Source organism: Macaca fascicularis, chromosome 1, assembly GCF_037993035.2.
Source record: "Macaca fascicularis isolate 582-1 chromosome 1, T2T-MFA8v1.1".
Classification (NCBI taxonomy): domain Eukaryota; kingdom Metazoa; phylum Chordata; class Mammalia; order Primates; family Cercopithecidae; genus Macaca; species Macaca fascicularis.
This window is the reverse complement of record NC_088375.1, coordinates 85,549,500-85,801,480: the sequence shown is the minus strand read 5'-3', so window position 1 is coordinate 85,801,480 and position 251,981 is coordinate 85,549,500. Positions and strand designations below refer to the sequence as shown.

At 44.9% G+C, this 251,981-nt stretch overlaps 4 protein-coding genes and 1 pseudogene across 43 annotated transcripts; 2 read left to right on the top strand and 3 right to left on the bottom strand.

Moving 5' to 3' along the window:
- Positions 1-22,631: 22,631 nt before the first annotated feature.
- On the bottom strand, positions 22,632-50,682 carry PRSS38 (serine protease 38). The gene is made up of 4 exons (XM_065542960.1): positions 50,125-50,682; positions 48,978-49,249; positions 23,224-23,366; positions 22,632-22,886 (listed from the first exon to the last, which is right to left on the bottom strand). Exons 1-4 carry the CDS (start codon positions 50,658-50,660, stop codon positions 22,632-22,634), a joined length of 1,206 nt encoding a protein of 401 aa, XP_065399032.1. The 5' UTR covers positions 50,661-50,682.
- Positions 50,683-86,743: 36,061 nt separating this feature from the next.
- SNAP47 (synaptosome associated protein 47) lies at positions 86,744-138,850 on the bottom strand. Of its 20 annotated transcripts, none has more exons than XR_012433811.1 (6): positions 131,559-131,629; positions 129,079-129,145; positions 119,448-119,989; positions 108,184-108,923; positions 100,881-101,005; positions 86,744-87,451 (listed from the first exon to the last, which is right to left on the bottom strand). XR_012433811.1 is itself a non-coding variant. In XM_045398143.3 (6 exons), the coding sequence occupies exons 3-6, from the start codon at positions 119,942-119,944 to the stop codon at positions 87,305-87,307; spliced, it is 1,260 nt and encodes a 419-aa protein (XP_045254078.1). In that variant the 5' UTR covers positions 119,945-119,989; positions 129,079-129,145; positions 131,730-131,969; the 3' UTR covers positions 86,744-87,304. The 20 variants fall into 20 exon arrangements, 14 of the variants coding, with proteins under 14 accessions (XP_045254078.1, XP_045254060.1, XP_045254076.1 ...); XR_012433807.1 differs by having other exon boundaries at positions 100,881-101,192; positions 108,433-108,923; XM_045398143.3 differs by lacking the exon at positions 131,559-131,629 and adding an exon at positions 131,730-131,969 and having other exon boundaries at positions 108,433-108,923.
- LOC107129824 (uncharacterized) lies at positions 87,471-90,474 on the bottom strand (annotated as a pseudogene).
- Positions 131,751-135,963, top strand: JMJD4 (jumonji domain containing 4). Of its 13 annotated transcripts, none has more exons than XM_074038036.1 (6): positions 131,751-132,046; positions 132,245-132,410; positions 133,026-133,151; positions 133,406-133,637; positions 134,091-134,255; positions 134,471-135,963. In XM_074038036.1, the coding sequence occupies exons 1-6, from the start codon at positions 131,785-131,787 to the stop codon at positions 134,753-134,755; spliced, it is 1,236 nt and encodes a 411-aa protein (XP_073894137.1). In that variant the 5' UTR covers positions 131,751-131,784; the 3' UTR covers positions 134,756-135,963. The 13 variants fall into 13 exon arrangements, 12 of the variants coding, with proteins under 12 accessions (XP_073894137.1, XP_073894145.1, XP_073894141.1 ...); XM_074038044.1 differs by having other exon boundaries at positions 134,019-134,117; XM_074038040.1 differs by having other exon boundaries at positions 134,019-134,165.
- Positions 138,851-149,154: 10,304 nt separating the features above from the next.
- Positions 149,155-251,430, top strand: LOC102126932 (zinc finger protein 717-like). 9 transcript variants are annotated; one of them, XM_065542940.2, is made up of 6 exons: positions 156,517-156,641; positions 164,130-164,243; positions 168,631-168,713; positions 170,471-170,631; positions 171,081-171,163; positions 248,573-251,430. In XM_065542940.2, exons 3-6 carry the CDS (start codon positions 168,661-168,663, stop codon positions 248,630-248,632), a joined length of 357 nt encoding a protein of 118 aa, XP_065399012.1. In that variant the 5' UTR covers positions 156,517-156,641; positions 164,130-164,243; positions 168,631-168,660; the 3' UTR covers positions 248,633-251,430. The 9 variants fall into 9 exon arrangements, with proteins under 9 accessions (XP_073894252.1, XP_073894259.1, XP_065399003.1 ...); XM_074038157.1 differs by lacking the exon at positions 248,573-251,430 and adding an exon at positions 171,254-171,416; XM_074038151.1 differs by lacking the exons at positions 156,517-156,641; positions 164,130-164,243 and adding an exon at positions 149,155-149,227.
- The last annotated feature ends 551 nt before the right edge of the window (positions 251,431-251,981 follow it).

The following is a 251,981-nucleotide window of genomic DNA, read 5'->3' as shown; positions in this document are numbered from 1 at the left end:
TATTCTCTTCTACAAGTTTTGTTTTGTCTTCACAGTTGAACCTAAATGTACCTGGAACTGACAAGTTAGGAGATAGAGGTCAAATAAATGTTGAAAACACTTCTTTCTCCACTACCATGCTGAATCATTTTGGTTTTGCATTGTGTCCATATGAAGATATGACTATTTCTTAGCTCTCTATTCCATTCCATGGGCTTATTTGTTTATCCACACACCAATATCCTCTGTCTTAATTACCATAGCTTTGTTAATACCCCACAGAGGAAGTCACCCCACCTTGTTCTGCTTCTTCAAGTATGTCTTGACTTCTTGTGTCAGGAGACATGGGCACCAAGTATGTTCATCAGCGCCTCTTCTCTCATAGTGTGTCACCAGCACCCACTCCTCATGGTGCCACGGCCATCAGCCCTGCTGTCATTGTGACTCCTTTCTCTGCCTGAAGTGTATCTCAACTACTTTTTCCTATATAAATTTTAGCATCAGAATCAATTTACACAACACAATGAAGTTTTTATTGCAATAGCATTTAATTTATAGGCCAGTTTGAAAAGCGTTGGCACCTTACAATACTGAGTGTTCCAACTCATGACTATGTGCCTTAGCCTGTTTGTGCTGCTATAAAAGAACACCACACACTGGGCAATGCATAAAGAACAGAAATGTACTCTCTCACAGCTTCGAGGGCTGGGAAGTCCAAGATCAAGGCACCAGCATCCATTGTGGGACTTTTTACTATGCCCTCACATGGCAGAAGAGCAGAAGAGAGAAAACACACTCCCAAAAGCCTTTTTTATAGAGGCATCAATCCATTCATGAGGCCATAGCCCCCACGTCCTAAATACCTCCCCTTGGGCCCCGCCTCCCAACATTGCTGCAAGGAGATTAAGGATCCAACACATGAATTTTGGAGGGGCATCATAACACAGCTCTGTTCATTGAAGGATTCTTTAATTTTTCTCCAAATCATTTGTAGCCTTTTGGGTTAGAGATCTTGCACACATTTTACTAGATTTATTCCTAAGTAGATGATGACATTGTCTATTATCAATCATGATTTTTAAAAACTTATTGAAATGGTAACGTGTTTTAGGTTGAGTTTATTGATTTTGTTAAAGCAGATTTATTGAGCAAGGGTGTGTTCTCAGGAGAACAGCAGCAAAGTGGCGGGCAGGACAGAGGAGGAAAACTAAGCAGGATGTGGTCTTGGCTGGAGCCTGCAGGAAACCTCGTGCCCAAGAGCAGCTGGCAGAGTTGCTGCCACCTTCAGGTAAAGCAGCTGCCCTGTGCACCTCCTGCCAGGCCATTCATGACCATGGTCTGGACTGCAGTGGGCAGTGGCATGGGGCCTCCAAGGCCAGGCGCTCCACCTGGTTCAGGCTGACACTCCTGAGGACAGCTGTGAGGGGCTGGCAGTCAACACTCACCACAGCTGGCACAGGGAGTGCTGCTTGCTGGAGAGGATCTGGGTGGGAAACCAACAGCATCCACCACATCCTTGCTTCCCTGACCAAATGCACTCCATCTGGCCCAGCTTCCTCAGGGTTCTGGTGGGTCCCAATTCCTGAGAAGATGTTCAAATGGAGAGTCAGCGGGATAATAAAAGACAGCTGGGCTGCTGCAGGTCGTCCTGAGGCCATAACAGATGTTCGTCTCCCTCCTCCACCACCACAGCCCACTTCCCTTTGCTGATGGAGATGACCCAGTGCAGCAGCCCAGGTCCTCATCCCTGAGGAGTCTGTGACCCGTCATGAGCTATGGCACAGGAACAGCAAGGAACATCAGGCACCAAGTACGTTCATCTGCGCCCCTTCCCCCATGGTGTGTCACCAGCCTGACCAACCAGTTAAGCAATTTGCAGCTCATCTTTCACTAGATGTATTCCCTACAGCCTTATCTTGGACCACTTGTATCTTGCACAAGGTGGATGCCCAAATGCCCTGCTGGGAGCTCCACCACTAGGAGGCTCCCCTCACCACTGACTTTAAGGCTTCCTCCTTCTCTGTCAGCCGGTTTTAAGGACCCCCATGGGGCCAGGGGTGAACTGAGGAAAGGCATCCCTACAATACTAGCAGATGACACAGAGGATAGGACCGCCTGTTTGTGTAGGTTACTGTGCCCTCTCAACCTGTCTGGACACAATCCCTATGTATCACAATGGTTAGCAGTTGGGCCCACCTAAGTTTATGACTTAGTGAATCTGTCAGTACTCACCTTGTCTGGGGAAGCTTCAGCCACATGGTCACTTGGTCAGTTGGCTGAATGCCCGATTTCTACTAAGCTCTAGTGGCATGCCCAGGACAGCATTTTAACAGTGGCTCAAGGGGAGGGGCTGCCCTGCCCACCTCCTATTGGGGCTGGTCAGATGCCCCACACAGGGTTTGTTTCTACCATAAACCTATCTGGTACCATGGAATCTGCTGAGACATGCAATCCAAGTGGTGGGTCTGCTTGCACTGCAGCTGGAACCTGCACCTGGAGGTGTGTCTGCTCTTACTGCAGCTGGAGTCCTTTCTTGCTCTGGGCCCCTATGCAATGTAGTAGCATGGGCCATTTGGATCCACAGTGGTCAGTTTCCATTTGGACCCTGTGTTCAACAGCCCTTGAAGTATCTAGGGGTTTCCCTTTACCTGAGATAGGATTACCGTGGAAGTGGCCATAGATCCCATTGCAAAGGGATGTGGGATCAATACTGTACAGTCTTTCTAGGGGCTGTAGGGTCCCTCCTCATAGGGACCCAAGTTCTGGATCTGAAAATTGTTTCAGAACTGGAAGCAAGGAAAGAGATTGTGAGTCTCCACTGGGATGGTTGACCCCAGCCTTTTGTTCATCAGTGACCGCTTCCCATTTTATAGATTAGTGATACTCTTGTTGGCTGCCTGTCAAACTTGCTCCAGGAACACCAAGTTCTCACTCAGTTTATTTCCATGGACCCTCAAAGGTCAGATTCCTATAGCTGCTGTTCTGACTTTGCTGACTATAATGGTACTTATGCCCATGCTGCTTCTGATAGTTGTGTTGCCCTGGCTACTACTCTTCCAGAGTCCTAACATTCCCACCCATTTGGGAAAAGCATCTCCCATGGAGGACAGCCATTTGGGACACACTGTACGCTCTTGATAAATGCAGTGTTTTTCAGGCTCTCCTGTGGAATGTGCCAGCCGGTGGTTTTCTGGTCTCATATTCTAGCATGCCCACTTCTGCAAAAACAGTATGGAAATTTTGATAGTGATTGCATTGAATTTGTAGATTGCTTTGGGGACTAATGGCATCTTAACAATATTAAGCCTTCCAACCCATGAACGTGGGATGTCTTTCCATATATTAGGTCGTCTTTAATTTCTTTCAGTCATGTTTTGTAGTTGATGGTGTGCAAGTCTTGTGCCTCTTTGATAAAATGTATTTCTCTAAGCATTTTGTTGCTTAGAGGCTATTGAAAACAGAATTGTGTTCTTAAGTTCCTTTCTGGATTGTTCATTGCTAGTGTATACAAATACAATTTTTTTCACCCTGATTTTTATCCTGTAGCTTTGTCAAAGTTATTTATGAGCTGTGATAGTTTTTTATTTAAAAAAAAAAAACCCCTTTGTTTTCTATATGTAAGACAATGCCATGTGAAATTAGAGAGAGTTTTATTTCTTCCTTTTCAATTTTAATGAGTTTTCTTTTTCTTGTCTAATTGCTGTGGCTAGAACTTCCAGTACAATGTTGAATGACAGTGGGGAAATCAGGCATCTTTGTCTTGTCCTGATCTCAGGGGGAATGTTACCAGTTTTTTTCCATTGATTATGCTCTTAGCCGCGGATTTTTCAAATATGACCTTTTTGTGTTCAGGGTGTTTCCTTCTATTCCTAGTTTATTAAGTGGTATCTTTTTTAAAGATAGATTCTCATTCTGTCACCCTGGCTGGAGTATAATGGTGTGATCTTGGCTCACTGCAACCTCTGCCTTCTCAGCTCAAGAGATCCTATCACCTCAGCCTCCCAAGTAGCTGGGACCACAGGCATGTGCCACCATGCCCAACTAATTTTTTTGTATTTTTGGCAAATATGGGGTTTCACCATGTTGCCCAGGCAGGTCTCAAACTCCTGAGCTCAAGCAATCCACCCACCTTGGCCTCCTTGAGATTACAGACATGAGCCACCATGCTTAGTATATTGAGTTTTTCTTTTTAATCATGAAAAGATATTGGCTCTTGTCAAGTGATTTAAAAATTTTTATTGTCATCAATTGAGATGCTTATGGTTTTTATCTATAAATATGGTGTTTTTATCTATAAATAATGGTGTTTCACATTGATTATTTTCTGTATCTTGAACCACCCTGGAGGTCCTATAATAAATCCCACTTCATCATGGTGTATGATACTTTTAATATTCCAATTCCATTTTACTAGTACTTTGTTGAGAATTTTCATATATAAGTCATAAGGAATATTGCTCTTTAATTTTCTTTTCTAATGATGTCTTTGTCTGGCTTTGGTATCAGGATAACACTGGCTTTATAGGATGTTTTGAAGTGTTCTTCCCTCTTCTAATTTTTAAAGAAGTTCAAGAGGAGTTGGTGCTATTTTTAATTTTTATTTATTTATTTTTTAGAAATAGGGTCTTGCTCTGCCACCCAGGTTGGAGTGCAATGGTGAATCATAGATCACTTCAGCCTTGACCTCCTGGGCTCAAATGATCCTCCCACCTCAGCCTTCTGAATAGCTAGGACTACAGATGCACGCCACTATGCCCAGCTAATTTTTAATTATTTCTGTAGAGATGGGGTTTCATTATGTTGCCCAGGCTGGTCTCAAACTCCTGGCCTCAAGCAATCCTCCCACCTCAGCCTCCCAAAGCACTGGCATTACAGGTTTGAGCCACTGCACCCAGCACTTCCCTTAGGACCAGTGAAGCCACTTGGTCCTAAGCTTTTCTTTGTTAGAAAGGTTTTCTTATGGGCTCAAGCTCTTCACCCATTATAAGTCAGTGCAGATTTCCTATTTCTTCCTGAGGCCGTTATGGTAGTTTTTGTGTTTCTAGAAATGTGTCCATTTCACCGAGATTATCTAATTTGTTAGTATACAATTCTTCATAGCATTCTGCTACAATCCTTCTTATTTCTCTAAGGTCAATAGTAATGTTACTACTTTCTGATTTTAGCAATTTGAATTTTCTCTCTTTTTTTCTCAGAAAGTCTAGGTTTGGCAAATTTGTTAATCTTTTCAAATAACCAACTTTTGTTTCATTTATTTTATCTATTTTTCTATTTTTATTTCTGCTCTAATTTTTATTATTTTCTTCTTTCTGCTAGCTTGAGTTTGTTCTTCTTTCTTTAGTTTCTTAAGGTGAAAAGCTAGGTTACTGTTATATTTCTCTTTTTTCAACTGTATTAACTGATTCTTTCTCTCTCTCTTTCTTTTTTTGTACAACTCCACCAGATCACTGAACTGTTCTTTCTTAATGTAGATGTTTACAGCTATACGTTTCTCTCTGAGTGCCGATTTTGCTGCATAACTAACTTTTGATATTTTGTGTTTTTTATTTTATTCACTTCAAAATGTTTTCTAATTTCCCTTGTGATTTCTTCTTTGACCCATTGATTGTTTTAAAATGTGTCACTTAATTTTCACATATTTGTGAATTTCTAGTTTTCCTTCTGTTATTAATCTCTAGTTTCATTCCATTGTGGTTGGAGAAGATAAGTTGGATAATTTTAACTTTTAGAAATTTATTAAGACTTGTTTTGTGGTCTAACATATGGTATATCTTAGAGAATGTTCTATGTGTGCTTGGGGAAAATATATATTCTACTGTCTGGGGATGGAGTGTTCTGTATATATCTACTAGGTCTAGCTGGTCTATAGTATTGTTCAGGTCCTCCATTTTCATATTGATCTTCTGTCTGGTTATTTTATCCATTATTGAAAGTGGAGTATTGAAGTCTTTATTCTTGTGAAACTTTATCCTTTCAGTTCTGTCAATTTTTGCTTCATGTTTTTTAGAGATCTCTTGTTAGGTGTATATATGTTTATGGTTGTTGTCTCTTTTTGATGGATTGAACCTTTGAATATAATGTCCCTTTTTGTCTCTCGTAACTATTTTTTACTTAAGGCCTAATTTGTCTGTATAGGCACCCTAGCTCTCTTTTGGTATGATTTTCATGGGTTATCTTTTTCTGTTCTTTCACTTTCAACCTATGTGTGTCTCTGGGTCTGAAGGAGTCTCTTCTAAGCATATAGATGAACCATAAGCTTTGTTGTTTGGGTTTTGTTGCTATTGGTATCCATTCTGCCAATCTCTGCTATTCAATTGGATAACTTAAGCAATTTACATTTAAAATAATTACTGATAAGAAAAGACTACTGCCATTTTGTTATTTTTAGAAATGTTTCGTTTTTTTTGTTCCTCAATCCTTCCATTGATGCCTTCTGCTTACTTTGAGGTTTTTTTTGTTTTTGTTTTTGTTTTTGTTTTTTTTGGTATATCATTTTGGTTCCCTTCTCATTCACATTTTTGTATATGTTGTAGTTATTTCTTAGTGATTTCCTTGGGGATTACAATTAACACCTTAAACTTATTAATATACTGTTCTAGTTTTCATTAATACTAACAACTTCAATAGTATACACAAACCCTGGACTTACACAGTTCTATTCCTCCTTCCTTGTTATTGTAACAAATTACATCTTTATATATTGTATGCCCATTAGCATATCTTTATAATTGTTGTTTCATGTATTTGTCCTTTAAATCATATAGGGAAAGAAGAGGAAATCCAAAAAAACTTCACAGTTCTACTGGCCTTCATATTACCGTTGTAAGCACCTGACCCAGTGGCCTGTATTTTTCCATGTGGCTGTGAATTATTGTCCAGTGTTCTTTCATTTCAGCCTGAAGGGACCTCTTGGCATTTCTTGTAGGGTAGTTCTTGTAGGGCAGGTTTTGATGTTCCCTATTTTTAATTTTTTAAATTTCCTTTTTAAAAATTCAGTTTGCATTAAAAAAGTTCAGTTTGAACTATTTTCTATTATCCTCTTTGACTTATAGGTTATTTGGAAGTGCATTTCTCAATTTGTAAACACATAGAGATTTCCTAGATATCCTTCTGTTACTAATTTCCAGTCAGCTTCACTGTAATCAGAGAACATATGTGTGAGATCAGTTTCCTCCTCTCTGTGTACATTCTGTAGTGACTTTCAGTAGCCTTCAGTTTGTAGTGTCCATTCTAAGTCCTTTTATATCTGACAAAACACTTTCTTTTCATTCTCACTCAGGTGTGTTGGCTTGACTGGGTGTAGAAACTTAGGCTCACAATTATTTTCCCTTTGTCTTTGAAGATATGATCCTACATTCTTTTGGTATTTAGTATATTCCTTATTAGCTTGCTTTCACTTTGAATCTCCTTCTGTTTATTTTCAGCATTTAAGATTTTTCTATTTTTGGTTTTCCAAAGTTTTACTAAGATGTATAAAATACGAACTTAAAAATATGCATCTACATCTTTAGTGGGATTTATCAAGTGGAAAACTTACTTTTTTCATTAATGGAAGATTATTGGCCATTACATCTGCAGGTGTTATGTCCCATAATTATATCTATGTATCCTGTCCTTCCACAGTTGCTATTAGAAGAATGTCACGGCCTTTGTACTGTCCTCCACATTTCAGAGAGGATATTTCACACTTCAGGGGAGGCTCCTGACCACCATGGTGGATGCAGGGATGGGTAGAAGATAAAGTGATTTGAGTGAGAGCACGCACTGCCAGGGGAGGGCATAAGATGGGCAGCTTCCAGGGAGCCCTCTTGACGGGGAGAGGCCCTCGGATCATGACAGACACAGGGGACCTTGAGGCACTGAGGCACTGAGAAAGTCAGGAGAGCGGATATGGCCTGCTGGAGCCTTCCTGGAGAGGTGGTGGGACACAGCAATAAAAATGGATTGATTCTATGCAGTAAGAGACACTGGCATGAGTGCCGGAGATCCCAGGGGGATTGCAGCTATGTCTTCCCAGTTCACATCTCCAAGTTGTGAACCACATCTCCAGATGTGGTTCAGTTTACAGACTCAGGTGTCCCAGAGTTCACCTGGAAAAAGAGAGAAGAGTTTGCTCTGGGTTAGGAGCAGGTGCACCTGCCTGTCTCCTAAACCCTCACCCCAAGCACCAGACACTACCGTCTGTCTGGATTTCATGGCCAGTTGTTCACCGGAAGCTGACCAGGGGCTGGATCTGGGGAGGTCATGCTGTTGTAAGAAGACTGTCTCCCTGCCACTCTCTCAGGAATAGACATAGGCTGCAGAAGGGCAGATTGAGGTTCCTCTGCACAGTGTGGGTGGCATCACCAGCACTGGGTGGCAAAGCAGAGGCCCCCTCAGGAGGTTTCCCCTGGAGGCAGCCCTGCAGGAGTAGATGTGCCCACTCTGCAGGACCTCCCCCAAGGGGCCCACAAGCAGCAGGCCCTACTGCCCAGCCAGAGCTGAGTGCTGGGTGGCTCGGCCCAATGCTGGAGTGCACAGGCTGCCGGGCACCCTGGTGAAGCCTCTGCCCTTGCAGCCTGCAGGGCCTGGCTAGAGTGTGAGAGGGAGCCCCATGGGCCGGGCTTTCTGCAACCTGTGATCTGTGCACAGACATGGTCTTTCTGGTAGCTTCTATTAGTGGGGTCATTCCAATGCTCAAGACAAATGAAAGATTGGGGAACCCCCAGATTCAACTTGCCTTTTGCCACTGCCAATCTCAGTACCCCTAAACCCAGTGTCACTCATGCCATGACTGTGCTTCACACCGGTGGGTCTCTGGGCACTGCATGCCCTACTGGGCAGTGAAGGGATCTACTTGGAAGTCCATGCGAATTTACTGGGGTCCTGGGAAGTTCAGTTTCCTGGACGTCAGAGAAATGCCCCCTGGTGGTAGGAGAGTTCAGGATGCCACCACCAGAAAAAGGCCGCCCCTTGGTCTGTCTTTGAAGGAAAATCATTTGAGAGTTGCAGATGTAACTTTGTAAGCTTGTGTGTTACAGATGAGAAAGCCATGCTTGGAAACTGCATGGGATTGCTGGCGTTAGGGTCCCAGGAACACTTTTCTGCATAAACACACCAGGCTGAGGATGCCCACCACGCCCGCAGGGGTGGGTGGAGAGGTGGATCCTGGAATCCACAGAAGAGAAGGCCAGATCGTGAACCCTGGAATCTTCAGGTACCCCAAGGAGCAGGTGTAGACAGTCCCAGCCTCTTTAACCCTCATCTGCCCACGGTGGGCTCCTCCCCTGGATCTGACCCATCCCCTTCCAAAGCAAGGTGTGGTCATGGGACTTGCCTAGACAGTGAGTTTGGAGGATCAGGGTTGCAGGTCACTTTCTGAAAGAGGTCTTTGGAGCTGACAGTCCCTGCCCAAGAAGGGGCAGGCATCAGTAGCACTCTGAAAGCACCTGTGGGTGCTCATCAAAATGAGCATTTGCATGGTCCTGTAGTATTGGAGGACAAAGACCACAGTGGGGAGGGGCACTGGGGAACAGCCTGGCCTCAGTGGAAAGCCAGGTGGCATGGTGAGCTGTGGACCTATAGAGGCCTTTCCCAGGCACTTGCCAGTTCTGGCACATCCCACAAGCAACGTCATCCACATCTTGTCCAACTTTTTCGTCTTTTGCTTTTTTAGAGGCAAGGTCTCGCTTTGTCACACAGGCTGGAGTGCAGTGGCTCAATCATAGCTCACTGAACCTTCAAACTCCTGGGCCCAAGCGATTCTCCCCCGTCAGGCTCCCAAGTAGCTGGGACCACAGGTGCATGCCACCATGCTCAGTTAATTTTTTTAATACAAAAATTTTTTAGAGGCGAGGTCTTGCTATGTTGCCAGGCTGCTCTTGAACTCCTGGGCTCAAGCAAACTCTGCCTCTCACCTTGGCTTCCCAAAGTGCTGGGATTACAGGCATGAGCCACTGTACAGTTCCTGTACAATTTTTATACAAAAGGGTCTAGAGTGCATGTGCAACTTACTAGGCATGCCAAGGGACAGGCCTGCACAATCTCAAGTCCGAGAGGAAAAACAGAGTGGGATGGCACCTGCCTTTGTAAAGTCCCTTGGAGGGTTGAGGAGATACCTCTGCTGATGGACCCCACCCATGCCTTCCCCAACTCCCATCCTGGGTCTGGAGTCTCCCCACCCCAGCCTGGCCCAGGTCTCACCAGCACAGGAGCCTCACAAGCCATGCTACTTGACCAGCAGAGGGACAAGGACATCGGCATTCTTTCTCTTCCTTTTCCCTCTGGTCTTGCTGATCTGGGCAGGCCATACCTCTTTTCAGGTACTCATCTGTGCGTTTCTTTTTTTATTTTTTCCAGCATCTGTGCATTTCTTTATGGCCATCTTTTGCCACATTCTTTCTCTTTTCCCTCTCTACCTGAGGTAATCATTTACATATTTTTAAGGTGCACTTTTACTGGAATACATTCTTGCAATGTGTGCTTAATCATTTTGTGTGACTGCATTTCTTTTTGTTAGGTGAGCTTTGTGTATAAAATTAACCTTTTCAAAGTGAACAGGTTGGTGGCCCGAGGTGCATTCACAACGTTGTGCAACCACCACCTCTGTCTAGTTCCAAAATCTCATCACCCCCAAAAGAAACCTGTAGCCATTAGCAATCACACTGCATTCCCTTCCCCTTATCCCCTAACAACTGTCATTGAGTAATGGGCTTGCTGCCTGACATGCATGGAAGCCAATACTATGGCACCAGCTTTTGAGAAAAGAAAGGCTTTTACTGTGTGTTGACTGGCAAGCAGTCAGGAGGAAGTGCTCAAATCTGTCTCCTAGAGCTGGGATCTGAGGCAGGTTTTATAAAGAGGGTAATGAGGCATGATCTGATTGGATCTTGCAATGAGGTGATGCTGAGAGGTGTGATTTGATTGGATCCCACCATGGGGTGACACCAGGGCTTAATCTAATTGGAGCATGGATCCCGTTATGCGGTGTCAGTTTCTTTTTCTTTTTCTTTTTCTTTTTTTTTTTTGAGACAGAGTCTGGCTCTGTTACCCAGGCTGGAGTACAGTGGAGTGATCTCGACTCACTGCAACCTCCGCCTCCTGGGTCCAGGTGATTCTTCTGCCTTAGCCCCTCGATTATCTGGGGCTACAGGCACATGCCACCATGCCTGGCTAATTTTTGTATTTTTAGTAGAGATAGGGTTTCACCATATTGATCAGGCTGGCCTCGAGCTCCTGACCTTGTGATCTGCCCGCCTCGGTCTCCCAAAGTACAGGATTACAGGCGTGAGCCACTGCGCCCGGCCTGCGGTGTCGGTTTCTTAATTCACTACTCTGTTCCTTGGTCTAGCACTTAGGTTCTGCCTGTGGTTGCAAGCTTGGTTCATCTGGATGTGTTCAGGTAACTTGCAATCTGGGGTCCATGGCAACTGAAAAACAATTCACAATTTTGTTTTATAAAAGTTGAGCCAGATTGGCCTGGTTCCACAGTTATACAACCACCAGCTAGTTTTTTGTCTCTGGGGCTTTGCCTATTCCCGACATTGTCCAAAGTGGAATCACACACTCTGCGGCCCTTTGAGTCTTGCTTCTTTCATTTGGCCATCAGACTTTCAAGGCTCATCCGTGTTGTGGCCTGAGTCATTTATGCCTTGTGATGGCTGAATGTTATTCCACTGTGTGGATGGTCCATGTTTGCTTTATCCATTCATCAGGACAGTTAGGCTGTTTCCACCTTTGGCTCTCTTTTTAAATTTTATTTATGTATTTATTTTTGAGACAGGGTCTTTGCTCTATCGCCCAGGCTAGAGTGCAGTGGCATAATCACAGATCACTGCAGTCTTAACCTTCTGGGCTCAAGCAATCCTCCTGACTTGGTCCCCCAAAACACTGGGACCATAGGCACGAGCCAGTGGCCTAGCCTTTCCAAAGTTCTCTGGGAGGCCGAGATGGGAGGATCATTTGAACCCAGGAGTTTGAGACCAGCCTGGGCCACATAGCAAGACCACACTTCTACAAAAAATTTAAAAACAATTAGCCAGGTGTAATGGTGTGTGCCCATCATCCCAGCTATTCAAGAGGCTAAGCCAGTAGGATCATTTGAGCCCAGGAGTTCGAGGCTGCAGTGAGCCGTGATCGTACCACTGCACTCCAGCCTGGGCAACACAGTGAGACCCTGTCTCAAAAAATAGTTTTTTCACTTGCTGGAATTAAATAACCTTTTTCCCTCAGATGCTTTGTGCTTTTGAGCCTCTATGTAAGAGACTCTTCTCCACTCCTTGGTCGCAAAGATGTTCTGCATTTTTGATTCCCATTTTATTTTAAGTTTTGTATCTAGGTCTTTAATTGGCCCTGTGGCTGTTTTCACGGGCGATGTTACATAAAACCCAGTTTTATTTTCCTCCCTACAGCAAGCCCTGTTTCCCAATATGATCTACACTAAGCAGCCTGGCCATTCCTTGCCTGGGGAATACATTCATGTGTGCATCTGTTTGAGCTCTGTTCTGTCTCATGGGCCTTTTTGTCCTTCATCAAAGCAGTACCTTTATTACTAAGACCACCATAGCTTTGAAGTAGGTGTTTATAACTTTATACTTATCGTTCAGGTTGACTTACCTATTTACAGACCTTTTGTTCCACCACATACATTTCCAGATTAAATTTATGGAGTTCTTTCAAAAATATCCAATTGAAATTTTGGTTAAAATTGTTTTTGAATATATGGATTTACTGGAGGGAAACTGGATATGTATTAATGTTACATTGTCTCATGCAAGAGCATGGGATGTCTCGTTTCCTCTTCTTTGCCTTTCCTTAGAATGGGAGTGCTTTCTCCATAGGAGTTTTATGTGTACTTCATGGTTTTGTTTTCTTTCTCTGTGATTATATTTTCTAGCTATGGCAATAAATGTAATTGACTTTTGTAGGTTGATTGTGTATCTGGCAAACTTGTGGAATTTAAAAATGTTTGAAGAGTTTGTTGATTCTGCAGATTTTTCTAGGAGGATAGATCATCCCATCATCTATTATAACATTAGTTTTATTTCTTCTCTTCCAGCCCTTTTCCTCTATTTGGTCAACATGCCCAATATGATATCTAACACATTCTTATATGGTTCCCAGTCTTTAGGAGAATTGAAACTTTCTACAAAAGTATAATGCTTTACTTTTATTTATTTTATTTTAAAAATTTTTACACCTTGCTTTTTCAAGAAAAAGTATAATGCTTGCTCTTGGATATTAAACGTAGCCTTTGTCAAAGTAGAAAATTTCCCTGATATTTCAAGTTTGCCCTATATATATTTTAATCATAAATAGATATTGAACCTTATAAATTTTTTTGCATTAATTGGGATAATCATATGATTTTTTTTCTCTGTGAGTTAATTGATGTACTTTCTGTTTCTGTTAATGGCTACGTAGTTCCTATCAGTTCAACCTTCCCATAAATAACTACAAACTGGATAAAATATTAAAAACACAGCCCACAGTCCCAGCACTTTGGGAGGCCAAGGTGGACAGATTGCTTGAGCCCAGGAGTTCAAGACCAGCCTGGGCAACATGGTGAAACCCCATCTCTATAAAACCATAAAAATTAACCAGGCAAGGTGGTGCACGCCTGTAGTCCCAGCTACTCAGGAGGCTGAGGTAGGAGAATCACTTGTACCCAGGAAGTGGAAGTTGCAGTGAGCCAAGATTGCAGTACTGCACTCCAGCCTGGGCGACAGAGCAAGACCCTGTCTCAAAAAATATGTAAAAAAAATAAAAATATAAATATAAAACACAACTATCTGAAGACTTAGAAAAATGAACAGTTCTTTCAAAGTACCAAATTTTAACCTTATTGGCCCTCTCTATCATACATTAAATTTCTATTTAATAAATTTCTAATTAATTAATTTTTGTTTTAGGTATATCTCTTGTAATAGCATTTCTTTTCTTTTTTTTTGTAACCATCTGACATTCTTTGATTTTAACTGGATTATCTTGTAAGTTTAATGTAATTGCTGATGTTTTGGTATTTGTGTATACCCTCCTTATTTTGTGCTTTCTAATTTTTTCTTCTTTTTCTACATTTTCTCTTTTTCCCTGCCTTGTGGACTGGTTGATTTTTAAAAAATTTTTAGTTCTCCACTTCCTCCATTATTAATTACAATGATACACTCTGTTTCTATTCTTTCAGTGATTAGTCTTAAAATTACAGCTTATAATCTTTAAAATCTAAAGTTAATCAAAAGCTTTACTCTCAACCTGGATAATACAAGACCTTAGAACACCTTAACCCTACTCCCTCCACTCCAATTTTACATTTTGATATCCAGTATTCTAATTCTATTTTTCCCAAACCTCGTTAAATATTATTAATACCATTTTTCTATGATCAGTGTTCATTTATGTTTGTAAAGAGGACCCTCCTAAGGGAACAGCTCAATGAATCTGTGTGCATGTGAGCCCATTTGTAACAACTATCTGGAGTCAGATAGAGGACATTCTGAGCTCCAGGGAGTCCCCTCCAACCCTCTTCCCTTTTCATGTCCCCCACGGTAGCTACAACCCCATTCCCTTTTCATACCTCTCCATGGTAGAAGTTCATGTAAAGGCAGTGATCCCAGATTTAAGCATTGGACTGCAAGAAGGAATGGAGAAGAGGTCTTCTGATTTCCCTGCAGTCTTTCATATTTGTAACTATCATTACACCACTGGAGCACATCCTGTTATACACTACCACCTCTCCCCTCTCATTCTCATTTGCTATTAGTACAACAAGTGACTGTATTTAATGCTCATGACTATTCCTTGAATAAATGCCTTGTGTGGAGAGGACCCTAGAGGGTAAATATATGTGAGTCACGACTCTTCCTTGGATAAATGCCTTCTATAGAGAGGACTCTAGAGTAAACATATGTGTGTGAGTAGAAAATAACAATGGTTGTTGAAAACAAATGAGGAATTCTGGAAGTGGCAGTGGCAACGACATAGAATTGAGGTCTCTCTGAATCTCCACATAAAATAGACAGAGCAGGCCAGGTGTGGTGGCTCACACCCGTAATCCCAGCACTTTGGGAGGCCAAGGTGGGAGGATGGCTTGAGGCCAGGAGTTTGAGACCAGCCTGGACAACATAGCAAGACCTTGTCTCTACTAAAAAATCTAAAAAATTAGCTGAACATAGTGGTGCATGTCTGTAGTCCCAGCTACTCTGGAGGCTGTGGTGGGAGTATTGCTTGAGCCCAGGAGGTCAAAGCTACAGTGAGCTGTGATCACATCACTGCACTCCAGCCTGGGTGACAGAGCAAGACCCTGTCTCAATTTTTTTTTTAAAGAGCAATTGGAGACTAAAAGAAACAGATGACTTTCACAATAAAATTAGGTGACAAGGCTTGTCCTACTTCCCACAAACCACCAACAGCCACAAGTCCCACATGTTTACCAGTGTTGCTCAGTGGAAGTGGCATCGAGGGCCTGGAGATAGGAGAGCCCTAGAGAGCCAGCAGCGGCTTACATGTGGGCTAGCTTAAGACAAGTAGCCCACACTACAGAAGGCACAGCTTGGGTAGGGAGTCGGCAGTGCTGGAGGGCCCCCCCAAGCCTCCCTTCTGGGACCAGGTCCCATTGAGGAGACCCCACTGGCAGTGGAGGCAAAATTGGGCAGGTTATGGACAATAATGACAAAAATGAAAAGAAGGGCAGGAAAAAAATCAAAGCAGGAAATGGAGACAGGGAATTTTGGAAAACAAGCTGCCACAGTTACACATGCTACAGGAAAACAGTGAAAGATATTATCCTAAAGTATGCTTCTTTGCTGAGACCAGCTCAGTCGGGGAGACCCTAATTCCAGCGGTGCTAGAGGAATTAAAGACACACACACAGAAATATAGAGGTGTGAAGTGGGTAATCAGGGGTCTCACAGCCTTCAGAGCTGAGAGCCCCGAACAGAGATTGACCCACATATTTATTAATAGCAAACCAGTCACTAGCATTGTTTCTATAGATATTAAATTAACTAAAAGTATTCCTTATGGGAAATGAAGGGATGGGCCAAATTAAATGAATAGGTTGGGCTAGTTAACTGCAGCAGGAACACACCCTTAAAGACACAGATCGCTCATGCTTTTGTTTGTGGTTTAAGAATGCCTTTAGGCGGTTTTCTGGCCTGGGTGGGCCAGGTGTTCCTTGCCCTCATTCCCGTAAACCCACAACCTTCCAGCTTGGGGGTTGGGGCCATTATGGACATATGACAGTGCTGCAGAGATTTTGCCTATGGCCAATCTTGAGGCCAGTTTATGGCCAGATTTTGGGGGACTTGCTCCCAACACTTTATAAAAGCTTGGAAAGACTTAATTTCTCACAAACACAAGCAATGCAAAAGTATTGAGATCAAATCCTCTGCAAGATTATTGCAAGAGAAAAGAGAATAATAATACCTCTATAGACAATGAAAGTATGCCAGAAAGAGAAGCACTCAGGTGAAAACTGTAATCTACTATTTAAAAACAGATTTAAAAAAAATGGCTGGGCTGGGTGCAGTAGCTCACACCTGTAATCCTAGCACTTTGGGAAGCCGAGGCGGGCAGATCACATGAGGTCGGAGTTTGAGACCAGCCTGGCTGACATAGCAAAACCCCGTCTCTACTAAAAATACAAAAATTAGCCGAGCATGGTGGCACATGCCTGTAATCACAGCTACTTGGGAGGCTGAGGGAGGAGAATCGCTTGAACCCAGGAGGTGGAGGTTGCAGTGAGCCGAGATCGTGCCATTGCACTCCAGCCTCGGCAACAAGAGGGAAACTCCATCTCAGAAAAGAAAAAAAGAAAATGGTTGGATGTGGTGACTCACGCTTGTAATCCCAGCACTTTGGGAGTCTGAGGCAGGAGCATCACTTGAGCCCAGGAATTTGAGGCCAGCCTGGGCAACATGATGAGACCTTGTCTCTACAAAAAAGAAAATTAGCCAGGCATGGTAGCACAAACCTGTGGTCCCAGCTAATCGAGAGGCCGAGGCGGGAGAATCACCTGAGCCTGGGAGTTTGGGGCTGCAGTGAGCCATGACTGCATCACTATACTCCAGGCTTGGCAACAGAGTGAGACCCTGTCTCAGAAAAAAAAAAAAAAAAAGGATACAAGACATGAAAAACAGCATAAGTCAGAATTAGAAAAACATAGAAATGAGGTGATAGTACTTGAGAAAATATTAAAATTAAAGAAAAATCATCTCAGAAATGAAAATTAAGCTAGCAGACAGGAAGGCAGTTTTAAAAATGAAAGATGAATTAAGAAAAGGATAAGAAAGACCCAAGAAAATTTATAAGTAAAGTTTGATAAAATTGATTTAAAAATAAAGTAGGCAGAGGAGTTTAAAATAAAAACTAATAGAATTCCTAAGAAGAAAGGAAGATTCGGATACTGGAATAAATAATAAACTATAATTAAAACTTTTCCTAAATTAAGAAAAGTTTTGCAGCCAGGTGTGATGATGACTCACACCTGTAATCCCAGCATTTGGGGAAGCTGAGGCAGGAGGATTGCTTGAGCTCAGGAGTTTGAGACCAGCTTCGGCAACATAGTGAGACCCGTCTCTACAAAAATAAATGAATAAATAAGCCACTAAAAACAAACAAACAAGAAACCCAAGTCTTATAACTTTAACAAGGGTGGTAACCTGGAGTCAGTAAACTTTGGAGAAAAAAAGAAAAAATTTTGAAATGTTATGTTAATATTAAAATAGGACATTATCTACTTGGGAATCAATTCAGAAAGATTAACACTAAGACCAATGACTTACAGCGGAAAGACAATGAATTTTTTTTTCTTTTTTTGAGACGCAGTTTCACTCTTGTTGCCCAGGCTGGATTGCAATGGTGTGATCTCGGCTCACTGCAACCTCCGCTCCTGGGTTCAAGCGATTCTCTTGTCTCAGCCTCCCGAGTAGCTGGGATTACAGACATGCACCACCACACCCAGCTGATTTTGTATTTTTAGTAGAGACAGGGTTTCTCCATATTGGTCAGGGTGGTCTCGAACTCCCAGCCTCAGGTGATCCTCCCACCTCGGCCCCCCAAAGTGCTGGGAGGACAATGAATTATTAATATCAGACATTTTTGACAACAAGCCTCAATGTTCTAATAAAATGGAGTTCCACATGTAAGATACTTATTCAAAGAAAAAGGGAGCTAAGTACTTAAATCCAGGAAGACTGCCCTTTGAATAAAATGAACAGAGATATACTTGTAGGAAATCAGGGAAGGTTGCTTCCATGAACCCTTCCTGAAACATCCATAAGAGACATTTATTCAACGACCAGAATTAAATAGACAATCACTTGTTGCACTAACACTAAATGAGAGTTAAAGGGAAGAGAACATAATTGGCATGCGCTCCAGCGATGAAACTGTAGTTACAAATATCAAACACTGTGAGGAAACGAAGGCCATACCAAAACATTTGAGCTGTTTTCAGTCATCATATTGTTAGTGTTCACATTAATGATGTGTATGAGATTGTTGTGTGTGAATGTGTGACAAAACAAATTAATAATTATGGGTTATCACCTCCTTGAGAAACACATTATGCTCAATGGTGAAAATTGAGATTTCCCTCTAAGATCAAGAACATGGCAAGGATGCCCACTCTCACCACTTCTGTTTAATGTGGAAGTCTTTGCCACAGAAATTAGGCAAGAAAAAGAAATAAAATACATCCAAATAGGAATGGAAGAAATGAAATGGTCTCTGTTTTCAGATGACATTTCATTTCTTATATATAGAAAACCCTAAAGACTCCACCCAAAAAACCCCAAGGAAACACTAAAACTGTTAGAACTGATGAAAGTATTCTCAATACAGAATACAAACTACAGATTTTTTTTTTTTAAAGTAAAAACTCTGTAGCTCTGGACTTAAATTGGAATTTACATCCCACCTTCAGTAGCAATGATCTTCTGAGCACTCAGATCGTGCTCTTGAAATACTGTGTTTGACTACAAAAAAACAAGGTTCCTTGGGGGAATGACTGACTCTAGGTCTTAGACAGGAAATAGACCAGATGAGCCTGAACATCTTGTCAAACCATATAAAAGAAAACTAGCAGGTACCATTAGTACTATTATGCCTAGCACTGTTAAAAGGACTCAGGAACCAAGCTGGCAAAGCTCCTGTTGTACGAATACGGGGCAATTTGAGCTTTCATAGGAATAATAATTGCAATGAATTGAAACCCATCAAATATATTTAAATCCATGACCTAAAAATAATATTTAAAAGCTAATTGGCCCGCTTTAGATGGTGAAAAAGAACAATCACATGATCTCAAGAGCTTCTAAAGAAAAGAATAAGACATTGTCTTTTCTATACAAATTTGTCACTAGGCAACCAAATAGTAGATGACAAGATGTCTCTTTACAGAAGTATTTGAGTGACATCTAGCTTCCGGTTTGGCATGTAAACAGGCTGGAAGTTATCACTCCCATCCTTACAACAAGAAAAAAGGTGAACAAACTAAAAATCAACAGCTCTTTTTAGATTCATAAGATAAGTGAGGTCACAGAACAAAGTACCTCCCTGAACACTGGAGAGACAGACAGGTGGACAGAGACAATCACAACTTGCTGGGGAGGAGAGGCCCCAGCAGAGTCAGCACCAGTGGAAATACTTAAAGGGTAATTGATGAACTGCTAGAGACTAAGCAAGGGCTAACTTGAGAGCTTAAAACTCCTCAGGGCCCACTTTTAGGGGTCCTCACACTTTTATGAGTTTTAGTTCTGGAAGCTACACCAGGCTCTCAGGTGAAGAGCAGAAAAGAATCCCCCAGTGTTTGTGGCATAGCAAGGAGAAAAGTAGCCAATTTTAAATATGCCCAGCACTGTCTGTTCTCATTAACCAAAGCCTGCCCTCAAGGGAAACTATGCATCCAGAGCCTAACCAACTTGGGTTCTATCAGTCTGACGTGTGGGAAGGGAAATACTGGAATCCAGCCTGCCCTAGCCTTGAATGTTGGGAAATACCCAACTTCAGCCCATTATTTTCCTATCACACTTAAGGGGGGAAAGTGAAGGTGAGAAAAACACTTGGGTGGTGACCTTCTCACTAAAGACTGAGACCTAACCACAGAACTAAAGAATGCTTCCTCATCCCCACACCTTATCATTACATCTGTGGGGTTCCTATGTAGTATCAGAGGATTACAGCTGAAATAACTACTTGTTTATTTAAGAAGGAGTCTCCAGGGAGACCCAAAGACAACAGAGGAGACAAAAACAAGATCATTAGGGGAAAGTTCGGACTCAAACACCACAGTTTCAGGAGGTGGTAAACACAGCCTAATTGCTAGTCAGATAAACCTCACACCAATGATCAGTTTACCTCAGATCCTCTTACTTAATATATCATGTCTAGCTTTCAACAAAAAGTTACAAGGCATGCTAAAAGGCAAAATAAGCAAAACAAAAACCCCACACAGCCTGAAGAGACCAAGCATCAAAACAAAACTTAGATATGGCAGATATTTTGGAATTATTGGACTGAGAATTTGAAGTATTAGGATTAATACACTAAGGGCTGTAATGGGAAAAGTGGGCCACATAGAAAAAGAGAGGGGCACTGAAAGCAGAGCCATGAAACTCAAAGAATAAAAAGAAATACTAAAGACAGGAAAGCAACCTGAGTGTCCATCAACAGATGGTTGGATAGAGAAAATGTACATATATATCATGGAATACTACTCACTCATAAAAAGAATGAAATCATGTCTTTTGCAGCTATGTGGATAGAACTGGAGGCCATTATCCTACATGAAACAACTCAGAAACAGTCAATTAGCATATGTTCTCACTTATGTGGGAGCTAAATAATGTGTACATATGGATATAGAGAGCAGATAATAGATACTGGAGACTCAGAGAGGTGGGAGAGTGGGACGGGGATGAGGAAGGAGAAATTACCTAATGGGCATAATGTTCACTATTTGGGTGATGGTTACACTAAAAGCCTGGACTTCAGTACTATGCAATATATCCATGTAACAAAACTGCACTTGCACCCCTAAATCTATGAAAATAAAAATAAAATGTGAAGATGAAAACCAATCAAACAAAAAGAAATGCTAGAAATCAAAACCACTGTAACAGAAATGAAGAATGCTACTGATGTCTCATCACTAGATGAGATACTACCTATGAAATGTGAAATGGTAGTATTTTTTTGAAAGTGGACATAGATTAGTTGTAATTATTGTGAACTCTAGGGCAACTATTTAAAATTGTAAAAGGAAGTCCAGTTGACCCTTGAACAACGTTGGGGTTACTGGTACCCCCCATGCAGTAAAAAATCCATATATAGCTTTTGACTCCCCAGAAACTTTTACCGTGGGGGGGATGTTCTTTCTTAAATGTCTCAATTTCTTCTACAAAAATTCGGTCTATTTAATAAAACTTCTCTGTCTTTCTCTCTCTCTCTCTCTTTTTGTTTTTTTTGAGACTGTGTCTCACTGTGTGGTCCAGCCTGGAGTGAAGTGGCACGATCACATCTCACTGCAGCCTCAACCTCAAGGGTTCAAGCAATCCTCCCACCTCAGCCTCCAGAGTAACTGGGATTACAAGTGTGTACCACCATGCCTGGCTCATTTCTTTAGACAAGGGTCTTGCCATGTTGCCCAGGCTGGCCTTGAACTCCTGAGCTCAAGTGATCCTCCTGCCTTGACCTCCCAAAGTGCTGGGATTACAGGCATAAGTCACAGTGCCCAGCCTAAAACCTCTCTCTCTACTGGGGTTAGTTTTAGCAAATTTATTTTCCTAAAAAGTGCTGCTTGTTTTCATTTAAATTTTCATTTAAATTTATTTATATAGAGTTGTACACTCTCTCGTGTGGTTTCTTACCTTTTCTCTGTTGGTGGATCATTTTCACTTGTCATTTCTCATTTTGTATATTTTTGTTCTCATCTCCTATCTTGAGTAGGTTAGTGATCTCCCCCAACCCCTGTACACTGTTTGATTTTTTCCAAGGAGCAGACTTTCGAAATACGAGTTTTTGGTGCTTTTCTGACTTGGGGCTCCTTCATGCTTCATCGTGTTTGTTCCTTCCTGGTGTCTACTTTCAGCTCAGGTTACCGCCCCAACACTTTTTTTTTTAAATTTTTTTATTTTTTTGCAATTGGATGTTTAAATGTCTGCAGCTGTTTTATATGTACAGGTGTAGGCATGTAAGCAATGACCTTTCCTCGGGCCTGGGCTTTGACCACATCCCACAGATTCAGAGGAGTGTGTCTGTGTCATCGCCCCTCTGTTTCTGGAAAGAGCTGATTTGGTCTGTGCTTCTCCTTTCCTGAGAGCCTCAGGAGGGGTGATAGTCTCTCCTTTCTGTGCGTGGAAGAGGACAATGACTCTGGCAGGGGCAGAAGGAGCCACACAGGTGATCTCAGAGGCTTGCTTTGTAAATATTTAATGATCTTATCAAATCTCAGGTGCACTCTGCCCAAGCTGGGTTCTCCCTGGCCAGCCGCTCTCCCACTTCCCTTTCTTCTTTGTACACTTGCTCATCACCTCCTGGACTCAGCATCCACCTCTGGGATAGGTGGCCCTTGCCTGCTTCAGAGAGACCAGGACAGGAGATGCTTAGGGCTCTGGAGGCAGCTGGGCTGGGGCAGGGTGTGCAGCCGTGAGAATGCTAGAGTGGGTATCCTGACCTCACAGCACTGACCAGCCAGCCATCATGGCCACAAGGACGCTGAGAGTGGCCCCCAGAGCTGGAGAGAGAGCAGGGGCTGGCTGAGCAGGAGTGGGTGTGATTTCTATGTTATAACATATCCATTCTGAGTAATAGGAAACACTGGCATACACTCCAGGGTACAGAGGGTTGGTGCAACCTCGGCCCCAGCTCACAATTCCAATCTGCAACCAGCTGCGGTTGAATTCACACACAAGTGGGCCCCCGGAGTCGCCCTAGAAAGGAAGAGGGAGTTATTGTGAACTGGGAGTCCCAGGTCTGCTGCCTCCTGCACCTGTCTCTCGGTGCAAGGGGGTGGCTGTGCAGGCCCTGCTGGAAGGGGCCAGTGTCCCCCTCTCACCCAGCCCCCCTACTGGCTGCAACACAGCCCAGAGCTGCAGGGAGGCCTGCTGCAGGCATGTGGCATTCATACATTGTCATGCATTGCCCTGTTCAGCTCAGGGCACGGCTGCAGGGCTCCTGCTAGTCAGTGGGAGGCCAGAGCGGGGTCCCCTGGGGTCCACAGGCACAGGGCACCCGTGACCTCTGTCTCACGGACCAGGAGGGGCACACCTCACACACGGTCTTAACGTTCAGGATGTCCCCAGCACACAGCATGTCGGGCATGATGTAGGACACGTGTCCGTAGAGCAGGCGGCACCAGGGCTCCGGGATCAGCGGGAGCTGCACCTCCTGCAGCTCGTCTGAGGTCTCACCTGTGGGAGGAGGGCTCCCGTGAGGGGGCAGCGCCTGCCTTGGGTGGGGTGGGGGGATCCCTGCCCCACAATGGACACCAAGGGGACAGCCCATGGAGAGGAGCCCCACCACACATAGGGAGGAGCCCTAACAACACATAGGGATGAGTCCCACCACACATAGGGAGGAGTCCTGACCACACATAGGGAGGAGTCCTGACCACACATAGGGAGGAGCTCCACTATAGATAGGGAGGAGCCCCATCACACATAGGGAAGAGCCCCACTACACATAGGGAGGAGTTCTGACCACACATAGGGAGGAGTCCCACCACATATAGGGAGGAGTCCTGACCACATATAGGGAGGAGTCCCACCACACGTAGGGAGGAGTCCCACCACACATAGGGAGAAGCCCTGACCACACATAGGGAGGAGCCCCACTGCACATGGTGAGGAGTCCCACCACACACAGGGAAGAGCCCTGAACACTCAGAGGGAGGAGCCCTAACCACACATAGGGAGGAGCTCCACCACAAACTGGAAGGAGCACTGACCACACATAGGGAGGAATCCCACCACACAGGTAGGAGTCCTGACCACACATAGGGAGGAGTCTCACCACACGGAGAGAGGAACCCTGACCACTCAGGGGAAGGAGCCCCACCACATGTAGGGAGAAGCTTTGCCCATTCACAGGGAGAAAACCTCACCATTTGTGGAGGGTAGGGGAGGAAGCCCTGACCACAGACAGGGAGTAACTCCAATGACCCATGAATGAAATCCCAACCACAGATGGGGAGGAGCCCAGGTCTCACTGGGGAAGATCCCCACCACATACTGAAGGAACACTAACCCTAAGCCTAACCCCTAGCCCTAACCCCAACCCTATGTTTGGTTTCCTGAATATTTATATCAAAAAGAAACAATTATAAAAGTTAAAACAAATAAAAGATGTCAAAAGTAAGAGAGTGTTCCATGAAGAGTCAAATCAGGACAGAACAGTCTAGGGAGTTGAAAGTCACATAGAGGCTTTGTTTGTTTGTTTTGTTGTTTTGAGACCGGGTCTCACTCTGTCGCCCAGGCTGGAGTGCAGTAGTGCAATCTTGGCTCACTGCAACCTCCACCTCCCAAGTAGCAGAGACTACAGGTGGGCGCCACCATGCCTGGCTAATTTTTATATTTTTAGTAGAGATGGGGTTTTACCATGTTGGCCAGGCTGGTCTTGAACTCCTGACCTCAGGTGATCCACCTGCCTTGGCCTCTTAAAGTGCTGGGATTACAGGCATGAGCCACTGTGCTTGGTCGGTGTTTTGTTTGTTTTTTATTTTTTTTTTAGACAGAGTTTCATTCTTATTGCCCAGGCTGGAGTGCAATGCAGTGGTGCTATCTTGGCTCACTGCAACCTCTGCCTCCCAGGTTCAAGTGATTCTCCTGCCTCAGCCTCCCAAGTAGCTGGGATTACAGGCGTGTGCCACCATACCTGGCTAATTTTGTATTTTTGGTAGAGACAGGGTTTCTCCATGTTGGTCAGGGTGGTCTCAAACTCCCGACCTCAGGTGATCTGCCCATCTCAGCCTTCCAAAGTGTTGGGATTACAGGCGTGAGCCACAGCGCCCGGCTGGTTTTTATTTTTTGTTTTTGTGTATGTATGTGTTCAAAGATTTGTTGGGTGTGGGAGAATGGGAGAAGAGGGAAAATGAAAGGGGGAATATGTGTTGTTGTGGAATTGCATATCATGTAATATCATCTAAGCGACCCAAATAAATATGAGGGCTACTTTTCAGTTACGTTTGGTTTCCTGGCCTTGATTGGGGCACTGTAAACCAAGTCTTGTGGCCTGTGGTTCACGTATGCATCCTGGAACCCTGTGCTACATTGTGTATGGATGGCTTTTTCACTAATTCAGCCAAGACAACGCTACACATGTCTCATAGAAAGGGCATGGCTATTCCTAGTGTCCGTCTCAGGGTGTTAGGAAAATATAAAGGCTGGTCCTCATTAGAGAGGGTGAAGTCTACTGCTCCTGTGATCAAGGTTGGAGCTTTCCAATCTGTGGGCTGTTGTTCCTGAGGGCAACAGATTCTCTGCAAAGGCCTGGGAATCCATGGATATACTTACCATGACCTGTCTGTCAAAGATGCATGGTAAGAAGTTCCCTCAGAGGCCGGGCGCGGTGGCTCACGCCTGAAATCTCAGCACTTTGGGAGGCCAAGGAGTTGGATCACCTGAGGCTGGGAGTTCGAGACCACCCTGACCAACATGGAGAAACCCCGTCTCTACTAAAAATACAAAATTATCCAGGTATGGTGGCACATGCCTGTAATCCCAGCTACTTGGGAGGCTGAGGCAGGAAAATCACTAGAACCCGGGAGGCGGAGGTTGTGGTGAGCTGGAGATCGTGCCATTGCACTCCAGCCTGGGCAACAAGAGCGAAACTCTATCTCAAAAAAAAAAAAAAAAAAAAAAAAAAAGAAGTTCCCTCAGAGGAGGAGAGGTGGAAAGCCAGATGGGGCAGGGTCACAGAAGCAGATACGTTGTCAGTGCTCTAGTTTCCCTGTTGGATTGGTGTCCATATTATTATAAGCAAGCAAACACTAAAAGAGCACTGTGCAGGAACCAACGAAGAGTAAATTTTTTTTGATCTGAGAATTAGAATGCATTCTGTGCCCCAAACAAAGAGAGACGGACAGACACCAGACATATAAAATGGCATTCAGTGTCTCAGAAGGGAGAGAGGGCAGAGCTGAATTTGAGAAAGCTTTCCTGGAATGAGGGTACCTTGAAGCATGGATATGACCTGGGCCTACAGATCATAGGTTGACATGCAGGCACCATTCGCCTGCCCTGCTGCTATAGTTGGGATGTAAATCCCATGTTAAAATTCAACTCCAAATGTTGGAGGTGGGCCTAAAGGGAGGAATTTGGGTCCTGGGGAGTGCATCCCTCATGAATAGATTGGTGCTGTGGAGGTGAGGGGAGTGAATTCTCATTCTATTAGCTACCAACAGACAGAGCTGGTTGTTAAAAGGAGCCTGGGAATTCTCCTCCCCTCTGGCCATGTGGTCCCTTCCCCTTCCGAATGAGTGGAAGCAGCCTGAGGCCCTGAAGCAGATGCCAGCACCATGCTTCCTGTACAGCCTACAGAACCCTGAGACAAAAAAAACTTCTTTTCTAGAAACTACCCAGCCTCAGGTATTCCTTTACAGCAACACAAATGGACTAAGACACCTGCCTGCTCACATGCCCTGGAGGAGATGAGGAGGATGCAGACATTTGTGAGACAGAGCTGGAGAACGAGGGCTGTTACCGGGAGGTGGGTGGTCCTGGTTTTGGGTGAACTGAATTTGGGCCTTGGGTTAACCCTTTCCTGGTTGTGGTTAAAAATGAAAGACTAGTGAAAAATGTGGTCAAGGATTACTGGATTTAAAGCAGCATTCATGCCAATATAATGTATAGAAGAAAAATACAGAACAAAAGTGTAAGGGGTTAAAGAAGAAAATGGAGTTATGCTATTTAAAGTGTTTGTACGCTGAGTAGTAAAATAGGAGTGCAGGGGAAATGGACTGCACTAGTGGGTCCCCTTCTCTGCCTTTCCCACATGGGTGCCCTCTGCCACATGTCTTGCGGTTCCTCTCATCGAGGTGTGGTGTCGCATTTCACCAATCCTTGGATCTGAATTTTGCCACGGACATGGTTTGGTCAACGGGATTTAAGCAGGGGCTTGGAAAAGTGCTTGTTTCTCCCTCTCTTGAATCTTCACCATTGCCGAGGGGCACAGCCAGGCCAGCCTGCTGGATGGAGACAGTTGCATGGGGCAGAGTCCAGCCCCTCAGCTCAGGCTGTCCCAGGCCAGCCGGCAGCCCAATGGAAGAAGCTCAGCCCAACCAGAAGAACCCACAGGTTACATCACCAACCCACAGCTGCCTGAGCTCAGTAAAAGGCCCATTGCTGGGTGAACCAGGGCTGCTCACTCTTTATAATGCAGCATTCTTGTGGCAATAGATAAATGATACAGAAATGGCATCTAGGAATTAGAGGCTTCTCTAAAATATAAAAAACGTGGCCTTGGTTTTGGAAGCTGGTGGCTAGCAGCACTCACAGTAGGATCTGGAAAAATGAAGGGAAAACTGATATAGGAGGTTGGGAAGATGGTGGCTTGGGGGATGAAGTGGCACAAACTGTTGCTGACGGAGACATGGAAAGTACAAAATATGTTTAATGAACTTGAGAGACTTCACAAGATGACGAAAGCCAAATGGCGATTCTGGCTGAGGAAAAGGCACTACAGAAAAGAGAGGAACTCGAAAGAGAAGACGCCAATTTTCAAACAACCGTAGAGGACACGCAGTGAAGAAGGGGTGAGCAAACTCCATAAGGGACCAAAATGTAGACACTGTAGGCTCTACAGGCCGTCTCAGCTCTGCAGCCACTGCTCCACTCTGCTGTTGTGGAATGGAAACAGCCAGAGGCAATATGTAAATAAACAGGCATGTATGTGCTTGAAGAAAAATGTAGGGACACTGAATTTTGAGTTTTAAATAATTTTCATGTTTTATGAAATATTCCTCTTTTGGGTTTTTTTTTCCCTCCAACCATTTAAAAGTGTAGGCTGGGTGCACTGGCTCATCTGTAACCCCAGCACTTTGGGAGACTGAAGCAGGAGGATCACTTGAGCCCAGGAGTTTGAGACCAGCCTGGGCAACATAGCGAGACCCCCGTCTCTACAAAAATAACAAAAATTAGCTGGGTATCGTGGCACACGCCTATAGTCCCAGCTGCTCAGGAGGCTGAAGTGGGAGAATTGCCTGAGCCTGGGAGTTTGAGGCTGCAGTGAGCTATGATCAATGCACTGCACTCTAGCCTGAGACTGTGTCTCAAAATATAAAATAATATTTTAAAAACAAAAGTGTAAAAACCATCCTAAGCTCACAGACAACACAGAACCAAGCAATGGAGTGGATCTGACTCCTCGTCTGTAGTTTACTGACCCCTGTAAGACAGGGGCTGCGGTTTTCTGGGTTGGAAAATTAAACTGAGTCTGTTCTCAAGTCTTTCTAGCTAGCAAAATATTCTGAAAATAAAATAAAGCCTAGGGGCAAAGAGAAAATCAAGCAAGACATGGCTTGGAATAAAGATCTGCTCAGGGTGTGGCCGTTGGCACCAGTGCTAAGGCATTCTGTGCTAAGTCCTGGGAAGAATTAAGGAAGTTCCCGGTAGACATCCTCTGCTGGATGACAGTGACTCTAAGTACCCTCGGGGTGCTGTCCCTCAACAGTCTAACACACCCAAAAAGGCAGCGATGACATTTAGGAAGTGTTACCTCAGAAAGAGTGGTGGCACATCGAGGATGTCAGGAGAAGACATAAGAATCTAAGATCTGTACTTGTAAAACTGTCACCAGTCTGAACTGGGGAACAGGATGTTCACAATGTCAAAAGGCCACTAAGCCAAGAAAATCTGAGAAAGTTGCTCAAATGCAATATATATAAAAGACCTTTTAAAAACTTATTTTTCAGTACATACCTTTTTTTTCTTTTTTCCCTGAGACAGGGTCCTGCTCTGGTTACATACCTTTTTTTCTTTGAGACAGGGTCTTGCTCTGTTACAGGCTGGAATGCAGTGGTATGAGTATGGCTCACTGCAGCCTGGACTCAAGCCATCCTGAGCTCAAACCATCCTCCTGCCTCAGCCTCCCAAGTAGCTGGGACTACAGGTATGCACCTCAATGCCTGCCTAATTATTTTATTTTATTTCCTTTTTTGTAGGGATGGGGTCTCACTATGTTGTCCAGACTGGTCTCAAACTCCTGGCCTCAAGCAATCCTCCTATCTCAGCCTCACAAAGTGCTGGGATTACAGGCTTGGACCACTGCACCTGGCTCAGTTGCATACATTTAAACAGCGATATGTTTTATTAAAGCATTCAGGCAACACTGACTTCCTTAGGGCTGGCAGGAAAAGAAGCATAAAAATGCAAAACGTTGTTGGCTGAACCTGAATGTATCCGCGTTACCTCGCATGGACCAGTTTGTGCTGCCAGAACACTTATTCCTTGGCATTAAAATGGAGCCGTAGAGCTGGGCGTGGTGGCTCATGCCTGTAATCCCAGCACTTTGGGAGGCCAAGGCAGGTGGATCACTTGAGCCCAGGAGTTCGAGACCTGGGCCTGGGCAACATAGTAAGGCCTTAGCTCAATTTTTTAAAATAAAATAAAATAAAGAATTATATTAGAAAAAAGAAATACAGTCATTGCATGTATTTACAATTATCATAGACACACAAATTGGTGAAATACTGCAAAGAAATAAGAGTTTTCACATTATAATGGCCAAAACATCCATCTAACTTGCTTAAAGCAAACAAAACTTAAACCTGAGTATGTAAGTCCTGTAGCTTAAGACATCCTGACATCATGACAAATAGACAGAATGAACATTTTTCAAAGCCTGCTTAAGGAGTAGCCAAGGAGACTAATGCAAAAGAAAGGATGTCTCAGGGAACAGGACCAAGAGCCATGGAAAACAGTGGATCATTCGAAACCTTAGCAGGCATTTTGTAGAAATGAGGGGGCTGACTCCAAACACAAGTGGAAATGCAAAGGCTCCCAGAGTGCCCGTGCTGGCTCTGACTACTAGACTGCAATGCTCATCTGCAGCGGCGGTGCTCAGGAGAGGGCCGTGGACAGCACTGAAAGCCCACTGAGGGTCACGCACGGAGTCACAGCAGACATGACACTGCCACTAGCTGGCTCAAACTTGGCCTTTTCCTCACACCATATGCAAAAATTAATTTCAGATGGATCTTATGCCTAAATATAAAAATTAAATTCAAAACGCTTCTAGAATAAATGTTGAAAATTGTCTTTGTAAATATTAATATAAAAATAAATTGGACTTCATCAAAATTAAAAACTTTTTCCCACCAGAAGACACTGCTAAGAAAATTAAAAGCTGGCCAGGTGCAATGGCTCATGACTGTCATCCCAACACTTTGGGAGGCTGAGGTGGGAGGAACGTTTGAAGCCAGAAGTTTGAAACCAGCCTGGGGAACAGAGCAAGACCCCATCTCTAAAAAAGAAAAATAAAACAAAAAAAGAAAATGACAAACCAAGTCACAGTCTGGTAGAAAATATTTGCAATACACATCGAAATACATGTATCCAGAGTATATAAAGAACTCCTACAAGTCAGCAAACCTGAAGAAGCGGTCATGAGACATGAATAGCATAACTGAAATGAAAAAGATGGCACTACCAAGTATCGGCAAAGAGGTGCAGCAACTAGCACTCTCCTACATTGCTCACAGGATTGAAAAATGGCATGACCACTTTAGAAACATGTTTGGCAGTTTCTAATAAAGTTGAATTTATCCCTACACCACAGCCAACAGATTCTACCAAGCATAGACCCAAGATAAATAAGTACGTATATTCCCCAAAAGACTTGCACAGTAATATCTGTTGCAGACTTATTCACATGACCTAAACACTGATGGCAGCCCAGACGTCTGTTAGTAGGACTATGGAGAGAAGAAACTTTGCTGCATGCAAACACTGAAAGAAGACACAACAGAAAAAGAAGGATGAGCTGCTGATGTGGAAACAACATGAATGAATCTCAAAAACAGTAGTCATCGAAAAAAGCTGGGCACAGAGGGAATCCATGCTGTGTGATTTCATTAACGAAGTTTAAGAACAGGAAAAACTATTAAATGATGACAAAATTCAGAATATGGTTACCTTGGCAAGGGGGATTTGTCACCTGGGGAGACTGGAAGTTTTCTCTAGTGAGGAAATGTCCTTTATCTTGGAGGGTGGTAATGGTGATGCAACAGGACTATTCGTGTGTAAAAAGTATCCAGGCATGGTGGCGCACACCTGTAGTCCCAGCTCCTCTGAAGGCTGAGGCAGGAGGATCATTTGAGCCCAAGAGTTAGAGGTGGCAGTGAGCTATGACTGTGCCACTGCACTCCAGCCTGGATGACAGAGCAAGACCCTGCCACTAAAAGAATAAAATAAGATTAAATAAATATATAAATAAAATGTTTGTCTACACTGAAATATTTGTGGATGAATTATAGTGTCTGGAATTTGCTTTAAAAAGTCATTGTAACCTCCAATGTTACAGGAAATAAAATTTTAAAAAATGAAAAAAGAATATGTTAAAATAATTGAGCTATAAACTTAATATTTGCGGATTTTACAGTTTGTAAACGATGTCTCAAATAAAAATGTAGAGTATAAAATAAAGGCATTCTCACATGAAAGATGAGAGTTTCCAATGAAAATTCTGTTATTGAAGCTTTTATTAAAAACTTTTTTGGCTTGATCTGGTGGCTCACACCTGTAACCCCAGCACTTTGAAAAGCGGGAGGATCCCTTGAGGCCAGCCTGGGCAGTAAAACGAGACCCTCATCTCTAATAAAGAAAATTACCTGGTGTGGTGGTGCGTGCCTGTGGTCCCAGGTACTCAGGAGTCTGAGGAAGAAGGATCGCTGGAGCCCAGGAGGTTGAGGCTGCAATAAGCTGTGTTCATATTACTGCACTCCAGTCTAGGCAATAGAGCAAGACTTTGTCTCGAAAAAAAAAAAAAAAAAAAAAGGTAAAAAACAAACCCCTCTTTTATAACCAGAGTCTTGCTATGTTTCCCAGGCTTGTCTCAAACTCCTGGCCTTAAGCTGTCCTCCTGCCACGGACTCCCAAAGTGCTGGGATTGCAGGCATGAGCCACCACACCTGGACAGCACTTTTTAAAAATCAAGGCAAAATTTACATTACATAAAATTAAGCATTTTAAAGCAGACAATTCAGTGGCATTTAGTACATTCACAATGCCATATAACCATTACCACCATCTAATTCCAAAACATTTTCATCAAGCCAAAAGTCATCCCTAGACCCTGTCCTTGGTAGCCACCAATCTGTATTCCATCTGTATGATTTGCCTGTTCCGGATATTTCTTATACATTGAATCGCACAATATAGGACTTTTAGTGTCTGGCTTTTTCACTTAGCATTGTGTTTGTGAGGCTCGACAGTGTTGTAGCATGTATTCCATTTTATACTTGAAACAATTTTCCATCCTATGTCTATACCCCAGTTTCATTTTTCCACTGTGGGACATGTGAGCTGTTTCCACCTTTTGGCTACTGTGAATAGTGCTACTATGAACACACATGTACATGTACTTGTTTGAACACTAGCTTTCAGTCCTTTGAGTACATACCTAGGAGTGGAGTTGTTATGCATGGTAATTGGGCCATAGGGTAATTCTATGTTTAACATTTTTTTTTTTTAGAGTTGGGGTCTTGCTATGCTGCCCAGGCTGATCTCAAACTCCTGGGTTCAAGCAATCCTCCTGCCTTGGCCTCCCAAAGTGCTGGGATTAAAGATGAGCAGTACACTTGGCCTGTTTAACTTTTTAAGGAACTTCTAAATTGTTTCTGCAGGGAGTATGTCATTTTTAATTCCCACCAGCAATGAACAAGGGCTCTGCTTTCTCCACACCCTCGCCAGAACCTATTTTCCATTTGTTTGATTACAGCCATTTTAGCAAGTGATGAATGGATGCTGGGGTTCTGACTTGTGTTTCCTAATGACTAATGATGTGGAGCATCCTTGCATGTGCTTGTGGACCATTTACATATTATCTTTGGAGAAATGTCCGTTCAAGTCTTCTGCCCATTTTTAAATTGGGTTGCTTGTCTTTTTGTTGAGTTATAGGAGTTCTTTATATATTCTGGGTACTAGGCTTTTATCAATTCATAATTTGAAAATATTTTCTTCCATTCTTATCACTTTCTTGGTATTGTCTTTGACATACAAAAGTTTTTAATTTCAATGAAGCCCAATTTATCAATTTTTTTTTTTTTTTTAGACAATTTAGATCTGCCACCTAGGTTGGAGTGCAGTGGTGCAATCTTGGCTCACTGTAGCCTTGACCTACTGAGCTCAGGTAATCCTCCCACCATAGCCTCTGGGTAGCTGGCACTACAGGCACTCGCCACCACACACAGCTAATTTTTTTTTTTTTTTTTTTTCTGAGATGGAGTTTCGCTCTGTCGCCCACGCTGGAGTGCAGTGGTGCGATCTCGGCTCACTGCAAACTTCGCTTCCCGGGTTCACGCCATTCTCCTGTCTCAGCCTCCCGAGTGGCTGGGACTACAGGCGCCCACCACCACGCCTGGCTACTTTTTTTAAATTTTTAGTAGAGACAGGGTTTCACCGTGTTAGCCAGGATGGTCTCGATCTCCTGATCTCGTGATCCACCCACCTCGGCTTCCCAAAGTGCTGGGATTACAGGCTTGAGCCACTGCGCCCGACCCTTTTTTTTTTTTTTTTTGAGACAAAGTCTTGCGCTGTTGCCCAGGCTGGAGTGCAGTGGTGCAACTTCGGCTCACTGCAACCTCTGCCTCCCAGGTTCAAACGATTCTCAGCCACCTGAGTACCTGGGATTACAGGTGCACACCACCACGCCTGGCTAATTTTTGTATTTCTTGTAGAGACTGAGTTTCACCATGTTGCCCTGGCTGGTCTCGAACTCCTGGACTCAACTAATCCACCCACCTTGGCCTCCCAAACTGTTGGGATTATACACATAAGCCACTACACCTGGCCAATTTATTTTGATGCTCATGTTTTTGTTGTCTCTAAGAAACTATTGCCAAGTCTAAGGTCGTGATTTCTTGACCTATGTTTCTGTATTTGTTTCCTAGGGCTGCTGTCACGAAGTACCCCAAACTGGGCAGTTGCAAATGACAAAAAGTTTTTGTCTCACAGCTCTGCAGACCAGAAGTTTGATGTTAAGGTGTCAGAAGGGCCAGGCTCCCTATCAGGGGTCTCAGGGAGGATCCCTCTTTTCCTCTTCCTAGCTTCTAGGATTTTGCCAGAAATCCTTGGCATTCCATGGCTGGCAGGTGCATGGCTCCAGTCCCTGCCTCTGTCATCACATGCATGCTCCATGCCTGTGTCCCTTCTCCTCTTCTTATATGTACATCAGTCATATTGGATAAGGCCCCACCCTAACATCCTCATCTTAACTTGATTACATCTGCAAATAGCCTATTTCTAAAATGTTCCATTTATGACTACTGGGGGTGTTAACTTCAATATGTCTTTTGGGGGACATAATTCAACCAATGACAGTTTTATTCTAAAATTTTATACTTTGAGTTGATATACTTAGTCTTCAATAACTTCTGTGGTAAATTTTGTATATGGTATGAAGTAAGGGTCCAACTTCATTCTTTTATATGTGAATGTCTAGTACAACTTGTTGAACAGATGATTCCTTCTCCATGGAATGGACTTGGCACCTTCATTGAAAATGAATGGGCCAGTTATTCTGGACTCTCAATTCTATTCCATTGGTCTCTATATCTTTCCTTATGCCATAACCCATGATTTTGACTCTTGCAGCTTCATGGTATATTTTGAAATCAGGAAGTATGAGTCGTCCAACGTTGCTTTTTTTTTTTTCCCTAGGATGGAGTCTCGCTCTTGTTGCCCAGGCTAGAGTGCAGTGGCACGATCTTGGCTCACTGCAACCTCTGCCTCCTTGGTTCAAGTGATTCTCCTGCCTCAACCTCCCAAGTAGCTGGGATTACAGGCGCCCACGACCACACTCGGCTAATTTTGTATTTTTAGTAGAGATGGGTTTCACCATGTTGGCCAGGCTGGTTTCGAACTCCTGACCTCAGGTGATCTGCCCATCTCGGCCTCCCAAAGTGCTGGCATTACAGGCGTGAGCTACTGCCCTCGGCCAGGTTGTTCTTTTTTAAGATTGTTTTAGCTATTTGTGGCCTCTTCTAATTACATATAAATTTGAAGACTGACTTTCTTATTTCTGCAAAAAGGGGCATTGGTATCTTGATAAGGACTGTGTTTGTAGATCACTTTGGGTAATATTGTCATCTTAACAATATTAAGTCTCCCAATCCATGAACATCAGCTGTCTTTGCATTTATTTATGTTTTCAAAAATTTCTTTCTGCAACATTCTGTAGTTTTCAATGTCATTTTGTAGTTTTCATTTTCTTAGATACATTTTTATCATAGGTATGTTTTGGTTTGGGTGCCACTGCAGATGGGAAATTTTCTTATTTTCCTTTTTGAATTGTTCATTGAGGTTGTATAGAAGCACGACTTATTTTTTTGTGTGTTGATTTTGCACCGTGCCACTTGGCTGGATTTTAAAAATTATCTGTAGTTTTATTTTGTTGTTACTGAGTGTTTGTTTTTAGGATTCATTGGGATTTTCATTGGGATTATATATAGGAGCATGTCATCTGCAAGCAGAGATAGTTTTACTTCTGCATTTCCAATTTGGATTTCTTTTATTTATTTTTCTCACCTAATTTGTCTGTCCAGAGCTTCTGGTATAATGTGGAATACCAGTGGTGAAAGCAGGCATCTTAATTTTGTTCCTGATCTTGGAGGGAAAACTTTCGGTCTTTAACCATTGTTATATTTCACCAGAATTAAATCAGTATTAATCTGACTGGATTGTGATAAACAAAGCAGCCCTACAACCACTGTTTAGAAAACATCTTTTGAAATATAGTCTAAAAAATCAAGGGAAGAATGAAAATGGCATACCAAAAGTCACTTTGTTAACATAAAAGAAGACATGGAAAAAGGAATAGAGGAAAGAGATTATATAGATACATAGAAAACATTTAGCAAAATGGCAAATTTAAATCCACAAAATCAATAATTACATTATATGTGAAGAAGGACTAAATACTTCAACCAAAAGGCAGAGATTTCCAGGCTAGATAAAAAAGGAAGACCCAACTGTATGCTTTCTACCAAAAGATACACTTTGGATTCAGAGGCATATATAGATTGAAAGTGAAAAGATAAAAAAAGATATCCATGCAAACAGTAATTGTAAGAGAGCCTAAGTGGCTAGATCAATATCAGACAAAACAAGCTTTAAAACAAATGTAACTAGGGACAAAGAAAGACAGTTGATTAAATGATAACAGAATCAACACACCAAGGAGACATAATTATAAATATATATGCACCCAATCAATCAGAGCCTGAAAATATATGAAGCAAAACCTGACATAATTGAAAGGAGAAATAAACAATTCAGCAGTCATAGAGATTTTAGTACTCTACTCTAAATAACTGCTTTTTTTTTTTTTTTTTTCTTAGACGGAGTCTTGCTCTGTCACTCTGGCTGGAGTGCAGTGGTGTAATCTCGGCTCACTGCAACCTCCGCCTCTTGGCTTCAAGTGATTCTCCTGTCTCAGCCTCCCAAGTAGCTGGGACTACAGGTGCATGCCACCACACCCAGCTAATTTTTAATATTTTTAGTAGAGATGGGGTTTCACCGTGTTAGCCAGAATGGTCTCGATCTCCTGACCTGGTGGAGTGCTGGGATTACAGGTGTGAGCCACTGTGCCCGGCCCAATAACTGCTTTTAAAAGACAGAACACCAATAAGGATATGGAAGACTTAAAAATGTTATCAGCCAACTGGACCTGTGACTTATAAAAATTTCCACACCAATGACAGCAAGACACATATTCTTTCCAAACACACACGGATCATTTACCAGGACAGACCATACTCTAAGCCATAGTACATATCTCCATAAGTTCAAAAAGTATAAAATTATAGCAAGTATTTTTTCTAAGCACAAGGGCATTAAAGTTAAAATTAAAATAGAAATTTTATTTGGAATTCACCAAATACTTATAATTAAGAAACTTTGAAGAAAAAATTATGAGGGAAATTAGATAATATCCTCAACTAAATGAAAACAAAAACATGGTATACCAAAATTTGTGGGAAGCATTTAAAACAGTGCATAGAGGGAAATTTATAACTTTAAATGCTTATATTAGAAGAAGAAGAAAGGTCACAAACCACTCTAAGCTTCCACCTTATGAAAGTAGAAAAAGAACAATTAAATTCAAAGCAATCAGAAGAAAGAAAATAAGAAAGATGAGAGTGGAAATCAATGAAATAGAAAACAGAAAAGTAATACAGAAAATCAGTGACCAAAAATCAGTTCTTCAAGAAGACAACCAGAATTGATAAACCTTTAGTTATAATGACCAAGATAAAAATAGAAAAGATGCCAATTACCAAAATCAGGAAAGATTAAATATTACTACTATCCTTTTAGAAATTAAAATAAATGATTAGACCATTATGAACAACTGTGTGCTATCAAATTAGACACCTTAAGGCCAGGCGTGGTGGCTCATGCCTGGAATCCCAGCACTTTGGGAGGCTGAGGTGGGCAGATCACCTGAGGTCAGGAGTTCGAGACCAGCCTGGCCAACACGGTGAAACCCTGTCCCTACTTAAAAAAAAAAAAAAAATTAGCAGGGCTTGGTGGTGGGTGCCTGTAATCCCAGCTACTCAAGCAGGAGAATCGCTTGAACCCGGGAGGTGGAAGTTGCAGTTAGCTGAGATCACACTATTGCACTTGCCTGGGTGACAAGAGCAAAACTCTATCTCAAAAAAAAAAAAAAAAAAAAAAAAGTAGACACCTTAAACTAATTCAAGAAGAAATGGGAATCTGAATGCACCTGTATAAGAAAATGTAAAAGTAATAGGACAATAATAAATACATAAAGTAAATAACAAATTAAATAAAATATCTTTCTGTAAAGAAAAGCCCAGGCCCAGGTGGCTTTGCTCATGAATTCTATCAAATCTTTAAGAAGGAAACAATACCAATACTATAAACACGAATATTATTCTGATACCAAAACCAGACAAAAACATCACAAGAAAAATTCAGCCAATATGTCTCATAAATATAGTTGCAAAAATCTTTAACAAAGTATTAACAAATTGATTCCAGCAACCTAGAAAGAATATTATACACAATGACCAAGAGGGATTAATCATAGGAATGCAAGGTGGGTTTAATATCCAAAATTGAATATATCAATAACATAAAAATCAGGAGCCACAGGAACATATCGATAGATATAGAAAAAGCATTTCTTACTCCTATTCATAAGAAAGATACTCAACAAACTAGGAACAAAAGAAGTCCTCCTCAATCTGTTAAAAGATATCTACAAAAAACCCCACAGCTCACATCATTCTTGATGCTGAAAGACTAAACATTTCCCCCACTAAGATGAAGAACAAGGCAAGGATATCCACTATTCCCAGTTGTATTGAACATTAGATTAGAGGTTGTAGCCAGTGTAATGAGGCAAGAGACAGAAATGCTACCCACACTGGAAAGTAAGAAGCTGTCTTTGCTCACAAACAACATAATATATGAAAAAACTCATAGTGAATTACAAAAAATGATAAGAGGGATATCACCACTGACCCCACAGAAATACAAACCACCATCAGAGAATACTATAAACACTTCTATGCACATAAACTAAAAAAATCTAGAAAAGAAACTAGAAAACTAGAAAATAAATTCCTGGACACATACATGCTCCCAAGACTGAACCAAGAAGAAATTGAAACCCTGAACAGACCAGTAACAAGTTCTGAAATTGAAGCAGTAATAAATAGCCTACCGACCATGAAAACCCCAGAACCTGATGGATTTGCAGTTGAATTCTACCAGAGGTACAAAGAAGAGCCGGTTCCATTTCTACTGAAACCATTACAAAAAAATTGAAAAGGAGGAACTTCTCCCTAATTTGTTCTATGAGGCCAGCATCATCCTGATACCAAAACCTGGCAGAGATACTACAACGACCACAACAAAACTTCAGGTCAATATACTTGATGAATATCAATGCAGAAATCCTCAACAATATACTGGCAAACCGAATCCAGCAGCACATCAAAAAGCTTATCCATCACAACCAGGTTGGCTTCATCCCTGGGATGCAAGGGTGATTCAACATACGCAAGTCAATAAACGTAATCCGTCACATAAACAGAACCAACGACACAAACCACGTGATTATCTCAATAAATGCAGAAAAGGCCTTTGATAAAATTAAACATCCTTTCATGTTAAAAACTCTAAACTAGGTGTTGAAGGAACAGACCTCAAAATAATAAGAGCCATATATGACAAACTCACAGCCAATATTATACTGAATGGGCAAAAGCTGGAGGCAGTCATTGCCCTTGAAAACCGGTACAAGAGAATGCCCTCTTTCACCACCTTTTTTTTTTTTTTTTTTCTTTCTGAGACAGAGTTTCACTCTGTCACTCAGGCGCTATCTCGGCTCACTGCAACCTCCGCCTCCCGGATTCAAGTGATTCCCTTGCCTTAGCATGCCGAGTAGCTGGGACTACAGATGTGTGCCATCACGCGCAGCTACTTTTTTTGCATTTTCAGTAGAGATGGGGTTTCGCCATGTTGGCCAGGCTGGTCTCAAACTTCTGACCTCAGGTGATCCACCCACCTCGACCTCCCAAAGTGTTGGGATTACAGGCGTGAGCAACCGTACCCAGCCTTACCACTTCTATTAAACGTAATATTGGACGTTCTGTCCAGGGCAATTAGGCAAGAGAAGGAAATCAATGGTGTTCAAATAGGAAGAGAGGAAGTCAAATTATCTTTGCAGATGACACGATCCTATATCTAGAAAACCCCATTGTCTCAGCCCAAAAGCTTCTTAAGCTGGTAAGCAACTTCAGCAAAGTCTCAGGATACAAAATCAATATGCAAAACTTGCTAGCATTCCTATACACTGACAACAGGCAAGCAGAGAGCCAAATCATGAATGAATTCCCATTCATAATTGTTACAAAAAGAATAAAATACCTAGGAATACAGCTAACAAGGGAAGTGAAGGACCTCTTCAAAAGGAACTACAAACTGCTGCTTAAAGAAATCAGAGGGGACACAAACGAGCGGAGAAACATTCCATGCTCATAGACAGGAAGACTCAATATTGTGAAAATGATCATATTGCCCAAAGTAATTTATAGATTCAATACTATTCCCATTAAACTACCATTGACATTCTTCACATAATTAGAAGAAAACTATTTTAAAATTCATATGGCACAAAAAATAAAGCCTGAATAGCCAAGACAATCCTAAGCAAGAGGAACAAAGTTGGAGGCACCATGCTACCCACTTTCAAACATACTATAAGGCTACAGTAACCAAAACAGCATGGTGCTGGAACAAGAACAAACACATAGACCAATGGAACAGGATAGAAAACTCAGAAATAAGACTGTACACCTACAATCATCTGATCTTCAACACACCTGACAAAAACAAGCAATGGGGAAAGGATTCCCTATTTAATAAATGGTGCTGGGAGAATTGGCTAGCCATATTCTGAAAGTTGAAACTAGACCCCTTCCTTACACCACATACAAAAATGAACTCAAGATGGATTAAAGTCTTAAATGTAAAACCCACAGCTATAAAAAAAACCTAGAGGTCAGACGTGGTGGCTTACGCCTCTAATCACAGCATTTTGGGAGGCTGAGGTGGGCGGATCATGAGGTCAGGAGATCGAGACCATTCCAGCCAACATGGTGAAACCCCGTCTCTACTAAAAATACAAAAATTAGCTGGGTGTGGTGGCATGTGTCTGTAATCCCAGCTACTCCAGAGGCTGAGGCAGGACAATTGCTTGAACCAGGGAGTTGGAGGTTGCAGTGAGCTGAGATCACTCTACTGTACTCCAGCCTGGTGACAGACCAAGACTCCATATCAAAAAAGCAAAAAAACTTAAAAACCTAGAAGAAAATCGAGGCAATACCATTCAGGACATAAGCACAGGCAAAGATTTCATGACAAAAATGCCAAAAGCAATTGCAACAAAAGCAAAAATTGACAAATGGGATCTAATTAAACTAAAGAGCTTCTGCACAGCAAAATAAACTATCATCAGAGTGAACAGACAACCTACAGAATGGGAGAAAATTTTTGCAATCTATCCATCTGAAAAGGTCTAATATCCAGAGTCTACAAGGAATTTAAGCAAATTTACAAGAAAAAAAAACCATTAAAAAGTAGCAAAGGACATAAACAGACACTTCTCAAAAGAAGACATATATGCAGCCAACAAACATGAAAAAAAGCTCAACATCAATGATCATTAGAGAAATGTAAGTCAAAACTACAATGAGATACCATCTCATGCCAGTCAGAATGGCTATTACTAAAAGTTAAGAAACAACAGATGCTGGTGAGGTTGTAGGAACAAAGGAACAATCTTTACACTGTTGCTGGGACTGTAAATTAGTTCAACCATTGCGGAAGACAGTGTGGCGATTCCTCAAAAACCTAGAGGCAGAAATACCATCTGACCCAGCAATCCCATTACTGGGTATATTCCCAAAGTAATACAAATCATCCTATTATAAAGATATATGCATGCAAATGTCCATTGCAGCACTATTCACAATAGCAAAGACATGGAATCAACCTAAATACCCATCAATGATGCCTGAATTTAAAAATGTGGTACGTGTATACCATGGAATACTATGCAGCCATGGAAAAAAAATGAGATCATGTCCTTTGCAGGGACATGGATGGAGTTGGAAGCCATTATCCTCAGCAAACTAATGCAGGAATAGAAAAGCAAACATCACATGTTCTCACTCGTAAGTGGGAGCTGAATTATGAGAACACATGGACACAGGGAGTGGGGAAACAACACACACTGGGGCCTGTTTGGGGGAATGGAGGGAGGGAGAGCATTAGGAAGAATAGCTAATGGATGCTGGGCTTAATACCTAGGTGATGGGATAATTTGTGCAGCAAACCACCATGGCACATATTTACCTACATAACAAACCTGCACCTCTTGCATATGTACCCCTGAACTTAAAAGTTGAAGAAGAAAAAAAAAAAAGAAAATTAGTACAACCTCTATTGAAAACTTTATAGAGATCTCTCAAAGAACTAAAAGTAGAGCTACCATTCAATCCAGCAGTCCCACCACTGGGTATTTATCCAAAAGAAAATAAGTCACTATACAAAAAAATACCTGCACTCATATGTTTATTGCAGCACTATTTGAAATAGCAAAAATATGGCTATTAGTCTGTTTTGCATAGCTATAAAGGATAACCGAGGCTGGAGAAATTATAAGGAAAAGAGGTTTATTTGTTCTGCAGACTGTGCAAGAAGTATAGTGCCAGCATCTGCCTCTGGTGAGGACCTCAGGAAGCTTACAATCAGGGTAGAAGGTGAAAGGGAAGCAGGCATGTCATATGATGCAAGAGGAAGCAAGAGAGATGGTAGGCTCTTAAACATTAGTCCAGCTTTTGCACAAACCAAATGGAGCAAGAATTCACTCATTACTGCAAAGATGGCACCAAGCCATTCATGAAGGATCCACCCCTATAATCCAAATACCTCCTACTGGCCCCACCTCAAACACTGGTGAGCACATTTTAACATGAGATTTGGAGGAAACAAACATCCAAACTATGCCAATATAGAACCAACCTTCGAGCCCACCCAGGGACAGCATGAACAAAAAAGAAAAAAAAATAGAACCAAACTAAGTGCCCATCAACAAATGATTGGATAAAGAAAATGTGGTGTGTTTGTGTATATATATTATTTTATATTATATGTATAAATAAATAACATATATCATACACACACACCATGGAATACTAATCAACCATAAAAAGGAATAAAATCATGTCTTTTGAAGTAACGTGGTTGGAACTGGAGGCCATTATCTTAAGTGAAATAATTCAGAAAGTCAAATAATGCTTCTTCTCACTTATGAGTGGGAGCTAAATAAAGTTCACAACACAGAGAGTGGAATAATATGCATTGGAGACTCAGCAACGTAGGAGGAAGGGAAGGTGATGAGGGATGAGAAATTATCTATTGGGTAAAATGTTCACTATTTGGGTGATGGTTACTCTAAAAGCCCAGACTTCACCCCTATGCAATATATTCATGTAACAAACCTGCACTTGTACCTCCTAAATCTATAAAAATAAAAAATATATAATTTAAAAAGTAAATAAATAGGAAAAGATTTTTAGAAAAAGCACCCCTGTACTTGCGGGAATTTAGAAGGCCATGAACACGCCCAGGGTAGACACATGCTCATAAGTAAACCTGAGAAGACCAAAACTTTCATCTCAGGCTGATCCCTAGGCTTGGTGCATGCATGGCTAAGTATTGAAAAAGTGTCTTGGCACAGAGTCAATCTGCAAAGATCATAAGAAGAGTTTTTTGGTTTTGTTGGTTTTTAGTTCCTGGCATTCAAGAAAATACTGTCAAAACAGTAGCTAACAGAAGCTAGGGAATAGAGACTTCAGTGACCACATATGAGAAAGAATACAGTCTTTGAAAAATAGTTTGGGAAAATCATTAAACAGACTACTATAGCTTTCAACAACCAAAAAAACCACAGAAAACCCTGGGGTTGGAGATCATCTTATTTTCAGAGTTAATACATTATTATTATCAATACTCAGCCACATATAACATTCATTATAAGTATAAAACTCAATACTCCTGTTTTCAATAATAGTAATAATAACAACAAAAATCAGAAAAAAAACTATGGCCCACTCAAGAAAACAAAATAAATGGACAGAAACTGTCCCTAAAGAAGTCTAGACAAAGACTTTAAACAAGGGTATTAAATATGCTCAAAGAGCTAAGGGAAAACATAAAGAATTAAAGAAAATCAGGAAAATGATATATGAACAAAATGATACTATTAGTAAGCAGAAATTATCAAAGGAACCAAACAGAATAGTTGGCATTAAAATGCCAAATAATTGAAATGAAAACTTCACTAGAGGGGCAAAGCAGACAATTTGAGCAAGCACAAGAGAGCAGAGGTGAACTTGAAGATAGAACAATTCAAATTATAAAATCTAAGGATTAGAAAGGAAAAAAGAAGAAGGAAAGTAAAGAGAGCCTAAGAGACTCCTGGGATACCACCAAATGAACCAGGTATGTGTTATGGTATTTTCAGAAGGAGAAGAGAGACAGAATGAGGTAGAAAGAATATTTGAAGAAATAATAGTTCAAAATTTTGCAATCTGCTGAAATATTTAAATCTACAAATTCAGGTCGAACAAACTCCAAGTATTATAAACTCAACCCCCAACAAGACACATTATAATCAAACTGTCAAAAACTAAAGGCAATGAGACAATCTTGAAATGAGCAAGAGAGAAGTGTCTAGTCATGTACAAGGATCCTCAATCAGATTAATAGCCAATTTCTCATAAAAAACTAAGGAGATCAGAAGACAATGTTATAATGTACTTAAAGTGCTAAAAGGAAAAAAAAATAACCTTTCAACCAAGAATCCTGTATCAGACATCATCCTTCAGAAATGAGGGAGAAATTAAGACGTTCACAGATAAACAAGAGCCATGGAAGTCTGCACCACTAGATCTTCCAAAGAGGAAATGCTAACCGGAGTGCTTCACATTGAAACGAAAGGACACAAAACAGTAAGTCAAAGCCATTGGACAAATTAAAGGACTTTGGTAATGGTAAATGCATGGGCAAATATAAAAATCATTAAACCATGATATAAATCATTCTATTATAAAGATACAAACATGCATATATTTATTGCAGCACTATTCACAATGGCAAAGACATGGAATCAACCTAAATGCCCAGCAATGATAGACTGGATTAAAAAATGTGATACATGTATACCATGGAATACTGTGCAAAAAAAAAAATGAGATCATGTCCTTTTCAGGCACATGGATAGAGTTGGAAGCCATTATCCTCAGCAAACTAACATAGGAACAGAAAACCAAACACCACATGTTCTCACTCATAAGTGAGTTTGGTTTTGAATTCCACTTTTTATTTGTTTTTTAATTCCACTTTTTATTTGCTACAGGATTCAACAGACAAATGCATAAAAATGATTATAAATTTGTGAAATAACATCTCACAAATGAGATAACTTGGATGAAATAGACACATTTCTACAAACGTACAAATTATCTAAACTTCCACAGAAGAAATAGGAAATCTGAATAGATCTATAACAAGTAAAGAGATTGATTCAATAATAAGAATCTCCCAACAAAGAAAAGTACAGGACCAGATGACTTCACTGGCAAATTCTACCAAGTATTTAAAGAAGAATTAATCAATCTTTATCACACTCCACCAAAAAATAGAAGAGGAAGAAACACTTCATAATTCATTCTATGAGACCAGAATTATCCTGATGCCAAAGCCAAAGACGCCATAAGAAAATAAAACTACAGATCATACCTTTAAGAATATGATGTAAAAACCCTCAGCAAAATATTAGCAAACTATATCCAACAGCATATAAAATCATGACAAAGCGAGGTTTATCCAAGGAATACAAGTGTAATTCAACATAAGAACATCAATCAATATAATATACATTAATAGAATAAAAGAAAAAAGACAACATAGGATCGTCTCAACTGATGTAGAAAACTTCATCAACATTAAGGGCATTTATTTAAAAACTGACAGCTAGCATCATATTCAATGGTTAAAGACTGAAAGCGGCCGGGCGTAGTGGCTCAAGCCTGTAATCCCAGCACTTTGGGAGGCCGAGAAGGGCGGATCACGAGGTCAGGAAATCGAGACCATCCTGGCTAACACGGTGAAACCCCGTCTCTACTAAAAAATACAAAAAACTAGCCGGGCGAGGTGGCGGGCGCTTGTAGTCCCAGCTACTCGGGAGGCTGAGGCAGGAGAATGGCGTAAACCCGGGAGGCGGAGCTTGCAGTGAGCTGAGATCCAGCCACTGCACTCCAGCCTGGGCGACAGAGCGAGACTCCGTCTCAGAAAAAAAAAAAAAAAAAAGACTGAAAGCATTTTGCATAAGATCAGAAACAAAACAAGGATTTCCACTTTGGTCACTGCTATTTATTTTATACTAGAAATTCTAGACAGATAATTTAGACAAGAAAAGGAAATAACAGCCATTCAAATTGGAAACAAAGAAGTAAAACAATCTCTATTCAGAGATGATATGATCCTATACATAGAAAATCCTAATTAATCCTTTAAAAAAAGAAAAAACTACTACATGTAATAAACAAATTCAGCAAAGTTGCAGGGTATAAGGTCAACACATAAAAAATCAGTTTCTTTTTTTTTTGAGATGGAATTTCACTCTTGTCGCCCAGGCTGGAGTGCAATGGCGTGATCTCAGCTCACTGCAACCTCCACCTCCCGGGTTGAAGTGATTCTCTTACCTCAGCCTCCTGAATAGCTGGGATTACAGGCATGTGCCACCACACCCAGCTAATTTTTATATTTTTAGTAGAGATGCAGTTTCACCATGTTGGCCAGGATGGTCTCAATCTCTTGACCTTGTGAACCTTCTGCCTCGGCCTCCCAAAGTGCTGGGATTATACAGGCATGAGCCACTGCACCTGGCCAAAAATCAGTTGTGTTTCTATACACCCCCAATGAACAATCCAAAAAAGATAGTTACAAAAGCAATTTCATTTACAATAGCATCTAAAATAATAACATGCCTTCTAAAATAATAAATTTAATGAAGGTGGTGAAAAACTTGTATACTCGAATCTACAAATCGTTGCTGAAAGAAATTAAAGACTCAAATAAATGGAAATACATTCCATGTTCATGGATAGGCAGATTTAATATTGTTAAAATGTCAACATTAGTCAACCTGGTCTGAACATTCAGTGCAATTCCTATAAAATTCCAATGGCCTTTTTTGTAGACATGAAAAATTTTGTCCTGTACTATTGGATATAGAAAAAATCAAAATAGGGTGCACATAGTTTTGAGAAATGAATTACAAATATATAAGAATTCAAAACCTGTAACATGACCAAAGAAGACTTTAAAGGACAAGTTATAATCTTTAATTTATTCATAGAAAAAGTATGAAATGTTGAATATCTTTTGTATTTTCAACTCAAAAAATTAGAAAAGTTTGGTTAAGCAAACTTAAAGAATATAAAAAGTTTAATGAATGAATAGATGGCTATAGGAGCGAATAGCAAAGCACCCAACATATAAAGGCCCATGCACCACCATCTCCCCACATACACCAATGCAAAATCTGTAGCAGGTAGTTTTATATAAAAAAGGCAATAGAATAGACAATTTTGGCAACTATGATAAGGAATGAAGAGAAGTCAGAAAAATAATAATAGCACATGAATTACAATCTTACACAATATCATTATATTCAAAATCTGGAATAAAATGAACAACTTTCTAGAAAAATATAATCCATCAAAATTGGCCTAAGAATAAATTTAAAAATTGGAATGAACCAGTAGCCATAACAGAAAGTAAGATAGAGTAATCATTTATACCCACAAAAGGTACTAGGATCAGAGTGTTTTATGACCACATCAAACCTTCAAGAAGTAGCTAATCTTTACTTTAATAGAAACTATTGCAGACAGTACAAATAAACGGTAAAGTTTTGACTCATTCTACAAAGTCAGCAGTACACTGATGCTAAAGATTAAAATCAGCTAAGAAAAAATTCTAGACCCATCTCACATTAAATACCTTTTTTTTTTTTTTTTTTTTTTTGAGAGAAGGTCTCACTGTTGCCCAGGCTTTGGTGCAGTTTTGGCTCATTGAAGCCTTGACCTTCTGGGATCAAGTGGGATCAAGAGATCTTTCCACGTTAGCCTCCTGAGTAGCTGGGACTACAGGCATATGCCATCAAGCCCAGCTAAGTCAGCTTTTTTTGTAGAGACAGGATCTCACCATGTTGCCCAGGCTGGTCTCAAACTCCTGGGCTCAAGCGATCCTCCCACCTTAGCCTCCCAAAGTGCTGGGATTTACAGGTGTGAGCCACTGCACCCAGCTTAAATGCCTATTCTTGGCATCAATAGATTAAAAGAGCAAAACTATATGATCCTATCAAGAGTTGCTGCAAGCATTTCAATAAAATCAATAATTATCTATAATTTTTTTTAATTAAGTAAATCAGCTATAAAAGGTAACTTTTCAAATCTGGTGTAATACATCAACCTGAAATCTCCAGGCCAGGCCACAAATGCTGTAGTGAACCATTACAAGCATTTCCAACCAAACCAAAACCAAGAAAAGATCTGGCATCATTTCTACTGGAGGTTCCAACCATTGTAAGAAGACAAGAAAAATAAATAAAAGATAAAATATGGGAAGAGAGTGATAAAATAGTCTTTACTAGAAGAAAATATTATCTTTTATCTAGAACTGTCAAAATAGTTGATAAACTACTAAAAATAAATTCTATAAGATGACTGGATATAAGATCAATGTGCAAAAATCAATAGCTGTGACTAATTAGCAAATGCAATTTTAAAAATTCTTTTGAATAGACCTAAATATTGAACAGTGCCCAGGTATAAATCTACAAAGAATGCACAGGTCTTTCTGGAGAAAGGTTTGATAACAAATGGTTTTTAGATAAGCTAAAAGAGATTTCTAAGTCCCATTTACAATCCTAAGGAAAACTATGCTTTTAAATTTGTGTTCTTGATATACTGCATACCAACTTCACATCAAAGTAGCTGTATTTTTCTGCATACAACAAAGCCAGTCAGAAATAAAACAAAACAACAAAATATCCACACTGACAAACAAATAAATGTTGATTGACGGGTGGGGATTCCTGTCCCCAAACACCTGGCCCCCCTTAGTTGGCAGAGCATTTTCTTCCCTGTGGTGGAATAGAAGCCTTCATCCTGCCCACAAAGCCCTGCACTGTATTCCTACCTTGTTTTGAGACTAGTCCCCATCCTGTAGCCCAGCAATTGGCACTGGTAAGGTCGACTTCTGGAGTTGCAAGGCAGACCGGGAGCACGGAGTCAGAAAACACAATGCGGGTCTTCAGCTGCACCAGGGCCACGTCACCTCCGACGGGGTGGTACACCTCATATGTGGGGTGCAGGATCACCCTGTTCACCTCATACCACTGGGTGTGGTTGCCGGCCACCCTGAGGTTTACAAGGCCTACGTACATGTCATAAATTTTGATATTCTTGTCCCTGTGGGGGTGAGAACAGAGGCACAATGCCCGCAGCTTCCTGTGTGGTCAGCCCACAAGCCTGGGGACTCCAAGCACATGGGGCTGGTGCTCACTCAGTGGGATTGAAAAGCCAGCTTCTTCCTGCAGCATAGTAGGGACCTATCTGGCTGTCTGGCAGAGTTGCCCCCTAAGGAGTCAACTTGGCCCATGGAGGCTCTGGGGACCCAAGTCTGTACACAGCCACCAGCTGTACAGGCCAGCAGCCCATGCATGTGAGACTTGCTCTCACTCTTAGATAACCTGGCTGCACACATCCTTCTGGAGGCCAGATGGCCACAGTAGAGGCATGCCTGCTGTGCGGGGCAGTTTTGGTGAATGGGGCTGTTGGAGGAGCAATCGGGAAGGCCAGGTGCTTAGAGACCAGCCTTGCTCATGGGGACCTGGCTGGCACTTGAGGACCAGCCTCACTTGTGGGAATCTGGCTGTGCCCTTGAGAACCAACCTCACTCGTGGGGACCTGGTCGTGCACTTAGGGGACCAGCCTTGCACGTAGGGACCAGGCTGTGCATTTGAGGACCAACCTAGCTCATGGGAACCTAACCATACACTTAGGGGATCAGCCTTGCATGTGGGGACCTGGCCGTGATATTCAGGACCGGTGTCAACTCTTGAGGACCTGGTTGTGCACTTGGGAGACCCGCCTCAAGGATGGGGACCCAGCTGTGTGTTTGGGGACCAGCCTCACTGGTGGGGACCTGGCCTTGTGCGGGTGGACAGTGGTGAAGAGGGCCGACAGTAGTGAAGGGGGAGGCTTGCGTGGGGTCCATCCAAGCTGCTGTGGGCACGCCGTGCAGGCCCACCTACCCACACCATCCCAGGCCCGCGCCCCCTCACCGGCGAAAGCAGTGCGCGGCCGACAGCACCCAGTACTCATTGAGGATGGAGCCGCCGCAGACGTGCAGGCCCGCGTAGTGCACGCTGACCTGCCACGGCCACTTCCTCTCCGGCGCAGGGACACCGCCCAGGATCTTCCCCTCCTTGCTGGGCCGACCACAGGCTGCAGGGAGAACGGAGCTCACGGTGGAGCCATGCTGGAGCCACGGGAGAGGTAGGGCAGGCAGGGGATGCTGGGGAGGGGCAGGGGACACAGGAGGAAGGGAAGGCAGTGGACATGGGGGAGGGGCAGGGGCAGGCAGGCGACATAGAGCAGGAGGCCCGGCACCGAGAGAGGCCCCAAGGGCAATGTCTCCAGCCGCCCGCCCGCCCCTGGGGCAGGGCCTACCCACGCTGCCAGTCAGGGAGATTCCCTGGTTCTCTGGGTGTCTGTGGACCGAGGCTGCGACCCCAGGAGGGGGCACCACCAGGAACAGCAGCAGAAGGCCCAGGGCACAGGGTCCGAGTGGGCCCATGCCGGAAGCAAGGGCCGCCATGAGGCTCGAGGCAGCGCCCCCAGCCGGTGACTAGTTCCTGACAGGTGACTGTGTCTCCAGCACAGGATTGCGCCCCCACCAGGTGGCTGCACCCCAACATGTGACTGGCTCCCACCAGGAGATGGCATTCCCAGCAAGTGAGGGTGCCTGGCCTGGACATGTGACTGCACCCCCATCACATGTCTGTGTCTCGTCCATTTACCTCTCCGACCTGGACACATGATGGCTCCCAAGCTGGACATGTGACAGTGCCCCAACCATACCTCATATGCCTAGGTGTGGCATTCCATTCCACAATCAGGTCTAAACACAGTGGTCCATTTGAGAATTCTGTGTTTTAAATCGTGATGCTCTCAGTTTTCTCTGTGGCCCAACTTAGTTCTGTTAGGTCAATGACAATTTATACATCTGCCACCCAGCTATCAAAAAAAAAGAAAAAAGAAAAAAAAAGGAAGGAAAGAAAAGAAAAAGAAATAGGCCAGGCATGGTGGCTCATGCCTGTAATGCCAGCACTTTGGGAGGGTGAGGCAGGTGGATCACTTGAGGTCAAGAGTTTGAGACTAGCCTGGCCAACATGGCAAAACCCTGCCTCTACTGAAAATACAAAAATTGGCTAGGCATGGTGGCACACAATTGAAACCCTGGTTCCTTGGGAGGCTGAGACAGGAGAATAGCTTGAACCTGGGAGGCAGAGATTGCAGTAAGCCAAGATCACACCTCTGCACTCCAGCCTGGGTGACACAGCGAGACTCCGTCTCAAAAAAAAAAAAAAAAAAATTCATTAAGCCTTCATTTATACTTGCTAAAATTTATCCCATTGATTCTACATTATGGTGAGTTGTATAATTATTTCATGATATATTACAATGTAATAATAATAGAAATAAAGTGGACAATAAATGTAATGTGCTCAAATCATCCCAAAACAATTTCTCTGCCAGGAGGCAACTTTGGAACTGAGTAACAGGCAGAGGTTGCAACAGTTTGGAGGGCTCAGAAGAAGAGAGGAAAATGTGGGAAAGTTTGGAACTTCCTAGAGACTTGTTGAATGGCTTTGACCAAAATGCTGATAATGATTTGGACAATGAAATCCAGGCTGAGGTGGTCTCAGGTGGAGATGAGGACTGGAGTAAAGGTAATGCTTGCCATGTTTTATCAAAGAGGCTGGCAGCATTTTGCCCTTGCCCTAGAGATTTGTGGAACTTTGAACTTGAGGGAGATGATTTAGGGTATCTAGTGGAAAAAATTTTTAAGCAGCAAAGCATTCAAGAGGTGACTTGGGTGCTGTTAAAAGCATTCAGGTTTAAAAGGGAAACAGAGCATAAAAGTTTGGAAAATTTGTAGCCTGATGATGTGATAGAAAAAGAAAACCCCATTTTCTGAGGAGAAATTCAAGCCGGCTGCAGAAATTTGCATAAGTAATGAACAAACAAAATTTAATGGCCAAGACAACAGGGAAAATGTCTCTCCGGGGCATGTCAAAGAGATTTCTCACAGCCCCTCTTACCACAGGCCTGGAGGCCTAGGAGGAAAAAATGGTTTCATGGGCCAGTCCTAGGGTCCCCATGTTGTGTGCAGCCTAGAGGCTTGGTGCCCTGCATTCCAGCTGCTCTAGTCATGGCTAAAAGGGACCAAGGTACAGCTCAGGCCATGGCTTCAGAGGGTGCAAGCCCCAAGCCTTGGCAGCTTCTACATGATGTTGAGCCTGTGGGTGCACACAAGTCAAGAATTGAGGTTTGGGGACTTCTGCCTAGATTTCACAGTATGTATGGAAATGCTTGGATGTTCAGGCAAAGTTTGCTGCAGGGGTGCGGCCCTCATTGAGAGCCTCTGCTAGGGCAGTGCAGAAGGGAAATGTGGGGTTGAAGCCCCCACACAGAGTCCCCACTGGGGCACTGCCTAGTGGAGCTGTGAGAAGAGGGCCACTGTCCTCCAGACCCCAGAATGGTAGATCCACCGACACCTTGCACTGTTCACCTGGAAAAGCTGCAGACACTCAAGTTCAGCCTGTGAAAGCAGCCAGGAGGGAGGCTGTACCCTGCAAATCCACAGGGCAAAGCTGCCCAAGACCATGGGAACCCACCTCTTGCATCAGCATGACCTAAATATGAGACGTGAAGTCAAAGGAGATTATTTTGGAGCTTTAAGATTTAACTGCCACACTGAATTTCTGACTTGCATGGGGCCTTTAGTCCCTTCGTTTTGGCCCATTTCTCTCATTTGGAATGGGTGTATTTATTCAGTGCCTCTACCCTCATTGTATCTAGGAAGTAACTAACTTGCTTTTGATTTTACAGGTTCATAGGCAGAAGGGACTTGCCTTGTCTTGGATGAGATTTTGGGCTGTGGACTTTTTAGTTAATGCTGAAACGAGTTAAGACTTTAGGGGACTGTTGGGAAGGCATGATTGGCTTTGAAATGTGAGAACATGAGATTTGGGAGGGGCCAGGGGTGGAATGATATGGCTTGGCTGTGTCCCCACTCAAATTTCATCTTGAATTGTAGCTCCTATGATTCCCACATGTTGTGGGAGGGACCCCAGTGAGAGATAATTGAGTCATGGGGGTAGTTTTCCCCATACTATTCTCATCATAGTGAATACGTCTCATGAAATCTGATGGTTTTATAAAGGGAAACCCCTTTCACTTGGTTCTCATTCTCTCTTGCTTGACACCGTGTAAGACTTGCTCCCCCTTTCCTTTCTCCATGATTGTGAGGTTTGGGGACTTCTGCCTAGATTTCACAGTATGTATGGAAATGCTGGGGTGAGGCCTCCCCAGCCACGTGAACTGTGAGACCATTAAACCTCTTTTTCTTTATAAATTACCCAGTCTCAGATATGTCTTTATCAGCAGCGTAAAAATGGACTAATACAATGCAATTCCATTTGTCTATTTTTATTTTGTTGCCTGAGCCTTTGGGATCATATCCAAAGTTTCCTTGCCTAAGCCAATGTTGTGAAGTTTTTCCCTGTATTTTCTTCTGGTAGTTTTATAGTTTCAGGTCTAAGTCTTTAACCCATTTTTAGTTGAGTTTTGTGCAGGGTGTAAGATGAGGGTCTAATTTTATTCTTCTGCATGAGGATAACCAGTTTTCCCAGCATCATTTATTGAATAGTCTGTCCTTTCTCCAATGTATGTTCTAAGCGTTTTTGTCAAAAATCAATTGACTATAAATGCATAGGTTTATTTCTTGGCTTTCTATGAGATTCCATTGGTCAGTGAGTCTGTTTTTGTTTGGTTGGTTGATTTTGTTTTGTTTTGGCCAGGATCATTCTATTTTGATTGCTTCATAATATATTTTGAAGTTAGGTAGTGTGATGCCTCTAGCTTTATTCTTTCTGCTCAAGATTGTTTTGACAATTTGAGGTCTTCTGTGGTTCCATATGAATTTAAGGATTATTTTTTCTTGACATTTTCTATGAAAAATGACATTGGAATGTTGATATGAATTGCATTGAATCTGTAGATTGCTTTGGGTAGTACAGACATTTTAACAATGTTAATTCTTTTACTCCATTAACATGGGATATCTTTACATTTATTTGTATTTTCTTCTATTTCTTTCACAAGGATTTTATAGCTTTTAGTATACAAGTCTTATAAAGAAGTATTTGATAATAAAATATGAATATAAATAGACAATAAAATAAGTATTTTGTTATTGTTGTCGCTATTGTCAATGGAATTGTGTTCTTAATTTCTTTTTCAGATAGCTTGTTATTAGTGTATAAAAATGCCACTAATTTTTATTATTGATTTTGTCTCCTACAACTTTACTGAATTTATAAGTTCTAACAGCTTTTTGGTGGATTCTTTAGGATTTTCTTTGTATAGTATCATGTCATCAACAGAGACAATTTCACTTTTTCCTTTCCAGTTAGGATATCTTTTATTTTCTTGCCTTGCCTAATTGCTCTGGCTAGGATTTCCAGAACTATGTTGAAAAAAAGTAATTAGAGTGGGCATCCTTGTCTTGTCCCTGATTTTACAGGAAAAGCTTTCAACTTTCACTGTTGAGTATAATGTTAGCTATGCATTTGTCGTATATGACTTTTATTGTGTTCAGGTATATTGCATGTATACCTATTATGTTAACAATGTTTATCATAAAAGGTATTGAATTTTAGGCTGGGCATGGTGGCTTACACCTGTAATCCCAGCACTTTGAGAGGCTGAGGTGGGTGGATCACCTGAAGTCAGGAGTTCAAGACCAGCCTGGCCAACATGGCGAAACCCCATCTCTACTAAAAATACAAAAATTAACCAGGTGTGGTGGAACATTCCTGTAATCCCAGCTACTTGGGAGGCTGAGGCAGGAGAACCTCTTGAGTCCAGGAGGCAGAGGATACAGTGAGCCAAGGTCACACCACTGCAGTCCAGCTTGGGAAACTCCCTCTCAAAAATAAAAATTTTGAGATGGAACAAGACTCCATCTCAAAAATAAAAAAGGTATTGAATTTTTTGAAATGCTTTTTCTGCATCTATTGAGATAATCATATGGTTTTATCCTTCATTTTGTTACTGTGATGAATCACATTTATTGATTTGCATATATTGAACCATCTTTGCATTCCAGAGATAAATCCTACTTGATCATAGTGAATGATCTTTTTAATGTGCTGTTGAATTTGGTTTGCTAGAATTTTAAGGACTTTTGTATCTATGTTCATCAGGGATATTTATATTTGTATCTGTTCAACTGTAATTTCCTTTTCTTGTAATACCTTTGTCTGGCTTTAGTAATATAGTAATACTGGCCTTATAAAATGAGTTTGGAAGTGTTGCCTCTTCTTCAATTTTTTGGAAGAGTTTCAGGGACTGATGTTGGCTTTTCTTTAAATTTTTGATAAAACTTAGCCATGAAGTCATTAAATCCTGGGCTGTTCTTTGATGGAAGAACTTTTGTTATTGATTCAATCACTTTAGTTGTTATTGGCTTGTTCAGGTTTTCTATTTCTTCATGATTCAGTCTTGGAAGGTTTTATGTGTCTAAGAATGTATTCATTTCTTCTAGATATCCAATTTTTGGTGTACAATTGTTTATAGTAGTTTCTTGCAATCTCTTTTACTTCTGTGATACCAGTTGTTATGCCACCACTTTCGTTGCTGATATTTGAGTATTTTCTTTTTTTTCTAGTCTAGTAAGCGTTTGTCAATTTTGTTCATCTTTTCAAAAAACTAGCTATTAGTTTTATTTATTTTTTCTATTGTTTTTCTAGTCACAATTTTATTTATTCTGCTCTAATATTTGTTATATCCTTCCTTCTGCTAGCTTTGGGCTTAGTTTGTTCTTTTTCTAGTTCCTCGATGTGTAGCATTAGTGTGTTAGGCCATTTTTGCATCACTATAAAGAAATACTGGAGGCTGGGTAATTTATAAGGAAAAGAAGTTTTTTTGAATTGGCTTACTATTATTCAGGCTGTATAGGAAGCATAGCACCAGCATCTGCTTTTAGTGAGGGCCTCAGGAAGTTTCCAGTCACAATGGAAGGTGAAGGGGAGCAAGCATGTCACATGGTGAGAGCAGGGGAGAGAAGAAGGAATCCTAGGCTTTTGAAAAAACAGATTTCATGTGAAGTAACTGAGCACGAACTCACTTATTATCAAGGGAATGTTGCCAAACCATTCATGAGGGATCTGCCCACGTGATCCAATCACCTCCCACCAATCCCCACCTCCAACACTGAGGATCACATTTCAACATGAGATTTGGAAGGGACAGATATGCAAACCATTTCAATTAGAATATTTATTTAAGGTCTTTTCTCTTTTTTGCCATAAGCATTTCTTGCTATAAATTTCCCTTTTAGGACTGCTTTTGGTGCATCCCATAAGTTTTGGTATGCTGTGTTTTCATTTTTTGTCTCAATGTCTCTTTTATTTCCTTTGTAATTTCTTCTGTGATTTATTGGTTGTTTAGGAACATGTTGTTTAATTTCCACATATGTGTGAATTTTCCAAGATTTCTCATGATTTCTAGTTTCATGCCTTTGTGATCCAAAAAGATACTTGATATAATTTCAGTTCTTAAGTTTGTTAAGACTTGTTGTGTGGCTTAGACCTAACATAGGATCTATCTAGAAGAATGTTTTATGTGCACTTGAGAAGAAAGTGTATTCTGTTGCTGTTGAGTGAAATGTTCTGCATAAGTCTGCTAGGTCCAAGTGGTCTAAAGTGTAATTCAAGTCCAGTGTTTCCTTATTAATGTTCCATCTATATGATCTGTTCATTGTTGAAAGTGGGGTAGTGTATTATTGTAAAATACTATTATTATATCAAGTCTATCTTTCCCTTCAGATCACTTAATAATCACGTTGTGTATTTAGATGCCCCAATGTTGGGTGTGTGTATATTTACAATTATTATTTCCTCTTAATGAATTGAGCCCTTTACCGTTATATAATGACCTTCTTTGTCTCTTTTTATAGCTTTTGACTTAAAGTTGATTTTATCTTATATTAGTATAACTACCCCTGCTCTCTTTTAGTTTCCATCTGTGTTGAATATTTTTTTCCATCCCTTCACTTTCACTCTATGTGTCCTTACTAGTAAAGTGAGTCTCTTGTAGGCAGTATATAGTTGTTTCTTGTTTTTTTAAAAAATCCATTCACCCACACAATGTCTTTTGATTGAATAACTTGATTCATTTACATTCCAGTCAAATATTATAGGTAAGAACTTACTGCTGCCATTTTGTAATTTGTTTTCTGGTTGTTTCATAGATTATTTGTTTCTTCTTCTCTTGGTGTGATTTGGTGGTTTCCTGTGTTGGTCTGCTTTTAATCCCTTCTTTTTATATTTCTTGCATCTACTGTAGGTTCATGCTTTGTGGTTACCATGAGACCTATTGGCTTAGTCCCTTTTCTGTTTTTATACCAGAATACCACAAACTGGGTAATTTATAAACAATAAAAGTTTATTTATCTCACAGTTCTGGTGGCTAAGAAGTCCAAGAGCATGGTATTGGCATCTGATGAGAGCCTTCTTGCTGAGTCATGACATAATGGAGGGCATCACATAGCAAGACACCAAAATCAAGAAAGCCAGAGAGAGCTGCTTTTGTAATAAAGCCAGTTTCATGATAGTGACATTACTCTGTTCATGAGGGCAGAGGGATTACATTTCCAACACATGAACTTTTGGGTGGCACATTCAAATCCTAGCATTTACATAAAAATCTTATAATTAAAACAGGCTATTTTATGCTGATAACAACTTTGATTGCAAACGAAAACTCTACACTCTCACTCCCCCCAACACCTTTTTGTGATTTTTTATGTTAAAATTTACGTTTTTTTCTAATTTGTGTCCTTTAGCAATTTATTATAGCTACAGTTGTTTTCAATCGTTCTGTCTTTTAATCTTCATAATAGAGGTACAATTGCTTTTTACACCACACTTACGGTATTTTGAGTATAACTATGTATTATTTATACCATTGAGTTTTTACTTTCATATGTTTTATGTTATTAGGTAGTAGCCTTTCATTTTAGGTTAAATAACTTCCTTTAGCAATTCCAAGCCTAGTGCAAGGTTAGTAGTGATCAAATCCCTTAGCTTTGTTTGTCTGGGAAAGTTATTTCTGTCTTACTTCTGAAGGAAAATATTCTTGGATAGCAGGGTCTTTTTCCCTTTAGCACTTTGAATGTATCATTCTACCCTCTCCTGGCCTGCAGGGTTTCTGCCAAGAAATCCACTGACAGCTGTACTGGGACTCTCTTGACTGTGATGTGTTTTTAGGTCTTATTGCTTTCAGTATTCTTTCTCTGTTTTTGATTTTTGATAATTTGATTATGGTGTATTTTGGTGAACTGTTGGATTGGATTTAGTTGACAGCCTCTTAGCTTTCAGTACCTGGATGTTGTCATCTTTCCTCAAATTTGAAAACTTTTCAGCCATTAGTTCATTAAATATACTTTCTGAGCCTTTTTGTCTCTCCTTCAAGGACTCCTATTTTGCATAGGTTAGTCTCTTGATGTTGTCCCCTAATTCCCATAGACCTTTATTTTTCTTTTCCTTTTGCTCGTCTGACTGGATAATTTCAAAATTCCTATCTTTGAGTTCACTGATTCTTTCTTCTACTTGATCAAGTCTACTATTGTAGCTTTCTGTCAAACATTTTAATTCAGTTATTATATTCTTTATCTCTAGGGTTTCTATTTGATTTTTATTGTTACTATTTCTTTGCCCAACATAGCTTTTAAATGCACACTAAAAATTTATTTTAAAAGTTATAATTAATGTGGAAGAGTAATAGTTCAAGAAGAATAAGGCAGACAAAATTTCCCTATAAGATACTAAATCCTATTATGATGCTACAGTAATTAAAACCTCAGTGGTGCATATGCAGAGACAAAAAAATATTGATTGAGAATGCAACTGTCTTAGTCAGTCAGGCTGCTATAACAAAATACCATAAACCGGATGGTTTATAGACAACAGACATTTATTTCTCACCGTTCTGGAGGCTGGAAGCTTGGGATCAGGGTGCCAGTATGGTTAGGTTCTGATGAGAGCTCTCTTCTGAGGTGAAGACTGCCATTTTCTCACCGTGACTTCACATAGTAGAAGGAGGATAAAAGAGTACTCAGGGGCCGGGTGCGGTGGCTCATGCCTGTAATCCCAGTACTTTGGGAGGCCAAGGCAAGCGGATCACCTGAGTTCGGGAGTTCAAGACCAGCCTGACCAGTATGGAGAAACCCTGTCTCTACTAAAGATACAAAATATTAGCTGGGCATGGTGGCTCATGCCTGTAATCTCAGCTACTCAGGAGGCTGAGGCAGGAGAATCACTTGAACCTGGGGGGCGGAGGTTGTGGTGAGCCGAGATCGTACCATTACACTCCAACCTGGGCAACAAGAGTGAAACTCTAAAAAAAAAAAAAAAAAAAAAAAATTGTACTCAGAGCCCCTTTTATAAGGGAACTAATGCCATTAATGAAGATGCCACTCTCAACCTAACTCCCAAAGGCCCCACCTCCTAATACCATTACCCTGGGGGTTAGGATTTCAACATCTAAATTTGGGAGGAGCACAAACATTCAGTCCATTACAGGAACCAAGCTCAGAATTAAATCCTTATAGACATGGAATTTCAATACATGACTGAGGTGGCATGGGAGATCAGTGGGGAAAAGAGAAACTATTCAATGAATGGTTCTTGGAAAAGTGGTTATCCACATGGGGAAAAATGAAATAAGAACCCTACCTAAATTTTTTTTTTTAAAGCAAACCCTTAAATGACAAAGAGGACACTTTACGACTTTAGATTGAAATATAGACATGTTTTCAATAATGGTGAACAATGTAATAAGGGCCAGCCCTCCCAATGAACACGACTTTTTTTTTTTTTGAGACAGAGTCTCGCTCTGTTACCCAGGCTGAAGTGCAGTGGCACAATCTTGTCTCAATGCAACCTCTGCCTCCGGGTTCAAGCAATTTTTGTGCCTCAGCCTCCCAAGTAGCTGAGATTACAGGCGTGTGCCACCATGCTGGGCTAGTTTTTTTGTGTTTTAGTAGAGACGGGGTTTCACCATGTTGGCAAGGCTAGGTCTTGAATTCCTGGCCTCAAGCGATCCACCCGCCTCAGCCTCCCAAAGTGCTAGGATTACAGAAATGAGCCACCATGCTCGGCCACAACTAACAATTTATGACAAAACATAAAAGCCATCTCCGTAGAAGCAGAAATATCAAAAACATGGCAATGAATCACCAGAATAACATCTAGAGGAGTGAGGAGATCTAAGCATTCAAGGCTGTTTCTGCCCTTTAAGAAACGGCAGACAAGTGACTTTGTGTCATTTTTTGGCAGTCTTTTTAGGCTAAGGAAACACATGTGGGAGTCTAGGATTCACCAACGGTGTGGACCATGCTAAACCACACCTGCTTTGGGCTGAAAACAAGAATGGATGCACCTTAGGAGTAAGGGTGAATCAGAAGTAAACCAACCCTTTGATGGACTGAAGCCCAGCTTTGAGTCATCTTGGTGGCTTGGAAAATCTCAAACCCTGAACTTGGTATAAGGTAAATCCAGATTGCTAGTGCCCCCATGTGCTTAGCAGAAGCAAATAATAATCCTCTTAAGGTGATGATAATATCACCCCTAGCTTTAAATTATTTCTTTTTTTTTTTTTTTTTTTTTTGAGACGGAGTCTTGCTTTGTCACCCAGGCTGGAGTGCAGTGGCCGGATCTCAGCTCACTGCAAGCTCCGCCTCCCGGGTTTACGCCATTCTCCTGCCTCAGCCTCCCGAGTAGCTGGGACTACAGGCGCCCGCCACCTCGCCCGGCTATTTTTTTGTATTTTTTAGTAGAGACGGGGTTTCACCGTGTTAGCCGGGATCGTCTCTCGATCTCCTGACCTCGTGATCCGCCCGTCTCGGCCTCCCAAAGTGCTGGGATTACAGGCTTGAGCCACCGCGCCCGGCCGCTTTAAATTATTTCTAAAAATAAAATTTAAATAGCTTTCAGCACACAAAGATGACCAGAAATGTGAGATATCATACCATGACCAAGAAACAACAAAACATCAGACCTGAAGAAATGCATATACTTGAATTATCAGCCAAAACTGTAAAATGAATGTGCTTATTATGCTCTAGGGGATAAAACGAAGCTTGTGAATTTTTTGCAACAACTGGAAACTATAAATTTGATGGAGATTATTTTTAAGAACCAAAAAGAAACTTCAATAAATGAAAGGCACAAACTCTAAATTCAGAACTCCCTGAATGGCTTTAATAACAGTTTAGACCCAGATAAAGAGAGAATTCATGATTGAGAAGATAAGTCAGAAGAAATTACCCAGAATGGGAAGGAAAAAAAAGGATGCTCAAAAAGAAAAAGTATGAATGTACTTCAGTGCTGTATTCATGTACTGTTTTTAAAGCACTATTTTTGTTTTAATTTTGTTTGAATCAAATAATAAAAATAATTTATATTTCTGGCCGCCAAGATACAGTAACAAGAGCCAAATTTACCTTTCATCTGAAACAACAACAACAAAGAATAAATACAGAAAAACGAGTTTTCAGGACCTGAACATCAAGCAATGAATGACTGCCATCCCTGAGAGACAGGAAAGAAAAGGAGTTAGCCCTGTGATTGTCTCAGCTTCCAGGCCGTAGCACAAGAAGAAGAAACCCATATTGAGGCTAGCAGAGTACCTGAATTGATGAGACAGGTGAGAGTCCAGGCGACCAAGATGACTAGAGTTCTCAGTACAGAGTACCAGAGATGTAAGATATGGAGACAGAGAGAACCTTAGAGAACTGAAGAAAGTTTACTTTACATACTTAGCTGAGTGCTGATCAGCACGAGCATATGAGAAACATACCCTAGGCTGGATAAAGAATTTCCCAAAAGAAAGAAAATACTACTCAGTGCTTATATCCAGGGCTGGGAATAGTGCCTGTTTCTACTAGCCAGATATGAAAAGTTCATAATTCTTGTTTGTATGGTGTTCCTGCCTGAGCAATAAGGAATAATTCACACTAGACTGAGCAGTACTCAAATGTCTACTCAAAGAATACCAGGCATACAAAGAATCAAGAAAACACAACCCATAATGAGTAGAATAATTGGTCAACTGAAACTGACCAGTGGCTGACTCAAATGTCAGAATCAGTAACAAGGACATTAAAACGGATATTATAACTGCATTCCATGAAATCAAAAATTTACATGGAAACCTGAAAGATGTAAAAAAGACATAAACAATTTATAGAAATGAAAGAATAATGTCTGAAATTAAAAGTACACTGGATAGCATTAATGGTAGATTACATATTATAGATAAAAAGATTAGTAAACTTAAAGCCAGCATTAGAAACTATACAAAAAGAAACACAAAGAAAAAAAAGTGACAAAACAGGCATGAGACATATAGAACACAGAAAGCAAAATGGCAGACATACATCCAACATCACCAATAATAACATTAAATATAAATGAATTAAAATATCCAATCAAAATGTTGAGATTGTCAGACAGACAAAAACAAGCAAAAGAAAACAAGATCCTACCACACGTCCACAGGTGACACATTGTAGATTCAAAGATACACAGATTGAAAATAAAAGGATGGAAAAACATATATTATGAAAACAGAAAGCATAAAAGTACTAGGGTAGTTATAATACTACCAGACAATATTGTCTTTAAAACAAAAATTATTGCTAGAGAATAAAAGTAGACACTTATACAAAGGGTTGATTCATTACAAAGATATAATAACTCTAAACATATATGCATCTAACAACAGAACCCCAAAATCCAGGCAGCAAAAAATTGGCAATTGAAGAGAGAATAGACAGTTAAACAATAACAAGCTAAATACTCTAATAGCCCACTTTTAAGAATGAATAAGACAACTAGAATAAAGATCAAACAGGGTGTGTAAGAATGGAACACCACCACTAACCAGCTAGCACTAACAGAGATCTATAGAATACTTCCTGCAACAACAGCAGAATATACATTTTTCTCTAAACACATGAAATATTCCTCAGAATAGACCATATGCTAGACGAAAAAAAAAAACTCAATGAATTTAATGGATTGAAATCATACAAATAAAATCCTCTAGCCAAATGGAAATAAATCTGAAATAACAACAACAACAACAAAAAAAAAAAGCTGGGAAATTCACAAATACGTAGAAATTAACACACTCAAATGACCAGTGGGTCAAATATATCACAAGATAAGTTAGAAAATATTTTGAGATAAATGAAAAGGAAAGCACAACATAAGAGATGTAGCTAAAGCAAGTTGTGGAGGTAAACTCATAGCTTTAAATGCCCACATGAAAAAAAAGAGAAAGTTTTAAAATCAAGAACCTGATCTTCCACTTTATGCAACAGAGAGAAGAGCAAACCAAACCCAAAGCAAACAGCAGAAAGGCATAATAAAGATCAGAGTAGAAATCAATGAAATAGAAAATAGAAAAACATATAGAAAAATCAACAAAACCAAAAGTTTGTTATTTGAAAAGATCAATTAATAAACTCTTAGCTAGAGTGACAGTAAAAACAGAAAGACTCAAATTACTAAAATTAGGGATGATTTACAGAAAAAAAGGCTTATAGGGGAATATTATGAAGCACTTTATGCCAACAAATGAGATAGATGAAATGAACACCTTCCTAAAAAGACACAAACTACCCAAACTGACTCAAGTAGAAATAAAGCAGCTGAATAGGCTATTACAAGAATAATTTTAAGACTTCCCACAAAGAAAAGTCCAGGTCTAGATGGCTCCAATGATTAATTCTACCACATAAAGAATTATTAATATAATTCCTTCATATACTCTTCCAAAAATAGAAGAAGAAGGAACATTTTATTTATTTATTTTAGAAATAGGGTATCACTATGTTGCCCATGCTGATCTCAAAGTCCTGGGCTCAAGTGATCTTCCTGCCTCAGCCTCCTGAGCAGCTGGGACTACAGGTGCATGCCACTGAATCAGGCTTTCAACTCTTTTTTTGAGGCATTTCCCTGATGCCAGAACTAGATACAGTCATCACAAGAAAATAAAACTACAGACCAATATCTCTTATGATAGGTACACAAATTTCTCAACAAAATACTAAGGAACTGAATCCAACAATATATTAAAAGTATTACACATCATGGCCAAGTGAGATTTATCCCAGGAATGCAAAGTTGGACTAACATTCAAAAATCAATTAAGATAATCTATCATGGTTGCAGTGTAAAAAAATAAAAATAAAACAAACAAGCAAAAAACCACAAAAGTCAATTAAGAACACAATCCACATGATCATCTCAATAGGTGCAGAAAAAGCATTTGAAAGAAGTCAGGCCAAGTGCGGTGGCTCATGCCTGTAATCCCAGCACTTTGGGAGGCCAAGACGGGTGGATAACCTGAGGTCAGGAGTTCAAGACCAGCCTGGCCAACATGGTGAAACCCCATCTCTACTAAAAGTACCAAAAAAAGTTAGCTGGGCGTGGCAGTGGGTGCCTATAATACCAGCTACTTAGGTGGCTGAGATAGGAGAATTGCTTGAACCTGAGAGATAGAGGTTGCAGTGAGCCGAGATCATACCACCGCACTGCAGCCTGGGTGACAGAGCGAGACCCTGTCTGAAAAAAGAAAAAGAAAGAAAGAAAGAAGTCAACACCCTTTCATGATAAAGTACCCAACAATCTAGATACAGAAGGGAACTTCCTCAACCTAATAAGAGACAGCTACAAAAACCCCACAGTTAATATCATACTTAATGGTAAAAGATTAAATGCTTTCTCCATAAGATGTGGAACAAAACAAAGGTATCTCCTCTCACCACCTGTATTCAACATTGTACTGGAGGCTCCAGCCAGGAAAATTTGGCAGGAAAAGAAATAAAAGATATCCAGATTGGAAAGGAAGAATCAAAATGATCTCTATTTGCAAACATAATCCTGCATATAGAAAACTCTCAGGAATCCACTTAAAAAAAACTGTTAGAACTAACAATAGTTGCTGGATACAGGATCAATATATGGGGATTGATTTATTAATTTATTAATTGATGGAAAAACCCTGTCTCTGCTAAATATACACTAGCAATGAACAATTCAAACATGAAATAAAACAATTCCATGTACAATATCATCAAAAGGAATAAAATACTTAAAAATAAATTAAACAAAAGAAGTATGAGATTTGCACAATACAAAACATTGAAAGAAATTAAAGGGTATCTAAATAAATTCAAGGAAATTTAATGTTCATAGATCAGAAGATTTAATATTAAGATGGCAATACTCTCCCAAATTATCTACAGCTAATGAAATTCCTATCAAAATCCTAGTTGCCTTTTAATTTCTTTCAGAAATCAATAAACTGATCCTAAAATTCATATGAAAATTCAAGAACAAAGTTGGAAGACTCACACTTCCTGATTTCAAGTTACACAAAGACGGCATTGGCTGTCTGTTGGTGTTGGCATAAGGATACATATAGAGGTCAATGGAATATAATTAAGGATCCAGAAATAAACCTTCAAATTTACAGTCAAGACAATTCAATGAGGAAAGAATAGCCATTTCAATAAATGTTGTTAGGGATGACCGGATGCTTAGCTGCAAACTAATGAAGTTGAACACCACCTCACACCACACAGAAAAATCAACTCAAAGGGGATCATAGGCCAGGCACAGTGGCTCACACCTGCAATCCCAGCACTTTGGGAGGCTGAAGTGGGAGGATTATTTGATCCCAGGAGTTCAAGATCAATCTGGACAACATAGCGAGACCCCATCTCAAAATTTTATATATATATATATGTGTATATATATATATATATATATATATATATATATATATCTCCAGGTGTGGTGGCATGTGACTCAGGAAGCTGAGGTGGGAGCGTTACGTAAGCCTGGGAGTTCAAGGCTCTAGTGAGCCATGATCATACCACTGCACTCCAGCCTGGGTGACAGAGGAAGAAGAAGAAAGAAGAAAGAAGAGAGAAGAAGGAGAGGGAGAGGAAGGGGGAGGGGGAAGGGAAGAGGAAGCAGGGAGTGGGGAGGCAAATGAAAGATAGAAAGAGCCGGGCATGGTGGCTCATGCCTGTAATCCCAGCACTTTAGGAGGCCAAGGTGAGCAGATCACCACAGGTCAGGAGTTTGAAACCAGCCTGGCCAACATGGTGAAACTCTTTCTCTACTAAATATACAAAAATTAGCTGGTCATGGTGGCACACACCTGTAATCCCAGCTACTCAGGAGGCTGAGGCATGAGAATTGCTTGAACCCGGGAGGTGGAGGCTTCAGTGAGATGAGATTGTGCCATTACACTCCAGATTGGGCAACAGAGTGAGACTCTGTCTCAAAAACAAACAGAGAAAGAAAGAAAGAAGGAAGGAAGGAAGGAAGGAAGGAAGGAAGGAAGGAAGGAAGGAAGGAAGGAAGGAAAGAAAGAAGGAAGGAAGGGAAGAAAGAAAGAAGGAAGGAAGGAAAGAGAAAGAAAGAAAGAAGAGAGAGAGAGAGGGAGGGAGGGAAGGAAGGAAGGAAGGAAAGAAGGAAGGAAGAAAGGAAAGAAGGAAGGAAGGAAAGAAGGAAGGAAGGAAGGAGAAAAAGTCATAAATCTACATGTAAGAGCTAAAACTGTAGAACTCTTAGAAGAAAACATGAATAAGCAATATTTTTTAATATGCTGTAAATTCTACTTCGTTATGGTACATAATCCTTTTTATGTTTTTCTTTACTAAATACTCCTTGGGTTTTGGCAAACTTTTGATTAATTTCCAGAGTTCTGAAAAAGTTGGTTTTGACAATATTTGTTATTGCTTTATGGAGAAGTGGATTTTTGGGACAGCATGACTCTACACAGTGGTGTTAAGAGCTCCTTGGAGGTGACAGAGCTGTTCTGTATCCTGGTGGCAGTGGTGGTTCCAAGAATCTCCACACAGGATCTGGTGGCATAGAACTAGAAAGTTTTAAAAAAGGCTGAAAACCGAATAAGGTCTGCAGTAAAGTTGTCTGCATTGTACTCTACAGTTAGATAAGATGTCATGATTAGGGAGGCTGAAGGGCAATGGGTACTCTGAGTACTACAGCCGCAGCTCCCTGCAGGTACCGAATCATTTCAAAACAAAGACACTGAATGGTTGGACAAGCATACATCTTGGACAGGTTACAGGAAGAGCTATGAAGATTCACAAATTCTTGCGGTGGGGGGGACACACACATGCATACTGAACAAACATGCATGTAACATACAGTGCATGTTCACTTTGGGGTCGAGACTTAACATTTAAATGTACTACAGTTAGGCTCTAGATATCAAAAGGTGAAGCAGAGACATGATGGCGTGGAAGTGAACAGCCTCTGTAAACCAGCCAGAACCAGTTCGTAGTCGTCATCTCTTATCAGGAGAAAGCTCCTGAAGTCAGTGTCGCATCCAGCGAACGCTGCAGTCATGGCTGGTGGTGCAGGGAGTCAGAGAGTCAGCCTCTGTGAGCTGGATGAGCTGCAATTGTCTTAACGTTGCTTAGCTGGAGGCCAGTGCTTGTTTAGCTGCTGGAGAAAAAGAAAACCCTTATAGCAAGGTTAGAACACAGTTTATTCTTTAAGTGTAGGGTTGTGTGACTTAACACCTTGCCTGGCATGGTCTTAGGTTCTGTTTACAATTTGGCACCTTCTGCCACAAAAAGTTTGTTCTGTCAGTCTATGGCCTCTGTTTTAATAGCACCACAGAGACAAATCCGTCTCCAAGGTCCTTATCTTGACAATGGCCACGTCATCTCCAGAGTCTTCCAGAGAGTTTGGTGCAAGCCACCTGCTTTTGTCTGTAATCTTTGAAGACCTGGTGCAATCTCCCATGGTGTGGTGTCTACCTAGATTCAGTAAAATTCGCCCAGCTGGACCTGCAGCAGACGCCATGTGTTGTGCATCTTCCACATGACCAGCAGGCACACGGCAAGAGAGCTGCCTACATGGACCCCACACGGTGTTAGGACAGATGCCTTGTGATCTCTATGTCTCCTGTGACCCTCTATCACACAAACTGGCTCTAATCTCAGAATCTGGGGTCTGGGAGAGTCGCACAGCCTTCACATTAGAAGTGAATGGGATCCACAGAGCCTGCTGCAAGAAATGGAAGACGCCTTGCTGCCCAGGTGCACAGCTGCCCAGCAAGGCCCCACTCAGAGACATGAAGCTCCTGTGGCATCTTAGATGCCTCCCAAGCTTCAAAGCCGGACAGGCCTAGAGTGTCATGCATGGCTCCACTGAAGCCAGAGCTCCCAGGACCCAGTTCCCTCTGAGGGATGACCCAGGGAGAAAGCAACGCAGCCAGATGGCTGTGGTCCCACCACAGCGATCACAGAGGTCCAAAAGGGGCATTTCTCTTCTCTTCGTGTCTTCATGTTCCATTCCTTTGGATTTTGTTAGCGATTACAAAAATCCAGTTGTGTTGGGTCACAGAAGTTGCTAAGGAATCTGGATCACGGTCACTTTCTGGATCTGTTGGGTGCTGTAGTCTGGCTCTTCCCCTCATGTCACTGGCCAGGTAACTAGACTCAAATATGTCGGTGAATTTACGGCCTCCCTCCTGCCTCCCGCTTTTTTTTTTTTTTTGAGACAGGGTCTTGTTCTGTCACCCAGGCTGGAGTGCAGTGGTGTGATCACATCTCACTGCATCCTCCCACTCCCAGGTTCAAGCCATCCTCCCACTTCACTTCCCAAAGCGACTATAGGAATGACTGCAGGAATGGGCCACCATACCCGGCCCAGATTTACCCTTTTAATTGATTTGTTTTCTATTGCCTTTTTGCATGACATACTTTGAAATGCATACATTCTTTGGGTACAGTTTAGTGATATACTACAAATTTACTCATGCCTGTGTTTAGCTCCCCAACAAAGACACAGAATGTTTGCATCTCCTTGGAAATTTCCAACAGTCATCTGTCATTTTCAGCCCACCCCTACCCTCACGGGGACATCTGCTTCTTTCTTGTGGGTGGGTGAGGAGGCTCCTGTGTAAACTTAGCTGGGCAGGTGAGCATTCAGGAGCAAAGCGGCCCCAGTCCTATAGCAGGGCCACTGCCCCACAGACCCCGCCATTATCCAGGCCAACTGGAGCTGCAGATGGTCCCTGAGCCATCACTGCACCCACTTTCCTCCTGTGCCCTCTCAAGAGGCTCTCACAGCCCCCACCTGTGTGGAAGAGTGGAGTGGGGTCAGTGGTCCTGGGGCCCCCAGGCCACAGCAGCAACTCGGGCTGCCCAGGTCTTCCTGTCTGTGGACGGAGGATGCTGGAGAAGTGAGGCTGTGGTCCCCCACCCCTGCTGTGTCTGGAGCCACCTGACCCGTCCTGGGTGTCTGCTGGCCACTCACCACGTGCCACCCCATTTTCAGCAGGGCAGAAAGAAGCTTGTAAGGCCATCATAGACAGAGAAACTGAGGCAGAGGAGAGGCTGGTCTAAGCTGGGACAGCCTGAAGCCTGATGCTCGACAGAGCCAAGGGGGAATGGGGACTGCAGCAGGCAAGGCCTCGAGGTGGGGTGAGAAGGTACATTCCCAACCCCAGGACAGTGGGGGCAGCTGCATGCTACAGGGTTTCATGGTCCCTTTGTAGGAAGGATTATGGGAGTCGCTCTTGGGTCTCTCTTGGGATGATGGGGTTTGCTATAGAGACATCCTGGGCTAGGCCCCCTGGTCACTGAGCAAAACTCCAGACCTTTTGAGTTAGGTGCACCTGACCTCTCCACCCAGCCCCTTACACAGAACATGCTTCATCAGGTCTCCTACCACCAGCCCCTACCCCCAGCCACCCCTAGGGTTGTCCAAGCACTCCTTAGGGACGCACCTTCTGCTCTGCAGCCCATCAGGGCTTCCCTTTGACAGATGAGGCTGGAGAGGGCTGTGTCCAGGAGGGGACGGGACTGTGGGTGGGGCTGGCAGTAGCCCTAAGGGGAGTTTGGGCAGCTGCTGTGAGTAACCAGCCCACCACGCTCCATGCAGGGCACGTCGCAGGTACAGAGAGGGCCTGGTGGGACAGGGAGTTCTAGAGCAGGCCTGGGGTTGCAGGGAGTTCTTGAGCAGGCCTGGGGGTACGGGGAGTTCTAGAGAGGGCCCTGGGGGACGCAGGGAGTTCCAGAGCGGGCCTGGCGGTGCAGGGAGTTCCAGAGTGGGCCTGGGGGTTAGCAGGGAGTTCTAGATCAGGCCCTGTGGGTGACAGTGGCTTCTGTTTGGAAGGACTTTGAGAGAGGAATGGGGATACTGAGGGGTTTGGCCATCCACCACTGCAGCCCTGTGGCACCTGTGCCCTGTATGTGAAACCACTGATAAACCCCTGCATTGGGTGGGTAGATGGTGCGTGGATAGGATGTGAAGGTCTTTGGTATTTGACCTCTAGGCCAGAATATCTGTCCCTGAGCCGTGCAGGCTCTTAGAGCCCAGAATGTCTTACCAGTCACTGGCCTCCCTCAGAATGGGTTAGAAGCTCTGAGGGCCACACACAGTACTCACGGTCCAAGTCCCAGCAGAGCTGAGTCCCTGTGTCCAGCTGAGCTACAGCTGGTGAAGCAGCTCTACTCCTACACCAGGGGCCCTGCTGAGGCACTGGAGCACATGTTCCTGTGTGCAAGGAACTCCCAGAGTGTCCCCAGGTCCCAGGCCACCACTGCCTTCCCCGTCAGACCAGAGCCCCAGGTCTGCTCTGCACCAGAGGCCAGGAGGTGGTAGGGGAGCTCCTGAGGAAGGAGGGAGTGGGGGAGCTCCTGAGGGAAGGAGGGGGTGGGGGGAGCTCCCGAGGGAAGGAGGGGGTGGGGGGAGCTCCTGAGGGAAGGAGGGGGTGGGGGGAGCTCCCGAGGGAAGGAGGGGGTTAGGGGAGCTCCTGAGGGAAGCAGCAAGTGGTGAGGGAAGCTCCTGTGGGAAGGAGGGACTAGTGTGGGGAGCTCCTGAGGGAAGGAGGGGTGGGGGCAGCTCCTGAGGGAAGCAAGGGGTGGTGGAGGGTGCTCCTGTGGGAAGCAGGGAGTGGTGGGGGGAGCTCCTGAGGGAAGGAGGGGCTGTGGGGGGCTCCTGTGGGAAGGAGGGGCTGGGGGCACCTCCTGAGGGAATGGGGAGTTCAGGAGGTCGTGGGAGGACACCTGCTGTGGCCCTGGCAAGGCTGGGGTGACTCTGCTGCCCACTGGGCTTGCAAGGCAGCCTGGTCTATCGAGAGGCCCAGCCCCGCCTATGTGTTGCTGCCCCTCCCCACAGCTGGGCCTGTCCCAAGGTGTCTTCCTCCAACCCTCTTTGCCCCTCATCGGACAACAGCAGTGTGAGGCCTGGTGCGGGGCAGATGGGTGGCCTGGAGGCTCACCACCTAGAGAAGCCCCTGGGGTCTGGAGCACACTGCTTCCTTTCGAGCTGGGCCCTGCAGCCCCTGCCCCAATGCCTGACCTTCCCAGCTGCCCTCTGTGTCCTGCCAGGGACCCTCCTGCCAGGCCCACACCACCCCTCAGCCGCTAGCCAGCTACAGTGCCCTTCTTACCCTCTGTGATCCCTCAGTCCAGGGCCCAGCCTCTCTGTAAGTCTCAGCCAAAGTGGAACTGATCTCTGTCTCCTCCCCAGCACCCAGTGGGCCCACCCACCTCGGCTCCCCAACTGGAGGCCAGCCTGACTTCCAGCTCCTGCAGAGCCGTGGCCGCCCACGGCATTGGTCCTGTGCCCAAGCTGGTGTGGTGGAATTTGGCCCAGCAGCCCAGACATGGCTAGATCCTCCCTCTGCAATGGCTGGGATGCCAGGGGGCTCCCAGTATGAAATTCCCTTCGCCACAACTGTGGTGTTCCTGGGACAGCCCTCTGCAGCTGGCCTGAGGAGCATCCCAGTGGGAAATGTCCCTGCCCCCCCGCTGCCAAGAGGCGCAGAGCCAGCTCTGATGCCACTGAGTGCTGTGGAAGCTGGGAGCCTATGTGGGCAGCCAGTGTCTCTCAGGGCAGTGCCCTGTGTGGCTGGACAGGGGTGTGCTGCAGCTCCACACCCTAGGCCTCAGTTTCTCCCACCATAAGAGCTTCCTGGGGATTTCCTGGGAGCCAGGAGGGAGTGCATGGTCCTGCTCTCCCCGCAGGCACATCCCCCACTGCCCCAGCCAGCACAGCTGGTCCTGATTAGAGAGGACCCAGCTCCCCTCCTAAAGTGAGCAAGTCAGGCAGGGGAGGAAACGTGATCCCAGTCCCTCATCCCACATTCCAGCCCAGCAGAGCCGCAGGCAGCATGGCTCCTAACTCCTGGCCCCAGAGGGCTAGGGGAGCTCCTGGGAAGTGCTTCCACTTCCAGCAGGAGATGTGGCTTCCAGCAGGAGACGTATTTGGAGAGAGGTCTCCTCCCATGGCCTGGCTTCCCAGGGATGCTGGCTTTTGGCTCAGGCCTCCTCAGAAGGCATGAGGCCTGTTCTCCTCCCAGGGTCAAGCACTGGCTGATCGCAGCATAGCAGGCTCCGAGCTCTGGGGCATGCAAGAAGATAGCCCCACAGGCCACCTCCCATCCCCTAGCACCACAGGGCCTGCCCAGCAAAATGGAAGGGCAGAAGCCCCCAGGACCCTGGGGCAGCCCAGCCCTGACTTAAGCAGCCCCAGCTTTCCTCTCCCAATCCCTCTTCCATGCAGCTGGCTGGAGGCTGGGCTGCCCTGGCTCAGCATCGGGAGAGCAGTGGGTGGCACACTTGGTCACTTGTGCAGGAGGTCGTGCTGGAGTGACGAGGACTTCCCAGGACACTTTGAGGGGCCCAGACCCTGATTCCCAGCCTCTTTGGAAGAGGCTCCTGCTGGTATGGGATCTACCCCTGGGAGGTTTATGGGACCCTGCACCGCCTTGAGCACAGACCCCTGGGGCAGGGAGACAGCCCTTGCAGGGGTATCACCCACATCAGGCTGTGCCTCTGTCTCTAGCATAGCGTTTGCCATGGGTTGGGGTGAGCTGTGCCTGCCAGAGATGCCACAGAGGCCCTTGACCCCCGAGAGGCCTGGCACAGCCCTGAGGTGGAGGGCTTCGGCCCCCAGACCCATGCTCTAGAGCAGAGGCCCCTGGAGTACCCATGATTGGCCAAGGCCCTGGCTGAGGAGCCTGTGGTCAACCTCTGGGGCCTGTGTGTCCCTGAGTTGCCCCCAGCTGGGGCAGCAACCCAGGAGCCCGTCCCCAGGCTAGGTTTCTGTGGCCTGAGGTTGGCTGGGCAGCTTGAAGGCTCCAGGCTGCCCCGAACACAGCCAGCAGACACCCAGCCTCAGCTGCGGGGTCCATGTGGCTCTCAGCATTCACAGTGGGAGAGGTGGAGGACACAGCCCTGGGAGCCTCCGGAGCCCTGCTCAGACCCTCGGCCCTGCCACTCCACCGGATCTCACGAACACTCACGCACAAGGGCCTTGGCAGCAGCAGCTCCCTCTGCTGGGCTGCTGAGATCCCCACTGTACAGATGGGGAAATGGAGGCCTGTGGAGGGAGAGACATGCCAAAGAGCACATGGTGACCCAGGCGGGACAGGCCTCTGGGCCATGAAGGCTTCCTCTGTCCTGACAGAGGGAGGAGATTGGACACGGTGTGTTGCGGGGGGTTTCCAAATGCGAACACTGCCCTTCTTCAAAGTACCCTCTGTGATCCCCACATCACATTTGGCCCCGAGAGGACAGTCCCTGACGGCCCAGACACTGAGGATTACAAAGCATGGAGATCCGGGGCACTGGAGCCTGGATGCAGGGTAGGCACCACAGGACCTCCGAGACCTCTGAAGGGAGCCTGCTGGGGCCAGGGCCCATCCTGGACTACTCACAAATGAGATCCCAGAGCCCCTGCAGGGGAGTTCTGTGCTTCACCTGAGGAAGCAGCCTGACCTTCTGGTAACTCCATATTTACTTTCTGAGATGTTCTGTGCATCACCATGCTCCGTGCACATGCTGTGTGTGTGTGTTTCCCCATGTGTCTGTGTGTGCATCCCATGTGCCTGAGACGGTCTCTCAGCGTCTGCCTGCTGTTGTGTGTCTGCGTCTATGTGTTTCTGGATTTCAAACTTACTTTTGGCAATGAATCAAATGAAATCAGTATTTTGAATTATGCATTTTTATGTACGTCAAGCAGAATACTTCTAAAGGCAGTAAAGATAACAAGACTGTTTTGATACACACAAAAATGCAAAATCTGGACTCTGAATGGCCATGTGGTCTCAGCTACAACATATTGTGTTTTGTCCAATAAATTCAATGGCTTTTTAAAAATCTTGACTTGCAACAGCAAAGCACATTTTAATTAAACTCACCCAGAAGTCAAGAGAAGGAAAACGTTTGCTGCAAAGCTCAATCATAGCTGCTTGTGTTTGTAATTATAAGTAATGCAAGTCAGCAAGATGCATCCAAAACTTTCAAGAACCTTAAAACATCCCTAATACGTGAAGACATGTAGTTCAAACATAGGGTTAGGGTCCTGGTCATGGCTGGGGTCGGGTGGGTAGGGTCAAGGTTAGGGTTAGCATTAGGATCAGAATTATGGTCAGGACTAGAGTCAGTGTCATAGTTAGGGTCAGGATTAGAGTTAGGATCAAGGTCATAAGGTCAGGGTTAGGGTTGGGGCCATGGTTAGGCTTATGGTCAGGGTCAGCATTAGGGTATCAGTATCATAGGGTCAGGTTCTGGGTTAGGGTTGGAGCCTGGGTTAGAGTTAGGGTCAAGCTCATGGTCACTGTTAGTGTAAGGATCAGGTTTAGGGCTAGACTTAGGGTCAGGGTCAGGGTCTTGGTCACAGTGTCACAGTGAGAGTCAGCGATACAGTGAGGGTTAGGGTCAGGGTTCATGTCAGGATCCCTGGTGGGGTCAGTATTAAAGTCAGTGTTAGGGTCAGGGTTAGTGTCAGAGTTATTGGTAGGGTCAGTATTAGGTAGAGGATCAGGGTTAGTGTTAGGGTCATAGGATGAGTGTTATGGAGCTCCTAGACACTGGGGCAGGTTACAAAGAGCACTGGGTTGAGGTGATCTGTATCTCCTGCAAATCCCATTGCAGCTGTGGGTATCTGGAACCCCACCCACCCAGCATGCTTTGGCAGGAGACCCTGCCTTGACCTCAGAGAAGCCCTCTGAGAACAGCTCTTTGTAGAAATCAGTGCCTGGATTAATCCTGCTTCTCCCAGGAAGCATCACCTATCTAGGTTCATGCTGTGAGGCACAGAAACACAGATCTATCCCCCTTGGCTTTGGCCCCAGGTATCTCAGAGGCCAGAGCTGTGTTCCACGGCCACCTGTCTACCCAGTTTCATTGTCTGCCTTCTCTTCCAAACAGTGAGCACTCCCTGATTTCTATTCAATGTTGCTAGAGATGTTCTATCTCAAGCATAAGAATACATGCCTCGGCCAGACATGGTGGCTCATGCTTGTAATCCCAACACTCTGGGAGGCTGAGGTAGGTGGATCACCTGAGGTCAGGAGATCAAGACCAGCCTGGCCAACATGGTGAAACCCAGTCTCTACTAAAAATACAAAAATTAGTCGTGTGTGGTGGCGGGCGTCTGTAATCCCAGCTACTTGGGAGGCTGAGGCAGGAGAATCACTTGAACCTGGGAGGTGGAGGTTGCAGTGAGCCAAGATAGTGTCATTGCACTGCAGCCTGGGTGACAGAGTGAGATTCCATCTCAAAAAAAAAAAAAAAAAAAAAGCAAAAACAAACAAACAAACAAACAAAACAGGCCTTGGATAAAGGGATTGGCCCGACAATTATGGTGGACCCTCATTATTCCATGATTCCGTATTTGTGGCTTTATTTTTCTCCTCCTCTGTTTGATTTTCTTAAACTTTCTAAATCTTGTTTGGCCTCTTTCAGGGAAGACCTGGAAAGGCAAAAATTGAGTTAAGGAAGCCTTCCTTGGGCAGGGATGGTTTTGCCCAGTGGGGCCACTCAGGGGTTGACCACTCGAGGTCCTGAGTGGAGTCAAGCTGTCTGTTTTGGCTTATAAGAGGGCACCTTGCTGCAGTGCTCCTAGAGTGGAAGAACTTTGTGGGGCCTGCTGGGCAGGTGGTGCTGGGCAGGTGGCCTTGGGCAGCCTGAGCTCCCTTAGTGGGTCTCCACTTCCTGTCGGTCACAAGATCAGGCTTAAACCAAGGGCCTCTGCTTCTCATCAACTGGGTTCCCAATCCACCTGGCTCTGTGCTCTGTGCAGGCATTGGCGGCTCAGGAAGGAGGTGAGCTGGGTTTTGAAAAACATGAGAGCCACAGTGGGGTGCAACCCTGGCCAGAGCCTCCTGTGGCAGCCACAGAAAACACCACGAACTTCACAGGGATGCTCTGACCCACGAGGCACAGCAGACCCGAGTGGTGCCTCCACACAGGGCCTGTCCAGCAGTCCACAGTGAGGCTGCTGAGGGCCTTCTGCCCCTAAGAGCGGAGCTGGGGAAGCAGGGGCATAGCCTATGAGAGCTATGGCCACCAGGTTGGTGCTCAAGGCTGCTCAAGGAGGCACCCAGACCTGGCCAGTGCCATGCCCAGAGCCCAACCCAAAGTCCCGGCATGGGGTCTGAAGGGCAGCAGCCAGGAACTGACCAGCTCATGCCCACCTGGACAAGCAAGAGACAGCCTGGAGGGGCCGAGGCTCAGGGCTGTGGCTGCAGGAGCCAGCACCTGAGGTCAGGTAGGTGTGGGTGTGAAGTCCACTTCTCTGTGTGTGCTGGGGCCTGAAGATGGGCAGTGGGTGTCAAGAGTCTTCGCGATGAATTAGGGAGAGTGCCCAGACCCCCGATCAAGAGGAGCAGGAGGACAGAAGACCGGGCCTCAGACACATAGCACCCCCAGAAGGCCGCAGGAGGGCACAGGGCAGCTGGGGCAGGTGGGCCTGCAGAGTCTGGGACGCAGGAAGGGAGTCTGAGCAGGGGCCACTCCCTGGCTCATTTGAGGAGCGCCAGGGGAAGGTGGGCTGCCCTGAAGTCACTGGGGTGGTGAGCTGTGAGCTGATTCTCTGTGGACCACGTGGATCCCATATCCACCAGGGCTCCTTCTCCCTGAGGTTTGGGAAGCTCAGTCCTGGTCTGCTCAGGGCTGCCTGGTTCAGCACGGAAACCCCACAAGCAGGGAAATCCCTCCTGCCATGGGAAGACGCCGGTGTTCAGGCAGGAATGTGTCAGACTGGAAGAAATGTGAAAAATCCAGAATGGTCCCCAAATGGGGGCTTGAAAGCAACAGAGTTCTTAGTGTTCAGTGGATACGGCCCCGCCCCCACTCACACAAGCAAACCCGAGCACACACACACCACGCAGTGCACACACACACACCTGAGTGTACACACACCACGCAGTGCACGCACACTCGATAACACACGACTCACCTTCCCTAGGCAGGGTCCCTCCATCCCTGGGGGACGCCCCACCTGCCCCAAGCCACCTTTGGAGAGGCGGGGAGGACGCCCGCTCTGGTGGCGCTCCCGGGCGGACTCCTGCAAAGCCCTAGGTCCCGGGCGCTGAGCAGGCTGCGGAAGACTCCCAGGCCCGGGACTCCGCGGCGGGGGCGAAGGACGGGGATCCCTTGGTCTTTCCTCCCCCACCCTGACACTCCAAGGCAACGCAGCATCCCTTCCGCTCCTCCGCCGCCCCGGCTCCCATCCTCCACTCGCGCCCTCGCTGGGCTCGGGCAGCCAGACGGGCTCCTGCGCTACCTGGAGGAGCCCGCATCTCCCCTCCTCTGCCTTCTCCGCTGGACGCCCTGCTCCCGCCCCCGGGCCAGGGCCAGACACCCTTTCCGCGCCAAACGCCCCGCCCAGATCCCAACGTGGGTGTCTACAGACCCCAGTCCCAGGCCGACCACTTCGTCTGGCCACGCCCTCCGTCCCGACTCCACGCCTTCTGCGCCCACCCACGGCCCGCCCACTTCGTCCCAGCCCCGCTACCACGCCCACACCTAGGACCCAACCGTCGCTTCCCACGCCCTCCGCCCGCCCCTACCCACCCAGGACCTCGCCCACCCTGCCACCCATACCATGGTCCCGCCCTCCTTCCCACCCACTCCCTCCCCTCCCACCCACACCTTCTGCGCCCACCCAGGGCCAGCCCCTGTGTCTTGCTCACCCTTAGGCCATGCCTATCTCCCCACGCATACCCCAGCTCACGCTTACCGTCACGGCCCACCCAGGTCGCGCCCTAACCCCCGTCCCCGCCCTGCCACACCCACAGCCCCTCCCTCGCCCACCGCGGCCTGCAAGCTCTGCCCTGGCTGGTACCGGCGCCTGCACGTGCGGCGCACACTCCTCCCTAACGCACTTCACTTCGGAACTAGCCGGAAGGCGCCTCCCCAGCACGCATCTGGAACCTCATCCACTCAGCGTAGCCCGCGGGGCTGTTGTCCCAACAGGCCCAGTCTCTACCGGTCTCCAAATGTAAGCTCTGGAGAGATCGTTTCCAAATCTAGGCCAAGCCCTTGGTTTTGGAAGCGTCTCCTTTGAAATCACTGAAGTCTATGCCTACAGGCTTTCTTCTGAAAATGCTGAGCCATTGGTTCACTGGGGCTGCGGTTGGCCGGGACGGCCGCTGAGCGTGTGCTTTCGATGAAGCCCGGCTCTGCACACTCTGGGCCTTGGATCGGAACCCGGGGGCCTCAGGACCGCGCTTCTGCTGGGCTTGCCCTGCCTGTCCCGGCCCCGCCCTGCGGGACCCCGCTCCTCCCTCCTGCACTCGGATTCCTTCCCACTCATGGTGCAAAATGGAAAGAAAGCAAAGGAGACCGGTATCGTGGGTGCTGGACAGTGAACCGCTCCGGCCACACCGAGACCCCTACCTTCTCCACCTCCCAGAGACCCTGTGGAGGTCAGGAACCCTGACTTTTCTGGGGACACGCCGGTGTCAGCGTCGCTCTGTGCCTGTTAACAGTGCCCACCTCTCCGCAGCTGCAAAGCTGCAGTGTCTTGCTCTGTCTAATGCATTTCAGTCAGAGGCACTGCGGCCTGCCAGGCTGGCCCTGATCCACACCCTGGTTCCCTCCGACTAGCTGTGCCCTGCGCCCTCCTGAGACACACACCACACACACTCACCTCTGACCCTGGGCCCCTGCTCGGAGTCACAGTGGAGGCTCCCGGTCCTCCCCACCAGCGACCTTGCCTCTCCCTGATACCACCGGGGACCACGACCGCTCCCTCCTCCGCAGGGAGGCCCGTGTGCCAGTTCCTTCCTCCGGGGACTCCGAGTCGCCTCGGTCCAGGGGGTGGACCTCCTTCCCAGGGGGTGAGTGTAGCACGATCTCAGGGCCGCGCTCTGGAGCCTCCCAGAGTGGGGTGCGGGAGGGTGGCCTTGGCCCCGAGCCTCAGGCCGTGCGGCATGCACAACCGACCCAACTCCCCCAGCGCCAGAGGGCCGGGAAACCCCGAGTGTGCGGAGCAAGCCGATGAAGGCCGGGCCCCTGGTCCCGCCGCCTCTCCTACTGTCTCCTCCCTGGGACTGAGGTGCCCATCAAGCGTTCCGTATTCGAGACCAGTGGGCAAACTGTGACATCCCCTCTCGGCCTGACCGGTAGCAGTGCCCCCTGTACTGGACAGGACTCCTGACTTCACTGCTGTAAATACTCCACCGACGGAGACCACCGAATTGAAACATGTGGAGCAAATTCTAGCATCTCCATGGCGGAGGCTTGTATCCAGTTGACCTTTTTCACAGCAAGTCAACAGAACAGAAGAAGCCCTCCTTTTCCTGGGGCTTGCAGTTGCTGTGGGCCACGACACCTCCCTGGCCCATCCTGGCTTTCCGGGCTGGCTGCCACCCTGTAGCTGGCATGCCCAGGAACTTGTAGCAGCCAGAGGTGCCTATGACAGGTGCCACACCCTTCTCAGCAGCAGGGTCTCTCCACAGTGCACTGTGTGCCTTCCATCTACCTCAAAGACACCAAGGGAGAAGAAGGGGATGTCTCCCAGGCTAACCACCTCTGTGGGACTTCTGAACACGAGTGACCTTCAGGAGGGGCATCAGCACATGTCCATCAGCCCCTGAGCTGAGGGGGGAAGCAGCAGTGGCAGGTGGTGACATGTGCTGTGAGTGGGACAAGAAATTGCAGAGAGGTGGCAATGCCCACTCACTGGGACCTGTATGCTGGGTTGGGGTGAGGTTCCCAGTGGGTGGGACACTGTGTCTTCAGAGCTGTGCAAGGGATGTGTGGACATCCCCTCGTTACTGATTCAGAGACAGACATTCAGAGACGGCAGGTACCTTCCTGAGGCCTGGCACACAGTACATGGAGGGATGAAGCATCCACCCCGACCAGGTAAGTGAGAGGGGAGGGCTGGCCCATGGCCTCCTGGATGGAGGAAACGCTGGGTGGTGGATCTCAAGATACCTATGACTCCTGGCCCTAGTGCACTGGCAGCTTCTCTCAACCCCTCAGCCAAACACTAAGGGCTGGAAAGGATTCTGCAGGTGTCATTAAGGCCCAATGATATGGGTTGGCTGTGTCCCCACCCAAATCTCATCTTGAATTGTAATCTGTGTAATCCCCATGTCATTGGGAGGGACCCAGTGGGAAGTGATTGGATCATGGGGACCGTTTCTGCCATGCTGTTCTTGTGACAGTGAGTTCTTACGAGATCTGGTGGTTTTATAAGCATCTGGAAATTCCCCTGCTTGCACTCACTCACTTCTTCCTGCTGCCCTGTGAAGGTGCCTGCTTCTGCTTCACCTTCCGCCATGATTGTAAGTTACTTAAGGCCTCCACAGCCATGCGGAACTGTGAGTCAATTAAACCTTTTTTCTTTATAAATCACCTAGTCTCAGGTGTTTCTTAGACTGGGCGCAGTGGCTTTCGCCTGTAATCCCAGCACTTTGGGAGGCCTGAGCCAAGTGTTGGAAGTGTGGGCCTGTTTTCTCCTTGAGGCTTGTAGTAAAATGCAGAAGGAAAGAAGCACTGAGGATGGAACTGCAGAAATAAAAAACAACAACCAGCACTTGATGATCTGAGAAATTCTCAGCCTGTCCAGATAGCAAAAGATGATAGAATGAGGAGCACCATTGTTGGGAAAGTGTGATCTGCAGAGAAGTCTGGGCAGTAACTGGACAGTGATTCGCTGTGGGACTCACGGTGCATTCTGCCCTCTCAGCAGAGGCCAGCAGTCAACATGGGGCTGGGCAGCAAAGCTCTGTGGAGGACCCACTTATCTAAAGGCATTGATCCCTGTGACATGCACAGGAGACTCACAAGGATTTTGAGATTGTTAGATCAACAGAAACATTTCCAGCTTGGATGAAAGGTGCAGAGCCGGGGCAGTGTGAAAAAGGGCTGTTGGAATCCCAAAATCTTACAGGCAGGAAACAGGCTGATGGAGCTACTGGACTGCAGACCAGGTTCTACCCTTAAAGAAAAAGGATGACCCCACAGGTGGAGCTTTGGCCTAAGAGGCCAAAACCTCAAATCCCAGAAAATTATTTTCAGGTCCTGAAACCTAATGAAATTTGTTCTGCTGGATTTCAATATTGCTTGGGAATGGTGACTCCATTCTTTTTCTTTTTTTTAATAATAGTTTTAGGCTGGGTCCGGTGGCTTACGCCTGTAATCCCAGCACTTTGGGAGGCTGGGGTGGGAGGACTACATCAGGGCAGGAGATTGAGACTAGCCTAGCCAACATGGTGAGACCTCATCTCTACCAAAAACACCAAAATTAGCCGGATGTGGTAGCACATGCCTGTGATCCCAGCTACTCAAGAGGCTGAGGTGGGAGGATCACTTGAGCCCAGGAGGTCAAGGCTGTGGTGAGCTGTGATTGCACCACTGCACTCCAGCCTGGGCAACAGAGTGAGACACTGTCTCAAAAATGGTAATAATAATTAAAAATAATAATATAAAGAGGCCAGGTGCGGTGGCTCACACCTGTAATCGTAGCACTTTGGGAGCCTGAGGCAGTCAGATCACCTGAGGTAAGGAGTTCAAGACCAGCCTGGCCAACGTGGTGAAATCCCACCTCTATTAAAAATACAAAAATTAGCTGTGCATGGTGATGCATGCCTGTAATCCCAGCTATTTGGGAGGCTGAACCAGGAGAATTGCTTGAACCCGGGAGGCGGATGTTGCAGTGAGCCAAGAGCACGCCACTGCACTCCAGCTTGGGCGACAGAGTGAGAATCCATCTCAAAAAATAAAAAGAGGAATAGTTTTAGGTTTACGGAATAGTTGAGTGGAAGATAGTTCCCATATACCCCAGCTTACACCCTCAGCCTCCCTTAATATAAAAATCCCCCACCACAGTGGTACATTTATTACAATCAGTGAGCCTAGCTTGACACAGTATCACCCAAAGTTTACATGAAGATTCACTCCTGATGTTGTACATTCTAGGGGTTTTGACAAATGTATGACAGCATGCCTCCATCATTAGAGCATCAAACAGAGCAGTGTCACTGCCCTAAAACTCCTCTGCACTCTGCCTGTTTATCCCTCTCCCCCTCCAATGCCTGACAACCACTGATCTTTTCACTGTCTCCATAGTTCAGCCTTTTCCGGTGTGTCCCCTAGTTCTCACATTGGCTTCTTTCACTTAGCAATATGCATTCACGTTTCTTCCATTTCCTTTCATGACCTGATGGCTCATTTATTTTGAGCACTGAATAATACCATTGTCTGGATGGGCCACAGTTGATTCATTCACCTGCTGAAGCCCATCTTGGCTGCTTCCATGTTTGGACAATTATGAATAAAGCTGCTATAAACATTCATGTGCAGGTTTCTGTGTGAACATGTTTTTAATTTATGTGGGTAAATACCAGGGAGCATGATTGCTGAATCATATGGTAAACTGCCAAACTGTCTTCCAAAGTGGCTGCACCATTTTGCATTTCCACCAGCAATGGATGAGAGTTCCTGTTGCTCCACGTCCTCCCCAGCAACTGCTGGTGTTAGTGTTTTGGATTCTGGCCATTCTAGCAGGTGTGTAGTTGCACCTCCTTGTTTTAATTTGCAGTTCCCTAATGGCATGCAATGTGAAACATCTCTTCAGATGCTTATTTGCTTATATCTTTTTGGTGAGGTGTTTGTTATGGTCTTTGGTATCATTTTTACTTGGGTTTTTTTTGCTAAGTTTTAAGAGTTCAAAATTTTTTTTTTTTTTTTTTTTTTTTTTTTTTTTTTTTTTTTTAGATTTTAGCATTGTTATTAGAGATGGGGTCTGGCTTGGTTGCCCAGGTTGGTCTCAAACTTACGGTCTCAAAGGATCCTCCCCTGTCTCAGCCCCCTGAATTATTGGGAGTCATGCCTGGCTTCAAGAGTTCTTTTTCTATTTTGGATGAAGTCCTGTGTCAGACGTCTTTTGCAAATATTTCTCCCAGTCTGTGGTTTGTCATTTCATTCTCTTGACAGTGTCATTTGCAGAGCATTAAGTTTTACATTTTAATAAAGTCTAGCTTGTCAATTTATTGTTTCATGGATCATGGCTTTGGTATTATGCTATATCTAAAAAGCCATCACCAAGGGAATGTAAATTAGCCATCAATTAACCACTAGGGAAAACAGTTTAACAATAAATGAGTGAAAAAAAATTTATAAGCCATCATCGTACCCAAGATAACCTACATTTTCTCCTATGATATATTCCAGGACATTTCTAGTTTGCATTTTACTTTTAGGTCTATGATCCCCTTTAGTAATTTTTTTTTTTTTTTTTTTTTTTTTTGAGATGGAATCTCACTCTGTCACCGACTGGAGTGCAGTGACGCGATCTTGGCTCACTGCAACCTCCGCCTCCCAGGTTCAAGCAATTCTCCCGCCTCAGCCTCCTGAGTAGCTGGGATCACAGGTGCTTGCCAGCAAATTTTGTATCTTTAGTACAGACAGAGTTTCACCATGTTGGCCAGGCTGGTCTTGAACTCCTGACCTCAACTGATCCACCTGCCTTGGCTTCCCAAAATTCTGGGATTATAGGCATGAGCCACAGCGCCCAGCTCCTTTTCATTAATTTCTGTTTAGGGTGTAGGGTCTGTGTTTGATTTCTTTTGCACATGTGTATGTCTAGTTGTCCCAGCACCATTGTTGAAAAGACTGTCTTTTCTGCATTGTGCATCTTAGAAAATGAGTTGACTATATTTATATGGGTCTATTTCTGGGTCCTCTAATCTGTTCTATTATTTGTCTCTCCTTTTACCAGTAACACACTGGTTTGGTAACTCCAGCTTTCTAAGTCTTCTAGTCAGGTAGTGTCAGTCCTCCAACTCTGCTCCTCTCCTTCAGTACTGAATTGATTATTCTGGGTCTTTTGCCTCTCCACATATACTTTAGAATCATTTGTTAATATCCACAAAATAACTTGCAGGGATTTTGACTGCAATTGCATTGAATCTATAGATCAAGCTGGAAAGAACATGTTGAAAATACTGCGTCTTCTTATCCATAAATGTGGAATTTTTCTCTATTTGTTTCTTCTTTTTTCATCAGGGTTTTGTAGTTTTTCTCATATATATAGAAAGAGTACACATTTTTTTAGACTTGTATGTAAGTATTTTATTGTTTGGGGGTGCTAATGTAGAAGTATTTTGTTTTTAACTTCAAATCCACTCATCCATTGTCGGTATACAGGAAAGTGATTAACTTTTGTATATTTTGAAATCTTGAACAGTTGTTCATTATTCTAGGGGGTTTTCTTGATCCCTTTTTACACTTTCTACCTGAAAAATGTCATTTATGAACAAAGAGAGTTTGTTTCTTCTTTCAGTATCATTAAACTTTAACTTCCTTTTCTTGCCTTGTTCCATCTGTTAGAGCTTAAAGTGCTGAAAGGAGGTGGTGAGAGCGGACGTACGGACCTTGGTCGTGATTTTAGTGGGAAAGTTTCTACATTCTTACTACAGTATATCATGTTAGTTTTGAGGTCCAGTGGACAAGAAATGGCCAAGTGACACAAAAGGCCTCAACTGATATTGCAAGGACTTGCTGACAGTGAGAGGTTAGAAACACAGGAGACCCCACCCACACTGTGAGGTCCTGATGAGAGCGAGGGGTCAGGGACAGGGGAGACCCCACCCACACTGTGAGGTCCTGATGAGAGCGAGGGGTCAGGGACAGGGGAGACCCCACCCACACTGTGAGGTCCTGAGAACAGCGAGGGGTCAGGGACAGGGGAGACCCCACCCACACTGTGAGGTCCTGATGACAGCGAGGGGTCAGGGACAGGGGAGACCCCACCCACACTGTGAGGTCCTGATGAGAGCGAGGGGTCAGGGACAGGGGAGACCCCACCCACACTGTGAGGTCCTGAGAACAGCGAGGGGTCAGGGACAGGGGAGACCCCACGCACACTGTGAGGTCCTGAGGACAGGGCACAGCCTCCTCCAGGCTTGATGGGGGTGCACACGGTGGCTGCAGGCATGGTGAGCTCTTGCTGCTGGCTCTCAGCACTGAGAGGAGGGAGGGGCCATGGTGTCCGCATGCCTTGGGCTGGGCTTGGGGGCCAACACTGGCCTCCTTGGGGTGCCCAGGCTGGGAGCACTCACTCACCTGTGGCCTTAGTGTAAAAACCCCAGAGGGCAAGGTCTCCTTTTGCAGGCTGCTAAGTATAAACCAAATAAGAAAAAGAGAGCAGAAAACAATTTCCCAAATCAAAAAAGAACATCAGAGTGCTGGGCACAGTGGCTCACGCCTGTAATCCCAACACTTTGGGAGGCCGAGGTGGGCGGATCACCTGAGGTTGAGAGGTTGAGACCAGCCCGACCAACATGGAGAAACCCCATCTCTACTAAAAATACAAAATTAGCCAGGTGTGGTGGCGCATACCTGTAATCCCAGCTACTCGGGAGACTGAGGCAGGAGAATCACTTGAACCTGGGAGGTGGAGGTTGTGGTGAGCCAAGATCTAGCCATTGCATTCCAGCCTGGACAACAAGAGGGGAACTCCGTCTCAAAAAAACAAAAACAAACAAAAAAGATCAGAGCTCCCTGGGCTGTGGCTTTCTAGAGAGGCTGCTTCCCAGTTTTCCTGCCAGGCACCTGCACTGGCTCTGGCAGCTGGCACTGCAGCCCCTAGTCCAGCTACAGCCTCAGAGCAAGACCTCCTGTGGAACTGGGGTCTTGGCAGACATCCTCAGTGAGTGACATCAAGACCAGGCCATCCTGGATTAGGGTGGGCCCTGGACCTGTGGCAGGTGACCCTCTAAGAGAAAGGGGAGGGGGACTTGAGGTGCACACATCGGGAACTGGCCATAAGAGGATGGGCAGAGACTGGAGTGTGCAGCCACGCGCCCAAGGCGCCTGAGCCACCAGGAGCTGAAGGAGGCCGTGCGGGGTGCAGGGTCCTCCCCAGAACCTTTGGAGAGAGCACACCTGGGATACCTCAATGTGGGGCTTCTGGCTGCAGAGCTGTGAGGGTGTGTGAGGCTCACTGAGCAGCCTGGGAAGGCAGCACCACTGGGCATTGGGTGCACCAGCATGGAGGCCCCATAGGCTGGGCCATGGCACCATCCTGGGCCTCACCTCCCATGTGCCCACACCCTTCCTTGCAGCCCTGCATGAGGCATCTGGAAGCAGCATGGCGAAGGGGCACCACCTGTAATGTGACGCGCAGTCCCGCCAGAGGCCATACTCACCTCCCCCAGGGCCTCTGAGGGAGTGGCCGCTGACCCAGACACAAGGCATCAGGTAGAAACATTGGCACCCACCTTCAAAAACCACTCTAAAGCCAGCATTTCCCTTTATTTCTGGATGGAAATGGGGCCATAAAAGCAGAAATCAGTATTTCTGTTTGAAAGGTGCAGTCATGCTAATTTCACTTTTGGCTAAAACCGAGACGATAAAAGAACAGCTGGGTGTTTATAGGATGCCCTAAAAGTGAGCTGGCTCAGTGAGCTGGGTTCTAACTTCACTCACAAATTCATAGTACAGCTTAGAAGGCCAGTCTGTCCATGAAAGGGAGCCAAGACAAGACGAGGGCAGCGCATTGGCCTCTTCCAGGCCTGTGCCAAGTGTCCTTGGGGTCCCGCCATGGTCCACACTTCTGCGGCATCTGCAGAACATGTGGCCGGGTCCTGTCCGGCAACAGGGAGAGCCGAGTGGGGGGCAGGCATAGCGCGCACCTATGGAGGCCCCTAGTGTGGAGGTGGCCCCACAGTAGCAGCCCCATCCAGAGGAAGACCACACCGGAGGGCCACAGGCCTCTGCAGCCCTGGCACCGACTCTCAGTCCTCCATCTCAGGGGGATGTGCAGGCAGAGACAGGAATGCAGGGACACTCTGCCCCTAGGTCAGCTTCTTCATCCGCCTGTTGTGCTTGTCGATGGTCAAGGTTGCTCTGTCCACAGCTGCTGCGACGCCATCCAGGGCTTCGTCTTGTCTCTCTAGCTCACTCTCAGCCTCCAGGGCCAGCCCCTTCATCCTCCTCAGGATCTGGGGAGAAGCACAAAATCACAGCAGAGGCTGCCATCTCTGCAAACCCTAGCAGAGACAACATCTCCCTGTCTCACACATCCAAGAGCCTTTGCGTGACCACCTGGGTGATGCCATCTGAGAGCCAGCGGGAGGGAGCCAGCAGCCCAGCACCAGGGTCAGGTCATGGCTCTGCCTCTGCCAGTACAGGCCTGGTGAGATGAGATGCCCGCCCCACCTCCTGCCTGGTGCAGCGGCCACACTCTGGCCTGCCGTCTCCAGGCTGCAGAGTGCTCTGTTTGGCTGACCCTGTGGGAGCGTTGCATGTGGGTGTGGAATTCCTGCCCACAGCAGGGCAGCTGGGGACCTGGGTAGGCAGCTCAGATTTGAGTCCCAGCTCTCGCCTGGCCACTGTGCTCATGACCTGTCTGCACGTGGGTCCGTAACTGCAGATGGAGTGGGAAAGTAGGATTAAAAAGAAACACAAACCCTTTCTCTTGTCTCTAAGTGTGAGATGTTTCATGCACACTGCAAATGATAGAACGAAACTCTCCACACGGTGGAGGGCAGCCAGCACCGTGGGGGTGTGGAAGACAGTCCCCGGCCCAGCAGGTGCAGAAGCTGGAGGCACGCAGGGCCAGGCAGGTGTCGATGGGGAAGGCTGGATGGGTGGGCCACCCCAGGAACGACAGCACAGAGATGTGTCCCCTGGGTGCAGCGGGGGCGATAAGCTGAGGGCTGAGCTGGTGCTGTGTCTGTGGCTTAACCGGCTGTGTTCTATGAGGAATCTAGGCAGGTGAACCACACTGTAAAGCACTGCTTTACGCACTCAGCCTAGCTCTAGAAGCCTCATACCACCACCTGACAACGGAGAAGAATACACTGGAAAGGAAACTTGAGTGACCCACCACTTGCAATAAATGTCCATGTCCTCTTTCAGGGAAAGTTCTGGATCACTGTTTAAGACAGGAGAAGGAACCCTCAGTGTTCTGTGTCCCCACCAGTTGGACGGCAGTGACCGCCCAGGGTCCAGGGGGTGGTGATTTTGAGGGGAGTCCCTACAGCTCCTCTGGTTGCCTCTAGGAATAGCACACCTGAGCCCTCGGGGAGCGGCCTCCTCATGCTCCGCCCAGTGACATGGCAGGAGGCTCAGCGTCCTGCAGGGTTGGGCGACCAGGGCAGGGGATTCAGTGCTCCCCAGCAGCAGGGCGGCCAGCGGTGGAACACATGCAGCTCGGGATTCAGGGTCACAAGCAATGCCCCCGCCCATGGTCCGGCCTTCATCTGACCCATGAGAAACAGTATGGAGGCGGCCAGGACAGAGGGCCAGTCAGTCGGATCCAGCTCCTTCCACGGAACAGTGTGGCTCACATGAGATCACAAATGCGAACAAGCTGTGAAAACCGGAAAGGGCCTAGCCAGGGTCGCTGCTGCGCTGCAGAAGGAGCCCTTTCCCAGCCGAGGGCCCAGCCCCTCTCTGAGGACGGCACAGGGAGTTGGGGGCTGAGGTCACTCACAGGCACACAGCAGAGGTGAAATGAGCCACATGTCCCTTTCCAAACGCAGCCTTCCTGCTGAGATCTTTGTCATAAGACAGATGAATAAATGCCTGACTAGAGCCCCAGCTCCAGACAGCAGGGCTTCTGCACCCTCAGGAGCTGGCAGAAACTCCATCTGTTGAGTCATGACTTAGATCGCTGGATGGGGCTCTGGAAAGTATATGGTGGGGTCAGTGGCTCCAGGAGGACGGGCAGATGACCTCACACAGGAGGTCTTTTCCACCGCCTGGCCCATGAGCTCACGTGGCGCACGCCCAAACTGTGCCATGAGAGGGAAGAAAGCATCAGCCCACCCCTCGCTGGCTCTGCTAACCCGCTCCCTTCTCACCTGCCACTGCTCTCAGAGTGATCCTGAGGACATTGCTGGAACCAGCAGGCACAGTCCTTGGAAAGGATGGCCGGGCTACACACTCACACCGTCCCTGTGCCTACATCCCGTGAGGAGGCCTCCCGCAAGCCAGGGATATGGATCCGCTCGGGCTCTGGTCTCAGTCCCTATGTCCCTCGTCAACCATGCTAAAATGTGATTTAAGCGTATTTAGAATTTAAATGTCCTTCAGGGCCACAGGGCTCCTGTAAGCTGACAGCTGGGGAGATGGCCCAAGCCCCTGCCAGGACCCACAGCTCTAAGGCCTCCCACCAGCCCCTGCGTCAGCCCTGCCCTCTCCACAACCACGGCGTGGAGTGCTATCAGGAGACACCACTATTTGTCTTTTCTGTTAATAACTGCATGTAGAAAACCAGGAAACAAGAGAGAAGTTAAGGAAGAAAACAAAATCTGTCCATAATCCAGACCACTGTTAGACTGGCACCATCAGTGACACGAGCACACTCCCATCTGGCTTTTTTCCCCATTGCTATGTCCATACACTCTTGCGAATAACTCAAATTTGAGATTAAACTATACACACAACTTTGTCTTCTGTTTTTACCATCCCATAGCTATCCTGAATGAAAGCTGAGTTATCGGATATGCAATGTAAGCTGACATTGTTCTAAAAACGTGGCACATTTTACCTGTTTCACAGACAGGGTGACCTGCCCCTGGTCCTGAGGATACACTCATTGCACATAGAGATGCTGTGCGGCATGACCCAGGTCACTGCCAGAAGTCCCATAGCCCTTATAGGTGGTGGCAGGGCCCTGGGACATCCAAGGGAGGCTAGGCCAGGACCTGCTGTGGCTCTCAGACTGGAGTGTCTTCGGCAGGATGACACTAAGGGTAGCGGAATAAGCCGTATTAATCTGTCTAACCCTGACCCAGATGTTCGAAGGTAAAAATGATAGGGAAAACAAATAAAATCCTGTACTGAACCCAACAGACACAGAGTACCATTTGACATACATCAATGCCAATAATTATTAAACATACATCATATTCTTCTTTTAAACATAGTCCTAGCAAGCCGCCATGAAGGTTATATTACCCACGGCAAGGCCCAGAAGAGACCGGCAACAACTCAGGGATCAGGAGCCACATGGAGACCAGGACCACAGGGAGGCGTGAAGCCCATCCACCTGGGGCCACCTCCACACAGACCCTGAGAGCCCCACACTCCTGTTCACTATCTTCCCCACATGACGCCTGTCCCCCCGGCTCATCTCCAACAGACCCAGGCAGGCCAGCACTCATGTCTGCCACCTTCCCTGCAAGGCTGAGTGGTGTATGCCCAAGATGCTGGCTGTGCTAGTGACCCTGGTGTGATGTGATCACTTTATGTTCCATGTATGGAAAATATCACTACATAAGCCGTGAGTATGTACAATTATTCTCAACCTAAAAATATTGTCTATGACATCTCCCCAGAATATAAAGAAGAAAATAACCTTTTTTAAAAAAAGACACCAAATTCATGCCTTTTTCTAGTGCGTAAGAAAGCAGTGGAAATAGCAAAAATTTCTGTAGTTTAGGTTTTTGCCTAATAAGCACAGTAATAATATGCACATTTAATTTGTGACCAAGACCAGCTGATCTGCCTACAGAAGTGGAATATTTTATTGTGTACACAGACAAAATAAAGGCTGGCTCCTACTGTACTTTTTGATTTGAAAATGTCTCACCACGTTAAAGGCCTTAAAAGAGAACTCATTCCAAATAGTCTGTTGAGACCCTTGGCCTGCCTGCCAAAATTGCACTTGAAGTTAATTAATAATGCAAAAACACAAGAGCGATCTGTACAGCTGCTAGGTCTGCAGACAAAGAACATTCCTGAGCGAACCTTCAAACTGCCAGTGTCCTGGAGTGCGGGTCCAGATTCTTTTTCCTTTAAGAAGGGACTGAAGTAATTATATGGCATCGTGTGCATTCCACATAACAGGGATGGAAAGAATGGAGAATGTGAAGTCTGGCCAAACCCTAGAAACAGTTGTTCCTCTGCGGCCTGGGGTGACAAGCCATCTAGCCATTGTGTAGGATGTTGTCAGCTCCAGGGCAGCCAGTGGCCTCACGGAGGAACCCTCATGGGCTCTGAGTCAGAGGCCAGGTGCAAATCAGACTTCCTTGAGTCCCTGCTACATAAGTAAAGAAACTCAGGAACCGGCCTTCCTTCCAGCCAGTTCGACCTCCATAGAAACCACCTGATTAAAAGTGCTTTGGGTTTTGGGAGAAACAAACTTTTATAAACTTCAAAGAAATAGAGCAGGGAGTGCTTGAAGGACAGTATAATCCAGGTAGGCCCTGGGGCATGCCTGCGAGCCGGACCTGAGAGAAGTGTTCCTAAGAGAAGCTGCGGCTTAGAGCGTCAGTGGATGCCTGGCCAGACCTAGGCCCAGACTCTGTGGTCCTGAGCGGCTTGTGGGACCCGCTGAGGGCGTCAGAGCCAGGAAGGGGAGCAGCCCTAGGTGACTTAGGCAGGCAGCAGGAGGCACAACCTGAACAAAGAAACACAACTGAGTGCGGCCGACACTGCCAGCTTATGGCCTAGGATAGCACCAAAGCCACTTTCCTCCAACACGTCTGTGAGGAGGATGCCCTGGGTGCTGCGGGCCTGGCCGGCTCCCTCGTGCCCTTAAGCAAGGCTGTTCCGGAAGAAAAGCTTCTGCTCGCTGCCCTGCTAGGAAAGCCTCTGTCTCCATGAAGCTCCTGCAGACTCAGAGCAAAGCATCACCAACACTGTCTGGGTTGACAGTGACATAGGCCAGAAGCCCTGCACAACAAAGACAAGAATGCGTTTAGCATTCTCACCATTTCCATTTTGTTTATAAAGACAAAAAATAAATATGGAAAAATAGCCTAATGAAGTAGGGTGGGCCCACCTACCAAGCAGCTGTGTGTCCATGCGCGCACCATTAGGGCAAGGCTGAGTGCCGGGCGCCTGAAGACATCCCGGGCTTGTGCTTTCGCTGCCACCAGCAGCCCGGGAAGACGCTGCTCCAGAGGCATGCAGGGCCTTGAGCCTCCAAACTCTGCGGGACATTGGCTCTTGTGTCCCACGCGACATGTCTGCTCTGGCTCGCCTTGCAATGCCAGAGTGTGGCACATCACTGCACAAAGCCAAGCATCAAGAGCAGTCTGCTGTTAGCTGTGCTGCCCTGGCCGTGTCATTAAGCTGACTCACTGAGGAACTGTGAATTTTCTTGCAGTGAGAAATTAGCAACCATTTAAGAACAGAGCTGGGATAAATCAAGCTGTCTACAACTCAAAATAGTTCTACCAGTTGGGGCCATTAATATGCTGCAGAGAATGTAAAGGGGGAAAATTGGCTCTCACCACAGCCAAGCTCTGGAGGCTGTAAAGAACACTCTCTGCTGCGATCTGTCACACTCGGCACTCGCAGACCACCCTGAGGCCCGCCCGAGTCCCCTCTGCTGCATTCCTGGAGGCCAAGGTGGTCTGTGCACTAGCAGGGGGGCAGGCGCAGGGCCCCCCTCCTCAGGATGCCCCCGTGGCGGTGGGTTGAGGCAATGAGCACGGAGGCCTTGCTGCTCAGAGGGGACTTTGAGTCAGCCGGGCCAGCTGAGCTCATTCCAGGCGCGCACAGGAAACGCTGTGCAGAGCAAGGAGCCGGGCCTGGACTAAATTGTCCTGCCCAAGAGCGCTCCCTGCTCCTAGACCACAGATGGAGATTCCCATTAAGAGAGCCAAGTGCTTGAGGGACGATGAATCCTCACTAAAGTGTTCAGTGAATGTGAACTGAGTGCCACTGAAGGTGCATCTCACACGTGGAAGAACCTCAGTGGTACCCTCAAAATAGGAAACAAACTGAAAACGCACTAAAATGTGGCTCTTCCAAGGGGTCGGCCACAGCCCCACAAAACCCACTTCCCAGCCTGAACCAAAACGGCCAGAGCTGTGGCCAATGAATCTGCTCCCAACTTGCCAGGCACCTCATGCTCTGCCCTGTGCGCTGCGGCCCTGTCCCCCTTGCCTTTCATCTGCACCTTGAGGCGGGACGCTGCTGTGCAGAGGGGACAGGAACAGGGCCCAACACTCAGGGCTGTGACACACAGCTCAGAAGCAGCCACAGTGCTGACCCCTGCCATCCAGGGCCACTCTGCAGCCTCACTCTCCCAGTGGGTGATGCCTGGCCCAGTGAACCTGCCTCTGGCATTGCTCTCTCATCCTTCAACACATGGTGTCAACAGCTGCACAAACCTACTTCCCAGCCTGAACCAAGACTGCGTAATACCTGCTGACCACATTTAAAGGCTAGCAAATGTATCAAAATGAACAGAACAGCTAGGCAGAGGATCCATACAGAAACAGGCAGCCTGCACAGCACTATAAACCCATGGCCCAGGAGACCTGTGCAGAGCGCTCCACCCACAACCGCAGGAGCCCATTCTCCTCTGCACCAGATGCCTCCATGGGCCACAGGCTGGGAGGTGGGCCACGGACTGGGAGGCAGCCCTCAACAAGCCTAGAGAGACGGATCCACAGCAGGTGTCTCCTCCAACCACAGCAGAGGGAAGCTAGCAACACGGCAAACTGCAGTGTTCACAAATTAAACAACCAACAGGTGATGGAAGGGAAATCAGTAAATTCTTTGAGATGAATGAAAACAAAAGCATGATATACTAAAATAGTCATGTGCTGCGTAATGATGTGGATGCATCCTGAGGAACCATGGCTCAGGGTCTCATCGTGGGACAATGCTAGAGCACACATACACACACCAAGGGGGCAGGGCCTGTGGTGCCTGGCTGTGTAGTGGGGCACATCCCCGCAGGCTGCAGGCCTGCACGGCACACCACAGCACCAAGCAGCACAAGTAGCTGGAGCACCACGGTAACCACCTGCACATCTAAATGTGAAGAAGGTACAGTAAACGTGCAGCATAAAGATACGAAATGGCACGCAGTATAGGGCGCTTCCCGTGAGCAGGGCTGGCAGGACTGGATGCAGCCCTGGGTGTGTGGTGAGTGACCGTGAAGGCTTAGGTTTGACTGAACACTACTGTGGACTTTATCAACACTGTGCACTAAGGCTCCACTAAATTTATTTTAAAAAGTCTTTCTTCAGTAATAAGTGAGCCTTAGCTTCCTATAACTTTTGTGTATTACAAACTACGATTTTTTTTAATTCTGACTCTTCTGTAATAAAACTTCATACACCAACACTACATAGCCGTGCCAGAATAATTTTTCTTTATATTGTTATCCTATATGCTGTTTTCTCTTTTTAATTTATTTTATTTTTTACTTTTAAAACTTTTTTTTGGCCAGCACAGTGGCTCATGCCCATAATCTCAGCACTTTGGGAGGCTGAGGATGGAAGGTTGCTTGAGCCCAAGAGTTCAAGACCAGCCTGGGCAACATAGGGAGACTCCATGTCTACAAAAAAATTAAAAAACAACTTAGGTGGACATGGTGGTACACACCTATAGTCCCAACTACTTGGGAGGCTGAGGTGGGAGAATCATCTGAGCCCGGGAGGCGGAGGTTGCAGTGAACAGAGATCATGCCACTGCACTCCAGCCTGGGAGGTAGAGTGAGACCCTGTCTCAAAATAAAAAGTACAAAAAACCTTACTACAAACCTACAGTAATCAAAACAGCGACACTAGACCACAGAATGGAATTAAGTGAGAAACCAGAGATAAACTCATATATCTATGGCTAACGGATTTTCAACAAGGGTGTCAAGACCATTTAATGGGTAAAGAATGGCTGGCTTACCAAATGGTATCGGGAAAACTCGATCTGGACACACAGAATAAATCTGGGTCCTCACCTCACTCTGCACACAAACATTAACTCAGAATGGGTTCACAACCTAAAGAGGAAACCAAAACCACAGAACTCCTAAGAAAACATGGGGATAAAGCTTTATGACCTGGGGGTCTTAGAGCATTTTCCTTAATAAGGGGGATCACTGTGTACCCTAAAGGCTTGAGAGCAGGACCTCAAACAGACGCTCACATGTGAACACTTACAGCAGCATTCTCCATAGCAGCCTAAAGGAGGAAAGAGCTCGCACATCCACCAACAGAGGGGTTTTCAGGGCATGGGTCCTGAAAACCACATGCCAAGTGAAATAAACCAGGCACAAAAGGACAAGGGCTGCGTTACTCCCCTGCTGTAAGGAACCCAGAGTGGCAGGCTAGCAGACATGGAAGGCAGAGTGGTGGGTGGGGAGCTGGGGCAGAAACGTGGGTTTGTGTCTCAAGAGAAAGTTTCTGTGCAGGACGATGGTGGTGAATTTCATTAACCCCACTAAATCGTACACTTAAAAATGGTTAAAATGGCAAAATTTGTGTTTATATATTTCACCAATTTTTAAAAAGTGAATAATGAGAAACTCTCCACTGCTATAACACATATTACCTTCCACAGCCAGGGCCTCCACGACACCCAGCACTTGCCCCACACACCTGGCCTTCATTAACGCGACAACTGGGAGGACAGGAAAGGCTCCAGGTGGGGCGAGTCCTCCAAGACTGAAGTCCCACTCAGCACTCGGTCTCTGCTTGACCTGTTCAGCTGGTACAGCCTGGGAGTGGCCTTGGGAGGGCTTGTCAGGTGCTGGCCTCCAGCCCTCAGCACGGGTCCTGCACTCTATCCTGCCAGGCCCCTTGCACCGGCAGTTTCCCAGGTGGTTTCTGGGTACCGGTTGGTGTATCTGGGACCCCAAAGGCTGTGCCTGGTATGGCCTCCTGCCCCCATCATTCTGAAGCCACGGGCCCTGCTCAGCCCAGGGTCCTGGGTCCTCCGCAGTCATGCCCAGTGCAATGGGAGTTTGGGGGACATAGGCACAGGAGTGGCTCACCTGCAAAAGCAGAGGGTGTGGGTGGGGGTGGACAGGGTGTACAGAGGTGGGTGAGCAGGCGCTCACTGTCATGAACCCATTAGCCAAAGAGCATACAGGTTAAAAGGGAAGGCGTGGTGTTTCCCTGTGATGCTGCCTCCACCTAGCTGCCATAGGTCTGAGTTACAGGGCACCCTCAAGCCACATGCATGCAGGGCCCCCACACCTGGTCCAGGGTGCCCATGGGACATGGCCTCCTGCTGTGTGGATGTCAGGCTGTAGGACACACTGTCCCCATTCCCAGCCTCTTCTTACGGATCAGCATTTAGAAAGTGCATGCAATGTGGTATCAGGAGCATGATTAATAGGAACTTACAGTGAAGGCACAGATCCCCAAACACACGGCTCAGCTCAGCTCTCCTATCTGACTGGTATCAAGGCCATAAATAAAAACAGCATTACAAAACCTCACAGCCCCCCAAAATCGACCTCCTACCTACGTTGTGGTTAACACATGACATGAACAGCCTCAAAAAGCAGGAAGGCATGGGATGCTGAGAGCCTGAGTGGAAGAGGAGCCTGGCCTCCCCACCCCTCCTCACTCACAAGCAAGGTCCACTTCTGCCTGGCTAGTCTCGGAGGGTGGGTGCTGCATCCAGTGCCCCTGCAGAGCCCAGTCACCTTGGGGGTGGCCAGTCTCATCATCCCCTCTGCCCACAACCTGCTCTCCAACTCGCCTGCTTCACACACTCCCACTGGGGCCAGGCAGGAGAGCGACACTTGTGTCAGGTGCGCTCAGGACAGAGCACGGTGTCCATGCAGCTTCTCCTGCCCCCAGGGACTGCAGAGCCCCAAAGTCACATGGGGCTTTTGGCCCCCGACGTGGTCGATGAGCTCAAAGAAGCCAGGGCAGTCATGCACTGATCAATACCCTTACTCCAAGTAGTAGGGAGACACTCTGTGAAGATCATTATCTTACGTTCATTAGGTATGCAGGAAACCATTGATTTTTTTCCCCCGACTAGGAGAGGACACAGATTAATTGAGGGACGTTTAGATTAGAGACATCAGGGACAGGGAAGTGAGGGAAGCCAGACCAGGAACGGGGGTCCTGAGGAAGATGCAATGCGTTCTCCAGTTCCTAAAAAAGAGAAACATAAAAGGAAAGAAAGGGATGTTACCTTCTGAAGATAGTTTCATAGAAGGCAAGGAGCCCCAGAATGACTTCGGAATGTTCCAGCAAATCACCAGAACTGGTCCACATGGGACATGACGCTGTGGAGTGGGCAGAGGGTTTCTGCCAGACAAAGATGCGAGGACAGAAACACCTGGGTCCCCATACGCCCAGATGCTGCCATCCCACACCCCCATGTGAGCCCTATCTGAGCCCCAAGTGAGCCTGGCCACACCCTCAGACTCACCCCCATCCCAGCACTAGGCTTGGCTTCCTGGGAACCCTTTGACTTTGAACGGAATGAGTTGCATGGCTTTCCTGTTACCATGTGTGTTTGCATTTGCTGTTTATGGAGACGCCACAGGCAGTGGCACGCTGGTCGCCCCATGCCATTAGGCAGGAGGCTGAGGTGTCACCCAAGCATCCCCTGGGACCTGTGCCCACTGGGACCGGCCATGGCACATCCGTTCCTATCAGGAACCACGGCAGCAGTGCAGCAGGCTTCTTTCCCACTATCAGGCGCCAGCGAGGCTCCCACCCACTCTCCCGCCAGACCCAGTGTCTGTCTACACTGAGTGTCTACCTCATTCTTCCCTCGGGACAGAGGGACGTGGACACAGCAACCCCAAAGCAGGACAAGACAGATGCATGAAATGGAGTGTCCCAGGGAACTGCCCGACACCACCTCCAGTTCTACTGTGTCCAGGCCCCATGTCCATGGCATGGGCTGCAATGGATTCCACAGCCACAAAGAGGAGTAGACAACAGAAGCAAGTCGGGGGCTCTGCCAAATCCACCTCCTACAGCCCCCGGCCCTCCACCCTCAACAGCCACAGTGACACAGTGGCCAGGGCCCCACAGACAGCAGGGCTCGCTGTGCCACCCGTGCCTGTCCTGTGTGATCACAGCCACCCTCTCCTGAGCAACCCCATTTGCAACCCACACTACTGGGACACGTTTCAGCATGATGGCTTTAATAGCATCTGCAACAAAAACCACAGCTAAATGAAGGGGGGTTTCGTGCATTTTTATTTTCCCCAGAAATGTAACTCACTCTGGCTTCTGCTTGAGCTTCGACTGTGCACTAGGAATTATCTAAATAGGAAACACATGTATTGCCTCAAAAAGACAGTCTCCTGTGAAACTAGGCTCCTCCTGCAAGGAAGGGAGCCCACATCTGACCAACGTGCTGCCCGTGCTCCCCAGGCACGCCAGGCCTTCCTAGGCCCTCCCAACCCCATACCTCAGGTGACTGCTTCCTCCCGCTCTGCCACTGGCCTTGATGCCAGAGTCCTGAATGTGGAGACTGTTCCTCCCGGTGTTGAGCCACTAGGCTTGCTGGATCTCTAATGATGGCTGCACCCATGCAGCCCCAGGGGAGATGCAGCCTGGACGGCTGGTGGGGAGTGCCACTCACCCTCAGCTCTCTGCAGTCACCCGACCACCTCCCCATCGCTCCCAGGCTTTGAGGCGAAGAACACGCCACACATGGCAAGAGAGTCTGATGTGTGGACACTTGAGGGCCTCTCCAACTACATGACCGCCATTGCAATTAACAGGTAAAATTCCTACTTTTTCATCTTAAAGCTTTGTTCCTACTTCAGTCTAAACACAACCGTGGGTTACAGCAAGCGTCTCGGATGTGGACACCTTTGCGGGGTGTGGGAGTGGGGTGTGCTCAGATCCTGCCAGTCTCAGCCATGTGCCCTGAGGCACTCAGGAGGATGGCCAGGGAAGAATCAGGTAAGTCTGTCTTTACAGTATTGGACTTTCTCAAAAACCCCGAGACCCCTGGGTCTCAAAAACGAGACCCAGGCCAAGAATCTCACTTCTGGAGGCAGTGAGTATATCTGAAGGTGACTAGGAACCTGCAGAGTGAGCTGGCTACACCTACCAGGCAGTGCTGTGTGTGCCATTACCAGACATGACTAAGTGAGGCCGAGAGGAAAAAGTGACAAGCCGTGTCCACTTGAATTACCCCAGAGCAAAGATCAACACCTTTTTCCCCAAATAAGCTGGCCTCAAAAGAGTTTATGCCTACACAGACACATAAAGTAAGAACTGGTTTTTAAAAACAGGCTTAAGAAACAGAGCATCTTTATCCACCTCCTTTTTTTTGTGGGAGCCACCCACAAAACACTCCCTACAAAAACAGGGCCAGGCCTGACAGAGCCCTAGACCCACCTGCCGACTCAGAGGCTCAGGGACAGGGAGCCCACGCCCTGCGTGGACACAGAACTGCAAGATCCAAAGTGCACAGTCTCAGCCCAACAGACAGCTTCGCTTTTTCAAGGAATCAACTGCAAGGGAAGATGAGACGGAAGCTGCACCTGGAGATGAGCTGTGTGTGCGCCACACACCCTGTGGGACACGCTCTTCAGTAAGGGCTCAGCAGGTTGGAGCACTGCCTGGATACTGGATGGTGCTGAGGAATGACTTCCTGTTTCCTAAGGCAATAGTGGCAGTATGGTTCTTTCTGAATGGCTCTTATCCTTTAATGATACATATGGAGATATTTACAAACGAAGTGATATGATGACTGGGTACAGCTTCAAAAATTGCTTGGAAAGCCAGCATATTAGCCAGCAACCTCGGGACAAGACAGGAGTATTTACACTGAACATTAAAATTCCAGCCTCCCAGGCACAAAGTGCTGAGCCTTCTTAAGAACCAGTGCTCAGCACAGGAGGGTTGAGTGAGCCATGCACCTGACTGTGCATGCACTCATACAGTGCACACACATAACACGTAACACACAGCAGGCATGTACCTGCATGCACGCACAGTATACAGAGTACACATGCATGCACATGCACAGCACACACAGACACAGAGTACACATGCATGCACATGCACAGCACACACAGACACAGAGTACACATGCATGTACAGGTATAGTACCTGCACGCTCCACACACAAGACATACACATACACACATGCCCATGCACAGTACACACAAGGTACACATACAGCACATATACATGCACAGTACACGCAACACATACACCACATGCACAGCACACACACGTGCATACACATACAACAAACAAGGCACACAGGTACTCACAGTGCAAGTATACACACATGCACATGGACATATACACGGTACAAGTACATGCATAACATATGTACACATAGCACACATAGTACATATAAATGCACAATATGTGTACAGTATATGCAGACTACACACAGCATGCACATGTACATGCACAGTAAACATACACACCTGTGCACACACACACAGACACGTACAATGGGTGCAGGTGGTAGCCAAGGCAGCTATGTGTGCATACAAATACAAATGTGTCTGAATGTGGTGCATGTTGTGTTCCAGGAAGTGTGTGGACCTGGGACGGACACTGCCCTTCCTCCCTCCCTGCAGCTGCCGAGTGGAGGCCAGCAGCTCCTCCTGGGTGCAAGGCCAATATGGACGACCCAGAGCTTGTTTGTGGTCAGGAGGGTGAGGGGAGCAGCCTGTGGGAAGACTGGGACACAGCGCTGGCTGGCATGGCATTGGGGACATCTTACCTGGGTTAGTTCCTGGGTATCCGCTTCAGAAAGGGCTGGCAGGCTTGTCTGCAGGTGCAGTGCTGTGCCCTCCTGGTCTACTATGGGTGGCTCATGGTGCAGGGTACGGCCCATCAGCCCAGATGCTGCAAGGAGAGCAGATGGTCAGCGGTGAAATCTCTTGGAGGTGCAACAACCCTTGTGTGCTCTGGATGGCGGAGCGTGGTCTTTGAGGCGGTGTTCCTCCCGCCACCACACGCAGGACTGCTTCCTCTCTCGACCTCTGCAAGCCTTGCCTTGCCACCCGGCCCCGAAGGATCAGGATCTGCAACACTGCAAACACATGGTGGCCACTCTGTACCTCTCAGAGTAAAAGCCCTACATCCCAAGTGGGTTTGTTTTGTTTTGGTTTTGTTTTGATAAAGGCTTAAGATTTGTAGTATAAAACACAAGAATCATTGAACTCTGGTGAAATGCACGTCACACACGACTGGGAAACTGCAGTGACATCTGAGCTACTCTGCAGAAGGCTGCGGTTCCGGAGAGCACAGGAAGTGGCCCACAGCCCAGGCCAAGCACAGCCACACGTCTGCGCCACCGAGGTGGGAGGTGAGTCAGAGCTGCCCGTGGTCAGGCTCAGAGAGGACCTGGGTGTTTCCACCCTGCAGTGAGCCTCGGGGCTCCAGGCTACCTGCCAGAGGCAGTCTTGCTCCACAGAAGGTGACCCAGTGTGCCTCCTGCAGAGGCCACCTGCCCTTTATTTACAGAGCAGCTTCAACGGCAGCCTTGACACCCTGGGGCCCAGATAAGGGCGCAATGTTGTTTGCTCTTCTGCAGCACAGGCAGCTCCCCCACATCTGGTGTAGCCGTCATTTAGGAGGATGCCAGGAAACAGGCAGGGAGAGTGCAGTTGCAGTGCCAGCTCCCGATGGGGCAGGAAGGCAGGTGGGCGGCCTCAGCATCCCTCCCAGGGTCCTACCTCAGCCAGCAGAGCCTATGCCCTCCTCACTCCTGATGAATGTGGCAGCCCGGGAGCAGTGGCCGAGCACGCCCTCAGAAAAGGAAAGGGGGGATATCTGGGAGTGCACTCTTGCTGGGGCTGAGGGCACATCCCCTCTAGCCTATCACCCCCTAAATGATCCTTATAAGCTCACCTTCCAACTCTACCCTCCACAGGAGAGATGCCACTTCCAACACGCCATCCCGGCCAGCCTATCACCCCCCAAATGGTCCTGACAAGCTCACCACCCCTGATAGCACCCGGCTGAGCAGAGAAGGAACAGCCTTGCCCAGGGCCACAAGGGACTGAGCACAGAAATGGCCCTAAAGAGGGAGAGGCTCCAGGCCCAGCAGATGGGTGCAGGTGCGAGTGGGGAAGTTGGGTGAGACTCAGGTGGGAAGTGAGGGGCTCCTTTCACAGACAGTACCAGCGGGACAGATCGCCCAGAAGGCTGTTTTCCTGTCCCACTCTTCAGAAACAGAATCTGGTTGCAACCAACCACAACAATTTTACAACGTAGGTTTGCAACACACAAGCTGTATATGGGTGCTCTCCGGGGAGCTGCGGCCCACTACTGTGCTCCTCTGAATTTGTACATTACCCGTGGGAGCCCGCAGGCCCTGACATGAAGCTGCTCACTGAGGAGCCCTCTGAAACGCTGAGCCATAGTGTACAGGCCAAGCTAGGCTGGAAGACACAGCCACAAACTCAGAGGATGCGTGCCCCTGGTGACTTGAGATCACAGGGTGGCCCCCATCCACCTCGCAGCACCAGCACAGCCTAGGCCACAGGAATGGAGGAGCATAAACTGCCCAGCCTGTGCTGCACCAGTGCCCCCTTCCTCCAAGAGTCCCACACCCCACTCTGCCCTGCCCAAGGCTCTCATAGTCTGGTCTGCAGTGTGCTGCCTGCAGTGTGCTGTGTGATGGTCTACAAGACTGCTACGTGCTGGTGCCCCAGATCTGACTTGCTGGGTGTTGGGAGCTGAAGGACCATGTGCTTTCCTCAGCATCTTCTTGAGCTGCAATTCCCTGGCTACGACATCGACTTTGAAAAAACAAAACAAAACAAAACAAAACAAAAGCTATTTATTTTGTAGAGATAGCATGTCCCCAGGTTGGTATCAAACTCCTGGCTCAAGTGATCCTCTTGCCTCCGCCTCCCGAGTAGCTGAGACCACAGGCATGCAGCACTACAACCTGCTAACTTTTGTGTTTCTGTTTGTTTTGAGATGGAGTCTTGCTCTGTCGCCCAGGCTGGAGTGCAGTGGCGCGATCTCAGCTCACCACAACCTCCGCCTCCCAGGTTCAAGGGATTCTCCTGCCTCAGCCTCCCGAGTAGCTGGGACTACAGGCGCACATCACCACACCCGGCTAATTTTTTTATTTTTAGTAGACACGGGATTTCACCATATTGGTCAGGCCGGTCTTGAATTCCTGACCTCGTGATTCCGCCTCTGCCTCCCCAACTGCTGGGATTACAGGTATAAGCCACAGCGCCTGGCCTAATTTTTGTATTTTTTTATAGAGACAGGGGCTTGCTATGTTACCCAGGTGATCCTGTCTTCTGCACCCAAGTGATCCTCCCACACTGGCTTCCCAAAATGCTGGGCTGCAGGCATGAACCACCGTGTCCAGCCCACACAGGCTCTTAAGGGCAGAGCCCCTAGGCCTCCCTACCTAGGACATGGCTTTCATTTCAGCACCTGAGGCTGCGTGACAGGGACACTCAGGCCGTTCTGGAATTTTAACAAAAAGGACTTTGCTTAAACACTCAGAAGGCTGGACAAAGCGCTTAAGCCTCAAGCCACAATGTTTCTGTTGGGTGTGGCGGCTGGGGTCCTGGTGAGGCTGCATCCCGCCATCTCCAGAGCCACAGTGCTCGTGGAGCTGCTGAGTCACGCTTTTAACATTTCTTCCAGGAAAGCTTAATGTGGTTCTGTAAGGATGGTGTCTGTCTTGGGGTCATGAGTGACTGCAATTAAACAAAAGCATCACAGGTGGGTTCACGGCAAGAGGGGTGGGGTGACTCGACCCTCTGGGAGTCACCTTGCTGGCCTGGGGGTGTAGGAAGCCAGTCCAGGAAGAGCCCAGGGCACACTGTGGGCTGCAGAATGTCTGAGTCAGCTGGAAAGAGGGTGCCCTGAGGCCAGAGGCCCCTGTGCAAAACACAGCTCCGTCTTCACTGCCAGTGCTGATGAGGGGCTGCCTGCACCTGCCTGGGAGCGGGGATCTCGGCTGCCAGCCTGTCTTTCCCCAGCAAGCCCCTTCCCTCAGTCCTGGCCTCCAACACTCACCTGTCACCCAGGAAAGGCCTCTGCTAGGCCTGGTGGGCCTGTGAAGCTAGCACACAGGTAAGGACAGCATAGGGAGCTGAATGAAGGAGATAGCAGCTTGTGTGCTCCATCTCCCACTCGACTGATACGTGCATGCAGGTGGGGGCCGCGCAGCTTCCTCTGATAGGCTCTAGGCCAGCTGACGCAGTAACCCCAGGCTCCCCAGTCAGCCCATCCTGGGCCCGTGGTGCCACGGCAGGCTCCTGGGTGCTTCAGCTCCAGTGGGAACTTCCCTGCCTCAAAAGACGCCTGGCACTAATGACCTGCAGAGTCAACCTCAGCCACCCCGATGCTCTGGTCCTTTACTAACTGCCCACTCTACGTGCCGGCCTCCTGCCCTATCCTGCTGCTGGTGCTGTTGCGCAGACAGACACATGGACCAGGGAAGCAGAGGTACAGGAAAGGCTGTCATCAGACAGCTGCAAGCCCAGGCAGGCCTTAGCCCCAAGACAGGCAGTGAGTGACAAAGAAAAAACTCAGTGAACAAACAGCCTTCAAATATGCTGTGCACAGCAGGGTGAGGCTCACGCCTGAAATTCTAGCACTCTGGGAGGCTGAGGTGAGAGAATCACTCGAGCCCAGGAGTTCAAGACCAGCCTAGGCAACACAGCAAGACCCCCATCTCAAAAAAAAAAAAAAAAAAAAAAAAATTAGCTGGGCATGGTGGTATGTGCCTATAGTCCTTGAGAGGCCGAAGTTACAGTGAGCTATGACTGCACCACTGCACTCCAGCCTGGGTGACAGAGTAAGGCCCTGTCTCTAAAAGAAAAAAATAAATAAAAAGAAAAAGAAAATACTGTGCATGTCCCTTGGTAGGATGTGTGGGAAGGAAACCTCACCCTGTGGCCTTCCTCCCAAACCACAGCCCAGGCTGACTGCAAGAAAATTTGAGACGGAGGCTGCTGTGCAAGCCCTGGCCCGGCCTCCAGAAGGCCCAGAGACACGTGAGGAGGGTGATCGTGCGGCCCTGGGTGCTCCTCGAGGCAAGGACGAGTGTCTAGAATAATAAAATTTGCGTTCAGCACACAGCCCTGCAGAGGTCTCTGGAAAGGCTCCCTGTCCTGGGTGTCCCTCCCTGACAAGCGCCCATCCAGCGTCGTGAGGCTGCCACCCTGTGGCCACACGTGCACCAGCGGTCATCCCAGAGGCAGAGATTTCTAAGACATCCGTCATGGTTTCCACCTCCAGGGAGCCCACAGTTTCCAGCTGAGAGCAGTAAACACAAGGAAGCTGGCACAGAGTCCCTGTGCCGACGCATGTACAACAGCAGCAGGCAGCAGGCAGAGGCAAGACCTCAGAGCCGTGAGTGCCCCACACACTACTGAGCTCCCAGCAAACGGGGCGCTGCCTTCTTGCTAACACAGCACCAGGCAGGGCACTGCACGCTCCAACGCCTGCACGGAGCCTCTCCAAGAACACCCTCTGGAGGCACAGCTGCCCCATGAGACCAGCACCTACCTGGACAGGCCAGGTTGCCCATAGGGGTGAAAGTGAGCACGGAGAGGAGGCACAACAGTCCCCTACAGGAGGCATAGTCCATCTCACACATGCGGCAGGTCCCTGTGGGACGATGTGCTGCGTGTGCCACGTGGCAAGATGGCTGCCCCAGGTACTTGAAACACCACGGGCCAGGTGCAGCCGTGCAAGTGAAAAGACGGTGCTCGCTGTGGCTACAACCCGCACTCAGGTGATCTAAACTAAGGGGGCCCTCCTAGCCGAGCAGGAAGGGTGACGCCATCAGTCCTGAATCCTGAATGCACATTGAGGCCCTCAGAAAAGGTCATGATTCCCCTCTGACCTCAAACAGCACAGGTTGCAGGAACCCACTTACAAACACCAGCCCGCAGAACACAGGAGTGCTGGCCACCACGGTGCAGCCAGGTTGGCGACATGGCAGGGCCACTAACCACACTGAGTGCTTCTCTACTGGGACCCTGGAGAGTAGTCCTGAACTCCACAGAATGTCACAAACTTCCCGCCTGAAGCCATACCCAGGGATCCCTCTTCAGTCCCCACACCACCAGGACAGTCCCCAACTCCACAGCACGTCACATACCTCCTCCCTGCAGCCATGTGCAGCAGTGCACCTGTGCCATTCACCTTGAATGTGGGTGAAGACCTCTACTCCCTGTGCTTCTGTAGCCTGTCTCCCACTAGGACACTCGGGTTCGGGCCTGCACTTCAGTGACAGCAGCTCATGGTGACCTTTGATCTCCCCACCTTGATCAATGGATTTCGTTACATGTCACACCATGTGCTCCATTCCATAGGGGTCAATGCCTGTCTTTGCAACCCCTGACTTTAAGGCATACACAGGAAGGTGGTAGGTTCTCTGTGATTCAACCACATGCTGCATATCTAAGGTGTGCACCTTTCGTTTTTAGGGTGTGTGTTCAGCCCTGGGGCTCATGGGACTCAATCTGTAATTATGTGTATTTCTTTCTGAAACTTGAAGCCATTTGGAATAGAAAGCAAAACATTTTCGTATTAGAGAAACAGGTTATGGGAACTGAAATCTTTCTCTCAAGAGAAAAATTAGAGAAATTGAAAGAGTAGCAAATATCTCTTCCTTTTAACAGACATCTGGCAATCAAAATCCCTAAGAGCACAGCTTTACATGCTTTACATATAGACACACATTAGAGTGTGGATGTCCATGTCACATACATGCACAATACATATGCACTGGTACACGTGTACATCATATGCATACATGCATGCGTATTAGCTATAATGCTAATATTAGAAAATGGAGTCTTTTATGACATTGAGATTTCTTAATCAGAGCTTGAAGACAAACTGCAGGGGAAAATTCGTGGATTTTACCATAGCAAGATAAAAGATTCCTGTAAGGGAGGAAGAGAGTCTAGAGGAAGTGGCTGCAGCTTCTAAGCCAGCCAAGGCTGATGGTCCAGGATAGTAGGAAAGTCTTGCACATCTGTCGGGGAAGAAAGCATATGAGGAAAGAAGAAAACACAACAGGCCATCCATAGAGCAAAACCTGCAGGGCCAAAACAAATACAAGGCATCAGAGGCCCCACCTCCTAACCAAAGAAAGGGTAAAGGCAAGAATAACACCAAGGGGCCACCAGCGTCCCATCAGACAGGCAGGACCATGGTGGCTCCTAGCACATGAGCCTCGGTCCTGTGCCAGGGAGGAGGTGGGCCAAACGTGGGGGACATGCCAAGATGCAGGGTGTCTGCCCCTCAGTCCGGCCCCGAGGACAGGCCAGCTGAGCATTCACAATCTACAACGGAGTCTGCAGGAAGGCACCGTGGCCACTCCACACATCTGAGAATGCCACAAACACACAGAACCACACTGCACAGTTCTCAAACACACATATCCCTAATAGCATGTCTGGGCGCCAAGCTGGGAAAACCTAGATTAAACGTCCAGGGAAGCAGGAGTAGGCAAAGTAGGGGTGATGGGAATGGCCCCACCAGGGGAAGTGAGATGGTGCCAGTCACAATCCTGAGGTGCTGGTTCCCACATCAAAACGAGGGGAGATGAGAAAGACAACAGCAGGAGCTTCCTTTTGCTCTGATGCACTCATTCTGAAAGCCCTTACTGTGTCGTAGAAGGTTCTGCATCACCATAACTGAGCACCTGAGACTGGGTAATTTACAAAGAACAGAGCTTTAGTCAGCTGACAGTTCTGTGGGCTGGGAAGTCCAAGGGCATGCCCTGGCTTCCACCAAGGACTCTCGTGTTGTGGCAGAGACACTCAAGAGTGGAAGCAGACATAGGCAAAGAGACAGAATCAGAGGGGCATCCTGCCTCCTAACAACTCACTCTTGGGAACTAATGCATTCCCAGAACTCATCCAGGCTTCCCAGAGGAAGCACTCACTACCACGAGAACATCACTGAGCCACCCAGAGGGCAGAGCCCTTGTGACCAAACACCTCCTAGCCCTGCCACACTAGGGACCAAATTTACACATGAACTTCGGTGAGGACAAACTGTATCCGAAGCATGGTACCGACCTGCTTTGGAATCCATACACCTATCAAGTGTATAGTTAACTCTCAGTGATTTCAGATTCACAGATGTCAAGTACAAGGAAAATGGTCTGGAATTGTTTTCATGTATAAACAAACGAGCTGTCTCTAGCAAGCTGGAGGCCAGCAGCTGCTCTAGGTGACGCATCTGTTAGGCATTTCCCACAGGCGTGCTGAGTCTGGCTGTAATTTTAGAAGTCTGTGCACGCGCTCACTGCCTTGTTGGTCACTAACCTGCATGCCAGACAGAGCAGCTCTTCTCTGCGGGGGAAGAGGTTCTTGTGCTTCTGAGCACCAACGCATCTTCTAACAGCTCCATCTTCTTGCTGAATTGCACTTCTAAAATGGGGATAACCTCTGGCATCTTGGCAGATATCAAACGATAGGCCATGTCTGGCTTTCCAATAAACCGCTGGCGGATGCTAATTTCATAAGGTGAGTAGACCTTGATGTCATCCACGTCCTCTCTTTCAAACCTGTGCATGAGCAAAGAACTGGAGTCATGTATTTCCAACCCAGACACAAGGACAGTGAGCCTCCCTGGCTTAACGTGAGACTCTGTTCTGTGGGAAATAATGGCAGGAATTTTTATCAGTATCCTTTCTTTCCCAAAGGGTTCACAACTGGTCACAGGGACACCTTCCCTAGGCTTTGTTTCCGGTGGCGTCTTCCAAAGCTTGGAGCTGAAGGGCCACCAAGCAGGAGATTCCAGTTCTGTCAGCAATCTGAAAAAGCAAACAAAACATGGAAAACTGGATCAATTCATGTTTAAGGAGTAATACCTTTTTTTTTTTTTTTTGAAAACTGTTTTAACCTTTGTAAAGCATGTTGCCATTTTACTGTACTTCATTTCCACATGCACTCCATGAAGCAGGAGGCACAGGGACTTTTATCTCCAGTGTGAGAAGAGAAAGCTGGGGGCCAGGGCAGTGAGAACATCCATCCACAGATGCAAAGCCAACCAGCAAAAAAACAGCAAAAATGCACACCTTCTGCCTAGAATATCGCTCTGCCCACACCATGCTGCCTTGACGGGTCATCTTGATTCAAAATAAAACCTGTACTTACTGTCTAGGGAGCTATCTAACAGACCTTTCTGCTGTGATGGAATGTTCTACATCTGCGCTGTCCATACCGTAGGAGGCACATGTGACAACTGAAGCTCTGCCTAACAGGCTCCTTCCCCCAGCCTCGGCCAGACCCAGCATTAGAGTGCTTCCCCACCACCCACACTCTCAACACCCACTCTCATCCGCATGCTCCAGATTCCTGTTGGTGCCGACTGCACCTCCTCCTCAGAGTACACTTTGTACCCTGTCTTTCAGCCTCTGCTGGAATTGGAGTCTAGTTGAACATCTACAGGTGTGGGGACAGGAGCTGAGGAGAACCCAGCACGTCTTGCAGGATGAATCTACTTAGACTGGGAGGAAGGGCTGCCTCTACTGGCCAGGAAGTTTCTGCAGCCTTCAGGGACTCAGCGTCCCCAGCTTCTGCAGGCTGCAGTCACATGTCTGCACTGGGGTTCTCAGGGTCCCGTTCCGTCTCGGTCACGCCCTCAATGTCACAACAGATGCCATGCGCAGTTAGAATTCAGCCACCTGCAGCAGGAGACTCCAGATTCTGTTTTCAGAAAGCTCTGTCCTGCAACTACAGGAGCTAAGGGCTTCCCTTGGGGCAGATCCAGAAATGTCCAGGCTGTTCCTGAAGCACCCTGAGCTCATTTGTTTCTTTCCCCATGCTGCCCAGAGGGGTGATTGTGTCAGTCAGGATTCTCCAGATAACAGAATCAGTGGGTATGTCGGGGGGAGGGAAGGATGGGCTTATTTGAAGGAATGGCTCCCATGGTTGTGACACTGCACCTAAGCTAACTGCCATGGGCCAGCCTATTAGAATTATTAGCAAGATTACAGGGGGAAAATCATGGCTACTTTCACTAACTTCCGGTTGAACATGGCATTTCCTTCCATCCTAAATGTAGACAGCTTGAGTATTAGTCGAACCTTTGTCTGTCACCAACAGAAATCTCATCACATTAGTTATTGCAGATCTCAATATATCACATCAACCCCTGCTTTAAAGTAACTGCAGTTACTAGACCCCGCCGTTGGCTTCAGTATCTCATACATCAATAGGAAGACATCATATGACCTCAGCCTGCACTTATTATAGGCCGTTCTTAGTCAAGATTATGTATTATTATCCAAATTAAAACAAAAGGTGCACAGTCAGTTTGCTCACTGGCATTTGGGATTTTGATGAAGGTAGATGAGTGAGCACTCCGTGGCTTCCTTGCCCTGACTTACCTCTAAGTGACTGTAATATTTGTGGTGCAGTAGATGGATGTGAAATGTCAAAGTGGTAGCTGCACCCAAGATGGTCTGTTTTAGTTGCCAAGAGCAACACTCACATGTTTTCTTTTACAGGGATGACTCCTAGCACTATAGTGAAGGTCTAGGGATGAAAGCGGAGATTTCTGGTTCCAAAATCATACTATAGACACCAACTGGCTCCACTCCTCCCACTGAAAACCAGAAACAAAGGCACAGCACTAGCAATATCCCAGAACTCAAATGTGAGAATAGGATGGCCTCTGGGGCCACAGAGAAAGGAACAATTCCGAACAGAGGACTAAGGGAATTGACCTTCCACATCCGAGACACTCCTCACCTGGATAAAGTTCCCCTGACTCACAGTCTCTTATCTGGAAAAAAAGAGATCGAGGTGAACAACCTGCTTCCCTGCCTTCTTGGGCTCCCTGGCAGGAGGCATGCTCCTACCTCAACCCATAGGAAGCACTGCCAAGGAAGAAACGGCCCTACGCACAGCCAGAAACAGTGGGGCACGGCAGGACCAGGACGCTCAGCCCTGGGTGCTGTGCACAGTAACTGGGCCTAAGGAGACACCTAGAGCAGCTGTTGGGCAGTACTACACCACGGGAGGTGTAATCCCCAGGACCCCATGCAAAGGCCCTCGCCAGCCTCTCCACACGATTGGACATCCCCTCCTAGACCTACCCCATTTCAGACAGGCAGCGCCCTAACTGTTTGCTGGAAATACACGTGGGCAGAGGCACCACTATCAGGGCACTGCTGAGGATGGTCGGAGGCTTCTGAGCAGACAGAAGGACAGGCAGGAGCCTGATCTAAATGGCTGGGGCCGGGTCCAGAAATATTCTGTGTATCAAAGTGGCACCTGGTCACGCACAAGGGATTTTCTTTTCTTTTCTTTTTTTTTTTTGAGACGGAGTCTTGCTCTGTCACCCAGGCTCCAGTGCTGTGGCACGCTCTCAGCTCACTGCAAGCTCTGCCTCCCAAGTTCACGTCATTCTCCTGCCTCAGCCTCCCGAGTAGCTGGGACTACGGGCACCCACCACCATGCCTGGCTAATTTTTTTGTATTTTTAGTAGAGACGGGGTTTCACCATGTTAGCCAGGATGGTCTCGATCTCCTGACTTTGTGATCTGCCCACCTCGGCCTCCCAAAGTGCTGGGATTACAGGCGTGAGTCACCGCGCCCGGCTGGGATATTCTTAAAGGTGACTAATTTGCAAATTAGATCTTAAAGGAAACTGATATTGAAAAAGAAGAAGAAAAATCATACTCATACCTAGGAATCTCAAAACTGAAAGCGGACTGAAGGTCCTCTGGGCCAGTGTCCAATGTGAGTCACGTTACACAATCCAACAGAGATGAGAGACGCACTACTCATGTGATAACTTACTAGGCTTTCAACAACTGTATATAGTCAGAAATGTTGCTTTTATTAAGCCAAATTTTCTTTCCTATTATTTTACCACTGTTGATAAAAAACAAAACAAAACAAAAACAAAAAACCCACACTCCGTAATGTATTTTAAGAGATTTATTCTGAGCCAAATGTGAGGACCATGACCAGTGACACAGCCTCAGGAGTCCTGTGAACATGTGCCCAAGGTAGTTGGGTTACAGCTTGGGTTTATATGTTTTAGTGGGACATAAGACATCAATCAATGCATTGGTTCAGTCTGGAAAGACGGGACAACTCAAAGCAGAGGCTTACAAGTCACAGGTAGATTCAAAGATTTTCTGATTGGCAATTGGTTAAAAGATGGTTTTCCCCTGGTGTTGGGCCACTCAGTGGCCCAGGTTCTCCTCCAATTGTCCTAGACAAACTCCATGTCGTTCTGCCAGTTGGTGGCCTGCAGGCGAGCCGGTGCCTGTCGGTGCATTCCTGTCACCTTTAGTTAAGAGTTATTATCTAAAAACCTGGAATCCCAGCATGGGCACAAAGTGAGACTCCATCTCTACAAAAAAATTTAAAAACTAGGCTGGGTACGGTGGCTCACACCTGTAATCCCAGCACTTCAGGAGGCTGAGGTGGATTACTTGAGGCCCAGGAGTTTGAGACCAGCCCGGCCAACACGGCAAAACCCTGTCTCTATCAAAAATTCAAAAATTAGCTGGGCATGGTGGTGTGTGTCTGTTATCCCAGCTACTTAGGAGGCTGAGGTGGGAGAATTGCTTGAACCTGGAAGGCAGATGTTGCAGAGAACCGAGATCACGCCACTGCACTCCTGACTGGGTGACAGAGCAAGACTCCGTCTCAAATAAAAGAAAAAAGAAAAGAAAGAAAAGAATACTGGCCAGACGTGGTAATGCATGTCTGTGGTCCAGCTACGTGGGAGGCTGAGGTGGGAGGCTCACTTAAGCCCAGGAGTTGGAGGCTGGAGTGAGCTGTGATTGCGCCACTGCACTCCAGCCCAAGTGACAGAGTAAGACCCTGTCTCAAAAAGTAAAATAAATAAAAATCTGGAATCAACTGAAAGGAGTGTCTGGGCTGGAGATAGGGGGAGGCCAAGGTTGTTACGGAGATTAGGTCTTATAGGTGGCTGCACTGAGAGATGACTGATGGCAAGTGTTTCCTACTCCAACCTGCAGGAGGAGGAGGGCATAATGAGGCATGTCTGACCCCCTCCTTCTTTTCATGGTCTGAACTAGTTTTTCAGAATTACTTTGGAATCCCCTTGGACAAGAGGGGATCCATTCAGTCAGCTGGGGTGCTTAGGATTTTACTTTTAGTTTATACAACTAAAGGACCTAGTTTAGCTTTCTAAAGAAAAAGGTCTCAAGTGACAGCCATCAGTTATTTTAGGCAGTCTTGATCAGCTTTCCTCTCCAGGCAAAATACTTTTGATTCCCTCTCATAGGTTCTGGTTTTAGTCCTCTCAATTTCCTGTGACCCCCTCATTTCCTCAGTGTTCCCCTCAAAGGCCTACAATGCTCCTGTGCCTCCTGAAGGAGCAGGGCAGGCCACCAGCTCTGATCACAGTGCTGTGAGGTGACTTGCCAAGCACATAATGACATGGGTGCACACACTTTAAAAATCTCTATATCCAGCCACTTCGGAAAAAAGCATGGAGGCTCCTCAAAAAATTAACAAGGAACAGTTTTGGAAGTGCTGGAAAGGGGAGGGCGTGGTCCCTTTAAATGATATGGAAGAGGGGAAGGGAAATGCTGGCTAGAGGAGGGCATGGTCCCTGACTAGGGCTCCATCCTCACGGACAGACAGGCAGGCATTTTTGTTTTCCGGCCCAAATGCATTTCCCAAGACCACCCTGGCCTGCCACACCCCCATCCTGTGCCTATAAACACCCTGAGACCCTAGCAGGCAGACACACAGGTGGCCAGACATCAAGAGGAGCACATCAGCAGAGGGACACAAGGGTGGCTGGATGTTGACAGGAATGCACCAACAGGCATCAGCACAGCTGCAGGCCACCAACGGGCAGAATGATGTAGAGTTTGGCTGGGGCAGTTGGAGGAGAGCCCAGGCCACTGAGTGGCCCAACTCCAGGGGAAAACCATCTCCCTTTGGGCTTCCTCATCTGCTGAGAGCTACTTCCACTCAATAAAACCTTGCACTTATTTTCCAAGCCGACGTGCAATCTCATTCTTCTGGTACACCAAGGCAAGAATCCCAGGATACAAAAAGCCCTTTATCCTTGCAACAGGATAGAGGATCTAATTGAGCTGGTTAACACAAGCCACCTACAGATGGCTAAACTAAAAGAGCACATGGTAGCACACACCCACTGGGGCTCCAGGAGCTGTAAACATCCACCCCTAGATGCTATCATGGGGTTGGAGACCCACAGCCTGCCCGTCTGTATGCTCCCCTAGAGGTCTGGGCAGCAGGGCACTGAAGAAGCCAGCCACTCCCCCTGTCGAATGCCCTGTGAGGGGGACAAGGGAACCTTTCCTTTTCAGAACCACCATGATTCCGCAATCCTGCTTGTGGGTTTACACCTGTTCCATGGTGGGCAGGCCTGTGTAAAACTGCCTGCGACGTGAGGAAGCTGAGAGGCTGCAGAAAGAAGATGACAGACCCCGTTTCTTAGAAGGAAGCATCTAACAGCGACTTATGGACAGGAAGGCAGGTCTGTGTCTTGGGCAGCGGTGAGATGAGGCAGTGGATCCCACACCATGGCCCCCAGACCCAGGGCTTCTGCACCACAGGAGGCATATGTGTAGGACAGACCCCGCAGGAAAAGAATCCCATATGAACCTGCCCAAGGGCAGGGTATGTGGTAAGTACCTGCCCTTACACAAGGAACAATAAGTGAGGTAGAAATCTTAAGAGGCATCCCCAGAATTGGCGTTAATCAGATGTTAACAAAGCCGATTAGCATCCAAGATAGAGTTGCTTTAGCCTCCACAATAGCCAAAGGAAATAAAACCAGTATCTCAAAGCGACACCGGCACTCCCATGTTCACTGCATCGTGCTTCACTATAGCCAAGGCATGGAAACCACATGTCCATCCACAGACGAATGGATTGAGAAAATGGAACAGTACTGACTCCAACTTAAGAGAAAAGCTTGTTTACCTGAATTTAATTATTGCTTTGCTTGAGTCTGTAGATTATTAAAAATGCCTTGGGAAAACAGGACCTTCAACAGAAATAAAAGAAAATACACCAACCAACAACTCTGGGAACCAACAACTCACTCTGGGACTCAACAGCTCTGGGAACCAACAGCTCTGGGAACGGGCTGATCAGCCTGATAAGAACAGGCTGATGGTGCCTGCAGAAGGCCACAAAGCATTGACCAAGAAAGCAAGGATTGACTGCCCATCTGAGACTTTGCAGGTTTCACAAGGGTGCTTTAATCATTTCCCCTAATTTCCCTTAAAAACCCCTGATCTGTAGTCACAACTCAGGGAGGTGGTCTTTGAAAACGAGTCTACCACCCAGAGGTTGCTGGCTTCCTTAATAAAGCTAACTTTCCTTTCACCAAAGCTCATCTCTTGGGTTTTGCTTTCAAGCAATGAGTGGCCGAGACCTGAGTTCGGGTACAAAAATATAGTGTCTATACGCCATGGAATTTTATTCAGCCATAAAAAAGAAGGAAATCCTGCCATTTCACCAAGATGGACAGACATGGAGCACATTATGCTGAGTGAAAGGCGCCAGACACAGAGACAAACCCTGCATGACGCATGTGGGACCTCAAGAAGCCAAACTCACAGAAGCAGAGAGAAGGGCAGATGTGGGGCGGGTGGAGAAGCTGGGAGAGGGTGGCCAAGGGCCACCTTTGGTTACAGGATGAACAAGCTCTGGGCAGTAATGACATGGTAGCTGCAGTTCTCCATACTAATAATACACTTGAAATCTGCCAAGAACACAGATCTTAGGTGTTCTCAACACTCTCAAGGAAAAAAAGAAAAAGGGAACAAAATGACAGGCATGTGAGGTGAGAGCTGTACTCATGGGCATGACTGTGGTGGCGACTTCACAGTGGGTACAAACATCGCAGCACCAAGCCACATGCCTGAAACATACACAGGTTTTCTCAGCAATACCTCAATAAAGCTGCAAAAATTAATTATACTTAAAAACAAAGTCTTTATATAATTGGTCCCAATCTTTCACATTGTTTCTGACCTGCTTTTCAAAATCCTGTGTCAGATTTGTCTTGCTTGTGTCTGTTCTGTTTCTTGCATGTCCTGGAGGCTGGGAGCCCTGCCTGTGGGCCTGGGGAAATGAGCCGGGCACCAAGCGATGGGCCTGTCCCTTCTGGAAATGCAGTGGGTTACCCAAAGACGGGCTGAGCCAGAGAAACAAGAGTTCCACCCACAGCACCAGCATCTGACCCAGCACCTGGGCCCCTTTAGTGCTCCCTGACCACTGTGGCCTTGATTGTGAGGTGAAGAGCCTGCCCCGGGTCTCCCACTCTCATGGGACAGGCCGTCCTATGTTCACCTGCGTCGGCCTGCACCACCATGTCTCTCTCCTGCTCAGCAGCTGTCTCCCAGCAGTAGCCCGCCACCCTGCGTCAGCCCCACCACCTGTCCTGCCACCCATCCTGGCCACCACAGGCCCCGCTGCCGGCCAGGCGCGCTCTCAGCTGATCCTCGGCACCCCCATTCTCATGTGCCAAGGAGCACGTCAGAGTGAGGCCCTGTGCCTGCCTGCATTCGTGTCTGGTTCGTTCTTAGCGCTGGTGCTCAGAGCTCTTTCCCGCTAGGCAGGAGGACTGAGGTTGTCAGCCCGGCAGGACTGCAGGTCGCTTGCCTTGGCAGCCTCCTCCCAATCTCCCTCTACACAGTCTCTGGGCGCACACAACGCTAGCACGGATGCCAGGTGGCCACGTGGAAACTCGGCTGGGCACAGAAAAAGATGCTCCTTCTCCATGGCATTTGTTTTGTCTGTGACTGGGAGGAGGACGACACCCCAGGAAGCAGGGAAAGCCACACTGTGCACCCACAGCCTCCGCTCCAGGACCATAGCACCCTCAACTATGGCCAGGGCTCAGTCTTCTGCGAGTATCCCCGGACCACCCCCTGCAGACACTCTCAGGGTCCAGCCCTGGGACACCCCTCAGCAGCGAGTCAGGGCAGGGAGGAGCCAGAGTGGAGGCACCATGGGGAGGGCTCCAGAATCCCACGGGCTGGAGGGCAGAGGGCTGGTCCCAGCTCACCAGGGCAGGGACCTCACCAGGAGGCCGGGATGGTCACATTAGTGTCCACAGAGCAGGGCCACGAGGCCCAGTCGTCAAGCACTACTCTGCACGTGTCTGTGATGGTGTGTGTGTCCATGAGATTAAATAGAAATTGGTGGACTCCCAGGAAAGCAGCTGGGCCTGTAATGTGGGCAGGCCCCGTGCAACCTGCTGAAGACCTTAAAAGAACAAGAACTGATCCGAGCAACAGAGTCGTGGCCTTGGGCCTATGACTGTCCCTGGGGCTCCAGCTGCTGGCCCCCTGCAGACTCTGGCCAGGGTAGAACACACACCTGCCAGCTACACAGAGGAGCTGGGACTGTCGGGGGCTCTGTCATCTTCCGGCTCCAGTCTTGTGCCAGCAAAGCTTTGACTGAAAGGATCTCCTCTTAGTCAAGTAGAAGATGTGACCTCAGTCCAACTAACCCGCATGCTATACTGATGCACCAATACGACCCTACCTTAGGGCTGAAGGACAGTGGCCAATGCTGAGGCGGGGTTCCAGGGACACAGAGGTTCTGCCCACTGCAGCTGTGGGTGCTGGGAGGAAGTTCTCACTTTCCTCCAAATAATCACAAAACGAGAAACAACACGCTTCAAAACAACTTTTCAAGAAATAATAAAAATAATTGAAAGCATTTAAAAACCTGAGCTATGTGTACTGAAACACACACACACAGATGACACACACAGGCACAAACACACAGACACACACAGACACACACAGACGCGCGTGCGTGCACATACACACGTGCTCTCAAAGACGTGTCCTTAAAAAAGGGGCAGAGAGCAATAGAGGATGGCCAATTCAACACACACTTCTCCAAAGACAAAGGAAACAGACAAACACAGTGGCACCCTGACACTGAAAAGGGGGCAGACTGGCAAATCCAGGAAAGCGGACAGTATGCCAGCAGTGGGATGCTGAGAGATGACGCAATTAGGATGCCAGAGCCCCATGGGGTGACGAGGAAGGAGTACCAGCACCCTCCCAGCACGGGCAGGAAGAACCAGGAACACGCAGGCAGAAGTCCATGTGGCACTGCACTGGGAGACCCTCGGCTCCCAGATGGACCCACCCAAGTGGGCACCCCTGGGTCCCAGAAGAGGGACTGGACGGAACCTGAGGGCAGAGGGAGTGAACCTTCTACCTGAGCCAGAAAGCAGCCCTCCAAGACTCATGCTCCAGACAGGAGACCCCAGGACGAGGAACTGAGGGTCCCAGTAAAGGGGCCGGGGCTGATACCTCAGCCCCACACACACCATCTCAGGAAAAATGACCGCGACAAAAAAGACAGGCAATAAACAAGCACCTTGAAAACCCAGAAACCATAAGCAAAACAAGACTATTAATAATATCCAAACAGAGAAGATGCTCAGGCCATGATGTAAGACCCAAAGGTTTTTCCAGGAAACTGGAGGAACACGAAAGAGTTCTAAGAAATTACAAGTACAAATGAAAAATGGTAGGAAGATAAAAACCTACACTAGAAACATACACTAGAATAGCAACACTAAAAGAAAGCCAAATAAGACATGAGTACCCAAACAGAAGACAGCAGGACTCAGAAAGCAAAAATGGGACTTGGAAAAAGAAAAGCATTCTTAAACAAACTGAAGAAATTTTCTGGACATACACTAGGATTTTCATACTAAGAAACATAACAGGAGAACATAGCTCATGAACAAATGGCAGACGCTGACAGGAGACACCTCACTCACAGAGACTGTCACCAAGACAGACCTCAATCCACCCTCTGTGACCTCAGAGGCCAGGGCCCATCCCCATTACCACATAGGAGCCACAGACACTGACAGGGGACACCTCACTAACAGAGGCCATCATCAAGATAGACCTCACTCCACCCTCTGTGACCTCAGAGGCCAGGGCCTATCCCCATCACCACATAGAAGCCAGAAACAGGAGTGCATACAGGAGGTCACAGCACAGTCTCTGCTTGCTGGGTGTGGACTCAGCATGGTGCAGTGGAGAGCAGTGGTGCCAGGCACCCAGTGAGCCAGCACTCACTCAGATCTCACTGTGTGTTTCCAGCAGAGCGCACAGTGTATTCACAGCCTCGGTCTCCGAGTGCTGGATCTTACTGTGTGTACCCACTAAGCATGTACAGTAGGTGCACAGCCATGATCTCAGAATGCTGGATGTGGGCAAATATGGTGCAGTGGCCTGGAACGGTGCCTGGCACAATGAGCGTCCGCACACGTGCATCTTACTCTGTGTGTGCCCTGCAAAGTGTACACAGCAAGCCCACCTGTCCGCCACCTCTAGGTCTGACTCCATCTTGTCCAGGCCTCTCATGACGCTGTCCAGCTGCTGGCCCTGGTGGTGCAGGACCCTCGCCGTGTCCTCCAGGCGTTTCTGGGATCCGGCCATGAGTCCCGTCAGCTCCTTGCCCCGGGTCCTGGGGCCAGACACGTCTGCCACAGCTCCAGGCTGAGACAGCAGCAGCTCCCTCCAGAAATGCTCAATGATGCTGAAGACCACATTTCGACTTGGCCGCAGGGAGCTGAACCAGTGCTTGGCATGGCCCTTCTCCAGGATGGTGATGGAGCTGAAGATAAAATGAGAAGTCTCCTTCTTGATCTCAACTATGCTGGAGAGGGGGAAGCTGACCAGAATCTCTCCAGTGCTGTCAGTCATGAACCTGAGTGACGGCAACGTTAAGGACAGTTGTCCAGCAACCCATCGCCTCTCGGGCTCCAGGTAGTAGGTGCATGGCCAGGCGTGGATGCAGATGTCCCTGCTCATCTGTTCCTGGGTCTGTCTGCGCCAAGGTCCAGGCCTCTTCTGCCTCTGAAGGAGAAGAGACAGTAACACTGTGCCATCACCCGTGGACTGGAGACACAAGCAACCATGAAAGGATGCCACCTCCCCTGCAGCTCTGGGCTCACACGGCTGCAGCACATGGCTGACTCTCTATCCACCTATGGCTGCAGGACAAAGCCCTTGTATCCTCTCAGCAGGTGAAGGAGGAGCAGCCAGAGCAGGAGGGCTGGTTTGGAACCAGGACCCCTGAGTCCCAGACTCATGCCCATCCCCCAGGCAGAGGGTTCATACTGTCATCTCCCTCACCACACTCTACGTCCCTGCACCCAGCAAAGCCACACTGCTTGGATCAGTGTCCACTGCTGGACGAGACTTGAGGAGGACATCACTGGAGACTTCGCCAGGGCCCTGGGCCTTAGACCTCAGTCCCAGGATGTACTCTCAGACCGTTCCAAGGAGCACTGTCTTTTGGCCGTGATGTTCCCTTTAGACGCACATTCCCCTTCAGAAACTTCCATTCATCAACTTCATTGCATAGAGAAAATAATCCTGCAGACAAGTGTTTTCCCTTCTCATAACCCCAGCTAACCTTACAGCGTTCTACAGAACTGAGTAGTAACACGTACGTGTACTAACTTATTGTATGTATGTAGTTTTACATAGCTGCAAGCAATGAAGGTGTCCTATCATGTTTTCACATCTACATTTATCAGTACAGTTTGGAAAGTCTTGGATGATAGATTTGAACGAACCCTCATGGAACATGCAGCCCAACTCTCTCATCGTACAGATAATGTAAGGTTAAGGGCCTTGTGCAAGTTAATACGAGGGCCTTGTGTGAGATCCAGGCACTAGTGCAGGACTCTGCCAGGGTCAGAGCCAGGCCGGCGATGCCTAGCCAAGGTTCTGACAGCAGAGAGGGGTCCAAGGGTAGAGTGGCATTTCTCCCACTTCTCTCACAGAATTTCACTGTAACATGACTTTACTTATACAAACAGGACAGCCAGCCAGTGTAATTCCCCCAGACATCAAAAAGTGTGGGCTTTCCACGGCACGGCTAGAGGCTGTGGGGTCCTCCACTTTCTGGCAGCACATTCATGAGTCCCACTGTGTGCCAAATGCCCTGCTGGGCACCACCTACCCTGATCTGGTCCCTGGTTCCTGCAGCTCATACAGTTTACACTCTCAAGAGCCAGGTCTTTCATGCAACTGCTGCACTAGACACCATGTCCCCAACACAAGACTAGATAAGACACACTGAAAAGCCACACCTGCATTTGAAGAGATTGTATCAAATGGGACCCTAACTATAGGATATATGAGGACGCAGCCATCTGAGAACACACAATATGCTATCACACGCAGACCACAGGGTGCACAACCACTGCAGGGAAGGAGGTGTGGCTGGACTGTGGTGGCTGCCTGGCTAGTCTCCCCAGTCCACAGCTTGCCCATGTGGCCACAGGCAGAGCCCCCACCCAGCTTCTCCCACATCCGCCCTCCCTCCAGGGCATGGCACTCAGCACATGGAGAGTGCTGCCTGCTCATCTGGTTGGAAGTTGTGAGGGAGAAGGGCCCCATTTCATTCATTACCCTCCTCAGCAACAACCCATCACTGAGTGAATGGGATGGATGTTTGGGGCTTTAAGATGTCTGTGCAGCTGGGCCCCTGGGACATGGCTGAGGGGGTGGCCTTGACTGAATGCCCTGTGACCAGACAGATTCGGTCCCAATCAGGCTAATCAATGAGAAATCCTGCTGGAAGCCTAGACAGGAAGAGACTGGGTGGATGTGGATGGGATGCAGCTCTCCTTACATCCCTGTGTGTCCATGGCAGCTTCGGCCCAGACTGTTTTCCAGAATGCCTGTGGCAAGCAGCCTGGGGCCGCGACTGGTTTCTCCCTCTTGGCCAGAGAGAGGATGCGAGTTGGGTACTAAGGATGCCGTCTCCTCTGCGGGCAGAAGTAAGCAGGCTTGCCTTGCGGACATGCCCATTATAGCATGAGGGATTTCCTGAACCCGGGGCTCTCCAGCAGGGACGCAGATCTACCACGTGTGTAGCATCCACCTGGGATCCAGGCAGACAGGAAGCCCACTGTGCCGAGACGGCCGAGACCATGAAGGCTGGGGCCCCCTACAGGAAGGTGGAAGCCATCTCAGACCCACTGCAGCCCCTGGGTGATGCGTATGACATCTGCAAGGCCACTCTGCTCCAGGGTGTGGGTCCTTCACACCAGACTGCTCTCTGATGCCAGTAAATATTTAGGCAGCAAACGCCACACACCCACTCTCAGCTCACAACACCCTAAGATGTTTCTATTCGGGGACGTCAAGACTTTGTACAAATTTTATTTCATTGGGAAAGTAAGCATATGAAAAGTTCAACATTAGGAGGTCAGGAATATGGCTGCACCTGGGGAGAGGGGAAGGCCCTGCAGGGGCCTCTATGGGGCTGCTTCTGTCCACCTGGTGCCCTGGGTGCACTTGTGATTTTGCAGGCTCTGTTTTGATTCGTTGGTATTTCTGTACATAATGGTTCAATAAAAGGCTTATTGGATGTTTATAATAAACAACAGAAAATCACATTAAAATTAATAAACGCATGCATGACGGGGGTACCAGAACTAATTTCAGCTGGGTGCTACAATTCCAAGAGCATTTGAAACCACTGCCTCACGCAAAAGCCCAGGGAGAAGAGCACAGGCCACACAGATCCTGGCACGCTTCCTCTCACCAGCAACACAGGTGCAGAGTCAGGGCAACCAGCTCCACCCGAGTCTGCGGGCTCAGGCAAGTGAGTAAGCCCCTCCCTCCTGCCCCTATCCCTGAGCAGGGCTGACAGTTGTGTGGCCCCACAGCCTCAAGAGGTCAGGCAGGGCACTCTCAGGTGCTCGGCATAGCATAGCCACTCCCTGAGGCAGGACTATCCCTGTGAGCTCCCAGGAGCACCCACAAGCACTGGCTTGGCCTGGCAGGCAGAAGTGCCTAGAGCCTGCCATTGTCTTGAATCCACCCGTTTCATGACTGCCAGGGCGCTGCCACACCCAGGATCTGCCATTGGTCTCTCTGTTTTTAGTATCTGAACAGAGCTGGCCACAGACAACACCTAACCACAAAAACTCACACACAGAAGGATGAGGAGGAAGGAGAAGAGGGGGAGAGAGGGAGAAGGGGGAGAGAGGGAGAAGGGGAAGAGAGGAGGAAGAAACTTCACTCACAATGTGCTCAATATATACAAAAGTAAGGTGTCACATTAAAGTGAAATGACCCAACTCCTTCATAGCACAATGAATCTAACTTCTACACTGATGTGGCTCAAGTGTTCCACAAATATCTCCCAGTACTCCTCTTATATCTCTGTAGAAAGGTCAGGACTGAATTTCCCAGACACGCATACATGCCAATCAACTGTCAGTGTCCACTCTGTACATTAGTACAGATCGCCAGCTCTCATCGGTCGTGTGAACTAATCACTAATCACCAGTACAGCCAGCCCGCCACATCCTTGGGCTCCACATCCGTGTATTCAGCAACCCACAGGTCAAAAAATACTCAGAAAAAGAGCTGTCCCTGCACTGAACATGCATGGACTGTTTTTCATATCTTTATTCCCTAAGCAACACAGCACCAACTACCCCCACAGTATGCCACCATGGCAGGCTTGTAAGTGACAGAGATGGCATAAGGCTGACGGCAGAATGTGCAGAGGGGACACGTGATACCATGCCACTTCACCCCAGGGACTTGGGCATCTGCAGGAAGTCCTGGGACCAAACCACAGGTACTGAGGGTTGACTATACCTGAAATTAGGAGAAGCCAAAAAGGAAGCTGCTATATTAAGTAACAGAATTCTATCATCAACACAAAATAAGATACGAGACTTAGAAATAACAAAAATGTCAGGGTTTGAGGGACCCTGTAGGCAGCTTATCATGATGAAAGCTCGAAGAACCCAGGGCACCTTGGCTGACCATGTCTCCCAACTCCAAGAAAGCAGCTCTTAAGGAGGCACAGGACACAGTTCAGGCACCAAGGGAGGTCCAGGGAAGCAGACAGATAGAGACATTCAAAGGCCCGCAATGATGACATGGCCTCTGACTGCCACTGAGCAGTGAAGGGAGCAGGTGCCAGAGAACCTTCTGGAAGACGCTGCAAGGCCTGGGACTGCCGGGAAGGGGAGGCTTCTGCACTCTCGAGGAACACGCAACGCAGGGATAGCAACAGGCCAAGGCCAGCAGTGACCACAGCACCCAGTCACAGAGGAGAGCCAGGGCTCAGGGAGGCTGGAGCCCACGGGAGACCGAAGCCCACGGGAGACCTTGTGAGAACCTGTCTCAGCCAGACTGCAGGGAATCCCAACATCAACACACACAAAGCACCTCTCACTCTCCCTGCCCAGGAAGGCTCTGGGAGATTTAAGACTGGCCTCTTCCTCTGGGGAGGGCCTGACAGGTGGGCTCACAGCACACACCAAGGGCCTGGCACACCAGTGTCTGGCACATACCAAGGCCAAGCAGATCCACGGGTGGGCCAGAGCTGCTCTTCCTAGGCGATACCATCTGTCACCACCAGGTGGAGACCAGAGGGAGCCCTAGGCAGCAGGTATCTCACTGCACCTTCTTCTGCAACAGGGGAACACTCACCTGAGCACCCCACATGGCCCCTCAGGAGACACAGAAGAGGGCGCCAAGACCTTCAGTACCATGGCCAACGTAGCTACACCCCAGCACCCCCCGGGTCACAGCAAGGGCCCAGTGGGCCATACACAGCACCTGCCCCCTCCAGGGCCACCTGTTCCCCACCAGGGCCATGGCGAGGGCCCGGCAGGCCACACACAGGACCCATGATGCTGTCCTGCCACAGCAGCTGCAGGGCCACCCAGCAGGTTCTGGACTATGGGTACACAAAGATGTCTGCTTCTCAGAATTAGGAGGAGGATAAACTATACCAACTCAGTCATGGTCCTCAAAGTCAGGCAAGCCAGTACCCAAGGAGGGGCCGTGGCCCTCCCTGCTTAGCGCTGGAGTTGCTGTGCCTGTGCTCCTGGCTGAAGAGGCTGCCCAGACCTCAGCCATACCTGGCCTTCGAGGGGAGGGACCACACCTCACCACCACCACCTCCATACAGAGAGCTAGACACGGCATGGACAGTGAACGTGTGCTAACCATTGCTAAGCAGGCATGGTTGGGAGGTATTCCAGGAGTGTGGAGGGAAATTATGCACAAACTTCCTGGAGAAATCCTGTTACTGGTATTGCAGCACAGTTTACAGCTCTGGAAACATCACCTCACCTTCTGGACCTGTTTACCCACTGTTAAAATAACCAGAAGACCTAAGGTCACCAGCTCTAAAATGTTTCAAATTCAAAAAGAAAGCTGGGCATGCTGGTGTGCACCTGTGGTCCCAGCTACTCAGGAGGCTGAGGTAGGAGGATCACTTGAGCCTGGGAGGTCCAGGCTGCGGTGAGTCGTGATTGTACCACTGCACTCCAGCCTGGGCAATAGAGTGAAATTCCGTCTCTTTAAAAAAAGAAAAAAAAGAAAGAAGGTAAAAAGACCAAACAACTAGGACATGAACAACCAAGGCTCTTCTCATTACCACATTTTAAACAATAAATACAAGGAAAGTATTCAAGTTTGACAACAACCCAGGAAGAAGCCAGAAGAGAAACTTGTAGCCATGCTTTTCCAATTGCAGGTTTCCAGGGCTTCATTCCCAGAAAACCTTAGCCAATGGAGATGCAGTGCAAGGACAGAAGTGAGGACACCCCACGGAACATCAGAAGCAGCCCAATCTTGGACACGACCCCCACGCTGGCCAGCCATTCCCCTACCCGACGACACGCCTGGCCCCACACAGAGGCCAGGGGAGAACATGGTCCCTGTTCACTCCAACGCCAGACCCTCCTCCTGGGGCCCTGATCCCACCCTCTCTCTCTCAGCCCCAAGACCTCTCCGGCCCTCCCATGCCAGGCACTGCACTCTCCGTGAAGGACCATGCATGGTCTCCATCACAACTACACAGCTCTGCTGGGGTGGAATGAAAGTGGCCACACACAAGACACCAACACAGGGTGTGCTGCCCCACGGGACCTCACTTACAAAAACGTGGTAGCTGGACCTGGTCCCTGAGCCGAGGGGCCTTGCTGAGAGTCACTGAACCCTGGTTCCCTGGCCACTACCCTCTCCAGGTCTCCAACCCTACTTCCATGAGCGCCTGCATCCACTCTCCTTGGCCTTGGCCTCCTCATGTACCTGACTGCACAGGGCACAACCTCTCCTCCTTGCACCCTCTTTTTCCAGGTGAGACAACACAGGCCAGAAACTCAACATCACCCACAAGCTGCTACCTCCCAAACACCCACTCCAGCCAGACTCCCTCACGCTTCAAACTTGGACCTCTGATCACTCACTGATCTGCCCCAACCCCAACGGGCAATCCAACTTCACAGGCCCTCCCCTATCACCCGCTGGGCATCTGTCCCTGACCCTAACAGGCACCCCAACTTCACAGTCCCTCCCCTATCACCCACTGGGCATTTGCCCCCACCCCTAATGGGTACCCCAACTTCACAGCCCCTCCTTCAGCTCCTCTCCTATCACCTGCTGGGCATCTCCTACCACCCCTAATGGGCACCCCAGTGTAGCAGCACCAGAGTCGGTTCCTCTTTCAGTAAAGGCACCACCGGCCCAGGACTTCTGACTCCTCTCTTCCTCCCCCTCACAAACATGCCATGAGCATGTCCTGGCAGCTGTGTCCCCGCCTTCCACCCCAAGACCACGCCACTGACCTGGCACAGGTATTGTCTGGGCCAACCAGCACAAGCAACACACTTGGGGAAGGAGTCGTAGTCACAGGGACTCACTCATCACACACTACAATCTGTACAATGGTTCTCTTTCAGTCTTTCCATCATATGTGTGACCCCTGAGTGATACTCAATATCCAGGAAACAATCTACTTTTAGTTACTTTCCACAGTTCTACCATCCAAGGCAGTCCTCCCTCTCTCCACACCTGGACAACCTCTCAGGCAACCTCCTGACCTCATGCTGTCCCCATCACCCACTCCCCCTCCAGCAGTCAATGAGACAGTCATTGAACAGAATTAGAATATGTCACTTCTCTGCCCAAAGCCCTTCCCTGTGTACTTGGAATGGGATCCAAGTTCCTCACCACAGCCTCCTGGGCTCTGCGGGACGTGTGGCCTCCCCGCCCTGGCCTCCCCCTGCCCTCTGCTCCCAGCAGCCTTTCCATGCCAGGAAGTCTCATTGGTGGCTCCACTCCTCAGGTCTTTGTTCAGAGGGCTTCCTCACCTTCCTAAGGCACTGTCACCAACCACGGCCCAAGCAAAACTCAAGAGAGCTGGTATTTTCATGACTGTCACACTAGAGAAGGCAACTGTCATGGGAGGGCCGCAAGGCCTGCTGTACACCATAGGCACCCAGTGAATTTGTGCTGAGTCGACCACAACCACACCACATGGAAACAGGGCTGTGCCAATGCCCTCCTGTACCACACAGTTCTGCAATTAGGCTAAGTCCTGGAGCCCTCCCGGTGTCCCTGCCTGCTGCAATCTGCAACCTGCCTCCTCCAGTGCAGGTATGGGCCTGGAGACCCATGCTGACCCTGAGAACACACAGCTGAATTCTCGAGGGAGGTCATGGCCAGGGGCCCAAAGGTGTCTGCAGCCAACCCACACAAGTGACGCTCCTGAGGAGGAAGTCTGCAGCACAGGGATGGCTCAGTACGCAGGACAATCTGTACAATGGGTCTCTTTCAGCATTTCCATCACTCAAGGATTCCCTGAGTGAGGCTCAGTATCCAGTAAACAACCTATTTTTAATTTCCACAGTCACAGAACAAACATCTTGCACACTTTCCACTAACTCGCGACCAAGAAGCTCAGAGAGAACAGTGGTGGCTGTGTGTGCCCACAGGGGCAGTAGGGTGCAGCCAATCTTTCCAGGCTCCCCTCCCCTCCTCCCCAGACCCTCTTTCCACTCCCTCAGAGGTTCCCAACTCTAGCCATAAGGTGCAGATACGCTCATTGGAGCTGTTTGCATTCAACACAGTGACAGAGGAGCACACATTCGGCACAAAGCGTACTGCATTTTCTCCAAAGTGCTGACTTAAAACCCCTCCTGGCCAGGCACAGTGGCTCACACCTGTAATCTCAGCACTCTGGGAGGCTGAGGTAGGAGGATCACTTCGGCCCAGAAGGCAGAAGTTGCAGTGAGCCAAGATTGTACTACTGCACTCCAGCCTGAGTGACAATGGAAGACCCTGTCTTAAAACAAAAACAATAAAAACAACCTAATGGAGTACTGTGTGGGGCCCAAGAATGTGGATTTCTTGCCATTCCCAAGCGATCCCAGGGCTGACCTAGGGGGCTCTGGGTGACACAAGCCTGTGTTCCAGTTCCATGAGGGCTGATAACACTCCAGGCCTCCTGTGTATACAGCAGTGACACTGACCCCAGGGGGCACCCTGCGGACCAGGGACCAAGGTCGATTAAGGTCAATTTAATTGTCAATATTGAGGTCAATATGTGGCAAGATGCTACAGCATATTGTCAAGTAAAAAACAAAAGGCTAAAAGCAGCAAAAGTTTACATATGTATATCATACACGATGGAGAAAGAGACTGTGTGTGTGTGTGTGTGTGCACATGCGCGTGAACGTATAGGCAAGGACTGGGGGGACAGAAGAGCAGAGAGCGAGAATGAAGGAATGAATGAATGTGAAGGAACGTGGAAAAGCCGGCTCTGCACCAGGAAATAAAAACTGGTCATCTCAGTCAGGCATGGTGGCTCATGCCTGTAATCCCAGCACTTTGGGAGGCCAAGTCGGGCAGATCACAAGGTCAGGAGTTCGAGACCAGCCTGACCAACATGGTGAAACCTGTCTCTACTAAAAATACAAAAATTAGCCGGGCATGGTGGTACGCGCCTGTAATCCCCCCTACTCAGGAGGCTGAGGCAGGAGAATCACTTGAACCTGGGAGGTGGAGGTTGCAGTGAGCCAAAATCGTGCCACTGCACTCCAGCCTGGGCGACAGAGTAAGATGCCATCTCAAAAACCAAACAAACAAACAAACAAAGCAAAAAAACCCACTCGTCTCTGGATGGAACTGGAGGTGATTCTTTCTCCGCACTGTAACTTCTCCAGACATTCTGATTCTCTAGTGTAAAAAAAAAAAAAAAACCAATAAACGATTGCATACTGTGACCACACAAGTCACAATGGGGCTGACCAGGAAGGGACCATAGCACACACTGAATCACACAATCCCCAAAACAACTCTCCACCTCCTGTCCCTGCCCCCATAACCCACCCTTACCTGGACTCAGACTCCCAAAACTCACTTTCCTCCTAGTCCTCCCTCCAACTCCTCAGACCTTGGTCCTCCCTCTTCTGCTCCTCCCTGTTCTCCTGGGTAAACCTCACACCCCTTGGAAAGAGTCTTCCAGCAAGGCTGAGCCCCAGCACTCCTAGAACCTCCCGTATCCCCACTCATAAGGGTAAATAAAACATTTCCACTGCTTCATAAAGGGAAGGCAGGTGCCCCTCTCTCCCTTAGCATGCCTGTTTGGTCTGGAATGAGACAGCCCAGTGTCCACATTTTACAAGACACAGTCACGGTCTGATGGCCCCTAGACTGTCATCAGACCTCCAAACCTAACTCAAAGGCCTCTCACTGTGTGCAAACCAGCACAAGCTGCCTCTCCTTTCTCTGCGAGAGATGAGCGGTTCTAACTGCTCCTCCTTCCGTCTCCCTGTCAAGATGCCTGGGAAATGCTGCCCAGACTCTGCACTCTCTCACAGAGCGCCTATGCGCACACAGCCTGCCAGGCTTCATGGGCAATAAATCTGCTATCTTCCCCTCTGCATCCATGTGGGTAGGTCTGAGCTGATTTCTCCAGCACACCAAGACATACATCACATAGGGTCCCCCTTGGCCCCCACTTCTGTGTCCTGGCTGAAAATCACAGAGTACCCTGACCCCTCTGTGCCCCAACCACAGGTTTTCCCCACCAGGCTTCAACCCAATCCAGGGCCTTGAACATTTCCAGGCATGGAAGAAAGGATCTAGGTTTACTACAAAGAAAATGACCTTGGCCCTGAGCCAAATTCCTGAAACCTTCCTATAAACTGCATAACCCATCCCTCTTCCAAGAGACATACCTAGGCAGGACATCCCTTTTCCCTTACTGCCCATCTCGAGGACTGCTGCAGCCCACTCTATATGAAAGTTCCCCTAACAAAAGTTCTAGGCAGGGCCTGGCGCAGTGGCTCACACCTGTAATCTCAGCACTCAGGGAGACCAAGGCAGGAGGATCGCTTGAGCCCAAGAGTTCGACACTGGCTTGGGCAACACAGAGACCCTGTCTCTACAAAACAAAAACAAAAACAAAAAAAAAAACCCCAGAAAACTAAGCTGGGCATAGTGGCTCATGCCTGTAGTCCCAGCTACTTGGGAGGCTGAAGCAGGAGAATTAGTCAAGCCCAGGAGGTGGAGGCTGCAGTAAGCTGTGATTGCGCCACTGCACACCCTGTCTCCCCCCAATCCCCCACCAAAAAAACCGCCCTGGGCTCACCATGCATTTAGCACTTCTTTCTTTGGTATCCCAACTGGTCCCACCTGAGGACAGTGTGGGAAACTCCCTTGCCGCCACTTTTGGGGTAACTCCAGTTGTAAGCTTGGCAAAACACTACTCATGTCACTACTCCAACGTCCTCCCATTTCAGCCCCGCTCATGTGTACACAGCCCCAAATGCCTACCCACACTCCCACCACACCTTCATTTCACACCCTCCCTCATTCCCCACCATCTTCTCCAGACACCCGTCATCCCCTGGGGCCCCTTGCCATGCCCTCCAGGTCCTCTGTGGGCCCCATTCTCCCATCTAGGTTACCCTGCCCCCTCCAGCCCCCCCCCACCATTTTCCTCCAGGTCCCCACCATCCTCTCTAGATCCCACTGTCCCCTCCAGGTGCCACTGATCCCTCCAGGTCCCCACTGTCTCCATCCCCTCCAAGTGCTACCGTCCCCTCCAGATCCCCACTGTCCCCTCCAGGTCCCCAATGTCCCCATCTCCTCCAAGTGCCACCGTCCTCTCCAGGTCCCCACCGTCCTCACCAGGTCCCCACTTGTCCCCATCCCCTCCAGATCCCACCATCCCCTCCAGGTCCCCACTCTTCCCATCCCCTCCAGGTCCCAACTCTTTCCATCCACTACAGGTCCCACCGTCCCCTCCAGATCCCCACTGTCTCCATCCCCTCCAAGTGCCACCGTCCTCTCCAGGTCCCCACCGTCCCCTCCAGGACCCTACCATGTCCGCCAGATCCCACCATCCCAGGGCCCCCCAGCTCTCCCTCTGGGTCCCACCATCCCTGGGCGCCCCCGCACCACCGCACTCCCACCCCTAGAACCGCCTCTGTCTCCGCCCCTCTTCCAGCGCAGCCCGCATACTCCCCACCCCCCGGGGATGTGGGAAGGAGGACTCGGGGTGTCAGCCACAGCGCGCGGACTGAGCCGAGGGAGTACGCTACGGCTTGGGCCGGGCCCCAAACAGACCACCGTTGTCGCTCACCTGGGAAAAGCCAGACGTGACCCACAGGCGTTCGCTGCGCCTCTACCCCTCGGCGCCTGCGCAGTGAAGACCGCGGCGAGCCGCGCGCATGCGTGTAGGGCCGAAGCCCCAGGGGCTGGTCGGGCGGAAACGCGGCGCTCTCTGTCTTCTGGTTTCGAGGCTGGTCCTTACCGTTTCCGCTCCGGCGGAAGTGAGGAGGAGGGTCCTTCGACCCGTGCGGAGCTGGATGGACCGCGAGACGCTCGCCCTTGCTGACCGCCACTTCCGAGGCCTGGGGGGTGGTGTCCCCGGCGTCGGCCAGGCTCCGGGCCGGGTAGCCTTCGTCTCGGAGCCGGGCGCCTTCTCCTACGCCGACTTTGTGCGGGGCTTCCTCCTGCCCAACCTGCCCTGCGTGTTCTCCAGCGCCTTCACGCAGGGCTGGGGCAGCCGGCGGCGCTGGGTGACGCCCGCGGGGAGGCCCGACTTCGACCACCTGCTACGGACCTACGGTGGGGCGGCGGGCACAGACCCCGGGCGGGGAGGACAGGCCGGCGGGACCCAGGCCCAGGAGGCCTTTGCCTAGAGAGGGGCACCAGGGAGGGTGAGGGGGGCCAGGCGCGTGGCCCTGGAGAGTTCCTCTGCAGACGGTTTGGAGTGAGGACGGGGCCCAGGGAGATGGCATGGACCGTCCCTGACTTTCATTTCAGGAGACGTGGTTGTACCAGTTGCAAACTGTGGGGTCCAAGAATACAACTCGAACCCCAAAGAGCACATGCCTCTCAGAGACTACATCACCTACTGGAAAGAGTACATCGAGGGGGGCTACTCCTCTCCCAGGGGCTGTCTCTACCTCAAAGACTGGCACCTGTGCAGGTAATGGGGTTTGGGACGCACCGAGGCGCTGCCTTCCCTAGCGCTGCGGGAACCCAGAGGCCTTTCTGATGAAGGTGGCCCCTGGCTGCACAAAGAGGAGCTATTTTTCCCCATGAGGCACTTTAATCTGTTTAAAAGAAACTGGATTGTCTTCCGCATGGCTGCAAGTGTTCTTCTTTGGGAGATCAGTATGTTTTATTTATTTATTTATTTATTTTTTTGAGATAGATCCCCTCAGCCTCCCTAGTAGCCGGGATTACAGGCATGCACCTCCACGCCCGGCTATTTTTTTTTTTTTTAAGAGACTACGTTTCGCCATATTGCCCAGGCTGTTCTTGAACTCCTGAGCTCAAGTGATGCATCCACCTCAGCATCTCAAAGCACTGGGATTATAGGCATGATCAGTACTTTTTCATAAGCAGAACCATTGTGGTCAGACTGCCCCCACCCCACTCCCCCACCAGCAGCTGGCTCAGAGTAGGTGCTGGGGCTCTTTGGGGGCTGCAGCCATCTGAAAGCTCCACTGAAGCCAAGTGATCTCAGTTGCCCCACTCGTGCTGCCCTAGTCCTCGTGCCTCACGTGCTGTCGGTGGTGCCCTTGCGCCCTCCTCACAGGGACTTCCCGGTGGAGGACGTTTTCACCCTGCCTGTGTACTTCTCATCCGACTGGCTGAATGAGTTCTGGGACGCACTGGATGTGGATGACTACCGCTTTGTCTACGCAGGGCCTGCAGGCAGCTGGTGAGGCCACAGATGTGGAACCCAAAGGGACCTGGTGACGGAGCAGACCGGGAGGCTCAGGGTGGCAGGAGGGGTCTGCTTGGCACAGGCTTCACAGTGGGTGCCATTCCTTGAGACCAAGGGGCCACCCCTCCTTCAGTTGGACCAGGCCTCTGGGGTGCCAAACAAAGCCCATACCAGCCCCTACGGGCACGAACCAGGCGCTCTTGCTGCTGCAGGTCCCCGTTCCATGCTGACATCTTCCGCTCCTTCAGCTGGTCTGTCAATGTCTGTGGGAGGAAGAAGTGGCTCCTCTTCCCCCCAGGGCAGGAAGAGGCCCTGCGGGACCGCCATGGCAACCTGCCCTATGACGTGACCTCCCCAGCACTCTGCGATACGCACCTGCACCCGCGGAGCCAGCTTGCGGGCCCACCCTTGGAGATCACGCAGGAGGCGGGCGAGATGGTGTTTGTGCCCAGTGGCTGGCACCACCAGGTGCACAACCTGGTAATGTGCTGCTCTCCTGCCCTCTATCAGGGGCTTTCCTGCAGGAAGACGGCAGCACCACCTACCCACTCTCCCAGCCAGAGTGGGGCTGGAATGGGGTGGCTCATGGGTGAGGCTGACCCTTTCACAAGGTGGTGTCACTGAGGCCTAACCTCTGTTTCACCCCCTCCTGGTCCCTGGGTCTACTTGCTCTGGGTTCACTGGCTGAGGTGGTCCGAGCCCACCACCCACTTCCCTGCTGAGCAAGCCCTGCTGGGAGACAGGAAGGCCTTCTTGGCTGCAGAGGGCTGGACCCCACAGTGGGTTCCTGGTGCAGGAGATGTGGGCTAGTTGGGGGCACCTGCCATGGGCTCAGGCCTGCCTGTACTGTGCCCCTTCCAGGACGACACCATCTCCATCAACCACAACTGGGTCAATGGCTTCAACCTGGCTAACATGTGGCGCTTCCTGCAGCAGGAGCTATGTGCCGTGCAGGAAGAGGTCAGCGAGTGGAGGGACTCCATGCCTGACTGGCACCACCACTGCCAGGTAGAGCAGCTGCGTGTGGAGGCTATCAGTGCCAGGTCCCTGGGAGGCCTGCAGGCTCAGGGCGGGTGTGGCTGTCAGGCCGAGCTGTGGGTAGGTGCCGGCTGTGACTGTGGGACAGCCTGGGCTGAGCCCTGGGGGAGGCTTTCAGGCTGCATGGCTCAGATTCCTTTGGTCACTGCCCGGCTTCTCAGCGCCTCTGTCTTATTGGTCCCCTCTTCGTCCTTGGGGACTGGGCGCATGTTGGATCCTTTGCAACTTGGACTGTGTCCATGGTGTCATCTCACTGGCCTCTTCCCTCTGCCCAGGTCATCATGAGGTCCTGCTCGGGCATCAACTTTGAAGAGTTTTACCACTTCCTCAAGGTCATCGCTGAGAAGAGGCTCCTGGTCCTGAGGGAGGCGGCCGCTGAGGACGGTGCTGGGTTGGGCTTCGAACAGGCAGCCTTTGATGCTGGGCGCATCACAGAGGTGCTGGCCTCCTTGGTTGCACACCCCAGCTTCCAGAGAGTGGACACCAGCGCGTTCTCACTGCGTCCCAAAGAGCTGCTGCAGCAGCTGAGGGAGGCTGTTGATGCCGCTGTGGCCCCATAGCACCTGTCTTGAGGACAGAAGGACGGGTGGATGAGAGGCAGCCTCCTGCTCCAGGGCCCTTCCAGAAATAAAGACTGCCCTCCCTGTGACCTGGGGCCCATCCCTGTCGAGGCTCGTGGCCTGCCTGTCCATGGCCACTGCCTGGGTGCCTGTTTTCAGGTGAGGCCCAATGAGGTCAGGGACCCAAGAAGGGATGTGGCCCTTCTGACCTGCAGCAGGCCTGCTGGGAGCTTGGAGATGGTGCCATGACCTGGCTCTTTTGGGGGCCCTGCCTCCTTAGGCCAGGATGCCTGAGCTGACAGGAGTCTGTGTCTGATGTGCCTTCTCTGGAGGCTCCTCTCAGCCCGGTCCTCTCGTCTCAGGCCATTGGGCCACCCCTGGCTCTGCCCTGTGGGCTCAGGAAGAGGTTGGAGCAGCGCTGGGCAAGCTCACCAGGGCCTCCAGGCAGGACTGGGTTGGCCTCCATCACCTCCAGGTGATGGGCTGTGGAGCCAGTGGCCAGGGCCTTCCTCTGGGTACCCAGAGGGGAGGGCTGGGCTGGGCTGGCCTCCCCTCTGGGTACCCAGAGGGGAGGGCTGGGCTGGGCTGGCCTCTGCCACCTCCCTGCCTTTGGAGTAGCCTTCGCAGGGCCTGTGGGTACCTGGAGAGGCCATGGGTGTGGGGGTGGAATCCCATCTGCTGCTGAATCCTCATTTGGGCCTGAGGGGCTGTGCCTGCTGTGCACTCACAGCTGGGTCTTCGCAAGGATGCTGTTCTCAGGAGTGGTGGGTCTCCGGCCCCTCTTCACACTGGGCATGATGGAGGTGTGGGCGGACTCGTCCAGGCCGATCAAGGCACAGCGGTGAGCAGTGGAGGCCTGTCGTGGGGAATGGACTCTCGTGGGATCCTTCTGCAGAGGATGCCCCAGGCCTGAACTCCCTAGTGGATCCACAGTTTGTGGAGACTGGCACTCTGCCAGCCCTGTCCTTGACCCAGAGTGCAGCACTTTTTCAGTTGGCCCCTGGTTGGCTGCCCCACCCCAGGAGGGGAGGAGTCATCTGAATCCGCAGGGATGGCATGTGCCACGGCTGTGTGCATTGCCTGCCCATGGCATCCACTGGGGCTGCTGGCACTTGTATAGGATGGAAGCCCCTAAGAAGGGCCGGGGTTTCTGTCTGCTCTGTTCAATGAATCATGTGAAGTGCCTGCAAAAGCAGCTTTACACAGTAGGTGCTTCGTATGTGTCTGTCCAGTGAATGAGCTCCAGCCACCAATTTTCCAGGGACCTGTATGCTGGGCCCCCCTGCTAGCTCCCAGGGACCCCTGGTCTGCACGGAAATGCCCTGAGACATCATCCGGCCTCCTACAGATTGAGCTGGCACTGCCCAAACCACAGGTGGCAAAGGTGCTTTGTGGGGGAGGAGGGGGAGGTAGCAAATATGCGTGACTGCAGACTTGCCGGGACCAGGCCCAGGCTGAGTGTGGGCGTAGCACACCCTTTTAGCCCTTCCAGTAACCTCTGAGCTTGGGCCTCTTGGCACCTACCACACAGGCTGAGGCCAAGGGTTGGGGTATGTGCCCTAGGCACTGCCAGCAGCCAGCTGAGGTGCCTCTGCCTGAGCTGGGGCTCCCCTTTGAGCAGCAGGTCCAGCACCTGCAGGGGAGGGGCACCACCAGGTGGTGGGCACCAGGTGTCCTTCAGCTTCTCTCATGATGAGGGCAGCACTGAGGACCCCAGGGCAGCCCCCAATGCGAGCTGGCAGCTCAAGGTAGCACAGGTCGCAGCCCATTACCATCCAGGCTGCGTGCGTGGTCCTGCGCTCCTGAACTGTGTGTGAAGACCCTCGTGTTTCTGCAGTCAGGAGGCAGTGCACAGACACTCCCGAGAGCCCTGCTAGCCTCAGTCACTTTTTCTTAAAGCAAGCATTGAGAATCTCAGGCCGGGGCTGTTACAGGTGCAGCAAAGCAGCAAATGCTAGAAGCTCTGTGGGGGAGATAGAGCCCTCCGCAGGGCAACGGCTGAACTGCAGCTGGCATCGATGACTCCATACTCAAAGACCATGGACTCCTTTTGCCTACCTCCAGGTTGGCAAAACAAAACAAAAATGCTGACACCAGGGCCAGGTGGGTGGTGGGGCAGCCGCTGCGCAGAGTGTGGCTAGACAGCAGTTTGAAGTATCAGGCCGGATGCCCCTTTCCCAAGTATGCTGCCCTGGGATCCTGTCCAGGGTTGGGGAGGCATGTTGTCAGCACATGTGAGGGTCTTTGCAGAGTGAATCGCACCTCTGCAAGAAGCCTGAAAGGCTGCATCGCCCTGAGAACCAGCTGCCTGGAGTGCGAGGTGAGGAGCTGCAGATGTGTGGCAGTTAGGCCCTGCCCTTTGCGTGTCATCCCTATCAAGTGTGAGAAAGGACAGGCAGGCTGCAGCTAACTGGTGCTCCAGAGGAAAGGGGTCAGATAAACAATGCAGATGCTCGACCTAAGGCTACGTGTTTGCTGCACAAAGATGGATATACTTGCAAGTGTGGGGACAATGGCTGTGCACCCCACCATGCCTGGGTGAGGGCGTGCAGTGGCCGAGATTCCTTGGGGAGTGGGACCTGTGGGCCCCCACAGGAAGGCTGGAAAAGTCAGGCCCTGCTGTGTCTGCACAGACTCTAGCCTGGGAGGACACAGAGCAAGGGAGCATGATGGGGCCTATGGGTGCCTGCCCTGCCCTGAGCTTGCAATTGTGATTGGCTGGAATCCGTGGAGGCAGAGACAGGAGCCCCAAGTCAAGTCGTTGCTGGCTGTGGCGAAGCTAGGTTCTCTGCATCCAGAGGGCTGTGGCCTCCAGAGAAGGTGTCTCCCCCAGGGACCAAGACCATCCTCATGCTTGTGCCCTTCTGCCCACTGAGCCAGCAGAAGGGGCAACTCCTTGGCCAGCTACCCTGAAGCCCACATCCCAGGTGTAGGGCATCCCTGATAGCCACGTCCTACCCTTTGTTCATCCATGCTCCAGAGTGTCAGCCTCAGCCCTGTCCCCCATCCACCACTGTGGGTGGTTGTGGCAGGTAATGGTGCCAGCGTCCCACCCAACTGCAACTACCAGCTGCATCTTGGATCCCCAGGCAGACAGAAGGCAGGCCCTGGTTTCCAAGTCAGTGACTCCTTCCACTGGCATAGAAGGCTTCATTTCCAAGCCCTGGCTTCACAGGTTTCCCTCCCACCTGTCCAGGGAAGGGGAGAGGGGATGTGGGGTGGGGAAAGACATCATCCTCAGAGTTGCAGGGCTGATCCAGGAGACCCTGGCCTAGCCCAGGTGGTCAGTCATGTGGTCAATGCCAATGGCTACAACCTTGGGCCACTAGAGGAGCATGGACAGTCCTTTTCCCTAAGCCCTGGGCCTGAGCTTGGCCAAGGGTAGGGAGCAAGATGTCCAGTGTCCTGTGGTCTGTACCCCCAAACTCAGCAGCCCTGGAGGCAGGAACTCCAGGGACCTGGGCCTCTCTCTCCTGCCTGGGGGCTGACCCCAGAAGTCCCCTTCCACAGGCCCCAGTTACCCTCCCACTGCAGGCTCTGACCTACAGGAAAACAGCTGGAGCTGGGCTCCTACCCTGTTCCTCTGGGAGAGCCAGACCCTGTCCTGAAGCTAGAGGAAAATCCACGGGTAGAATCCTGCATAAGCACACCCCAAATAGACCCCACCTGGGGCCCCAGGCCCCAAACAGACCCTGCCTGGACCTCTGGCCCCGCCTAGGGAGCCGGAGGCCGGTGGATCCTGGCCTTCCTCTGTAGCCTGCCACCCCCTCCCCTGCAGGAAGGCACCAGAGTGTCCACCCCCGCGGCCCCACTCAGAGATGCGTGCCTGCTCCCATTGGAGGCCTTCGGCCCCAAGGCAGGGCCTGCCTGCTCCCTAGACCGGTCCCCTGGCCTCTGCCCCGTGTCGGGAATCGGGGTCTTGGATGTTACCTTCAAATCCGGCCAGCTTCCCGCCACAGCGAAGGAGAATCGGACGCCCCGTGCCAGGGACTTGCAGCAGGGACGTGGGCCAGGTCCTCACTGCCTTTGCTTCTGGGACCCTGTGAGGGCAGGAACCGGAGTCTTGCCCTCATGACTTTGGTTGGCGGCAGTGCCAGGTGGGAAGTTTCCGGTCGGGCACTGTGTGGGGGCGGGAGGGACAGGCGGGGAGGAGGCGGGATAGGGAGGGGAGGGGCGGGAGGGCAAGGTGGGGCGGGGATGGGAGGGGCAGGCAGGGCGGGCCGCGGGGGCCAGGATGACCCTGGGGCTTCCCTGGCTTCAGGTGCCTTCTGAGCAGAGCTGGGTCCGCTGCCCCCTGGTGGCAAGCACGGGCCCTGCAGCCCCAGCTAAGAAACCCAGTAACAAAACCCTTCCCTACCCTTGTGTCCCTGGGGTCCAGGTGTCTGAGGAAGGGGGGTTAGGGATTCCAAGTTTGAGGTGTAAATAAAAAAAATGACCACGGCAAGTCTCAATCATTTTAAGAGGTTTATTTTCCAAGGTTAAGGATGTGCCCAGAAAAGAATACAGAACCACAGGGAAAATTGTGGTCCATGGTTTTTCCAAGGAGAATCTGGGGACCTCAACATTTAAAGGGAAAAGGGTGGGTATTGGGGATTGAGGAAGAAATTTTGAAAAGGGTGTGAGTAAATAAGAGGCAAGTGGTTGCATCCTTTTGAGTCTTTGATCAGCGATTCAATGAATACACAATTTACATGTGGGGGGCGGGTAGAGAAATAGTCACTTACACATTTGTCTAGCTTGGTGAATCTGCATTTTTACATAAGATAAAATAAACATAGGGCAGAGGAAGCAATCAGATATGCATATATTTCAGGCAGAGGGATGACTTTGAGTTCTGTCCTTTGTTGCATACCTGTGAATATAAGCTATCAATGTACATTGTCAGGGTGAAATGAAACAACTGTTTTTGGGTAAAAATCTTGGGGCCCACAATTTGTGGGCAAATTGTGAGAGAGGTGCGATGCTTTTTTTTTTTTTAATCTTTGTAGCTATCTTATTTAGACACAAAATGGGAGGCAGGTTTATGTGACCCAGTTTCCAGATTGACTTTTCACTTTGGCTTATTTAGTTTAGGGTCTTGAGATTTACTTTCCTTTCATAGGGGCAAGAGGGCCCTGGGAAGATCAAGGCTAGCTTCCAGGTTCCACAGAATGGAGTCACTGAGGGTCAACTGTAGGATAAGAGAGTGTGGAAAGTAGATAAGTTCCTCTTCAGAGCTCGTCTTAGTTTAAAAATAAAATAATAGACACTAGAAATAATAGCTTCTTAGTCTAAAGCCCCCATCAACTATTAGTTCTTACACTTTAGCCCAGTTAGTTGCTTTGCCTTAAGCAAAGCATGTCCGGCATGTCCGGACAGGCCCTTGCAAGTCTTAGTTCATAGCTTATTCCCCTTCCTTATTTGGAAATGTTATTGCTTCTTTAAACCTTTCATAAGCAATTTTCTCTCCTTTGTTCTCCCTTGCACTTACCTATTTACGAAAGTTTCAGGTTGTTAGCAAATCAGGTTCAGTTTAAGATTGTGAGGTCCAGCTTCAGCCAATGGATGCAGGACACAGCAGAAAGATGACCCAAATGTGTAAGGGATAAATATGTCTGCTTTTCCTTTGTTCAAGTGTGCTCTCGTCATTGTTCCATCTGCAAGGAGCACCGTTACTTAGAGAAAGTAAAAATGGCCTTGCTGAGAGAATTAAGTTTATGTTCGAGTGCTATTTGTTTGTGGCACTGGGGAATAAGCATTTCTAACAGGATACTGGAATCTGAACAAGGCAGGGCATGCACCAGGAAAATAGAAAACCAGAAAGAGGTCTTGGGCAAGAGTGAAACCTCTCACACTCCTACCCACCACCCCCCAAACTTTACCCCCACTTTGCTCCACCCTCCATGTCACCACTGAAGGTCAGACCAAGTCAATGACTCAAACTCCACATTTTGTTGTTTGAAGAGGAAGCGCAGTGATGGCAGGGGCTCCAAGAAAACCCTGTGCAGGATCTCCTGCCTAGTTCAGATCCACCTCACACACACACTTGTCAATGAAAAGAGTTAAATTCTGTAAAATATTTGAAGAGATTTGTTCTGAGCCAAATATGAGTGTCCATGGCCCATGACACACCCCTCAGGAGACCCTGAGAACATGTGCCCAAAATGGTTGGAGCACAGCTTGGTTTTATACATTTGGGGAGATATGAGACATCAATCAAATGCATTTAACATATGCGTTAGTTTGGTCCAGAATGGCAGGACAACTTGAAGTGGGGCTTCCAGGCTCTAGGTAGATTTAGAAGTTTTCTGATTGGCAATTGGTTGAAAGAGTTATTATCAATAGAAAGGAATGTCTGGGTTATGATAAGAGGTTGAGGAGACCAAAGTTTGATCATGCAGATGAAGCCTCTAGGTAGCAGGCTTTGGAGAGAATAGATTGTAAATATTTCCTGTCAGGCATAAGGTCTGTGCTAATGTTAATGCTGGAAGGTATAATGAGGCATGTCTGACCCTCACTTCCCATCATTGCCAGAACCAGTCTTTCTGGTTAACTTTGGAATGCCCTGGCACAGAAGTCCATTCAGATGGTTGGGGGACAGTTGGGGGCTTAGAGTTGTTAGATATGAGTTCTAAATTTCTTTTCAAAGAATATGTCAGTATGTTCAATTCTTTGCCTTCTACTTTTAAACTTAACTTTCTTGTAAAGCAACCTTTTTCAATTACCTATTCCACCCTGACTCATTCTGATCACCTGCTCCATCCTACATTCCAATCACCACTCCACCCTAACTCATTCCAATTACCTGCTACCTACTCTGCCCTGACTCCTGCCAAAGCACTCATCCCGTCATTCTCTTTAAATTAGCTAATTGGAATTAGTTTAGCCTGTGTGGTCTAACCCTAGCCAATAGGGAAAAGACACAGCAGCAGGGCCTACGTGCATTAGGGATAAGAACCCCTTCCCCTCCCTTGTCCACGTGTGCACTCACCATTGTTCCATCTGTAAGGGCACACCCTTCTATATAGAAGTAACTTGCCTTGCTGAGAATTAAAAAGAAAATTTTGTATTTGAGTGCTATTTCTTTTGCTGCACTGAAACTTTATATATAACAATTTGGGGGCTTGTCTAGGATTACATCCCCCTTTGGGGACAGTCTCTGTTTCTCTCTCATGAGGAAGTGCACCCTGCCCTATTGTAGCGGCCTCGGGGGTGAGAAATCAAGACCCACCCAGTGCAAGGAATAACTTGAGCTCTCAGCAGCGTGAAGAAGAAGAAGAAAGAAGAAGAAGAAGAAAGAAGAAGAAGAAGAAAGAAGAAAGAAGAAGAAGAAGAAAAAAACCGGCCAGCAACCTAGCTTAAAGGATCCTCACTCTGTGCACTGACCAAGGAAAGAGAAGCTGCGGGAGCTGGTGAAGTTCTTCCTTGGTGGTCAAATTCTGGTGGGCTAAATGTGTGTGTGCGTGAATGATCACAAACAACACTGCTTGTGGTGTTGTTCGTGTGGATGGTGACAAGTCCTGCTGGACAGAGTGAGTGGGTCCTCTCTGTGGTTCCATAGCTACATGGCTTAGGTGGATCCTGCCGTAGGATTTGCACTGGCATGCCAACACTAAAAAGGGCCTGATTCATACCTTGGGGGAACAGCCAGAGAGGACAGCATGAGTGGGAAGTGTGCAAAGGACTTTCAGAGGGGGAAAGGGGAGAAACAGGTCAACCTTCCAGGACAGGCAAGACACTCCCTGGTTTGAGGGATTGAGCCTTCTAGGACAGGCAAGACACCCCCTGGTTTGAGGGGTTGAGCCTTCCAGGACAAGCAAGGCAAGATGCCCCCTGTTTGAGTGGTTGAGTCTTCCAGGACAGGCAAGACACCCCATGGTATGAGGGGTCGAGCCTTCCGGGACAGGCAAGGTGAGACACCCCTGGTTTGAGGGGTTGAGCCTTCCGGGACAGGCAAGGTGAGACATCCCTGGTGTTGAGGGGTTGGGCCTTCAGCTAATTTCAAGGGTTGAACCTGAAACACACCCCTCCCCCAGCCTTTCCTTTCTTCTTGGGGGAAGAAAGAGTAGCTCCATTCTCGTAGGTCCCTACCCTATGGGAAGAGAGAAAGAGACAGAGAGACAGAGAGACAGAGACAGAGGAGAGAAAGACAGGAGAGAGGAGAGAAGAAGAGAGACAGAGGGGAGAGAGAGACAGATAAGAGAGAAGAGAGAGACAGAGAGGGACTCAGAAAGAGAAAGTCATAGAGAAAAAGAGATAAAAAGAAAGAGAAAAATAGTAGTAAAGAAAAAAACAGTGTACCCTATTCCTTCAAAAGCCAGGGTAAATTTAAAACCTATAGTTGATAATTGGAGGTCTTCTTCATGACCCTGTAACACTCCAATACCACCTTATTGTCAGTGCAAACAAGGGCGTAGCCCGAAAGCACTAAGGCCACCGACAACCTGTAGCTTTCCTATAAAAAATCCTTAACCCAGTAACCTGCAGATGGCCCAAATGCATTCAATCGTCTAACAGAAAAAATTAGAAAAATAACTCTTTGAGGAAACCTCATTGTGAGCACACCTCACCACTTCAGAACTATCCTAAGTCAAAAAAAAAAAAAAAAAAAAAAAAAAAAAAAAAAAAAAAAGCAAAAAAGCTAGCTTACTAACTCAAAAATCTTAGAGTATTGGGGCTATTCTGTTAGGAAAAGATGATTTATCATTAACCACTGAAAATTCCCTTAACCCAAGAGGTTTCCTAACAGGGGATTTAAATCCTAATTACCCTACAAAGGTCTGACCAGACCTAGGAGGAAGTCCCTTCAAAACATGACATAGATGGTTCCTCCCAGGTGATTGAAGGAAAAAGACACAATAGGCATTCAGTAAGTGATAGGGAAACTCTTGTAAGAGCAGAGTTAGGAAAACTGCCTAATAATTGAGCTGTTTGAACTCAGTCAAGCCTTAAAGTACTTACAAAACCAGGAGAACCATCTATACCAATTCTAAGTTAATTTGGACTAAACAGGGTCTTATTAATAGCAAAGAATAATTGAAATTCCAAACTTAGAAGGTTTTCAACAAAAGTAAAATTTGCTAAAAGTTAACAGTTTAACATGTATCATCCTCACTTCTAATCTCGCGGCCTTAGACAGTCCAGTACACAGACATGAAGGAAGTTCACTTTGAAAAAGAATGGTTATCATCTTTAGGGGGGAAAAAAAAGGCAAGGGGGAGAATTTATGTAAAAAGAATGTTATATGGTAAATTCTTGTCCTAAAAGAACTGGTTGTTTAAAAAAAAAAAAAAAAAGAATGTTTGTGACAAGTCAGAAAATTGAGGCATGTCGAATAATTATCTGTGAAAGTTGTGGGGAAAGAAAAAGGTTGTAAAACGAAATTTATGCAAGAAATGTTGTATAATTTAAAAGTAATTAGGCCTCCTAAATGTAAAACCATTGAAGAAACAGTTTATGTGCAAGGTGTGTAAGGAAAGTAAAATATACTTTTGGTAAAAAGATTATAAGGGGCCGGGCGCGGTGGCTCAAGCCTGTAATCCCAGCACTTTGGGAGGCCGAGACGGGCGGATCACGAGGTCAGGAGATCGAAACCATCCTGGCTAACACGGTGAAACCCCGTCTCTATTAAGAAATACAAAAAACTAGCCGGGCGAGGTGGCGGGCGCCTGTAGTCCCAGCTACTCGGGAGGCTGAGGCCGGAGAATGGCGTGAACCCGGGAGGCGGAGCTTGCAGTGAGCTGAGATCCGGCCACTGCACTCCAGCCTGGGAGACAGAGCGAGACTCCGTCTCAAAAAAAAAAAAAAAAAAAAAAAAAAAGATTATAAGGAGGCATAAGAATGTGAATTTTTACCTACACTAAAAGGTCTAAAAATATATATATATTGTTTTAAAGGTTTAAGCAAGTTTTAAAACATTAATTGTAAGGAAATTCTGTGTGTAAACATATTAGCTAAAGTTAAACAGGTATCCAGTTTTTCTGTAAACTGGACATTAAAATAAAAGCACAACAGGTTTTTCTTAAAGCACTAAACTGCTCTTTAACAACAATTATAAAAGGTTAAAAAGAGTCTATAAAAATCTTACCTTGTGGTCAGACATTAAAAATTGGATCAATATGTCTACAAGGTTTTATTAAAATTAAGTTTAACATTAATAACAAGCTAAATTTCACCTTTATATTAGTGTACCTGGTATAAAAATCATACAGGAAGCATTGTTAAATATAAAATGGTGTTTGACTTTTTTGGTCTATAAACTAATAAAAATAGGTGCTAAAGGAAATTTCTCAGAAGACACCAAAGACTGTAAGATCCACTGTTGATGTCCCCACATTTAAAACAAAAGGTCAATTTCTTAGAAATTATATACATGGTTTATCTTCCACTTTCCTTTCCCTCAAAAACTAAAAGTCTTTTAGCACAGGTACCACCCCTAGAATTTCCGGTAAACCACCATGAGCCTGAAGATCATGTACTCATCAAAGAGTGGAAAGAAGGAAAACTCTAGACAGCCTGGGAAGGACCTTGTGCTGCTAACCACCAAGACTGCTGTTCATTCAGAAAAAAGGAATGGACTCATCACACCCTGAGTCAAGAAAGCACCACCCCCTCCAGAATCGTGGGCCATAGTCCCAGGGGAAAACCTTACCAAACTAAAGCTAAGAAAAATTTAGCTCTTTCATCTATTCTATTACTCTTTCTTCTTTCCTCATTCTATTGCTGGCCATCTAGTTTTAACATAACCAAGTCAATTTCACCTCAAACTATGGCATTTAATGCTTGCCTTGTACCCTGTGGGGACTTACCAAGTCAAAAACAGCTCGCTACCTCAAAAAAGTACCTCTGTCCCTCCTGACTCTCCTCAGACTGGACATTAGTAAATTGGGACCATTTAATCCAGGGAGATTTCAATAAAGACCCCAGTGTCAACCAGGAGTCTTGCCCCCTGATGTAGAGCTTTTATGCCGTAGTTGGTCCAACATTCTGTAAATCACTAAAAGAGCAAGGATAGACTGTCCCAACCAGTTTTTGTAATTTCCTAAAACCATACATTCATTTTACTAAAGGGATAGCCCCCTCCTGTCAGCTAAACCAGTGCAACCCTATACAGGTTATTATTTTGAGCCCCCAAAGTTCTCCCCCTTTACTAAGCAGGTTCCTTCTTTTTTTTTTGAGATAGAGTTTCACTCTTGTTGCCCAGGCTGTAGTGCAGTGACTTGAACTCGACTCATTGCAACCTCCGCCTCCTGGGTTCAAGCAATTCTCCTGCCTCAGCCTCCCAAGTAGCTGGGATTACAGGCATGTGCCATCACACCCAGCTAATTTTGTATTTTTCATAGAGGCAGGATCTCACCATGTTGGCCAGGCTGGTCTCGAACTCCTGACCTCAGATGATCTGCCCACCTCAGCCCAAAATGTTGGGATTACAGGCGTGAGCCACTGTGCCTGGCCTCAGGTTCCCTTCTTTAAGCCAGTTTTATAGTATGGGGGCTGAGGTTTCAGGGACAGACCCTAATGGATTCTTTGAAATCCATTTCTTTGATCCCCCACCTCCTGAACCTGCCTCTAAACCTTTTTCCAAAACCTCTCACAATGGAACCATTGTTCCTTCTCCATATAACGACAAGACCAAGATAGCTATGGTAGAAGTTAAAGACTTAAAACAAACTTTGGCAATTGAGACAGGATACCAAAATGTGAATGCCACTGAATCAAATATTCTGTCCACACGTTAAACAAAAGCAATTTTTATGCTTGTGTGCACAGCAGGCCAGAGGCCCAAATTGTCACCTTTCCACTAGGATGGCCCTCCAGTAAACCAGGCATGGGCTGCATGGTAGCTCTTTTCCAAGATTCTACAGCCTAGGGTAACAAGTCGTGCCAAGCTCTCCCTCTGCTATATCTCAAACTCCAGCACCCTGTGGGTCAGCTCCTGAGGGCCATCCAGCTTTCATCTCCCAACACTAAGTTCACTTCGCTTCTCTCATGACAGACAGGAAAATTAGCATTCCTTGGAGACCTGAAAGGATGCAGTGAGCTTAATAATTTTCAAGAGCTTATCAGTCGGCCCTTGTTCATCCCTGAGCGGGTGTGTGGTGGTGTTGTGGTGGACCTTTACTGGATACTCTGCCAAATAACTGGAGTGGCAGTTGTGCTTTAGTCCAATTGGGTATCCCTTTTGCCCTGGCATTTCATCAACCAGAGGAAAGAAAAATAAGACATCTTAAAGAGAGAAAAGCCCCTTCTAAGTCTTTTGGCTCTCACATCTAGACACAATTAAAGACCCACCAGGAATAACGGATCCATTTGAAGCCCAAAATCAAATAGCTGCAGGATTTGAGTCAATATTTTGGTAGGTGACAGTTAATAAAAATGTAGATTGGATAAACTACATCTATTACAACCAACAGTGATTTATTAACTACACTAGAGCTGCTGTTAAAGGAACAGCTGAAGAATTAGGGGCTACTAGCCAGATGGCTTGGGAAAATAGGATAGCCTTAGACATATTAGCAAAAACAGGAGTTTGTGTCATAATTAAAACTCAATGTTACACCTTCATCCCAAACAACCCTGCCCCTAATAGAAGTATAACAAAGGCATTACAAGGTCTGACTGCTCTGTCCAATGAGTTAGCCAGCAACTCAGGGGTAAATGACCCCTTTACAGGATGGCTAGAAAAAATAAAAAAAAAAAGAAAAAGAAGTAGTTCGGTAAATGGAAAGGAATTATAGTCCCAATTCTTACTTCCCTCGCAGCCATACTAGGTGTACTTATTCTTGTCGGGTGCTGTGTCATACCACACATCCATAGGTAGATGCAGAGGCTCATAAAAACGGCACTTACTAAAACCTCCCTTAACTATCCTCCACCTTATCCAGAGAAGCTTTTTCTTTTAAAAAATCAAGCAAAACAACCAAGCCAAGACATTTTAAAAAAAAGTTTAAAAACAAAGCTGTAAGGAAGTACAAGGGGAGGGATTGTTAGATATGAGCTCAAAATTTCTTTTCAAAGAATGTCAGTATGTTCAATTCTTTGTCTTCTACTTTTAAACTTAACTTCCTCATAAAGCAACCTTTTCCCAATTACCTGCTCCACCCTAACTCATTCCAATTATCTGCTACCTGCTCTGCCCTGACTCCTGCCAACGCACTCACCCCGTCCTTCTCTTTAAATTCGCCAGTTGGAATTAGTTTAGCCTGTGCGGTCTAATCCTAGCCAATAGGGGAAGAACACAGCAGCAGGTGCCACGTGCGTCAGGGTTAAGAACCCCTTCCCCTCCCTTGTCCAAGTGTGCGCTCACCATTGTTCCATATGTAAGGGCACACTCTTCTATATAGAAGTAACTTGCCTTGCTGAGAAAAAGTAAATTTTATATTCGAGTGCTATTTCTTTTGCGGCACTGAAACTTTATATATAATAGTTTTACTTATACACTCAAACCAAATAACTAAAGATTTGATAGCTGGATGGATGAAACTTTGGAGTTCATGGGCAAATAATTACCAGATGCTGGAGTGTAAACTGGCATAAGGATTATGGAGTGCACCCATCCTATGAACCTGCTGTTTTATTGTAGTCTATATACTAGAGCAGTGTTTCCAACTGTGTAATACGACCCACTGAAGATTCACAAATTAGTTTACTGGGTGAGAACAAACATCTTTTAATAGGTTCGAACAGTGTTAACCTTAATTTTCTGTCTGTCAACAAATTTAAAGTACAAGACAGACACAATTCTAATGCTTTGGGATGCACCTGCAAAAAGCAGATGTGGGTTCCATAACCGCAGTACCTTTCACTAACAAAAAGAACTGTAGCTAAAGGTGGATATCACCCACTGCTGCGCCCACATGGCGCTTCTCCATCCTCCCCACAGCGTTCCAGTCTGGGTTTGATAAAGACGCGGAATCCAGCTGGAAGCAGTGGCTCACTTCTGTAACCCCAGAACTTTGGGAAGCTGAGGCAGGTGGATCACAAGGTCAGGAGTTCAAGACCAGCCTGGCCAACATAGTGAAATCCTGTCTCTACTAAAAATACAAAAATTTGCCAGGCCTGGTGGTGGGCGCCTGTAGTCCCAGCACCACAGAGGTTGAGGCCCGAGAATCGCTTGAACCCAGGAGGCGGAGGTTGCAGTGAACCGAGACTGCGCCACTGCCCTCCAGCCCAGGGGACTAAGCGAGACTCCGTCTTCAAAACAAAACAAACAAAAACAAGCGGAATCCACCCTGCTGTCCCATGGAGAGCGCAATCCTCACCCTCAGGCCACAGGACACTGCAGCAGAATTGACTCCCTGAAGTTAACACATTTCCTCCCTGGGTGGGTCGGACACCGCAGAGGCGCGTGGGAAATGTAGTCTCTCTCCAATGAGGCCACCAGCACAGGACCAAGGGAAAAGAGCTTCCGGGTTCCTTCCGCGCATGCCCTCCCCCACTCCGCGGTCGCTCCTGGTAAATTTGAACCCTGCAGCTCTCTGGACTACTCCGCAGGTCTGGGGTGGGGTTGGGCGTCCCTGAAGTTGGTTGCGAAGGCGGAAGGGGAGACCACCAGCCTTGGGGGTTCCTGGGTGGGCGTACTGAGCTCCCTTGGTTGGAGCAGGCAAAGGGGCGGATTTGAGGCCGCCGGGCCTAAAGCATAGATGTGGGGCTGAAGTGCCGGGCGACTGGGGTTGTGCTGTCCCCGGCTGCGTCCGAGGCTGTGCTCCCCCGGTGGGCAGATGTGGCCTCTGGTCTCAGAATAGGGTTCCAAGAGGGCGCGGCCAGGGTCCACCGGAGATGGAAGGGATATTGAGGGCTGGGAGCTGGCGGGTCTCCCTAGGAAGGAAGGAAATCCTCCAGTGTGAAACTGTTTACACTGAAAATCTGCTGTTCAGTGTAGTCACCTAAATGTATGATTTTAGCTAGATCTGGGTCACTTGCTAAAACTTTTCCATCAGCATTTGCTGCTTCACCTTGCATTTTTATGTTATGGAGACAGTTTTGTTCCTTGAACCTCACGAACCAACTTCTTGCTGGTATCTTCTGCAATTTCTTCATCTCTCTTGGTCTTTATAGAGCTGAAGAGACTTGTATCCAGACCACTCACTCTTTACCTGTATCAGCAATAAAACTGTTTCACTTTCCTGTACTCGTTTGTTCACTGGAATAGCGTATTTCCTTTCTCATTGCACTCACAACTTGGCTAAGTGGTGCAAGAGGCCTAACTTTTGGCCTCTGTTTTTGACATGCATCCCTCAGTAAACTTAATTATCTCTGGTTTTTGATGTAAAGTGAGAGATGTGCGACTCTTCTTTTTACTTGAACACTTAGAGACCATTATACGGTTATTAATTGGCCTAATTTTAATGTTTTTGTGACTCAGGTGAGGAGACCACCCCCTCATATCGTCTTATGCCCAATTTCTGCCTCCAAAGAAAGAACAAGTAAAAACTAAAAGGCAGAAATGAAATCCACAGGCAGACAGCCTGCCACCACACCCTGGGCCTGGTAAATATTGACTCCTGACCTAAGGGTTATGTTATCTATAGATTACAGACATTATATAGAAATGCACTGTGAAAATCCCATCCTGTTTTGTTCCGATCTAATTACTGGTGCATGCAGCCCCCAGTCACATACCCCCTGCTTGCTTAATCAATCACAACCCCCTCACATGCACCCCCTTAGAGTTGTGAGCCCTTGAAAGGGACAGGAATTGCTCACTCCGGGAGCTCGGCTCTTGAGACAGGAGTCTTGCTGATGCCCTCGGCTAAATAAACGCCTTCCTTCTTTAACTCGGTGTCTGAGGAGTTTTGTCTGTTGCTCGTCCTGCTACATTTCTTGGTTCCCTGACCAGGAAACAAGGTGATTGGCGGATAGTCGAGGCAGCTCCTTGGGCGGCTTAAGCCTGCCCTGTGGAACATCCCTGCAGGGGACTCTGATCAGCCTGAGTGACACGGATCCTGAGCACTCCTGGGTAGGCGTTTGCCCCACTGGGACACCTTGCCAGAGCAGTGTGTGACAGGCCCCCATGGAGGATCAACGCAATGGCTGAACACCAGGGAGGAACTAGTACTTGGAGTCTGGACATCTGAAACTTGGTAAGACTAGTCTTGAGAACTTGCCCACTCCTTTTGAGTGGAAGTGTGGCCTGATCACCCACGGCATGCCTTTATTGGCACTTAGGTTTGGTTTTGGTTTTGGTTTTGGTTTTGACTTGGTTTGAATTGCTTGACAGGACTGGTCTTAGGAACTTGCCCACTCTATTTAGTGGAAACATGGCCTGATCACCCACGGTGTGCCTTTATCGGCACTTTCATTTTGGTTTTGACTTGGTTTAAATTGCTTGACAGGACTGGTCTTGGGAACTTGTCTACTCCATTTGAGTGGAAGCGTGGCCTGATCACCCACAGTGTGCATGTACCAGCACTTTGGTTTTTGTTTTTGACTTGACTTGGATTGCTTGATACTTTGGTTTTGGTTTTGACCTGGCTTAGATTTCCTGATACTCTGATTTTGGTTTTGGTTCTGGTTTGGTGTAAACTGTAAAAGTGTGTGTGCGCCCTTTTTACCCTTTGTTTTGTGGTGTGCGTGTGGTGTGAGCGTGGTGTTTTGTCTCGAGGAAACATGGGTCAGGCACAAAGTAAGCCCACCCCACTAGGAACTATGTTGAAAAACTTCAAAAAAGGATTTAAGGGAGACTATGGAGTCACCATGACACCAGGAAAACTTAGAACTTTGTGTGAGATAGACTGGCCAGCATTAGAGGTGGCTTGGCCATCAGAAGGATGCCTGGACAGATCCCTTGTCTTGAAGGTATGGCACAGGGTAGCCTGTAAGCCAGGGTACCCAGATCAGTTCCCACATATAGATTCTTGGTTACAGCTAGTTTTAGACCCCCCCACAGTGGTTAAGAGGACAGGCAGCAGCAGTACTAGTAGCAAAGGGACAGTTAAGGAAGGTTCTTGCTCCACCCGCTGAGGGAAGTTGGCCCCAAAAGTCCTGTCCAACCCAACACCAGAAGAATTGTGGCAGGAATTGGTACCAGCAATACCCCCTCCTTGTTGGGAGGAAGGGCTCTCCCATCCCTGAGCCCACAGCACTTACACCTCCACCAGATAACCACACCCCTAGACCACCCAGAGTAGACAAGAGAGGAAGTGAAGCCGTGGGAGAAACTCATCCCTTGGCAGCTTGCGTATGGCCCAAGACAGCAAATCAAATACCCCTGAGAGGGCAGTGATATACTGGGGTAGATGAGGATGGTCACATGGTGGAAAGGCGTGCCTTTGTGTATCAAACTTTCATCTCTGCTGACCTTCTCAATTGGAAAAACAATACTCCATCTTACACTGAAAAGCTTCAACCTTTAATTGACTTGCTCCAAACTATTATGCAGACTCATAATCCTGCTTGGGCTGATTGCCACCAGCTGCTCACGTACCTCTTTAATGCAGATGAAAGGCGAGGGGTGCTCCAGGTGGCAACTAAGTGGCTAGAGGAGCACATCCCAGTTGATTACCAAAACCCCCAAGAATATATAAGAATTCAACTGCCAGAAATAGACCCCCAATGGGACCTGAACAAGGGACCAGACATGGAGAGGCTAAGGTGGTACCCTGAGGCATTAATAGAAGGTCTAAAGAAAGGGGCTGAAAAGGCTACAAATGTAGTGGTCTCTGAGGTCATCCAAGGAAAAGAGGAGAGTCTAGTGCAATTCTATGAAAGACTGTGAGGCTTACCGTATGTACACTCCTTTTGATCCAGATAGCCCTGAAAATCAGCGCATGATTAACATGGCCTTAGTCAAAGTGTGGAAGATATCAGGAGAAAATTGCAGAAACAGGCTGGGTTTGTGGGTATGAATACCTCACAGTTACTGGAAATAGCCAATCAAGTGTTTGTGAATAGAGATGCAACAAGCCGCAGAGAAAGCCGTAAGGAAGGCTAATGCCAGGCTAGGCGAAACGCCGACTTACTGGCCACGGCCATTAAGGGAATTCCCCTGAAAGGAGAGGGAAGAGGGGTTCTGGGAGGAATACCCAGTCTAATTACCCATGCTTGCAACATAACCAATGCGCCTATTGTAAGGAAATAGGACACTGGAAAAGTAAGTGTCCCCAACTGAAGGAAAAGCAAGGTGGTTCAGAACAAAAGACCTCAGATAAAGACGACGGAGCTTTGTTCAGTGTGGCTGAAGGGTTATTGGACTGAAGGGGACCGGGCTGAAGTGCCCCCAAGGAGCCCGCATTCAGGATTACAGTTGGGGGCAAGGACATTAAGTTTTTGGTTGATACTGGTGCTGAACATTCAGTAGTGACCACCTCAGTTGCCACCTTATCCAAGAAAACCATTGATATAATTGGAGCAATGGGAGTTTCCACTAAGCAGGCTTTCTGTTTACCAAGGACCTGCTTGGATGGGGGACATGAGATAGTTCACCAGTTCTTGTACATGTCTGACTGTCCCTTGCCCTTGCTGGGAAGAGATTTGTTTAGCAGGCTGAGATTCACCATCTCCTTTACAAAACAGGGCTCTTTACAGCTAAAGTTACCGGGAACAGGAGTTATCATGGCCCTTACGGTCCCCCAGGAAGAAGAATGGAGACTTTTTCTAACTGAGCCAGGCCAAGAGATAAAACCAGCTCTAGCTAAGCGATGGCCCCGAGTATGGGCAGAGGATAATCCTCTGGGACTGGTGGTCAACCAAACCCCCGTACTCATAGAAGTTAAGCCTGGGGCCCAACCAATTAGACAAAAGCAGTATCCAGTTCCCAGAGAAACTCTCAAAGGAATCCAGGTTCATCTCAGGTGCTTGAAAGCCTATGGAATTATAGTTCCTTGCCAGTCTCCATGGAACACCCTCTTCCTGCCTGTCCCTAAGCCAGGGACCAAGGACTACAGATCAGTACAGGACTTGCTCTTGGTCAACCAAGCTACAGTGACTCTGCACCCAACAGTTCCTAACCCTTACACATTGTTAGGACTGCTGCTGGCTGAGGACAGCTGGTTTACCTGTCTGGACTTAATAGATGCCTTCTTTAGCATCAAAATAGCTCCTGAGAACCAGAAGCCATTTGCTTTCAGTGGGAAGATCCAGAGTCAGGTGTCACTACTCAGTACACTTGGACCTGACTTCCCCAAGGGTTCAAGAACTCCCCTACTATCTTTGGGGAGGCCCTGGCTCAAGACCTGCAAAAGTTTCCTGCTAAAGACCTAGGCTGTGTCTTGCTTCTGTACGTGGACGACCTTCTGCCAGGACACTCCACGGCAGTCAGGTGTGCAAAAGGGACTGAAGCCCAGCTTCAGCACCTGGAGGACTGTGGGTATAAGGTGTCCAAGAAGAAAGCTCAGATCTGCAGACAGCAGGTATGCTACCTGGGATTCACTATTCAGAAAGGGGAGCACAGCCTGGGGTCCGAAAGAAAGCAGGTCATCTGCAACCTACCAGAACCTAAAAACAGAAGGCAAGTAAAGGAATTCCTAGGAGTTGTGGTTTTGCAGATTATGGATTCCAAACTTTGCAGTACTAGCCAAACCTTCGTACTGGGTTACAAAGGGGGGCGACCGGGAGCCTTTTGAATGGGGGCCTCTACAACAGCAAGTCTTTTGTAAGTTAAAGGAAAAACTTATGTCGGCCCCAGCCCTAGGACTACCAGATTTGACAAAGCCCTTTACACTTTATGTATCAGAAAGATAACAAATGGCAGTTGGAATTTTAACCCAGACTGTGGGGTCCTGGCCAAGGCCAGTGGCCTATCTCTCAAACAACTAGATGGGGTTTCCAAAGGCTGGCCCCCATCTCTAAGGGCCCTGGCAGCAACAGCCCTGTTAGCACAAGAAGCAGATGAACTAACCCTTGGGCAAAACCTGAATATAAAGGCCCCCCATGCTGTGGTAACTTTGATGAATACCAGAGGACATCATTGGCTAACAAATGCTAGATTAACCAAGTACCACAGCTTGCTGTGTGAAATTCCCCGCGTAACTATTGAAGTCTGTAACACCCTAAATCCTGCCACCCTGCTCCCAGTATCAGAGAGCCCTGTTGAGCATAACTGTATAGAGGTGTTGGACTCAGTCTATTCTAGCAGACCTGACCTTCAGGACCAGCCATGGGCATCAGTAGACTGAGAGTTATACGTGGATGGGAGCAGCTTCATTAACGCACAAGGGGAAAGGTGCAGGATATGCAGTGGTAACTTTGGATGTTGTCATTGAAGCCAAACCGTTGCCACAGGGCACTTCAGCCCAGAAAGCTGAGCTCTAACTCAGGCTGTAGAACTCAGTGAAGGTAAGACTGTAAACATCTACACTGACTCTTGAGATGCCTTTCTAACCCTCCAAGTGCATGGAGTATTTTATAAGGAAAAGGGTCTGTTAAACTCTGGGGGAAAGGACATAAAATATCAAAAAGAAATTCTACAATTATTAGAGGCAGTGTGGAAACCTCAGAAGGTGGCAGTCATGCACTGCAGGGGACACCAGCAAGCCTCCACCTCAGTGACCTTAGGACACTCTCGAGCTGATTCAGAAGCTCGAAAAGCAGCATCTACCCCTTACCAGGTATCGGTAGTAGCCCCCTTACTCCCTCAAACACCTGACCTGGTATCTACCTATTCTAAGGAAGAAAAAGATTTCTTCCAAGCAGAAGGGGGGCAAGTAATAAAAGGAGGATGGATCAGACTGCCAGATGCTAGGGTAGCTGTGCTGCAGTTGCTAGGAGCCCCAATCATATTGGCAGTGCATGAAACCAATTATCTAGGTCAAGAGTCACTTGAAAAATTGTTAGACCGGTACTTCTATGTCTCACACTTGCCAGCCCTTGCCAAAGCAGTAGCACAACTGTGTGTTACTTGCCAACAGCACAATGTGAGGCAAGGCCCCAGCATTCCACCCAGTATACAAGCTTATGGAGCGGCTCCTTTTGAGGATCTTCAATTGGATTTCACAGAAATGTCAAAATGTGGAGGTCACAAGTATTTGCTGGTTCTTATGTGTACTTACTCTGGGTGGGTGGAGGCTTATCCCACACGAACTGAAAAGGCCTATGAGGTAACCTGTGTGCTTCTCTGAGATCTTATTCCTAGGTTTGGACTGCCCTTATGAATCAGCTCAGATAACAGGCTGGCGTTTGTGGCTGACTTGGTACAGAAGACAGCAAAGGCATTAGGAATCACTTGGAAGCTATATGCCTACCGACCTCAGAGTTCTGGAAAGGTGGAGCGAATGAATTGGACCATCAAAAATAGTTTAGGGAAAGTATGTCAGGAAACAGGATTAAAGTGGATACAGGTCCTTCCTATGGTATTGTTTAAAATTAGATGCACTCTTTCTAAGAAAACAGGATACTCCCCCTTATGAAATACTGTATCATAGGTCTCCTCCTATACTACGGGAGCTTCCAGGCACTTCCCGAGTTAGGTGAAGTTGAATTACAGCGACAGCTACAGGCTTTAGGAAAAATTACACAAACAATCCCAACTTAGGTAAATGAGAGGTGTCCATCAAGTTATTCTCCCCAGTTCACCCTTTCTCTCCAGGTGATCATGTGTGGATCAAGGACTGGAATGTAGCCCCTTTGAGGCCATGGTGGAAAGGACCTCAGACTGTCATTCTGACCACCACCATGGCTGTAAAGGTAGAAGGAATCCCAGCCTGGATCCACCACAGCCATGTGAGACCTGCAGCTGATGAAACCTAGGAGGCAAAACCGAGCCTGGACAACTCCTGCAAAGTGACTCTGAGGAGGACGGCAAACCCTGCTCCAGTCACACCTGGAAGCTGACTGGTCTACGCATGGCAGAAGCATGAGGAGAATCAATGTAGGACTCATTTTCCTTATAATTTGGACTTGTATAGTAAAAACTTCCACTGATTTTCCCTGCACGGAGGACTGCTCTCAGTGTATACATCAGGTTACTGAGGTAAGGCAACAAGTTAAAACAATCTTTCTGTTCTATAGTTACTATGAATGCCTAGGAACTTTAAAAGGAACATGTTTATATAATGACAGTACAAGGTATGTAGCCCAGGAAACGACTGACTGGATGTGTGTTATGACCCTTCTGAGTTTCCCATGTCCACAGTTTTTGAAATAAGATTAAGGACTGAAGACTGGTGAGGACTCATAAGTGATACAAGTAAAGTATTAGCCAGAACAGAAAAAAGGGGTGCCCAAACTCATAATCTTGAAATTTGATTTCTATGCTGTCATTAATAGCAGTAAGTTAGGAAGGGAATGTGGCTCTTTTAGTTGGGAAAAAGGCTATATGACTGAAAATAAGTACATTTGTCGTGAATTAGGACTGTGTGGAAATGAATGCGGATACTGGTCATGTGTCATTTAGTCCACTTGGATAAAAAGTGAAAAGGATCTAGTCCACCTTCAGAAAGGAAAAAATGGCCCTTCTTTACTAAAGGACAATGTAACCCCTTAGAGCTAGTAATAACCAATCCCCTTGATCCTTACTGGAAAAAAGGAGAGTGTGTGACCTTAGGAATCAATGGGGCTGGACTGGATCCTCAAGTAAATAGCTTGGTTCGAGGAGAAGTTTACAAACGCTCTCGTTTACAGACGCTCTCCTGAACCAGTGTTTCAAACATTTTCTGATGAACTAAAAGTACCAATACCAGAAATTCCAGGAAAAACAAGAAATTTGTTTTTGCAATTAGCTGAGCATGTAGCACAGTCTCTCAGTGTCACTTCATGTTATGTATGTGGAGGAACTATAATGGGAGATCAATGGCCATAGGAAGCCCAAGAATTAGTACCTACTGACCCAGTTCCTGATGAATTCCCAGCTCAAAAGAATCACCCTGATAATGTCTAGGTCCTAAAAGCCTCAATTATTGCACAATATTGCACAGCTAGATAAGGAGAAGAATTTACTGACCCCGTAGGATGACTTAGTTGTCTGAGACAGAAACTGTATAGTGATACCACAAAAACAGTCACTTGGTGGAGTTCAAATCAAACAGAGAGGAATTCATTTAGCAAATTCCCAAAGTTCCAAACCGTGTGGACCCACCCAGAGTCCTAACAGGACTGGACAGCCCCCACTGGATTATATTGGATATGTGGGCATAGAGCTTATGCCAAATTACCTGACCAGTGGGCAGGCAGTTGTGTTATTGGCACTATTAAACCATCTTTCTTCCTACTGCCCATGAAAACAGGCGAACTCCTAGGTTTCCCTGTCTGTGTTTCCCACGAAAAGAGAAGCATAGCTATAGGAAATTGGAAAGGTGATGAATGGCCCCCTGAGAGAATCATACAGTATTATAGGCCTGCTACTTAGGCACAAGATGGCTCATGAGGATACTGGACCCCCATTTACATGATCAACCAAATCATATGGTTACAAACTGTCTTAGAAATAATCACTAATAAAACTGGCAGAGCGTTGACTATTCTGGCCCATCAAGAAACTCAGATGAGAAATGCTGTCAAAATAGATTGGCTCTTGACTACTTGCTAGCAGCTGAAGGAGGGGTCTGTGGGAAATTTAGCCTTACTAATTGCTGTCTACAAATAGATGATTGAGGGCAAGTAGTTGAAGACATAATTAGAGATATGATAAAACTGGCACATGTGCCCATGCAAATGTGGCATGGATTTGATCCTGGGGCCATGTTCCCAGTGCTAGGAGGATTTAAAACTCTTATAATAGGAGTTATAATAATAATAGGAGTCTGCCTACTGCTCCCTTGTTTGTTACCTGTACTTCTTCAAATGGTAAAAAGCTTCATCGCTACCTTAGTTCACCAAAATGCTTCAGTACAAGTGTACTGTATGAATCACTATTGATCTGTCTTGCAAGAAGACATAGGTAGTAAAAATGAAAGTGAGAACTCCCACTAATAAAATGAGTGAGAGTCTCAAAAGAGGGGAATAAGGGAGGAGACCACCCCTCATATCATCTTATGCCCAATTTCTGCCTCCAAAGAAAGAAGAAGTAAAAACTAAAAGGCAGAAATAAAATCCACAGGCAGACGGCCCGGCGCCACACTCTGGGCCTGGTAGTTAAAGATCGACCCCTGACCTAACTATAGATTACAGACATCGTATAGAAATGCACTGTGAAAATCCCTGTCCTGTTTTGTTCCAATCTAATTACCAGTGCCTGCAGCCCCCAGTCATGTACCCCCGTGTACCCCCCTGCTTGCTCAATCACGACCCCCTCACATGCACCCCCTTAGAGTTGTGAGCCCTTAAAAGGGACAGGAACTGCTCACTCAGGGAGCTCAGCTCTTGAGACAGGAGTCTTGCTGATGCCCCTGGCCGAATAAATCCCTTCCTTCTTTAACTTGGTGTCTCAGGAGTTTTGTCTGTGGCTCATCCTGCTACACAGGGAATCAGGGAGTTGAAGGGAGAGAGAGGCAGGGGAATGGCCAGTCCATGGAGCAGTCAGAACATGGACAACATTCATCACTTAGGTTTGTTGTTTTATATGAGAGTGATTTGTAGCACCCTCCACTCAAACAATTATAATAGTGACATCAAAAAGCACTCATCACATTGGCTGGACACGGTGGCTCACGCCTCTAATCCCAGCACTTTGGGAGGTCGAGGTGGGTGGATCACCTGAGGTCAGGGGTTCGAGACCAGCCTGGGCAACATGGTACAACCCCATCTCTACATACAAAAATTAGCTGAGCATGGTGGTGGGTGCCCATAGTCCCAGCTACTTGGGGGGCTGAGGCAGGAGAATAGCTTGAACCCAGAGGCAGAGGTTACAGTGAGCCGAGATTGTGCCACTACACTCCAGCTTGGACTCAATCTCAAAAAAAAAAAAAAAGAAAAGAAAAGAAAAGAAAACAGTACTGATCACAGATCACCATAATGGATATCATAACAGTAAAAAATCTTTAAATATTGTGAAATGAAATGAGTACATGCTGTTAGAAAATGGTGCTGATAGACTTCCCTACATGGTTGCTAAAAACCTTCAATTTGTGGAAAACTCAGTATCTGTCAATCCTAGTAAAGTGAAGCACAGTAAAACAAGGTTGTATTGCTTTGATTCCATTTGAAATTCAAAGTCTTTTTTTCTAATTATGTGAAGAATGCCCATGGTAGTTTGATGGGCATAGCATTGAATCTATAAATTACTTTGGGCAGTATGGCCATTTTTGTGATACTGATTCTTCCTATTCATGAGGATGGAAGGTTTGTCCATTTGTTTGTGTCCTCTCTGATTTCCTTGAGCAGTGGTTTGTAGTTTTCCTTGAAGAGGTCTTTCATGTCCCTTTTTAGCTGTATACCTAGGTATTTTATTCTCCTTGTAGTATTTGTGAATGGGAAATCATTCATGATTTGGCTCTCTGCTTGTCTATTGTTGGCGTATAGGAATGCTTGTGAGTTCTGCACATTCATTTTGTATCCTGAGACCTTAAGTTGCTTATCAGCTTAAGAAGCTTTAAGAAGCTTTTGAGTTTTGGCCGGGCGCGGTGGCTCAAGCCTGTAATCCCAGCACTTTGGGAGGCCGAGGCGGGCGGATCACAAGGTCAGGAGATCGAGACCACAGTGAAACCCCGTCTCTACTAAAAATACAAAAAATTAGCCGGGCGCGGTGGCGGGCGCCTGTAGTCCCAGCTACTCAGGAGGCTGAGGCAGGAGAATGGCGGGAACCCGGGAGGCGGAGCTTGCAGTGAGCCGAGATCGCGCCACTGCACTCCAGCCTGGGCAACAGCGTGAGACTCCGTCTCAAAAAAAAAAAAAAAAAAAAAAGAAGCTTTTGAGTTTTCTAAAAATAGGTTTTCTAAATACAATCCATGAATAGACAATTTGACTTACTCTCTTCCTCTTTGAATACCCTTTATTTCTTTCTCTTGTCTGATTGCCCTGGCCAGAACTCCCAATACTGTGTTGAATGGGAGTAGTGAGAGAGGGCATCCGTGTCTTGTGCCAGTTTGAATGCTTCCAGCTTTTGCCCATTCAGTATGATATTGGGTGTGGGTTTGTCATAAATAGTTCTTATTATTTTGAGATATGTTCCATCAATTTGTAGTTTATTGAGAGTTTTTAACATGAAGGGATGTTGAATTTTATTGAAGGCCTTTTCTGCATCTTTTGAGATAATCATGTGGTTTTTGTCACTGGTTATGTTTATGTGATGGATTACATTTATTGATTTGCATGTGTTGAACCAGCCTTGCATCCCAGGGATGAACCCGACTTGATCGTGGTGGATAAGCTTTTTGACGTGCTGCTGTAGTCAGTTTGCCAGGATTTTATTGAGGATATTTGCATCAATGTTCATCAGGGATATTAGCCTGAAATTTTCTTTTTTTGTTGTGTCTCTGCCAGGTTTTAGCATCAGGATGATGCTAGCCTCATAAAATGAGTTAGGGAAGAGTCCCTCTTTTTCAATTGTTTGAAACAGTTTCTGAAGGAACGTTACCGATTTTTTGTACCTGTGGTAGAATTCAGCTGTGAATCCATCTGGTCCTGGGCTTTTTTGCTTGATAGGTGATTTGTTACTGTCTCAATTTCAGAACTTGCTGTTGGTCTATTCAGGGATTCAACTTCTTCTTGGTTTAGTGTTGGGAGGGTGTATGTGTCCAGGAATTTACCAATTTCTTCTAGATTTTCTAGTTGATTTGTATAGAAGTGTTTATAGTATTCTCTGATGGTGGTTTGTATTTCTGTGGGATCAGTGGTGATATCCCCTTTATCTTTTTTTATTGTGTCCATTTGATTCTTCTCTCTTTTCTTCTATGTTAGTTTAACTAATGGTCTATCTATTTTGTTAATCTTTTCAAAAAACCAGCTCCTGGATTCATTGATTTTTTTGAAGGGTTTTTCATGTCTCTCTCTCCTTCAGTTGTACTCTGATCTTAGTTATTTCTTGTCTTCTGCTAGCTTTTGGGTTTGTTTGCTCTTGCTTCTCTAGTTCTTTTAAGTGGGATGTTAGGGTGTTGATTTGAGATCTTTCTAGCTTTCTGATGTGGGCATTTAGGGCTATAAATTTCCCTCTTAACACTGCTTTAGCTGTGTCCCAGAGATTCTGGTATGTTGTCTCTTTGTTCTCATTGGTTTCAAATAACTTCTTGATTTCTGCCTTAATTTCATTATTTGTCCAGGAATCTTTCAGGAGCAGGTTGTTCAATTTCCATGTAGTTGTGTGGTTTTGAGTTTCTTAATCCTGAGTTCTAATTTGATTACACTGTGGTCTGACACACTGTTGTAATTTCAGTTCTTTTGCATTTGCTGAGGAGTATTTTACTTCTAATTATGTGGCCACTTTTAGAGTAAGTGCCGTGTGACACTGAGAATAATATATATTCTGTTGTTTTGGGGTGGGGAGTTCTGTAGATATCTATTTGGTCCACTTGATCCAGAGTTGAGTTCAAGTCCTGAATATCCTTTTAATTTTCTTTTCCTTTTTTTTTTTTTTTTTTTTTTAAGACAGAGTCTCACTCTGTTGTCCAGGCTGGAGTGCAGTGGCACAACCTCGGCCCACTGCAGCCTCCATTTCCCAGGTTAAAGTGATTCTCCTGCCTCAGCCTCCTGAGTAGCTGGGATTACAGGCACCCACCACCCGCCTGCTAATTGTTGTATTTTTAGTAGAGACAGTGTTTCACCATGTTGGTCAAGCTGGTCTCGAGCTCCTGACCTCATGATCTGCCTGCCTCATCCTCCCAAAGTGCTGGGATTACAGGCATAAGCCACTGCACCTGGCCATATCCTTTTAATTTTGTCTCATTAATCTGTCTAATAGTGACAGTGGGATGTTAAAGTCTCCCAGTATTATTGTGTGAGAGTCTAAATCACTTTGTAGGTTTGTAAGAACTCATTTTATGAATCTGGGTACTCCCATATTGGTTACATGTATATTTAGGATAGTTAGCTTTTCTTCTTGTTGAATTTATCTCTTTGCCATTATATAATGTCCTTCTTTGTCTTTTTTGGTCTTTGTTAGTTTAAAGTCTGTTTTGTCAGAGACTGGGATTGCAACCCCTGCTTTTTTCTGCTTTCCATTTGCTTTGTAAATTTTCCTCCATCCCTTTATTTTGAACCTATGTTTGTCTTTGCACATGAGCTGGGTCTCTTGAATACAGCACACTGATGGGTCTTGACTCTATCCAATTTGCCAGTTTTTGTCTTTTAATTGGGGCATTTAGTCTATTTACATTTAGGGTTAATGTTGTTATGTGTGAATTTGATCCTGTCATCATGATGCTAGCTGGTTATTTATTTTTTCACACTAGTTGATGTTGTTTCTTCATAGTGTCATTGGTCTTTACATTTTTGTGTGTTTTGCCATGGCTGGTACCGGTTTTTCTTATCCATATTAAGTGTTTCCTTTAGGAGCTCTTGCAAGGCATGCCTGGTGGTGAGGAAGTCCCTCAGCATTTGCTTATCTGAAAAGGATTCTATTTCTCCTTCCCTTATTAAGCATAGTTTGGCTGGACATGAAATTCTTGGTTGAAAAAAGTCTTTTCGTTAAGAATGTTGAATATTGGCCTTCACTCTCTTCTGGCTTGTAAGGGTTTCTGCTGAGGGATCCCCTGTTAGTCTGATGGGCTTCCCTTTGTAGGTAACCTGAACTTTCTCTCTGGCTGCCTACAACATTTTTTCCTTCATTTCGACCTTAGAGAATCTAATGATTATGTGTCTTGGGGTTGATCTTCTTGTGGAGTATTTTAGTGGAGTTCTCTGTAATTCCTAAATTTGAATGTTGGCCTGTTTTGCTCGGTTGGGGAAGTTCTCCTGGATAACATCCTGAAGTGTGTTTTCCAACTTGGTTCCATTATCCTTTTTGTTTTCAGGTACTCCAATCAGTTTTAGGTTCGTTTTTTTTTTTTTTTTTTCCACATAGTCCCATATTTCTTGGAGGTTTTGTTCATTCCTTTTTATTCTTTTTTCTCTAATCTTGTCTGCCTGCCTTATTTCAGCAAGATAGTCTTCCATCTCTGATATTCTTTCTTCTACTTGATCGATTGGGCTATTGATACTTGTATATGCTTCACAAAGTTCTCTTGTTGTGTTTTTCAGCTCCATCAGGTCATTTATGTACATCTCTAAACTGGTTATTCTAGCTAGCAACTCCTCTAACTTTTTTTTTAAGGTTTGTAATTTCTTTGCCTTGAGTTAGAACATGCTCCTTTACTTCAGCGAAGTTTTGTTATTACCCTCTTTCTGAAGCCTACTTCTGTGAATTCATCCAGCTCATCCTCTGTCCAGTTCTGTGCCCTTGCTGGAGAGATGTTGCAGTCATTTAGAGAAGAGGCACTGTGTTCTCTTCTCTAACGCTGAGTTAGATTGTTTTTATGTTGACTCTTTCTCATCTTCATGAGTTTGTCTAGTTTTGATCTTTGAGGCTGCTGACCCTTGGATGAGGTTTTTGTGGTACTTGTTTTGTTGATGCTGTTGTTCCTTTTTGTTTTTTTTGTTTTTCTTTCAATAGTCAGGTTCCTCGTCTGTAGGGCTACCGCAGTTTGCTGGGGGTTCACTTCAGCCCCTATTCATCTGGTTTGCTCTCACACCTGGAGATGTCACTCGAGCCTGCAGAACAGCCAAGGTGGGTGCCTGCTCCTTTATCTGGAATCTCTGACCTTGAGGGGTACCGACATGATGCCAGTAGGAAGGCTCCTGTATAGGATATCTGATAGCTCCTGTTGGGGGGTCTGACCCAGTTGGGTGGCACAGAAAGCAGGACCCATTTAACATAGCACTTTGGCTGTCCCTTGGTGGAGGAGGTTTGCTGCACTTGGGGGAAACCCACTCATCTGGGCTGCCTGGATTCCTCAGAGCTAGCAGGAGGAAAGACTAAGTCTGCTGGTCAGCGGAGACTATGGGCACCCCTTCCCCTAGGGGCTCAGGTCCAGGGACATCAGAATTCTGTACCTAAGCCCCTGGGTGGAGTTGGAGTTCCTGCAGGGGGGCCCTGCAACTACAGTGTTGGCAGCTGCCCCTCCGCCAAGGATCGCAGATGGCTTAGATGGCAGACAGCTGCAGCAGTGGTGATGGCTGCCCCTCTCCCTGGGAACTCAGCAGGCTTAGGCCAAGTGGCTGTTGAGAATCTGCGCAGCTCCCTGATTGAGACCCAAGGCCCCAGTGGGGTGGGCTCCCAAGTGGGATCTTCCGATCGGTGGGTTGCACAGTTTTGTGGAAGAAGCACCGTTTCCCAGGGAGGGTAGCACTCTCACTCACCACCTCCCTTGGCTGGGAGTGGGGCTCCCCTGCCCCTTGTCACTTTCAGGTGGGCTGCCGCACCACACTGCTCTTCTTTTCTCTGATTGGGTCATGCCAGCCACCTAGCCAGTCCTAATGACAGAATCCGGATATTTCGGTTGCCTGTGCAGGATTTGCATGCTACTTTGGATCTTTTCAGTGGGAGCCTCCAATTGCGACTGCTTCTAGTTGGCCATCTTGGCACCCCTCCCCACCGCGCTTTTAAGTTTTTTATGTTATAAAATCTGACTGGACATGGTGGTTTATGCCTGTAATCCCAGCACTTTGGGAGGTCGAGGTGGGTGGATCACTTGAGGCCAGGAGTTTGAGACCAGCGTGACCAACATGTTGAAACCCGTTTCTACCAAAAAATACAAAAATTAGCCAGGTGTGGTGGTGCATGCCTGTAGTCCCAGCTACTCAAGAGATTGAGGCAGGAGAAACGCTTGAACCTGGGAGGTGGAGGTTACAGTGAGCCAAGATAGCACCACTGTACTCCAGCCTGAGCGACAGAGTGAGACCCTGTCTTAAAAAAAAAAAGTCTATTGTCTCTATTTAATATTTTCTATCTGTGTCACACGTACATTTTCTGTACTCTAGACTTTGCTTCAGATTGTCCATCTCATTCTCTCTCTCTCTCTCTTTTTAACTACACCAAGTCAAGTCTTTCTTCCACAGGAGCAATTCATACAGAATAGAAATATGCAAATTATGGCTACCATGCCAGATTTAGCCCACTTTCTCTTTTTATATGACCTATGAGTGCCTTTCTTGGATTATTGGTTGTAAGTTTGTTGAATTTTTTTTTTTTGTTTCTATTTTTAAATTTTTAAGTGGAGACAGGATCTCACTATGTTGCTCAGGCTTGTCTCCAACTCCTGGCCTCAAGTGATCCTCCCTCCTTGGCCTACTAAAGTGCTGGGATTACAGGCATGAGCCACTGCACCTGGCCTGATGGTTGTTTTATGGTTCATCATATTCATATTTGACTTATAGGCTACCTTCAAGTAGTATTATGCCATTTCATATATACTATACAAACTTTATAAGATGCTTCCCTTTAGCTCTTCCCAGCTTCCATGCTTATCATACTTTTTACTCCTACATGTTATAAACTCCACAATACATTATTTTCTTGCTTCAAAGGGTCGGTGACTTTTTAACGAGGTCAGAAATAAGATCAATGTATATGTTTACTCAAATATCTACCATTTCCATTGTTTTCTTTATTTGTATTCACCCAGATTTCTGTTATCTTTTTGTGTGTGTGTGACAATTTTATCATTGTACACCCTTGGTATGCTTATCTCTACATTGTTCTTTTCTGTAAGAGGTTTAGATGTCCCCAAGGCTATGATTCTTCTGATAACAGCTGCAAATTTGGGGGTCCCCAAGAAAACCCACAGGTTCGGTAAAAGGCTTTGTACTCATAGTTATGATTTATTACTATGAAAAGATCAACTAAAATTAACCAAGGAACAGGGTGCATAGGGCAGGATCTATGAACCACTTGGCACAAATTTCAATTGTTTGCTCTTAGTGGAACCTCTTGGTCATTGTCTGTTTCTGCCAACAATACATATCAGCACCCACAAGACATTGACAACACAAGGATCTCATTTGAGTCTGTGTTCAAAGTTTTTATTATGGTTTGGTTATGTAGACTTGCTGACTACATGTCTACATGTTGGTTATGTTGACTACCAGTGTGTCTGCCCTTTTATGAAGGTACCATTTAGGAGGGCACCCATGTGACCTCTTGTGAGGTCATAAGAGTTGAGACCTTTAAGCCAGTATGATTGATGGTCTTATAAGAAGAGGAAGAGAGAGATCTATCTATCTCTGCTATGTGAGGACACATCAAGAAGGCTATGTCATCTGTAAACCAGGAGGAGAGACCTCATTAGGAAGTGATTTGCCTGGCACGTTGATCTTGGACTTTTCAGCCTCCAGAATTGTGAGCAACAAAATTTCTGTTAAGGCCGGGCGCGGTGGCTCAAACCTGTAATCCCAGCACTTTGGGAGGCTGAGACCAGCAGATCATGAGGTCAGGAGATCGAGACCATCCTGGCTAACACGGTGAAACCCTGTCTCTACTGAAAAATACAAAAAAAAAAAAAAAACTAGCCGGGCAAGGTGGTGGGTGCCTGTAGTCCCAGCTACTCAGGAGGCTGAGGCAGGAGAATGGCGTAAACCCGGGAGGCGGAGCTTGCAGTGAGCTGAGATCCGGCCACTGCACTCCAGCCTGGGCAACAGAGTGAGACTCCGTCTCAAAAAAAAAAAAAAAAAAAAAAAAAAAATTTCTGTGAAGTCACCCAGTCTGTGGAATGTGTAATGGCAGACACAGCTGACTAATACAGGGAGGAAGGACCAGGTTTTAGGTGAACAGAAATATAACCTACCATACACTGTCTATTCTTGTTTAATTTTCCACATAAATGTTCTTCTGGCTTATCAATATCTGAGAGTGTGTTGCTTTCATAGGATGATATTAAAGCACTTCACTGACTTAGGGAGAATTGGCATCTTTATGATGTAGACTCTTCCTGTTCATAAACATAATATATCTTTTTACTTGCTTAATTAGCTTTTGTATCCCTCACTTTTCCCCCTGCCACCATTTAGTTCTATACTAATTTTGTTAAATGTACTGCTAGGTAGTAGTGGTTGTAGTTTGAATGTTATTACATGTATGAAGACTTTTGTAGTCTGTTTATACATTGAGCTTTCTTTCTTTCTTTTTTTTTTTTTTTATTGAGATGACCTTTCACTCTTGTTTCCTAGACTGGAGTGCAATGGTGTGATCTCAGCTCACCGCAACCTCCGCCTCCTGGGTTCAAGCAATTCTCCTGCCTCAGCCTCCCTAGTAGCTGGGATTACAGGCATGTGCCACCATGCCCGGTTAATTTTTGTTTAGTAGAGACAGGGGTTTTCCATGTTGGTCAGGCTGATCGCAAACCTCCGACCTCAGGTGATTTGCCTGCCTTGACCTCCCAAAGTGCTGGGATTACAGGGGTGAGCCACTGCACCCAGCATAGTGAGCTTTCTTATTTGGAATAGTTTTCGGAAGATTCTCTTGGGTTTTCTAGGTTTAAATTATATGCAAATCATAGTCTTTCTCATTTTTGTTTCTCTTCATTTGAGTTGAACATTACCTCTTGTACAATGGTAAATATTTGTAGAGATGGAGCATATGTGTCTTCCAGTATTTCCTCATTAACTATGAAGCTGCTCTTTGGGTCAAGATATGTCCATTTTAACATGTTAAAGAATGTCATGTGTCCTTTTTTATTGACTTTTTATTACAAATGGGATGATATTTTTAAATATATCTTCTCGATGTCTGTGTGATCATAGGACTTTTTTTCATAAACCTGTGAATATTATGAAATATATTTATAGATTTTATTTCTTCTCAGTTCTCATGGTCTATTTCTCTTCCTCTGTTGATAAATATCAGTGTTTCCTCAGATTCTGTACTTGCTCTTTTTGTCCTTTCAATCTCTTAGGTTCTCTTTGAGCTATTTTATTCAAGCTGCTGGCTTCAGCTACCACTGAAATGCTGTTGCTTTTCAAATCTTTACCTTGAGCTTAGATCTCTCTCCTGAGCTCTAGATCGTGAATCGTTTCCAGATGAACATCCCCACATATCTGACTGCAGAAACTTCAGATTGTGTATCCAAGATTATTTTTGCTTTTCCTTATCAAGTTCTTTGTTCTTTTCTCAATTTCAGTTTACAACATCAGTATCTACCTAGCTGGTCATGAGACAGCATGGAATTGAACTCCACTTTTCACCCTCAGCACAACAAATTAGGTCAGAATTCACCGTTTGCTTTTGCTTTTGTTTTCTTTTTTTCAAGATTAGTTTCCTATTCTGTACTTTTATTGGCCTGTATCCTGTTATAGATGGCCATGTCTCACCCTGGTTTCTTCCCCTCTGACTCTCTCTTTAGTCCTTGCCCTATCTCCTGGCAGGGAATGACTGTGGAAATGCAAATCTGAGCAAGTACCTTACCACATTTTATTTACCTTTATTACTTGTATCCTGTGTTTTAGGAAGTGGGTGATTACTTTTATGTGAACACTTAGCAGTTTTTGGTTTTTTTTTTAATGTAGTAGGGAAACATAAGGATGCCTGTGAACATAAAAAATACTTTATAAGTAATTTTTTAAAATCAGTGAGCACATGAAGTTTCTTTTGTTGGAATTAGGTCAAGTATCGAAATGCAGAATCACCTGATAATCATGCCTTGCATACCTTTGTCTCTCATCACAGCTGAGAAACACTCACTCAGGCATGGTACTCTTTGTAGTTCCATTTATACTTACGACTTTTTTTTTCTTTTTCTTTTTTTTTTTTTTTTGAGATGGAGTCTCGCTCTGTCACCAGGCTGGAGTGCAGTGGCGTGATCTCGGCTCACTGCGACCTTTACCTCCCGGGTTCCAGTGATTCTCCTGCCTCAGCCTCCTGAGTAGCTGGGATTACAGGTGCCTGCCACTAGGCTCGGCTAATTTTTGTATTTTTAGTAGAGACAGGGTTTCACTAAGTTGGCCAGGACTGTCTCAATCTCTTGACCTTGTGATGCACCTACCTTGGCCTCCTAAAGTGCTGGGATTATAGGCATGAGCCACTGTGCCTGGCCCTATACATATGTCTTTGTAACAGATCTTAAGCACCTTGGAGGAGCAGAATTATTATTATTATTATTATTTTTTGAGAGGGAGTCTTGCTCTGTCACCCAGGCTGGAGTGCAGTGGCGCAATCTCGGCTCACTGCAAGCTCCAACTCCAGGTTCACACCATTCTGCTGCCTCAGCCTCCCAAGTAGCTGGGACTATAGGTGCCCACCACCATGCCCAGCTAATTTTTTTATATTTTTGGTAGAGATGGGGTTTCACTGTGTTAGCCAGGATGGTCTTGATCTCCTGACCTCGTGATCTGCCTGCCTCAGCCTTCCAAAGTGCTGGGATTATAGGCGTGAGCCACCGTGCCTGGCAGGAGGAGCAGAATTTTTATCTTGACTTTATCCCTGGCAGCAGGGACAATTCCAGATCTGTAAGGGAAAGTGTTTAGTAGAACTTTTCATAATTAGTAAATTAGTAGCAGTATGCTTCTACTGTCAGTTTTCTTTTTCCCATCATAGAGTAAAAAGCAGGCTATATCTCATGTAAGACACATGCACACACACGAGTGAACAACACCAAGACTTTGTGTTCTCATGATGCAACAGTGATGTGAGGATAAGTATGCCACGTATTCTTAAAATAATCTAGAGGAAAGAAAGTGTTATCAAGAAAATTATGAGAGAACATATGTTCATTGGAGATACTGGTTTTTGTGACTCTGGGGTGGCAGAGACAGAAGAAAATCTGCATGTGTGTGGACCCATGTAGTTCAAATCTGTGTTGTTCAAGAGTCAGCTGTAATTAAATGATTACACTCGAGGCTATTTCTACCATGATTTTTCTTTCTCACACCATATAGACTACAAAGCAAGCTACATCTTATATGACATATATATGAGACACACAGAGAAGAGTGATCTCCATGATTCTTGTTCTTGTGACCCAGGGCTGGTGACTTGAGGAGAAATATGCCATTACAGGAGTTGGTGTCCTTTGAGGATGTGGCTGTGGGCTTCACCTGGAAAGAGTGGCAGGACTTGGATGATGCTCAAAGGACTCTGTACAGGGACATGATGCTGGAGACCTACAGCAGCTTGGTGTCCTTGGGTGAGTGAATATCACAGTAACTCCCAGGAGCAAGTGCTTTCTTCTCTGCTAGTAAGTATATGGACACGTATACAGTTTAATGTTATTTAGTTATAATATTCCAGTCCATGAGTAACGTGTCAGCCCCCTCTAATGAAAGGTTCAAACTGGCCCCTTCACTGCACGGCTCCTGAATCCAAGCTGTTGTCATTCTTCAAAGGACCTGATTTCACAGTTCCCAGGTTCACGCCATTCTCCTACCTCAGCCTACCGAGTAGCTGGGACTACAGGTGCCCGCCACCACGCCTGGCTAATTTTTTGTATTTTTAGTAGAGACAGGGTTTCACTGTGTCAGCCAAAATGGTCTCAATTTCCTGACCTTGTGATCTGCCCGCCTGGGCCTCCCAAAGTGCTGGGATTACAGGCATGAGCCACTGCGCCTGGCCTAGTCTCACATTTTTTATTAACAGGGTACCACATTACCAAACCTGAGGTGATCTTCAAGCTGGAGCAAGGAGAACCTTGGATGGTAGAGGACACCAGAGCCTTCCAGGTTAGTGATAACATATAGTGCAGGGAGATGGAGAAGAGCAAAACCCAGCAGATGTTGACTTTTTAAAGTTTTTTTTTTTTTTTTTTCCAGACAGGGCCTTGCTCTGTCACCCAGGCTGGAGTGCAGTGACACAATCTCGGCTCACTACAACCCCCACCTCCTGTACTCAAACAATTCTCCTGCCTCAGCCTCCTGAGTAGCTGGGATTACAGATGCCTGCCACCATGCCTGGCTGAATTTCTTTCTTTTTTGGATAATTTTTTTTTTTTTTAAATACTTTAAGTTCTGGGATTCCATGTGCAGAACGTGCAGCTTTGTTACATAGGTATACATGTGCCATGGTAGTTTACTGCACCCATCAACCCGTCATCTATATTAGGTATATCTCCTAATGCTATCCCTCCCCTTGGCCCCCACCCCCTGACAGGCTCCGGTGTGTGATGTTCCCGTCCCTGTGCCCATATGTTCTCATTGTTCAACTCCCACTTATGAGTGAGAAACATGCAGTGTTTGGTTTTCTGTTTCTGTGTTACTTTGCTGAGAATGATGGTTTCCAGCTTCATCCATGTCCCTACAAAGAACATGAACTCATTTTTATGGCTGCATAGTTTTCCATGGTGTATATGTGCCACATTTTCTTGATCCAGTCTAACACTGATGGACATTTGGGTTGGTTCCAAGTCTTTGCCATTGTGAATAGTGCCACAATAAACATACATGTGCATGTGTCTTTATAGTAGAATGCTTTATAATCCTTTGGGTATTATACCCAGTAATGGGATTGCTGAGTCAAATGGTACTTCTAGTTCTAGATCCTTGAGGAATCACCACATGGTCTTCCACAATGGTTGAACTAATTTATACTGTCACCAACAGTGTAAAAGCATTTCTATTTCTCCACATCCTCTCCAGCATCTGTTGTTTCCTGACTTTTTAATGATCACCATTCTAACTGGCGTGAGATGGTATCTCATTGTGGTTTTGATTTACATTTCTTTAATGACCAATGATGATAAGCTTTTTTTCATATGTTTGTTGACTGCACAAATATCTTCTTTTGAAAAGTGTCTGTTCATATCCTTTGCCCACTTTTTGATGGGGTTTTTTGTTTTTTTCTTGTAAATTTGTCTTAAGTTCTTATAAATTTGTTTTAAGTTCTGGATATTAGCCCTTTGTCAGATGGATAGATTGGAAAAATTTTCTCCCATTCTGTGGGTTGCCTGTTCACTCTGATGATAGTTTGTTTTGCTGTGAAGAAGCTCTTTAGTTTAATTAGATCCCATTTGTCAATTTTGGCTTTTGTTGCCATTGCTTTTGGTGTTTTAGTCATGAAGTCTTTGCTCATGCCTGTGTCCTGAATGGTATTCCGTAGGTTTTATTCTAGGGTTTTTATGGTTTTAGGTCTTACATTTAAATCTTTAATCCATCTTGAGTTAATTTTTGTATAAGGTTTAAGGAAGGGGTCCAGTTGCAGTTTTCTGCATATGGCTAGCCAGTTTTCCCAATACCATTTATTAAATAGGGAATCCTTTCCTCATTGCTTGTTTTTGTCAGGTTTGTGAAAGATCAGATCATTGCAGATGTGTGGTGTTATTTCTGAGGATTGTGTTCTGTTCCATTGGTCTATATATCTGTTTTGGTACCAGTACCATACTGTTTTGGTTACTGTAGCCTTGTAGTATAGTTTGAAGTCAGGTCGTGTGATGCCTCCGGCTTTGTTCTTTTTGCTTAAGACCTTTGTCTTGGCTCTATGGGCTCTTTCCTGGTTTCATATGACATTTAAAGTAGTTTTTTCTAATTCTGTGAAGAAAGTCAATGATAGCTTAATGGGAATAGCATTGAATTTATAAATTACTTTGGGCACTATGGCTATTTTCACAATATTGATTCTTCCTATCCATGAGCATGGAATGTTTTTCCATTTGTTTGTGTCCTCTCTTATTTCCTTGAGCAGTGGTTAGTAGTTCTCCTTGAAGAGGTCCTTCATATCCCTTGTAAGTTGTATTCCTAGGTATTTTATTCTTTTTGTAGCAGTTGTGAATGGGAATTTGCTCTTGATTTGACTCTCTATTTTTGGTGTATAGGAATGTTTGTGATTTTTGCACATTGATTTTGCATCCTGAGACTTTGCTGAAGTTGCTTAAGGAGTTTTGGGCTTAAGGAGTTTTTGGGCTGAGATGATGGGGTTTTCTAAATATACAGTCATGTCATCTGCAAATAGAGATAATTTGACTTCCTCTCTTCCTGTTTGAATACACTTTCTTTCTCTTTCCTGATTGCCCTGGGGAGAACTTCCAATACTTTGTTGAATAGGAGTGGTGAGAGAGGCCACCTTTGTCTTGTGCCGATTTTCAAAGGGAATGCTTCCAGCTTTTAGCCATTCAGTGTGATATTGGCTGTGGGTTTGTCATAAATAGCTCTTATTATTTTGAGATGTGTTTCATCAATACCTAGTTTATTGAGTGTTTTTAGCATGAAGGAGTGTTGAATTTTATCAAAGGCTTTTTCTGTATCTGTTGAGATAGTCATGTGATTTTTGTCGTTGGTTCTGTTTATGTGATGGATTATGTTTATTGATTTGCATATGTTGAACCAGCCTTGCATCCCGTGGATGAACCTGACTTGATCGTGGTGGATAAGCTTTTTGATGTGCTGCTAGATTTGGTTTGCCAGTATTTTATTGAGGATATTCACACCGATGTTCATCAGGGATATTGGCTTGAAAGTTTCTTTTTTGTTGTTGTTGTGTCTCTGCCAGGTTTTGGTATCAGGATGATGCTGGCCTCATAAAATGAGTTTGGGAGGAGTCCCTCTTTTTCTATTGTTTGGAACAGTTTCAGAAGTAATAGTACCAGCTCCTCTTGGTAGAATTCAGCTGTGAATCCATCTGGTCCTGGGCTTTTTTTGGGTGGTAGGCTATAAATTACTGCCTCAATTTCAGAACTTATTATTGGTCTATTCAGGGATTTGACTTCTTCCTGGTTTAGTCTTGGGAGGGTGTTTGTGTCTAGGAATTAATCCGTTTTCTAGATTTTCTAGTTTATTTGCATGGAGGTGTTCATAGTATTCTCTGATGGTTTGTATTTCTGTGGGATCAGTGGTGATCTCCTTTTTATCATTTTTTATTGTGTCTATTTGATTCTTCTCTCTTTTCTTCTTTATTAGTGTGACTAGCAGTCTATTTTGTTAATCTTTTCAAAACCCAGCTCCTGGATTCATTGATTTTTTTTTTAAGGTTTTTTTTGTGTCTCTATCTCCTTCAATTTTGCTCTGATATTAGTGATTTCAGTTTTCTGCTAGCTTTTGAATTTGTTTGCCCTTGCTTCTCTAGTTCTTTTAATTGTGATGTTAGGGTTTCAATTTCAGATCTTTCCTGCTTTCTCCTGTGGTCATTTAGTGGTATAAATTTCTCTCTAAACACTGCATTAGCTGTGTCCCAGAGATTCTGGTATGTTGTGTCTTTGTTCTCATTGTTTTCTAATAACTTATTTATTTCTGCCTTAATTTCTTTATTTACCCAGTAGTCATTCAGGAGTAGGTTGTTCAGTTTCCATGTAGTTGTGTGGTTTTGAGTGAGTTTCTTAATCCTGAGTTCTAATTTGATTGCACTGTGGTCTGAGAGACTGTTTGTTATGATTTCCATTATTTTGCATTTGCTGAGGAGCGTTTTACTTATGTGGTTGATTTTAGAATAAGTGCTGTGTGGTGCCGAGAAGAATATATATTCTTTTGATTTGGGGTGGAGAGTTCTGTAGATGTCTATTAAGTTCTTTTGGTCCAGAGCTGAGTTCAAGTCCTGAATATCCTTGTTAATTTTCTGTCTCATTGATCTGTCTAATATTGACAGTGGGGTATTAAAATCTCCCACTGTTTTTGTGTGGGAGTCTAAATCTCTTTGTGGGTCTCTAAGAACTTGCTTTATGAATCTGGGTGCTCCTTTATTGGGGGCATATATATTTAGGATAGTTAGCTTTTCTTATTGCATTGGTCCCTTTACCATTGATGTAATTTCCTTTGTCTTTTTTGATTTTTGTTGGTTTAAAGTCTGTTTTATCAGAGACTAGTATTGTAACCCCTACTTTTTTTGCTTTTCATTTGCTTGGTAAATTTTCCTTCATTCTTTTATTTTGAGCCTATGAGTGCCTTTGCACAGAGATGGGGCTCCTGAATACAGCACACTGATGGATCTTGACTCTTTATCCAATTTGCCAGTCTGTGCCTTTTAATTGGTGCATTTAGCCCATTTACATTTAAGGTTAACATTGTTATGTGTGAATTTGATCCTGTCATTATGATGCTAGCTGGTTATTTTGCCCATTAGTTGATGCAGTTTCTTCATAGTGTCGATGGTGTTTACATTTTGGTTTGTTTTTGCAGTGGCTGGTACCAGTTTTTCGTTTTTATATTTAGTGCTTCCTTCAGGAGCTCTTGTAAGGCAGACCCAGTGGTGACAGAATCCCTTAGCATTTGCTTGTCTGTAAAGGATTTTATTTCTCCTTCACTTGTGAAGCTTAGTTTGGCTGGATATTAAATTCTGGGTTGAAAATTCTTTTCTTTAAGAATGTTGAGTATTGGCTTCCACTGTCTTCTGGCTTGTAGGCTTTCTGCAGAGAGCTCCACTGTTAGTCTGATGGGCTTCCCTTTGTGGGTAACCTGACCTTTGTCTCTGCCTGCCCTTAACATTTTTTCCTTCATTTCAACCTTGGTGAATCTGATGATTATGTGTGTAGGGGTTGTTCTTCTCAAGGAGTATCTTTGTGGTCTCTGTATTTCCTGAAATTGAATGTTGGCCTGTCTTGGTTGGTTGGGGAAGTTCTCCTGGATAATATCTTGAAGTGTGTTTTCCAACTTGGTTTCATTCTCTGCGTCCCTTTCAGGTACACCAGTCAAACATAGGTTTGGCCATTTCACATAGTCCCATATTTCTTGGAGGTTTTATTCATTTCTTTTCCTTCTTTTTTCTCTAATTTTGTCTTCACACTTTATTTTATTAAGTTGATCCTCAATCTCTGATATTCTTTCTTCTGCTTCATTGATTCGGCTATTGATACTTGTGTATGCTTCACAAAGTTCTCATGCTGTGCTTTTCAGCTCCATTAGATCATCTATATTCTTCTCTAAACTGGTTATTCTAGTTAGCAATCCCTCTAACCTTTTTTCAAGGTTCTTAGCTCACTTGCATTGGGTTAGAATAGCTCCTTTAGGAGTTTGTTATTACCAACCTTCGGAAGCCTACTTCTGTCAATTCGTCAAACTCATTGTCCATCCAGTTTTGTTCCCTTGCTGGTGAGCTGTGATGCTTTGGACGAGAAGAGCCATTCTGGTTTTGGAATTTTCAGTGCTGGTTTTTCCTCATCTTTGTGGATTTATTTACCTTTGGTCTTTGCTGTTGGTGACCTTCAGGTGGAGTTTTTGCATGTTTGTTCTTTTTGTTGATGTTGATGCTGTTGCTTTCTTTTTGTTAGTTTTTCTTCTAACAGTCAGGCCCCTTTGCTGTAGGTCTGCTGGAGTTTGCTGGGGGTCCCCTCCAAACCCTTTCTGCCTGTGTATCACCAGCAGAGGCTGCACAACAGCAAAGATTGCTGCCTGCTCCTTCCTCTGGAAGCTTTGTCCCAGAGAGGCACCTGCCAGATGCCAGCTGGAGCTCTTCTGTATGAGGTGTCTGTCAACCCCTGCTGGGAGGTGTCTCCCCATCAGGAGGCACGGGGTTCAGGGACCCACTCTTGGAGGCAGTCTCTCCCTTAGCAGAGCTCGAGCACTGTGCTAGGAGATCTGCTGGTCTCTTCAGAGCTGGCAGGCAGGAACGTTTAAGTCTGCTAAAGTTGTGCCACAGCTGCCCCTTCCCCCAGGTGCTCTGTCCCAGGGAGATGGGAGTTTTATCTATAAACCCCTGACTGGGGCTGCTGCCTTTTTTTCAGAGATGTCCTGCCCAGAGAGGAGGCATCTAGAGAGGCAGTCTGGCTACAGCAGCTTTGTGGTGCTGTGGTGGGCTCCACCCAGTTTGAACTTCCCAAAGGCTTTGTTTACACTGTTAGGGGAAAACCACTATTCAAGCCTCAGTAATGGTGGATGCCCCTCCTCACATCAAGCTCAAGCTCAAGTGTCCCAGGTCTACTTCAGACTGCTGTGCTGGACCTCTCATGCTGGTATTTTTCTCATTCTTCTGCTTTAAGGGAAGGTTTTCCTAGATTGGCTACTTGTAGGTGCAGGAGAGAGTTATTTGTCTCTCAGCTAAGCAAGAAGCACAGCAGTCTGGTGTTTTTGAAGTGCTTTCATGAAGAGATTAAAAAAAAAATGTTAACTTTGAACTTCACTTCCAAATAGAAATCTGAGTCCTTTGACATAAAATGCTGAGTACACTTCACTTTGGGATAGCTTATATTTGAGAAGCTGTTTTCCAAATTTAACGTGTAATATGTAGGTAGATATATAATTTTAGAGAATGGACATCACTATTGGAGATACAAATTTGAGTCTCAGGAGGTTAAAGCTGGTATTTAAAGCCACACTTATGAAGGAGGTCACCTAGGGAATTGATAAGAATCTGAGACGTACAGCACTTAGAATTGTGTATACAGCATCAGAAATCATGAAACTGAGGAGGACCCAGTATAAGGGTATGCAAAGCGGGTGGTCCTGAAGTTGGGAGGAGAAGAAGGGATTTCTGGGTATCACATTTTACCTGCTTAGTTGTGAGGCAAATAATCCTCTCCTGCACCTACAAGTTGCTGATCTAGGAAAACCTTCTCATCTTTAAAGCAGAAGAATGAGAAAAATACCAGCATGAGAGGTCCAGTGTTATAAGAACAAAATAGGTAAAATGAATAGGTAATGCAAATGGCAGGTCAAAAGCGCTTAGTTGAAAAATACAAGACACTAAGTGAATTTTTTTTACTAAATATTTCTACATGAATTTAAAAGGCCAGGCTCAGTGGCTCATGACTGTAATCCCAGCACTTTAGGGGATGGAGTCAGAAAGATCATTTGAGGCCAGGAGTTTGAGATCAGCCTAGTAAGATAGCAAGACCCCATCTCTACAAAAAATCCAGCACCAAAAACCAAGTGTCATAGTGTATGCCTGTAGGCGCATCTATTTGGGAGGCTAAGGTGTGAGGATTGCTTGAGCCCAGGAGATTGAGGTTGTAGTGAATTATGATCTCACCACTGCACTCCAGTTTCGGCAACACAGCAAGACCCTATCTCTCTCTCTGTCTTTTTTTTTTTTTTTAAATTTTATTTTTTAAAAAGCAAGAAAAACAATTTAGCGTTAGATAATCTATTAGTGTAATTAACTCAATAGGAAAAGAATCGACATACTTATAAAAACAGTACCCATTGATTTTTATAAAATCTTATGGCACTAGGATAGAAAGTTATTTACCTTAGCTGGGCACGGTGGCTCACGCCTGTAATCCCAGCACTTTGGGAGGCTGAGGCAGGCGGATCACAAGGTCAAGAGATCGAGACTATCCTGGCCAACATGGTGAAACCCCGTCTCTACTAAAAATATAAAAATTAGCTGGGTGTGGTGGCGGGTGCCTGTAGTAGTTCCAGCTACTCAGTAGGCTGAGGCAGGAGAAACGCTTGAACGTGGGAGGCGAAGGTTGCAGTGAGCTGAGATCACGCCATTACACTCCAACCTGGGTGACAGAGTGAGATGCTGTCTCAAAAAAAAAAAAAAAAGAAAGAAAGTTATTTACCTTTAAATGAGCATCTCATAGGAAATACTTATGTGTGGTTCATATGTACGATTTTTTTTTACTTATTTCAGCTGTCCACATAGTTGATGACATAATTGAGAGGAGCCAAGAAAGTCACAGTAGACATTTGTGGCAAGTTGTAATTACGAAAAGCAAATCATCAGTTGAGAAGGGAGTGGAATCAGGAAAAACATGTAGTTTGACTTCAAACCATGTACCAGAACTGATTAGAAATAATGGAAACTATTCAGGAATGAGATCTGAGGAGTTGAATGTATTTCAGAACATGCTTCTTTCTGGTGATTCTGATGAAATGCAAGCTGGAGTGAGACCTGATGCTTATGATTTAACTGGAACATTTCTCGGAGGTCATGAGCATCTTAGGATCACAAGATTCAAATTGGACTACAGTGTTTTGAATACAGTCGACTGAGGAATGCCTTCAACGTGGAGGCTATATTAACACATAAGAGTGTTTCTATGGGAGAGACCTTTTGTAAATGTAATAAATGTGGGAAAGCCTGTAATGAGTCAGCTCCTATTGCTCAAGAGCTAACTCAGGTAGGGAGGAAAACTTTTGAACGTCATGTATGTGAGAAAATATTCTGTAAGAAGCATAAACTCACTGAACATCAGAAAATACACTCAGGAAAGAAACCTTATAAATATAGTGAATGTGAGAAAGCCTTCATTATCAAATCCTGTCTTACAAAACATCAGAGAACACATACAGAAGAGAAACCCTATGCGTGTGCCATATGTGAGAAATTCTTCTGTCAGATCAAATCCAAGCGTTTATCAGCAAATCCACACACAGGGAAAATCCTGTGAATATAATGAATGTGGAAAAACGTTTTGGCAGCAGTCAGCACTCAGGGTGCATCAGAGAACTCACACAGGGGAAAAACCCTATGAATGTAATGGATGTGGGTTGACCTTCTACCATAAGTCAACCCTCACTATCCATCAAAGAACTCACACAGGTGAGAAGCCATTTGAATGTAAATAATGTAGGAAAAGATTCTGCCGGAAGTCAACCCTCCTGGTACCTCAAAGAACTCACAGAGGTGAACAACCGTATGAATGTAAAGAATGTAGGAAAACTTTCTATGAGAAGGCAAATCTCAATGTACCTCAGAGAACTCACACAGGGAAAAAACCCTATGAATGTAACAAACGTGGATAAACGTTTCATCGCAAGTCATACCTCAGAGTGCATCAGGGTTTTCATACAGGCAAGAAACCCTATGAATGTAACGAATGCGGGAAAACCTTCTATGAGAAAGGAATCCTCACTAGCCATCAGAGAAGTCACACGGGGGAAAAGCCTTATGAATGTAATCAATGTGGAAAACCCTTTGGCTGGAAGTCAAGCCTTAGGTCACATCAGAGTATTCACAGAGGGCAGAAAACCTATGGATGTAAGGTATGGGGTAAAAGCTTCTACCAGAAGTCACACCTCACTTGATGTGAAATAATTCACACTGGGGAAAAACCCTATGAATGTAATGAGTGTGGAAAATCCTTTGGCTGGAAGTCAAAGCTCAGCCAACATCAGAGATCTCACATAGGATAGTAAAACCTATGAAAGTAATGAACGTGGGAAAATATTTTGCCTAAGGTCAGTCATCACTGGACACACAGAACTCACATAGAGAAAACCCTGTGTAATAAATATAGAAAAAACCGTTTGCTTGAAGTCACAGCTTAGCAGACATTAGAGAAGTCACAGAGGAAAGAAATCAGATATTGTTCTTCAAAAAGCATTCCCTTTTATCTAGGACACAGACTTTGTGTACATTTCTGAGCATTTACATGGTTGGGACCATGTAAAACAGAGTTGTATAGGATAATATGGATAGAAGTGATGAATGTTATTTACAGGCTTCACAACAATAGTCTTGATGGTCCTTCCTGATTTATTATGCTTTGTAGGACTGAAGTTCAGCTGACCCCCAGAGTGACCAGGGAGCCGTTAGTTTGGACCTCGTCACTGATTTAAGAAAGGAGGAATTAAATAGTGTAGAGATCTTTCCACCTCCACTCCCAAGAAATTCCCCTTTGTGCTTGAGAGATCAGGTATTTAAAGCACATGTGTGATTTGTTTGCTTTACACTACAGCCCACCCTAGTAATTTGGAAGTTTCTGAGAGAAGTTACTGTCTTCTGGCAAAGCAGTCATTATAGCACCGATGGCATCACCCTTTCCTCAGCCCTGGCCCTGGTCTATGATTCGCACCTGCTAATCAGGCCACATCTTGTCTGAGATCCACCTGTGTTTCTACTCCCACCAAGTGGTGGCACACCTGTTCCAATATCCAGGCTCCCCTGAAGCCCCAGTGGCTCCTCTTCCACCTATGCATAGCGACCTTCAGGGACACAGAATCCAACCCTAGACCTGCAGAGAAGCAGTGGGAGAGGACAGATTTCTGAACTTCCAAAGGAAAGATGGTGGAATTGAACCAGAGAGTCTGTCTTGCTCCCTGTGGATCAGGACCTGATGGATCAAGACTTCTCTTTGTCCATATGACAGTGCTGTGGAATTTCGTTTATTTATTAAATCCTGGATAACCTGCGATATTATGGCAAAAATTAGGAGATTTGAATGTAGACCAAGTGGTTGATATTACTATTAACAACTAACTTTAATATATTAAAGGTATATGTCTTTATATATGATATATATATATAATATATAAACTTTATATATATAATATATAAACTTTATATATATATATATATATAAACCAGATGTCTGTTTATAACAGGTGCACCCTAATGCATGAAGAATTGTCTGTATTTTTGCAAGTTTATTGAAGCAGAAATTAATGTGTTAACCGCCTTTGAATCCATTAAAAAGATGTTTGTTCTTACCCAGTAAACTAATTTGGGTGTCTTCAATGGATTATCTTAGTTGGAAAAACTGCCCTAGTGTATATGATGGGATAAAATAGCAGAGGCAGAGTCATGGGGGTAAACGTACCCCATAATTCTTGAGCCAGTTCATACTCCATGTATCTGATAAATTTTTACCCATACTTTGAAATTCCATTGGTCCCATTTCACCCAAGGTTTACTTAGTTCTTTTATGAGATAGACTTGAACTTTGCTTTTCCTTCCCTGCTTTAGACAAGGAGTTCCACACGAGTTTCTCATAGTTTCCACCACCACTTTTCCTGTTCAAAGGGAAATGCTGGCTGGGTGTGGTGACTTACTCCTGTAATTTCAGTACTTTGGGAGGCTAAGTTGGGAGGATCCCTTGAGGTTGGGAGTTTGAGACCAATCTAACAACATAGTGACTCTGTCTCTACAAAACAAACACACAAACAATTAGGCATGATGGTGCCTGCCTGTAGTCCTAGCTACTCTGGAGGCTGAGGTAGGAGAATCGCTTGAACCCGGGAATTGGAGACTGCAGTGAGCTATGATCACACCAGTATACTCCAGTCTGGACAACAGAGTACGAACCTAGCTGAAAAAAAAAAAAAAAGAAAAAAGAGGGATAGGGAGGGAGGGAGGGAAGGAGGGAGGGAAGGAACTAAAGGAAGGAAGGAAAAATGCTGAGGTGGAGTCATCCAGGTTTATGTGATCTTGACTTTGGTGCAGGTTAGGTTGAGGCTGAGAGGCTTTGTATTTTGTCCTCTTTGATAAGGATTGCTAAAATCTCTCTTGATGGGTCTTAGTGTTCTTTCCACAAAAAGGGAGAGTCTAATACACATTTGGAAGTGTTAAGTCCACCTTGAACATAAAGGAAAAAAGTGCAATTACTTTTCTTCCCCTAAGAAGGTAAAGTGGTCACAGCCAAGAGGAGGAGGCTCAGAGATGACTGTTAGGTGTTTACAACACTAGCCTTGAATTGTAATGTTCAGTGTTCCAGTTTTCATTTCTTTTGTTAAAATTATTTTTATTTGGCTTTTGATACTATTGCAACTAAAATTGTTTCTTTTATGTATTGTTCATTTTTTATGTCAAGAAATACAATTAAATTTGTATACTGATCTTGTATCCTGTTGCCATACTGAACTTTATTCTAAGGTGGTGAATTCCTTATGATTTTCTAAATACAAGATCAGGTCAAGTGCAAATAAAAATAAGTGTACATAATACTGGCCAGGCACAGTGGCTCACACCTGTAATCCCAGCACTTTAGGAGGCCGAGGCAGGTGTATCACTTGAGGCCAGATGTTCAAGACCAGCCTGGCCAACTTCATCTCTACTAAAAATACAAAAATTAGCTGGGCATGGTGGTGTGCACCTGTAGTCCCAGCTACTCAGGAGGCTGAGGCACAAGAATCGCTTGAACCCGGGAGGTTGCAGTGAGCTGAGATCATGCCATTGCATTCCAGCCTGGGTGACACAGTAAGACTCTGTCTCAAAAAAAAAAAAAAAGGATAATAATCCTTTCCAAAATAGATGCATTTTGATTTTGCTTGTTGCCAAATTGTCCTGACTAGCACCTTGATTTTGTACAATGATAACTAGATGTGACAGTGGATATATTGCTTTTTATCTTAGGAAATACTTACATAGGCTTTCACTATTAAGGATGATGTTAGATGTGGGTTTTTCATGTACTCTTTACCAATTTGACTGTATCCTTTTCTATATCTACTTAGCTGAAAGTTTTTATCGTGAAAGAATGTTGAATATTTTCCAACCACAGCTGTGATCCCCCGCCAGTGATCAGGTCCCTGCAAGTCAGAAAGGGAAGGACAGGACCCCAAGCTTGCAACCCCACCACAATCACACAGCACAAGAGATTATAGAAATACCAGTTAGTAAGAGGTATATTTCACCCAGTAGAAGACAAACTACAAAGAAATCAGCCAGTCTTCAAAACTAAGATCAAGATTGATCACAGGATTTCTGAGTGACTTTCTCAGCCAGGAGACTGCCCCTGTTAAAGATTCAGTGGTAGAAGGGAGCAATTAGGAAGTAACAGGTACTGACCATCTACTGGACCCCCAGGGAGCTGATCCAAGAGGATAAAAAGGCTGAGCACCTGTCAGCCGCCACCCAGCACCAGCTGCAGCTGCAGCAGAGGTGAGTGAGGAACCCTTACATGCCATCCCTCCACAGGAATGTGCCCCAAAGAGGTCTCTTCCTCCTGCTCCACATTCTGTGTGTGTGCACACCACTGATGCTGCTTCTTCCCACCCTTCTACCCCATCCCACCCTTCTACCCCATCCCTTCTAACACAGACTGAAGCAGGAACTAGAAAAGTGTAGCTCAAGCCCCTGCCCAAGTCCAGAGCATGCAAGAGGTAAGGATGGCCCAATAGGAGTGAGCAGAGAACTGAGCTCCTGAAGGGGACGAGGCAAGAGGGCAAGGAGGGTCCTCAGAGAATGGTCTGCACGGAGGTATGGTTCTACAGAGACGCAGCCAAGGAAAAGGTGTCGAGGCAGGCTGATGGAGCAGAAAGGTATGGCGAGGGTAGGGAAATACGTGGAGACCCTCAACCCTGATGCTGATCTAATGAAAGTTAGTCCCCAGCCCCTAAGAATTTCTGAGGAGAAACCTAGTGTTGCCCATTGAGCAGGGCCTGATTCCCTCCTAAGCTGGGAAGACACACCGTGCCTTGCCCTTATTCCATGGGGCTGCAGGGAAAAAAGGCAGTATTTTGCCACAACCTACCTCAGCTGAGTCTGTTTGTGGTGGCGTAGGTGTTAAGCACAGTTCCTACATGCAGGCCTCTGAACAGAATGAAATGGCCTGACTGCCTCTTGCCCTGGACAAAGTTATCGCTGCAAGTGCTCAATAAATGCTTACCTGTATTCCAGGTCTCTACACTACTCATTTCTGGGACCCAACAGGCTGTTCTGGGCCCCCCAAGCATAAGGATGCAGTCCTGAGACCCTCTAACAATGGGCCTAGGATGTTTGGATCAGTGATGATTTCTTCCATTCCTGCACAGACTCCCAGTATTATTACTTTTTAAAATAAAATTAGGGAGCTGGGATTCAAAGCCAATCAGGTTTCATGCTGTGGTCCCTTCTGGTTCACTGAGAACATGTAATTTGAGACTGCATGTATTGTGTGTTCTGATGGACACACATGATGTAACAGACACTTGTTAAATGTAGTATGTTAGAAATCCTCAGTGTGCAGGGAGTCATTCAACTAGCTTAGTCATTCAACTAGCTTAGTCATTCAACTAACTTAAATTTGTGTACATTTGAGGCATATTATAAATCCATGGAAATGCATTGACACAATTAAGGTCATGATGTACTCCAAATTCTGTGTTTATGTATCTTGATACATTAAATTAACATCTGAGAGGTATCTTCCCTTGATAGGCTTCCACAGTAGGTAGGCTGGTTACACTATGGAATTGGGGACAGGGTCCCTGGAGATAGTAACTTTTTCCACAGAAAAGTAAGAATGTGGCAAGGATGGAAACTCCTTCAGTCACTCTGGGATATTAGGCAACAAACCTAAAACTTGACCTTTCAGCTTTCTAACTATGATGTGGTGTTAATCATTTCTGTGTTATAAATGAACTGGCAATACGCTACAAAAATATATCAAGTGGAGATTAGAAAATATATAAATGTAATGGCTACTAAGATATATTTAAAAACAATTTCGGCTAACCCATGATTACAAGTAATTTATAGCCTTGGTTTATTCATTATGATACAAGAAAAACATAAATGATTAGTTCAATTGATGAATAAGATGCCTTCATAAAAATTCCAACTACTCATAATTGTAGGAACTCATGAAAACTAGAAATAGAAGGTAGCTTCCGTCATACATATTGGTGAAATGTTTAAAGCATATTTGGCTGGGAACAATTCAAGTATGCCTAGTATATTCAGATACAATAGACCATCATACTTTAAGTTTTAGACTGTGAAATAAAGGTATAAAATTTATGATTATGCAGTTAAAAGAATCTACAGATAATTTGTAGAATGGCTAAATGAGTATAAAAGCTTGCTAAATGTATGTCAGTATTTTAAAAATCAACTTTATGTCTTGATATCAGGGCAGAGGACCCAAATAAATACATTGAGGAATCTACAGTATATTGAAAAAAGAATACAGTATAGCCATGACATTAAAGACAGGTACCTGGTGAGGATAAGCATCTCAGTCAAAGCCTGCCTCACAGGGAAGGGTCACAAGAGGCTGGGCATGGGCTATAGTTTTTCTTTCTTCAGGGTTGTGCTGGCTTGTACTTCCTCTCTCAGATCTGGAACTACCAGTGTGTGCACAGAACACCTCAGATCCAGGGGTGTGTATCCTGTAGTGTAGACCTAACACTGAGATGAATAAATAGACCTGTGGAGTTAAGGAGACAACAGTTATTTAAAAGACCCTTGTCTTTTAGATACTTATAAGTGACAGAAATTGCATTTATTATTGCTGTTGTTGCCTGTGCTTTTGAGGTTATATTCAGAAAATTATTGCCCTGGCCATTGTGTTGCAGCTTTCTGTGCCACCACCCCCCGCCTTTTTTTTTTTTTTTTTTTTTTTTGCTTAGTCATTTTATAGTTTCATGTCTTATTTTTAAGTTTTTAATCCATTTTGAGTTGATTCTTTTTTTAAAAAAATTATTTTTTGAGACAAGTCCTGGCTTTATCACCCAGGATGGAGTGCAGTGGCATAATCTGGGCTCACTGTAACCTCTGCCTCCTGGGCTCAAGAGATTCTGTCATTTTAGCCTCCAGAGTAGCTGGGACTATAGGTGGACACCACCATGCCCAGCCAGAGTTGATTCTTGTGTAAGCATTGACCTAAGGATAGAATTTCTTCTGCATGTGAATGGCCAGTTTTTGTAAGTTGGTTTATTGAAGAAACCGCCCCTCCCCCCCAAACTTATTTTGTGTTCCTTGTAACCTTGTTAAAAATCAGTTGGTTGCAGACATGTTGATTTCTTTCTCTCTCTCTCTTTTTTTTTTTTTTTTTTGAGACAGGATTTCATTCTGTCACCCAGGCTGGGGTGCAGCGGCATGATCTTGGGTCACTGCAACCTCTACCTCCTGGGCTCAAATGATCCTCTTTCCTCAGCCTCCCAAGTAGCTGGGCCTACAGGCATTTACCACCATGCCTGGTTAATTTTTGTATTTTTTTTTTGTAGAGACAGGATTTCTCCATGTTGCCCAGGCTGGACTCCACCTGCCTTGGCCTTTCAAAGTTCTGGGATTATAGGCATGAGCTATCATGCCTGGCCTATGTGGATTTATTTCTATGTAATCTTTTTATTGTGTTGGACATAGTGTTCGTTTTTATTCCAGTACCATGCCATTTTGATCACAATAGCTTTTTTTTTGAGACAGAATCTCGCTCTGTCGCCCAGGCTGGAGTGCAGTGGCGCGATTTCGGCTCACTGCAAGCTCCGCCTCCTGGGTTCACGCCATTCTCCTGCCTCAGCCTCCCGAGTAGCTGGGACTACAGGCGCCCACCACCGCGAGCAGCTAATTTTTTTGTATTTTTAGTAGAGACGGGGTTTCACCGTGTTAGCCAGGATGGTCTCTATCTCCTGACTTCGGGATCCTCCTGCCTCGGCCTTACAAAGTGCTGGGATTACAAGGCGTGGGCCACTGCGCCTGGCCTTGATAGCTTTTTAATATATTTTGAAACATGTAGGATGATGCCTCCAGCTTTGTTCTTTTTGCTTAATGTTGCTTTGGTTATTTTTTATTTGTTTTGGTTTTCTACAAATTTTAGGGCTTTGTTTCTATTTTTTCTACTTTTTCTATTTCTATAATGAGTGGCATTGGAATTTTCATTGGAATTGCATAAAATCTATATATTGTTTTGGGTAGTATGGATATTTTAACAATGCTAATTCTTGCAACCCATGAACATGGGATGTCATTTCATTATTTGTGTCATCTTTAATTTTTAAAATTTATGTTTTATAGAGTTCAACAAGGACATTGTTCATTTTCTTGTTTAAATTTACACGAGTGTTTTTTAATGCTATTGTAAATGGAGTTGTTTTCTTAATTTCTTTTTTAGGTAGCTTGTTGTTAATGTATAGACATGATTAGTTTTGTATTTTGATTTTATGTCATTCATTTTTACTGAATTTGTTTTGTCTTTTAACTCTTGTACAAGAGGAATAATTGTGATACTCACCACTATGAAAACACTAATATTGTGTAATGGTAGAATTTTAATTTTGACCATTTACTTCCTTTTCCTGTGAGTTGTATGCTTTCATATATTTTCATGTTACTAACTATTGTCCTCTTTCTTCAGCTTGAAGAATCCCTTCAGCATTTTTTGCCAGACAAGTCTAGTGGCAATACACTCCCTAACCTTTTATTTTGCTGAGAAAGTTTCTCTCCCCTTCATTTTTGAAATGAAAGATTGTGGAAAATATTATTCTTGATCGGCTTTTTTTTATTTTATTTTTTTTTATTTTGATTATATCATCCCACTCCCACTGATCTTCAAGATTTTTGCAGAAAAATATGCTGTAGCCTTCTAGGAGTTCACTTAAACAACAAGCCACCTTTCTCAATGCTTTCAAATTTTCACTTTGTCTTCATTTTTAACAATTTGACTATGGTACGTCTTGGTTGGGTTGGTCTCTGTGGATTCATCTTATTTGATGTCCTTCAGGCTTCCTGGATGTGGATTTCTATTTACTTTCCCAAGGCTGAGAAGTTTTCTGCCATTATTTCTTTGAATATCTTTACTATCTTTTTCTCTTTCTTCTTTCTATCATATGAATAATGTGTAAGTTTTTCAACTTGATAGCATGCCAAGAGTCCCTTAACCTACCTTTACTCTTTCATTTTAAAAAGTGTTTGCTCTTCAGATTGGATGATTTCCAGTGACCAGTCTTTGAGTTCACTCATCCTGTCTTTGAATTAGTCTGCTGTAAAACATGTCTATTAAAATTTTCAGTTTAGTTATAATATTCTTCAACTCTATAATTTCTCTTTGTACTATTTTTATACTTTCTATCTTTTTTTGTAAAATTCTCAGTTTCTTCTTGCATTGCTCTCCTGATCTTGTTGAACACCTTTGAGACCATTATTTTAATTCCTTGTTGTGTAAATTGCATAGTTTCCTTTCACTAGGGTTGGTTATGGGACATTTTTGTCTTGTTCCTTTTTTGGAACATCCTTTCTTGTTCCTTTATTTTCTTTGACTCTCTGTGTTAGTTTCTGCACATTATATAGGGAAACTTCTCCACCTCTCTTGTCACACTGACATGAGAGAAAACTTTCAGCAGTTTATGTGGTCAGAGATTCTAAGGTACCTTTCATATTTGTGCTTGTCTCTATGTTTGTTGGCTGCCAGGAGAGTAAGATGTATCACATTCTATCATTATCCCCAAGACAGTAATGTTTCTACAATTTCTGCAGTTAAATTCACATGATACCTTGTGATCCTGGGGAGACAGTTGTGGAAAATGAGCCTGTTGTGTGGCTACCTCTGCTTTCTTCTGCTTAGGGAAACTCAAGAATGCAAAGCCAATTCACTGCCAATGATAGGTGATTAAGGCTACAGCCTCTTGGGGGAGCCAAAGAAGTTGTGGCACTTGGTGTGTGGACAAACTACAGAAAGAATAAGTAGAACTAGATTTATCACTGTGGTGAGCTATGAGGGAAGACTCAGAAAGATTTCAGGGTCTTTTCAGGCTGCTAAAGGTCTGCTATTTGCCCCTTTCACCCTGTGATGCAAATTAATTAGAAGCCAGGCCATCAAGTTGCCACTGGAAGAGTTTGTTGTTAATCTCTTCCCAGGAGAAACAGGGAGCTGTGCCTGTTAGCCCCTTCTCTGCACTACCTATGAGGGTTGTAGCCCTTGGAAGTGCTTGCATACCAATTTGATTCCACCCCTTTTTGTGAGACTCACACTTGCCCTGTCTCCTGCACTTTCAGAGTTTGGAGGTTTAGAATATAGTTTCTGAAATGGAAAATGTAAATATTGAAGCACTTAGCACATGTAAAGTACCATCCAGGAGGAACTGGGAGATCTCGAGTTATTAGTGGGGCAAGATGGGGAGTAGGGCTCAAGAAGTGGTGAGCTCCTACTCAGGCTGCCAGAGGTTACTATTTGTTGGCCCCATTATCTTCCTAATGCAGAACAGGTAGAAGCTCATTTGTCAGCATCAGCAAGCTTGAACATCCCTTCTAGGGAGACACTGATACCTATGAGTTTTAAGCCCTTCATTGCCCATATCTTGGGAGATAAAGCCTTTCAAGTACTAGTGTGATCATAGAAAACTGCCATTTTGTTTTGTTTTCTATATAGACTCATGGATCTATAGACTATAGGATCATGGATCTTAGTCTCTTATACTCCCAGAGCTAGATAAATTAAGAGCCGAACCATGGGGAATTTTACAGGTTGGCTCCCATATATATGGTCCATACCCTACATTTCTCAGTGTGTTGCAAGAGTGTTGGGGATTCCTTTCCAATTGTATGTTGTAGTGGCTAGGGCAGGCACTACAGTGCCCAATTGTGTTTTGGTATTTTCTGCTCATGTATGTTTTTTTTCCAGATTTCCACTGCTTGGGAGTCTTAACTTATTTATGACTTTCTCTCAGAGGGAATTGAGCCTGAATAGATGTGTATTCATTGTATTCGTGGGTAGAAGGAGAGTTGGGAGCTTTGTCTTTGGCCATGTGACTGTTGCCTCCTTTTAACATTGACCTTTGAATTGGGTTAACTCATTTGCATTTAGCGTTATTATGATGTGGTTGGATATATATCTGTCTATTGCTCTTAAAGGCCACTTGCAACATACAATTTTTTTACATTTATTTGGATCCATCTGGATTTTGTGCATATTCTGGTTCTTGATCTTTGTCAATTATTATAATGTTAGAGTTTCATAATATACATTAGTGCCAGGTAATGATAGTTATTCCTATTGCTTTTATAATTCACAAATGTCTTGGCTGATTTTATATGTATATTTAACCTTTCAGATGCATTATAGTGTTTTTTGTTTTGATCTCTTCTTCCATAAACAAAGCATGTTGACCTTTTGATGTCATAACAATATATTTATAGATTAATTTTAGGGAAAATGATTATCTTTGAAATGGTGAGTTTTGTTTACCTACACACATAATATCAAGTCTTTTATGTCCCTCTGTAAATTTTCATCTCCTTATTCTATGTATTTCTTTTTAAAATATGCACATATGAAATACCACCTGCATATTACCTCCAGGGGCAACTGGAGATTCTTAATCTCACACCTGTAGGCAGTCAAAAGTTGAAAGTGTGAATCTTATACTTGTTTCCAGTTCACAGGTAAAATAGTGACATATAACTTTGTCCTTGTCTATTTTTTCTCTTTACTATTAACTCTTTTATTTTTTGTTAACTCTTTTCTATTTACTTCCTTTGGTCTCATTTTCATTTAAGCCCTTTTTGTCCTTGGCTCTAGAAGTCATTTACTTTTTTTTTCCATAGGAGAGTGAGTTTAATTCAGTTTCTAATAGTAGTAGGTTATTTTATTGGTAAGTTATGGGCATTTGTTTATTAATAGCTGTTTTAATTAATCTTTGTGCTAGTCCCCTCACACAAGGGGTAATACAACATCCCACTGCTGTTAAGACTCCTGCCACAATTATGAGAGATGTAAGTATTAAAGCTACCATGCCTTTCCATTTTTCAAACCAACCTTCTAGCCAGCCTTTTAATTCCAGCATTTTCTGTCAGGTCATTGACCAGAGTTTTTAGTTCTGGTAAAGCTTTTGTGATGGTCCCATCTGGGGCAGTATTGTTGGGGATGAAAGTACAACATTTCCCACCCAGAATAACACATAAGACCCCTTTTTTCTGATAGTATTATGTATAGTGCAAGCCTGTTTTTCCAGGCCATTCAGCTGTGGCATCTAACTGGCTAGCCACCCCTTTGAGGGCATCCTGAGTACATCCGAGAATCTCTGTTGATTATAATAGATATAGTTAATCCAATCCACATTCTTATTAATAGTTGACCACCAGAAGAGTGCTGACTCAAACCCAGCAGCTATTTGGTTTTAGGCCTGAATTCATTAGGTACGCCTCTAGGGACTCCAGTTGAGTTAACATATATATTGGGATTAAAAGAATTTGTCAAATCTCTCTGGTTTCAGTGTCCATGTGTATTTTTGGGTATCCAGCATGAAGGGAATGGCCAGTTGGACTAAAGCAGAAGTCCTAGTCCAGTTGGATGGTAACAGGTTATGGAGGTTCCTTTTCCCACAATACCACCAGGCATCAGCCTGGGGTGTATGGAGAGCTGAGTAATTGCCATTGCTTGGCTCACCAGTGATGTTTAGGTAGAAGTAGGTAGGTAGAAGTTGAGAGTTCTCCCACAGGCTTATTGAACTCTTCCCCCTGCCTGGAGAGGCAAGAGGAGTAGTTCTGAGGAGAGAGAGAGACCCTCTCATATTGTTTTATACTCAGTACCTGTTTTAAGAAAAAAACAAGAAAGTAAAATCAAAGACAGAAAGCTCGGTGCCAGGCCCAAAACCAGGCCTGGGCCTGCCTGCCCTAAACCCAGTAGTTAAAAATCAACTCATAACTTAGAAACCGATATTATTCATAGATTCCCGGCATTGTATAAAAGAATGTAGTGAAACTCCCAGCCCTGTTCTGTTTCTCTCTGACCACCAGTGCATGCAGCCCCTGTCACGTACCCCTTGCTTGCTCAAATCAATCGTGACGCTTTTATGTGAAATCTTTAGTGTTGTGAGCCCTTAAAAGGGACAGAAATTATGCACTCGGGGAGCTCGGATTTTAAGGCGGTAGCTTGCCGATGCCCCCAGCTGAATAAAGCCCTTCCTTCTACAACTTGGTGTCTGAGAGGTTTTGTCTGCGGCTCGCCCTGCTACAGTTCATATTCCCTATAGAGAACAAGGAGATTGCTCTGGAATCTGAGCTCTGGAATGCGGGAAAGAGCAATGACAGACTCTTACAAGTCTTACTTCCCCATGCATCCTTGTCCTGGTATAGAGCCAACATAGAGTGCAGTCCTTTAGGATGGGTATTACATCCTAGGGGAAATGGAACCACCTGTGCCCGAGGTCATCCCACAGCAGTTACTCTTGTTGAGGGCTTGTATCGAAAATTTGACCCATTTGACCCAGGCATTTACATCCCCATACCCTGTCTCAATTTCTAAGGTTTGCCTTAGATCCTTTACCTTAGTATTTTTCCCTTTTAGGGTCATTATCTAGTGAACTAAAGTGTTTATTAGGGTCTGGGGTTGGAGTAGTCCCAGGAAAATGGGAGGTTGAGTTCTTGATTAGTTTGAGAACAAATAGCCCTAGGGGGTCTTTCCCTGTGATTTCTGCCCCTCACCCTTATATCCAAGATGCTACTTTTGGTTCTTGGTCTACAATGACTGGATTGTCAATGGTGATGAGTATAGAATTACATTTTAAATTCTGGCAGTTATTTGGCAGGGAACCCTTGGAAAGATGTAGTTTATTCTTTAAGAGTCTCCAGCTCGGGTTATTCCATGTTTACTGTTCAACCCTGAAATTGGGTAGTCCACTATACATCATCCCAGCTGGGGCAGGGTGATGCCCTACTGTAACATGTATTTGGTTCAGGGAAAAGATATTTATCTGCCTGTGAGAACTGTCTCTGATTTTCTAAATTCCCACAAGTTAAAACCTGGCAGGTATCAAATCTTATAGTCTGAGGTGCACATTATTCACCAACCTGGTTGGGTAGGGAAGAGTCCCCTGCCAGTTTCCATTTTGACCTTCTGCTCTTGTTTGTAGCCCATCCCAGCCATATTAACTTCCAGAAATGGGGGGCCAGCCCATGTTTTCCTTTTAGATTTTTCCTAGAGTTAACTTTAAGGGGTCCTCAGGTGACCCATGTACTTTCCACTGGTCTTTTTCCTTGCCTTCTAGGGTCCCTTTTACCAGTCCCTTGACTTGAGTATAGTGAGTCAACCTTTCTTCAGCTGTTTGCACATCCAGCCATCTTAGTGGTCAGGAGCCCTTGATAAGGAGCTTCCCAGCTTGGGTGGAGCTTATCTTCTTTCCAAGTTTTAATCAGCACCAAGTCACCAGGCTGAAAGTGGTGAACCGTGAACTCAAGAGGCAGAGTTTGAGTCAGAAGTCCTTTTCACCTAAGGAATGTCAGGGTGGAGGATATGGCCAGTATATAATTTCTTCAGAATTGATTCTTGGTTTCCATAGTAGGGAGATCTGTAGCTCTGCCCAAATACTGGAGCCCATATAATAACTCATGGGGGACAATACCAAGGTTTTTCTTGGGGCTTCCTAATCCTAAGGAGTGCTATTGGGAGATACATGGTTCAAGGTACTTTAGTTTTTAAGATTAGTTTGGTGATAGGCTTTTTGAGAGTTTGATTTATTCTTTTTACCTTTCCAGATGAATGGGGATGCCAAGGGGTGTGATAATCCCATTTAATTTGTAAACCTTCCATAACTCCCCTTAACACCCTTGAAATAAAGTGACTCCCATTGTCTGAATCAATATTTTCCACCAGGCCAAATCTAGGTACAATCTGTTTTGGTATTATTTTGATCACATTCCCAGCAGTGGCTGTTGGAAGGGGAAAGGTTTCCACCGAGCTGGAAATTACCAGATTGTATATTACCAGTAAATACTTTAGTTTTCCTACTTTGAACATTTCTGTGAAATCTACTTGAATGCTTTGAAATGGCCTTAGTCTGGAGGTCTTCCTCCTGTGGCCCGTTTTTTAATTACCTTTTTGTTTATTCTTTGACAAGTTACACAACTTCCCCATACTTGTTTAGCAAGAGTATAAATCCCTATATTCCCATAATTCCTAATGTTATAGGAGGCAGAAAAAAATTATTTAGGTAGACAGGATAAAGTGAGACCCTGGCAGGAAACTTTCCTTCTAACAGAAAAGCAGCTTAGAAATTGCTTCCTTTCTAACCTCATGCAGTTCAAAGAAATCACTTCTCTTCTAACAAATGGCAGCCTGAAAGTTCAGGCTGTAAATCACAGATAAACAGCTCAAGCACAGAAGGGGGTGGGGGGTGGGGTTGGGGATGAAGTCTCCTGGGTAATCAACAAACTTCACACTTATACAATGGGCCCCAGTAAAAACAGTGGGTCTTAATAAGCACATTCCTTTCCCGTTAGGCACACAAAGATAGGGAAGCTCAAAGCAGACTATAGCAGGGAATGCCTGCAGCTGCAAGATGTCTGGGAACTGACACAGAAACTCTCCCACCCAGATAAGAACAACAGAGACTAAAAGCCTGCCTACATAATCAAGGAATTGGGTAAAGGCTGATAGAAATTTTGCTTTATACAGATAGCACACCTGGTCCCAACTAAATCGCTGGGCCCTAGGAGGACAAGACATTCCCTCCTCATGAGCCTCCTCCTCACTGGCCTGTTTATAAAAACCCTGACATTTTTACCAAAACTTGGCAACCCACTTGGGACTCCCCCGCTGCAATGGAGAGATGTTCCCCTGCCCACCAAACTCCTGATCCAAACCCATTCCATGTGCACGCGCATCTGTGACGCTGATCTCCCTGGCCATGAGACCAAGAACCCTTGCAACCACCCCAGACAACAAGGCTGCCTCAGTAAGCATTGCATCACACAGAGCCTGGGGTCCTCAGTGACTCCCTTTATGTAATATAGACATTCATTCTTTTATTAGGACTTTACACACATTAGCTCTCTCACACTGTCCCCCTTTATCTTTGCTGTCTGCTTGGGCTCTGCAGCTTATGTCACCTCCATGCCTGCAGCTGCACTCTCTCACCGGCAATGTCAGCTTTTAGTTACAAAGTTAACCTTTAAAAGGCCTTGCCCTGCTGGGTCCTCCGGATTTAATCCGGAGTTGTTGTTTTTTTTTTTTTTCATCTGATCTCTGAGCCTCTGTGGGAAGGCAGAGAGTTTTTTCTTTTTCCTTGTTAAATCTTGAATGCGTTTGACACATTTTGGGTTCTAAGAGTTGACTCTTTGATCTGTTTTTTTTTTTTTTTTTTTTTTTTTTTTTTCTGAGATGGAGTCTCGCTCTGTTGCCCAGGCTGGAGTGCAGTGGCAAGATCTCTGCTCACTGTAAGCTCTGCCTCCCAGGTTCACACCATTCTCCTGCTTCAGACTCCCAAGTAGCTGGGACTACAGGCATCCACCACCACGCCCAGCTAAATTTTTTTGTATTTTTAATAGAGACGGGGTTTCACTGTGTTAGTCAGGACAGTCTCGATCTCCTGACCTCATGATCCACCCGCCTCGGCCTCCCTAAGTGCTGGGATTACAGGTGTGAGCCACCACGCCCAGCCTGAACTAATTGTTAGTTCCTTGAGGTCCTGCATTTGAGCCTGGTCCCTGGGATCATTATTATCCATTTGGGATCAACATTTGGAAATTTATATTCGGCTAGCAAGACTCCCTCTCTGGGAGGGTGTTGCCTTTCCCTGATGGTCGTGGCTGCTCACCTAATCATTCCCCTTTCTTCTCCTGTGAACGGGATATTTATAATAGACTTTATTTTAGCCTAGGTTTAAAAGCTGGGTCCTAGGAATTGGTCCAGCTGGTCTGCTAAACCGAGGGGATCTTCTAGGAGTGGTTTCATTTCCTTCTTAATATTCCTAACTTTAGTACTTGTAAGAGGAACATTTACAAAGCCAATGTCTCCCTGTCTCATGGGCACTTCCCCAAGAGGGAACATGCTGGATGCCTGCTGTGTGGAAGTTCTCAATATCCTTCTTACACTGTTCTAATTCTTGCCTTAAATATGGATAAGGATTCAAAGGAGCAGTTGGTTTGGCTCCCCCATGGTCTCCGGGTCTGTCTTCCTCTAACCCTCCTGCTGCCCCTTGATCTTCCTGTCCCTTTCTTTGTGAGACATATGGAGGGGCAAGCATGATAGGGGGTCCCATGGCTTTTCACTGGGTGAGGCTCTTTACTAAGCTCTTTTTCTTCTTTGAGGTGGAACATGCGGGCTAATTCCTTGATCTAGCAGAGAATGTAACCTTTCTCTTCTTGTGAGGATGGGGTTTTATTAGTCACGTAGAGAATTATAGCTTGGCACACTCAATCCTCATCTGAGCCAAACTTAGGCCAGAAGACTGAAGGCTTACAAATGTCTTTCCTTTGTACCCCCAGTGCTAGAATTTCTGTCTCCCATTTTTGGCCAGTCTCTGTGTCTGAGTTTTTCCTGTGTACTCAACTGCACTTACAGGAGGCTTCTTTCATACTCATGTGTACTCAACCTCCACTTATTGGAGGTTTCTTGCACACCCCAAGACAGATGAATCACTTCATCTGTCTCTAGCCATTTCCCTCTTAGGAGAACGGAACTGCAGATTGGGACTCTGTACTTGCTTTATATCTAACATTCAGCTTAGTCACACACACTCAACCTCCAAAAATGCACCACCACCAAGGCAGTAGTTAATAGTCCAATTTTCCTACCTTGGCTGGTGCATGAGTTTGCCTGGTTGCCCAGTGCATGAGTTTGCCTGGTTGCCTGGTGCCTGCTTTTCTCTCTTTGTCACCTCTGCTGCCTCCTGAATAACAATCTTGGGATTGTCTGTTTTCTGCATAGAGCTGGAAAGCCTGGAAAGAGCAGGCCACCTCTCAGCCAGAGTCCCACTCCAAGCAAGCAGAGATCGCAGATGAGCCCCCAGGTTTGTGAGAAAAATGTTCACCCATTCAAACTCAAAAGAATGGACTTACAGGCATGAAAAACAGTGAAAGTGAGACTTTTAATAATGGTCTTGCAAGATAGGGGGTCTGGTAGGCAGGCACACCCAGGGCAGTCATAACAGGTAATTTATCTCCTAACATGCAAGTCCCCCAGTTCCTCACTGGTCGAGTACTATGCGGTTACAATCTTCCCGGACGTCGCCTAAGTTTAATTATCCGCCTTATAAGATTATATCTTGGTCCTCTTCGCTACTTAAGTTTCAGTTTTCCAATAGTGAAAGTTTCTTCCCTTCTATGGGCTGACCCTTCCTCGACATTTTGTTCACCAATTTTGACCTTCTAGGTGCATGAGCAGTGTGGTTTGTTATGTTGGCAGACTGGCTGCCAGTACTTAGATTTATCATACCTTGAAAATGGTCCATTTAAATGTTTTCTCCCATGACAGAGGTGCTTGCTTCACTTTCACCTTCTTCCATGATTGCAAGTCTCCTGAGGCCTCCCCAGCAACGCAGAGCTGTGAGTTAATTAAGCACCTTTTTGACTACTACTACCTAGTCTCAGGTAATATCTTTATAGCAGTGTGAAAATGGACTAATACAGACACAGACAACTTGTGAGGTCCTGAATCTCTCACCTGGATGCATTCAACAGTGTGACTCTCATATGTGGTTCCAGCCACAGGTGGAATGGCAAATTACTTCTGGAACCAGCTCACAGGGTTAATAATAATTTTCATTCCTGAATGCAGCCAATAGAAAATATTTTGACCTTGGCTTAGAATAACAGGCAAAATTGTTTGTCCACCATGAAGTCCTCAGAGAGGATTGTGACTCTCACATCTACTATATAAAGCCCTCAGGTGGTACAGAGAGTGGCACAAGACTCAGCAAACAGTTGAGATTTGACTCCTGTATTCACAGTCAGCCAACAGTAAGGATTGTTACCTAACCACAGACATAGCCAATTGGTAAGGTCCTAAATTTCACACCATGATGCAGTTGACCATTGAACTTGTGATTATCATACCTGGATCTGGCCACAGGTAGAATGGTGCCTTATTTCTGGATCCAGCTCACAGGCATGATGATGACTCTCATACCTGGACCCAGCTAATAAAAGAAATTTTTACGTGCATACTTGAGCATATGGAAAATTATATAATCATGTACATTCAATCACAAAGGTTTTAGAGAGTATTGTTACCCTCACACCTACCATATAAAGCGCTAAGGTGGTAGAGAGAGTGTTATAACAGAGCTTAGCATAAAATGTGAGGTTGTAACTCATAGCAAGACACAGACTACAGGTGGGATTAAAGCTCTTATTCATGAATGCAGTCCACTCTTGAGATTGTGACTCCCATACTTGGACCAAACTCACAGCTGGTGTTGACACTCATATCTGGATCCAAGACATGTATGAAATTGTGACTCTCATTCCTGGACTTTCCTGGAAGTGGGATTGTAACACATACTCTTGGCCAGGGATTAGGTGTCAAATTGATATATGACAGAGCCAAACACCTAGCTGATTTGATTCTCCTTCCTGGGGACAGCCCACAGAAGGTACAGTGAATCATTTCTGGACTCAGCTAACAAAATAATGACTCTCCTACCTGGACCTAGCCAGCAGAAAATATTGTGACTCTCATAGCTAGGCTTTGGTCAACATGTAAAACATGAGGTTCAAATCTGTATGAATGTCACAGAGAGAATTGTGATTCTCACATATACTGTGTAAAGCCATCAGGTGGTACAGAGAGTGTTATAACACAGCCTAACACATTGGTAAGATTGTGGTTCTCATATGCACAATTAACCAATAGTTAGGAGTGTCACCCTCATACAGGGACACAGCTCACTAGTGAGGTCCTAAATATCATACCCGAATGCAGTCAGATGTTGGAATTGTGGCTCTCATACATGGATCTGGCCCACAGGTAGCATGGTGACCCTCAAACCTGTATTCAGCACACACGTGATGCTGGGACTCTCCTACAAGGACAAAGTTTACAGATGATATTGGGGCTCTCATGCATGGATCTAGTCCATCATTGAGACTGTGACTTCTGTTCTTGGAACAAAATCTTGGTGATGTTGACTTTCAGACCTGGACCTGGGACATGTGGCATTTTAACACTCATACTTGAACCTTATCACAGGTGGGATTCAGATACATACCTTTGCCTAGCACCTAGGTGATTTGACTTTTCCATGTGGGCCCAGGCCACAAGTGGGATTGTGATGTATAAAAGAGGCAAGTATCTTGGCTCTTTGGCTCTGCTGCCAGTGCCCAGATGACTGACAGAATTGTAACATATACCTTGGCTCTTCACCAAATTAATTTGATTATTTTTCTGGTCTCAGCCCAGCGAGATTGTGACATATACCTATGTCCACCATCTAGGTGATGTGACACTTCTGCCTGAACCATGCCCACAGGGGGGATTGTGACATGTAGCCGGACCCAACACCTAGGTAGTTTGGCACTCCTGCCTTGGCCCAGCACATAGAAGTAATTGTAAAATATACTGGGCCCAGCAACAAAATGATGTGATTCTCCTACCTGAGCATTGCCCATAGAAAAAATAGTCATGTATAGCTAAGTTCATCACCTATGTGACTTGACTGTCTTGCCTGGGCCTAGCCCACAGGAGATGTTATAGAATATGTCTAAGCCTAACATTTTAGTATTTTTTTTCTCCTTCCTGAACTGTGCCCAGTGAAATAATTATGAAGTATTTCTGGGTCTGGCACATAGGTATTGTGACACTGCTGCTTTGGCCCAGGCAACATAGAAAATGATGAAATACATGTATGTCCAGCACCTAGGTGATTTTTCTCCTGGGTCCAGTCTACAGGTGGAATCACATACATTTGTACAGGACATACATTTGGGCCCAGCACCTAGGTGATTTAGCTCTCCTAACTGGGCACTCTCCATAGGTGGTATGGTGACTCATTTCTGGACCCAGCTCACAGGTACAATAAATACTCGCATACCTGCATAAAGCCAATGGGAGAGATTTTGACTGTTGTAGCTAGGCCACAACAGCTAAGATTGACTCTTGTAGCTTAGCTTAACAACAGCTAAGATTAGGGGTCTCATACATGTATAAATGTCACAGAGAGGATTTTGACTGTCACGTATACCATGTAAAGCCCTCAAGTGGTACAGACAGTGTCATACTAGGGCTTGGAACACGGGTGAGATTGTGACTCTCATATGCACACCCAGACAACAATTAAAACTGTCACCTCTACACATGAACACAGCAAACTGGTGAGATCCTGAAACCCACACACCTGGATGCAGTCATCAGTTGAATTTGTAACTATCATGCATGAAGCTGGCCACAAGTGGGATGGTGATGCATTTCTGCACTCAGCTTACAGGTGATGATAATAATGAATAATAATGAATCTTATACCTGGACCCAGGCAATAGGAGAGATTTTGACTTTCATACCTGGGTTTACAAGCAACATATATAATCATGCATCTTTACCAGTATGAAGGGTTTAGAGAGGATTGTGACTCTCACACCTACCATGTAAAGCCAACAGGTGGTACAGAGTGTCATAACAGGACCCAGCACACAGGTAAAATTATAATTCTCATATGCACATTCAGCCAAAAGTTAGGATTGTCACCCTCAAACATGAACATCGCCCACTTGTGAGGTCCTGAACCTCACATGAGGATGCAATTGACAGTTGAAATTGTGACGTGCACATGAAGCTCTGGTCACAGTTGGGATAATAACTCCTTTATTGGCCAAATTTATAGGCAGGATGATAACTCTCATACCTGGACCCAGACAATAGGAGATATTTTAACTCTCATACCTGGGCTTAGAAAACCAGAAAAATCATGGGTCCATATTAGCATACAAATCTCAGAGAGTACACTTATAAGTGGGAGCTGAACAATAAAAACATCTGGACACAGGGAAGGGAACAACACACAGAGGCCTGTTGCGGGGAGCGGGAAGGGAGAACATTAAGATAAATAGCTACTGCTTGCAGGGCTTAATACCTAGGTGCTGGGTTGATAGGTGCAGCAAACCACAATGGCACATGCTTGCCTATGTAACAAACCTGGACATCCTACATATGTATCCCATAACTTAAAATAAAATAAAATTTAAAAACATCTCAGAGAGTATTTTGAGCCCCACCTCTATCATATAAAGACCTCAAGTGGCACAGAGAGTGTCATAACAGGGTCCAGCACAAAGGTGAGATTATGCCTCTAATATGAACATTGAGTCAATAGTGAGAATTGTCACTCTCACACATGGACACACCTACTGCTGAAATTTTGAATTTCACACTTAGATGCAGTATATAGATGGTAGCATGACACTTATATGTGGATCTGGTACACAGATAAGATGATGACTTTCAGACCTGGATTTGCAGACCTGGATTCAGCACGCCTGTGAGGCTGCTACTCCCCTACCAAGAAATAGTCCGCAGATTGGCGTGAGGCTCTCATCTGTGAATCCAGCCCACTGTCGAGATTGTGAATGCTGAACTTGAAGCAAACTCACAGGTGGTGTTGACACTAATACCTAGATCTCAGTAATGTGTGATTGTGACTCTAGTTTCCATGGTTTGCCTCAAGTGTGATTGTGACATGGTCTCTTTCTCAGTACTTGAGTAATTTGTTTTACTGTGGCCCAGCCAACAAGTGATGTTGTGACATTTGACCGATCAAGTATCTAGCTTATTTGACTCTCCTGCCTTGGTCCAGTCCTCAGGTTAGATTGTGACATATACTTCGGCCCAGCATATAGATGATTTTACTCCCCTGCTTGAGCCCAGCCAGGTATGGTGACTCATTTCTGGATTTAGTTCACAGGCACAATGATGACTTTTATAAATCGACCCTGCCAATAGAAGTGATTTGAATGCCAATAGCTAGACTTAGGGCAACAGGAAATATCACGGCCCTCATACATGTATGAAGGTCAGATAAAACATTGCAACTCTCATGCATACCATATAAAGCCCATGGGTGGTATGGACAGTGTCATAACAGGGCCCAGCACACAAGAGAGATTGTGACTCTAGTATGCGCTTCTTGCCAACATTCAAGATTATCACCTTCGCACATGTACACAGCCTACTAAGTAGGTCCAGAATCTTACACCCAGACATAGTCAACAGTTGGAATTATGACTCTTAAATTTAGATCCAGCCACAAGTGGGATAATGACATCTGTCTGGACTGAACTCACAGATGCAATGATGGCTCTCATGCCTGAAACCAGACAATAGAAGAGATTTTTGACTCTCATACCTAGGTTTAGGCTCACAGGTAAGATTGTGGGTACATACCAGCCTGAAAGCTTCACAGAAAATTGTGATTCTCACACCTGCCACACAAAGCCCTTGGTGGGTAGAGAGTGTCTTCACAGGGCCCAGAAAACAGGTGGGACCATGACTCTCATAGGCACTCTCAACCAACTGTAAGAATTGTTAACCTCAAACATGGACACAGCCAACTGCTGAGGTTCTGACTCTCAGGACCAGATGCAGCCGACAGTTGGAATTATGAATATCATACTTGAATCTGGCCACAGGTAAGATAGTGACTCAATTCTAGACCCAACCAACAGGTGCGATGATAACTCTCACACTTGGATCCAGCCAATGGTAAAGATTTTAACTCTTGTATTTTGGTTTAGGGCAAGTTATGTAATCATGGTTTCTTATGAGCACAAAGGTTTTATAGAATATTGTGACTCTCAAACCTATTGTATAAAGCCGTCAGGTGTACAGACAGTATCATAACAGGGCCCTGTGCACAAGTGAGCTTGTGACTCTGCACATTCAGTCAACAGTTCCAATTGTCACCCTCACACATGGACACGGCCCACTGTTGAGGCTATTAATCTCAAACCCAGATGCAGACAAAAGTTGGAATTGTGACTCTCATATGTGGATCCAGTCCACAGGTAGGATGGTGGCTCAGACCTGGATTCAGCACACCTGTAAGGTTATGACTCTTCTACCATGACACAACCAACAGGTAGTGTTGAGGCTCTCAACCATGGATCCAGCCCACCACTGATACTCTGACTTCTGTACTTGGACCACATTCACAAGTGGTGTTGACACTCATACCTGAGTCTGGAACATGAGTGGAACTGTGACTCTAACTTTTGAACCTTGACACAGGTGGGATTGTGACATTTTCTTGCCCAGGACCTGAGTGATTTGACTTTTTCACTGTGGCCCAGCCAACAAATGATCTTGTAAAATATGACAGTTCAAGCACCTAGATTATTTGACCCAGCTTCCTTGATCCAGCCCTCAGGTGGAACTGTGACATACACCTGGGCTCAGCATATAAATATGTGATTTTCCTGCCTATGCTCAGCCCACAGTTGGAATTGTGACATTTATCTGGGCCCAGCATCTAGGTTATGTAACTCTCCTGGGCTCTGCCCACAGAGGGTTTGTGACATATACCAGGATCCAGAGCTTAGGGGATGTAACCCTTTCATCTGGGCCAAGTTCAGAGGGTATTGTGACATATACCTGAGTTCAGCACCTAGGTGATTTGACCCACTTTCCTGGTCCATTTCACAGGTGGTATTTTAACTCATTTCTAAGCCCAACACACAGACATCATGTCTCTTATGCCTGGACCCAACAAGTAGGTGGGACGCTGACAATCATACCTAGGCTTTGGGCAATAGGTGAGATCATGAATTTCATGCCTGCACTAAGGTCATAGCGAGGATTGTGACTTTCTTGTATATTGTATAGTTTCCTAGTGGTACAAAGAGTGTCATAACAGGACCCAGCACACAGGTGACTTGAGTATGCACTTTCTGTCAATATTCAGGTTTGTCACCTTCACACATGTACACAACTCACTGTTATTTTTTTATTTTTTTTGAGACGGAGTCTTGCTCTGTCGCCCGGGCTGGAGCGCAGTGGCTGGATCTCAGCTCACTGCAAGCTCCGCCTCCCAGGTTTACGTCATTCTCCTGCCTCAGCCTCCCATGTAGCTGGGACTACAGGCGCCCGCCACCTCGCCCAGCTAGTTTTATTTTTATTTTTTTTGTATTTTTTAGTAGAGACGGGGTTTCACCGTGTTAGCCAGGATGGTCTCGATCTCCTGATCTTGTGATCCGCCTGTCTCGGCCTCCCAAAGTGCTGGGATTACAGGCTTGAGCCACCGCACCCGGCCAACCCACTGTTATTAATCCCTTGTCAGATGTGTAGTTTGAAAATATTTTTCTCCCATTCTGTGGGTTGTTTTATTTTCACTTTGTTGATTGTATCTTTTGCTGTGCAGAAGCTTTTTAACTTGATGTAATCCCATTTGTACATTTTTGCTTTGGTTGCCTGTGCTTGTAGGGTATTGCCCCAGAAATGTTTGCCAAGACTAATGTCCTGGAGATTTTTTCCCCAGTGTTTTCTTGTAGTAGTTTTAGAATTTGAGGTCTTAGATTTAAATATTTAATCCATTTTATTTCATTTTTGCATATGGTGATAGATAGTTGTCTAGTTTCATTCTTCTGACTATGAGTACCCAGTTTTCCTAGCACCTATTAGTTGAAGAGGCTGTCATTTTCTCAGTTTATGTTCTGGCACCTTTGTCAAAAGTGAGTTCACTGTTGATATGTGAATTTGTTTCTGGGTTGTCTGTTCTGCTCTATTGGCCTATGTGTCCGTTTCTTTGCCAGTACCATACTGTTTTGGTTACTATAACTCTGTAGTATAATTTGAAGTCACATAATGTGATTGCTTTGGTTTTGTTCTTTTTGCTTAGAATAGCTTTGGCTATTCTGATATTTTGATAGGCATTGCATTTAATCTGCAGATTGAGTAGTATGAACACTTTAATAACATTGATTTTTCCAATCCATGAACGTAGAAGATTTTTTCATGTTTTGGTTTACTCTTTAATTTCTTCATTAGTGTTTTATAATTTTCATTTTACAGATCTTTCACTTATTTGGTTAATTCATAGATATTTAATTTTATGTGTGGTCATTTTAAATGGGATTACTTTAACATTTTTTTTCACATTGTTCACTGTCAGCATATAGAAATGCTACAGTTTTTTTTATGTTGGTTTCACATCTTGCAACTTTACTGAATTTGTTAATCAGTTCTAACAGTTTTTCTTCAGAGTATTTAGAATTTTCTAAATATAAGATTATATAATCTGCCAATGAAGATAATTTGACTTCTTCCTTTTCAATTTAGATGCCATTTATATCTTTCTCTAGTATGACTGCTCTAGCTAGGCCTTTCAGTAATATATTGAATAACAGTGATGACAGTGGCCATCCTTGTCATGTCCCAGATCCCAAGAAAAAGGCTTTCAGTTTTTCCCCATTCACTATGATATTAGCTACGGGTCTGTCATAAGTGGCCTTTGTTATGTTGAGGTATGTTTTTCCTATCCCTAGTTGTTTAAGGGTATTTATCATGAAAGGATGTTGAAGTTTGTCAAATGCTTTTTCAGCATCAATTGAAATAATCATGTCTTTTTTTTTTCTTTTACTGACCACTTTATTTTATTTTTAATTATTTTAATAATTTTAGGGGAAAAGCTGGTGTTTGGTTACATGATTTCTGAGATTTTTGTCCATCACCTGAGCAGTGTACACTGTCCCTAGTGTGTAGTCTTTTATCCCTTATCCCTCCCACTCTTGCCCCTGAATCCCCAGAGTTTATGATATCATTCTTATGCTTTTGGATTCTCATAGCTATTAGATGTTTGCTTTTTTTATTCCTGAGTTCCTTCACTTAGACTAATGGTCTCCAACTTCATCTGGGTTGCTGCAAATGCCATTATTTTATTCATTTTCATTTCATTTCGCCATTCCATGGTGTGTGTGAGTGTGTATATACGTGTGTGTGTATATATATATGCCATATTTTCTGTATTCATTGGTTGGTTGATGGGCATTTAGGCTGGTTCCATAATTTTGCGATTGCAAATTGTGCTGCTATAAACATGCATATGCAAGTGTCTTTTTTTCACAATATGATTTTTTTCCTCTAGGTAGATACCCCATAGTAAGATTCCTGGATCAAATGGTAGCTGTACTTTTAGTTCTTTAAAGAATCTTCATACTGTTTTCTATAGTGGTTGTACCATTTTATATTTCCACCAGCAGTGTAATGTTCCCTTTTCACTACATCCACACCAACATCTATTATTTTTTTATGTTTAAATTATGGCCATCCTTGCAGGAGTAAGGTGATATTGCATTGTGGTTTTGACTTCCATTTCCCTGATAATTACTGATGTTGAGCATTTTTCATATATTTCTTGGCCATTTGTATATCTTTTGAGAATTATCTGTTTATGTTCTTAACCCACTTTTTGATGAAATTCTTTTTTTTTCTTGCTGATTTGTTTGAGTTCTTTGTAGATTTTGGATATTAGTCTTTGTCAGATGCACAGTTTGCAAATATTTTCTCCCACTCTGTGATTTGTCTATTTACTCTGCTGATTATTTTTTGGCTGTGCAGAAGATTGTTAGTTTAAGTAAATCCCATGTATTTATCTTTGTTTTTGATGCATTTGCTTTTGAGTTCTTGGTAATAAACTCTTTGCCTAAACCAATGTCCAGAAGACTTTTTCTGATATTATCATCTAGAATTTAATAGTTTCAAGTCTTAGATTTAAGTCTTTAACCTATCTTGAATTGATTTTTGTATAAAGTGAGAGATGAGAATCCAGTTTAATTCTTTTACATGTGGCTTGCCAATTATCCCAGCACCATTTGCTGAATAGGATATCCTTTCTCCACTTTATGTTTATGTTTTTGTTTATGTTGTTGAAGATCAGTTGACTGTAAGCATTTGGCTTTATTTCTGGGCTCTCCATTCTGTTCCATTGATCCACATGCCTGTTTTTAGACCAGTATCAAACTATTTTGGTAGCTTTAGCCTTGTACTACAGTTTGAAGTCACGTAATGTGATGCCTCCAGATTTGTGTTTATTGCTTAGTCTTGCTTTGGCTATGCATGTTTCTTTTTTTGGTAATTGTTTTTCCTAGTTCTGTGAAAAATGATATTGCTAATGGGAATTTCATTGAATTTACGGATTGCTTTTGACAGTATGGCATTTTTACAATATTGATTCTACCCATCAATGAGCATGGGATGTGTTTCCATTTTTCAGTGTTGCTCTAATTTTTTTCAGCAGTGTTTTGTAGTTGTCCTTATACGGCCCTTTCACATCCTTGCTTAGGTATAGTCCTAAGTAATTTTTTTTTTGCAGCTGTTGTAAAAGGGGTTAAGTTTTTTATTTGATTCTCAGTTTGGTTGCTGTTGGTGTATAGCAGTGCTACTAATTTTTCTACATTAATTTTGTATCCTGAAACTTTACTGAATTCATTTACCAATTGTAGAAGCTTTTTGGATGACTCGTTAGGATTTTCTAAGTATACAATCATATCATAGGCAAACAGCAACAGTTTGACTTCTTCTCTACTGATATGGATGTCCTTTATTTCTTTTGTCAGATTGTTCTGGCTAGAACTTCCAGTACTATATTGAGTAGAAGTGATGAATGTGGGTATCCTTGACTTGTTCCAGTCCAGTTCTCAAGGAGAATGTTTTCTTTTCTTTTCTTTCTTTCTTTTTATTTTCTTTTTTTTGAGACGGAATTTCGCTTTTGCTGCCGAGGCTGGAGTGCAATGGCACGATCTTGGCTGACTGCAACCTCCACCTCCCAGGTTCAAGCGATTCTCCTGCCTCAGACTCCCAAGTAACTGGGAATACGAGCATGCACCACTATGCCCGGCTAATTTTGTATTTTTAGTAGAGACGGGGTTTCTCCATGTTGGTCAGGCTGGTCTCGAACTCCAGATGTCAGGTGATCCCCCCAACTCGGCCTCCCAAAGTGCTGGGATTGCAGGCGTGAGCCACCACGCCCGGTTCTCAGGGAGAATGTTTTCAACTTTTTGTCATTTAGTTGGCTGTGGGTTCATTATAACTGGCTTTTATTATCTTAAGGTATTTTTATTCTATGCTGATTTTGCTAAGGGTTTAAATTTTAAAGGGATGCTGGTTTTGTCAAATAATTTTTTTTACATTTATTAAGATGATCATTTGATTTCTGTTTTTAATTCTATTTAATAGGGTGTATCACATGTATTGACTTACGTATGTAAAACCATCCCTATATCCCAGATATGAAACACATTTAATTTTGGTGAATTATCTTTTTGATATTCTGTTGGATTCGGTTAGCTAGTTATTGACTCAGAATTTTTGCATCTATGTTCATCAGGGATATTGTCCTGTAGTTTTCTTTTGTTTAATTGTCCTTTCCTGGTTTTGGTATTAGGGTGATGCTGGATTCATAGAATGATTTAGGGAGTATTTCTTCTGTCTCTGTCTTTTGGAATAGTGTCAGTAAGATTGGTACCAATTCTTTTTTGAATGTCTGGTAGAATTTAGCTGTAAATCCATCTGGTCCTGGACTTTTTTCTTGTTGGTCCTGACCCTTATTTATTACTGTTTCAATCTTGCTACTTGGGATTGATCTTTTTAGTTTCTGTTTCTTTCTGGTTTAATCTAGGAGGGTTGTATATTTCCAAGAATTTATCAAGTCCTCTAGGTTTTCCAGTTTGTATCCATAAAGGTGTTCATAGTAGCCTCGAATGATCTTTTGCATTTCTGTGGTATCAGTTGTAATATATCCTATTTCATTTCTAATTGAGTTTATTTGGATCTTCTCTCTTCTTGGATGCTCTTGCTAATGATCTATTGATTTTGTTTTGTTTATCTTTTTTTTTTTTTTTTTAGATGGAGTCTTGCTCTTTTGCCCAGGCTGGAGTGCAGTGGTGCGATCTTGGCTCACTGCAACCTCCACCTCCTGGGTTCAAGCAATTCTCTTGCCTCAGCCTCCTGAGTAGCTGGGATTACAGGTGCCTGCCACCACACCAAGCTAATTTTTGTATTTTTAGTAGAGATGGGGTTTCACTATGTTGGTCAGGCTGGTCTCGAACCCCTGACTTCATGATCCACCCACCTCGGCCTCCCAAAGTGCTGGGATTACAAGTGTGAGCCACTGTGCCCGGCCCTTGTTTATCTTTTGAATCAGCATATATATATATGTGTGTGTGTGTGTGTGTGTGTGTGTGTGTGTATTTTTTGTGTGTGGTTTTTTGTTTTAATTTCATTTAGTTCTACTCTGATCTTTGTTATTTCTTTTCTTTTGCTGGGTTTGGGTCTGGTTTGTTCTTGTTTCTCTGTTTCCTTGAGGTAAGAGCTTAGACGGTCTACTTCTGCTCTTTCAGACTTTTTATGTAGGCATTTAATTCTGTGAACTGTACTCTTTGCTGTATTCCAGAGATTTTGATAGGTTGTGTCACTATTATTGTTCAGTTTAAAGGATTTTAAAATTTCCATCTTGATTTTATTATTGACCCAAAGATCATTCAGGAGCAGATTATTTAATTTCCATTTACAGTTTTGAGGATTCCTTTTAGAGTTCATTTTCAATTTTATTCCAGTGTAGTCCAAGAGAGTACTTGATTTAATTTTGATTTTTTAAATTTATTGAGGCTTATTTTGTGGCCCTTCATATGATTTATCTTGGAGAATGTTTTACATGCTGATGAAAAGAATGTATGTTCTGCAGTTGTTGGGTAGAATGTTCTGTAGATATCTGTTAAGTCTCTTTGTTCTAGGGTATAGTTTAAGTCCATTTTTTCTTTGTTGATTTGTCTAGTGCTGTCAGTGCAGTGTTGAAGACCCCACTATTATTGTGTTGCCATGTCTCAATTCTTAGGTCTAACAGTAATTCTATTATAAACGTAGGAGCTCCAGTGTTAGGTGCATATATATTTAGAATTGTGATATTTTCCTGCTGGACTAATCCTTTTATTTTTATATAATACCCCTCTTTGTCTTTTAAAACTGTTGTTGCTTTAAAGTCTATTTTGTTTGATATAAGAATAGCTACTGCTTGCTTTTGATTTCCATTTGCATGAAATATCTTTTTCCACCTTTTTACTTTAAGTTTATGTGAGCCCTTATATGAGTCTCTTAAAGACGGCAGACACTTGATTGGTAGATTTTTATCCATTCTGCCATTCTGTATATTTTAAGTGGAACATTTAGGTCATTTACATTCAACATTAGCATTGAGATATGAGGTACTGTTCTATTCATCATGCTAGTTGTTGCCTGAATATCTTGTTTTGTGTGTGTGTGTGTGTGTTATTGCTTTATAGGCCCTGTGAGATTAATGCTTTAAAAAGGTTCTATCTTGGTGTATTTTGAGATTTTATTTCAAGATGTTGATCTGGCCCCATCTCTTCCTACATAAGTCAGCTGTGCTATATGAAATTGCATCCAAAGAAATAAATCACATTTCAAAATGTAATGGCCTTTTGAAGTATTGTATTTTAGACAATCTCTGACACTAAGCTTTTTCATTGCTAACATGAAATAGTTGTACGATCAATAATATACTTATTAGCATTTATATATCTGAACAGATATATTTAATTCACATGTGAAGAATTAATATGCTAGCCCAGATCAAATGGACTCATTTAACTTCCATTTTAGTCACAGCCATCTCACTGGCATACAGAGGTAAGCAGAGGAGGAGAAGAATAACAAGCCCTAATGAGTAAGATCTGTTTTCACAAGTAAATTCCATCTCCAGACAAAAAGGAATGGGAACACCACACATCATTATTCTACTGCAACAGGCAAAATCTCCAAGGCTGGCTGACAGTGTTCAATTGCTTCTAATAAGAGCCAGATATTCCCAAAACTTTCAATTATATTTGCAGATATTTTTTAGATTGGTTCACAGTAATTAAATGGCTCATATAAAGTTGTAAAAATTATTTCAAAAATAATATCACAGAAACTTTTATTGTGTATATATTAAAGTGAATGGTTCTATCTTGAAAAGGTATATGAATGGTTCTAATCTTGAAAAGGTATGTGCTGAAGATTGCCCTCAGAGAATGGTGTTACAGTCAGCTGGAATCACTCAACTCACAGGCAAGATGAGTCCCAGTGATGTCAGTTGCTCTAGAGCTCAGCACATTAACTTTTCTTGGAAATGTCAACATTATAAGCCAATGATTCCTTAAGCAGCCCTTTGTCTTTACTAACTAAATACTGAATTATCAAACATTTCAACTTGAGTAATTGGAACTTTCTTGTTGAGAAACAGTTAAGAACTTTGCCTTGGTCAGGTACAGTGGCTCACGCTTGTAATACCAGCACTTTGGGAGGCTGAAGTGGGCAGATCATGAGGTCAAGAGATTGAGACCATCCTGGCCAACATGGTGAAACCCCATCTCTTCTAAAAATTCAAAAATTACCTGCATGTGGTGGCACATGCCTGTAGTCCCAGCTACTTGGGAGGCTAAGGCAGGAGAATTGCTTGAACCCAGCAGGCAGAGGTTGCAATGAGCCGAGATTGCACCACTGTTCTCCAGCCTGGCAACAGGGTGAGTGTAGGGAGACCCCCTGAAACTATTACTATGGAATAAAAGATGAAATGCTCTTGATTATTGTAAATATAAAATTGCATGCATGCAGGATTGTGCAAAGACAATGCCAGGTTGGACTGCCAGAATGAGCCAACAGCGCGTGATGTGCTTCCCCCTGCAGAGAGCCTATGAATGGATGTGCAGTCAGGGAGGTTTCACATCACCAAGATTCCTATCCCAGAAAAGCAGATGTTCATAGCTCTGGGAATGGAATGTGACCCTTGTGGAGAGCCTATAAATGCACGCATGAGGGGCATCTGTCCATATGGATGAGATAGGGCTATAAATGCCCTCATCTTGCCACAGCTCTTCTAGGCGTCTTTAGGGTTAAGGCATACTCCCTTCTGAGAATTTCTGGTCTAACCGGTTGTCTAGCTTCACATCCTGTTTCTATGGATTGCTGGTAACCAGCTTTTCTACAACTGTTACTGCTGATTAATATCTTGGTAATCATAGGTTATGGAAAGACTGTGTTTCTGTTTTAAGGCTCTGTTAGAAATTACTGATGCACACACTATATTTTAAATTCTTATCTCTGTATACCGTACTTCTGCATATAGATATTATGTTAAAGAATTACTTCATCCCCAAGTGACCATTTCACCTCATAATCAAATGACCCTAAATCCCTCACTAACCTACCCCTACCCTCACTAAACTTAATAATAAATGCTGGTATATCCAGTACATTGGTGGCACTGCGGGACCAGAAGGAGGTGACCGCCCTGGACCCAGCTTTCACTGTCTTGTGTGTGTCTATTATTTCTCAACCTGCCGATCCACCTGGGAACAAAGAGAGAGCCCTGTTGCATTGCGGGCTGCTGGCCAGATCCTGCAATAGGTGAGACTCCATCAAAAAAAAAAAAAAAAAAAAAAAAAACTTGGAAACTCATGGTTCTTTGTTTGAAATACTGTGAGGAAAATTCATAAAGAGACAGTTATAATTTTCCAAGAATAAGAACCAAAGAATCGATTATGTTTGAAAACATTATGTATTTGGGTAGTATGTTAGATGTAACAATGATATATTTCTCACAATTCTGTGGTTAGCATGGGTGTTCTTTTGCAGGGCCTGGATGGGCTCAACCATGTGGCCACAACCTTCTGAGAGTTAGACTCAGTTGAGACAGTTAGATCTCTCTGTATGTTGTCTTTAATCTTCAAGAAGGCTGGCCTCCTTCACAGGATGCTGTGAATGTTCCAGAAAGACAAGCCCTAATGTGCGAGTAACTGTCAAATATCTGTTACTTACTCATGGACCAAAACAAGTCACATGGCTAACCCCAAAGTAAATGTAAGTGTGATGGTCAGTTTTATGTGTTAACTAGGCTATATCACTCAGTTATTTACTCAACATGAATCTAAGTGTTTTCGTGAAGATATTTTGTAAATATGGTTAACATGTACAATCAGTGGGTTTTAAGTAACGGAGACTACTTTGAAATGTGCATGGCTCTCATTTAATCAGTTGAATGTCTTAAGAGCAAAACGCAGGTCTCAAAGAGCAGAATTGTGCCTCTAGACTGTAGCGTTAACTCTTGCCTGAGTTTCCACCCTTATCAGCTCCTGAAATTGCATAAATAAAAATTTAATTCCTTAAGATAAATCACTCTCTATATGTCCTGTTACTGTGTTTCTCTCAACAATCCTGACTGATGCAGTAAAGAGCTATACAAGAGAGTGGATAAGGAGAGGCAGAATACATTAGGGTCAATAGTGTGACAATGTACTACAGTTTGTCCTTGGGCCCTGTATTTCTTTTTTGTCCTTCAAAATAGTTTTCAAGATGGGATTCGACATGTAATCAGTATACTAGGAAAATTGCTGTGAGAGATAGTGGGGAGAGAGCCAGAAAAGGCACAGAGAACCTTCAGATATGATCCAGCTCTGAAACCTGTGGAGGAATCGGGAAGGATTAAGCAGGAGGAATTTCAGATCATAGCACAGTTCTAAGAAAGATGTTTTCAGGCCAAAGAGGAGGCTTTGAACCAAATTGCTTATCTGAGGCATCCTGAGATTCACAGGAATAGGACTCCATTAGTGAACCTGCTGTTGAAATGGGAAGCATAACCTTGCACAAAAGTAGTGGTGAATCAGACGGGCCATAGCTGAAGTTATCACCCCATTATACTCTCCATGGAAGAAGATCTGAGTAGTGCATCTGTCACAACCCACGTGATTCATGCTCCTTTCATATTTAGAGTACATTTACTGTCTATCAAGAATGTCAGTCTCATTCAATCATGGCATCAGGCTTTGAGTCCATACTTTATAATCTACTTCAGGCCCAGTTGCAATTGAGGTTCTTCTGATTATGGCTCATCTTTATCCAGAGATCTGAACAAAGGGAAAATTTGTGTGCTCTCATTTACTTAATTTAAAATGGTTCTTCTGATTTTGTCTTATCTTTTCCCAGAGATCTGAACAAAGGGAAAAGTTGTGTGCTCTCATTTACCTAATTTAAAATGGTGAGACAGAGACATGGAACAGCGATAGACACTATTGTGGTTTGGATATATGTCCCCACCTAAATTTCACATTAAATTGTAATCCCCATTTTTGGGGATGGGTACTGGGAGATAATTAGATCTTGGGGGTGGGTTTCTCATGAATGATTTAGCACCATACCCTTGGTACTGCTGTCACGAAAGTAAGTGAGTCCTCATGAGATCTGATTATTTAAAAGTTTGTAGCACCTCCCTTATCTCTCTCCTGCTGCTCTAGCCATGTAATGTGTCATCGTCCCCTTCACCTTCTGCCATGACTGTAACTTTCCTGAGGCCTTCCCAGAAGCTGAGCAGATGTCAGCATCATACTTCCTGTACAGCCTGCAGAACTGTGAGCTACTTAAGTCTCTTTTCTTTATAAATTACCCAATCTCAGCTATTTTTTTAAATAGCAATGTTAGAATGGACTAATATAGACACTTGTTTTCAAAAAGAGAATGAATAGGGTCCTGGTTGTTGGGAAAATGGAGTTGCAGCATTTCTTCCACTGAATACAACTCTCAAAGCTAGCAGAATGAAAGCACAATTCAAGAAATCTGAAAAGTAACTAATAGCTGGTGGATTAAGGAAGACCAGAATTCAAGTTCAAACAAATCAACGGTAAGTATTCTGCATTTCCTTTCCTGTGGCATCCCCCAGGAACTAAGAAGTAAAAAGTAGAGAGCAAAAAGAAAGAAGTCCTCTAGTTATTGTGCAAAAAGTGGGTGGAAAAACATGTAACTCTCAGAGTATATACATTCTCTTTTTTTCTTCTTCCTTTGTTCTTGAGAACTCTAACCCTTAATTAATCCCCTGGTGATGAAGCAACTACTAGAAATAAGAAGCTTAAGGATTGAAAACCCCGAGGGAGCTAAAAACATCCTCCTGCTCAGTAGTGCTGCCATAGCAAGAGGGTGTGCTGCTTTTGCTTTTTGTCCTCATGCTTCCTAATTCTAGATGGAGATAAAGTTGCAAAAGTGCATAATCAAACCCCAGATACTTAGCTAAAGCACTAAAATAAGCAGTCCTAAGGTGCAAGAAAGAGCCAGAAAGTTTGTGGGGAGACAAGAACTGAGAAAAACAACTTTATAACATTATTTATAAATTTTTAGGTCTATCCTTAAGTTATACATGTGTAGATCTTATACATCACTGCCCAGATTTGAAACCAATTGGGCAGCAAAAATGTGTAGTAGATTCAAATAAATTGTAAATAATTTACAAATGGAATTGGCACTGAAACTACAGCCTACAGAAGGCAGGTCAAAACTTGTGACCCTAACCCAACCAATTCAACTATCTCCTAGAGAAAAAGTTAACATTTTCCACAGGATGTAAACAGAAGCCAGAAAAAATTTTAATATTTAGAATTTTCAAGATACAACCCCAAATTACAAGACAAATAAAGAGCCAGAACAGTTACACTTCACATAGGAAAAGAAACCAATGCCGATGCCAACATGACACAGATGTTGGAATTATCTTACAGCATGCAATTATGGATACTCTTGAGGCCAATGAAAAAATAGAAATTTTCTGTAAAAAGATAGAATATTTAAATAAAAATCAGAGAAAATTTTAGAGCTGAAAACATGACAAAAAGAAAAAATAACTACTGGATGATCTCAATAGAAGAATAATGGCAAGAAAGAAAATCAGTGGGCTTGAGGATACACCAATAAAACTTACTCAATTGAAATGTCAGAGAAAAAATACAAAAACGTCAATAGAACCTCAGGAACTTATTAAAAAAAATAGGACTAACATTTGTATCAGTGAAATCTGACAAGAAAAGATAAAATGCTGAACAATATTTCTGAAAAATACCTAAATTTCTCCAAATTTGATGAGAGACTTAAACCTACACATTAAAAAAATCATAGCAAACCTCAAAACAAGAAATCCACACTCAGGCATATAATAATCCAGTTACTGATAACTAAAGACAAAGAAAAATATAGAAATCAATCAGCAAAACAGTAACACATTATCTTTAGGGGAAGAATGATACAAATAGGTACAGATTTCTCATCAAAAATTAGACTCCAGAAACAACATTTTTTAAAGTGATGAAAGAAAAAAATCTTGTCAACTTGGAATTCCATATATCTTAAAAATATCCCTCAGGAATGATAAAACAAACACGTTTTCAGATGAAGATAAACTGAGAAAACTTGTTTCCAGAAGAGTTGCTCTAAAACATTTGCTAAAGCAAATTCTTCAGAGATGGGAAATGACAACAGAAGGAAATTGAAACACCAGGAATGAAGAGAATAAATGTGGTAAACATCTGGGTAAATATAACAGACTATTCTTCTTCACTTGAGTTTTTCAAAATATGTGTGACAGTTGAAAGCAAAAAATGTAACACTGCTTGATAGAGTTTTTAATGTAGGTAGAAGGAATATATAAAACAACTATAACAATTATAAGAGGGAAGACTAAAGGCACTATATGGGGTAAGACATCTACATTCCATTTAAAGGAATAAAATACTATTTTAAGTGGACCACTATGAAAAGGTTAAGTATGTACATGGGTATCTCACAGTGACCACTAAAAAAAGATATATTAAAATATGCAATAAACAAAATAAAATAAAAATATGTTCAAATAACTTTTGAAAGTTATTCAAATCTTTCAAAAAGGAAAGAAAAGAAATATAAATAAGGTATTATTAGTCCATTTTCACACTGCTATAAAAAAATGCCTGACAGTGGGGAATTTACAAAGAAAAGAGGTTTAATTGATTCACAGTTCCACATGGGTAGGGAGACCTCAAGAAACTTACAATCTTGGCAGAAAGCAAGTGGGAAGCAAAGACCTTCTTCACATGGTAGCAGGAGAGAAGAGTGAGTGAAGGAGAAACTTCCCAAACACTTATAAAACCATCAGAGCTTGTGTGAACTCACCCACTGTCATGAAAACAGCATGGGGGAACCACCCCTGTGATCCAATCACCTCCTACTGGGTTCCTCCCTTGACATGTGGGGATTATGAAGATTACAATTTAAGATGAGATTTAGGTGGGGACACAGAGCCAAATTATATCATTCCACCCTGGGCCCCTACCAAATCTCATGTCTTTTCACATTTCAAAACCAATCATGGCTTTCTCAGTCCCCAAAGTCTTAACTCATTTTAGCATTAACTTTAAAACCCACATCCCAAAGTCTAATCTGAGAGAAGACAAATCCCTTCCACCTATGAGCCTGTAAAATCAAAAGGAAGTCAGTTACTTCCTAGATACAACACTGGCTGCTTTCATGTCTGGAGTTGAATGTCTGTGGCTTTTTCAGGTGCACGGTGCAAGCTGTTAGTGGATCTATTATTCTGGGGTCTGGGGGATGGTGGCCCTCTTCTCACAGCTCCATTAGGTGGTGCCCAAGTAGGGACTCTGCATGGGGGTTCCAACCCCAGGTTTCCCTTCTGCGCTGCCCTAGCAGCGGTTCTCCATGAGGGTTCCACCACTGCAGCACACCTCTGTCTAGACATCCAGGCATTTTTATAAATCCTCTGAAATCTAGACAGGAGCTCCTAAACCTTAATTCTTGTTTTCTGCACACCAACAGGACCAACAGCACATGGAAGCTGCCAAGGCTTGGGGCTTGCACCCTCTGAAGCAATGGCCTGATCTGTACCTTGACCCCTTTTAGCCACAGCTAGAACACCTGGGATGCAGGACACCAAGTCCTGAGGCTGCACACAGCAGGTGGGCCTTAGACCTGGCCCATAAAAACATTATTTTTTTTCCCCTAGGACTCTGGGCCTCTGTTGGGAGAGGTTGCTGTGAAGGTCTCTGACATGCCCTGGAGATATTACCCCCCACATTGTCTTGGCAATTAACATTTGGCTTCTCATTACTCATGCAAATTTCTGCACCTGGCTTGAATTTTCCCCAGAAAATGGGTTTTTCTTTTCTCTCGCATTGTCAGGCTGCAAACTTTTTAAACTTTTTTGTTTTTTATTTATTTTTATTTTTTGAGATGGAGTTTCACTCTTATTGCCCAGGCTGGAGTGCAATGGCATGATATCAGCTCACTGCAACCTCCAACTCCCAGGTTCAAGTGATTCTCCTGCTTCAGCCTCCTGAGTAGCTGGAATTACAGGCATGTGCCACCACACCTGGCTAACTTTGTACTTTTAGTAGAGATGGGGTTTCTCCATGTTGGTCATGTAGCAGGATGAGCAGCAGACAAAACTCCTCAGACACCGAGTTAAAGAAGGAAGTGGTTTATTTGGCTGGGTGCATCAGCAAGACACCTGTCTCAAGAGCTGAACTCCCTGAGTGAGCAATTCCTGTCCCTTTTAAGGGCTCACAACTCCAAGGGGGTGTATGTGAAAGGGTCGTGATTGACTGAGCAAGCAGAGGGTACATGACTGGGGCTGCATGCACCGGTAATTAGATTGGAACAAAACAAGATAGGGATTTTCTCAGTGCGTCTCTACAATGTCTGTAATCTAGAGATAACATAACCGATTATGTCAGGGGTCGATCTTTAACTACCAGGCCCAGGGTGCGGCGCCGGGCTGTCTGCCTGTGGATTTCATTTCTGCCTTTTAGTTTTTACTTCTTCTTTCTTTGGAGGCAGAAATTGGGCATAAGATGATATGAGGGGTGGTCTCCTCCCTTAGTCAGGCTGGTCTCAAACTCCTGACCTCATGTGATCCACCCACCTCGGCCTCCCAACGTGCTGGGATTACAGGCATGAGCCACAGCACTTGGCCAAATTTTTAAAACTTTTATGCTGTGCTTCCCTTTTAAACATAAGTTCCAGTTTCAGATCATCACTCTCAAGTTAAAAGTTCCACAGATCTCCAGGGCATGGGAAGGATGCTGCTAGTCTCTTTGCTAAAGCATAGCAAGAGTGACCTTTGGTGCCAGTAAGTTCCACATCTATATCTGAGACCTTCTCATCCTGGATTTCACTGTCCATATCACTCCTAGCATTTTGGTGAAAACTATTGAACAAGTGTCTAGGAAGTTCCAAACTTTCCCACATCTTCCTGTCTTTTTCTGAGCCCTTCAAACTATTCTAAACTCTGCTTGTTACGCAGTTCTAAAGTTGCTTCCACATTTTTGGGTATCTTTTTAGCAGTCTACTGCTACCAATTAACTGTATTAGTTGGTTCTCACACTGCTGTAAATAACTGCTCAAGACTGGGCGATTTATAAAGCAAAGAGGTTTAATTGACTCAGTTCTGCATGGCCAGGGAGGCCTCAGGAAACTTACAATCATGACAGAAGGTGAAGGGGAAGCAAAGACCTTCTTCATATGGTGGCAGAAAAGAGAGAAGAGTGAGTGAAGGAGAAACTTGCCAAATACTTATAAAACCATCAGATTTTGTGAGAACTCATCCACTATTGTGAGAACAGCATGGGGGAACCAACCCCATGATCCAATCACCTCCCACTGGATTTCTCCCTCAACACATGGGGATTGTGGGGATTACATTTCTTTCTTTCTTCCTTTTTTTTTTTTTGAGGAGGAGTTTCACTCTTGTTGCCTAGGCTGGAGGGCCATGGCGCGATCTTGGCTCACCACAACCTCCACCTCCCAGGTTCAAGTGATTCTCCTGCCTCAGCCTCCTGAGTAGCTGGGATTACAGGCATGTGCCACCATGCCCTGCTAATTTTATATTTTTAGTAGAGACAGGGTTTCTTCATGTTGGTCAGGCTGGTTGCGAACTCCCGACCTCAGGTGATCCACCTGTCTTGGCCTCCCAAGGTGCTGGGATTATAGGCATGAGCCACCACACTTGGCCATTGGGGATTACATTTCAAGATGAGATTTAGGTGGGGACATAGAGCCAAACCATATCAAGTGGTAACCAAAAACAAATAGTAAAATAGTAGCTATAAATACAAAAATGTTATTAATCACATTGAATGCAAAATGCAAATTAAGCACATTAATTAAAAGATAGAAATTATTAGAATTAATTTAAAAAATATAAATCAACTACTTTCTACGTGAAACTCATTTCAAATATATAAAATAGATTAATAGTAAGGTAAAAGAAAAGTTATATCAAGTAAAAACTAATTGAAAGAAAGCTGGAATGGCTAACAATATCAGATAAGCAGATTTCATAACAAAAACAATTAGCAGGGATAATAAAGAATATTTCATAATAATGCATGCATCAATTCACCAAAAATAACATTTCTTAATGAGTTTGCACACAAAACAGAACTTTGAAACACATAAAGCGAAAACTGCCAGAACTAGAAGAAAGAAGTATTGTGTATATTGTGCATTCACAACAGTAAATGGAGACATCAATACTCCTCTCAGTAAAAGGAGACAGAAAAATCAGCAAGACTATAAAGAATTAAACAGCACCAGCTACCAAAGTGTGTAGCTTACTTTTATAGAGCATTACATCCACCAACAGCAGAAATCATGTTCTTTTCAAGTACACATAAAACATTTTTCAAAATCACTCGTGGCTGACAGCCACAAACAGAGTTTTACCCACATATTTATTGACAGCAAGCCAGTGATAAGCATTGTTTCTGTAGATTATAGATTAGCTGAAAGCATTCCTTACGGGAAACAAAGGGATGGGCTGAAACAAAGGGATGAGCTCTGGCTAGTTATGTGCAGAAGGAACATGTCTTTAGGCACAGATTGCTCATGCTATTGTTTGTGGTTTAGGAAAGCCTTAAGTGGTTTTCCACCCTGGGTGTGCCAGGTGTTCCTTACCCTCATTCTGGTAAACCCACAACCTTCAGCATGGGCATCATAGCCATCATGAGCGTGTGACAGTGCTGCAGAGATTTTGTTTATGGTCAGTTTTGGGGCTTATTTATGGCTAGATTTGAGGGCCTGTTCCCAACATGTTCATCTTTTTTGTTTTTGCAAGACCATAAAAGCAAAGGCAGCTTTATCACGGTGAGCTATTTCTCACAGGAGTCAGGATCCGCATCTGCAGGCTGTACAAAGAAACAACACAGATTAAAAGCACAATCGTCATTGAAATCACAGAGCTTCCAAGTGTTTTTATCTATTTTAATGGGTTACTAGATGCTAATCTGTCTGCAGCTCCTTCAAGTACTCCAGTTCCTGGCATAAAGGTCAGGTGTGTCTGGGCTGCTTTAAATATTTGTTTTTTAAATTTTGCAATATTCAAAGACAAGTTTGTAGAGTGTACTTCTAGATGCTTTGTTTACTGTTTCCCAAATTTTGATCTTATTAGGAGCCATTAATAGTTTCCACAAATCCTTATATTTAGCTCTCAGAGCGGGCCATATCATTTGAGGTTGAGGTGCCACTATACCACCATGTTTCCAGATAATAGGAACTCTTGCCGTACTTCTTATCATTTCTACCATCTGACCATTTTGTTTAGACCAGCTGAACATAGTGTGGCCATGGCACACAGACTGTGAGGTGCAATTCAAGCTAATCCCCTTAGGGAACCAATCAATAATGATTCCATAGGAATCATTGCACAGCACCTCTGCCTGTTCTACAATGCAATCTTCCTAAACAAGTATGTTCATTATTTCTGGTCAGGTCCAATTCTGTTTACAAATAGGTTTTTGAGGGTGGTATGTCTCAATTATAGGAGCAGATTAATTATGGTAAATACTGAGATCAGAAAGCCTGTGTAAATGTGTCATAGAGTGATTACATCCAGGCATTATTGCCAGCCAAGATTGATAGCGAGGGGATAGGCAACTAGTGGCCTTTCCTAAACATATAGGCGGATGTTCAAATCCTAAAGAAATAGTCATAACAGTTCCTTCCTTGTGTGGGTGAGATGGGCCTATATCATCTGTAGGACCAAGCATCCAAGAGCTATCATTAATGTATACCTCCACTGGGGGGGTCCAGCCAAGTTACAGGCCATAGAAGTGGTGGAAAAGGTAAATATGCCCAATAAGTATAATTGTTCTCTGTATCAATCCTTGTTAAAGGAATACTCATGGCAATGGTGATCACTGCTGTCAGAGCTATCATTAATTACTCATTGTGACTGGTTGTCCCACTTTCCCTAGGTTTTCTTCTGCCATCTGTGACAACTTCTTGATCTGTCCCCAGGTGGGTGGCTGTGTTTGACGGGTGTTTTTTTGTGACAGTTGGGGTCCTCCTCAGTGTCAGTCTTGACATGGCTGCAACCTGGGGGTCCTTGAGATCTTCCCAGAATCTCTCCCTCAGCATCTGGCTCATGATAAGGTTTCAGGTGTCTTGATGGTATCCAAATCGGCTGTTGATTTGGTCCCGGAGAAACACAAGCATAACCTCTCCCCCAAGTTATTATTTTACCTATTTCCCAATGTTTTGTTATCAGATCTCTCCACCAAACCAGTTGTTCTGCTTCTGTCTTTGCAACTGGTTTCTGTAGATGCTGTTCATCTGCTGCTAACATCTGGCCTTCAGGCAGGCTCAAAAAATTTAAAGTTAATAATGCTAGATTCAGTTGCATATGGGGTGTGCCATAGTCCCTCTTTTCCCCCCTCTGCTTTTGCAACTGCTGTTTCAGGGAGAGATTCATTCTTTCCACTATGGCTTGTTATTGAGAATTATATGGGGGTACCAGTAATGTGTTTAATATTCCATATAGAGAAAAATGTAGCCAGAGCTTGGCTAGTATAGCTTGGGGCATTATCTGTTATAATAGAAGCTGGAATGCCCATCACTGCAAAACACTGCAAAAGGTGATGTTTAACAGAGGCAGAAGACTCTCCTGATTGGCATGTATCCCAGACAAAGTGAGAAAAGGTGTCCACACATACATGTACATAAGCTAGTCTCCCAAACGAGGGAACATGTGTGACATCCACTTGCCAAAGAGAGTTAGGTTCCAATCCTCGAAGATTAACTCCTCCTGTAAAAGATGAGGAATGTACCATTTGGCAAGTTGGGCATCGCTGGATAATAGATTTAGCTTCTTTCCAGGTAATTCTGTATCTGCATTTGAGACCAGAGGCATTAACATGGGTTAAATTGTGAAAGTGTCTAGCATTAGATCAATCAGCCATTTGATTCCCTTCAGTTAAAGGTCCTGGAAGAGGTGTATGAGCCCTACTATGAGTGATGTAAAAAGGGTGCATTCTACTTCTAACTGCTGTTTGCAATTCGGTAAATAAAGTCATCAGTTGTTCATCTGTATGAAATCATAACTAAGCATTTTCATTTAACTGTGTGGAATGAACCACGTATGAAGAATCAGAAATCATATTACTAGGCATATCAAAAGCAGTCAATACCTTAATTACAGCTACAAACTCCACTTTTTGAGCTGAAGTATAGGGTGTCTGAAAAACTTTACTTTTTGAGCCAGAATAAGAAGCTTTCCCAATTCTAGACCCGTCCGTAAAACATTCTCAGCACCTTCAATTGGTTTAAATTTAGTTATTTTAAGGAGAATCCAATTAGTTAATTTCAAAAATTGAAAAGGTTTGTTTTAGGAAAATGATTATCGAGAACACCCACAAAGTCAGCTAAATGGATTTGCCAAGTAAGACTATTTATAAAAGCTTGCTGTATTTGTGCCTTCATGAGAGGGACAATAACTTTTCCAGGATCATATCCATGTAATTTAACAATTCATGTTCTCCCATTACCTATTATAGTAGCGATTTGATCCAAATAAGGAGTTAGAGTCTGTGAATTAGCATGTGGAAGAAAAAGCCACTCTACAAGATCTTGCTCTTGAAAAATAACCACCAGTAGGTGAATGCTGAGTTGGAAAAATTAGCAAATCTAGAGCCTTTTCTGGATTTATTCTATTTATTTAAGCTTTATGAACTTGCTTTTCAATCAGCTGTAACTCTGTTTCAGTTTCTTTTGTTAATTGCTGAGGGCTAGTTAGTCTAGGATCTCCTCTAAGGATAGAAAATAGATAACTCATTTCATAGGTAGGAATGCCTAGAGCAGGTCATATCCAATTAATGTACCCTAGTAATTTTTGAAAGTCATTTAATGTTTTCAATTGATCCCTACATATGGTTATTTTCTGTGGCACAATGGGAGTGTCATTTACTAAGGTCTCCAAGTAGGAGTAAGGAGTAATAGTCTGAATTTTGTCAGGAGCTATAATTAAACCAGCACAAAAAACAGAATTTTGCAAGTGATCATAAAATTGGAGTAATATTTCTCGAGTGGGAGCAGCACAAAGTATATAATCCATATAATGAATAATGTAACAGTGTGAAAATTTTTTACGAGTAGGTTCAATTGCTTGCCCTACATACCTCTGGCAAATTGTTGGACTGTTTAACATGCCTTGTGGCAACACTTTCCAATGAAAATGCTTAGCGGGCTACAGGTTGTTTACTGTAGGAATTGTAAATGCCAACTGTTCACAGTCTTGCTCAGCTAAGGGGATAGTAAAGAAAGAGTCTTTTAAATCTATGATGATTAAAGGCCATTTTTTTGGAATCACAGCAGGAGAAGATAATCCTGGCAATAATTTCCCCAGGGGTTGTATAACTGAATTAATGGCTCTAAGATCTGTCAACATTCTCCACTTACCCAATTTTTTCTTAATTATGACAACTGGAGAATTCCAAGGGGAAAATGTTGAGGCTATATGTTCATTTTTTAGTTGTTCATTAATGAAGTCCTCTAAAGTCTCCAGTTTCTCTTTACTTATTGGCCATTGCTCTATCCAAATTGGCTTATCTGTTAACCTTTTTAAAGGTATAGGTTCTGGAGGCTTAACAATGGCTGCCATCAAAATGATATCCTAAACCTTGGCAGAAACTTTGTCTTTCCACTTGAAGAGGTTCTTTCAAACCTTGCAATTTTTTTCCTAGTCCCATACCAGGGACATACCCCATTTCACGCATCATCTGTTGACTTTGAGGGCTATATAATTGTTCTGGAATTAGAACTTTTGCTCCCTGTTGTTGTAATACATCTCTTCCCCATAAGTTTATAGGTACAGAAGTTATAATTGGTTGAATAGTCCCAGGTTGCCCATTGGGCCCTTCACAGTGCAAAATATAACTACTTTGATATACTTCAGGGGCTTTACCAACTCCAACTATGTTAAATTGAGCAGGTTGAATTGGCCACATGGACAGCCAGTGCTGTAGAGAAATGATTGAAATGTCCGCTCCTAGTTCTACCAAACCTTTAAATTTCTTTCCCGGAATAATTATTTCACAGGTAGGACATTTATCAGTAATTTGATTCACCCAATAAGCCACTTTGCCTCGTTTATTTGTGCTTCCAAATCATCCTGTTCATTTAATTTCACTTTTCCCCATTTCTACATACAGCACAATCGGGAGCTGTACTATATGCTTTCCTGGCTTTGCTTTCCAGGGAAGAGAAGTAGATACAACAATTTGAATTTCCCCATTGTAATCTGAATCAGTGCCTCCGGTATGTACTTGCACTCCTTTTAAATTTAAACTAGACTTGTCTAGAAGTAATCCTGTTGTCCCCACTGGCAGGGGTCTTGGAACTTTTTGCGGGGGTTCCCCAGGCAGAAGGCTCACAACTTTTGTGCCGCATAAATCTACTGCAGCACTATGGGCTGTGGTGGGGGACAGACATTGTACAGGAGTGGGGAAATGGTCTGAGCCAGAAATGCCCTGGTTTGGAAAGGGGCCTGGAATGGACCCCTCATGGCATTTCCTGAAATCGGGTTCTCATCTTTATCAAACTTAGAGTGACACTGATTAGCCCAATGATTTCCTTTTCTACATTTTGGACATATTCCAGGCTCAGCAGTTTTCTTTTCTCCCTCAAGTGGTGGACTGACTCACTGATTTTTTTCTATATTCTTTTTTTGTATGACTGTGCTTCCCACAGTTAAAACAAGTTCCAGGAAATGGAGTGTTTCCTTTACCCACTTTCAGTCCTGCCATGGTTTGTGCCAACAAAGTAGCTTTATGCAAATTACCTCCAATACCATCACAGGCCATGATATAATCAAGTAAATGTGCTTTCCCTCTAATAGGTCACAGAGCAGACTGGCACTTGGGGTTAGCATTGTCAAAAGTTAATAACCACAACACTATATCCTGAGCAGTTGAATCTGCAATCGCCTTTTTAAGACTCCTGTAACCGAGCTATAAAATCTGTGTACGGTTCTTTTGGTCCCTGTTTTACAGCACTAAAGGAAGGGTATTGTTCTCTACCTGTAGTGATTTTTTTCCCCCATGCTCTAATGCACACTCCTCTAAGCTGTTCTATGGCATCATTCTGCGTGACCACTTGTGCATCTAAACCAGCCCAGCTGCTGACCCCCAACAGTTGGTCTGCAGTTATAGTAATTTGAGGTTGGACCTGGGCATTGTGAGCAGCCTGAATGGAAGTTTCATCTGCCCACTAAGTTTTAAATTGTAAGAATTTAGCAGGAGTCAGACAAGCTCGAGTAAGAGCATCCCAATCAGTAGGAACCATCCGACTGGAAACAGCAACATTCTTTAACAGTCCCATTATAAAAGGAGAACCTGGTCCATATTGATTAATAGCTTGTTTAAATTCTTTGAGTAATTTAAAAGGAAAAGGCTCAAATGTGGCTACATTTCCCTGTTGATCTGGGGGGTATATTCCAACAGGGAACTGCCAAGCCTCTACATCACCCTCTCATCTAGCTTGCTGAATTCCTGCCTGAGTAGAACTGAGAGCGGTCGCTCAAGGTGCTGCTTGAACAGTCACTGGGGCAACTACTTTTCACCCAGTGTGCTCAGGAAAAGAAAGGTCTGGAGGGTCAGGTCACTCTTTTTCTTCAAAATAATGAGGGAGTGCAGAGGGTACGGACAAACCTCTCCCTCCTTTGCTGCTTTAGCTTTAGCTGGCAAACAAACCTGCTCTGTCACCTCTTCTGTTACTTCATTATACTTTCCTTCCTTCTCATCATCAGTGTGAAAAGGTTCCAAGGTGGAATGAACCAGAGCCCACAATTGTCCCATTGTTACCCTGAGGCTTCCGAGCTCCCCTTCTTACTTACCATGGGGATTGCTTAAGAGTACTTGAGTGCCCTCCAGCTTAATTCCACATTCTCCAACTGTTGCTCCGGCGACCCTTTGACCCAGGTTCAAGCCTCACATATGGGCACCACTTGCCGAGAGCAGCTCGGTCATGGAGACCCTAACCCAGCAGCACTAGAGGAATTAAAGACACAAACACAGAAATATAGAGTGTGGAGTGGGAAATCAGGGGGCTGACAGCCTTCAGAGCTGAGAGCCATGAACAGAGTTTTACCCACGTGTTTATTGACAGCAAGCCACTGATAAGCTTTGGTTCTATAGATTATAGATTAGCTAAAAGCATTCTTTACGGGAAACAAAGGGATGGGTCTGGCTAGTTATCTGCCGCAGGAACATGTCCTTAAGGCACAGATCGTTCATGCTATTGTTTGTGGCTTCAGAACACCTTAAGCGGTTTTCTGCCCTGGGTGGCAAGGTGTTCCTTGCCCTCGTTCTGGTAAACCCACAACCTTCAGTGTGGGTGTCATAGCCATCATGAGCATGTGACGGTGCTGCAGAGATTTTGTTTATGGCCAGTTTTGGGGCCTATTTATGGCCAGATTTGGGGGTCTGTTACCACATAAAATGAATGTTACAAATTTTATAAAATGAAATAAAAAAGTATGCTCTGTGGCCATTATGGGATTAAACAAGAAATTAACAATTCAACAAGACTTGGGCCATTTCTAGTTCTTCTAAATGCTGTTTATTAACTGAACATTTCTTTCTTAGTTAATCTCTATTTTCTACACCTTATTATATAAAGCTTTTGAAGTCCATTGAATTTTCATCATTCTCTGTGGAAAGCTGCTTAGCTAAACCCACAAGTTAATTAGGTATATGTTTTCTATCTTTTATTTTACTACAGGAACAGTTCTGCTAAGTGTTTATAATGATAACACATGAGTCACTCTGTTTCAAACCTCCAGTAACAGTCTCCTCAATGTATTTCAGTTTTTTTTTTTTTTTGAGACAGAATCTCACTCTGTCACTAGACTGGAGCACAGTGGCATGATCTCAGCTCGCTGCAACCTCTGACTCTGACTCCCTGGTTCAGGTGATTCTCTTGCCTCAGCTTCCCACGTAGCTGGGATTACAGGCATGCACCACCACGTCCAGCTAATTTTTGTATTTATAGTAGAGACGGGGTTTCACTATGTTGGCCAGGCTGGTCCTGATCTCCTGACCTCGTGATCCACCCTCCTTGGCCTCCCAAAGTGCTAAGATTACAGGTGTGAGCCACTATGCCTGGCCTCCTCAATGCATTTCTAGCACTCACTAAAATTTGTATTCCATTTCTTCAGCCTTTATCAACAGGTGACTTGTGGTTTTTTTCCAACTTATCCCTGCTGCCTTTAAACTAAGAAATTATGCTTCTTGCTTTAATTACCGTTAAGTATCAGTGACAATTTCAATCATAACAATCATCAGGTTTGTACTTTTTATCTGAGTTCCTAAATGTTCCAAAAATGTTTCAGAATTACCTGCTGCCATGATTTTTGAAGGTGTCTTTTGCAAGACACAATGTTAATATTCTAATAAGTTTATTATATCTCCACTAACATGTTCTGTATGCTTTTATGGAATGAGGCAGCTCCTGCTGCCTGGCCTCTCTCCACTCCTGTCAGCCACTCTATGGTGGAGCAAAGTTGTGACTGAGCCTGGGTGCTGTTGTGATGCAGCTAGGTGTGAGCCCCAGAGTGAGAACTTCTAATTGTTTTCTAGGTGTGCCCATGGACCAATCAGCATGTACGTTCTCCCTTCTGAGCTCATAAAAACTCCAGACCCATCCAGACTCCTACAGACAGTCAGGACTACCAGCTGTGTGAGGGAGCTACCCACTTCAGTTCTCCTCTTCACTAAGAGCTGGATACTCATTGGGACAACCTGCCTGCAGAAAGGAGCTACCCACTTTGGGTCTCCTGAGAGCTGTCCTGTCACTCAATGAAGCTCTTCTCTGCCTTGCTCACCTCATTTTACGTATTTAATTCTTCCTAGACACGGGACAAAAATGGAGGGCCCACCAAATGATGGGACTAAAAGAGTTGTAACATAAACAGGGCTGAAACATGCCCCACCACTCACTACACTGTGGGCAAAAAGAGGGAGAGAAACACTGTGTCCCTTCTGGGATCTTAAACCTAGGTGCTCCCTGAGCCAGGGCTGTGACTCCCTCTTTGGGGCTCTGCTGTTTCAGCTTGCAGGCAGCACCATGTTCCCCATGTCCAGATGCATGTGCCCACAGCAGAAGCCACTTGCAGTGCATCTGATTCAGCCATAGGCTTGCATGGAGCCAGTGCCTCTGCTGGCTGCTGGAGCTGCCTTCCCTGCCACAGCAGCTGGTGTGCATGGCTGTACACTATGACTGGACCCCAGACTCACTTATGCACACTTCACTGCTCCACACCTGGCTCACCGTTGGCAAGCATGGGATCCAGGCCAGTAGCATGAGCCAAGCACTCCCTGCCAGGCCAAGTGGGCAGAACAAGCCCAGTGGGGCCAAGTAAAACTTCAGCAAAGGTGCCAACAGCTATAGAGATTTCCAGCTAGAAAAGTGACACCCTAAGGATCTCAAGAAACTAAGAGAATAGTGAGCATTTTTCAGGTTTTGGAGAAATGGAAGAAACTGAGGGAAGGAGTTGTTGTGAAGAAAAGTGGTCTGGTCCCTAGCCTCTGCAGATGAGACTTCTGAGCCTCATCTTTAGCAACTGAGAAAAGTGCTCTGAACTCTATGAAGTGGAGGAGTTACATTGGTAGGAGAACACAAGGAAAAGGAAAAGAGAATTAGGAAATAAAGAAAAGAAAAAGAGAAAGGTTTACTTCAGAAATGTGAAATTGAGTGCAAGTTATTTGGGGATCAAGATAAGTACCCCCAACTCCCCTCTTGCAGCCTTTCCCATAGGTCAGTGGCAAGCTGAGCACTCCTTGCCAGTGCCATTGAATGAAGGGGTTGGGATCAACCCCAGTGCCATCCGACCATCCCAAAGGCAACTTCCTTCCCCAAGGATGGGCCCTTCCCCCACTCCCCAGCAACCCACATGTGGGCAGCTGCCATGAAGCTGCATTAGTAAAGATGCCCTGGAGGTGTGGTCTAGCTAGAGCTCCTTCCAGCTCTGAAGATTAGTAATTGCATACCATAGACCACACTGCAGCTTCTGAACTCCACATGGCAGGTGCCCACCCTGAAGTTTCACTTTCTTCTGGGCTATCTGCTGCCCAGAGATGCCTCCTGAATCAGGAGATTAATATCGTTCTCCAGGAAAGCCATCAGTGAGCTGAGACTATTACTACAGGCAGTAAATTGCCTTGCTTTACTAATTTGCCTGTGTTTTGAGGGGCTTGTTCTAGTGTGACTTGCTAATTTACTGTAACCTCCTTGTGTGGTGATGGGTAACTACACTTGAGTACTCCACACAGGGGTGCGCTGGGTAGATTTAGGAATTCCTCCACTGACAGTGAGTGTGAAGGCAAGCTTGACGCAAAACCTCCTTACCCTTACTACTCAAAGAGCCCTCTCTTCAGTTTTGTTAATCTCACTCTTGGTGCAGCTTGGGAGTCTGCTAGTTAGAAAGATGGCAGTGGCTATAGGCTGAATTGCCAGAAAAGAAGTTGGCCTAGTCTTGTGACCTCAGTCACATTGTAGGAACCAGAATAACCAGAATTTTGTTAGAAACTCAAGTTTCCAAAACCATCCATGTAGTCAAAACGGGAAAATGCAAATACAAATAATAAAATTTATTTTTATATTCATTAATAAATGCTGTTGTGCTTGAAGATGATCACTCAGATAACATTTTGGTCCTGTTTTGGTTTGTTTTATGCCAATTTTTTTGGCATAAATTTATGCCAGTTATTTATAGTTCCAAACAACTAAATTGTTTTTATTAAAAAATAAAAAATTCTTGGCCGGGTGCAGTGGCTCACACCTGTAATCCCAGCACTTTGGGAGGCCAAGGTGGGCAGATCACGAGGTCATGAGATTGAGACCATCCTGGCTAACATGGTGAAATCCCATCTCTACTAAAAAAAAAAAAAAAAAATACAAAAAATTAGTCGGGCGTGGTGGCAGGTGCCTGTAGTCCCAGCTACTTGGGAGGCTGAGGCAGGAGAATGGCATGAACCTGGGAGGCGGAGCTTGCAGTGAGCAGAGATCATGCCACTGCACTACAGCCTGGGCGACAGAGCGAGACTCCGTCTCAAAAAAAAAAAAAAAAAAAAAAAAAAAAAAAAAAAAAATTAAAAATTCTTAAGGAAGAGAAATATCTCAAAAGGAAGAGGAAAAAAAGTCCAAATTTCTTAGTCATCTTTGATACTAAGAACTTAATCAAATCACTATCATTTTTGCCTGGATTGAATTATGAAATAAACTAACATTGTTCCATTCGAACGGCTGGCAAATTAATACCTAGTTCATCAAAAAAAGTTTTGTTTACATTTAAGTAAAACTGCAATGAATTTTTAAAAGATATACCTTCAAAAATGGTTATAATCACTCATTTGAATTGAGATAGTATATGTTTTTGTTAGGATAACGAATTGTATTTACATTTTCTCTTAGTATTTAAAAATTACAACACTTTTTGCACACTCACAAAACAGTATGTAAATAAACATAAAGACATATGTGGGCACCCAGCCTGCATGAGAAATCAACATTCTCCTAACAGGTGCAGCTCTTGATTTCCCCACCCCACCCGATCTGTCCTAACTACCCCAGTGAGGACAGCTCTCCCAAATATACCACTTATCAATTCCTTTCCTTTCTCTATATTTTTACTACATATATATGGGTGGAACCCTAAGATGTAGTATGATTTCGTCTTTCAAAAGTATATACATAGTTACCATTCTGTATATATTTTCTGTGTGTTCTTTTGAGATATATTTTATTATTATTTAACATTATATTTATGGGCTTATAGCCCTCACTTTCATTTTGTGAACATGTGGCTTCTACTAACTTTTAATGCTGGTTCACACTACGCTCAACATCCGTCTGCCACAGCTTATTTGTATACATTCTTCAGTAAGGGATAGTTAAATTTTTCCCAATTATTTATTCTTGCAAATAATGTTGCTATAAATAACGTTACACATGTGCACTTGAACAAAGGTGAGGGCCACTCTCTAAGGGATGTATATCTAGAAGTGGAATTGCATCTTCAACTTTTCTGTGAGTGGCCAAATAGCTCTAAAGTTAGTAAACCATTTTATACTCCAATATTCAGTGTATTCTTATAATTTTATCACTTTCTTTTACAAATTTTGAGACTTTTATGAGGTACATGAGTGCATATAAATGTATAACTATTATGTTCTTGGAAATGGGATCTTTTATCATTTTGAAGTGACCTTCTCTGTAATAATTACTTTTATCTTAAAATTAATGTGTTTGTGATACAGTTATAAAGATTTTTTAAATTAGTATTTGTCTGGTATTTCTATCTTTCTGCTTTCAAACAGTCTATATCCTTATGCAGGAGGAGTGACTCTCATAAACAGCCTACAACTAGGTTCTTTTAATCCAAATTTTTCATTTTCAAAGATTACCCTTTTCTAAGATGGCAAATTTTGCTTCTTTACATTTGTGATTACTGATATACTTGAATATATTTCTAATATTTCTGCATTGCTATTATCCCCTTTCCCATAAATTTTCTTACAAGTTTTAGATTGATCATTTCCTTTATGTACTTTGTTTAGAAATTATAAATTCTATTGCTACCCTTTACTGGTTATTCTTAAAGTTTATTTTATTATGTATGCTCAAAACATTCTAAAGTTTATCTCCATGTTTTCACTCCTACTGAATAATACATCTACTGTAGAAACCTCCTGTCTTACATCTTAGCATGATTTTGGTCTTTGTTTTGATTTTTTTTTTTTCCTGAAACAAGGTCTAGCTATGTTGCCCAGGCTTGGGTGCAGTGGCATAATCAGAGCTCACTGCAGCCTCTAACTCTGGGCTCAAGCAATCCTCTTGCCTCAGCCTTCCAAGTAGCTGGGACCACAGACACATGCCACCATGCCTGGCTAATTTTTTAAAAAGATTCCTTTTGTTGTAAAGATGAGGTCTCCCTGTGTTGGCCAGGCTGTTTTGAAACTCCTGGGTTCAACAACCCTCCCACCTCATCCTCCCAAAGTGCTAGGATTACAGGCGTGCGAGACCATGCCTGGCCAATATTTTGAGTTTGAATACTGGTCTTAGCTCAAGCTACTGTCACAGGATCTTTAGGGTGTTGCTTTGCCAGCCAGAAACCTCTGTGGCCCACAGCACCTCTGCTTGGGTTTTGGTTGTGCCCACTGGGCTCACTGTGCCCATTTGGCCCAGCAGTCTGCACTCAGCTTGCACTGCCAGCCTGGATCCCACACCTACCAAGGGTGAGCCAGGTACAGAGCAATGAGAGGTGTGTGAGCAAGTGAGTGTGGGGTCCAGACATTGTGCGTAGCCAGGCATGCTTGCTGTGGTGGAGTGGACAGGTCCAGGCACCAGCACAGGTGCTGGCTCTGTATGAGGCAGTGGCTGGACTAGACATACTGCAAGCAGCATCTGGGGCAGGCACCAGTGTCTGGAAAAGTGGAACACTGTGGCATCTGAAAGCTCACAGATGCCAGGAACCACAGAACCTCAAAGATGGTGTTATAACATGTCACAGCCCTGGCTCAGGGATCTCTGAGGTCTGGGCTCCCAGTAGGGCCATAGCTCTTCTCTCATCACCCACAATGTGATGAGTGGGCGACGAGGAGAGAAGAACTGCGGCCGCAGAAGGGCCTTCTGGGAGTCGGGGACGTGTTTCAGTTTTGTGTTACAGCTCTTTCAGTCTCACCATTCAGCGGGTCCTGAATTCTTGTCTTGCGTCCAGGAAGAATGAGGTAAGCAGACAACTGGAAAATGAGCAAGGTGGAGAGGAGCTTCAGAACAGCAACAGAACAGCTGTCAGGAGACCTGTACTGGGTAACTCCTTTCTGCAGGAAGGTCATCCCAATAAGCATTCAGCTCTCAGTGGAGAGGAAACCCATGGTGAGTAGTTCCTTTCCACAGGCAGGTTGTCCCAAAGAGTCAAGGAGACAGCAGCTGGTAGTCCTGAGGTCTGTCTGACTCTGGCAGAGTCCATAATTTTTATGGGCTCAGAAGGGAGGAAGTGCATGCTGATTGGTCCATGAGTGGCCATGGGCAGGCCTGGAAAAAGCACCATTCCATTGGCTGAACAGTGACCAATGAAGTTCTCACTCCTGGCCACAGACTTCCCCCACAACTGGCAGTCTGGCCCACAGGCATCAGGCCATCTCTGGCTTGAAGGTGAGGTTTCACTGAGGAACTGCCCCTTTCCACCTAGGATCCTGTGTGGCTCCTGCCACCATCAACATGTCATTCATGGTGCCCATGCGGTTCATCGTGAGGGGTGCCTGAGCATCTGTGCGCAGCCATCTTCAGTTCCCCAGCCTCCTACCTGTGCTTGTCAGTGCCCAAAGTCTGGAAGGGACCAAGGCAGCAGTGGAGGGGTTGCTCCATCAGCACTGTCCAGAGCATGCACACACCTGGCCGGGTTGTGACAGTGACTGGACTGGGCTACAACTTTGCTCTGCACCAGAGTGGGCATCAGGAGTGGGGAGAGGCCAGGGAGTGAAGTCAGCCACTTCTTAGCCTGCAGGGGCAGTGGAGGTTTCCGGGGCCTCTGAGAGTGCAGAGATGCATAGGTCTGGAGCCGTGGCTGGGTGGCTGCACCTGCACCTGGGAGTGCAGTGCTCCCATGTGTTCCCCACCCCTGTTGGCTCTTTGGAGCATACAGCCCCAGCCACACCTTCTCTGCTGCAGCTGGCATCCCTTTAGCAGCTGCTCCAAATGGGCCACCGCCACCATCACTGCTGTAACAAAATACTATACACTGAGTGGCTACCCACAACAGAAGTTTATTTCTCACAGTTATGAAGGCTGGAAATCTGATATCAGGGTTCCTGCATGGTCTGGTTCTCATGAGGGCCCTTTTCTGGGTTATGGATTGCCTGTCCTCACATAGTAGAAGCAAAATCCTCTGATCTCCTTAGCTCCTAATAATAAGGGCACTGATTCTATTCAAGAGGGCCCCATACTCATGACCTTATCACCTTCCAAAGGAGCTACCTCCTAATACCACATCATACTGGTGGTTGGGATTTCAACATGTAAATTTGGGGAGAAAACAAACATTCAGTCCACTGCAATGTTCAATAAAGAGTCATTAATATTTTAAATAATTAGTATGGTTTAGCTTTACATATCTGTTTAACAATTTATTTACTTTCCATGCTCATCTAACTATTTACTTTCCATGCTCATTTATGTATCTGGTTTTCCAAGGATCTGCTGGGATAAATTGTTTTTATTTGATTGAAAATGTTTCTCATCCGTTGTTGAACAAAAGTCTAAAAATTCAATTAGATATATAATATACTTATTATCCTCTTTATGTCTTTTAACTGCTGTTTATCATTTTCATCTGTTGCACTCAATATAATTTTTAAAAATCAATCATCTCTTCAGCTGAGTATCTGTTTAATAAAACCGTTTGACTTTTTGTCATGTATTTGACTTTCAGGAATTTATTCCCTTCCCAATTCCATTTAATTTTTGATATGATCTTATTTTTCAGTCACGTTTTTTTATGCTTGTTTAAAAATGTTTTGGGGATTTATATAGTTTACTTTATCTGAGAAATCATTGTCTTACATTTTTTGGAAGTCTAGTTCTGCTAGTGTGGTTTCTCCTGTCTCCCATTCATGGCTCTTGTTTCCCTGTGTGTTTCTGGGATTTAAAATCCTGAGCTTACATTTGGTAGTCTTAAACTGTTAAAGTCTTGTAATTCCTAGTTTAAGGGTGAGTCCCTCCTGACTGCATTTGTGTTTGCTTTTTTGAGGCATTCTGGGATGCTATCAATCAAAGGCTTGTTTTAGATTGGTTTGTTGCCTTAGTATTTTCTGGACAGGCAGGTGTTTTAAGTCTAAACTTCAAACTTGAGAGAAGAATTGTGGTTATAAACTCTTAAGGGGAATGCTTTTCCTAGCCAGCAATTACTCCAAAATTGTTAAATGTCCCAAGCACCAACTTTTGCCAAAGATAGATTATTTCCAGTCTCCAATTTCATTTTGAACCTAATCTTTTTTAGGATCTCAGCATTATAGTGGGATGGGATTTTATCTTGACCTAAAACCTGAATGCACAGCTTATCTCTCCTTTTCCCTGACACCATTAAATACCATCTTGAGATTACCAATACTGACAAACACCTTGCAGATGTTGCATTCTTAACATGAGTTTACCACTTTGGCTTTCAGCTGCATTTTTGTTTTTTGAATCCTGATGGTTACTTTTACTTTTTTTACAAGTTTAGATGATTGTTGTTCATTTCATTTTATCCAGTATAATAGGTGTTTTTTATAGGGCCTTTCCCCCACCCCAGGATATGGAGTGTGTACCATGTTGTCAGAAATGAAAGTAACTATATGTATAATTTTAAAGATGTAAAAAAATATATTTTTAGTGAATGTTCACAGTCATCAGGAAAAATTTCCTGAATTTTCTTTGCAGTTCAACAAAACATGATGTACTTTTCCCTCTAGTTTGAATAAACACAACCTATTTTCATATATTGCAAAGAATTTAGAAATCGTTCATTTTGGGCAGCATATAAATATATATAATTAATCAAATAAAAAAGGTCAAATAATTAGCTCTTTAGATTTTTATCTTAAGTCATCTTGGACTGCCACAAAAGACCATAACTTGGTGGCTTAAACAATAGAAATGAACTTTCCCACAATTATGAAGTCTAGAAGTCCAAACTCAAGGTGCTAGCATAGTTTGTTTCTGGGCTCTTTTCTGGATTGAAGATGGCCACCTTCTCACTGTGTTCTCACAGGATGGGCAGGAGTGGAGGGGAGTGAGAAAGTTCTCTGGTGCATCTTTTTATAAGGGCACTAATTTCATCATGTTGGCCCTACCCTGAAACCTCATCTAAACCTTATTATCTCCCAAAGGCCCTATATCCAAATATTGTCACACTTCAGGTTATGGCTTCAATATGTAAATTTTAGGGAAATACAATTCAGACCTAGCAATGTTTGAATGTATTTCATAAGTTCAACATATACTTCTTATTAAATAAGACTAGAAAAATATTTTCTTAAGATAATACAATGTATTTATCTCAAAACAAATGTCAACATCATGTTTAATACCAAAACAATAAAATAATTTCAATTGTAGATAGAAACAGAAAAATAGGCTGGGCGCAGTGATGCATGCCTATAATCCCAGCACTTTGGAGGGCTGAGGTGGGTGGATCACCTGAGGTCAGGAGTTTGAGACCAGCCTGGCCAACATGGTGAAACCCCATCTCCACCAAAAATAGAAAAATTAGCTGGGCACGATGGCAGATGCCTGTAATCCCAACTACTTGGGAGGCTGAGGCAGGAGAATCACTTGAACCCGGGAGGGAGAGGTTGCAGTGAGCCAAGATTATGCCATTGCACTCCAGCCTGGGCAACAAGAGTTAAACTCTGCCTCAAACAAAAAAAAAGAAAAATTGTATTTAATATCACCATTTTTTTCCAAATAAACTTAAATAATTTACATAAAGAAAATGCTCATCTTTTAAGTTCAAGGTGTGACAAATATATACACCTGTTTCAATCTTTTGTCCTATACTATTTGCTTTCCAGCTTCCAAAATTTTTTATCTTGTCTATCCTTCCTATACCTGATTTCTATCCTTGTAGATTTATGCACTTCTAAAATTATCATTTACTCTAAGTTTATTGAGGACAAAGAAAAGATGAAAGCAGATGTGTTTGCTCAATCTACCATCTTTACTTGAAAGTTTCCTGGGAAAGATTTCTAAAAGGATCTAACTCTACTTATGTATCAATTACCATTTGGAACCAAATAAACTAACCTCTAATCTAAAGGCTTAAAACAACCACCATTTATTTAGGTTATGATTCTGTAGGTCATTGCCTTCTCTTCCCTGAAACTTCCTCTTGCTCCTATAGTAGAATCTGTCAGTGGTTGGTCCTGTCTTAGGCTGTTCTCTGCCAAACCCTTGCCTGACACTGGCAGCCACCTCGGTGGTGTGCCTCTCATTTCTTAAGTTCTGGTCTTAAAAGTAAAATGCAGAGAGAAAGCTGTTCTTTTTTCTCATATACTTCATAATAATATATTTGTATGTGTTTTTAAAATGTAAGTTTAAATAAAAATATGAATAAAATCCTTCATAATCAATCCCAGCAACTCCAAGCAACTTCTGACCTAAACACATACAATTACCTTTTCCATTTCGAATTTTTGAAAAACTGTGGAATATTTGAGGAGCTCATAGTTGCCAAGAGTGTTAATATTTTCCAAATAAGCAGTATATCTGAGAAATCTGAAAGGCAGCCCTGTCCTAAAGCTTCATTGGATAAGGCAATTCTTGAGTTTCCACAGCTGCTGGCTTCAGCCTACCCAGAGAAATAGTTTTAGAGATATATTAATCTCTGAGAAATCCACAGTAATTCATAGAATGCTTGCACAGTGATTCAAGCAGCATGTGTAAAATTTATTTAGTGTTTGGCCAGGAAGAGTTTTAATTATGTGAAGTCTTCAGAATGAGCAGAAGGTGACTAAAGATGTTTGACTAAATCAGTTATGGAGGACCTGGATTCTCCCAGACCTCCCTCCAATTTTGTTTTATTTCTGCAAACCTCAAACCATAAATGCAAAGCTCTCATGGAATTGGATGATGGCACTGTTAGAACCAAGATGCAACTAGTAGAAACGTCATCCAAGACAGGAGATAAGAACAGCAGCAGTCTTGAGCCCTCCAGTGTAGCAAAAAGGTCAGGTGTCCAGTGGTGGGTTATCTACAACCAGGGTAGGCTCAGAGGTGAAAAATTATGGGATTTTTGAAAACCCAAGAGGCAGGATGCAAGATGCGTCCATCAAAAACCTCAAGTAAGTGCAAGGTGGAGTGTGACCACCTGCTGGTCAGCTCACACTTTCTGAGTTCCTGGCATAGTGTGGTGTTGAACTTGAAGTAGCACCTGCAAGTGGAGAGAGGGCCAGGGTCCATTTCTGAGGATGATACAGGCATGGGGACTGGGCCTTGCAGGAAGAAGAGTTGAGCCAACCCTATTGGGCTTAAAAATGGTCAATAATCAGAAGCCACAAGGTGTCACCTAGGCTGATGGAACAGTTAGAAAACCGCAGTTATCTTTAAGGATGACTTTTCATCCTCTAGGTTTTGTCCATGGATATTAGGACCCCAGCACAAGACTTGGGGCAGGGGCTTTTGTCCCAGGAGACTGTATGTGTCAGAACCTCAGAAAGGGGACAAGAATTTTCGGAGACAATCAAAAGCCAGTCCTGTGAGGTAGAGCACAGAAGCTGGAGTGAGGCTGCAAGGTTCTCATAATCATCCCTAGATTGACCCACAGCATGAAGGTCAGGGGGAGCTGCTGAAGTATTTACTCCCTCAAGTCACACAAGCCTGGGCACCAAAGTAGGCTTTTCCTAGCTGAGAGGAGTATGGAAGGGAACCAGACCGACCTGACCTGGAGTTCAAAACACTGAGGTTGAGACGATGACGTGAGTAGGAGTCTCCACCTGGGTTTTCCAGAGATCCCATCAGCACCAACATGCCCTAAATTTATTCCCCCTGCTCCCCTGTGTTTTCTTTTTTTTTTTTTTTTTTGAGACGGAGTCTGGCTCTGTCGCCCAGGCTGGAGTGCAGTGGCCGGATCTCAGCTCACTGCAAGCTCCGCCTCCCGGGTTCACGCCATTCTCCTGCCTCAGCCTCCCGAGTAGCTGGGACTACAGGCGCCCACCACCTCGCCCGGCTAGTTTTTTGTATTTTTTTAGTAGAGACGGGGTTTCACCGTGTTAGCCAGGATGGTCTCGATCTCCTGACCTCGTGATCCGCCCGTCTCGGCCTCCCAAAGTGCTGGGATTACAGGCTTGAGCCACCGCGCCCGGCCGTGTTTTCTTTTCTCTATAGTGTTTATAGTACCCTGAGCCTCCCAATCACTCAGGCTGAAGCTCATTATGGGCCCTTCATCTTCTCTGCCCTGAAAATTCTACCTCATATCCTTTCTCTCTATCTCCACTGTCACTCCCCTAACTCAGAAATTTCTCCCTTTTCTTCCCGCTATTGTTCCCCAATCTCATATGGTGGTGGCAGGCTGAACAGGGTTCTAATAATGTCATTGCTCTGTTCTAAAATCATAGAAGTATTCACATTACCTGGAATAAAATTCAAATTAAGCCTGTACATCAAAGCCCTTCCTGAGTTTTTTTCAATCTACCTTTCCAATGTCAGGCAAACAAAACCACTCTCTTCTCTGTACGCTTTTTACTCTGTTCTACCTTTGCATTTTGCTCTGCATGGAATGCATTTCTCTGCATCACTGCATTTCTGAATCTTACCCATCCTTCAAGACCACCTCCTGCGTGAATGTTCTCTGATTTTCCTCTGCAGGCAGCTCTTTTGGACTCCTGGAACCACATGTCCTATTGTTTTACATTTAAAAACAGGATATGCTTTTAACATTTTTTCATTAAGTGATAAGCTCCTTGGAAATAAGGGCCTTGCATCAAATTCACCTTTATGGAGGCATAGGGAGAGCCAAGAACATTGAATTTGACCAGTTCGTAAGAAATGTAAAAAGTTTGGTGGAATAACTTTGAAAAGGTAGATTGGAGTCGTATTGTGACTCCGGAGTCATAGCTAAAGGTGGTTGGGAATAATCTGCAGAAGTATAGAAATAGATGCGGTAACCCTGAGAAAGAATATCAAATATGAAGGGAAAAGATTTATGGCTGGAAGCTCAGGGAACATCACCTGCAAGTGTTGGATGGAGAATGAAGAATCCCTTACGCAGACTGGCAAACAATGATTGTATAGGATAAAAGACAGTCACAATATTCATACTACACTGGGCATGAAAAAAAAATTCAGCCCTATTGGTCCGTCACACCAATATGTGCATGGGTAAGTCTGACGAAAATGTCTGTTTTTTTTCTCTAGAATTGCAAATAGGGCAGAATGGCAAATACGGAAGGACGCCCTGACAGACTTATAAACCCTTAATTCAGAACATTAGAAAAATTGATTTTAGCATGGGCAACATGGCAAGGTCCTATCTCTACAATTTTTTTTTCTTTAATTTATAGAGCATGGTGGAATGTGCCTGCAGTACCAGCTAGCTGGGAGCCTAAGGCAAGAGAATTGCTTTAGCCCAGGAATTTGAGGCTCCAGTGAACTATGATGGCACCACTGCACTCCAGTCAGAGCAACAGAGATCCTGTCTTAAGAAAAAAAAAGTGATCCACTCATTGCCATAACTTTCCTAACAAATGGAACCTCCCAAGCCCAGTAAACCTGAGACATCTACAAATATGAAAATGCCGCACATAAAAAAAAATAAAAAGCCTCACAAGAAGGAACACACAAATGGGAATAAGAAGGATTCCTGGTGGTCTGATTTTGTGTTGCCCTCCCAGTTCCAGAAGTTATTTTAAAGTTGAACATAATTATTAAAACCAGAGTATAAGCACAGAGACCCTGAGGCAGTAAATAGGGGTTGAATGGGGGCTTAAAAATCCTGACTACAGGGAACCTGAAAGACTAGGGAAGCCTTTCACAGAGCTGGATAGAGAAGTTCTAGGTGGGCCGAACGTGGTGGCTCACGCCTGTAATCCCAGCACTTTGGGAGGCCAAGGCGGGTGGATCATGAGGTCAGGAGATCGAGACCACGGTGAAACCCCGTCTCTACTAAAAAATACAAAAAATTAGCCGGGTGTGGTGGTGGGCGCCTGTAGGCCCAGCTACTCAGGAGGCTGAGGCAGGAGAATGGCCTGAACCCAGGAGGCGGAGCTTGCCGTGAGCTGAGATCTTGCCACTGCACTCCAGCCTGAGTGACAGAGTGAGACTCCATCTCAAAAAAAAAAAAAAAAAAAAAAAAAAGAAGAAAAGTTCTAGGTGAAGGGTGTACAATCCTTACTGGATAGGAACTGTGTAGAATCTTGGGACAGTGAGCAGCTTCCACTTGAGACCTTTCTGATCATTCCTGACCAGGGGAACTACTGCCACTGACACACAGGACCTGCTCTGTGTCAGCTAAATTTAATTCTGTGCAGACAAACTGCTGAGCTCCTGGGAGGTAAAAAGCCCTCAGCCAGGCAGACATTTACCTGATCAAAGCACGGAGGCCCTCTGAAGCCTAGCCTGGTAAAGGTCCTACCTGAGACCATAATAATCTTACACTTTATTCCAATACAATGGAGGCCAAACTACTTGTTTAAATGGTTCTACAAATGTTTGGTTGAAATTACATTTTATTCTTTATTCAGATTAAGGTATAATTGCCAAATTACAATTATATATACTTGTGGTGTACAATGTGATTTTTAAAATTTCAGCTTTTATTAAATCGGGGGATACATGTGTAGGACTATTACATGGGTGTATTGGGCCCACATAGTGAGCATGGCACCCACAGGTAGTCTTTCAACACATGTCCATCTCTCTTCCTACTCTCCTAGGAATTCGTTTAGCTTCCGCTTCGGAGTGAGGACACGTGGTATTTGGTTTTCTGTTCCAGAGTTAATCTGCTTTAGATTATGGCTTGCAGCCATATGTTGCTGCTGAGAACATGATTTAATTTTTTTATAGCTTCATAGTATTCCATGGTGTAAATGTACATTTTCTTAATACAATCCAGCATTGATGGGCACCTAGATTGATTTCACTTCTCTGCAACTGTGAGTACTCCAGTGATGAGTATATGAGTGCATGTGTCTTATTGGTATAATTTATTTTCATTTTGGTATATACCCAATTATGGAATTGCTGGGTCAAATGGTAACTCTGTTTTAAGTTCTTTGAGAAATCTCCAAACTGCTTTCCACAGTGGCTGAACTAATTTACATTCCCACCAACAGCGTATGAGTTTTTTTAATCTGCAGCCTTGCTAGCATGTGTTATAGTATTTCATTGTGGTTTTAATGTGCATTTCTCTGGGGATTTGTGATGAGTATTTCTTGATATGTTCATTGGTCACTTGTACGTCTTTGAAAAGTGTCTGTTCATGTCTTTTGCTCACTTTTGTATGGCACTATTCATTCTCTAGTTACTGACTTAAGTTTCTTATAGATTCAGGGTATTAGACCTTTGTTGGATGCATGGTTTGTGAATATTTTTTCCCATTGTGTAAGTTGTTTGTTTACTCTGTTGGTGTTTTTTCTTTTTTCCACTTTGCAGAAAATCTTTAGTTTAATCAGGTCCCATTTGTTAACTTGTGGTTTTGTTGCAATTGCTTCTGGGGGCTTGGTCTTAAATTCCTTGCCAAAGTCGATGTTGAGTAGGATAATTTCTAGGTTTTCTTTCAGGATTTTTATATTTTGCAATCTTACGTTTAAATCTTTAATCCAAATAACAGAACAGAATAGAAAACTTGGAAATAAGGCCATACACCTACAACCATCTGATCTTTAAGAAGGCTGTCAAAAACAAGCAATGAAGAAAGGACTTTCTATTCAATAAATGGTGTTGGCATAACTGCCTGGCAATATGCAGAATACAACTAGATCCTTACCTTTCACCATATACAAAAATTTAACTCAAAGTAGATTAAAAATTCAAATTATATTTTGAACATATTTTTAAAACTGTGAACACAGTCAAGTGTTTGATGCCAAATGTGGACACTAAGCCACAGGTTCATATACTCATGCCCAACTCAGAATAAATGTTCTTCTGCCAAAACCATGAATGTATTTGAACACGAGAGACCAGCCATGAATCAGAAAACATCTGAAGACACTCTATCCAGCTTGGCATTTTATGTTTACAATGATGGACCATATATGTGCGTGGACTGAATGTTTGCTAGCCAGAATTAATGGAATTTTTTTTTAGCTCCAATACCAAAGCAGATCAAAACACATTTTAATAAATGTAATATCTGCAGAACTTTTATAAGCCTGATACTAGTTTTAATTCAACTTTGGTTGAATTATGTTTAATTATAGAAATTAAATTGTTAATTATAGAACTGGTATCAACAGGCTAAACTATTATCAAACCTATGGATATATTCACAATTTAGTAGCTATAAAATTGTCCCAAAACTTCAGGCATATGACTTCTTCCTGGGGGATACAAAACACTTTTACTCAAATATCTACACTGTTAGAGCTACCGTTTGGTGTTCTGAATCTCCTGAGGTTTCTATTTCAAGAGTTGCAACAGAAACTTTAAAAAATAAATTGGGAGTTTCTTCAAAATATCTAAATGTTCCATAAATCTGTATTCCCAATAAACTCAGGGCAGTGGGATAAAGAAAAATACACCCATTTGAATCTGAATACCTTAGCTTTTCTCAATAAATTAGATATCCTTTTTTCTTCCCTATCATTTCATGGTTAATGTGTTCATATGTTTCATCACATTAATAAAGATATAAAATTCTCTGACCCATTAGGAGCCTGATAAATAAGTTTGGGGTATATTTATTTCCCAAAATAATTGACAGTAAACCTGACTACATTAAATACAATAAACGTATATTTTCTGCTTCAAGTTATTAAAGTATCCCTCAAACAAGAACTGGTAAGTCATAGTTCTGAGAAATATTTGATCTTGCTTACTTTCTTTATCTAATTATGTGAGAAAACAGCTATTAACATTCCCAGGAGAAAGTTCATGGAGAGGAGATTAATGGAAGCTGGTGTCACCAATCTCCTTGTCTTCTCAGCAAAATTGTAGATGCCAGTTCTACTTTTAATTGTAGTGGCTTATCTGTAGCCTGTGAACCAAGTTTTTCCAAGGTATTTATATATCAGCAGGGGGAAAGAGCAAGGCCCAGTAGCTATTATCTCAGAATCAAATAACACATTGACTGAGATATAGAGTAGACCTTTTTTATCTTTTTCTGTTCTCAGTGGGGCGTGGTGTCTCATGACTGAAATCCTAGCACTTTGAGAGGCCAAGGCGGGCGGATCGCTTGAGGTCAGGAATTTGAGACCAGCGTGGGAAACATGGCAAAACCCTGTCTCTACAAAAAATTAGCTGGGAGTGAGTGCTGGCCTGCACCTGTAGTCTCAGCTACTTGGGGGGCTGAGGAAGGAGGATCGCTTGAGCCCAGGAGGTCGAGGCTGCAGTGAACCAAAATCGCTCCACTGCACCCCAGCCTGAGTGATGAAATGAGTCTCTGTTTAAAAAAAAAAAGAGGAGAGGCTAGGCATGGTGGCTTATGCCTGTAATCCCAGCACTTTAGGAGGCCGAGGTGGGTGAATCATCTGAGGTCTGGAGTTCAAGACCAGCTGACCAATATGGTGAAACTCCATCTCTACTAAAAATACAAAAAATTAACCGGCCATGGTGGTGCATGCCTGTAATCCCAGTTACTTGGGAGGCTGAGGTAAGAGATTCACTTGAACCTGGGAGGCAGAGGTTGAGCGAGCCAAGATCCTGCCATTGCACTCCAGCCTGGGCAAAAAGAGTAAAACTCCATCTCAGAAAAAAAAAAAAAAAAAAAAAAAAAAAAAAAAAAAAAAAAGAGCGTGGATGCTTTACAGTAGCACGAGGGAAAGGAGAAATTAAGGGTTGCTTTTCAACCCCGCAGTTCATGAGCAGGATATCCCCTGTCCAACTGCAGCAAGGCCTCCTCAAGGAGAAGTTGCAAGGGCACATATCTGTCACTGAGCATAAGAAACTTAGAAAAATATTTCCCCTAAGCCACAAGCCAAGGCTGCCCTGTGTAATTTATGGCCTGTTTGATTCCAGTTACCTCAGTTAAGCTTGTTAAATAACAGTTTAGTTCTCAGAGGATTCATTAGTGAACGGTGACTACAGAACTTTCACAACTTTTATAAAAAATGACTCAGATATGAATATGTAAATAGTATCCAGGCACAATAGATTAATGCAGCTCAAAAGCCAGGATGGGGCCTTTAGTAAAATTCCATTAGATAATACTGTCAGTGATAAATTTGAAGATAGACTTTTTACCTTTTGGGGCTCCCTTTTTTGTTTACCCTCTTTAGCTTAATAATCAGTCTAGCACAATTATGCCAAGATGAGTATACATTAATGAGGCAAATCCTCCAATATTCCTGTGTTCTCTCTTGCCAAAGAGAAGCATTTACCATTTCAGAAGTATCTGACTTAATAGTGTAATATACAACAGATAATTTCTGATCTTCTGATTTAAGATGGCTGACAGGTCATCTGTGGCAATCTTTCTTTACCACAAATTCTTAGAAAGAATCACTCACTCTGAAATACAAGATGTATCCTCACTGAACTAGAAGTCAGGAAAAATCATTAAAACATGAAATATAGATAGGATTGGATTGAAGAAGAAAACCACAGCCAAATGGCATACAGGATAAGGGAGCTACAAAAGCTGAGGCAAACCTGACCAGGCACACCCTCCCAGGAGAGAGCAGTTGCCTAGAGGATAATGGGACCCTGGATTAAATAATAATCACAAGATTATTAACTAGAAAAAGATATCTACAAAATAGAAAAATTGGCAAAAGATATGTTGTAGTTCACAAAAAATGTTAATAGCTTTATATACATAAAATATGCTCAGGCTTAGTCATGTTATAACTGTCTAATTCATATTTTGACATCTTAAAGCTGAGGGAATGGGAGGCAATTATATTCTAAGGCTGAAGCCCACATAATTGGATTTACTGGCTTTATGAAATACTTCTTAAAGAGCTCTCTCTTACTCTCTTTGCCAGGTAAGTGTACAACCTTAAGTCTCCAGCCTACAACTTGAGAGCCCTCACCAAAGCCCAATTATGCCAGACTCTGGTCTCCAGCCTGAGGTGAAATAGAAGTGATATCCCATTGTCTTTGTTGAATTCTGTTGGTCAGAAGTAACTCATTAGTCTCACAGTGCTCTGAGTTTTTGTGGATGCTGCACACCACATGATATGCAGCACAAGGGTCTGATTTTACATATAATGGAAAGTCACTGGAATGTGTAATTAGTAGGAAGATGGCAATATTTGGATTTTACCCTCTTACTAATTCAGAATGAAAAACGAGGCCCAGAGAAGTGACTTTCCAAAACTACACTGCTGGTCCCAGGTCTGAGTTGTATTCCATGCTACCTCCCACCCATTCTTGCAATTCATCTCTAAATTTGTGCATTATCTTCATGTGACACTACGCCATGAGTTTTGTCTCATTTGTATCTGATGCATTTTCTAGAAGATGCTGGTATAATCCCCATTGCGTAGGTTAGGAGGCTGGGTAGGCACCAAAATACACAATGACTTCTAGGTTCACAGAACTGGTTAGAAAAAAGTAGTTCTGATCCAGCTATGTCACCACAAACCTGGGGCCCTGACTGCGTCCAGTCTCTGTAGGGGACTGAGAGGCTGTGCTTGCATAACTGTGTACAGGCAAGGAGTTGACATGGTGGGGAGCATGAGAAATCAGTATCCCAGTAGGGCCTTTGGGTAGGTCTTATGGAAGGAAGGGGTCTTGGGGATAGAACCCTGAAGTGACCTTACTTTCTCAGTGACAGACCCCAAGATAACTTAGAACCCTGGTAACCAGGCACCTACATTCTAGAGACAGCCCCAGTAGTCAACTCACTCAGTAGGAAATGCTCAAGAGAGCAAGATGTTCTTTTGCTATATCCTGACTTTCCAAGGCTCTTGATTTAGTAAGGCCTGACGTGAGGACGCTTTTCAACAATGCAGGAATTGGCTCAACTCTCACCACTGATGTCTCTGGCCATTTGGCAGAGGGCATGCAAAGGTAACAAAGGGCATCTCAAGAGAGGCCCATGCAGGTGAGGCCTCACCTGTGATCCTATTAAGTAAGACTCACATGTCTTTCTGACACCATGTGTTGGGGAAAGCAAGTGCTGAGGAGGCTATTTCTGGACAGGAGCAGATCATCAAGTGTTGGAAGCCTTAGTGAGTTGGTCAGGTTCATACCCTAGGGCATGACAGGACGGGGAGGTGAGTGTTGAAAAACAATTTTGTCTTCTTGGATGTGAACCCCAAGACTTCAAACCGTGATCTGGTTTCCTCCCTGGCTGAATGTCTATGGGAATTCTCTTTTATGCCTGATATAGGGATAATTACTTTTGTTTTTTATATAGGGTCTCACTTTTGTCTTGCAGGCTGAAGTGCAGCTGTGTAATCATGGCTCAATGAAGCCTCAACCTTTGGAGAACTTTTAATGGAAGTGTTCCCCTGTGATGACAACCAGGCAACCACTGATGCCCCCTGGTCTAGCTGCAAGGCACTCTCTTTGCAGAGCTCCATGCAGGAGATCAATAAAAAGCTGTTTGATGGGTCCAACTACTCCATCTCTTTGGATGAAGGGCAGGTATACCATGCCACCAACCATATCTAGCTCTGGGCTTGGGTGGCAGTGGGCACAGAGAGGTCTTTGCAGACAGGGATCAGAAGAGACAAAAGTGGGCCCAGGACCAAGACCCGAATATGTAGGCACCCTGGGATCTGTCCTAGGGCTTTCCCACTAGGGTAACTCACCATTCTTTCCCAAAGGAGTCTGGCTTTCATGAATCCTAAATGGCAAATTGTTAGGCACAAATCCCTGTTCACATACTTATAGGAATATCAGAGAAGACATTTTTCTGTTGCTTTTACTTCACACTAGGCCATGAGTATCTTTGCATGTTGCTGTTTTTATTAAATAACTGCACCCAGGTATCTCTTATAGCAGGCAGCTCCACTGCCCTGCCAGACCTTCTCTATACCTTACACACCAGTACTTTTATGAGGGAAGTGTTTACAAAAGGGGAGCTGGGGGTTAACCCAAAAAGGTTAAGGTATCTTATGCATTTCTCTGCAATGTGTCATCTCAGAGAACTCATGCCTACAGTCCCATCAGGGCAGGAGCTCTGCCCTTACATGTCTTGATATCATGTCTTTATGTTATTTCATAAAGCTGTTTCCCACAGTGGCTCAGCCTTTCAATGCTGGTGGAACCTGGCATGAAGAAATTTTATTTCCACTTCAGTCGTGCTGCAGGAAACATTTTGTATGTGTCCTAACAGACTGTAACGGTTTGCTACGCTGTCATAACACAGCATCACAAACTCAAGGCTTTAATAACAGATTTTTTTTCTCACAATTCTGGAGGCTAGGAGTCTGACGTCAAGCTTTGGCTGGGGTGTTTTTTCTGAGGCCATTTTCCTTGACTTGTAGATGGCTGTCTTCCATTGCTGTGTTCACAGGATCCTCTGTTTCTGTACCTTTACCATCACTTCTTACAAAGACCCCAGTCATATTGGATTAGGGCTCACTCCAATAAACTCACTTAACCTTAATTACCTATATAAAAATCATATGTCCAAATATACTCCCATTCTGAGGCACTGGCTATTAAAACATGTGAACACATACATTTTTGGGAGAAAATGCAATTCAGCCCATAATATATAGTAATCACCTGCAGAAAGGGGTAACCTGGTGAAAGAATATGCATGGGTAAAACTTTAATAGGTATAGCCAGATTACTTTCCAAAAGGGCTGTGGCAAGTATAATGTCCCCAGCCGTCTCTCAATATCACTGGTTCCCTACATCCAGCCTCCCTTGAATGTTAAGACTTAATTTTTTGCCAATCTGGTGTCTGTGTGACAAAGAAATTCATGTAATTCCTTGCATTTCCAGTTGTTTAACAGATAAGTTTGAGTCACCTTTCAGTTATTTAATATTTATTTGGGGTTTCTCTTCCCTGCGTCATCTGCTTCCATTATTGGCCCTGCAGTTTCCCAGCCTTTTTCTCTTTGCCAGGTGAGAAACTGCTGTAGCTGTTTCTTAAGACTCCCCTTAAAGAAAACAAGTAGATGCGTTAGGTCAAAAGGGTTATTGTAAATCGTCTTGCTCTATGTATTCTTTCCAAACAAAGAAAAAAATAAAACTTCTCCAAGGCTCTTTTCCTCCACATGACAGCAAACAGAACTTCAGGTAGCTTACAAGAAAATTCATACCACTCTCACTCTGCACGTTCTCAATTCTGAACCACATGCTTTGAGTAGCCATTTGATGTGCAAAAGCCTGTGTTTTCTCATCTCTACAATGAGTATGTTTTTCAGGATTCACAGTAGTCTCTTAATACAGGCTATTAATACAGATGTGTGCTGTTGCTCCACAGCTGACAAATACCATAAAAATGTCTTGAAAGTATTAATGTTTGAATCAATCCCCAACCTCCACATCCAGTTTTACTTTGGAAGCCTAGAACCTTCTCTATAAATACTCATGCCCTCCACATGCACTGACGTACTGGAATTTCCTGGTCTGAATTTCAATCCCCAAAACACCTGAGGCTCATGCTCCTATTAGTGACTGTAGTTCCCTCCTTGTCCCCTGCGTAGTATAAAAATGAGTCTAAGCTGAATCTAGAGTAAATCTGCATGATGTGGACCACCAGGCTAGGGAGAAGGGAGACGTTGGTGGAGTTCCTGACTTCAGCTTTGCAGGCTGGGACCATCTTTTCCTTCACCATTTTCCTAGGCTCCTAACCAGGACTTCACCACAGCACCATAGTTCCTGGAGTAGCTGTTCAGAAGCTCAATGTTTGTCCCTTCCAAGACACACTGATGACTGCCACCTATTGGCTGTGTCTTGGAGATGTCCCCAATGTTCCTGCAGCTCTCTGAGCTGAACTTTTCTTTTCTGAAAATGGGCGAAAAGAAGATAAACTTCATAGGGTTCTTGTAGGGACTAATGTCTTGAGACATGGAAAGCAGGTCAACCATGCCTGGCTCCATAAAAAGCCTTCTGCACATGCTGTGGCTGTTCATATTTATTATTTTTTTCTGAATTTTACTGAAACTCTCTGTAACATGCCCCAATGACTCATGTCCCTTATTGTTGGGAAAACCATATCAAAAGCAAGTCCATTTTTGCATTTGTAAATGCGGTTTGACATTTCTTTTGCCTAGTCTTTGTTCTTGACATAGGCAAAACAGGGGTCCCCTGCTGGTAAAAAAAAAAAAAATAAAAGGTCCCACGTTTAATAAAATATCTGAGACGGTTCTGGTTGAGATTTATTTAGTCAACACACACACATTAAGCATCTAATCTGAACAGTCACATTTCCAGACACTTGGCATTATTCAATGAACAAAGCAGTTGAGAGTTTCTGGGCCTCAATTTCATTTGGGGAGTCTAGAAACTCACAGTAGACATTATCAGCAGTAGACATTATATGTCACGAGAATGTAACATATGATGCCTTCGTGTCCTCCTCTAGGTATAGATGCATCCTCCTAGATTCTGACAAAGATGAAGGATCTCAGAACCAATTATAACTTTTAAGTGAATGCAGAAAAAGAATTTTAGAAAATTCAACATTACTTTATGACAAAATCTCAAAAGAAATTACATATAGAACATATATACCTCAAGCCAATAAAGGCCATATATGACAAATGGATATCTGACATCATGATAAACCTTCAAAAGTTGTAAGCCTTTTTTTAAAGAGGCAAAGACAGTAGATCGATAGTAAGGCAAAGATACCTAATTTCATCACTCTTATTTAACATGCTACT

Coding starts and splice junctions, on each gene's coding strand:
- PRSS38 (XM_065542960.1), bottom strand. CDS start 50,660: ATGGCGGCCCTTGCTTCCGGCATGGGCCCACTCGGACCCTGTGCCCTG. Junction 49,250..50,124: donor GCCGCGCACTGCTTTCGCCG/GTGAGGGGGCGC, acceptor TCACCCCCACAG/GGACAAGAATATCAAAATTT. Junction 22,887..23,223: donor ACGTTAAGACCGTGTGTGAG/GTGTGCCCCTCC, acceptor CTTCCTTTCTAG/GGCGACTCCGGGGGCCCACT.
- SNAP47 (XM_065542901.1), bottom strand. CDS start 119,944: ATGAGCAGGGACATCTGCATCCACGCCTGGCCATGCACCTACTACCTG. Junction 108,924..119,447: donor GACCTAGAGGTGGCGGACAG/GTGGGCTTGCTG, acceptor TTGCTTTTTCAG/ATTGCTGACAGAACTGGAAT. Junction 87,452..100,880: donor ATACCCAGGAACTAACCCAG/GTAAGATGTCCC, acceptor GCTTCTCCCCAG/ATCCTGAGGAGGATGAAGGG.
- JMJD4 (XM_005541047.5), top strand. CDS start 131,785: ATGGACCGCGAGACGCTCGCCCTTGCTGACCGCCACTTCCGAGGCCTG. Junction 133,638..134,018: donor ACCACCAGGTGCACAACCTG/GTAATGTGCTGC, acceptor TGCCCCTTCCAG/GACGACACCATCTCCATCAA. Junction 134,256..134,470: donor GCTGTCAGGCCGAGCTGTGG/GTAGGTGCCGGC, acceptor CCCTCTGCCCAG/GTCATCATGAGGTCCTGCTC.
- LOC102126932 (XM_065542931.2), top strand. CDS start 168,661: ATGAGACAGCATGGAATTGAACTCCACTTTTCACCCTCAGCACAACAA. Junction 168,714..170,470: donor CCCTCAGCACAACAAATTAG/GTCAGAATTCAC, acceptor CTTGTGACCCAG/GGCTGGTGACTTGAGGAGAA. Junction 170,632..178,934: donor CAGCAGCTTGGTGTCCTTGG/GTGAGTGAATAT, acceptor TACTTATTTCAG/CTGTCCACATAGTTGATGAC.